This window comes from Homalodisca vitripennis, chromosome X (assembly GCF_021130785.1).
Source record: "Homalodisca vitripennis isolate AUS2020 chromosome X, UT_GWSS_2.1, whole genome shotgun sequence".
NCBI classification, from domain to species: Eukaryota; Metazoa; Arthropoda; class Insecta; order Hemiptera; family Cicadellidae; genus Homalodisca; species Homalodisca vitripennis.
The window spans coordinates 103,699,905-103,942,383 of record NC_060215.1 but is presented as its reverse complement, the minus strand read 5'-3'; the positions used below and the strand labels follow the sequence as shown (position 1 = coordinate 103,942,383).

General features: G+C 33.5%; 3 protein-coding genes and 2 long non-coding RNA genes across 8 annotated transcripts; 3 read left to right on the top strand and 2 right to left on the bottom strand.

Annotated features, from left to right (window-relative positions):
• Window positions 1-4,146: 4,146 nt before the first annotated feature.
• Window positions 4,147-131,230, bottom strand: LOC124369769 (Y+L amino acid transporter 2). Of its 2 annotated transcripts, none has more exons than XM_046827852.1 (13): window positions 131,141-131,230; window positions 115,744-115,914; window positions 100,911-101,133; window positions 90,991-91,106; window positions 86,943-87,071; window positions 79,491-79,590; window positions 70,180-70,224; window positions 58,332-58,455; window positions 30,930-31,033; window positions 29,126-29,222; window positions 19,966-20,115; window positions 17,794-17,971; window positions 4,147-8,405 (listed from the first exon to the last, which is right to left on the bottom strand). In XM_046827852.1, the coding sequence occupies exons 2-13, from the start codon at window positions 115,892-115,894 to the stop codon at window positions 8,323-8,325; spliced, it is 1,500 nt and encodes a 499-aa protein (XP_046683808.1). In that variant the 5' UTR covers window positions 115,895-115,914; window positions 131,141-131,230; the 3' UTR covers window positions 4,147-8,322. The 2 variants fall into 2 exon arrangements, with proteins under 2 accessions (XP_046683808.1, XP_046683807.1); XM_046827851.1 differs by lacking the exon at window positions 131,141-131,230 and adding an exon at window positions 130,811-131,014.
• Window positions 37,826-44,007, top strand: LOC124369771. The gene is made up of 3 exons (XR_006923084.1): window positions 37,826-37,938; window positions 43,010-43,171; window positions 43,873-44,007. It is a non-coding gene; the product is annotated as an uncharacterized LOC124369771 (long non-coding RNA).
• Window positions 110,531-111,253, top strand: LOC124369770. The gene has a single exon (XM_046827853.1). It carries the CDS (start codon window positions 110,812-110,814, stop codon window positions 111,223-111,225), a length of 414 nt encoding a protein of 137 aa, XP_046683809.1. The 5' UTR covers window positions 110,531-110,811; the 3' UTR covers window positions 111,226-111,253.
• Window positions 131,231-133,895: 2,665 nt separating the features above from the next.
• On the top strand, window positions 133,896-150,752 carry LOC124369768. The gene is made up of 3 exons (XR_006923083.1): window positions 133,896-134,282; window positions 146,186-146,309; window positions 150,055-150,752. It is a non-coding gene; the product is annotated as an uncharacterized LOC124369768 (long non-coding RNA).
• Window positions 150,753-173,349: 22,597 nt separating this feature from the next.
• LOC124369767 (sperm-associated antigen 1-like) lies at window positions 173,350-235,558 on the bottom strand. Of its 3 annotated transcripts, XR_006923082.1 has the most exons (9): window positions 235,237-235,558; window positions 223,180-223,336; window positions 220,478-220,591; window positions 209,781-210,021; window positions 203,458-203,619; window positions 183,030-183,157; window positions 181,724-181,833; window positions 175,666-176,425; window positions 173,350-174,905 (listed from the first exon to the last, which is right to left on the bottom strand). XR_006923082.1 is itself a non-coding variant. In XM_046827849.1 (8 exons), the coding sequence occupies exons 1-8, from the start codon at window positions 235,362-235,364 to the stop codon at window positions 175,906-175,908; spliced, it is 1,560 nt and encodes a 519-aa protein (XP_046683805.1). In that variant the 5' UTR covers window positions 235,365-235,558; the 3' UTR covers window positions 173,350-175,905. The 3 variants fall into 3 exon arrangements, 2 of the variants coding, with proteins under 2 accessions (XP_046683805.1, XP_046683806.1); XM_046827849.1 differs by having other exon boundaries at window positions 173,350-176,425; XM_046827850.1 differs by having other exon boundaries at window positions 173,350-176,425; window positions 209,781-210,018.
• Between the last annotated feature and the right edge of the window lie 6,921 nt (window positions 235,559-242,479).

Here is a 242,479-nt window from a genome sequence, read left to right as displayed (position 1 = left end):
AAAAATATTTATCCTAATACTCCTAAGTAGTCAAGAGCTATTTAACAGAAATATAACGCTTAAAATATATAGTAAAATTTTCAAACATTTATTTCAAACTAATTAAACTATATTTGAAAGTATTAGATGAATGCAACTTTCTTGTATTGAACAATATGGCAACTAGTTCTAGGCTAATGTGCCTCACTTTTTTATATTGGGCCGTTTTAGGGGGGAGGAAAAGCACAACTAGTTCTGCTGATGCACAAAGAACAGTACACAAAATTAAATAAAACTACTTTTAAACGTTCTATGCTACTCAAGGGAGATGAGACAGGTAAGATTGTTATGGAGGAGAAGTTAAAAACAATGCTAGTTGAAAATAAAAACACTTAAACGTAAGGCTAAAGGAATGTCTAGATAAAAGGGAAATCTTAAAGTGGCATTAAATAAAACAAAACAAGTAAAAAATATTCAGGATCAACTTAATGAGAATGGATGGTTATCAAGTTCCAAAACATCATGTTAATAAGAGAAAATATTTAATTTCAGGTCAAATTACTACTTCAAAATGCTTTGATGTTTTAAAAACCAATCACGGAGAACATTCTATCTGTGTGCAACCATATAGAAATTAAAAGTTACCAACGATGGTACATTGAAGTATAAGATGACAACAAATTATGGATTAATGAACCTAAGCAGTGGATGACACCAAAAGTTAGGAAGAAAATTAAATTGTTCTGTCTATTCCGACAGTTATTTATTTATTTATAACTTAATAAATGGAGAAATAGAATTTGTAGGATTTGTATTAACTAATGACCCATTAGAACACATTGCTGAATCAGCCCTACACTCCACTCATGATGTAGTAGTACTTCTTGGTGGCACTAACCCTAAAAAAATAATCTCCAATTTAGGATTTAATAAACTCCAATTTATGAATTATGTGAGAGTTAAGGGTGAATACCTATGTTTATAACAACGGTACCAAGAAGATTGCATGCTAATATTTATGATCCAATACACGAGAAAATTCAAACTCTCAATCTCTATATAAGAAAGTTGGTAATTTGAATAGAACATGCTCATCAAATTGATTTGGATCCACTTCAGTACTCGCGGTCTTCACTGAATAGGTGGAGGTAAAAGAAAACTAAGCTATGACATTTTAAACTCAAAATGAACTCTGATTTCAAAACGATCCAAAGATCGGTCTTGGAACTTCTTTATTGCCGACTTTTGTTGGATCTCTTCAGACCGACGTTTACTCAAGATTTCAGGATTCAAGTCTGTGACAGCATTACACTTCAGATACTACACTAAGCAGAAGGTGAAATGGAGATTAACATTGGCATTGAATAACCCTTCTACACCACAGCTACATTATATCTACGAAACTCGGTTACTCCATTGTTGAGCTGTGGGATTGTGTTTAAAATATCATAGTGCACTAAAGTGTGCACCTGATGAGATAGTGAGAATCTAGATTACACTTGATTTTGTAGTCTACGTGTCCATACATGCTGGAAGTTGGATCCTCAGTAATTTGAAGTGTCATGTACAATACATGTTTTAAATATTGATCGAAGTATATAGAATTGAAATGGTTATTAAAAATTAACCATTTGGATAACCAATTCAAATTTTGGATTGCAATCCAGGGACTAAAATATAAATTTTAATTAAACATAGTTTATAAACCAGCACTCATATTTTCTCCTTATTACTTTAACAGTATTACAAATAAGCAACCAAATAATTTGTTATTGGGTAGTTGTCAATATTTTACGTTCAAGTTATTTAATAAAAAAAACATGAGATTTGTCCCTGGCACTTGGTAATTAACTCAACATTAGATACACTCTCACTAATACATGGGACAGATCCCACAATGTGGTGTTTTCTTGAGAAAAATGGCAAGCATAAAATTGAGATGTGTGTGTCAGTACAACCCTTTTTCTAGCTATAATCTGTGAAATCAGAGCATCAATTTAGTTAAAATAACTAAAGTTTCACAAAAAGATTGCAGAAATCATTATAACAGAGAGAAAGTTTTGAGAGATGTCTTATTAAAAAAATAATTAATAAGACATCATAAAACATTTAAATCATGGATACCAGACTTAAAAATGTATTTAATTTCTTACTACAAATCTTGTATTTTAATTTCTTGTATTTATCGGTTAGTGAAACTGCAATAATATAGCAAATATTATCATACTTCCAAATGTTGCATTTTTACGTTATAATATTCCATACAGGTCTTTGCACATGATTTATTTCAATACAGAACCTCACTAATTTGACACCCAGTAACTTGACAGTTTGGTGGGGGTCATTAGTCACTGATGTTTTCTGGTACAATTTTATGCAAGAGTGTGATATTTTCGAACAGCTGTGTATATGTTAATGTCTTGGCGTGAATGTCGAAATACCTCACACACCAATGTTTACGAATGGATGGATCTTGATGGAGCGAGTGAACGATTTGGAGAACAATAATAGTCACTGACATAAAGATCAAGGGAAGGATGAGAAATGATGACCCTGATGATGATAAAGAAATCGATCCAGAAACATTACGGGTTTCTCATAGTGATGACGTGTGATACATTGAGTTGCATAAATACGGTATTCCAGTATTTAGAACAACAGGGTTTATCTGCAATGGACATTACTTTCCTTCGTCACCTTGGCAATGAAGCTTCCAGACATCGAGTTCTATGTGAGAATCAGACACCAATCAAGAAACTTTTTTATCAGGTTTAAATCATGTTTGGACTGTTTATTATTTATTTAGGTAAATTTTTCTGGAGTATGTTAAATATTCAATGCTGTATGAGCACTGAGTGGCATTTAATCTTGTCTGTTTAGAAAATGATGGATAGGTAAATAAAGTGGACACAAAATCATAAAGGTTTCAGCGGTTATCATAAATCATTTACAGTGTTTTATTTTAATGTTCTGGATGACTCAAAGTCCACATTGTGTAGAATTATCAAGGTACTACTGTATAAGTATTATTAAAAGTTATAGTCAATAAATTTTTAAAATATAAAAATTGGACAAATTTAATATTTAGTTAGCCTTAAGCAATACATAAAACATTGTTTAGGAACAATTTCCAGATTTTCCAGGAGAGTGTCCACGGATCTGTTTTTTGTGTTCCTTTAATACATCCTCTTCAAGGTGAGTCTCACAAATAGTTTTAAGAAGTAGGCCCTCATGTAATAGACCGTAGTCCTGAGCTAGGAAATATCCAGAACAGAACAATACAGAAAAAGAGGATTCAGAGTCAGGATTTTAACTTGTGTTATCTTTAACAATCACTTGAGAACTTAGACTGTGATGCCAACAGACCACCCAAAACACCCATGATTACACCAAAAAACCTCTGAATGAACTTACAGAGGTTCATTCACTGTGCCAATGGCGCAGTGTAGTGGGTACGGCGGTTATCGCAAGATAACCAGATCAAGCAACGCCGAGCGTGGCTGCTGCTTGGACAGGTGACCGCTGAGCGATCCTGTCCTTGCAAGCGGCCCGCCTGCCCGGCCATTGGTGGTGGTTCGGAAGTCACCTTTAAGCCGTTGGTCCCCAGGTTAAGTGTTAGAGAGGGCTTCTTAGCCCTAACTTCGCCTGGTAAAATAAGACATTCTTTACTTTTTTTTTTTTTACTTTTTACAGCTCAGAAAATGACTTCTGTATGTTTTTTTTTAAAAACTTCGTTGACTGAAACGTATTGACACTAAAAACAAAAAATGGGATAGGGTTCTATAAGAAAAAGTATTTAATTAATTCACGTACACATTTTTATTTACTTTTTCCAAATATTCACAAGTTTTTAATTATTTTTTTACACAGAATAAGTACGGTACTTAACTTCGATAAATGTACATCCATATAATAATGTTTTTGGCACTTAACTGAAAACATTCAGTATTACTGGTATTTTGCTGTGATGTTTCATTACCTTAAATTAACACTGGAGAATACAATTCTCCAATCAATCAAGTCACAATGATTTTTAAAGCTGCTTCTATTTAACAATAGCATTAGCATTTTTGGCAATAGGAACTTTTGTTTATTTTAAAACTATAATATTATAATAGTAAGGTTAACATCAATTGAAAGCAAGCACTGAGAATCATCTAAGTGTCATTTTAATTACTAGTAATTTGAAATACAAAATGCCTAGTCCAAAGAAGGCGATAGAAAAGAGAGTTAACATCACCTCCTTTTATCATTTCTGAAGAAACCATCTTTAAAAATATACTACAAATAAAATAAACAGTAACCTCCACACCATTAAGTTTAATATATATTCAGGTGGGTTTTGTTAGTTCCCTTTAATATTTAAACCTTTCTGGAAAAGATCCCTATTCTAATCTGTTGTATAGTAACAAGTTATTAATTAAGTGGATAGTTATTCTTTCATCATGAAAATGAAAGTAAATTTGTATGAAGGGTTGAAGTAAAAAATAATATGTTATTGACAGTAAAACTTGCAAAAATCCCTTGACAGTGTTGTGATTCTACAACACGAGGATCACAAAAAAAATCTCGTGTACAGGGAATTTTAAATATGATAAACTTACAAATATTAGTACTGACTCACTTATTATCCAATACACAGTAATAATTGACAAAACAAACTAAGTGAATCTGTATTTTTTGATCTTGTAGCAAAGCACGGGTATTCAGCTAGTCTTTTACAATGATGGAAAATGTTGGCTTATAATGCAATATAGACATGAAATAGAGATACTTAATACTTTCAAACAGAAATATAAATTTAAGTAAAATGCACTGGTAGCCTAATTGAATTTAAGTTTTAATCATTAATTTAAATTAAAAACTGTAAACATCATGAGTTCTCTTGGACCATTCTTTAGAATGGCTTATTAAGATTATTTAAGCAGTTACTCTATGTGTATATCTGTGTTGTGGTATGGCTAATACACTTTTGATCTTGTTAAGTTGTATCATAACAAATATTGTTATTTATTCTTGATTGATTTCACCGATTACATATTTAATATAATTTTACACACAAACAATAACTTATATGTAAAAGATTGTTCTTAGTTTTGATGTAAGAACCATGTTTATAGTCCATGTAACAAGAGTTAATTTGTATCCTGTAAGAACACAACTTAGCTTCCTGTGAAAGTGATAAGAGGAATTTCTCCTAAGAATTAAATTGATCTTAGGAAAACACTTAAAAGTAGGACTGTTTAGAATAATTATGTCACTGTCGCCAAACGATAAAAAGACGCTGAATATTAATTTTAATAGATGTTATTTTTCATCATTACTCTATCATTATTAAAAACAAAATCTGAATTGAATCCCTTACTTTTAAAGAAATGTATATACATGGAAGATCTAAAGACACTCCTTGTAACAAAACCACTTAAATCCAGGTTTTATAATATTAATTCAACGAGTAGAAATGTTGCTATGAATAAACGTGCCATACAACAGGAGTTTATAAAAATGAAATTTATAAAGTACAATTTATCCACAAAATCAAAAAATAAGTACCAAAATAATTGGTTTAAATAGCTTCATTGTGGAAATAAAGTTAGTAACCCATAAATGTTACTTGCAAATTAAATAATAAAATACTGCAGAATGAGCAATAGAAGTCAAGTCAAAATTAAGAACAACTCATTATTGTTTCTTCCTCGAGTAAAGATGACAAAATAGAAGTTTTGCATGCATATGTAAAAGAGTAAAGTTTAAACACAAACAATAAATTAGTTATCTTTCATATTGTGCCATACTTGATCAACAGCTAACAGCTAAGTATTTAAAATAACTTCAAAATAAAAAGAACACAATAAACAACCATTACACAGACCAGACAATAAAAAAACATGTTTTCATAATATTGTGCTTTACTTGAAATAATTAAGAATATCTGATGAAACCTCATAGCAAATAAAGTAATATAAACAGTTTTAACACAGACAACAAACTATATGAAGCAACCACGATATATATTATCACTTTCATACAACTAGAGTATTAATCTGTTTTTATCCTAAGTGACTTTCTTATTTAAGTAAAAATATCAATAACATGTGACAATAACAAAATTAATATTATAATTAATTACAAACAACCATCAGTGTTTTATAAAATTAATACTTTCACAATATATGAGGCTTTTAAAGCCATATAGTAAAGAAAAATAAAAAAGAAATGAGATTCTTGATTAGTTACAAAGATTTACATTAAGTTCTGTTGGCTTTAAAAGCTAATACTGCATAAAAAGTTAATATACAAGACAATTTACAAGTTTACTGGGTGAGTTAAAAATCATTTCACACTCTATGATCATAAATATGATTGGGGTATCTATTTAAATATGCATAAAAATCACCAGAGCTAAATTTATTCATTTGGTATTTGTTTCCTCTTACATGAATTAAGTATGAATCTATTTTCGATCTTACCTTTGTGCAATAATATAATATTGAAATAATATTAACAGTAAAAAGTATACACAAAAAAGATAGTTTAATAAGATCTCAGAGTGTTTTCTTTACATTATAACATTTTGTATTGAAATAATTTGTTATTTACAAATGGGATCGCACAGAAATTACCTAATTATAATATCCACCTCAAATAATTCACAGTCAGATCTTATAAAACTTCCATAAATAAATAAACAGAATTTCATGACTATATAACGTACAGAAATATTCCATGTAACCTAGTCTAACATTTTCTACATTTCAAATACACATATAAGTTAAGGGCTGTGAGATCTAAGAACATTTAATAGTGTTCATGTCCAACACATAGCCTACATTAAGTACATTCATATTTAGATTGTATTACAGTCAACTGCAAGTTAAAAGAGTAAATTTTGTGTTCACATACAAACTGGTCAATAATAATGTTGGTGTGGTGTTATATAATGTTTACCCAGGGTATATTTTGTTACAGAATAGTAAAATACCTTGCATTTCCTACAGATGCTACTTACATCTAAATGTTCACTACAATTTTCAATACAAGACATGATTTCAAGTCTAATGACTTATATTTCAGAAATAAACACCAAATTGATAGCTACAATATCTTTAAACCTCAAAAACAAGTGAAGTTTTGAACCGAGTTAAAAGATGAAACGAAACATTAACAGCCCTTAACACAATACGAGTACAAGGCAAGTCCTGGTGAAGGCATATTTTTTTAATCTTTCAAATACTACTCAAGATCAATGGATCAAACTAACGAGATCTTAGTTGCACTCACAGCTCTACAAAACAAAATGGTGCTCATAAAATTACATCTTAAAATTAAAATAAATTGTTGCAAAGCAATAAAAATACATCATACATAGTTTCAAATGTTCAAATAGATAAAAACTAAGGTCATATAAAAAGCCATTTAAGTCATTTACATACAAAGGAGTTAAAAAAAGTAGAACGAAGATAATAGCAAGAAATTAGATACAAAATCTATCCTAAAAGGAATACACTGTATCTCTAATTAGTAGTATTTTTATAAAAGAGATTTAAATGGATCCATTTGTATCTAACTATGATTGCTACTGAACACAACGGGACAGAAAGAGCCCAGAATAAGATTACATGGCATAAAGTGCTTCGATACACAATCCTAAAAACACAGGTGATGTACAGTTAAATTTCACATGAAATCACTAAGGATATACTAAAATAGAAATATATAATTATTTGGTCTAACAAACATAATCTCAATGGTGGATTCTCATGAAATCTAAAATCTGGACCCATTATTTAAGCGAGGTAACTTTAACTGATAGCAAAAATGATCATATTAAAAACAAACTTGCATTCTTTAAATAAAAAAAGAGTAAACTCTGCTCATGAAGTTTTCGTTAACAAAATTATTATTATTTAAGTATAATTTAAAATAAGAAGTCAATACAACTAGTACAATAGAAAATGTATTAGAATCAGAGAAAAGTTGTATTCTATAGATACAAATAAATTAAGTAAGTAAAGCAAGTTTTTGGATTTATAAAGCAACAAGTTACTTAACAACTAACACAAAATGCTGGTGGTGACTACATCATTTGTAAAAATAATTCTGATTCTTAGCTTCTTAAACAAAGTTAAAACAGCTTTTAAAATATTATTAAAAATATAAACATCAATAGTTTATTGAATTAAAACCACTAAGGCCTTCACCCTTGGTCATCCCACAAAGTCTCGTTTAAGTTAATCCAATAAATGATGACTGTAATAGGTGCTACTGACTCTACTAACTTGTACCATCTACCACAAGAGGTCATCTTGCAGTCAGTTGTACCAAGCCCTCCATTCCTATCCGCTAGTCCTCCTCCTCCTCTCCCTCTCCATCCAGTTGCTCTTTGGCTGACATGAACAGTTTCTGGACAAAGTGTGTCATTGCGACTGCAACAGAACATAACAGTAATTTAATTATGCCACACAAGGTCAATTATGTTATTTAAAACATGAAATTATTTCATGAAATATATAAACACACATAACACCGTTAAATACTTATGAAATATTCTCTCACCAAGTCTTAACATGTGATGAGAATGGTAAGAAGCTTAAGTTAATTGGGATAACAAAGAAAAATATGACTCAAATTCCTAAAAACCATTTTGGTTACTTTAGACATAACCAAACACACCTATGTTGTTTCAATGTTTTTAGGTGCACCAGAAACATTAAAATATTTATAATTTGGCCTTGGAAAACACCAGAAAACCTGTTTTGTATATTTAAAAACTTACAGCCTGTACTCTTTATGACCAGCATGCATCATTGCTAGAAAAATGTATAATTCACCTTCTGATAGTGTCAACAAATCAGAGATTATATCATTCACAGCACAAAAAAAAGAGACCGATTCCATTTTTAGCCTTATTCTGCCTGTTCTCATGGGCCACTGGCCTTTGCGCAGATCTTATCAAACAGAATAACTTAGTAGACATAGTATAAGGTTGATGGTACTGATAAAAATTGCTATGGTCACAGGTAGGATTTGAACCTGTGCTATCTCTAACTAAGATCCCAAGTCCGATGTCTTAGACCGCTCAGCCATTGGCACTCCCGAGTCGTATGCATCAAGTTCAAGTGATGAACAAGATAAGTATATGATCCACATTGATATGATCAATTTTATTGTTATTATTACTATGTTATATTATTATTTTAATCAACTATTTGGATAACTCAAAAGTTAGATATAAGGAAAAATATGCTTCTCATCTTTTAATTGTACAATATGGAGTTCCACAGGGATTTATACTTGGTCCTTTCCATTTCCTGAAGGGTCTACCAGGAACAGTAATACATTTCCTTTGTTACCTAGAGGGTCATCAGGAACAGTAACAAAGTATGTCCTTACGCAGATGACACAAATATGATCGTAACTGCAGACAATGAAGAAATAATTGAGACATCATCTTCTATTGGTCTATCTTTAATAAATGATTTTTTAAATATTAAGAACCTTCTTTCAAACTCAACAAAATCTAATTTTGTTTACTTTTCAACAAAACAAGCAAGATGCAAATTACTTCCTACAATCTTTGTTGATGCTGAGATATTAGACTAAGTAGAGGAAACTAACTTCCTTGGCTTGGTCATAGACAAGAACTTAGCATGGAACGGACAAGTTACGCAAGTTATGTTTTATGTATTACAACATAAAACATCAAGGAGAATGGCAAGTACATGTAACTTTAATACCTTAAAATCAATTTATTATGCCTTGATCCACTCTTATATTGCCTACGGAATTTGTACGTATATATATTCCACACGCACACGCACGCACACGCACACGCGCACACACACACACACACACACACACACACACACACACACACACACAAGGTGAACAGCACAGGTGTTTGGCCAACTCGCAGCGACCGTTCCTGCCATGATTTAGAGTGGTTTCACACAGGCCACAAAACGCAGAAGGAACGCACATAAAAGCTGTTGGCCATGGCAGGAATATCGCGGGACCCTTTTAGACAGCCAACGTAAGTTTCGGCGTTCTAGTACGATTTAAGTTCTTTAATCGGTGATAGAGAGCAAAAAGCTGAGTTTGGCGTTTTGTGGACTGTGTAAAACCTGTCTAAGTAGTATTGAATCACATTATAGAGCCGTTTATGCGAGCAAGCGCAAGTTGTTCGATCGCAGCCGACAGCACCATGCATGCACAACGATCACAAACAACCGCCCACCACTACAGGATCGCAGATGACAACGGCGACGTTGTAGATATGCAAGAGCATTGGAAGGATTCAGAGGGGCTGCCAGTCGATCACCGTTAGTGACGGACACTCCACTCTTCTTCTAATATGAATACCAGTAAGTTCAATGTAGTAGTACTGTTGTAGAAGAAATTATGAACAATCCCACCATCTAGGACATTATAATTATTATTCTTTCTTAGCAATAAATATTATTATGTTTATTAATTGTCCGGTAATATAAATATTCGGTTTTATATTATTTTGTATATAAGCATAAAATGTTAGATTTCATAACTGATAACACAACCCTAAAATATTGTAAAGTACCAAATAACAAATTGGCTTGTTTATAAAACTGAAAATAGTAAATTAATTACTACTACAATCAATCAATCAGAATAATTTATTCGTATACATCAAGTACAGAATAGGTGTCAGGAGTAGGAATAACAAAATTGAAGTTAAAAGTAACCTTAATTTTGTTTTACAGTGTAATATTAATGATCAATGAAGTTTTGAGTGTGGTGGTGGTCAACGTGCAGGGACAGGTTGTCACTGGAACATGGCTGAAGATCTCCAATTGATGAATTCTTCAACTGAGTAGAATGGTCTCTCTGCAAGCCAAGCCGATATATGCTGTCTTGTACTGCTTACATTGGGGCCTTTAATTGTCTCTGGTAGTAGGTTCAGAAACTTCACTCCCATGTAGGAAGGCTTTTCTTCAAAGAGTGAAAGATGGTGTACCGGTAGGGTGAAATTCATAGCTTGTCGAGTGTTTCTGTTGTGCCTTTCTATGCCTCGTTCAAGTTGCAGTCTGCAGGCGTAGGTTGTTAAATGCTAGTCACATGGCAGATGTGGTTGATTTCCCTCGTACAAAACCATGCTGATGTAGTATAAGCAACTGATTGGTTGATAGGTGTTGTAGTAGACTGTTAAGTACTATTTTTTTCGAAAACTTTGGACAATGTGGGAATTAGTGAGATAAGTCTGTAATTCTTTGTGTCCAGATGGTTTCCTTTTTTTAATTTTGGATAGACCTTAGCAATTTTCAGCTCACTTGGAAAAACCCCCTGTTGGAATGAGCGATTGATGATGTATGTTAGTGGTCTAACAAGTTCTTCTTTACATTTTTTCAAGAGATTAGCAGATACATAATCTATTCCAGCTGATGTTTTGTTTTTTAGGGTGTTAATTACTTGACTCAACTCCTGCTCGTTTGATGGCCGAAGAGACATTTGGGATATCTGATCTTGCGCTTCTCTATTTTCAGTTGACTGATAGTGGCATTGAGGATTTTTTTGAAGGGTTTCATTGGCTATATTAGTGAAGAACTCGTTAAGATGATGAGCAACTTTTTGAGGATCATTGGTTTCCTGACCATTTATTTCTAGTTCAATTGTTTTATCTGTGTCTTTTGCAGTTTTCCTTTCTCTATTGATCACCTTCCAGATAGTTTTGCTTTTGTTGTCTGCTTCCTCTATTTGGACTGCTGTGGCCTGGCGTCTAAGTTCCCTTAGCTTTATGTCATACGTTTTTTTCTTATTTGACATCATTATTTTATCTTCATCTGCTCCGCTCAGCAGATATCTGTTCTGTGCCTGCAGAAATTCTTGTTTTAGAACCTCAGCTTCATGATTTTTGAAAGAAAATTGTTTTCTCTTCTTCTTCCTTGTTTTTGCTTTGAGAAATGTTTGGTTAATAGCTTCTGCAATAGTCTTAATGAAATTACTTTAAGCGTTCTCTGCTTGATATTCATTGAACAAACTTTCCCAGATTTCTTGATTTAGAATTGATTTTAAATTCATAACATTTCTTTGCTTGCAATTTCTCACAAATAGAACTTGGTTCTGTGTTTCTGGGGCAGAGGTATTTATTTTGCAGAGCTGTGCTGTGTGGTCGCTTAGTCCAGCATTGAATTGGGAATTTCAACCTGGATATCATCTTTCTCTAGATTTGTACAAACACAGTCAATTGAGCTTATTGTTGTGGGTGTTATTCTTGTTGGTGGAAGAGGGAGTCGTGTCATATTGTAGCTAAGTAGGACTTCACTTAGTTTAGTAATTTCTCGGTTTGGCTCCAGACAGTCAATGATGATTTCAACCCAGAGAATAACATGATTTTTCCATGTTTGTGTTTCCTCCAGGGTTTCTGAGACGATATCCAAGGATTCACCTAGGTTTCCTTGAGTTCTGTAGATGCCAATAACATAGATTTTTCCTGCCCTGTTTTATTTTCACAGATATTAGCTCACACTTGCATTCGATGCTGTGGTTTGTTATACCTGAGGGTATAATGGCAGATCTAAACTCGTCATTCTTATAAATAGCTACACCACCTTTTTGGAAGTTGTTCCTGCTATACTCTGTAACAAGATATAATAAGCATTCTGTAATAAGCATCTGTAATAAGCATTCTGAATTTCGTCCTGCTTTAGACCGTGCTCAGTCAATACTAGCACTTCTGGTTTTAAGTCCTCCATTAGATGGGTTAATCATTCAATTTTATTTGAAAGTCTGTCCATGTTTTGGTAGTATCCTGAGTTATTTATGTTTTTTGATCTTAACTGAAGTCAGTGGTTTTGTTAAACCTCTTTTATGTTTTTGAGTTTCATTTACTCTGTTGTAATGGGTTATTTGGGAATGCCTTAGTTGTGTGGTACCTGCTCCTTGTTTTGATTTTCTCTAAAAAAGAATTCTTCAAACTGGCGATCATTTCAGGGGAGTGAGTGTTATATCTTAATTTTTGGTACATTTCTATGTACTTGTGGTAGAAGTCCTCAACTGTTTCTTTATTAGACCGTGGTATAGCTGTAATTGGGGGGTATTGTTTTGCTGCTGGAGTCTGGGATTTCAGTTTTTTAACAGGAGTTTGTCTTACTCTCCCTGCTGTTGGTTCAGTTGGCAGTTTTTCCATCAGAGTTTGTCTGGTTCTCCCTGTTGATGGTTCGGTTGGCAGTTTTTTCGTCAGAGTTTGTCTGACTCTCCCCGCTGTTGGTTCGGTTGGCAGTTTTTCCGTCAAGAGTTTGTCTGGCTCCCCCCGTTGTATTCTTGTTCATATATCCTTCACAGCGGTCTGAGGTAGATGTAACTTGCGTTTTGTATTTTGCATTTTGAAGAGATACACTGAATACATTGCTTCTCCTTTCACTATATTGACTCCTGTTATTCTTGATTATTAGTGGTGTTGAAGGTGTTTTAGAAGCTTTCAAGGGTTGAGGATTTGGTTTGTTGTGCTTTAGAGAGTTATTGAGAGTCTGTGATGTAAAGCCATTCATTGTATGCTCCAAATTATCTTGCCTTAGCTTTAATTGAGCAAGTTCAACCAGAATGCTTGTGGAGCAATTCAGTGGTTGTATAGGAGAAATATTAGTCCGTTTCAGTTTGTGTTTCTTTGTTATTGTTTGTAGGCAACTCAGACTTTTTAGTTTCTTGAGAGATTATTTTCTTTTTAAGTTTTATTATAGTTTTCTCTAAGCTGCTGATTTTTTTAATGTAGTCTTCAATAAGGCATCCTTGTTTGACATCATGTTCCTCAAAAATTTGTTGTGTATCTAATCGGAATTTCCTTCCTTTTTCAAGTTGAGATTGTACTTCAAAAATATTCTGCAATATGTCTTCTATTTTATTTATGTATTTATTTTCTTCAGATTCCATTTTTGCAATAGTTTCTTCCAGCGTTTCAAGTTTGGCCTCTACTCTCATGTTTTTTTCCTTCAAAAACTTGTTCTCCTCTAGGAGCTTAGCCCCTAATTCCCAAGCCATTTACAATTTTTCATGGTCGTCTTCTAGGTTTTCTAGGAAATTATTCTCGCTTAAGCTGCTTTCAAGCTCATTAATTGAGTTGCACAGAAGCTCTGGACTCACAGAAGAATAAGGAATAGCTTGTATAGAGGATTCATGATTTATTTTACAATTGTCACACTTCCATGAGTTTATTTCCTTATCACTCTATTTCTTCAGTAATTTTTCAGAGATATTCTGACACCCTGCATGGTGCCACAAATTACAGGGGCCAGTGCATTTTATCCCTGAAAATTTCACCCCTATTGAGCAGGAACCACAGAGATACTTTGAGGGAATTTTGAAGTCAAACGATGATGTCAATAATTATTTAATTAATAAGTTTGTAATATATATTGTGTTTGATAGTAATTTATTTAATCTTGATCTTGATTAAATGGCAATCAAGTGCCGTGTCAGAAGCTTGAGCAGTACAACAGCTGGTTGCATTGCTGTAGGTCAGTGCTGACAATGCTGACACAGTGTCTGGGGTCAGTAGTCTGGTGGTCTAGTTGCAGGTGGCCAAGCAGCTGTGTGCCAGCGCCAACACTGTATGATGTGGCTATCTGTTGGCTTGTGACTTGGTAGTGACGTCACTTTTACTGTATTGTGTCATAAATAGTAATTTTGAATAGTTTGCATTCTATATTATTTTCATCTTTGATACTTTCTTGAAAGGTTAATACTAATATTCATATTGATGGTTATAGTGCTTGTGTTTTAACCCATTCGTGACTGAATAAATTACTATAATTTTTGGACTACAGAACTGTATTCTTTCCATGCTTTTGTGTAAGAACAGGTGCACTTTGCATAACACATACTGTATAACATGCCATGAATATTATAAATTAACCTTAGTTATTCCTTGTTATTGTATGAACACAAAATGTTAGTTTTTTTTAAATATACATATATTTACACTATTTACAAATATTTATTATACTTCTCTAGAGGTTGGTTTAGGTGTGAAACACCTCAAAACATGTTTCCAGATGAAGTGGAACATGACACTTTTTACATTGGTACACTGTTTCACTTCTTTTCCCCTGTGAGGCACAAACTTTACATTTTCTTGAGGGCCTGGCTTTGGTGGTTGGAGGTATCTTTTCAATAAAATGCCCCCAAAACTTTCCTTGAAGGCGCAGTGGTGATTCTCCACAAGCGGGAGGCCTAGCAAAGGGTTACCTGAGCCTAAAAGGTTTCGTCACAGAAGTGATTGAACACATCTGATTCAGTGCAGTTTTCTCTTAACTGCCTCGAAATGATAGGATTTATTCCATGATTGCCGGTAAAACACATTGTACTAACAGTATTTGGTCCAACACTCCGTGCAAAATCACAAGGCCTAGCCGGTGGGTTATCGTCACTTTCATTATCACTGCTGTCATCGTTTGTACCATCAGACATTTCATTATTTTCATGTATCATGTCATCTTGTTCACTGTCACTTTCCTCATCACCACTTTCATCTAAAACATTAGCAACGTAAGCCGCAAAATCATCCGAATTTACGCACATATCATTCCGGTCGCGAGACGCCATCTTGACTGTTTACAAACGAAAGAAAGCTGTTTTGCCAATTTGATTTTAAGCAATATCAGATGATTTTCAGCAACAAAGAAGAAGAAAAACATAGACTAGAATATTGAGAACAAAATATGCAGCAAATGTGTATGCCTCTGCGATCTATCGGCAATATATTCAACTACGTCGATGTCGTGTCTAGCGGACTGGCACGGGCACGTCTTTAGTCGTTGGGCCGCGCGAAGTGAAGGACGGAAACTGCCCGTCCAATGTCTTGAATGGGTTAAGTTAAATGCTTGAAAATGTTGAAAATATCTTACACATGACTGGCTTGGTTGCTGTTAAAAATAAAACTTAAGTTTCTTAAAATAGTTTTGAAAATTCCATGAAATATAATTGTTGTTTGACTTATGTACAATCCAAGGTAAGTTTTGTGCACAAATAGATAATGTTTTGTTGGATTATTACCACTCATATACACACTTTACATGGAGTTCACTTTGCAGTAACTGTTGTCAGTCAGCCATGTTGTTTGGTACACAGTCAAGTAGAATCGTAATCCCATTAAAATTACGTAACTAATTTCCAACATACATATAACATGTTGGTCTTGTTATTAAGCACTACTTTTCTCATTTAAACCGAACTATAAGGTTACATAGACCATTGCATTGTGCATACAATTTGTAATACAATGTATAATACAACTAAGTTTTTCACGTAGGGATTTCCGTGGTCTTATATAACTTAGAAACTAATAAAACTAACTATCACTGTTATAGAATGATCCACATTTCATTATCAATATTTATGCAATTACTATTTGTATAATGAAATAAAAATGTGTAAGAGTGAATGTTAAAACAACAAATATTTATTAAAAACAAAAAGGTAGGGCTCATGGTTAATGATGACTGATTATTCAAGTAGGTTGTTGATTATTTTCTTTCTTACGTCCAAAGTAAATATTTTAATATCAATAACATTTATTATTAATTTGTAATAGATATTATTTAAATTGGATTATGAATCGGATTGAATGTAGAAGAAATTAATCTACTCTTTTAGCTAATCAAAATAAGTAGTAGGATTTTTTATTTAACAATGTATTTATATTGTAAGCTAGAATAAAGTAAGAAGTTTATATTTCATTAATATTTTTTTTAACAGCTAACACAATAACATTTTATCACGTGAATTAGTACCGAAATTTAGGTGTAATTCTGACATGCTCCCCTTAGTAAAATAACCAAATCATTATTAAATGCACTTTTCTTGCCATCCAAAACTACTAGCACTGGTGATAATAAAAATCGGTACACCGATGAGATTTGCAAATTGACTGTAACAACTAGTACCATTGTGAACCATTCAATGCTGCCCCAAACATTACCACATCGTCGGGACCATGACACACCGCTGTCAGCTGCAATCTAGTAGTAGTGGCAGTTTTTTATGATCGTTGCTCCTTCACGCAGTGGTCGGCCATGTCATGCTTGCTCAAGTAAACCGCTCCATTTAATCTGGTACAATACTAAATAGCACCAAGAACGATCACTACGAGTTGTTACAATTAGGCTTGCGCGATTCTCGTTCACATGTGAACTAGGCCTTACAAAAGAGTTACAGCAATGATGCATGTGATTCATTTACAAGTTGTAGAAATTTTCACAGTTTGTACATTAAATTTACGGCTTATTTACGGTTAGATGGGACCTTGTCAGATACGGTCTCGGGAGCGCTTTTGAGTCCAACAGCATAGCACAGCAACATATTCTCAGGCTGGGATCAAGCTCATTAACAATCTCTCTGAAACACTAATTTTAGAAACCAATCCAAAAAAATTCAAAGTCCAACTAAAACAATGGCTGATGAGCTGTGCTTTTTACTCAGTTGGCAAGTTCATGGAATACACTCGGGATTGATATTCGTTGCAGTATTGCAATCCTGAGTGTTGATCTCGTGACTGTTTGTATGTATGAATGTGCCTCTGTGCAATTGTATGGAAAGTCGAGTGAATGAGTTTAGTTGTAAGGTAAATACTATCCAAAAGTGGTATTAATATTGACTATTGCCATACAGGGTAATATATTCTCAATGCTTAAACAAATATATTCTATTATAAATAGTCCTGGAGTTTTACTTGGTGGAGCTACAGTTTGTTTACTACAATAAATATTTACAAGAAACTAAAAAAATGCTTACAAAATCAATCCTGATTTATAAATTAAAGACAGCAAAAGACAAAGATGTACTGACTGTGCCCGTTGTGAAACCACTGAGGCTTGTTTGTCCAGGTGACGCCGATGAGGTAGGCAGGGATGCCTGTCAGGGTGATGGCCACAGCAACGGCCACCTCTAGCGGCTTGTAGTAGATAGGTACTACCACCAGAAACAAGCAGATCACTATGAAGAACACGGGGATCCACACCGACACCTGCCACAGAATTATAATTAAATCTTACTTATTTCTGTTCACTCCACCTCATTTTATTACTTATAAACATCAGTGTGATTTTCAATACAATAATCCTGAAATTGATTAAAAAATGTATTTTAACAATACTTGTAACCCTTTTAATGCCGACGTGCGCCGCAAGCGCTCGTCACTGTTTATTCGAGAAATGCTGACGTGCGCCACGAGCGCACGTCATTAGGTTTTACGAAAAATGCTGACGTGCGTTGGGGGCGCTCGTCCGGTTTTTGTTATATTGTAGTTTTCATTATTGACCAAATGCCACTAAACTTTTGCATACTGTATCTAGACACTATTACTATTGATACAAACTCAAAATGTGATGACGTTATCACCTGTTTTCAACCTCATTTACGTCCAATCATTCAGTGAGCGTCTTTGGTTGCTGTGGTAATACGTTGTTGCTAGGTTATGTTTTAATGGGAATTATTCGCGCTTTTCTTTTGTTTATTTCAGTTTGCTTATATTATTATTAGTTTTGTGATTATTGTAAATAGATTTGACCATGAGTAAAAGAGGAGGATTCATACTTTGTGCTTCGGCAAACACAAGTGTTAAAAATTTTTAAATTATGTACCTTATATTGTAAATAATTAATTTTAATTTTATTTAAACTACTTTATTTATTATTTCAACAAACAATTTTATACATTGGGCTAAACAACACGTGTAAATAAAGTGATTTTGAATGAAACTGACCAAAATATGTCTTACTGAATTTTACTGTAAAATGTGGACTTTACAAGGTTTTCGATAAAATGCTGTAACTTCACTATTTTTCAAGGCAAGTTCTTCAAATTTGGTGTGTGTGTTAACAATTAAATATAGTACAATTGCCAGTAACTACTTTTTAGTTAAGGCTAATAATAAAGGTACCTTTATATGTTCAAACTAATTTTTTTTAAGTTTTTGTTTTTTATTTTTTGTTTTTTTACAAATATAAGTTATATAAATTTGTAAAAATTGTAATACTCATTTGTTTTAAGCACTCCACATTATGACATAAAAAACAACACCTCAATGGATAATTTCCTTCAATAAATAAAAAAGTTATACATTTTTTTTAAATAGTTGTCAAATTATGGAAAAAGGACCTGGCATTCTTCGCATGTACTTTTTGAAAACAGGTTGGCATTTTTCGCATGGTCACTGAAAAAATGTCTGGCAGTAAAAGGGTTAAATACATTAATAGAAAACACAAATAAGACAACTCCAAAGATAGTATGGTTTCTAATGCTATGAGAAATTTGTTATGGATTTAATTGCCATGTAAATTAAGAAATTTTTAACAACAATTTTTATATTATGCTTTACATGTGCTTTGTTGAGTTCATTAATGACAATTGATGATTTTGAAAGACAAAATAACTACTATGGATACTATGGAACTACTGGATATGAGACAAAAAAAGTAAAATATGAAGGTTCAAGAACTGTATCTTCTATATTTTTCAAGTGACACAAACCTCAAAATAATGTTAGGCAAGCTGGAGTGAACAAACAAATCAAGAAATATTGTGCTTCACAATACAGTACGATTGAATTGCACACAGTGGAAAACTGCTACCATGTACCACTAAAATAACTCCTGCCACCAAGTGTCAAGTGATTTATTTATCTAAGAAATCTATAAACTATCTACAAAAATAGGTTTTAGAATAGCTATTAGTGCAATAAAGAATTGTGTGAGTAATCTGTGTACGTGCCCCAGACCATTTGCTACTGCCGTGACATCTGCCCCTGCAAATAACTCCAACCACCGGATGTCACATGGTGAAATTTGTGGCCGTCCGCAATGGGTTAGTTATTAAACGTACTGCCATCTCAAGTAATTTTAATAGCCTAAATTTTTTAGACACGGCTGTGTAAATAGGTATTTAACACATGCCCCAAAAATATTTTAAATATCCATTTAACCTTTCTTAAATGAACTGAGATTACACGAAGAGCACTACCTTGATAGGCCGAGGGATGTTGGGCCTTTTGTGCCTCAGCCACAAAATTCCACTGACTGACATCATGATGAAGAAACTCTCAACGAAGCTTGAGTACGTGATAAGGGCATAGATGTCACTGGTGCAGAGCATTACTAGTGATAGCAGGTTCTGGAACATAAAAGTAACTATTTTATTACTTTTGTTTTAATACATTAACCAAATCCATTCACAAGTATTGAACTGTTTAGACGCTGTGTGAACAAATTTGTTTTATTTTGTAGATCACAGTCATCAATCCTTACTTCACTATAGTCAATAGTAAAACCACTTTATTCCAAACTATGAACAAGGTACAAAGAATAGCGCCAATTTAATAAAACTAAAAACTAATATTAATTTAAACATATAAATTTTAAAAAATTAAACATTAGTTCATTAAAATGTACTATAATACCTTACATATAAAAATTTATCTTCAATTCTTCTTGAAATTAATTAATTGGTTGTTATATAAGGGCTATCCAGAAAGTAGATTACGATTTTATATAAACAAAAAAAGAAAGTACAAGAAAACAATTGCATTATATACACTTGAAAGTGACACTACAATACTATTTTTCAACATAGTCATTATAGGCATCAAAGCGGTAAACTAGTTATGAATTCAAGAGTTATAAAATTCTGCCTCCTAAGACTTCAACCAGACAGTCACCCCTTCCCACAGTTCCATGTCGTCAATAAAGCGCTGCGCCGCAAGTCAGGTCTTCATTGCTAGAAACAGATGGTAGTCGCTGGATGCAAAAGCCGGATTGTAAGACGGATGTGGAAACATCTTCTACTTAAAGCATCCAGGACTTATCCGAGTCCGATTTGCTGTATGTGGGTGGGCGTTGTCGTACAAAAATAAAATTTTCAAACTTAACTTTACTCTGCACTTGTTTTGTATTGCTCTTCTTAGCTTTTGCAAGGTTTCACAATACCTTGCAGAATTTATGCGCCACGTTCTAAGGAATCAACAAAACTACTTTACTGTCCCAAAAGCCAGTTGCTATAATCTTCCGTTCCGACAATGTTTACATGCTTTTCCTTGAATTTTTGGGGGAGTGTGTGTGTCCCCATTCCATAGACTGTAATTTGGTTTCACAATTCACATGTTTTACCCAAGTCTCGTCTCCTGTAGTGATTCGATCGAGCAGCGAGTAAACCATCTTTTTCGCAAAGGTCCAAAAATGACAGTGAAGCAGCCATACACTGATTTTAACAGGTTTCTGTTAAGATTTTCGGTACCAATCTTGCACAAAGTTTATGAAATTTGAGGAAAACTACGTGAGAGTTCTGTTATTGTGAATCAGCGGTCTTCTTTCATCTTCTCATCAACTTTAGAGACAATTACATTAGTTACAATGTTTGGCCGTTCATTTCGTTTGACATCATGCTTATTAGTTCGTCAAACATTTTAAACTGCTATTGTAAAACAACAAGAAGAAGCAACAGTAACCTCTCACTATTATAGCTGGACAACCACTGAACAGGGAAACGCCCAGAAATTAAAATGACTACGATAGTATTATAGTGGTGTATTTCAAGTTTTGACTCCCAAGGACTGGCGTCTATTTACCACCCCTTGTTTGTTTTATAACAAAAGTTTTCATACAAAAACATAGTAGGTATAAACAACATTATAAGTTGAAACCAATTTAATCTTGTTATCTTTGTAATCATTTATTAATGACAGTAATGTATTTTAGTTTACCAACACTTTAATATGATTAGTTTGGAAGAAATAAGAACACTTTACAATAATAAACTAACAAGTTATTTGAGTTGTAAGTAAAATTTACATGTCTATGATTAAATCAACTTTCTTCTTGATTTAGAGACTGAGAATGAACTGATAACATCATCAAAAGCTAATTTCTTGGTCATCTGACTCGATAGTTAAAACAGAGAACATCCCCTGAACATGCTTCAATCATCGTGCTGCTCCTCGATCTCTTGTTTATTTTTTATCTGAAAATGATCTCTCTGTTGAACAGTTTGATGCAAGGATCATCAAAAAAAGTATCAATTTTATGTCAACATAGGGGTATACGTCTTGAACTCCGTAGACATGGTACAGTTTATAGAGATTAGAAATACTTTTTGGCTGAGCCACAGCTAAACATTTTTTCAGAGGAGGCAAGGCCTAAAATTGACTCTTTCCACCAAACAACACTGTCAATTTAAATATGTATTTTTGTACTGAATATAAACTACCTTGTAAATAATCCAGAAGTAATTATTATTGTACGGTATTTTTACCAATGATAGAACTGAAGTTTGTAACTTTGTTATTGAAAAGATGAGGACAAACAAAAACAATTTTATACATGTAACTTTTTATATATGCAGTTAAATTACGTACATTTAAAAATTACAATATATTAATGGTTGCCTTGATTATATATTAGAACATTAATATTACTTACTATTTTCAAATTTTCACAATGGCACAACCAACAGAACTAATATTTGATTTTCTTCAAAGACAATCCACTAGCTCTTTTTATAAAGACACAATGTTTTTATAAAAAAGCACACTACGCTGTGCATGTCTATAATAAATTGTCACCTGATAAAAAAAAGAATGAATATTATTTTAGAACTTAATACAATTTAACATTTCTGGCTACAAATATATTGATTATGTCAAATGAAATTTTTGATGTTCACTCGACAAGGTATTTATATTTGACAACTTTTTTAGATTTTTGCTGCAAATATATTGATTACGTTATTAAATTAGATTTTAATGCTCTTTGGTGTTCAATTGATACTTAAATTTGTTAATCTGTTTCATAGTACTTCTTAAATATTTTTAATTTGCTCTCCACCCAAGCGACAGAGACTGGAAGAGCAACAAATAGTTTGAGTTATGCTGTGAGGTTTGGGTAACCTTTGTCTAAGTGTTGCTCATAAATAATAATTTTAAAAGCCGGTCAAGATGTAACAGTTCTTAAATTGCTATATATTTCAAGGCCATGCCATTTAAAACTTTCTGTTTCTTTAACCAGTTCCTCTTAGTTTAAATCTTACATCTACATAACTGCCAATGTCTTTGCTCTGATTTTTAAGTCCTTTAAGACAATCTCGTTTATAAGATCAAAGTCAAAATATCTTTATTACATCATCGTCAAGATAAGAATGGTGTCACAGAGAATCTACAATACAAAATAACAATACAGGTCCAACCAGATCAATACAATACAATACGGGTTAATGATTGAAAAATTCATTTAAAGAGTAAAATGGGCGTTCTTGCAGCCAAGTCTTGAGATATTGGCCAAACAGCTGCTTATTTCAACAACAACACATAAATACCAACAACAACAATACAAAACAATTTTTGCATTGTTTTTGGATCAGTGGCATAGCCAAACAAAACGCTAAGTGGGGTGCAGTCACGGGCAAAAGGAAGGTGAATCTCCCTAGGCTCGATGCACACTAAAGGGATACACTGTTGGAAGCAAGTATCACGAGTCATTTTGGCGAAAACAGTTGACAGTTTGCTCCTTTAGTGTTTGATAGCTTGCAACATAAGACTCATTTGAATTGAGAGATTATAAAACTAGTTGTCTGTTAAACTTTCAGCGTAAATGATCAAGCAGAATCGAATGTTGCTGAGTGCTTACTACAGTTTGTCCAAATGTTGGGCATGTTCCATCCTGGTTCAGATGATCTTTACTAGTAATGTCTTATAGCACTAGCTTTGTCTCTACCATTACCAAAAGTTTGGCCACATATACCAATTCTAACATTTTGAAAGGAACACGAGACGCAAAACAACACAAACATACAATGCACGTAACTAAAGTAAGTTTAGGTTAATTTGCTGCTTTATGTGCATGGGCGGTGGACCTTATATGATTATTTATAGTGAAACATAAAATTTGAGTTAGGTGTCCGCAACTGTTTCAAATGGCTCATGACATCCTAGACAGGTGGTCATGTGGTCTTGATACAAACCCTCTGTGTGCGGGCAACCCATTCGAATGAACGGAGTAGATGTTCGACAAAACTGTAGGAGCAAATTAACTCGCGGCACTTGCTTCCGACAGTTTGCTTCTCCAATGTGGATCAGGCCCACGTGTTAAAGGCAGCCTAGCCTGTCATAAGGATGTGCTACCCAAGTCCACTTTGACTGGAGAGGCTAGTGCAGAACTGGTCTCCCCTAAGCTATAGTGCCCGCTATCCCTCCTCATGGTTCTCGACAGGAGGCCGTCTCTATACTCAACCGTACCCATTTTGAATATATTGTCCCTTAGAAAGCAAGTGCAAAGGTCCTTTTTGGACTAAATGCAATGATAGGTTTCCCAAGTTCTTATCCTAAGAGAACAAAAAGCAAACAAAAACATGATAATGTTTTATCAAATTTAAAATATTTAAGACATTTAAATTTAACACATTCGAGTCTACGCTCGAGCCAGACCCGAGCGCCATTGTTTAAACCCCCGGCCGGCGCTCGAGCGTGACTCGAGCACAGCTTTGCCGATTGATATACGGAGTTGCTCGAGTGATATTCGAGTGCCGTCTGCTGCATTAGAAAGCCAGCTTTAATGGTTAGTTCAGAAAAATTCCGCTAGGCGCTATTACGTCATACCCGCTTGAGGCTTTTGTTTATACACTGACGCGTGGCCTGGCGCGTCGTCAGTCTGTCTACGACAACAATAATTTTTTTTAGCATTTGAAATTTTTTTGGCAATTAAAATAATTATTTGTAAATATGTATATAGTAAATGCCTTTAAAAAAATTGAAATTACTTGTTTTATTTATTCAAAAGTTAGTTTTCAAGTAACACAAGACATGCAGGAGTTTTTATTTTTCTTAAAAAAAATGTAAGTTTTGAATTTTTTTTTTTAAATTATTAGATTTTATAGGAATACAGTTTTACATATCATTTTAAAGAGGAAAGATAGAACTTTCAAGAAAATATAATATCTTATACATAATATTTTAGAGTTTTCTAAAAAAAAAAATCTGAAAACCAATAATTTTATGCAGACCGGGTTATAAAAACAGCAAATAGCGAGCCAGACTCCAATGTGTTAAGGTTAAACATTTCAAGAAACGTAAAGAATTTAATATAAACTATTCAAACAACTTTACTCTTTTTTGTAAATGTGTATAGAATATTTTAAGCTCTAGGTCTTGCTCCCCAGACCCCTGCCCCAGTACCCTTCAGCGTTTTTGACACATCCATGTACCAGGTTAAAGCCTTCTTCATGTAGACAGGCTCACCGTTTGACCATTCCTCTCTTTCAACAATGTTGACTTGAAATGGTTTCCCAGTTCGTAACCTTTGAAATTCTGTCAGACAAATTCGTCAAAATTGTCACCTGAATTAAGGCACGATCAAAGTCAAATTCTTTATTGCAACAAAAACAAGTTGGTAACTACTCATACAGTTGATGTCAAGTTGCCACAATTTGCATTATTTGTTATTTGCATTACAAAACAAATAATAGTTAATACTACTTATGTCTTTACAGGTACATCTTTACTTAATGTTAAAATAGAGTTCAAGTAATAAAATCAACTCTTCACAGAAAATTAAAACTAACAATTAACAAATGGTAACACAGATAAAGCAAAGTACAACAATTAAAGTTAGTCAATATTTGAAGGACAAAACTAATTAAGACCTAAAATTCCATTTAAGGTAATGCACGATGATAATAAAAAGTAAAAACATACATATAAAAGATCCTTTATATACACAAAATTCAAAATAGTTAAACATTAATATCACAAATTAGGCAAGGTCATCAATTAATAAAAGTAAAAATTCCATTATATACAAAACATTAATCCATACATATCGATAATACATACGATCCTTAAATTCTCACATTTTTCCTAGCTATGTCAGGAAATGGGAAGTGAGCATGGACACCTGTTTTTACACACAGACTTTGCTGGCTTTCTGGAGGAAACTTTCTCATGCGTTTTCTTCAACTAGCTGATGAAGTAAGAATATTTATTTTTGATTATAAACACAAAAAGTTCATTGCTTTTCATGACTGCAAAATTGCGTACTTGGCAGATTTATTTACACATTTTAATGTCTTAAACTTGAAGCTGCATGGACCTGATACTAATTTACTATCATATTCTTAGTAGAAGACAAAATCAAAGTAATTATTCAAATTTTAGCTACGGGTAAATTGAGTTGAAAGAAATTCTTACTCATCATGTCTGTGTTACAACAGTTTCTAACCAAATTTGAAGACGGTCTCCTGTTGAGGTGCAAGGATTGTCGAACATATGACCGACTTTGCAAGTAAATTGAGGAAGTATCTTCCTGCACCGAATGCAAACAATGACTGGATAAGACACCCTTCCAAATGAGATTTTGACTGACCTCTCTGAAAATGAACAAGATCAACTGGTAGATTCGTCTTGCAGTAGGGCTTGGGAAATAACCTTCAAAGAACAGTATGACTTGTATCATTCTTGGTGTCTTGCCCGGTTGGGATTGAAATATTTAGAAATCAAAGCCCTCAAACATCTTGTACCTTATTGTACTATTTATTAGTGTGAACAAACATTGTCTACGCTTTGTAACGTAAAAAAAGAGTCAAGAGAAATCAACTGAAGAATAATGAACCAACCTTTAAGGTTGGAAATTTTGACTATTCTTTCCCAAACTTTGGAAATTATAAAATTGAAGAAACAAATTCATTTCTCCCATTAATAGGGATCAGTTATAATCTTAGATATTCATCAAGAGAGATAGAGGAAAAACCTATACTTAATACTTCGATAGCCGCATAACGACTCCCAACACAACCTTCGCTCTCCACTTGCTAAACTAGGCAGGAATGATCCTACCAGAACCTGTTCAGTAGAATTCCTAATAGTAGGAGGCTCCCATTGTTAAAGCTATGACCTAAAGGTCAGTGCAGCTGGCTATCGTGTTCACGGCTACTGATAGGTGACACACCAGATTCAAATCTATAGTGGCACTCACCGCATGTTTAGCTAATATTATCACTTTATCTCCAGAGGATCTAGATCTCACAAAAGATGAGCAAATCTTGTACTGAGGAATGTGTAAGATAAGCAATTCTGCTGCTGTCAATTTATGTTCAGTTAGTGCTAAGATATCTGGTTGTATTCCATCTAAATTTATTTCTAACATATTTAAATGGGATAACAAAATGTTGAATGTTTTAGGGAAACTATAAAGTTATTTAAGGCCAATAATATATTATTCTAATTAACCCTCCGAGTGGTGGTACTTTTTTCTCCAAGTGGCGGGACATTTTTATTGATTTTGTATGTTCGCATAAGAAAATTTAAATAAAATACTGTAAATTATATAAGTATGACATATCATATATTACGTTAAACTACATAACACGCAGAATCAAATGGTAATAATATGAAACACCTACCTTGGATAGATGTAAAAACGCAATGGGTTGAATTCCAAAAATAAAAATAAAAACTTTTTTGTTTTATGTTCGGCTGAGTAAATGTTACTAAATTTAATTTTTTAACAAATCTAAAATAGCCATTTTATTTAAAATTTAATTCAGAATAAAAATATATATAGTTTATATGTAGCCTATTATTCCTAAAAAAAAACACACACTAATTCCTGATCGAAACTTTTATGTACACGTTTTTTACTGCATTTTAGTCAGTATCAAGGCCAACCTCATTCTTCCTCTTTCTTCCTGGTTTGAGAGGCCTCCAGTAATGTTCCAAGTAAGGGAAACACTCCCTATGAACCCCAAAATTACAAGCTGGGCACCAGAAGTGACTTTCTCCCCTTTATTGGTGTGCCCACACTGCACAAAGTCTTTCACTACAGCTTAGTAAATGAGCAATCTGATGAGGAAGATCTCCACTTGGTCCAGGAGATGGTATAGTAGGTGGATGAACTGGTTGTAAGGGTTCCACTAGTGCCAGTATATCTAAATACTGTATCAAATTAAAGTTTGGAATCTGGTCTTTCTAACCATACCTAACATATAACGTTTAAGTCACGGCATAACATCGGAAATACCGGACCTACAGAGGCTTGCATTAATAGACGCTAGAGTGTCTCTGCCACTTGCGAACGAGATTTAATAGACGCTGCAGTGTCTTTCACCACTCGAAGGGTTAAATTTACATTAAGTCAATCGGTAAACTCCAATTTACAAACTGCTGAAGAAAAAAATAAAATAATAAATACTTTAAATTTTTTAAATAATAATACTTTGTTTTTGTATAAGTATAAGAAAAAAACTTGCATTAATGTTTTAAAATAGGTCAAACAAACATGGTATTCATATCTCAATAAAATAAATCAGAGCAAGACTGTTGTGTGTGTGTGTGTGTGTATATATATATATATAAAATTTCAATAAATGTTGAATCGCAAAAAGCACTTGCTCCGCCGGGACTCGAACCCGGATCTCTCACTTGCCGGGTGAATGTGCTACCATTACATCACAGAGCCCCCACTTTTTACGATTCAATTATTTTGTATTTGGCCGTTTCTTTCACATATGTGTTTAAATAACCAAACTAACATATGATCGGAAGACCAAATACCTGTAAAATGACTTCTATTTACATTCATTAAATTTGTATAAGTGGCAATAGCCTAATTTAATTTCAATAAACATTGAATCGCAAAAAGTATATATAATACTTTTGAATCGCAATATGTATACAGTGCAGTAAGCACGTGTAATGTAATCTATACAGAAATAAAAATCTCTATGAAATTTCACCCAATCTAGTTTAATTATAAGTTGAGAACAAGTTTGTTTCGTTACGACTCAATATCAACTAAACACACACACACGTATACGATACATATATCCTAGATACCTTGTAAAAAGCAATGGTCTAATTTCTTCAAACAACAAAATTACAGAATTATCAATACAATTCAGATTTGGATTTCCATATTTAATTCAAATAAAGCAAAGGTGTACTTCCTAACCAGATTATTGAGATATTACTATAATAAAACAATCTTTTTTTTAAGTTGTAACTTTCCTTAAGTCATCTGTTAGGGAGTAAAAAGAAAGAACAGCTTCTGTCAGCTTCTGTACAAAATGAATATTAGATTTTAAAAAAACCACTTGCACTTGTTTGATTAGCAACCTAACCGTTAATATATCAATAACTACTTACCAGGAATACTAGAGACGGTGTGGGTGTCAGCTTGGAGACATTGATCTGTGCCAGCATGACAGGAAAATGGCCATAACGAGCTCCGACAAAACACATCCTACAATCAAAGCATGTCATTCTTCTCTCGTTCAACAATTAAAGAACTTTACTATAGCCAGGAAAGCAGTCCTCTTCACTGTATGTTTTTCTAAAAACTGTTTAAATAAAATACATTAGATTGAAATAAGGCAATTTAAAAATGCTAGGTATTAAATCTGTAATAAAACTTCTTCGTAGTTTTTAACTCATTTTACTCATTTTTTTATAAATTTTTTTGTACCTGTATGTATTAGTAAGATTAAGTGATGCTTTAGGATATCAGACACAATTGGGTGATGATTAACTAATACATTTTCAACCTACAATACTAAACAATGTATCAAAATGTCCATTTGAGATCTTTTAGTAAAAGTTCTTGAATTACTACTGGCTTGATCTGTTCATTTATTTATTTATTTTTACATAACATTTAATTTAACCCTCTATCTGTTGGCCGGCGATAATTTCGCTGACTGACATATACTGGCTTTTTAGATTTGATAAATCCAAAGGCCATTCAAAGACACATAAATGCTATACTGTTGGAAAGCCAATGCAATAACCAATGTAATAAATAACTGTTTGTATGTCTTTGAATTCCCCAACATCTGTTTCCAGACAGTTTTTAATATTATAAAAAACTAATGTTTTCTCTGAATTGGATTGTTTGTAAACAACGAGATCTCTTGAGTTTCTAAACAACAGTAATGATGTGTTACTTGGTGCCGTTATGTCATGTTTTATTATGATATAATTGTTATTTCATTCTTTTTGGAATGACAATGAGTGATCCTTGTGGGTCAAGCGATATTAGGGAACTTCTTATGGAGCCAAACATCAGTGACTTTCCCCAATCAGAAAAATGAAGATTACGAAGCTGGATTATTCCGTCGGTCTGATTATGGTTCTTGTGAATCATTGGTTTCAAAGAATGATGATACAAGTCAATTTGGTCAATTTCAATGAACTACCTGATTTTTCATCAGGTTTAGGCAATGATAACATTTGCCAGATTTGTCTGAACTTAAGTCAAGTGACAGGGATGTAGTTGTACCCGGACCTAGTGACAGCCATACTAGTAGGCCTAGGCTTAGTCATTCTGTAAGGGATTCACATGATGATTCTGTGTCTGGACCACATACTCCTCATAATGTTCATCCATCTAGACAGATATTAAACAGAAACAGCCAATAGTATACATTTTGAGTAAATTGATACTTTTATTGCACTACCATCATATATAGCAGTGTAGTATCATGTAAGCACTATTTATTTAGTGTGGTAACAATCTAGTTAAGTTGGGGTGGTTTACTGTTGTTTTACTGATTTTGGAAAAGTACTGGGGCATAAATACTAAATAATCAACTCCAGAGGTACGCAGACCTTTTATTGAGGCTAGGTATGGTTACGAAACCACTACAATGCAACGTGCTAAAACGTTGAGAGATCAGAACAGACAGGTTTGATAATATTCCTCTATTCACACTTTTCACCAAATAATATTTCAAGAAATTGATTGTGTAAACAATTTTTTTACATAATGAGAACCTTAAAACTTAGATGTTAGTTATAATGTAAGAGTTTTAAGTATATCCCACATCAGTCAAATAGTCTATAAATCTAAAATATTTTGTTTATTGCAAGTATATGACTGGCAAAACCTTAAAATATTTAAATAATAGCTTACAGAAGGATATAAAAGCGCAGATATTAAGGTAAAACTAACCTAGAAGAAGTCATGATGTGCACACTGAGACCTCCCAAAGCAGACATTGCGACCATCAATGGCATTGTCCATGATAGGAATCCTAGCACTCTGTCTCCAAATGTCTGCAAACATGAAAATAATTTATATAACATGGTAAAATTATATGAGTTTTAGCTTTTTTGCTGTCTATTGGCTAGACTCTGATCATTTTATACAGTAGATTTTGGGATCTAATCTAATGAGACTTATAGAAAATCTTAAGTGGATTTAATAAGTTGGCTTTCCAGTTATTAATCAAACATAAAACCAAATTTCAATTATCTTTAAACAAAATTATGATCCTTACTAGTGCCAACATAAAATATTCACATAATAATTAGATAACAACTATTTTACCCTCCCTTTGCGCCCCCTTAATTAACTTTTAGACCCTCAGAATCTTGACTTGGTTACAATTAATCACAAATGACATTTGTAACATATTCACTTATAACTGTTTATTTGTATACTTCTACAACTTTAAATGGCCACCATCTTGAGATCTGAATTATCAAAAAATAAGTAGGAATAAATTATGCTTGAAATTACTTAACAATTTAATGAAGTGTCAATTTTGATTTATTTTGTGAAATACTGGAGATTAAAATTTTACCCAAATGCGAATGAATGCTATCTTGAAGCGTTTTATTGGTTAAGAATGGCTAACAAACTCATCCTAACTAATACAAATACTGCCTGTGTATGAAGTTTAGTCTATATCTATTAAGAACTATGGTACAGAAATCACAACACAAATGTACTTTATGGTGCGCCAATCTCATTCAGACAACCTTATGGTATGACTTATGAGTAATATAAATTAACGTATTATAATAATTTGATACTTTTTCAAATATTCTATTATGAATATAGAAAAATAAATTGTAAATTTTGCCACCCTTTGCTTGAGCAAAAAGTAGCATGTGCCTAAATATAGGTATAATTATACACAATTGTTTATAGGTATGTTGAAAACACATTTGGATATATTTTATAAACCGAAATAAGGGATTTCAATAGGTAAATAGAACAAATTTAGGAAAATAAAATCAGTATAATTCCCATGTCGAATGAAGAGGTTTGTTGAAACCAAGTCAGTATATGCGCTTGTTATTTTCTTTGTGAACACGTACGAATATGAATCATTCGTTAAAAGAAACGATTCAGTTCAGAGAATATAAATTCACAAATAAATTGGACTGACTCTATACTGAGTAAACAAAGAGTGCCATCAGCTCCTGACAACCTACCAATCAGTCTTATTAAAATGAAACAATGAAATATTACCAGATTCAATTGCCTTGTTAACTCTGTGGTTTGTTAAGTGGTATACTATAAAACAAGATGTCAATTCTTAGATTTGCACAATTGGCTCATTATAGACCAGGGGGATTTACCGTATCGCACATGTCGCGATAGACTATGAAAATAAACAAATATTTTAGGTTTTCTTGAGTTTGGTTTTTTAAATAACAGTTTTCTTCATAAATCTGGTTTTGACTTCTAATATAATATAAATGTAAAAACACAATATTTGTCACTCTTTTATTCATAAACATAATTTACAATTGGGTCACAAAACTGTGGAGTGAACCAACAGGCCTTGGATATGCGCAGTTCAGACGTAATCTCGTATTTCAGGCGTGTATTGTTCTTACTTCTAACGGTAAAGTGTGAAGTTCGTGAATGGCCAAATGGTAACACTGTAAATGAAAATGCACATATATTTGTATTTCTAAAATAAAAATATAAGTAGCTGTACAAGACAAAAACTTTGCAAAATACAACTTTATATGAAATAATAATTCATAGGTTATACTTTGTGTACTCATTTGTAAATGAAAATTGTACTATTTATTAATGTTCAACATTACATTAAAACTATTGGAAATATAACACTAAAAAAGATTTCACTAGAAAAAAGACAATTTATTATTTGTTAACTCCTAATGATAAAACAAAGCAATTAAGTTTTTAAACATAAACAATTTAAAACAAATTATATTTTGATTCATAAAATATTTAATTACATGGAAATTACTTTTATTATTTTTAAGTAAGTATCAAAATACTTCATACAATCAAATTCTAATTGTCTATAATTCAGTACACACAGATGTTTTTATTTCATGTTATAATAAAGCAATTAATAATGTAAACAACACATAACTGTTAACTATTTAGGGCACCATCCAAGTATTAATAACGTAAACAACACATAATTGTTAACTATTTAGGGCACCATCCAAGTATTATGTACTGTACATCAAAGAAAAAATATTACACTTTTTTATATTAAAGCAAATGCACTGTAACTAAATCCCCTTAATGCACCAAAAATAGCTTGCTACACCAAAATATAACTATTTGAAAATCTATCATGTTAAAAATGTTATTACTTTATTGTAGTAATAAAAAACAATAAATTAACTTCATGATTAACCATAAGCAATTACATGTATTTAATTCATTATAAATTTCGCCATATATATTCTAATAACAAAAAATAATGAATAATTGTTTTATTAACCAGTATGTGACTGATGCACCAAAGCATAAATAATTAATACTTGTATCTTTTATAGTGTTGTCATTAGGCCAATCGCAAACTTGGCTAATTCAAAATACTTAACATAGTGTGGGCAACTATCGCGATTGGGGCTGGTAACACTATGATAGAGGGACTGACATTACTGTATCCGGGGGTTTCACAGCACCTAAAATTCAACTGTCTAATAAGGTCGATTCCCATAGTACCCAATCTCACTGCACCTAAAGAAACGCCTGAGAGGTGCGGCCTCATAGTGCCACAGCTCATAGCGCCACAACAAATTTGTGGCCCTGTGAGCATGGATGCGATTATTTATTCGGTTGTGTTGGCGCTGTGAGCACTCGACCAAATCTGTGGCGCTATGAGCTGTGGCGCTGTGAGCCTGGATACGATTATTTATTCGGTTGTGTTGGCGCTGTGAGCACTCGGCCAATTCTGTGGCGCTATGAGCCAGTCTCTACTTGGTAGTATCGCATAGCGCCACAACCTCCTATTGGTTAACATGTATTAAACAAGAACGTTGGAGGGGGACACTTGATGTAGGGTAAATATTGCAAAAAAAAGTGTTTATGTGGGTGGCTAAACGAAGAATTATGTTGTGACGTCGTGACCCATTCCTTCGTTTCACCTGTTACCAGCATCTAGGTTATGTTGATATGTGAAATGTATTGGTCCCGGATTTGATCATTACAGAGTTTGTAAGAGTTGTAAACCTAACATTTCACATTTTATTTATTATCTCGTTTACAAATATAGCTCCAACAGATTACACAAGTTGATTTGTAGCAACATATTTAGACAAAATAAATTTAAAAGGTAAGTCAATATAATATGGCCTCTATATATATATATATATATATATATATATATATATATATATATATATATATATATATATACATATATATATGTTTAAATATATATTCTTCACTTATTTCACATTATTTGCTCTGGATTTACAAATAAATACTTAAAATAGGCTGGCACTGCCTTCCAACACCAGTGTGGGCTGTGACATTCCTATCTTTATCTTTGTGAGATCCAAAGCTATAAACTTATAAACCACTATTGTCTAGGTAAGGAATCCTAGATTCGTTTATTGTTCCAAAATACATATGTGAGCCTCATAATTCATTGTGAAATTGAAAAGTAGGCTTACATCTAAAGTTAGGCGTATAGGAAATTAACTGTTGCTTTAGATCATTGTGGGTAAATAATATATGGGTAAAGTAGCAAATGTGCAATTTTATTTTAAATGACCCAAGATGAAAATATGTGAAATATATTTATACTTTGAGATAATGTTCAGAGCATTATAGTATTCTCCTAAGCTCCACACCTTATTTTTTTATAAATATCGAGATTCTTTGAGGTTTGTCTAGCCTACATTTTGAAATATTGATCTGTTACATGAATTCGGCCTATCTACAATTTTGAAGAATATTTTTTTGGCATCAGCAATGTGAGCAGGATACTCTTAAGTATTTAATGTTGAATTAAATTACTTGCTACATGTACAGTATTTGGTTTCATACAGATATATTTTATTAATAACTTAATACAGGTCTGACCTTTATCTAATACTGTACAATGTTTTATGTATTAGGCTATAGTTCCGTATCAGGCCTCCAAACCAATCAAATTTAATATCAAACTAAAACTATCAATAGCCTATGTCAATTTCGCTAAAATAATTGAAAAAGTTATTAGTTTGTTATTTAAAAAACTTAATGTTAATGTATTGTGTTCATCTGTTTTATCAACAAACAGGCTGCAGTATAGTCAGCGGCGACCACAATTTAACCTAGGTATTAAATATTTATAAGAAATACATAAACTATTGAATAAAAACATTCTAATTATAGTTATTTACAATTACTTACTACCAGTTCTTTTTAATGTATTGAATAGCATTATTGTTTCAATTCAATTCAAACAAAGTAAAATAATGTTTACGGTCTTGAGTAAAGCCAGAAGTAGAATGGAGATGTACACATGTTGTATGTGTCACAAGCTGTTAGTCATGTTTATCCTTCAAAGTAGTAAAAAGTAGGATAACTGAATGTTACATGTTTTGTTACTGTAGCCTAGTCGGAAGCAGTACAATAAGTGGTTGCCACAATCAAGTCATGGGTATTAAATTATCAATTAGAAATAGCTAAACTATTGAATACATTGAAAAGCATTCTAATTATAGTTATTTAAAATTACCTATTGAAAGTTTTTTTAATAACTGAATAGCATTATTGTTCCAATTTAATAAGCAGCCACCATGACATTATAATGAAATTTCTAAACTATTATTTGACCTAGTATAGATATTCATAATAAATAATGACCAGTTATTTTTATTTTACTGAAATTACCTATTGAAAGTTTTTTTAATAACTGAATAGCATTATTGTTCCAATTTAATAAGCAGCCACCATGACATTATAATGAAATTTCTAAACTATTATTTGACCTAGTATAGATATTCATAATAAATAATGACCAGTTATTTTTATTTTACTGAATAACAGTATTAAAAGCCTAGTCTATAACATTATTCGGTTCGACAACATTATTTCAAATTAATTCTACAAAGTAAAATCATGTGTATGGTATTTGTGTAACTCCCGGCTGATCGCAAGTTATGGCAATGTACTTGTATTATTTGTGTCATAAGTTGTCAGACACATTTATTTACCCTTCAAAATAGTAAAAACTTTGTTACACTATTGTTTGTTACATTTTATTATATCGGTGATTTGATAATCATAAATATCGTTGTTGTGGCCGCCTATTATATTGCAGCCAATACACATAACCTAGAAGTTTTTGTTCATATTTAATTTTTACATTTTTAGATATAAAAACCACTGAACTAATCAGTGATCTGAAATATTTTCTATGTAATATGGTTCAATATTTTGGTTTCAATGGTAGTTTAGATAATCATGAATATGGATGATTTGATTGTGGTGGTGGCCGCTTATTATACTGAATCCAACAACTATTACATAACAATAGCGAAAAAAATTAAGTCACTTAACTGAACATCCATACGAATTAAAAAGATTTAAATCTTTGTTGTTTATGGACTAGATATTCCTCATGTTTTTGTTGGAGGAAACTGGATCCTTGTCAGATAAATTATTTGCATCCTGTGGAAGCATTTGGCTAGTTAGTCTACTAAATTAAATCTTATCACTGTTTTGAGTGCGTTTGATATTTTTTTCTTCAAATTATTAATTAATAATATTCAAAAATATACCAAAATGCAGACTAAATAAGTTATTGTTTTCAATAGCCATTTTCATTACTTCTATTTGACAAATAAGCAGAATGTAAAAAATATATAAAATTTAAATCATCTGTTTTTATAGGTATAGTAAAATAAAATCAATGTTATTGTGTTTTGTATTCATTGTAGGCATCGATAATTTACTTGGATGTTCCACTTGATTGTTTTGGGGGCCTGATATTGAACTACAGCTGCATATTCTAACAACAAATTTTTTAGGGGCATCAGAAACCTACCAATGCTAAATGTTTTCATTTATATGCCTTTTGGATTATACACTAATTCATGATTGTCTACGTTTCTTTATTACTTACTACCTTTTAGTCTTACATATATACTATATATAGCCGCATGTGTAACTCACTCACTCACATACTGTATAAAAATTCTATCCTACTTCTAGAAGAGCTAGAAACTTGAAATTTGGCTCACAGCTGGCTTTTGCTGTGTAACTATCGGGAAATATCTGAAATCCAGTAATTTTAAATTTTAAACCCCTAAAATAATTATTAAAAATTTTAGAGGAATTAATAAACTATTTCCATTTGTCCACATGTTTTTTACAGTATTATTACAGATAGTGAGACTCAACTCCTCTATGCTATCTCCACCAGTTGACCCAAAAACTCCCACATTTTATGCATATTTTGCAAAATTTTCTATGCAGAACATTCGTAAAAAACAAATAGTGCCCGAAGTACAGGTTATAGTTAAAATCTGATTCCAAAATCAAATACTGAAATAAAATTGTCTAATACTAGTAATTGGTTGAGTTACTTTTTATTGTATATCTAATAGTTCATCAAAAAAATGTACTCAAACTCAAAGTATGGTTGTATTTAAACCTTTCAACCTGGGTTAACCATTAACATTCATTACTGATTATCCTTGTATATCAGTTAACCACTTCCAAGTTGAACAAATATCCTCTTTTGGCTTTTACTTCGACATGGAAAACCCATGCATTCAATACCTATCACAGGTACTATGGCAGTTGTGTTAATTACTTAAACTGTATTGTATACTAATAACTTTTTATTAAAATAGGTTGGAAACATGTGAAGGAGAGAACCCTCAGGACCATATATGCCTTAAGTAGATTACTATAAGTGATAGAGAGCAAGTTTGGAAGTAAATGCCAAAGCACAAAGGTAATGACTTTTATCTGTATGTGGGATCCTCTTATATCAAAATATAGTTTTAGATTGCTAGATTTTCCATTTATGGCCTAGTTTAATGCTGTGGGTGATTTATGTTGTATTATTCAAGTTCATAAGAGCTGGATCTTTTAAATCATTACTTTGTTCTTAAATTATTAAATTTCTTTAATTTTTGGATCACACATAGAAAAAATAATAAGGTTTAAAAGCTGACCAATAGCAAATTTGTTCCACTGCTCAAAATGTATCACACAATTAATAAAAACTCCACAGATACACTACTGTGTTGATTTTCATAACTTCACAGTGATTTTCAAATTTAACAATTTTAAACTGCAAATATCTTTTTTAAGCGTAGTTTGAACAAAACAGTCTTTTTCTCAAAATTATTAACCTTTTTACCGCCAGGCCATAAGGCACATATTTGTAAGTGACAGCCAAAGATACCGACATGGGTGGAAGCATAGATCAAGGCGCCAAATTGTTAAAGTTTAGTTACATGTAGATTGAAAAAAATAAAGTAAGAAACTGTGAATATGTTATGTGTCAATAGCTGTGTATTAAGCCTTGGAACATTACCGTACAATTTTAGTTGTTTTGGAAGTGATCATGAGTCTGGGCATTGGGCTTTTGAACGTTTGCTTCAAAATAAGAGTAAACAAAATTTTTCTTGGTATAAAATTTTTTGTAATATCTTAGGGTATTGAAGATAAATAAAATGCTACACTATTGAATATAAAACCATTCTTATTATAGTTACTTAAAATCTATTTAATGCAAGCTGTCTTTAATGTATTATAAAATTAATTCAAACAATGTAAAGTCATTTGTGTGGTACTTAATTAATAACTGAAACTAAAATGGTTGTGAACTTTATTATTTGTGTCACAAGCCATCAGATACATGTTCTTTAAAATAATAATAAGTAAGTTTTACAACAGTATTTTTGGTGGTGGGATGCGACGCCAACTCGCACAACGAGGCGTGGGGCAGCACCAACACTAATAACAGAGGTAAGTTACTTCTAGAATACATAATGTCCCGTAGTCTAATGATCGCAAATGTGGGAAATGTGCCCAAGTTTCGCACGAGGACAAGAAGGGAGGTGCTAGATGTGACCATGATGTCGGAGGGTATGGCTGGTCGGATGCATGGCTGGCATGTGTCTGACGAGCCTTCCCTCTCTGATCATGCTCACATCTGTTTTAAGATCGGTGAACAGATGCTGGAAAAAGTTCAGTATAGGAATCCGAGGAACACAAACTGGGTATCCTACAAGGAAAACCTCAGGGCACGGCTGGATTCTGATTCCACTAATGGGAAACGGATTCACAGCGCGGCGCAGCTTGACGAATCTGCTGACGGTTTAACTTCTGCGATTGTCGGCTCCTTCGATCTCAGCTGCCCGATTATAAACAAAAACAGATCTAAGGTAGCCTGGTGGAGCTCTGAATTGGCCTCTTTGAGGAAGAGGGTCAGGGCTCTATTCAGGAGAGCCAAAACTTGGGGTACTTGGGACACCTACCACGAGGCTCTTGCACTGTACAACCGCAAGGTTCGTACGGCTAAGAGGTTAGCCTGGAAGAAGCTCTGCACCGATATTGACAGTGTGCAGGGCAGTGCAAGGCTGCAAAAGCTATTGGCAAAGAATCCCATCTCGCCGCTTGGTAGTCTCAAGGACGATCAAGGTGTTTACATTACTGAGCCGGAAGGAGTTCTGAAAGTCATGATGGGAACACACTTCCCGGACTGTATTGTTCATGAGGGTGAACAACCACCCGAAAGTGAGGGGAGACATGCGGGTCGCGCCACTCATTCGCAGTGGAGTCTGGCGCACCGTATTGTTACCTTCAGTAGGATTGAGTGGGCTATTAACTCATTCAGTCCTTACAAGGCTCCTGGGGGCGACGGGGTGAGACCGGTTTGCTTGCAGCGGGGATTGGACATTCTCCTTCCACAGCTGTGCAGACTGTTCAGAGCCTCCGTGGCTCTCAGGTACATCCCACTACCCTGGAGAGTGTCCAGAGTGGTGTTCATACCGAAGCAGGGGAAGGCGGGCATGGATCGGCCGAAGTCTTTCAGGCCAATATGCCTGTCCTCCTTCCTTCTCAAAACCATGGAGAAAATGGTTGCCAGGTTTGTTTGGGAGGGAGCTCTTCTGGAGCGACCTTTGCATCCTAACCAGCATGCCTACACTCCAGGAAAGTCATGCGACTCGGCCCTGCATCAATTGGTATGCAGGATTGAGAAGACGCTGGCGGCAAAAGAGGTAGCCATAGGAGTCTTTTTAGACATTGAAGGTGCCTTTGATAATACAGCCACTCAGGCGATTATCAATGCGGTCTCGGGACGTGGCGTTGATGGTCAGGTGTGTGACTGGATAGGGGCCTTGCTCACGGACAGGGTTGTTGTTTCAACCCTCATGGGAGCAAGTGTTAGTGCAAAGGCTACGAGGGGCTGTCCGCAGGGCGGCGTTCTCTCTCCTCTTCTGTGGAACCTGGTTGTGGATGACCTGCTGAATTCTTTGAATAGCAGCAGTGTCTTTGCACAAGGGTACGCAGATGATATTGTGATTCTTGTGAGTGGCAAGTTCAACACAACAATCACGGAATTGACCAATGCTGCTCTGAACATGGTGGGAAACTGGTGTGATAAGGTTGGCCTCACCGTCAACCCCACCAAGGCTGCCGTGGTTGCCTTTACCAGGAGGCGACAGATGGAGGGCATTGGTCCTTTTCTATTTAAAGGCTCACCCGTTGAGCTGAAGCCTGAGGTCAAGTACCTGGGCGTGATCCTAGATAGGGTTCTAAACTGGGGACCTCATCTAGAAAGGGTCATTGCCAGGGGTAAGTGGTCTCTAATGCAATGCAGACGTGTGATAGGTGGGCCCTGGGGACTGAAGCCGAGGCTCTTGTACTGGCTTTATGTTTCCGTGGTCAGACCTGCACTAATGTACGGAGCTGTCGTATGGTGGCCAAAAATGGAAGCCAAAACGGTGGTAGCACGTTTGGCAGGTATCCAAAGGATGGCCTGCCTCGCTATCACAGGGGCCTTTCCTAGTGCGCCAGGCGCGGCTCTGGACTGTTGTCTTAATCTCGCCCCCCTGGACATTGTCATTCGAGCTATGGCCAGGAAGAGTGCCTACTGTCTGCAGCAGACGGGATTCTGGTCGGGCTGCAGCGGTGGGCACTGCAGAATTAGCACTCTGATACAGGAGGATGTTTTGCATATGATCTCTGATCAGATGCCACAAAAGTTTTCCTTTGACAAACCCTTTAGGATTATTTTGCCCTCAAGGGATGATTGGTCAGAGGGGAAGCAACCTCTTCCACCAGCGGAGCTCGAATGGTACACAGACGGCTCTAAAACAAAAAGCGGCACAGGTGCTGGAATTCTGGGAGTGAGACCGTGTAGGGAGCTGGTGGTTCCTATGGGTCCGTATCCGACAGTCTTTCAAGCGGAGGTCGCAGCCATTATGGAATGTGCTCGTGAGAATCTTCGTCTGCGATATAGGGGCAAGACGATTAACATTTTCACGGACAGTCAGGCAGCGCTGATGGCGCTGGATTCTTGCGCAATCAAATCCAAACTGGTTTGGGATTGCTATCAGACCGTTTCCTCCCTTGCCAGAATCAACAATGTAACCGTTTGTTGGGTTCCTGGTCATAAGGGGATTTCTGGGAACGAAAGAGCTGATGCCCTGGCCAACCAGGGCTCAGCAACAATTATGACGGGCCCTCAACCATTCTGCGGTGTTCCAAGGTGTGAATCCTCTAGGGTTGTCTCGAAATGGATTCGCGCGGAGCATGGGAGAAGGTGGAGGTTGCATCCGGGTTTGAGAGTGAGTAGAATGGTATTACAGTCACCTTCCTCCAAGGTGGCCTCGGACCTTCTCTCATTAAACAGATCAATGTCTTCCAAGGTCATTGGTCTCATTACGGGGCATGGTCACCTGAAGAAGCATCTACACAGAGTTGGTATCCTTCAGGAGGATCCGCTCTGTGGAAGGTGTAATGAGCAGGAGGAGACTGCTGAGCACCTGCTCTTTGATTGCCCAGCAATAGCAAGAGAGCGGTATGCCATCTTTGGTAGCTTGAACAGGGGTGGCGAGTTTTCCCAGGAGGACTTGATAGGTTGTTTTCGGCGGTTTGTTGAACTGCTGAAGTTGTAGACTGGTAGTCCTCATGGTGTTTTCGGGGTGCGCAAAAGGCCCTTGAGGCTTAAGTGCATGGCAGTAGGCCGCCCCAAGGAAGAAAAAAAAAGAAAAAAAGTTTTACAAGTTACTTGTACACACTTATATAGTTTTTAACTCATCATTAAATTATTACTTTTTAGTCAAAAAATAACAGCTGAACTATACTATTATATGAAATATCTAAAACATAATTCGGTTTGTTTGGTAGTTTAGATTTAATCAGAAATATCAATTATTCGATAGTTATGGTGGCCGCTTATCATATTGCAGCCAAGACGGTTTATGTGTAAACAAAAATCAGTATAAAACTTACTTCTCAGTATTTTAAAGGGTGTGTATCTGACCGCTTGTGACACAAATAACAAAGTTCATCACCATTCATTACCCAAATACCACACAAATGATTAATCAATGTTGTTATAATACATTAAAAACAGCTAGCATTCAATTAATTTTAAATAACTATAGAAAAAATGCTTCTGTATTCAATATTTTAGGTATTTTTAATTGATAATTGGGTTCGTTGATTTGATTGCCTTAGTGGCCACTTATCATACTGCAGCCATTGAAATGGCTATTAAAGTAAATATTACAAATGCTCCATTTATAGCAATAATAACACTCTGTTGTGTATGGGATAATTTATATACAATGTATCCGAGTTAACTTTTATACATAAATAAAATGTGATTGTTAGATCAACAACACCTAGGACACAGACAGTATTTATACAATGTAGGCTATGTGTATCAAAATGCAAAAACTATTTACAAACATATTTTTATTATTGGTTATGTAATTGCTTAGCTATATCTCAAAGTTTACATTTGTACTTCAATGCTTAATGCGGATTGTAATTTATTGCAGATGCCTTGCTGTATTGAGAGAGGAACAGATAAATGCTATGCAATCATTGAGTTTCTAGATGATGGTATTTAACTTGTACCGAAACTTTGGTTTTGTGATGATGCCTGTGGCCTAACTATGTGAATCAACTAAACATGAACAATAGCTGCTTACAGGACACAGGTAAGAACAATTTTGTAAAAACACTACCATATGAGTTTTGGAGGAGTATGGGATAATGTTGTATAAATTTCTTTTGATAATTTGTTAGTTAAAACACACACACTACCGATTCACGATATCAAAAGAATATTTTATAAATTCAATAATACAGAGACTTCTATAAAATATTTTGGATGTTTCATTAATTTTAATAACATAACTTCTAAGTAGAACTTGTTTACTAATTTATGTATTTACTTTACATGTGCGATATGTTCTGTCTGATAAGTTTAAGTTTGAAATGGCTAATGGCATTACATATAATGCTCCTTCCATTAGCCATAAAGAACCAAGTATTGACCTCATAAGATCAGCTGATAAGTAATGTAATTAGTCATGTACACTTTCAACATTCTCTCATGGATTTCACTACTTTGTACATCCTTTGCAACTAAAAATATCATCTCTGGCTACTGTTCTTCTGTGACACAATTCTTCAGAGGACTTGAACATATCGATTACATTTGATGTTATCTTGACCAAATACTTATTGATGTTATCTTGACCAAATACTCTTGATTAGCTTATAAGAATAAAAGTAGGCAGATGCTAATTTAATGAACTAAAATTATTTTATTTTATTAAACTATATGTGTCTGAGATAGTAAGAACAACTACTTATTGAATGAACTTACTTATTATGCTTGAACGTTTGGTTACAGAAAGGAGAGGACCAGTAGCAGCATCTCCAAAGATAGCAGTAATTCAAATGTGGGGAAATTGGAGTACATGTATTAATCTAGTTATTTATTGTATAACTAGAAGTTAAATTAATTTAATAATGGTTTTATTATATTCATAGTTTATTTTTTTGAATGCATTTATTTTTTTCTTGTTAATCATACATATTTTAATATATAAAATTAAAATATTTCATAGTAAATTTTAAAATGTCTTGTTTGTTGTTTAAATGTTATTTTTTTCATGACTATATAACATATTTTGTATTTGTTGTACTTTTAAAAGTTAATTTCAGTTGTGCTTGTTTTTAAATTGTTAGTTTAAATTTGTATTATTAAAAAAAATTATTAGTTTGACATCAGACCAACTTTATTGTGTTTTCACACTTGTAGAGAAATGTCCTGCAATCTTATTTTAATTCAGTTTTTTTTAGTTCAAATATGTTTATGTTCAACTGTGATTTTTTTGTTCAAAATAAACTTTAATAACATGTTTTTGTTGTTTTTTAATTTATACCAATGTTATGTCTCAATGTATGTGTGTGTGTCAACTGTATTATTTATATTCAACAATTTTTCAATTAATTCAATTATTTAAAACTTTTCCTATAATAAAAATACTGTGTAATCATATTTGTAGCTATGAAATAATGGATATTTTATAATAAACACTGTTACGACCAGATTTAGAATTTCCAAAAACTGTATCATACAAGTAACTAAACTTAAAATAATACATTTTAATTTTTCTTGTTCATTCTTGCTATTCACATAAAATTCTAATATCATGTACATTTCAGAGACTAATAATGGTAAATAAATGCATCTGAAACATGCTAGTTACGTGTTTGTTCACATATCGTAACCGATATATTACTTTGAAACATATCAGATATGTTACTTTGAAATGAATCAGATATGTTACTCTGTAACGTATCTGATATGTTACATTGAAACATATACATATATTTGTGACGAAACATGAGAGGACATTCTCGTCAGATAGATACGTGTCTGAAACTAAGCAGATACGTTTTGAAACGTATCTGAAACATTACCAATATTTCAATGAAATATTTTTAATACTATTGGGTGCTATGTGGGTTATTTTGACAGATGTAAGTGAGACTTCGGGAGCAGTTGCAGTCATGAGTTCTTCAGAGATTATTCTTCGTGTTCAAAGGGTTCATATACAAGGGGTCATATATAAGATTTGAAACTGCAATGTTTCCACGTGGCATAAAATTAATAATAAAACAATTTGAATAACAAGTGATTCCTTTACTAAAAAGTTCTTTGATAAAATAGTAAATTATTATTATATAAATAATAATAATTTAAATAATTATTATACCATTTTTCAGCCTTACGAAAGTATATTTATTTTCTTTGTCATAATAAAAAGGCAAACCCAATTATGGCATTTGAAGTATCTTAGACTGGAAATAGATTACAAGGGTCAGTAGTAGACGTTTGGGCTTGAAAACCAACATATGTATATATTTTCTTTATTAGGACAAGGCAAACTGAACTGTGTGAAATGTTTATCATTAGACTGTACGAAATGTGGGAATAGGTGCTTTTAGACCGTTCGTTGGTAAAATGGCCGTATATATATTTTCTTAATGGGACAATAAGACTAAGTCAACTTAAACACTGGAGATATCTTTCAACAGATGTAAATTAAAAGGGCCGGAAGTATATATATTTGACTAAAGCAGGTTTCTGAGACCTGATTTTATTTCCTTACTTGGGATATTAGGAAAGGGACTCAACTTTGGCATCAGAAATGTAATTGAATTAAACCTAAAATATATACTTAGACTCACGCAAAACCTGAAATAAGCCAGTAAAAATGTTATTTGGCTTTTAAATCTCTTAACCACGGGCATTAAAATTATAATTACCAGGTATATGCCTATATTTGAGTAAAAAATTTTGATAAGACTCCATCATATTAATTCATAAATAATTTCACTAAAAAGGACGCTCTTAGATCTTGAAAATTGCGTGCAAAGCTGCGTATAACTGCTTCTAACAAATATAATAATAATTATTAAGTACTTAAGATTATTTACAAGCTGATTTAGAAACAGCAAAAAATTTGTTTACAGCTAATGTTGAGTGGTGGAAAAGAGCGGCAAATTTAGGGCTTGCCCCCCCCCCCCTGGAAAAATATGTAGCTGCGGCTCTCGTCATAAGTAATTTGGCTTTACGAGGGATAAATCAACGGAATATGCTGTATTAAACGTAACAAATTTCATTAAAAATAATCTCAGTAACAATAATAAAGTAACCGGTTTTTTTATTGACTTCAAGGAAACTTTAGATATGGTTGATCACAATATTCTGTTATCAAAATTGGAGGCGATTGGCATCAGGGCGTGACCTTGGACTGGTTCCGCTCTTATCTGACTGGCCGCAGCTAGCAGGTGAGAGTGTCAGGCTGTTTGCGTCAGCTCATGCCTGTCACGCTAGGAGTGCCACAGGAAGGCTTTTATTAATGTCCATTAAACATCTATAAAGCAGAATATACATGGACAAATTAAACATTTTGCCTATGATGTTGTAATTTTTATTCTGACAAAAACATTCAGAGATTTTTAAAAGAAATTAAATTAAATCTTGTTTCTATTTGAAATTGGTGTAATATAAATTAAATGCAAGTTAACGTAAGTAAAGCTAAGTTTGTTAATTTTTATCTCAGAGGCTACACTTTTCAACATACTCTAAAAAATCACAATTCAAATTGTAATTCTGTTAATTTTGCAAACTGAAACTGTAAAATAATAGGACTTGTTCTAATTTTAAATATGTAGGATTAATTTTTGGATAAAAATCTTTCTTAGGATTAACAAATTTCAACAATGCACAACAAAATATTTTATCACATATGAGATCGATGTGATCGCACATGCTTCGTAATATATACTTTGCACTTATTTAGTTCAGATTACAGTATGACTTGATATGTTGGGGAAGTACTTACGAATTTAGAATTATTTTTTGTTAGAAGTGGTAACTTGGGGACAAGTAACCTATATAGCAAAATTAGAAACATCCAGCACAATATATTTTGAATTCCCAAAGTAAACAAATCTGTTTTAGACAATGTTTTAAATACACTGGACCGAAATACTTTAGTACTACTTTAATTGTAAAATTAAATTACATTGACTACGACTTTTTCAAAATAATAGTATTGAATTTTTGAACTCAGTATCAACCTAAACTTATAGTTTATATTAAAAATTAAATATTCTTTTCGATTGTAACTGTACTTATTATAATATTGCAAACTAAAAGGTACTTGTGGTTTATTAATTTTGTGTGTGGAAAACATTTGATCTCTGTTTACTTGTAAATTAATTTTTGATGCCACGGAATGCCGACGTTATTTACGCCTGGTATCTTTGCTTTTATTTATATACTTCACTTAAGTATATTTAAACGTTAATACTTGTAAATTTTTTTTCACTTCTTGCTGCCCGTATACGGGATAATTGGACAGTATTTTTTCCGACAAGTACTATGTTGTAACCTTGTAAACTTTAGAACGAAAATAAATCATACATTTCTTTTGGTTGCAGTTAAAGAAAAACTATTATTGGGATCTAAAAGACGAAGCACATGAGTATGGCTGAAGAAAGTGTTATAATTTGTGTGATTTATATTATTTAGCGGCTGATGACTGTTTCTCATATATTCACCCTTCAATAAAACTATTCCAGCAGTTTATTGTAAAAATGTAGGCCTATTTTCAAATTTAAAGAGGAGCGATTACACTGCACACAAAAACCATCATGTAACCAAGAAAATAAGTACTGACCAACATGCTTTTGCTGTAGAAACGTTTTAAGAACAGTGATTCTTATGTAAAAAACTCACAGATTTTTTACAACTCACTTTAACATTGGTCGGCACAGCGCTGTTCAAGATCTAAAAACAATTAAAATCTGGGTAAGTTCATTTACAAATAAGCCTCTACCCACAAGAAAACTGAGGGAAATCTACAAATTGTTCAAACACCGAACAATGCGGAAAGAGTGAGAGTTGCAGTTAGTCGCAGTCCAAAGCAGGCGGCCTGATAGCAAGCGTTGGCTAGGGTTTTCAAAAACAGATCCCCGCTGAGGATTTTGCACCACGACATTCATTTTTATCTTTACAAAATTCAAATTGTGCAAGAACTTATAGATCTGGACTATGGCAAAAGAGTTGTGTTCTGTGATAAATAATTGACATTAAAAATGAGGCCTAATTTTTTTAACCTGTTGATTATATCTGATGAAACACACTTTTACCCTTCTGACCACGTTAACAAACAAAAATGAGTTATTAGAGTGCTTATAACCTCAGAGAGACTTCAACCTAAGCTTTTACATAGCGTCAAAGTGCAGTATCGAACGACAGAGAGAATTTTAGAGTTTTACTTATTTGAAGATAACGGGGGGAAAACGGTTACACGGTATGTAGTAATGTTGAATAACATTTTTATTCCAGTAATAGAGGAGCTGGGTATTGATATTGAAGCTTTGTACTTTTACCAAGGCGGGGTCACTGCACACATTACAGACCTACCCATGATTGCTCTCAGAATCGTTTAATCTTACGATTTAATGACATACACTGGACAGTTTTCAGTTTCATTAAAAAATTGTGATATACAGATTGTCTTGAAATTCTTCCTCTAGATAATTTCTTAGATTAAAATATACTGGAAATATTACATTATCTATGATTAGACCTTCCTTAGTTTTCCCTCTTTTATACTTGTCCTTGAAAATACATAGCTCAAAAATATTTGTTGTGATGTAGTTTGGCAAGAATATTTTATCGTAACAAATTATTGTTTAGGCGATAGTTATAAAATTGAGTTAGAACCATATGCTATGTAACATGTCATACATGTCTTTGTCTTCACTAATTAATCGTAAGGTACCCGATTAGAAACCGATTATAACAATTATACTAATAAACACTTTGGATACTGTTATTATGTTCTTAGTGTTTCTATTTTGATAAACATAATTATCTGGTACATAGCCTATGATATCTTTTCTTGTGTGTTCTTGTGCTTATTGATTTAGAATCCTTAGTTGTGGAATCTACACAATGAAATATATTTTGACCGTTATCAAATACATAAATTAATATTATAAACGTAATAAAAGTATTTTCTATGAATCCGTAAGTTAAGGAAACGTACATATATATATATGCATACAATGTTCGAGGCTACTACGCTTAAGAATAGACCGCTAGCAGGGTGAGATGAGAATTAATAAATTTTGTTGCTTTTCTCTCGTTTTTTGTCTTGTCTTGTAGTTAAGTAAACTTGTTTTATCTATCAATGACGTGATCTGCACATATATTTACCATGAATATAGTATTTTTTGTTATTACTAAATACATATAATATTACATGAGTATTGTTAACCCTTTGGATGCCAACGTACCGGTATTACGGCCGTCGGCTACTCAACTGAAAATCGCCAACGGCCGTAGTATAGGTACGTCACGTTTTTCACCTGTAATTTTCTTACAGTTCATCTTATTGTCACGAAATTTTGACTAATCGATAGTCGATTAGTTGCTTTGCAACCACAAAGTAGTTAATTCGTTTATGGACTGTTTGTTTGGTCGTATTTGAGCTTCGCAGCTGTTGAATTGTTTGGTCGAGATTGAGGTTACGTTCGTGTTGCTATGCGTTGTTTACATTTGTAATTCTCTCATTACTTTTGTTGTTAGGGCATTTTTACTATGCCCCTTTTATTAGATTCATTGGTACTTTGGGATTATACAGACCACACCCAGACATGAATCGTTATTTGACATTTAGCTTCAACTGATTAATAGATTAGCGTAGAACAATATTTCGTCGATATAAAACAGGAATTGTCTTATCGCAAACCCCTCCCCATCCTCAGACAGTTGACATTTAGCTTCTACTGATTACTAGATTAGCGTAGAACAATATTTCGTCAGTATAAAACAGGAATTGTCTTATCGCAAACCCCTCCCCATCATCAGACAGAGGTCAAAGTCGAGCGGTGTAGTAGATAACGTGATTGCAGAGTCTCGCCGCCCGTTCGCTTTGTTGTACTTTCGTATTTTACCCCTACATTTCTCCAAACACAAAAATTCAACAAAACAAACATTACCAAACAAAAACTAAACTCTTTATTGAAAAAAAAAAAACACACAAAACTTGTCATTATTCTTGATCAAACTCCGCCACCCAAAATGCGAGTGCCTCCGGCCGAAGGTGCTTCCGAAGCTCGCGCTGATGTCAACGAAAGAAAAACATCCCTCGAGATAGTATCTATCAGTAAATATAATTCTAGAGGGGCTGATCAGAAATATAAATTGAATTATAATGGAAAGGCAATTATGTACCGTGCAAAAAACTTAAATAATCATGTGATGCCGCACGGCCTGCCGTAATCAGGATTCTCGAGAAAGATAAGATAACAGCGACCACAATACCGATCACAATACCTGGAAATGCTTGTTGATTGATGGAATGTTAGTTCTGTTACTCAAATACATCGTTTTATAATGTTCTAAGTTCATTGAAAAAAGTTTAAGCGAATCTGACCTCATTAACAATTGATAATCTTTGTGTAAGTTTGTAATTTTGTAATTAAAAAGTTGTTTTTTCGTTCTACAATGTTTGTTTATAATATATCTATAAATTTATATTTTTGTGTTCTTCATAGTGGTGTGGTTGGTATAATCCCAAAGTACGGATTTGTATAGTGTCAAATATTGATTTGTGAATATAGTGTAACATTACATACAACGTCCATGCAAATTACAAAAACTGTGCCCGTGTCACATTTAGTGAAAAAAATCATAACTGGACTTCTATATAAGGTAGGCTTTTGAAATTTTGTAATTAGGTTAAGGGTTAGATATAGTTTACTAGGATATAACAGGAAATCAGCATACATTTTCTTTTAAACCACTTATTTGTGCTAAAAAAAATGTTTTTTGGAAATTTTAATTTTTTTTTCTTAATTTTTAACTTTTTTATAAGTTTAAATTACATTTATGCAACTAAAATTTACCAACAGAACAAGGGCATTTCATAAGCAAAATAATGGTAAAAAAATCATCAATATCTGTTAAAAAATAAAAAAGTTATGATACATTTAGTGAAAGCTTGCAAAACTGCTGTAAATGCCCTTGGCGTTTCTGGGTAGTACTTTTGGAAAATGGGCTGGCATCCAAAGGGTTAATGTTAGTATGTACTAATATAAGTTCAGTTCTAGTACACTAAATAGGTATCTGAACGTCCATAAAACAATAACCGTACTCTTCCTTCAAATACGCATGTCATTCATGAAAAATTTAAAACAATCTGATAATTTAAAAAAGGTAAAGGTACATAATTTGTTTTACCTAAAACCAAAAAGTATTCACATAGCCCACACGTAGTTCAAAATAGCATGTTAATAACAATTAATATGCATGTACGAGTATAAGGACTAATTTTAAAGCGATTAAAATTCAATATATAACATGCAAATTCACAATGACATAAAGTTGATGCGTACAGAAAATAAAAAACTACAAGCAATTTGTGATAATTAATACCTGTTCTACTATTATTTAAATAACAATAACAATCTATTTTTAAACATTATAAATACAGATATACACACAAAGGTATACAAGCGTGATTACCACATAATAGGTTTTAAAATATCGATTCAAACAATAGAAACAATGTTTCTTGGTTATCACGGGAATTATAACTTTGGAGGTTGGTACAGGGAAGGCGGGTTACCCCTCCAGCGGGTGTTTCCCCCACTCTCAAGCCTGTTGGCACTATGAGCTGTGGCACTGTGAGCATGGATGCGATTATTTATTAGGTTGTGTTGGCGCTGTGAGCACTCAACCAAATCTGTGGCGCTATGAGCTGTGGCGCTGTGAGCACGGATCCAATTATTTATTCGGTTGTGTTGGCGCTGTGAGCACTCGACCAAACTGTGGCGCTATGAGCTGTGAGCATGGATCCAATTATTTATTCGGTTGTGTTGGCGCTGTGAGCACTCGACCAAATCTGTGGCGCTATGAGCTGTGGCGCTGTGATCAAATTCACATTGTGGTGCTGTGAGCAAATTCACGTTGTGGGCTGTGAGATTAGGCACTATGAGCCACCACCCGCCTGAGAATCGCACGGCACCAACAGAATCGTACTGGAGTTTTATAGCACCTAATCTAACACCTCCTTAAAGAAAGCGGTGGGGCTCGCTGGAGGGGTAGGCCGCCATCACTGTCAGTGGTCAGTGGGTGACCGTCCGTCACATGAGTCGTGTGGTTAAGGAAACTCTTTGAATTGGTTATTGACAGTGCAGGTTGCATCAACGTGCTCGTTGGAAGTATGAAGGCTGTGAACATTTCAGATTACTACAATTTCAATAAGAAAAAAGATATAACTTTTTACAACTCTCAATGCCAAGTCATAAATTATAACTTTTTAGTTATTTAATTAATATAAATCTTGGCACAAAAATTAAACTAGGATTCTTGGGGTACTCTGAATTTTAGGAATCTATATTATGTTATTGTCACGGATCGGCGACCTCACACACACTAAAAATCTAACTTCAAATGTCTACCACATTAAAATATATACCTATATTACATCGGAAATAAGTTTAACTGTTTAGGTTGTACTAATCCATGTATTAGTGCAAAAGAAAAATATTTTTAGGATTTTTATGGATTGTGATAACAAAAAATATGAATAAAAACACAGTTTTTTGTTTAAAATGTAAGCTTTCTCCAGTTCAACTCCAAAATAAATCAATTCAAAAATAATTACAGTTTAAAAATATAATGCAGCATTTGTTGTATGTCTATTAAAGAATGAGATACTGATAATTGATAGTTATAAGTTAATAATTAAAAGCGTAACAAGTTTTTTTTGGAAACTCTTATGAAATCAGTATTAGCTATCATTTTGACTTTGAAAATACTATATGATACCACACATACTAGATGTGAATACTTATTTAGATTTATTCTCATTACATTTGTATTTATTTATCAATCACACAATGTTTATTACTAATTGTCTTTACTTGTAAGTGAGGGAGCAGAACAAGCAAGGTACACAGTTACTGTGCCGGGATCGTACTACATTATGGCTTAGTGAGATATACCAACATACCCTGTGCGTTAAAAATATAAGATAAAATTCAACAGTTTTATTTTTAAACAAACCACAACAACGAGATGTTTAAATTAGGCTTCTACGCTTCTGGTAAATATTTAATTCAAAAAAATGCAATTAAATTATTCATTAACCCAAAAAACAAATATTTAATTAAACCTATATGTGTAAATTCACTTACAGATATTTTGAAGGAAGTTAGTATTCCTCAAAGTGAAGCGGCTGAAAACATTGCATAATCCAATCATCATCGCCTTTGTTATCAGAGTTTATATTTTCAATGTCTACCTCATATTCACTGACACAGTCTTCTGACGAACTTCTGTCTCACAGTCAAATTATTAGTCTCTCTACATCCTCCCCCAGCAATCGTTCTGATAATTTTGAGATAAAAAATTAATTAAACGAAAATAAATCTAAAAAAACTGAAACCATGGATGAAAAATGGTCTTCTTAAAAACTATGGCTAATCGAGATGGACTGCTTAAATTATTAAAACGCGATCCGGCTAATGAGCGTTTAAAAATTAAATTTGACATATCTAAAAGGAAAATTAGAAAGTGGATTAAAGACACTAAAAAATGTTATTACGAGGGATTGTTTGATAAATGTTCAAATAACCCACGTCAGCAGTGGAATATAATTAATAAATTGAGTGGGCTAGTCCCAGCGATGAAATCTGTTGACAAAACATTAACACTAGAGATAAGCAGTGAATTAACAAGTAATCAGCAACTAATCGTGGATGAATTAAACAGATGTTTTTATTACTGGACCTACTGATCTGGCTGTCTCACTTGAGTAACCAAATGAGCACCTAAGACTGGATCATAAGAGGTTGTTCAGGACTTGCTTGCCTCCTAATTCCAATTTTTGGCTTCCTGTAGCAGAAAATGAATTAGTAAAATTGATAAACTCGATATCTGGAAATAAGGCACCTGGGGCCATGCCATTTTTAGACCATTTTTTTACAACTTTATAGCTTCAACATAATTTGGTTTTAGAGAGGGAATGAACACAGATATGACTCTACAATTTTTTATATCACAAGTTCAATTACATTTGAATAATCCGAAAAGTTACAAAGCATCAGGATTGTTTTTGGATATCAGCAAGGCCTTTGACACAGTCAGCCATGAGCTGTTACTAAAAAAAGCTGGATAGGGCGGGAGTGCGTGGTATAGCTCATGAGTGGTTCAGATCATACCTCCGTAAGCAAAACAGTTTGTTTGTATTGGTGGCTATGAAAGCTTGACTAGCAAAATTCTGTGTGGTGTGCCACAAGGATCTGTTTTGGGCCTCATATTATTTTTAATTTTTATTAATGATCTTTATAAAGGCCCATTTTATGGTAATCTAACTGGATTCGCTGATGATACAGCTTTATCTTATAGCGCCCCAACTAAACAACTTATATGGAATTATATACATCAAGATCTATACTATCTTCGATTATGGTTTAGTAACAATGGACTTGCATTAAATGCTCAGAAATCATTATAAATAAAATTTTTCATTATCTCAAACTTTCAATTATGATGAAACTTTGAAGTACCATAATTTGAATTGTCAAGAGAATCAATATGGTTGTGTCACCCTTACTCAGGACAACAATGTGAAGTAATTGGGACTCCACATTGATGAAAACCTTCTTTGGAAAGTACATGAAAAATAATTAGAACATATTTACTTGTATTTCTTAGAACATTTTATTTTATTAGACAACTTTGTCATGATGATGTATTAATAAAAATGTATCATGCATTTGTTCATTCTAAATTAAACAATGTCATGATGGGGCAGTAAATTCCATCACATTAAAAAAAAATTACAACCATTCAAAGATTATTCATCAGAATTATTTTTTGGAAAAATAGACGTGAATATGCTTTTTGTAAGCTCAATAGGGCTACACCATGAAACAAACTTATGAATCCGGTGCAACAAAGTGGAAGAAAAGATTTTGAAGAAAATCTTTAGAATCAGGAAGACAGCATGTTAAAACTTTTTATATAAAATTAGTTGACAAACGAGAATTTAAAGGTATGTCTATATCTAATTCTAATACATCTGTTGATGAATGTATTATTTATTACCAAACGAGACATAAAGTCTGGAGAGTTTGACAAAGTTTAACAACTGCCTTCTTCTTGTTCTATTATGTATATCTGAAACTTGTTTAAATCAAGATATAACCAGCTTAACCTTATTTCCTCTAGCATGTCTGAATCTAAATTACGTCTAAATAATATTGAGCTTGAAGCTAGTGTCAGCTTAATTAATGTAGAATCTGAGCTCATCCCTAGGCCTAGGCCTACTTTCTACCTAGACAGAATTTTCCTCAGACATCACACTGTAGCCCCGAAACCCTACATACGAAATAATACATTTTTTCACCAAAAATTTTCCTAAAAATGCTAGCAAAATTTAAAATCTTTAAAAGCGATTTACTCAGGGTAAAAAAAACCTTTTATAGGTATCAACACCAAAACACTTTTTCAGGATCAAAACTAATTTTGAAAAAGAAAAGAGAATTTGGGGTTAATATTTTCTGAGACCACTAAGTCAGTGTATTGCTATGTTTGTAAACTGTTCCTAACCCTTAAGTAACACAACTATCCTAATTAAAAGGTTTTCTGACTGGTAGAGAATATAAAAAGTATTAAATACCCACGAAACATCCAAAGGCCATTTAACAGCTATGACCAGCTTCATTGCAAGAAGCCATTTAAGAAAGAGTAGATTATGAATTAATTGTCTCAAATGGTGAAGGAGCATCGTTACTGAATGAAAGTTCTACATCATTTAGTAACCACTGTTAAGCTGCTCGCTAAACTTGGACTTCCTTTTAGAGGTCTCATAGAGCATGAATCATATAAGATTTCTGGTACAAATAAAAACAAAGGAAATTTATTATGGTGTTTAGAATATCTCTCTTCATTTTATGAGTTGCTGAAAGAACATTTATTGAAATGTGACGCCTGTGGTTTACATAAAACGAACCACTTGTCTCATATCTATGACAAGATTTTAACTATCATGGCAAAAGACCTAAAAAAAACTCTAAGCGATGAAGCTAAAGAAGTTCAATATTTTGCCATAACTGTGGACTCGACAGCTTATTGGGTCACATAGACTAGTTGACTTTGTAATAAGAAACATCACACCTGATGGTCAGCCAGTTGAAAGATTTCTTGGCTTTATTCCTATCAAGTCACACAAAGCAGAATACTTGAATGAGACAGTACTTAAGGTATTGAATGATCTAGGTCTGGACATACTAGCTCTGTACAGAGGTCAGAGCTACGACAATGCCTCAAATATGTTAGCGGTATATGCAGTACTACAAGCCCAATATTGGAGATGAGTCCTAAAGCAGTCATAAGGCACATTCTACATGTCTTGGCACCAGCCACACTTTAACCTTGGTTGGCAATAACACTGCCAAAAGTTACAGTGGGTCGTTATTTTTTTGACTTTTTTCAGTATGTGTACACTTTTTTAGTGCTTCAACATATACATGGGATACACTCATATCGTACCTTAAGTCAAAACAGCTAGTTGTGAAAAAACTTAATAACACCTGGTGTTCAGCAAAGCTGACGCTGTCTCAGCACTTAAAAAATGCTACGCAGAAATTCAAAATGCTCTTTTAGAAACACATGCAAGTGAACATAAAAACCACCAGTTTAAGCAGAAGCACTCATCATCATCATCATCTGACGTTTCCGTTATCACGGGTCGTCGTACACAGCCTCCTCCACTTTTGTCTATCATTCCAGGTCTCCTCTTCCTCCACCTGTATTTTCTGTAGTCCCCTTCTCTCTATGTCTCTCCACACTTGGTCCTCCCATCTTCCTCTCGGTCTTCCTCTTGGTCTTCTTCCTCCTTCCTCCTTCTCCAGTGCTATTCTAGGCATTCTATTATCTCCCATCCTCTTCACATGCCCCATTCACTGTATTCTTCTTCCTTCCATTGTCTCTTGCAGTGAAATCTTTCTCTGGTTATTTCGTTCCTTATTCTATCTCTTCTTGTAGTGATAGAGATAGAATAACAGCAGAAGCAGAAGCACTAACTTGCCAAAAAGTTAGCCTTTTACGACTGCGGATGTGGCAATTGTATGGAACTGCTTGCTTAAAAGACCGAATAAAATCGGTAATTGTTTACACAATGAAGATGGTAGTACAGCTACTGGAGTCATTGAAAAACTATGTTTTGGATGTACGTGAAGATTTCTCAGCAATACAAAGTGAAGCCCAAAGTTCATTATTGACACTGTACACAGAAAAATATCAACATCAACAAACTGATTTACTGCTCAAAGAGCCATAAAAAGTGTATTTTGCCCCATTACCCGAAACATGCTGCCGGAATTCCCACTGCACAGTTATCCCGTAGTCACTGCCTAACCCAATTACAACTGTCATAATTAATTTGTTAATACAGATTGTATGGTAATATTTTTATCCTGGATAATATTCACAATAATAATCACTCATGGAATACCCGTCCTATCACCAGACTCAGAGACCAGCCACTGACTGATTCATTCTATGTTTTTTACTCTCAAATCAGTCCACAAGCAAACAGACTGACAACAACAGGTCCATTTCCTCTACCAAAGCTGGGCCGACTGTATAATTTACACTGACCAACCTGATCTCAATGGCTGTCTCTCACCATACTGTAGTGTTATAATAAAAATATGAGGCTGGAAGGATTATTATTTTCTTGCACATTGTTGAAAGTTAGCTTAAATTCCACACTATATATAGTTTATAATGGGCTCCCTTAAAAATAGGTCAATGGCTCATACACTACTTCTCCATCAGTCTTTGAGCCATTTGTACATTAAATAAAAATATAATAGTATTATGTTTCACTGGTTATAAAGGCATTATAGGGATAGATCATTAAATATATATGCAGGAAAAAATATTTTCTTTCTAATAAATTTTAAAATTTTTTACATTCAACAAAATAATTAAGAAATTAAGTATTACAAATAAATTTAAGGTGTATTAATTCAAACAAAATGTTAATAAAACAATCTGAAAACCTATAGGATTCAGGCTATTATTCCCTTACATAATAACTCTGACTCTAATGTGTTAATACTTTATTACCACCAGCATAAAATCAAGTTGGGATACATAGCCCTCTCTTACAGTTAACCTGACAAGAGCTGAATAGGGCAAAAACTTCAATACGATATACACTAAACTCAAAACCATAACACTAGAGACTATGTTCTCACCACAGCGATAGCATTTGATGCCACTATCTCAGCAGGTGTGAGTACAGCCAGGTAGGCAACATTAGCCAACACGTATATTAGTGTCACCAGAGGCAGAGAAATGTAGATGGCTCGTGGCAAGTTTCTGTTAACAAACCATATCATTGAAAAAATTTAATAGGAAGGCGTGTAAAATTAATAATGAAATGGAATAACTTTACAGTACTAGAAGTGGGCTTCAATATAAAGAAAAGTAAAGATGTCTTATTTTACCAGGCAAAGTACATTTTGTACTAACACACACTACACTAAGGTAATATACACTTTTATTTTTATTTTTTACACAGAATGAATTTTCCACAAGCAAAGGGCCAACTACCTGCTGTTGGTAACAACCATCCAGAATAAAAGAACCAATATTTTACATCTGTTCACAATTCCAATTCTATTACCCAAGAATTGTGAAAGCCTAGCCTCTCATTCTGCATTGATGCACATTGAAAATTTAAAAAGAAAGGTACTGTTTACAATTTCAAATCTTCCAAATTGTTCAATCTGCGATGTTTTTATCCTCACTAAGTACAGCATGATGCAGCCAAAACTCGTGTATGAGAGATTTGTTTTACCAAAAATATTATAAAAACAATGTCACTGAAAAAATGACAAAATTATAGTTTTATACTATTATTTATGTCTGTATTTCTCTTAGGCCTGAGCTTTAGGTAAGTAATTTAATTTATTACATTTTTATAAATATAAAGCTGTTTTACCAAAAATGTGTCTTTATTAAACATTCTTACACTTGTTATTTATTCATAGAGTAAAACTAGATGGGGATATTTTTATTTATCAGGATTGTTATAAACAATACCTTATAAGAATACCTAATAAATAATGTTATACAGTTATTCAATATTTAAAACCATTAACATAATTGTGACATGCGTTTTATATCAGTTTATAAAATGTAAGGGACTTTTACAGTATATAATAATGTTTAATGACATTTATTTCATTGACGACCTGGACACATTATGAATAATTTGAAAGAATTTTATATGATACAGATATAATTTAGTAAAGGGCTTTATTTTCCACAAACACGTATACTGAAAAAAGAACTTGTTTTACTAAACCAGGTCTCTAATATTAAGAATAAAACGCTGTATTATAAAGTGTAGACTTCACTTAGACCCGATAGATCTTAACTAATATTAAACACAGCAGTCTCATTTAGCCTAGGTTGTAAATATTTCACCCTAGTGCTACGTGTTATAGTTTATGTCTACCCTCTGCAGGCACATAACAGAATAAAGAATGCATTAAACTTAAAATGAGTTAATTTTTTAGAGTTTTAAGTGATTTGTACTTGAGAGACTTTTTAAAAACTTAGTGAATGCTTGGATTTTTACTAAATTAACTCATAGTATTAATTATTGTGAGATCTTGATTTTGTTTATCTTACATCATTCTTGTCAATAAACTCTACACAACATCAAATATCTAAAACAAAAGTCTTAAACTATGAATATAATTGTTAAGAAGTTTACTTTGACAAAAAAAGTCAAAAATTCTGTAGTACAATATGCATTTCTATTGAGCGTAGTTAAAATCCAAATGCACAAAATAAAAAACACTGATATATTCACTTTTTCAAATTAATAGATTGGTTTCAATTTTTCTGTGTCTATATAATGTAAACCATTTTCATTTGCTAGTGCTTATGATAACACTGTCAGCTGTGAAAAAAATTGTGTACAAATACGCAAGTGAAAGAATTATTATTTCCATTTTTATTTTAGAATTGTTCTATGGTCAAAATCCAAACTAGTAAGTAACCTGGTTGCCACAACCAATTAGCAAGTTAACTGATTTTGGTACATATTGGCATATAACAATGTGTCCTTGCAGTATCTCCTAAGTATCTACATGCTACTGATGTCCTATTATCTTATCAGAAATCAGAAACTCTTTATTTACAAAATCACAAGGAAATGTAATGGCGTCAATTTTACAAAGTTTATGATCTTGAGGTTTCTTGCTTTACAGATCAAATCAAATCAAAAAATTCTTGAATTGTATATATTGGTTGCTCTATCAGCCAGCTTTGTAGTTGTCTGTGAAGATCTTTCCCTCTTAGGCATTTCAAGAAATCTGGCAGCGAGTTGTAGAATCTCTGCCCCGCATAAGATGGCTTTTTTGTGTACTTGGTGGTATGGTGCAAGGGAAGGTGGTAGTCCAAAGCTCTTCTTGTGTTGTAGGAGTGTATATCCTTACCCCTAGGGAGTCCCAGTTGGTCCCCATGCATAACCACTGCATGTATGTACATGGCTGTGACCGTTAGGATCTTCAACGATTTATAGGCTTCTCTGCAGCTCTCTGTTGGGCTTAAGTCAGCTAGTGCCCTTACTGCTTTTTTCTGGAGGACAAGAATTCTGTTAAGATTCTGTTCAGATGTCCCTCCCCACAGAGTTATCCAATAGCGGATGTGGGATTCTACTAGAGCGTGGTATGCTGCTTTAGCTGCAGCAAAACCTCCTATCCACTTCACTCTTCTAATAACATAGATTCCTGAGCTTAGCTTTTTACTCAGTAAATCCACATGACTAGTCCATGAGAGATCTGCATCTATTGTTAATCCTAGCAGTCTTGCTTGTTGGTCAGTAGAGATGTTAGGAATGTCGGGTATGTCATCTTGTCTGCGACTAAAATTTATATGTATCGTCTTTTTAGGGTTGATAGCTAAATCGTTCTGGAGGCAATATTGAAGTGCTTTGTCAGTAGTTGAGGTAATGTTTGTGACCAGGTCTTGTGAATTGTTACTTTTGATAATTAATGTAGTGTCATCTGCATACATTGTTGCCTCTATGTTGTCATTTTTAATAAAACTGGGAAAGTCATTTGTAAAAAGCACAAACAAGAAAGGACCAAGAACAGAGCCCTGGGGCACTCCTCTTTTTACTGGTAGTGCATTTGATCTGAATGTAGATTTTCTGCCAATAAATGTTTTTTGGACCTCCACAGACTGTCTACGGTCATTCAGATAGCTAGCTACCCAGTCTCTTGCCTTCCCTCGAAATCCCAAGCCAGTCAGTTTTTGCAGTATTAGATCGTGGCCCAAACAGTCGAATGCCTTGCTATAGTCCAATAACACTGTTGAAATAAGGTTGTTTACTTCCAGTTGATCTGTAATAGATTCAACTATGTCTGTTATTGCACTTATGGTTGATCTTCCTTTAAGGAAACCATGTTGGTTTTTGGTTAATAGATCATGCATTTCAAGGTGATTCAACATTCTTGTTAGAGCAATTTTTTCTATTATTTTAGAGAAGGTTGAAACCAGTGAAATAGGTCTGTAATTTTTTGGGTCTGTAGTTGATCCTTGTTTGAATTTCAGATAAATTTTTGAAATTTTGAGAGCAGAAGGAAATTGGCCTAAACTGAATGATTTGTTAATAATATAGACCAGTGGTGTTACTAATTGATTTGCACAGAGTTTTATAGCTTTAGCTGGAACTTCATCTATGCCAGAAGATAGTGTAGGTTTAAGGGTAGCTATTGTCTTCAGTACTTCATTTTCATCAGTTGGAGTTAAAGTAAGGGGTGTGATAATTGAGTTCTGGTTACTGTTCAGAGGAGTTACAATAACTGGGTTGTGTAGCTGATTTCGACTTTCTTTCAGTGTGGAGTCAGCAATTTCCACAAAATATTTGTTAAGGTGATTAGCAATGCGTGTCGGATCCTCTTCTATATTCCCATTCACTTCCAATCGAGTAAGGTGGTCCTGCTTTTTCTTACATTGCTTTTGATGACATTCCAAAGAGCCTTTGATTTGTTACTTGATTTATTTATGAGTTCTTCTGTGCTGTTTAGTTTGAGATGTCTGAGTTTGTTGTCATATTTTCTTTTAGCAGATACCATTGTATCCTTGTCACTTGGGTTTCTTGTCATCTCATACTTGTAAAAAGCTTTAAGATATTCACCTTTCAGCTGATTAGCCTCATCATCATAAACTAATTTTGGCTTAGAACTGTGTTTAAATCTGATTCTTTTCTTTGGGCATGCATAATCTAAAGTTCTTGTCACAGCCTTTAAAAATTCGTTGTAAGCTTCTTCAGCATCGTTAGCCTTGAGTACACAACTCCAGTCCTCATTTACAAGCTCACTTTTGAAGCAGTCAAGGTTTTCTGTATTAAATTTTCGGTTAAAAGAACTAGGGTTTCTTCTTGTATTTTCTAGTGTAGTTGGAAGGCTGCATATTTGACCTGTGTGGTCCGATATTCCGGCTTCAACTATTCTATAGTCCATATTGCCGTGTTGAATGTCCGTACAAATGCAGTCAATAGAGGTCTTTGATGTTGCCGTTATTCGAGTATCTGGGAGGGGAAGTCTTGTTATTCCATAAGAAAGTAATTCTTCTTCAAATATCTTGTTGTCGGAGTTTAATTTTAATCTGTCGATATTGACATCTCCCATTATTACCAATGATTTGTTTTCTGCATGCGTTGTAGTGAGAATTTCTGATAAAATATCCATGGCTTGATTAACTGATCCGCTTGGTGGTCGATAGATTCCTATTATGTAGATTGATTGGTTTACTACATTTAGTTTGACCAATGCAGATTCGCATTCGCCTTCCAAGCAATGGCCAGATATATCAATCTCTTCTGCATTGATATTTGAAGTGTCTGCCAAGTATATAGCTACCCCCCTAGCTTATGATTGCCTCTACTGAAGTGTGCTAACAGTGAGTAACCTGCAATGTTTGTAAGTTTAAGGTTGTTAGAGTTGAGACCATGTTCCGTTAAAATTAGTATTGTAGGTTCAGCGGAGCTTAAGAAGTGATTCAGTCGTTCCACCTTTTTTTTAGCCCCCGTACATTTTGGTGACAGATTGTTATTGTTCTTCTTGTTTTTCTTTGTTTTTTGGAGGTGCTCCTAAAAAATGATCGATTCCAGTAGAAATTTCATCTGATGAGGTTACCGCTTGCTGCATATCCTTGTCTCTTCCTTCCCGTGCTTGTGGGTTTGAGCTGTCGTTGTCTTGTGCTGGTAGGGAAGTACATCCAGGGTCTTGATGAACAGTCTGATAATAACATATTATTGTTATTAATATGTTACATTGTTCGAAGTATTCAGGTAAAAAAAACATTCTTGCCGTAACTTCCTACTTAAAAGATCTACAAAACCTCTGGACTATTATTTCATGTTATTTGTGTGTGTGTGTGTGTGTGTATTAAGGTGTTTTATTTATCATATTTGGTGGGATTGTCAGCTGGTTTTATACAACGTGAGGCAACGAAGAAAACTATTGAACTGATTTGAAACACAATTATCAGAACACCAACATTTAAACTCGTGACTAAGTTCAATTTTATGGCATATAACATTTCATCTCTTCTCAAATGTTTCTCTGTAATGCATATATAACTTTAGGTCCACAACTTTTGCCAATTATTATATACAACTTGCAGCAAGTTCATTACTTCACAGCGTGTTACCTTGTTCTTTTGATTTATTAAAATTGTGTTTATTTAGGGTTTATGACAATAAATTCTTGATTCCACTAAATAAGAATCGTACAATGAGTATATAATATAACTAAATAAAACGTAATTGCTTTCACAAAATGAATTAATTTTTTGGATCTACAATAAATGAGATTATCTTTTAGTAAGCAATTTGAAAATAAATTTCATTTTAGTAAGTTAAGACAGTCGCACTATATAAGTACTTTATTAACTTATTTTTTCACTATAGATAAAAAAGTTCATCCATTAGAGCTATATCCTTCTAATTTTGTTAATTTATCTGTCATTCTAGAGAAAACTAATACTGAAAGTTGAAAATATGAAATCATCACATTGGTATAGAATTCAGATTTGATCTTAACTCTAACTTGAAAAATGTTCATTCCAATAATATTGCATGTCATTTTGACTTAAACCGATTGAAACCTACCCATACTCCTAATAGTGTACAGTGAGTGGTGCGAATGGAGACACTAGTCTTAGTGGGAGTAGGATGGGTGGGGGAGAAGTCGAGGAATGTAAGTAACAGCAAAATACATCGACTTGATCCCATTTGTTTCTCTCGTACGTGTATGACTTCCAAAATTTCTGTCGCACATATTATGGAAACTTATTCCTGTAATGATGAAAAAACCTTTTCTGTTATATGTTAACTGTTTCTGTTGCATGATAAAAATTTACTGGTTGTTCCGGACATTAGGTTTTTAATTTTTATGAACACTTACGTGAACAACTGGTATTACCGAAATTGTAACACAATGACATGAAAAAGTAGCTTTAAAATTTTAAGATCACTTCTTGTAGAATAGTTATGTATTCTCTGAGCACTGTATCTTGTATTAATACAGAATGTCAAACATTTTTATGTTAAGGAGACAAGTTACAAAATGTAGACACGTTTTAATGATTAAAATCTATCCTCTTTGTCAGGTGATGATATAATTAGTTAATGAAATAAGAAAGAAAAGGGGTCAAACAGTCCCGAAAACTGCTTGGAGGCCAGGTAGGAGAAAATGAACTCAGTTATTATCACTGCACAAGGTGTAAGTCAGTCTTTGACCCCTTTCTTTCTTTTCTTTCTTATTTCATGAACTAATTATATCATCACCTGACGAAGAGCATAGATTTCAATCCTCAAAATTTTATGTTATACATTTTTTAACATATAACGATCGCAAATGTCTAAAACCCTATTATCCTTTAAAAAACCTTCTATCGTCATTAATAAACTTTAATCAAAAAGGTTAAAACAATCGCAAGGTGCTTGTTAAAAAGTGCAATATTTGAAAAAAACAAATAACTTAAACTCCAGTGACTTAAAAAATGCAGAAGACAATTCTCTGTTGACACTGCAGCTTTACATTGTCTTACAAAACTCCAGATATAAACAGAATGGAAACTCAGATATAAACAGTATGTTAGAGACAATATCCTAAAAGAGGAGGACACAGTGTATTGCGACACCTTCCATACCATCTGGATTTCAATGCAACTGAAATGATTTGGCCAGATGTGAAAAATTATGTAGCAAGTCACAACAATATGTCTACGATACAATAAATAAGTGTTGTTAGGAAGAAATGTCACTTATTGGAAAAGAAGAGTGTTGGCAAAGTGCAGACACAAAGTAGTTGAAAATGAATACAGAGCTCACAGCCAGTGATCAGTGAAACTTTGGAAGCAGTGGTGATAAACCTGAATGAAAGCATGGATGATTCCTCAGAAAATGACTTTGATGACAAATGCAGATTTGAGTGATCGAAGAACTGGACTGAAAGGGGGATTACATCAGATAAATAAAATGTATACCGTTAATCATAATTACATTTCTATATTAATAATTTGAAATTCACAAATATAAGTTACAAGGAATTCAGTTTCATAGACTTTACAATCATGAGGCACATAAAACTAATATAGTTGATTTTAATTATGGGAATTTCAATGGAAAAAAAAAACATTATTTTCAAACAAGATTTTAAAAATTATTGTTGGTAACATATTATTCGTTTATAAAGCTCGAACTGGTAATTTAGAACCATCTTCCCAATTCTGTAGATGTATGATACTGCAAGGATAGGCAAGAAGATTGTTTTTCACTACCTTACCAGGTTAGGCTTGGTTTATGACTAGTTACTTACCACCCACAATTTGTACCTATTTCGGCCATTGATGCATTGACCACATTTTTAATTGCAGCTGCCCCTGATCTGATACATTGAATTTCTCTAAAGTGTGTTATACTAATAAGTAAAATTTAATGTGATTATTAAGATTTCGAAATGATTCTAAATGCCTCTATTCTTGAAATTTGTATTTTATTTACCCACATTAGACATCTATTCCAGTAATTCGTTAGTGGTAGGTGTTATTGAAGACTATGTTAAAAAGGCTGTATAATAAAATTTAAAGTTTTGCACCATATCCCACACTAGCCGATATTAGATTTTTTATCACAATAACCTTTCTATAGTTGATTCAGATTCAAAACTCTTTATTCATATACATACAGAGTAAAAAAACATCATCAATATAAATTTATATATTCCCATTTGATTGAGTATATACCATTTTGTTTTGTATTTATAAAATAAAATATGTTAACTTTGGCTTTAATTGGTGGAGATGGGCCCGTGGGTTTCTATAAAGTTACAGCAACTATACTTAAACAGTTATTATCTTTATTGCAAAAATTAAAAAAAAACCTAATAATACTTAAAAGTTATTTACATTTACAGAAAAAGCTTCAAAAGAACACAAGGATAAGCTTAATAAATAATGTTTAATAGTTTTTTACATTTTTCATAATTTTGTATGTTAAGACGAAGATTAAACAAATATTTTGTGCCAATGAAACTAGTATTCTTTTTATAATACTTTGGACTATGTTGTTCAACATACCTACTACACCTTATATTGTAATTATGACAATTCCAAATATTAATAGAATTATTATATTTTTTGACACATAAAACAGTTACATAAATATACAACAATAAAAATTGTTACCGACATGAAAGGCCTATAAACCTGAGTCAAAATATTCATCAGTTTTGTGGAAGTTAAGTACTTTTGTGGACATACTTTGTATATTATTATGAATATAGTGACTTTCTCAAATTTATTATCTTTATGGCCTACAATTGCATCACATTTTTAGAGTTTTTCTTCTAGCTATAGAAACGTTTATTACTATAATTTGCATGTCATAATATCAAGAACTGCTGGAAAACCTATTAGAAATGGTGACCTTATAAAAGTTTTGACTGTATACTCTAAAAACGTTTAGATGAAGAAAGTGTGTCATTTTGGATGAAAAAACTATTGAAACACTTTAACAAGTGCGTGCGTGATTTATAAAATTTGAATAGAGGAGACCACTGGGAATATTGTGATGTCAACAAAACACCAAGAAAAATACAACAGAAAATCAATGAAAATTTTTTATATAATGGGTTGGAAGTATTTGTAAAATAATATATTACCTTTTTCCTAGTAATAGACATCCAACACTTAGTGTAGATATAGAAAAAGTTAATGAAGATCTTCCCAAGTTTAAACGAACATTGTTGTGGTTGCTCAGGAAAAAATGTTGTTTTATTTTGCAAAGCGCAGCAGACAGACTGTTATAAAACGATAATTTAACTGTTTAATGTCATTCTTACTTAAGGTCAATGAGGAAACTTATGAAAAAGAAAAATATTGTTTTAATGGACAAAACACAGAAACATTTTGGGCAACCTACTTAAAAAATATGGAAAGATAAAATATTAAAACACCAAAGATGCTTTATTAGCTGAACTTATGACAAGTTTGGGATATCCAACTCAAGGAGAGCCCTTTTTATCATTAGAAATATAAATAGGAATATGTTTATTGTCATCAGAACACAAGTATCACCAACAAAGTCAAAATCACAATGTTATCCTTTGAAGAAAACTCACATACACATCTATTTCAAGCTTATAAAACGACCAGAGAATTAAAATCATACTGATTTGTCAATCTATATAAAAATACAAAATAGACAATTTTTAAATCCTGCATTGAAATCATACAAATTTATAATCTAAATTAAAACACAGAATGAAAAATATTTAATGAGATTTTACAGCCTTTATGCATATTATGCAAGTAAAATAGTTCCTTTAAAAATTAGCCTATCTAAAACATTAAATCACAATTTGAAGACAAGTTTTCAAAATTTAAGTTTTCAACCACAAAAAACTCATCTATAGCATAAAAAGGATTATCAATAACCAACAAAAAAAATCTAAAATAAATAATTTGTCGTCATACTTATTGATAAGATGTTTCAAATTATTACAAATCCTTAAACTTAACACAGTATAACTATTTAAAGATTTTGTTAACTTGCAATAGTTAATTGTAGCGTTACTTTTTTGTGCTGTGTTTGTAAAAGTGAATATTATGTGCACATTTCAAAAAGTTAAAATTTTGAAATAAATATAAAATAAGATCATGTACATAAATATTGATGATAGTTGTATTTTAAAATTCTTAAAGAGAGGTCTACAGTGGTCTTAATAGCCTGATTTTAAACTACTCTTACTGCTCTTTTTTGTATTAACAAAACATTATGTATTCTTGAAGAGTATCCCTAGAAAATTAGGCCATATCTAAAGACAGATTGAAAATATGCAAACTAGGCTGATTTCACATAACTGGGTGTCACACATGATGTTAAACGCTTCAGAAAAAAACTACCCTATATAATCTGCAAGCTATATATTCTATATGACTATACCAATTTTAACTGCAATCAATGAAGATGCCCAAAACTTTTATGCAAGTAACAAAATCATCACCGGTAACATCGCCCTTATAATTAAATGCTCTTATTTTAAATAATATCTTTTGAGTTTTATCAGAATTTACAAGGAAACCATTAGACTAAAATCAGTTTAATGCATCCAGTATTGTGCTTTGTGTGAATAACTTATATACTAATATCTACTATACTGTCTCTTGTACAAATAAAAGTTGTATCATCGGCATATAATATAGTTGAAGCTGAAATAGAACATGGCAAGTCATTCACACTTAATAGGAAAAAAATGGTCCGAGGATAGAGCACTGTGGAACATATTTGACAGTTACTTTGTCAGACCATAAACCATCAGTTTAAACTTTTTGCCTTTGATTCAAAAGACATGAATTTTAAAATGTAGGTTGTCCAATAACACCATAATATGATAAATACAGCAAAATTTCATCATGATTTACACAATCAAGTGCCTTACTAAGGTCAGAAAAAGTAGCTTGAGCAAAGGTTTTGTTTTAAGATGATTGGTGATTCTCTCGGATAAGATTGCCAATGGCATGACTAGTACTTTTTACCTTTCTAAAACCAAATTGTGATGCATTAAATACATGATTTTTTACAAAATATGAATAAATTTAATCAAGCACTAATATTTTAATTATTCTGGACAATACTGGAGCTATTGAGATTGAACGATAGCTTTCTAACTTATCTTTCAAGCCCTTCTTATAAACTGTGCAAATCTGAAAAATTGAGAATGCAGGAGGACAAGGTGACTTCATTGAAGGAGTGCAGCTTGTATTTACAGTAACAATAAAGAAGCAGCCAATTTCTACACAGAAATGGATGGAGATACATATAAGAAAATGGTAATAAAATAGTGTAAAACAATTAGTTTACATGATTTCTCCTGGTGTGATTGTTCTTGATAGTATTTTGTAGAACAAATTCCAGTAACAAAGCAAAAATAGACATCACAAATCGGTTTACAGGTAAAAAACGTAGTTTCTGCCAGACAGCTTGAAGAAGCCTAGCATTTAAGATGAAATACAAATCATAGCCCTGACATCAAACAAGATTGTTTTTGGTTACTCACATTTCTGGTGTGGCAGTGGTGGCCCACTTAAGACATACATTCCCACAGGTGCAATTTTGTTTGCCATCATTAGATTTGCACTCTTAACTATAGTTTAATTATATACTTTATACTATATACTTTAATTGGAGTACGGCCTCAGGATTAAGACAATCTAAAATGTTTATCTCTCCTTATCCTAAAGGGTGGGCATCTCTCCTAGACCAGGGTAAGGAGGATATAAGAATGATATTAGGAATGTTGAGAGGACATGGCCCCCTTAGGAAACATCTTATGAGGGTGGGCCTTAGCCAGACTGATGAATGAAAACTCTGTGGAGAAGAAGAGGAATCAGCGTATAACATGTAAATAAGAACTTTCATTTTTTAAACACAAACTTACAAAATCCCTAAAAATTTCCATCAATATAACAAAAGTTACGATGAAACTGTTAAAATAGTAAAGATATATTACTTACACGTAAGGATTCCTCAATTCTTCCGTCATAAAGTTGAGATAGTTCCTAAAATCATAACAAGTTTAAAAAAAATGCATATACATACACATATCCTAATTATTATTGGTAGCTTACATAAACTATAGAAAATACAGGGTAATCTACCAAGAATCAGATACTTTGTTTCCACCTCTCTGTGGAGAGCCATGTTCAGTCAAATGCTAAATCTAAGCTAACAGAATTAGAACTGCAAATCCCTTATAAAGGAGAGTGGAGAGGTGGGGTGAAGTTGTACTAACAGGAAAACTCACATGAAAGTTAAGCACAGGCATACTCATCATTCACATATTTATTCCTTCAACCATGAACCAAGTCTACTTAATCTCAGTCATGTTCTTTCCTCATAAACTATTTGTGCTTTTATGTGAAGGTTCTTGTCTTTGGTAAGTTGAGCTTGAACATCTGCATTAAGATGAAGTAAGTGTTCTATTTTATCAATGTGTTTCTTTTCTTCATTTTCAATTTCCTCAAATGTTTCCTCCAAAATACTTGATTTGGTCCTTAGCTTGAGCGTTTCATTTTTTAAGAGCTCATTTTCTACAACTAAGGCAGACCCTATTTTAGCAGCCATTTCCAGTTCATCTTCTTCTTGACTGCGATTAGACTATTTTTTAGTTTTTTAATGGTGTCTGAGCTATTTAGGGACGATGAGTTAGTCAATACTTGGATTGATTGGTATGGTTTGTTGTCTCTCCTACAGTGTGAATATTTCCATTTTCCAATATACAGGGTGAGGCAGACCACCTGTACAGTAAGTATAGCGGCCAAACCAAAAGAGGTAGATTATTCGTAACAACAAACCCCCCTATTTCTACCCCAAAGAATTTTGAGAAATCATTTTGAAATCTCTAAAACTCCCCAAAAGGGTAGTTTTTGGGGGCTAGGGGTGGTTTTTGGAATATTTTCATATGTAAAGGTATGTTGAGTTATACCTCATTTTAAAGGTATTTCTTCACTGATTATTTCGATGCAAAAAGTTTGAACCTATCTTGCCGCTTATGTACAGGGAACACCAAAACAGTAAAAAATCATGGGTTTGTGGGTAAATTTATTGCAACTACCTGCACAAATGTAGAGAGACGATATTTTTATTCAAAACTAATGATGAGACGGCTTATCGAAAAATATCATCAAATGCCACCCTACCCCAAAATTTACACATTTTAAAAATACATAGAATTTTGAAATACTTAACAGCCTCAATCTAAAAAAAATCAAATAGCACCCTAGGTTGTGTTGTACATAATTAGAAAGGTCTTTAAAAAATAAACATTTTCTACATTTAAAGTTTGTCTCTATCTCCAATTGTTTCAAAACTGTAGTACAAAAATAGATTTTTTAATAATTTTACTTAATGTATTTATTATAAAAGTCAGTGCAATGTGCAAGTAAAAAGGTTCCAACAGTAAACTCATCTCTTATGTTTATGATTTTTTTTAAATACTGTACCCAATTTTTAAAAGAGTCTTAAAATTTAAAAAGGTACTGGAACACTGTAAACTACAGTGTCTTACGATAAGTGCTGAGTTCTCTCATGAAACAGGAAAATTACCCAGTTATTAAATTAGTACATAATTAGTTTTGACCAATCCAATATGGCTGCCAGCCAACAATCTCAGTGAAAGTGCTCCAGTAATAAGTTATAGTTTTAGTGGTAAAAGTACAAAACAACACCTAACTTGTGCACACTAACGACTGTCAAGTACTGTGAGTATTTCCATTTTTTAAAATCAAGAAAACAAGTTCAATAACAACAACTTTACTTACTGCAAGAATCCTAAGCATATGACATCAACAAAAGAACACTCAAGTAACCATTACCAAGCTTAACAATACAAAAATATATGTATATTTTACATATTAAACAACACTATTACTGACAAAGGAGAAGCTCTGTTTAATTTAAAATAACATTTGTAGGAATAATCTGGTACCATATGGTAACCACTGGAAGCAGTGCTGACAATGCTGACATCTCACATTCCACACCTGACCTACTACACAACAGCTGAATCATGTACACAACTGTCAGCAATCTACAGCCTTATTTCTAAATTGACAAAATCTTAAACATCTTGACATATAAGAAACATCAACCACAGTTTCTAACTTTGACACCTAAATTTTTACTAACCATGAGGAGTCTGACAAAACTCGCCATAAAAACAGTTTAAAAATACACTTAAATACCTTGAAGAGAGGAGAAATCCAAAAAGACATTGTAGCACAAACCAAGTAAATAACTGTAACCAATTTATTCAAGAAAATATTGAATCATAAAGAAATAGTCACCAAATCAATTTACAATTGATTTATATTTTACTCTCTGCTACATGACACTGCTTTTAAACTGTAATTTTACCATTTAGTAATATGTTACTAATGTCACAAAATAACAACCAAATGTGTAAGATTGAACAGTGACGTCATAGCCAACTCACGACTACTAAAAACACGGTAACTTCCAACACGACAGTGACACTATCTACAATGCCACCTGTTAGAGGCAGATAGAAGCAGAGAAGCAGCTGGCTGACGGCTGGTGCACTGCCCTACACCTCTGCTGACAGTGCATCTAGGAAACTGATCACACTCAACTCGGCCTCTACCCAATGGCTTTTGTGTAGTGTCAATTGTATACAACAATCAGGTCTACTACACAGTTCCAGACACAAATACAAGTTCACATTCTTTATTTATTATTTTACTATGTTTAACTAATTAACTATTGAACATGTCTGTCAAGTCACAGGGCAATTGTGACTTATCAGTGGGGGATTATGTCTTAGAGGAAATAGAGGATATAGCTACTGGCCAGCAGTTATTAAAGACATACTAAATGTTGACAAAAATCCCAAACACATAGTAGTTTTTTTTGGGGACAAATCCACTGCAAAGGTGAAAAGTGTGGACCTGTGCTCATATGCAAATAATCTATCATCTCACGGTCAGCCAAAAACAGACAATTTTAAAAATAAAGCCTTCAATGAAGCTCTCAAAGAAGCTGAAAAATCCTATACACATATATCGCTGGAACAACAAACACAAGATACAGCAGATAAATTGCTGGATGACACTACCTTAACCTCTACCCCCTGGGCAGACCTTCACTCAAAAATAAAAAAGCATGGTAAATCTGAAGAAGACCTAGAAACCTCTTTAACACTAGCCGCAGAAGCAGGAACTGCTCTCCTTAGTACATTTTGAATCATAAAAAGTTTTACACTTAAATTACACAAAATGTATAGGAGAAAACCTGTTGTTATTTAATCATTGATGTGAGTGCCATGGAAGGAAGGAGTATCCTGTCATTATTAAAAAAGATAAACACTTCAAACTGGTTTTGAAAACAAATCTACCATGTTACAGCAGCATCATGGTAAATTATCAATATGACAATTATCAATTATCAAACTAAAACCAACAATAACCTAGTAACTGACCTCATGAAGAGTTAAAACCGGTGCTCAAACTGCAACCCATTGTTTTCCAGACAGAGTTCAATCCTTGAGGTGAAGCTATCTACAGCTCTCATTATCTCTTCTCTACTGATCGTGTTTATAGCCTCCCTTATCCACTGCATCATGTCCTCTCTAGTTGTTGGTCTTGATTTATACAATAGGTCTTTTAGTCTACCCCACAAGTAAAAGTCCATACATGTTAAATCAGGAGATCTCGCTGGGTAGTTCACAGGGCCACCTCTTACAATCCATCTGTCAGCGTATTGCTCGTTAAAATTAATCGAGAATCTTCGGCATAGTGTGTTGGCCCCCATCGTGCATAAACCACATACATTGTAAGACTTCCTCAGGGATTTCGATCAATAAATTAGGCAAGTGACCAATGAAAAATTTGATATAAACTACTCGGTCTAGGCGATCTTCAAAGAAGAATACAATTTTGTCACTGATAATACCGCACCAGGTATTTAGGGTCCAGTACCTTTGGTTGTCCACTTCTCGCATCCAGTGTGGGTTTTCAAACGCCCAGTATCTCATATTGTGACGGTTCACTTCTCCATTACTCCTAAACGTAGCCTCGTCACACCACAAAATGTTACGGTGAAAGTTTTGATTTTGTTGTAGTTTTTCTTGAGCCCACAAACAAAAGTTAACTCTACAAAGGTAGTCATCTCCATGCAGTTCTTGATGTAATGACATCCTATATCGATGCATTTTATGATCATGAACGATTCTTAAAACAGATCTTTGACTCATACCAGAATCAAGAGCTACTCTTCGTGTAGAATCATGCGGATTCAGTTCAAAGGCTGCCAAAACTTCGGATGTCCCTTCTCACGGGTCTAGCTAGTTCCTTTCCTTTGTTGTGGTCAGGTTGAACATGACCTGTTTCACGAACTCGACTAGCAAGTCTTTGAAAAACGTTCCTGGAGTGATGTTCGCGGTCTGGGTAACGTTGGATATAAGAAGAGCGGCAGGTGAGTAATTTTGGAAACATTCCCCTAACACCATAAGCATCTGGAATGCCTCCTCATTTGAGAACGGCATTTTAGAACAAACAAAACTTACACTATGTACTTTAAAAAAATTTAAATTAATATATACCTCTTACCATGTGGTCACAAGAACAACTGAATAGGGAGACGATAATAACAGAGATTAGATAAGAGACTAAGGAATTGGTTCCCAAGTTCTTCCAGGGGTAACTCGTGTATTTGGGATTGTTAAAACATGAACATCACGGTTAGATTGCTTTTGAAACATGTTACACTGATAGAAATCCAAATTAAACTTAAAAGTCCAACTAGTTTTCTATTTGTTTCATTGGGTTTTGATATTAATACAAACTAACTTAGTAAAATTATTAAAAAATCTATTTTTGTACTACAGTTTTGAAACAATTTGAGATAGAGACAAACTTTAAATGTAGAAAATGTTTATTTTTTAAAGACCTTTCTAATTATGTACAACACAACCTAGGGTGCTATTAGATTTTTTTTAGATTCAGGCTGTTAAGTATTTCAAAATTCTATGTATTTTTAAAATGTGTAAATTTTGGGGTAGGGTGGCATTTGATGATATTTTTCGATAAGCCGTCTCATCATTAGTTTTGAATAAAAATATCGTCTCTCTACATTTGTGCAGATAGTTGCAATAAATTTACCCACAAACCCATGATTTTTTACTGTTTTGGTGTACCCTGTACATAAGCGGCAAGATAGGTTCAAACTTTTTGCATCGAAATAATCAGTGAAGAAATACCTTTAAAATGAGGTATAACTCAACATACCTTTACATATGAAAATATTCCAAAAACCACCCCTAGCCCCCAAAAACTACCCTTTTGGGGAGTTTTAGAGATTTCAAAATAATTTCTCAAAATTCTTTGGGGTGGAAATAGGGGGGTTTAAGTTGTTACGAATAATCTACCTCGTTTGGTTTGGCCACTATACGTACTGTACGGGTGGTCTGCCTCACTCTGTATTGAGGGGTCCATTTTTTAAAGTTCTTTTCTATGGCAGTTTGACATCCTGTATGGTACCAGCTTTTACATAAAACTGTGCATTTTACACCTGAAAATTTGACTCCAATGCCAAAATTACCACATGCATACTTGTAAGCATTGTATTAACTAATAAGAATAACCAATGTGTTGTTAAATTTAAGTATAGGATAGTCAGTATGAATAAAGCACAAAATTCACAGTCAAACTTTTGGATATGCAATGAATAGCGAGCAGATGTCTGAGATCAGTTATCAGCAGACGCACTGTCAGTACTGGAGGTTAGTGCTCCCAGCTGCCTGACACACCTACTGTAGCTGTCTGCCACCTGGTGGTTTGCTGGTGTTGTGTTGGAAGTTGACGTATTTAACAGCAATGAATTGGCTGTGGCGTCACTTTTGATTTTGTGAATTTCAGTAATTGGTGTTAGTAAACATTTCTTAATGTGAGAGAGGATTAGTCCCTTTATTCTAAGAAAATAATATTCTTGTGTTCTACTAAGACTGAATTCCATAAAATATCTTCATTGTTCTAGGTTTCTTGTGATAAGCAGGTCAAAATATCAGCTACTTGCTTGATAAAAAGTTCTTGAAATAGATTGTTATTTTTGTGATTAATACTTCTCGATAACATTGTCAATTCTATGTTGGGTGAAACACTTTCAAATTTTGTAATTCCGTCTCCTTCACCAGATCAGGGAATCCATGTGGTCAACAGCATACATTCAAGTGAACTGTCAAACGATACCATTCAGTTATTTGAAACCGTTGCTGTAATGTACTAAAATTAAACAGAGAAAAGCTTATGATATATTCATGGACAGTATTGACTCTGGTATTGGTCAGTTATTCATTCTTTACATGCCTGGTGGCACAGGCAAAACTTTCCTCATTAATCTGCCACTGTTTATAATCAGAAACAAAAGGAACATAGCTATTGCCATTACATCCTCAGACATTGCAGCACTTGACGGACGAAGGCAGCTCACTCTGGCTTCAAGTTAACTCTCAATTTGAATTGTTCTGAGTCAACAATCAGTAACTTATATAAGCAGAGTGATGTGGCTTAGGTAGATGCTTCGAGAAACCAAAGTTATCATGTGTGATGAACACCCCACGGCTTACAAAGACAAAGTTTGAGGCAATTGACAGAACGCTTCAGGACATAAGAGGCCAAAACTCTCATGGGGTGGAATCATGTTGCTTTTGTCTGGTGATTGAAGTCAAGCACAAGAAACATGAGCCGATGATGTTAAGGCATGCTTCAAGTCATCCTACTTATAGCCTTAAGCCTTTAAGAGTGAACATGTATGTCCATCTCCAACATAGCTTGAGAGCAGAGGAGTTTTCAAGCTTATTGATCAATACTGATGACAGCAACCCAGAAGGAGTTAGAAAAACATTCCTGGTAACCTTTGTGATGTTGCGAGCGATTTAGTTGGTTTGATAGATAGAAAAAATCAAAACATTCAACAGCAGGCTGTTATGGATTGTGCTGAGGAAAAGGGCTATCCTCACTCCAAAAAGATTCCTAGAGGTATGTCGAACTGTGCAGACACAGAACCATTGCAACAAGTTTTGCGACAGCCGTTGAGAGGATCCAGCTAACAATTCCGTTGCAACGAAACGCCATTGATTAACTCTTTAAGGAGTGGGTGTAAACTCTACATAATGAGTAAGAACGTCATATGATGTATACTCTTATAGTGGCCCAAAGGAGTACAGACGTCAAATGACGTTTAGCCTCTATATTTCTGTTTTATCGTAAATGCATTGCCATTTCTGATTGCCTTTTAGTAGATTAGTCTGTAAAGTGGTTCCATCTATCGGTAACATACTTAACTTCCATTTTTTGTGCTCGGATTACTTGTAATCTGACTTTACCACCAGATCGCAGTAGCCACCTGGTAGAAGCCACTGACTCAAGGTCGCGTTGAGCGCACATCGCTTTGCTGTCAGAATATGCCGCCACATTATACTAGCCATTCCTTGTATACTGTATACTGTGGCCATATTTATCTTGTGAGAGTGACTTATATTTGTTGAACAACCATCTAGTTTGTTACTGTTGTCCAAATGGCATACAATATTGAACGAGTCTGCTGTAGTGAGGAAATAATACATTTGATTTAAAAAAAGTACTGAAATATTGATTTTTAGTACACTTAGCTCTTTTTTTATTAAGCTTTCAAATGAAAATAAACATTTTTTAAGAGATTTTAAAGATTTCAATTTTTTACTCCTTTTGGTAATTTTTTTGGATTTAATCCATTACTCATTTTAGCCTATCAAAAGAAGACGTCATATGACGTCCATACTCCTTAAAGGGTTAATGAAGAACTGATGACGAGGATATAACTGAAGTAGAATAAAAAATGTAGGTAGGTACATTTTTACAAGTGAAATAAACACATATTAGTGTAGGTATGTGCTTAATTTTAAAAATTTAATTAATTATTTTATGGCCTATTTAAAGGCTTTATATCTGTATTCATTGTCTAGTGGATACAAAATAAAGAGAATCATGAGGTGTGGGAATTTTCATACAGAAGCACCATGGCCGTAACTGTAAGCTCTCACACTAACTCATATATTCAACAATTCATAAAATGCATTATTTGTGTGAAACAAGATTCTCCATAAAAATCATTGTAAATGTTTAAAATCAAACTGAAATCTGAGATTATGTTAACAAAATCTGACTAAAATGCTAGAATTTACATCAAAATGTATTTCTTTAATGCCATTTAAATACATTTATCTTTTACTTAAAAATTAGCAATGATAGTTTGTTTCTTTTTGCATTCATCTACATAATCATTATTATTATTTAAAATAACAAAGGTGTAGTTTTATGCATGTAATTTATGATTTGTCAGTTTCTGTATAATATACTCACACCATTTCTTTTTGATATTCTTCTTACAGGTTTCATATGAAATGTAGCCTGAATACTTTGTAAACTCACAGTTATTGCAAACCACATCTAAAAATTTGTTGTTTTGAATATGATGTTTCATTCTATATATGTCTTCTTAAAAACTACAAGCTAGGAACTGTTTTATTAGACGTTTTATCCCAAATACCATGCGAAACCACAGCTTTTGTCTCTTTAAGTGCCACAAAGATTCCAATACAACCTTAATTTATGGGAGGAGACGATCTGTTGAAATCTTTATGACTAAAGAAATGCTTCTTAAGTTATATTTATATGAATTTTTTCTTTAATTATTAAGGTTACTGCTAGCTCCGAAAGTTTCAGCATTACTTTATATTTATAAACACATATTTTAAAACCATCTACATATAACAGTTTTATTTTTTCTTTATATAAAAAGGAACACATAGACTATAACCCCTTAAAGGCACTAGAGTCAAATGCGTTACACCTTAAATTAGGAAACTATATAAAAATACATAAAATATTATAATAGAGAAAGCATAAAATAAAATCAAACTAAACTAAATTTGTCTTTAGTTTACATTAGTTAAAAAAAACATGCTGTATCTGGGGCCAAAGTATTGTGTAGATTAGCATTTGAGATTTTTGTGTAAATTTCAGTCATTAGTGATTGCCAGATATAGTATGATGCAATACATATTGCATTATACTACTTCTTACTTCTTTGGCCACTAAAAGGGGCTGAATTACCTGTTGATTTTAGTACAATATAAAAACTGACAATAATCAATACTAAAGATTGCTTAAGAGCATATTAATGAACAAGACCTTATTTCCTTTTAATTCTATTATAATGTCTTTATTGATTGTTTGCAGTTTCTACAGCTAAAATTGTAATTGGTACGAACCAGCCAGAATAAGAAAATATGCCAGCATAAAAAGCAACTGCTATCTTTCCAGGTTCAGTATTGGAGCCCTCGAATGGTTGAGCAAACTTCTCCATCTTGTCTGAAACAATTTACCTCCAAGTATTATTACTGAAACAGCAAGTTATTCACAGAAATATGGTCAAGATAGGATTTTATTTTCTGTAAAGAGAAAGAGGATTGATTTTGTTAAAGTTTTTGAAATGTAAACATATAAACTGTTTATATGTAACTATAACTTTTACAAAATATGAATGAGTACGTAAGACAACTGAATTGATTTTCATGGATGCATTATTTTTTAAACCGACTAAGCTCAATATTGTGAAAATTAACAGGAAAAAAATGCACAGTGGACTGTTAACATTATTTTGGCCTAACTTTAACACATTATTCTAGTTTTAAAACCGTAAATACTTGCAGCAAAACATTTATCATAGGAACAATTCTGGTTACATCCTGAATACAAAACTAACGGTGCAATAGTTCAGCATAATATTTCAAGTGGTCACTGATAGGTACTCCATTTCGAATTAGATCTTATGTAAACAATAACTTAATATTTTACTTGGTTCAAGACAAATTCAAACCTTGCGCTTGTATTTCAGTGGTATTATCTTTTGAATTTTTAAATAACACTTTTGAGTGTGGATTCCATCATGTAACGAAATTACAAAATGCCTGTAAACTGTGGATTCATTATTTGACATTACAGATTTCACACCTAACTAACAATCATTCTAAACAGAATTATATCAACTCTATAGTTAATTATGCTTAAGCATCCCCAAGCAGGATTTGTAAAGAGAAAATTATCAACAAATCACATATTTAAAATGCAAAGCACTATTCAAGTCCTGAAAGTATAGGAAATTTGTTCAAACTATTTTTATATCTTAGAGAAATCATACAGGCCTAATACATTATTTAAGTATATAACATGGAAGAAATAAAAAAATTGGAATATATAATGCACTAATGGTATAATTATATACTAGTAAACATAATGTAGAGTGAAAATAAATGCTCACATATCAGATTTATAATCATATGTCCTAGATATTATGACCATTTGATGAAAGACTGGAGTTCAACAAAGATAATCTAACATTGCTCTAGATTGGAGTAGAGTGTGTGCCGCAGCACTTAGGGCCACCACTAAGCATCACACAAAACCATAGCTGACTCAATAAGAAAGGAAACTTTTAGATCTTGAGTATAATATCCATATTATGAATTACCAAAGAATATACCCTTGTAGTTGAGGCAAACGCCACAATGAAAGTTGTGCCACTTTAAAGTATCCCATACAAACAATCACATGTATGCTGTGGAGCTTACAGCAACCCTGAAATGAATCAATATTGTCTAACCAAGAACTAGAAGATCAGTCTTGCATTCAGACTCACTCAGATCTGTAATGGCAATGACACACCTAAATTCCAAGAACTTTCTAGTTCATAAAAGTTAGAATCAGGGACCTTGGCTGACATGACATTCGTGTATCTTGGATCTGGGCTCCTGGATATGTTGGCATCTACACAAATGAGCTCACTAATAATGCTGATAAATAAGCCTACAGTCTTATTGAGCACCATAATAACTCACACGTAAAACCGTTGATAAAGCCGTACGCATATAGGTAAACCACTTTATCTACAACGTACCTTGGCTGAAATCCTTTTAGATAATGAATCTGTCATCAGACAGGCTTTAACCTTTCTAGAAAGAGCTCATTACTTTCTAGAATCTAGACAATCCCGTAAGTTGACTGAGTTGGCCTTTTTACAGCTTACTAAAGTTTTTTTATTTAGTTTAATAGTTTACGGGAAGAGATCTTTTGTTAAGATTATTATTACTTAACTGTTTTGGTCTTACTGGTTAAGCCCTTCTACAGCTTATCCTATAATTATTTATTTATTGTTCTGTAATTTATCATGAAAACTTCCTTCATACTATATTTTCTTATTTATACTTACTTAAGTACTATAAATGGTTAATGAATTAGTGTTATGTAGGGGCGCTTTGGAGTTATGGTTGATTGTATTAGTCAGCGGCTGTTTTCCAATGTATTTGATCATAATGAAATTTTTCAATTTAACACCAACAGGTCTTCACTGGGGATAACTGAGACACTATCAACTAATATAATATTCACTTTACGATTAGGGTGCATAATTGAGTTTTGGTTAGTAGTTAAATATTGTTAAATAGTTATCAGTAATTCAAATAGTATATTACAATGCTATAGTAATAAAAAATTAATGGGTGTAATAGCGAGTGTTGTCTGAGCAGCTGATACTTAAGTGAAAGCACAACAATCTGATTAACACACTTCCAAATGAGACCACATCATACGTCTAAGCATGCTAAAAAAATATACTCGTACATATGGAAATCGGAAGAAACAGATTCAAAAATCAATTAATTAAGTAGAGTCAGTTAGATAAATTGATTCATCAAGTAGTCAATAAAAAATCCAATCCTTTATATTAAAATATTAGTACAAAGCTGAATACTGCTGTTAACAACTCATTTCAAATGACTTGAATAATTAAGTGTTCGCAAGATATTTATTAACACCTGCAAATAAAGTAGGTAGTGCGTGAACCTTGAGAAAATAATTTAAGAACATTAATTTACTTAATAATTATTAAATAAATGTGAAGCTGTTGTACTTACAGAAGTTAACTTATACATTTTAATGTGTAATCTACATTTGGTACTATGACACTATTCATTGTAACTATTTTACTATATGAATAAATATGTTTGAATAGAATAGAATTGAATTGAAATGTTCAGGCACTTTGTTGTATAGCGTAATAGCAGAATCTCAATTTGTTTATTAACTTGTTCTGTGAACTGGGTACTGTAGAAGATTAGTATGTAATGTTCTATAGTAATTAACCCTTTTAATGCTGATGTGCACCGCGAGTACACGTCACTAGGTTTTACGAAAAATGCTGACGTGCGCTGGGGGCACTCGTCCTGTTTTTGTTATATTGTAGTTTTAATTATTGACCAAATGCCACTAAACTTTGCATACTGTATCTAGATACTACTACTATTGATACAATCAAATCTTTTTTACTAAATGCTCAACATGTGATGACATATATCAGCTGTTTTCAACCTCATTTACGTCCAATCATTCAGTGAGCATCTTTGGTTGCTGTGGTAATACGTTGTTGCTAGGTTATGTTTTAATGGGAATTATTCGTGATTTTCTTTTGTTTATTTCAGTTTGCTTATATTATTATTAGTTTTGAGATTATTGTAAACAGATTTGACCATGAGTAAAAGAGGGGGATTCATACTTTGTGCTTTGTGCAAACACAAGTATTAAAAAATTTTAAATTATGTACCCTATATTGTAAATAATTAATTTAAATTTTATGTAACCTACTTTCTTTATTATTTCAACAAACAATTTTATACATTGGGCTAAACAACACGTGTAAATAAAGCGATTTTGAATGAAACTGACCAAAATATGTCTTATTGAATTTTACTGTAAAATGTGGACTTTACAAGGTTTTCGATAAAATGCTGTAACTTCTCTATTTTCCAAGGTAAGTTCTTCAAATTTGGTGTGCGTGTTAACAATTAAATATAGTACACTTGCCAGTAACTACTTTTTGGTTAAGGCTAATAATAAAGGTACTTTTATATGTTTAAACTCAATTTTTTTAAGTCTTTGTTTTTTTATTTTTTGTTTGTTACAAATATAAATTATATAAATTTGTAAACATTTTAATACTCATTTTTTAAACACTCCACATTATTACGTAAAAAACAACACCTCAATGGATAATTTCCTTCAATAAATAAAAAAGTTATACATTTTTTAAATAGTTGTCAAATTATGGAAAAAGGGCCTGGCATTCTTCGCATATACTTTTTGAAAACAGGCTGGCGTTTTTCGCATGGTCAATGAAAAAATGTCTGGCATTCAAAGGGTTAAAGTGATTTTACTGCATGAACAAAGATGGATTTTTCTTTATAAAGAGAAGTGTTTAAAACATGTTACATTGTAAATGCATGGAACTGTTAGAAATTTAGTTTTGTGAACAATGGGATTGCATGATTTAATGTAAGTATTTTGTTTTACTGTGATTTGTATAAATACTGATTTACTTTTAACTGAATACATCCACAAAATTATGTCATAGTTTAGTCTTAAATATACATATACATAATATACCATTCTGAGAGTATCAATGTCAACATCTTGTGATGAGTGAGCATCATAAGGTAAGCTTTACTCATATTTTGATTTAAATAAGAAATTTAATTTATAATCCACACTGAGACCCAAAAACCTGGTGCAAGACGGTAATTGCTTGAACAATCACTATTGCATCGAACCATTGTTGTGATTTGAGTTGAGATTCATAACTTATGTTTTATTAAACTTCAGTAGTAACCTATTTGCTGAAAGCCAAATTTTCATTGATGAAAGATTGTTGCACAGCTGCTGTCTGAGAGCCATCTTCTTTTCCTGAGTGATGAACACACTGGTCCCATCTAAGTTGGATTTTCAAAAATTTTAGTAATGTTAGTGACCTGAATGTATGTGTTTTCACCTTGCCTCACTGTTGTCAAGGTCAGTGTACCATCCCTCCCTATCACTACAAGGCATAACCCCTCTCCCATATCTTTTATAAGCAATCACTATCGTGACACATCTGTCTAAGTGAATACATACAACTTGCATGTAATAATTTTCTTCCTGCAGTAGATTTTACATTGTATTTGTGTTTGTTACATTATATTAATGCAGTAATTAAATATTTAGTACACAGAGCATTTAACATGTTTTTATGAAGAAGGTTTTTTACTATATAAATATCATGGAATTAAAATAATAGATTTTTGCCCTTTAAAAACTTTTAATTTGAATATTACTAACCAAACCCTTAATTATCCACGTTCTACTGTACACATTAAAAAAAAATCAAACTGTTGTACTAAAAGTGTTGTATTCTATACCGTATTGTTCAGATTTGTTTATACCTATTAATTATAATATCTAATAAAAATATGAGTACTATTTAAAAAACTTTGACATGAAATTGCAGTTTTCTTCCATTTATAAATTTAATTTAACACGTTCAATGCGGTTACGGTAGATCTACTGCACGGCTGCCTCGCGCCAGGCGCGCATGACGTAGATCTACTGCACAGCGCCATTGTTTAGAAACCCAGTCAGTGTGCTCTCAGCACTCGTCGTGTATGGTTGTCCGTTTTGCCGCTCGTGGGGATATACTTTTCCCGCGTTTTTGTGGTCGCCGTTCTCAGTTAGCGTTTTGTGGTTAGTTTTTTAGACTACTTCAAATTTTAATACCGTTTTTGTTGTGTGTTTAGTGTTATTCTTATAATACAATAGACCATGGATTTGCCTCCTGGAACTAGTGGAATCCAGAATAGACGTCAGGTTTGTGGCTAATAGTGATTCTGATTATGAAGACGACCCTGGTGTCCCTGGTTATGCTCGACGATGAACAATACGAGACTGATGAGTCAGAGGTCGAAGACCCAGACTATGACGTAAGACCACCACAATGGAGTCCTCAAACTATAGGTATGAAAGATGTACCGTTTACAAAAGAGGAAAAGTTTTTAGTCCCCTTTGCCTAATGAGAATTACCCCAATCAATTTTTTCTTGTTGCTTGGTGGATGTGATTTTTTGGAGGGCATTTGTGGCTACTACGAATAGATACGCGTTTGGAGTTATTCTGTGGACCCTACTACAACCCCAGGCTCACGAATCCATAAATGGAAAGACATTTACCGTGGAGGATCTCAAATGTTTTATTGGCCTATTGCTGCACATGGGAATATTACAATTACCCCGAATACAAGACTATTGGAAAACTTGTAAGCTGTTTTCAACGTGCTTCCCCAAATTCATGGCCAGGGACAAATTCATGCTTATTTTGCGATGCATTAATTTTGAAAGGTACCCTAACCCCAAACAACAGAGCTTCTAAAGTACAGTTTCTAATTGACTACTTCAACAATAAAAATGGACTCAATTTATTATCCTCAAAAAAAAGTTGTGCATTGACGAGGGAATGGTTTTATGGAGGGGACGGTTGTACTTTAGGCAATATATAAAAGGGAAACGCCATAAGTACGGCATCAAACTGTACAGTTTGTGTGACCCCCATGGCCTAATACTTCGTTTTTTTTATGTATTGCGGAGTTTTTAGATGATTAACGGTGGTAAGGGGCATGCAGCCAATGTTGTATTGAAGCTGATGCAAGGGAAACTCAATTGTGGCCACAGTTTATTTATGGATAATTATTATAATAGTTTTTACTCTTGCCTCAAGCCTGCTCCGTAGGAATACATATTGCACTGGAACTCTTCGGCTGGACAGAAAATACGTATCTCCTGAAGTCAAAATCGGCAACCCTGAAAAAGGGTGAAACCATCGCCCGCTACGCCGAAAGTGTTGTTGTCGCCAAATGGAAAGACAAACGCGTTGTCTCTTACATATCCACTGAATTTGAAAATGATATGGTGAATTCAATTAATCGAGGTGGTTTGGAGAGACTAAAACCACTACCAATTGTTCAATACAACCATTTTATGAAAGGCGTGGACCGCAGTGACCAAATGATGTCATATTATCCTTGCGAAAGGAAAACACTGCGGTGGTATAAAAAGATTTTTGTCCACGTAATTCAGATTGATGTTAGTGAATGCACACTATCTCTATAACGAAGTTCGCACATCAAGTGGAGAAAACAAAATGCCATTGTACGACTTCCGTCTGGAGGTTATTGACAAGCTACTCCCGGACGTTCCCGAGCCTCCTCGACCTCTGAAGCGCCGCCGCGTCCCCCATGTACCCTCACGGATTACAGAAAAAGTGGCTTGTGGAAGAGAAGTAAACAAAAGAGGTGCAGAGTTTTGCTATGCAAATGGCAGAAAGAAATACGTGATGTGGCAGTGTTTTAGAATGTGATGGACAGCCTGGGTTGTGTGTCCCACATTGTTTTGACCAATTCCATGACTAATGAAGCGTACCTTGGGGAGGATGGTTGGGTTGTAAATAGTAGTTTTTAGTGTTTTTTATCAATATATTTTTAGTTTATACTAAGTGATTTGTTCCCAGTATTATTATAAACAATCGTTAGTGGTCTGTTTTTCAAAAACAATAAGGAAAACGGTGCACGCTTCGAAGAGAGACTGGCCCCAGGAGCGTGTGCGGGTAGGATCTACTGCACGTTTTCAAAAATGGCGAAATTCGGCTCTTTTGGTGTTTGATGACCTTTCTGTACCAACCCGTGTCACAACAACTAAATTGGTAAGTGAATACTAATAAAAAAAAAATTAGCCTCTAGCAACATACATTACTTAATTTTTAGCAGCGAACGTGTTAATAAGTACTAATTTTAATGAATTATATAATCCTTACCTATAAAGATCATGTAGACAATTCCCATGATGATAATGATACTGAGAGCAAAGATCTTGCCAAACATGAAGGTGTTCTGGATCTTGGTAGTCAGTTTCACATCATAGCAGTTCAGGAAAGTAAAAAAACCTGGAAACAAATACTACAATTAGACATTACATTAAAGGAGTGAGTCGTTTGTTTTACTTTTAGGCATTCTCAAATAAGGAGATTCTAAAATTAGTTTCTTTATTATATGCCTGGTGAATTCACAAAATTGACATTGACATAGCTTTTAAAATATTTGTATTGTCTGCACCATGATGTCAACAAATGCCTTTAGTGAAAGGATATTTTAAAAACAGTGAAAAATAACTCCATAATTCAACCACAGATGCCAGATTATCAAACTTAACTAATTTCAACATGCACAAGTTTGCAATATTGAACTTTATTAATTATAGTATTTTATAGTATTGTATTGTATTTTATTAATTATTAGAACCAAATCAAAATTAATTGAAGGAATAACTCATTTAAATCCTATTATAATATAGAACTGTATACAATAGGTCAAACATTTATTGTAATTCCTCAAGAAAAGATATGGTAAAAAGTAACTATGTTGCTAGGACAGTTTATTTAGGAGGGAAGGGAGAAGTCAAATGGTTTGCATAGTAGTTCTCTTTGTTAACAACATCTCAATAGAAATGATAGGGATGTTTGCTAATCCTATTTGCTTGTGGTTGGAAGCGTGTTGGAGCCAATCATGGGCAGCGGTAATGACGTAATAGGATCTTAAGGATACTTATACCCAGCTTGAGATTTTTTTATATTTTTAAATTTTTTTGTGGCCAGATCAATTTATTGTAGTTACGTCTGCATATAGTTTATTTTTATTTGAGAGTTTTTTCCGACTAGATCTGTGTGTGATATTGCAGATTATTAAATATACGAGGGTGTGAATTCAGAAGGAGCCACTGACCTACGAGGTGTGTTCAGAAAGTAAGTATCATAAAAAAAGCAAGTAAAACATTTTTTTGGCACAATTTTATTTCTACATGAATGCCCAAATCTTAAACTATTTTTTGACACAGTTTACACTGATATTCAAACACTTGTCATAGCGAATGATCAATTTGTCTATACCCTCTTCGTAGAAGATTCCCGCTAACGAATTTAGCCATGAATCCATGGCAGTTCATTCTCAGTTTCTAAGAATTGACCACCTAGCTTGCGCTTCATGTGCAGGAACAAGTGGTAGTCAGGCGGTGCCAAGTCCGGACTGTAGGGCAGGTGATCGAACTGCTCCCAACGAAATTGTCAAACAAATGTTTGGGTGTCACCAGCGGTATGGGGCCGAGCATTTTCATGGAGAAACACAATTCCGTTACTGAGCATTCCTCTCCATTTGTTTTGAATTGCTAGCCTTAGTTTTCTTAAGGTTTTGCAATACCTAGCCGCATTAATGGTTTCACCTCTTGGGAGAAAATCTATCACCAAAACACCTTTCTGATCCCAAAAGACAGTGCACACTATTTTTTGTGCAGATACTGTAGTCTTGAAATTTGGTTTCTTCAGCAAAAGCGTGTGTCTCCAGTCCATTGACTGCTTTTTGGATTCCGGTGTGACATGACGAACCCAAGTTTCATCACCTGTCACAATTTCGTTTAAAAAATCTTCACCATCATCACTGTACCGTGTGAGAAAAGTCAAAGCACTTCTGAGTCTCTTGGTTTTGAGCACTGAGCATTTTTGGAACCCATTGTAAACACAGCTTGCGATAACCTAAGCGGTCTGTAACAATTTCATACAAAAGAGTGCATGAAATTTGTTGGAAATCGTCAGATAGCGTTGTCATAGTGAAACGTCTGTTCTCTTAGATTTTTTCATCAACTGCCCTTACCAGATCATAGGTGATGAAAGAAGGCCAACCGCTTCGATTCTCATCATGCACATTTGTTCCACCGCCATTGAACATTCTAACCCACTTTCTCACCATTCCTTTACTCATCATGTCTACCCCGTAAAAATTTCGAAGTTGACGATAAATTTCAGCCGGTTTCACATTCCTTGAATTCAAAAATCTTTTACAAAACGAATCTCACAATCAGCGGGATCACTAATTGTCTCAAATATTTTAAACGTTCAGAGAAAACTGAAAACACAATGTAGAACAAGTAAAATGGCGTGAGTCAATAGCCAGTGAGCAAGGACGACTCTCTATCTGGCTTTATGGTACCCTTCTCTGAGGTGAGTCTAGTGGAGGTAAAGAAGTTTTCCTGTGCCAGAAGAAGGCTATAAATGTAATTTTTAACTCCGTTATAATGATACTTCTAACAACATTTCATAGAACACATATACTTACACTTCCCTCTATTTTTCTCTTACAAATTTTAATGTATATAAAAGAAAATCTAGAACCTTTTTATTTTAAAAGCTCAATCCACAATCATTATACCAGAAACCAAGACAACAAATCAGAAGTTTGGTAGGCCGTCAAAAACACAAAATACATATCTGTATTTGGGCATCACACTCTTTAATAAGTTACCATTAGTTGTAAGAGACATTTCTTGTAAAAATTTTAAAACATCTGTGTCTTAATGGTTAAAACAAAAGGCTTTTTATTCTATTGAAGAAATATAATACTGTACTGTAAGAGATTGTATTTTCGTGTAATCTCTGCTCTGTTCTTTGTGGCTTCTTATTATTAGATAATTTTATAAGCTTTATTCTTGTAGGCCACTGTTTAAATTTGTGGGTTTATAATTAAATTTAATCTATATTTTAATGTATGTTTTTAGACATATTTAACAAACTATGACTTTGTCAATACATTTTTTATGTAGGATGGCAATAAAAGATTCTTGAATAATGCTCATGCGCAAAACACTGATTGCAGCGCTACGAAAAGGGGTGAAACCAACAGAAATTTTGCGGCAATTATGGGCACAGTTCGATTACAATACTATGTCATGTATCAGTGTGTTTGCTTGGCAAAAAGAATTTTCTGAAGGCAAATTGAAGTGAAAAGGCCGAGGACGAGGTCACGATCATCACCAAGGACAAGTGTAACCGAGGTCAACATTGAGGCAGTCCAAAATCTCATTTAAGAAAATCTGTACATAACTCTGTTTGAAATCACAATGGACAATATTATTGTGATGTACTGGATGCCGCAAAGTTATCATTTCGAAGGAAAGAAAGCAGCAATAGGCTAGAAGTGTCATTCTCTGCACAACGTCAGGCCACACACAGTTATACCACAAGACAATAAAATTGATTGCATGCCCTCATGAGAAATGGTCAAATATAATAAAACAACAGTTATCACAGCTTCTTACAATCCTGCGCACAAGTGGGTCACACAAGATTGTTGCAACACAATTTGCATGTTGCAACACAATTTGCATGTTTCAACAAGCAGGTGTCTGCCATTGTAAATTAACAAAATTTGTTTAAAAGACAAAATTTGTCTATGTTAAAAGTTATAGTTTTGAATAATGGTGTGCAAAATTACATGCCCAAGAAAATAATAACTTTATAAGCTCCATAACATGACCAATTTTTTGAACCACCCAATCCAGAATAAAAATTAGAATGGTAATTTGATAAAAACTTTTACTTCTATAATTCTTCTAAAACTAAACACTTGAAAACACTATACTTGTAATTATTTTTTATACAAATTAGGTCTTAATCAGATGAGAAGTTTCCAAGTTATGAATGTTCAAAGATGAAGTTTGGTTAAAAACCACCAAGCGGATTCCCTCTAGAATAATATCTGTTGATATACACAAACCTATGTACATTACGATGTACCACCCTCATTTAGACAACCTCATAATGGCATGATTCGTTTCAGATTTCCAAGGTACTAATTCAACAGGGTTTAATATAATGTCAATCATATTACTTAAAATTCAAGAGTTCAAACATTTTATAGTACTTAAAATTTCAAAATTTCAATCCTTGACTCCAAATAGTTGGGAAAATATCATGATTGAAAAATTTCATGGATTTACAAATATATACTGGGAAATCATTTGAACATGAGATAACTCACAAATGACAACTGCAGCTATACATCTGACAGAGAAGTCTGGCAATTCACACTCAGGGAAGAATGGCTGAATAACATACTTGGCGAATGTGAGTCCCATGATAGCGTTTGTTGTTGGCCTGAAAGAAAAAACAATTCATCAATGTCTGGATGTGTAAGAGAATAGTTACACATATGAATATTATCTATTAATATGTGTAAAGGAAGTTGTAAGTACATGTGTATGGAACATATTGAGAACTGTGAGTGCAGGGACTATGATGCCAAAGTTTAAATGGTAGAAGAAGGTTCAGGCTCTGACTGAACATTTTAATACTTAACTCAAGAAATTTTATTTTGTGATAATGAAAACATTTTGTTATTTATTATCTGTATGTAAATATACATGTAAAGTCTTGAATAGGAATTATGGAAAGTTATTGTTATTAGTACTCATTTAGTCATAAATGAGTACTAGAAATACGAGATGAAAACTGACATGCTTGTAAGACATTATTTTTACAATACTAATTTTCCCAGGTGGAACATAATTTTAACAATCTTTTATATTATTATGCTTTTTACTTTCTTTAATATGGTATTAATGCTTATCATTTTCATTATCAAGAAACCACCCTAGAAGTGCTCAAGTGATGCAGTTCGAGCATCTGTAATTAAGGTTAGTTGAATAACATAATTGTAAGACATTTGTAAATTTTATGTAATACTGGCATTTGTTGTTACGTATTCATCACGTGGTTATTTTCAATTATAACTTGAAACCGGTTACTACAGAAGAAATACTGACTGTAATAAAATTAATAAAAAATAACATGACTCCTGATTGGAATGAAAAACCTATGTTTTTGATAAAGCAGGTATCTAACATTATAGCACCTCATTTGGCCTACATTTTTAATCATTGTCTATCTTTTGGGATTTTTCCGGAACTATTGAAGTATTCAATTACAACGCCAATTTTAAAAAAAAACCCGGTCTCTCCGATTTGGAAAACTTTTGGCCGATTTCAGTTCTCCCAGTTTTTTCAATCTCTTAGAACGAATAATATTAAACCGTCTTCTACATGTCCTAAAAAGATTTAATGTAATAAATTAACAACAATTTCATTTCACTAAAAACTTATCAACAGCTGATGCTATAATGCGTTTAACACATTTATTATATAGAAGATTTTATAAGAAACTAACATCGGCTGCAATTTCATGTGATTTATCAAAAGCGTTTGACTGCATGAACAGAGAAATTCTCTTACAAAAGATGAAACTATACAGTATTCAAGGACTTGTTTTAAATCTTTTCAGATCATATTTCACTCATCGTTTGAAAAAAGTTAAAATCAAGGGAAGTTGGTAATTTTCACATTTCTGAAAGGAAACTTAGCAAAATTGGCTGTCCACAAGATTCTTTATTAGGACCCAGTTTATTATTCATTTATATCTCTGACTTGCTCAAAAATGTATGCTTCAATGCAACTACATGGAATATAATTCAACATGCAGATGAGACTTCTGCTGTAATAACAGCAAGTGACCGATGACTCCTTAACTGAGGTTATTGAATGTATAAAATGTCTGAATTATTGGTTTACAATTAATGGATTAAAAACGAATGGAGAAAAACACAACTGCTTTCATTATCAAGAACATCTTAGAAACATCAATATTGAAATTTCTTGGCACATCAATCGATTTCAAATTAAAATTTTGGAACCATACCGAACAAATAGCAAAAAACTTAATCCTGCATGCTTTATTCTAAAAATATTGTCAAACTGAGTGGATTCTTGTATAATAAGATGTGAATATTATGACACTTTCCACTATGTAATGACTTACGGTTTTATAATCTGGGGTGGCTCAATACAGTAGTTTTAATAGAGTATTTGCTTTACAGAAAAGAGCATTAAGAATTTTATATGATAAACCATTTGATGAATATTGTAAACTATTATTTAGATCCAAAAATATATTAACTCTGCCTTGTCAGTATATTCAAGACATTTGTAAATTTTATGTTAAGAACAAGATTAGGTTTTCAAGAAATTCAACTAGTTCATATAAAACAAGAAGACATTTTTAAAACAATTCCCTTACATAATACTTCCAAAATTGAACATTCAGCTTATTTTATAACATGTACACAGTAATTAATAAAATTTTAAAACTAAATAAGAATGTTGAAATAAACATAAAAAGCATAAAGAACATCAAACGGATACTAATAAACAAAACCAATTATTCTGTTAAATTTTTTGTGATGCTACTTTTTTATAAATTGACATCATTCAGTTTTGCCATCCAATAGTTGGATTTCTCTTAAAACTTATGATTTATTTTAAACAGTTCGAACAAGATTACGATTACAAACTAATCCATAAGCTAATGATAATTCTCTATGTACTGCATTGTATCCAAATGGAAAATAAAGATGTGATTGATTGCTTGTTTTAGATGAATAAACTTTTCATAAGAACTGTGAGGTAGTTTTGTCTTTCATTACAAAACATACACAAAACCATAAACACACACACACTCAAAATCACAAAAAATTACATACACACCAGATATTTAATTAAAAAACGTTTATAAAAGCTTCACAAAATTGGCATTTGTTGAAAAAGCGAACAATAAAACAATAGTGGAATCACTTTATGTGCACATGGACAGTACAACTCTAGCCACAATTTGTAGATAGTTAAAAAAATCAAGTAAAATATTGGAAATTATTGGACACGGGTTTCTTTAAGATAAACCATGTCATTTTAAAGTGAACTTGCTCTTGAGCGGTTTTGTTTAAAAAGAAAATTAATACTTACTGAGATACAGGGTTGGGAAAAAGGTATTCATAAACTTATGAGATAAGTTTAGTTAGATAAACAAGGCAAAGATCAGTTCAGATCACTTCACATATCAGTCCTTATCTCAAGACCCTTCTTATCTGATTTAGAAAATAGATACAAATGTGAAAATAATTTGAAATATTTAAATTTTGCACCTTATTGTGAAATTGTTTTAAAATAAACAATGTAATAATGATATGGGTTATTTCCTGATCACTTTAAAATACAATTTATTTAAAATGAAAATAATAAACTCTTGGAAAAAATTAAGATGTTAGAGGAACAAAATGAAGCAATTATTTATCAAGCTGAAGATAGAGGAAGGACACTAGCAACAGTGGATTCACACCACCTTGGTTTATGAAAGTAAGAACAGTAAAGTTTCAAAGTGCGCAAGGAATACAAGTGTATCACAGATTGTAACCTGCTCACAAATTACTTTTGAAATATGCAATACATTTGACATATTTGGCTTTAAAGAAGATCAAGCAAGTATGCATCATGATGAGGAATGATCTGATAGAAAAGAATCAATGAAACATAAAAAGAATGTTGTTATTAGCTGACAGTCATAGAAGAGATTTAGCATGGAACCTATACCAACATGTAAATAAATATGAGGCCCATGGTTTTATCGCGTCAGAAGGTTGTGCTGCTCAAGTTTTGAATCCCCATAACATTGAAGGGGAACACGAAGGGTCAATAACTAGTTAAATATATTGTGATGGACTTGAAACTATAATTTTGGTGGAGGCAAGCAAGGTGGATAGACAACTTCATACTCTGTAAAACTCTGATTGGAAAACAACGGATTATAGTTAGAGCATCTGTAATTAAGGTTAGTTGAATAACATAATTTTTAGATCAAAATAGATCATTGTAGGAATAATAATTACTTAAATTACAGCATCCAACTGAGAAAACATTTTTAAAAAGATGAAAATAATTTAAAAAATTAATTCAGTAAGAACCTACAGTAAATATAGGAGTTCAAAACGCTGTAACGCAACAAAATGTAATAAAAATTTGTATTTGGCGCCATTTCTCAACCATCTACAACACAACAAACGAAACTTTAAATATACAAAAATTTGGTTTTTAAGCTATTGATGGGTTTAATAAAAGTATTACTTTGCTATTTGAATTTTTTAAGTTTTACAAGTTTGAAATATCCTAAATTTGAACTATATTTAATAATTGGAAATGTTAAAAAAAAGTGACAACTGTAATTTATTTTTGAAAGAGTACTTCTTTGGTAACCTTGAAAAAAAATTTAGATCTGCTAAAATTTTTAACAATGTAACAGTTAAAAAAGACCGGTGAAACCATACAACTTTGACATTTTAACTTTGACATTTTGGACCACCCTGTATACAAGAAGCGAAATAAATTAAACCTTTTTTTAACAAAATGATCAGTGAATAAGAGACATTTAAAATGAGATATGGATCGACCTACCTTATCATTTGAAAATCTTTATATAATAAATGACCCCTCCCCCCCAAAAGTGATATTTTGGAGTATTTTGTGGGTATTATTTTCCCAAATTCTTTGGAGTTGAAATATAAAGATTTTTGTAAACACGAAGAAGGTAGTTTTCATGGTTCACCAGCTATATTATAGAAGGGTGGTGTGACTCATATTGTATAAAAGCTTAACCCTAGAAATGCATGCATTTTAGCCGTAATTGGCACAGCTTTTTAACCCCTTGTGCAGTCTTAAAAAAGTATCTGCAAATCCAGTAACTAGCAAAACATAAATTGTTATATATTATTTTATTCAGAAAAAATGCAGTATACTGTCAAACAAATGAAAATTGGATTTACATTTACATTCATGGATGTGTGGTGCTCCGTAGTTGAAACTTTTATTTTCTAATAATCCACTCAATAATGCAACATAGGTGGAGTTAATGTGGTAAATTAATCACAAATTTTTAAAATCTGTCCAAATTAAAAAACAAATAACAGAACAAATTGGCAATATCAGTATGAAGACTTTTAAAATCTGCCATAATGAAATTTTAAAATTCTTCAACTTTCTGATAGATTTTGTCAGTGTGTGTATTAAAACAATGGAGTCTGTAATAAACCACAGATATGTCAAAGGCCTTTAACTATGTTAATATATTGCTGCTATCGCAAAAAGTAGTAAAAATTGGAGTACAAAACAAAGGACGATGTTACCTTATTTCACTTTTATAAAAGAAATTAAATATGTTAGGTAAATTTACCTTACAGTAGAACCCCTCATATCCGGCCACCACGGGACCGAGCCCCTGGCCGGATAACGATTCGGCCGGATAAACCAACCTACAGTACACATCACTTGACGAAACAAAACAATTGTACTGTACTGTACTAACCGCACTGGAAATAATCAACGAGATGTTTACAGGTTAAACCTATTAGCTCAACTGAGGACAACACAGTAAAATGTAAACAAATAGATACACCAAAATAACGCAAGAGTCGTGGGAGACTAGTGCGTGCAACGGCGCGTCTGCAAGCCGTGGTAAATAAATTTCGATATTGGCTTCCGGGAAGTGGCCGGATAAACCGAGGTGCGGTAAAACCGAGGCCGGATATGAGGGGTTCTACTGTATTTTAAAAATCAGGATAAACGTTTAAAATATCAATCCACCTTGTTACTTGCTCTTCATATTCATGAACTTTGAGAGACATTAGGTAAGTCAATAATGCTCAAGGAGACATCAGGTTAGGAAACTGAGATACGCTGCAGGATTGAACTCCTTACCATGACCCAGACAACTTTCCAAGTCTTACAGTGCATGGCTTGATAGAAATAATTGTAAGAGGTTTGTAAAATGTTTGGAATTACGGGTAGCTAATATAAAGCCAAGAAGAGAGCCTGATGAAATTTAAGACCAATGTACAGTGGTCCTCACTCATTTAGAGTTCTCTGAGAATACCTGACTTTTTCTAACAGTAATTATGGTTTGTGTTAATGAAAATATCATTTTTGAAATCTTACATATAATACTGACTCAAATATTTATAAAGAAACATGCATTAAGAGCAAAAAGAGTCGTTGAAAAATCAAAACGGTGTTCTTTAGAGCACAGGGATTTACTTTGAGGCTGGTAGCTGGTAAAAAATAGTTGATAGCTGGATAATTGATTTTGGCAAAATCATTTTGAGTTCTCTACAATTTTTTATGGATAATATCATCTACAAACAAAACAGATTTTAATTGGGTAATGTTTAGCTTATATCGTTGATATAGACCAAAGAGGTCCAAGAATTCACCGTTGGAGTATTCCATTGACCAATGTTAAAGAGGATTTGACTGGTTTAATTTTGAATTTGGAATTCTATTTTTTTCTGTGAGTTGGTATGTATTAGTTAGGTATGATGCCTTGTGTTTGGCATCAAAAGCCTCATCTTACTTATGAGAATGTTGAAGTCAACGCAGTCAAATGCTTAGGAGAGATCTATGAGTTATCCTATCATAGCTTTTCCAGCTTCAGGACATAAACACTAAAATTTAAAAAAATAAATAGGAGCAATTTAATTGATTTGTTTCTCCAGAATCCATATTTTTTAAAGAAAATGTTTATTTTGAGGCAGCTAGTTAGTAGCTTTCTTACTACTTGTTCCATTAATTTATATATGGGTGGTAAGAGAAAGATAGGACAAAAGTTCTTGACATCACCAGTGTCATACTTTTTTTAAAGAGATTAATTTTGAAAATTTTGTATTCTCAGAAAACATTTCAGGCAGAAGGAAGACATTGATAATGTGAAGCATTGGTTCTACAGCTCATGTTGACAGAGTTGAGGATTTTCATACTGATTTCGTCAAGACCACATTTGACCGTTTTGGTGTAAATTTTGCCGATAATCTATTTTAGCTTTTATATTGCAAGCAACATTACAAAAAAATGATTAATTTCTCCACTCACAGATAGGAGTTGGATTGCCAATGATTATATATCCATTGTTAATGATCTCATACAACAATACAGTTTGAGAACTGACTTCAAATAACTCACCACTAAACCTAACACGTTTATTTGGTACTTTCAATACCTGACATTGACTCTAGGCCTACATCTGAGTTTATTAAGGTATTAAATTTCTTACTAAAATTAAGTTCAACTGTGCTGAACAGAGCATATTTACCTGTCCTGTATTAGAGTTAGTTTAAAATCAGTGCTGGTTACTTTGATATCAGTACCCACAGAATAAAAAAACAGTTAGATTTATTAAGTTATTTTAGCTCCTGTATCAATTTTAAAAGTAACAGGTTATATTTTACCAAGAATGCAGTAATAGACTCTATAATTTTTTATGAAAACACAATGAATGGTACAATAGAACCTATAAATAAATCTTCATCAGTACTATATACATTTCATATTTTGTATTATCTGCAAAGTGATATATGACATACAGTAGACGCCCTCTTAACCGGCCTCGGGTCAACCAGCCGCCGCTTTAACCGGCCACAAAGCAAACAACGAGTCATGGACAGGTCACAACTCGAATGGCTATTTTGGGACGGTTTAGAAAATGCCTGTTCAGTTGAGCAGGTGGTTCCGAGCGTGATACATACAGTTAGTTGACAGTTTTAAGTTGTGCAGTTTACTGTTGTGTTGTAGTGTTTTTAGGTTTGCAGTTATTATTAAATGAACTAAAAGTTTTAATGATTAAATACTTTTATTTAGTTTAAAAAACTAGTGAAAGAAAACGTAAAAGAAATGTTTTAACTGTAAAATAAAGCTTGATGCGATCCAGCGAATTGACAAAGGTGAATCAGTGAAATACTTGACGAACTTAACGTCAGGAAAAGCACTGTCAATGATTGGCGACGCAATCGCAAATCCTTACAGGATTTTTGTACTAGTGTCGAAACAGAAAAGATGTTGACGAATCGACGAACATAAAAAAAAGCCAACAAATGAGATGGTTGACGATGGGTTATGGCCTTGGTTTATACAAGAGCGGCGAAGAAGAACTTGATAACTGGACCACTTTTACAAGAAAAGGCAATGTTTTTTCTTTCGAAACTAGAAAAACAAAATAACACAGAGTTTTCAGCCAGGTGATGGATGGTTAGGAAGATGGAAGAAGCGACATGGAGTAAATTTTGTAAATATTTGTGGGGAAAAGATGTCCGCAGATATCGTTGCAGCAAACGAGTTTGTAATCAAACTAGGAAAGATAATTGATGAAAAAAATCTTTCACCAGAACACGTTTACAACGTTGACGAGACTGGTCTGAACTTTAAACGTCTACCACAAAAAACATTCTTTGTTAGGAATGAAAGTTCAGCTCCTGGATTTAAACTTAACAAAGAACGGGTTACACTCGCCTTATGCATAAATGCTGCAGGATCACACAAGTTCCCACTTTTGGTCATTAGGAAATCCCAGAAACCACAAGCGTTTAAAAATGTAAATGTTTCATCGCTTCCTGTGTTTTATTGTGCCCAGAAGGCAGCATGGATGGACGCCAACATCTTTAAAGACTGGTTCGTGAATGAGTTTGTTCCAAAAGTAAAAAAAATATTTAAAGGAACGTAAGTTACCTAAAAAGGCCATTCTAATCTTAGACAATTCTTGCACACAACCACCTGATCTTGAATGTGAAGAAGCGCCCGGTATAAAATTGGTTTTCCTTCCAGCGAACGTCACAAGTCTCATTCAACCTATGGACCAAGGAGTCATAGAATGCTGAAAGAGCCGTTATTGGCGCAAACTGCTTTCAGAAATCTTGGGGAAGATGGACTCGAGAATGGAACTTATATCAGCTGTTAAGCACTTAAATGTTAAGGATGTTATCTACATGGTCGCAAAGGCGTATGAAGAAATGCCTGGAACAACGTTCATTAAATCTTGGCGAAAAGCCTGGCCAGACATAGAAAACGTGGTTGCTAACCCAGCTGAAGATGAAAATGAACAGCCCATTTTAATAATTGAAGAAGATAACAACACAGCTCTACTTAACGACTTAAGAAAATTGAGTACTAGTGATGATCATCTTGAAGAGAAAAATGTAAATGAATGGGTGACAGGTGACGACGACCTTGAAAAAGATTTTTTTAGTGACAATCAAATCGTAGAAAAAGACGTTGAGGAGGCAAGTAAACAAGGCATTCAAGAGGACTCAGACGAAAACGATCTAGCAGAAAAAATCAGTCACGAAGAGGGGAAAAAAAAACACTTCAGTTGGCCGCAATGTATATTAAGCAGCAAGACCTGTCGACAGCTGTAGATGTGATGTTCTTTAAAAAGTGGAGAGACTATGCCTTCATAGACAATAGAGAAGAAAACACAAAAGAAAATAAGAGATTTCTTTTAGTATTTACTGGATATTTAATGTACTGTTCTGATTCTGTGTCTAAAATTACCATACTTCGGAAACAAAACATAAGTTTTACTTTTATATTTTTCTTATACAATGTAGTACAATGTATTACTCTATTGTTATTATGTATTCAATATGCCACTATTATTTAAAATATTAAAAGTAATTATGTTTTCAGTAAAATAACCTTTTGAATTAAATACATATAAGTTTTTTTTACCGGTACAGTATTACGTAGTTGGAACGTATACAGTATACCAATTAAGGTTATGTTCATCGGATTAACTGGCCAAACCGCTTTCCGGCTGGGGGTTTGGTCCTGTAATGGCCAGTTAAGAGGGTGTCTACTGTATTTGTTTCCAAATGTGGATCATTTATCATTTACATTATCTTTATCACTAAAGTTTTTTTATAAATAACTTTATCAACTAGTAATGATTATACTCATTAGAGGCAATAACTAGTCTTTTCTCACATATTTATTTTTTTTTAATAGTACCAACTATCATGCGTGTATATATTTTGTTTAATAAATTTACTCCACTGTCATTTTAGTGCCCTTAACTCGTCTATGTCTTGCCTGATTTTTATGAACTTTAATATATAAATTTTTATTTTCTTCTCTAATCTCGTAACATGTGCATTATGTTTTCTTTCGAACAAGATTGATGTAGATAGAATTCCTGATGAGTCTGCTAGAACCAATAAATCAACCTCTTATCTTGAGTAAGTGAATATCAGAGCAGACTTACACAAAGATCAGCATAGCATCCCACAAGTAGAGAAATGCAGGCAGAGGCCCAAAGGCTTCGAAGATGTAGGCGTAGTCTCCACCCGACTTAGGTATGGAGGTGCCCAGTTCAGCGTAACAAAGAGCTCCCACCATCGAGAGCAGACCACACATCGCCCATACTACCAGCGACAGTCCAACACTCTCCACCTCTAGGATTACACCTTTCGGCGATATGAAGATGCCTGCAAAACAAATACCCATGTACTTTCATGAATAATAATGAATTTGAGTAAACTTTCCCTATTGGTTTTTTTTTTTATTCTTTATCTACGGCTATAATGTTATTTATTTCAGTTGTTTAAATAAACTGATCATTGAAAGGGTCATAATACAAACCTGTTGCTATAGCAGTTAAGCTAAAAACTCATGTCAAATGTTAAAACCATTCAAGAGCCAGTTAAATTAATTAGCTCAGTCATAAATACACTGACATCTAACAACTTAATCAGACACCTTATATATAAGATCACTGACCTCACTCTATCACTAATTGGTACAACTGTATAAATCAAGATTATTCCATATCACATGTTATAGTTAACTCTTGACATCCATAGACATTTATCTGTTTTGCGGATTATTCATAGCATCAATAATACAAGACTGCTACTTTAAAAAATTTTAAAACATACTTAAGTTTTAAAACTTTGAAATAACTTGAAGATACTACGACTATTTACTAAATTTTCGAATCATGTAAAATATTGAAAGTGATTAGAATACTACAAGAATCAACTGTCAGCCAATATAAACAGACATAATCTGTTATTTAACACCAACAAATCAAATATTTTGCGGATTTCCCAAGAAATTAGTTTATCCATGTTATCGGTCTGGTCAACTCTGCAGATAATCGACAATTTACTGTATTATATTAAACTAAGACTACAATTTCAAAACATCATACTAATCATATCCTATTACATTTAATTAAAACTAAAAACAAAATAATGTATTCAAAGGTTATATACTTTGCCACAATAGACTCATTTCAAGTTAATGATTTACTCTAAGGCTAAAACTTATTGATTGTTATAAAATAATTACAACTGCTTACTGATAACAATTTATAGTAAACAGGGTCACTTATTAATTGTTCTTTGTTTGAAGTTTGTTACTAACAATGATTAATGTTGTAAATTGTATTCATTAAATCTGTAAGTAAGATCAATGTTAGTAAGATTCCAGATTTAATCATATAATCATTATATGTCACAATAAGTATGATGCTAGAATAGAAGAAAATCTCCAGCATTATTTAGGAGAGGGTTAAAATGGTGGGAATAATAATGTATCCTTTCAGGGCTCGTTGCAACGTATAGTGTCACGGTTATCTCATTCTTCTAGTACCAATACCAACCAGTCCAGAGTCCATTGCAATGGCAGGAAGCTACGTTCAGTTGCATTTGGAAGTGCCACTGTGAAGGTTGCTATGGCATTCTAAGTGCTCTAAACTGGTGTTCAAATTGGCCACCACAATCAACTCTCCCACCGACTGTAAAGTACGTAGAGTTATTACATTTTTGGTAAATAAACCCAATCAGTGGAAATTCATCATAGATGATGTTCTGGAGAATACATTATGAGCTATACTGTGGTTAAAAATGGTGGTGGAGAACAATCGTTCACAACGAAAAACAAAGTTAAAAAAACAGCCTTTCAGAAGTCGTTTGTTTTTCTTACGCCTAAGCTTTAAAATGAATTGCCTCCAAACATACAACTAATAGAGAATAAATTTAAATTCGAAAGAGAAGTAAAGAAGTGGCTTTTACAAATGGAAAAAATTTATAATTTGATCAATATATTAGTGTATATTTTTGTATATATAAAGTTATAAGCATAAGTTCTTAAGTAAATGGAAACTAAAAATTAGTTTGTTTTATTTATTAAATGTTAGAATTGGTTATAGTAAGAATGTTTATTAAAAAAGGGTTTGTTTTATATATTGAGTAGTAAAATAAGTTCTTTGGTATGAGTTTTTGTTTAAAAAAGGCTTTTGTTTTTGCACATTTGTTAAATGGTAGAATAAGTTATTGTAAGAGTAATAGCTTAAAAAAGGGTTTGTTTTATTTTATTGATTGGTAAAAGTTTTTAGTAAAAGTGCTTTTTATTTATTGAATAGTCAAATAAGTTTTTGATATTAGTGTTTGTTAAAAAAAAGTCTTATTTTGCATATTTGTCAAAGAGTAGAATAGGTTTTGGTAGGAGTGATGGCTTAAAATGTTTTCTTTCTTTATTTATTTATTTATTTATTGAATAGTTAAATAAGTTTTGGTAAAAATGTGCATTAGGATAAAAATTTTTGTTGTCAGTGTTCTGTTGTCACAACATGTCACAGTTTGACCATGTTATAAGTGAAAGTGAAGGAATGCGATGTGACTGATATGAACTGTCTAAGAAGTGAGATTGTTGCTATCATTAGTAGAAACGATAGCTTTTCATTTCCAACTAACACATTGTAAAATATTGTATAATTAGTTTGGAAATAAATCAAAAATAACTAAAAAAATAAGTGGCTGATTGCCAGTGGTTACCGATGACCTGGCCAAACAAATCAACCATAAAATTAAGAAAAATCTAAGGTTCAAAAACTCAGAGATATTTCGGAAAATTTTTCACAGACATCAATAATTCTAGTGTATAAAATTGTGACTGAGAAACTTGGATATCATAAATTTTGTGCCAGATGGGTACCTTAACTCTTGACTGATGAATTCAAAACTACGAGGGGTATTAAAAAAATAAGGTTCCCTATGCCGCCGAGACAGAATGCGATATGTTGGGAGAAATCTGGCAACACTGTCTTACTCATCAGCTGTCCCTCACTCTATCCATACCACTCGCGCCTTGCTATGTCCAACAGTGCCGGCCTAGCTGCTTTCAAAGATGGAGCTCCCTATCGTTGTTACCGCCAGATGCAAAATTTGTGCTGTGATACGTTTTTTAAATGCAAAACAGATTTCACCTATTGAAATTCATCGTCAGTTAATCGAAGTTTATGGGGAAAACTGCATATCTGTTCAACACGTTCAGAAATGGTGTAGAGAATTCAGTGAAGGCCGCATGGAAATTTACGATGAAATCCGAAGTGGACGGCCTTCAGTTTCAGATGGAGTTGTTGAAAAAGTTGAGACAATATTGGTTGAAGATCGGCCATCCCCCCTACAGCCCAGACCTACTAGCCCCAAGTTATTATCACTTATTCCCAAAATTAAAGGGGAATAAGCCACACTTGGGTGGCCAACGCTTCAGTACCGATGATGAAGTCTAGAAAGAGGTTACTCGATTCCTCAAAGGATTGGCGGCAGAATTCTAAAACATGGGGATAGAAAAGTTGGAGCATCGTCTACAAAAGTGTTTGGACAGAAACGGTGATTATGTGGAAAAATAGCTTAACATTTAAGTTTTAAATTGATGTATAAAACTAGGTAGAAATATAGAGCTGTATATTTTAAAAAATCATGGGAACCTTATTTTACTAATACCCCTCGTAACAGAATGCAACTAGCTCGAAAATTTTCTTACACGTACCAAGAAGGTGATGTTTTTTTTTAATCACATAGTCACTGGTGATGAAACATAGGTTTCTTATGTAAATGTCGAACAAATAAGACAATCAATTGAGTGGGGTCATATCTGGAAAAACCACCCCAATAGGCTTTGTGCATAGGTGACAAAATTTTTATTTGTTGTTAAATAGCTTGTACCTAGATGCAATAAGAGCTTAAATGTAAATATTATACAAGTCGAAAATTAGATTCAGATTTGTTCTTCAAAATTTATATAATAATGTAGTTGAAAAGTTACATGCATTTTTTATTTTTTACAGAAACTTACTTTTCAATGACAGTCCTAGATACAATAATATACCATATAGTCACTATAATTTCCATAAACATAATGCCATACACTAATATGAAAATGTAAAAGAAAAGACTGTTTTAATTAGTTTTCGTATTTAATCATTTGTTAGCACATAACAATACTACTTTGTATAGACTCTACTTTCACTTAGTGAAACAGTAATGTCTGAGTGTTTTTACACTAAGTATTTTTTTTTTTTTTTTGTAAATTTTGAAAACAACTGATATTTACATAATTAATGGATCTTTAAAGCCACTGAACTGATAACTTATGTGATGAAGACACTACTTGGTTGGCAATCACAGCTTTCACAACCACTACTAATAGTGCTGTGAATAAGTTAGAAAATTGACAATGTTCTTTATCCACATATGTATATGGAACAAACAGTGTTAACATCATAGTTACAAGTGCATGTCAGAATACAAAGTTCTGTGTAAAAAACTCCTTGAGCAAATTCTTCTACAGAGTACAAGGGATGACCAATTAGCAATCTATGTAGTGCTGGTCTGAGATCCATGACTTCCTTATTTCACAGTTCGAGTGGAAGGAGGTTGTGGAGCTTCCTTCATGTAAACTGGCCTCATTGTACAGTGGCTTCTTTTTAAACTGAGTCAGATGGTACAATAGAAGGTCATATAATGAAGTGTTTCTCAGATGGTATTGGTGAAATTCACCGTGTTTAGGCAGGTTTTCTCTTATTGTGATCATAACAGTTTCCTGAATATAGAGACAATTGTTAGGATTTTGTAGGGGCTTCTCTGCAGCTGTCGAATTGTTTTAATCCTGCAAGTATTCTCACTACTTTTTTTCCTGTTTAAGGACTCGATAAATATTAGCTTCTGAGATTCCACCCCTTACCTCTAAACTGTATCTCGTGTGGGATACAAACAGTGCATAGTATGCAATTCTTGCTGTTTCGTCAGTTGAAGCTTTGATGTTTTTAGTACCACAGAGACTGCAACTAAGCTTCTTACAAAATTTGATCACATGAGGTGTCCAGGATAATTTCTTGTCAAGTGTAGTGCCTAAAAATTTTACTTTGTCATTCATCATAACCTCTGGTATATATGGCACACATTCAAATCGTTTTCCAATTCAAAATGGTACTTTGGCAGTTTTGGAAGTTTTCACTGCTAAGTAATTGTTGTGGCAGTACTGGTACGCGACATTTAGGGATATGTAAAATGTGATAGCCAGACTTTCAGTTGAAGTTTGACTAATCACCTTGGTTGTGTCATCAGCGTACATGAAAGTTAAGTATCTTCCACATATTGGGGCAAGTCATTAGTGAATAGAATAAAAAGCACTGGCCCCAAAACAGACCCTTGTGGGACACCTTTGACAAACAAATTGGGGGGACTCCATCTTGTAAGTCTACATATTCCATTTTCTGTGTGTCTTGGCTCAACTAGCTGTCTCTGTCCCTCAAGATAGCTTAGAAAACACGCCTTTGCTGCTCTTGTTACTCCTGTATTTTCTAATTTTTTAATAAAATGACCATTGATTGCTGAGGCAGTTAAAGGCCTTACTAAAGGCAAGAAATATTCTGGTTGTAAATTTTCCCTCTTCTAAGCTGTCTGTCTATAGGAGTTTCAACCATTTTGATGATTGCAGAGGTGGAACCTTCCTTTAGTAAAGCTATATTGACAATTTGTCAATAAATTATATACTACACAGTAATCCAGAAGTCTTCTGACATCTACTCTTTTACAAAGTTCAAAGAAGGTGGATATGAGAGAGATAGGACAGTAAATTGCTAGCTTGCCAAGTGTTTTCATTTCGGTGTTTTGGATAAACTTTTGTTAGTTTAAAAGCTGAAAGAAATTTGAAATCTATGAGAGACTTATTACATATGTCCATGAGGGGAAACACAAGTTTTTCATAGCAAAATTTTAGGATATTTTATGACACCTCATCTAACCCTGAGGAGTTTTTTGATTTCAGATTGCTAATGATGGTTCTGACTTCATTTGATAAGTTTCTTGGAGGTATGTTAACTGCTGTGCTATTGAGTGTATTGGTGGTAGAGTAGTTTTTATCTTTCTGTTATTTTCTTCTAAAGTTTAGTAAGCACAAATAACTACGTATATGAGATGAAATAATGCCTTGCTGTGTTACAGACTGAGATTACTGATCACTATAGCACTGGTCTTACCATTACTTTTCCCGTTACAGCACCATCGGTTATGACAAATACAGCTTCACAGACGATTATAGACTCTGCACTCTTGTCCCGTAATCTTGCTCATATTGACTGGAAGACGATTTTTCAGAACGAAAATGTAAACGGTTCTGCATACGAATTTAGTAAAATGGTAGGCCAAGCGATCGATAATTCTAGGAAACCAATTAAAAAGTCATCTAGATTCAAGAGGCTTAAGCCTTGGATTACAAATGATCTAATCAAATTAATTCGCGATAGAGATAAATTGAGCAAAAAAATAAAAAAAAACAGCCTTTTAATATAATTCTTAAAAATAATTATCGAACGTTAAGGCAATTTATTGCCAATTCTATCAAAACGTCTAAGCGTATTTACTACAGGGCTAAATTAAACGAATATCAAAATAATCCTAAATTGTTTTGGGCTGTAATTAACGAATTGGCAGGTAAAAAAAAATAATAAGGGTTTATTTCCGGTACAAAGGTATCTGCCTAACGTACCGAGTGTTACTCACGGTGTATGTAAAGAAGTCGCTAACGATTTCAACATGCTTTTGTTAGCGTTGGACATAAATTGGCAAGTTCAATTAACACCGGGGGTGCATTAATTATCGATGATGCAGATTACGGGCGAGACTCACTGTTCACGCTTCGGACTGTCACTGAACTTGACCTATTCAGACACATTACTGCACTACGTGGCGGGTCCGCTCCTGATTATGACGGTGTCACAGCTTCTGCACTCAAAGACAATTTTAATATTTTCTCTAAACCTTTTCTACATATTTTACATCTTAGCTTGGCGTACAGTATATTTCCTGATAGTTTTAAGTTAGCTAAAGTAATCCCACTTCACAAGGCTAGCACATTTACGGAGAAAAATAAATATCGTCCCATTTCATTGTTAAGTGTGTTCTCTAAGGTGCTGGAGAGAATCGTCAAAGAGCAGTTCGTAAATTACCTTCAATACAACCATATTTTAGCGGAGTGTCAATACGTGTTTAGGGCTGATAAAAACATTTCAGACGTTCTCTTTGATGTAAACAAAGAAATTTATCATACTTTGACAGATGGTATGAGAAGCTTTTTAATTTTCCTTGACCTACAGAAAGCATTTGATAGTGTAGATAGAAACAAATTAATTTACAAATTATCAGCTATAAGTGTAACGGGTAATGCTCTCGCATGGTTTAGGAGCTACCTTGCGGACAGATGGCAGTTTGTGTCTGTCTGCGATGTGAATGGTGATGAACTTCCTGTGGATTATGGGGTAGTTCAAGGAAGCACTCTGGGCCCTATATTATTTTTGATATACATTAACAACATTTCAAAACTGCAGATTTATGGTAAACTATTTCTTTTTGCTGACGACACGCTAATTATTATCAAAGGTAAATCTTGGCAGGATGTTCAAATAAATCTTTAAATGACCTCATGACAATTAAAAATTGGATGGACCAAAATGTTTTATCACTTAACGTTTCAAAAATAAATTTATGCCCCTTTCTCTTACATCAAATTCAGATTACAACTTACACGATTTAATTATTCATAATTGTAATAATCACTATAACAATGCCTGTGCCTGTAATAAAATCGAGAAAGTGTCGTCATACAAATATTTGGGTGTGTTGTTTGATTCTCGAATGTAATGGATAGATCACATTAATTTTTTTTTTAATTAAAGCAAGAAAGTATATATTTGCTTTTAGGCAGTTAAATAGCATTTTGAGTTTTGATGAAACTAAAATCGTTTATTTTGCTTATGTGCAATCCCTTTTTTCTTATGGCATTCTAGCTTGGGGGGTGCTTTTCCTTCACATATTTAAAGTTTAGATATAGATCAGAAATCTATTCTGAAAGCCGGTTTTGCGAAGTGTAGACGATATCCCTCTGATTTATTGTTTCAAGAAACAGGAATTCTGCCAATTAAAAAAATTTTTATTAAAGTCTTATTTATTCATATTTACAAACATTTCGGTTCAATTTTTTCTACAATCCCACATTTTTATAACACAAGATATGCAAATATAGTCGGAATTAACACTATTCACCAACACAAATCATTTGCGACAACAAACAGTTCTTATCTAGCACACATTATATATCGAAATTATTCTAATAGTTTTAGAAATTTCAAGCTGTTCGACTCTCCCTTTCTTGAGGTTTTTAAGAAACATGTCAAGGAGTTTTTGATTCTCATAAGCAGTGAGAGGGTCCAGTTACTTATCTCTGCTGACTACAGACGGACCTAGACTATCTGACAACTTACTGACGGCACTGTCCCCTCTGCTCTCCTTTTCAAACCATAGATAGTAAAATCCATTCACTTAAGTAATTAGCCTATTTTTTTGTAATTTTGTTCACTCAATATTTTTATTTGTTTTTGTCTACTTTCTCCACTATATTACTGATAGTCGGAATTCCAGGTCATATCCGACGTTTATTCTGCTTTAGATGTCTTCTTTCAATTAACAAATTTTATAAAAATCTACACTGCTCGAGATAAAATTCGAATCGTAAAATTTTCAACTCGAGTCTACGCACAGGCCATTAAGGCCCATGTAGGCTCTTTTCCCATTATTTTAATTTATCCAGAAATTATGTAGCAAATTTAATGCTGTTTCTACTAGGTATGCGTGTATGGATGTGGATATGTATGTATATGTATGTGTATATACATGTATATGTATGTGTATATACATGTATATGTACATATATATATATATATATATATATATATATATATATATATATATATTTCATCTCTTTATTCATTATATTGATTTATTTATGGTGACATAAGTGTTTTTTATATTATTTTAGCCTTAATTATTTAAGGTAGTGGCACCAGTAGTTGGCCACGCACTAGTAGTTGACCATTATGTATATAAATTCAAAAAACAAGTGTTCTGTTTGTTGCAGCCAATTATAAAATAACTCTACAAGCACCTGCTGCCATCTAGCATCAAATGCTGGAAGCTCAGAAACTCCATTGCATTGTGGGTAGCAATGGCTGACAGTTGTTGTTGATAGGTTAAGAGGTTTATCGTGTTTGCTTCATTGTATTATACAGTTTAATAAGAGTGTGAGTACTTTTTGTGCAGCTTTAGAAGCCATACAAATAAATTTATCAGGTAAGTTTTATATTTATCCTATTTCTAAAAGTAATTTATGTTATATTCAAGTGTTTCTAACAATATAACCTAACTTGTCATGTGATTGTTGAGGGTGGTCATCTACTGAATGTTTTTCTCAAAGATAATTAGTAATTGACCGGGGGTGGTCAACAAACTGATTCAATTTACATAACATTATTATTGTGTTATAAATGTATTTTCATAACCAAATTTGACACACAACAGTACAGCACTTGTCCAGAAATATAAAATGAGGGGCATTTTAGTAATTGACCACATGGTCAATTACTGAAACATGAAGTGGTCAACTTTTAAAACACACCTTCTTTCAGAACCCAAACCTAGGACTGTTTCTTTTAACTGATATGGAAAATTATAAATGTTGATCTTAAAATACCCATTAGTTAAATAGAAATAAAATCTGTATAGGCTATAATTTGTTGTTTCTTTTTTCAGGGGAAATATTACTTTCAATATGCCTGGAAACAAGAACACGTTTTTAAAACTACAGTGAAGATGCTATGAAAGCTGCAGTTGAAGATGTTCGCTTGCACAAAAACATCTATTCGGGCAGCTGCTAAGAAATTTTCAGTCCCCAGAAACAACTTTGAAATATAAATTAGAGGGTAAATCACCAATGGACAGAAAAATGGGCCCGCCTTCCATTCTACGAGCAAAGAAGAAGCTGAAATGAGCAGGTGGGTGGAGAACATGGCACAGGCTGGTTTCCCGGTCACTGTTGAGCAGCTATGTATCAGTGTGGAGAAGTACATAAAAGAGGTGAAGCGCGATACCCCTTTCAAAGATGGAAGACCAGGCAGGACTTGGATGATAGGTTTTCTTCGGAGAAATCCTTCAGTTTCAAAAAGGGTTTCTCAAAACCTAACCGTCTCGCGGGCAGCAGTCACAAGGGAAAACGTACTGAATTGGTTTTCAGAAGTGGAATCCTCTATTACTAAAGAGCATGGTGATGATAGAATTTTGGAAGACCCATCTCGGTTATTTAATTGTGATGAGTCAGCATTTTTTCTTAATCCAAAAGGCCCCAAAGTGCTTGCTAAAAAAGGAGATAAAACAGTTTATCAAAAAAGTAAATGTCGATGAGAAGGAGTGCGTTACAGTGTTGGTGGTACTGGTAGTGCAAGTGGCTTAGTAGCTCCAACACCTTGTGTGTACAAATATAAGCGTATTCCTCAAGATATCGCTGAAAATTTTCCGAAGGAGTGGGGGGCTAGGTAAAAACAGATTCAGGATGGATGACATGTGAGGCATTTTTTGAATTCATTGCCGATATTTTTCATCCATGGCTAGTAGAAAAAACCAAATAACTTTTCCAGTTATTCTTTTTGTGGATGGCCATGCATCTCATTTGTGTCTACAAACAAGTCAATTTTGTGAAAAAAATGGGATTATTTTGGTGGCTTTGTTGCCAAATGCCACCCACATTTTACAGCCTATGGATGTTGCTGTGTTCAGAAGCCTCAAAGAAGGATGGAGGAAAAAAAGTTCATCAATGGAGGATGGACAACGTTATTCAAGGAGGGTCTCATCTTCTAAAAAGAAAGATTTTGCAAAGTTACTGCAGGAAGTGATAATTCAGAATATAACAGAATCTATGTTGTCCAACGGATTCAAGAAATGTGGATTGTACCCATGGAATCCACAAGCAGTTGAGGTACCAGGTCAACGATCACCCAAAGAACATGATGGAAAGTAACTCAAACCAAGCTGAAAACCCAATACTTGAAGCGAGGTTTGAATTTTCTAAATGAAATGATAGGAAGAGAAAAGCTCAATATATTTGAGACATCATCCGATACATGGAGTGGGAGATTTAGTGGACACTTCTTTGTTCAAATTTGTGGAAGAGGGCAAAACTCGAGCTGGACAAACTTTCTTCAGAAACTGAGGCCTTGTGTTGCTGGCGAAGATATTTCTAATGTGTCGCTTAGAAATAATGCTTCAGAATTTCTTGTTGATGGAGGAAATATTAATGAAGTTTCTCTAACAAACACAGATGTCATTAGTGACTTAGAACCAATTGATTCAGACCTAGTTCAGTCTACGAGTAAAGAAGGTCTGCCACATGCCAACAGAGCCATCTACCAGTCGGATGAATGCTGATGAGTTATCAACATACCTCAATTCTTCAGCATTTCTTGCTGATGGAAATGATATAGATGAAGTTTCTATAATGGACATGGATGTCATTAGTGACTTACACCCAAATGATCCAATTCAGACTTTGAGGAAAGAAGGTATACCGCAAACAACAGAGCCATCCAACAGTATCTCTGATGAGTCATGTACACACCCTAAAGACATTCCTGGAACATCAAAAAATTCAGAACTTTTATTGAGTAATGGAAACACTGCAGGTCCATCACAAGGGGGAATACCAAGTCCATTCAAGAGGCACTTCTTTTATCCTGCATTTGAAGAAAGTAAGAAGAAAAGGATCATAAGGGAAAGAATGCCAACGGATTGTATCAGGAGAATTGTGTCAAAAATATTTTGAAAAGAAAAAAAAGAAGAAAGAAGAACTTGAGCGATTGAAGATAGAAAGAGCCACTGAAAGGACAACGAAAGAGGGTGGAGAATGAGAGATTAAAGAAAAATATAGCTCGAAAGTTGAAAAATAAACAAACAAAAAAAGTATCAAACATTCCTTCAGATAGCTCTGATTCGAGTGTCGAAGTTTCCTCTGGAGAAAGTGTGTTTTCAGAGCCCTCAGAAGATGAGAACTCCAGCAACCTAATTCATTCTAGGAAGCCCTTGTTAAAACAGATTAATGAATATGTCATTTTCACATACGAAAATAATTATTATCCTGGCAAAATAGTTAAAGCCACTAAAGATACTGCAACCATTTCATCGATGGTACAGTGTGGTCGCTTATGGAAATGGCCTGAAAAACCTGATGTCCTGGAATACCAGTGGAAGAAGAATGTGGGAATCCCACATAAATGAGCCTAGAAAGACCAGTAAAACTCGTAATGTTTACTCTGTTCCTGAGTTGGACTTTCTATGGAATTAATTTAAAGTTTTAAAACGTGTGTTGTGTCTTCCAGTTTTTGAGTTTGTAACTTGATACAGATTTTTTTTATTTATTCATATTATAATTTTGACATTTTGGAAGTCAATTATTAATAGAAAAACATTGTAAAGAATTGCAAACTAATTTAAGTTACACGTTTCTGATTAGTATTTACCTTATAACTAGCTATTATTCATATGGTCAACTATAGTGCTAAATGTGGTCAACTACTAAAATATTTCAGATCTTTCATGGTCAACTACTGATGCAAAAACTCAATATTTTTTAAACTATTTTAAGTACTTATAGTTCATTAAATTAAAATACTTATTAACAAATATCTAATCTGGAGGTTTTTAATTATTTCCTTAAAGTATTCACTGATGCTTTAAAATGTTAATGTATGTAGTTAATAAAAATTTATGTATAGCAGTGATCTAAAGTGGTCAACTACTGGTGCCTTTACCTTAATGTTAATTATTTTGAATTGTATTACTAGAAATATTTGTATGTTTTATATCACTTAGATAATATACAAATGCTACATTTGTTATCATTTTCAATGTAAAGATTTATTTTGTATTTCATTTTTTTTTTTTTTTTTGTGGAAATAAACGTGATTTGATTTGATATAAAAATGTGAAACTATGATCCCCGGGATTCACAATATACTGCGATTTCGTCACCCCATTAAATGATGAGATTACAACTCATTGTTAATATTACAATGGTGCTATATCAATAAATTAGTGAGACATTATACCCAATATCAATCTTACACTCAAAAGACATATGACAAGAAATACAGCTTACTAATAAAATCATAGAAAAGAAACATTTATACGCACTAAAATATATTGATTTCCAATTGTGTACTATATGATTAATTTATATACAGTAACGTTAATTCTTTCCATGTTGGAAGCTCTTTTACAGATCTTGACTGCCACTTTTGACTATCTCTCCCTGTATCCTCAGATTTCATATCTATTTTACAACTTATGCAAGCCTTAAATGGTGTAGCTGACAAGTTGCTATTTTAAATCTTATATCTTATTATTATTAAATGCGCCTCCTTAATTGTAAAGTTGCAAAGTATTGTAACCATTATATGCAGCAAAGATCTTTCTCATTTTTATATAGTTTTCTATGAAACTACACATAAATTATTTGAAACAATTTTTTATTCTTTCAAAATACTTCTATTCATTAACACCTTTTTCATTAAAATAGAGTGTAAGTTATGTTTAAACAATGCCTAATTTTACATTTGCCTAAACATTACATTTTACAATTTGGAAAGTAAACATTTAAATATGTAGGCTTCAATGTCAATTTGCATATTGTACTGAATGGACAAAACATGTGGGGTTGGAGATCTCTGAGATTATAGTAATAAATACTTCCTTGTAAGTAAAATTAGGTTTACTTTATTAACTTTTATAACAGCATTCTGAGTTAATATTTATAACGACATAAGTCGCACCGAATAGACGAAACACATGTGGTTGGAGATCATGAGGTCTTAGCAATGAATACTCGATATGCAAAGTTTATTTGCAAGTTTAATCATGGCAAATAAAACTTAAAAGCACCACTTTTAGATATTAATATAAAAATATGATTTGCCACGTTGCTGTCAAAATAGAGTAATATGAACTAAAATTATATCTGGGGAGTGGACCTAGTGGTTCCAATGTTTATTGGAATTTTGCCTATGAACTTAATCACTTAACAAAACTTTAAAACGACTTTCCTGCACCTTGATGTCGACTTACATGCGCGGCGTCAACATCTTAGCTCGACATTGCAGCTATAGTCACAAAGGGGAAGATTGAATCAAAGTAGTCCTCAAAGAATAAATCATTCTAGGACTCAAGAACTCACCTAAAACAAAATCTTAACAGGATTAGCCATTTTATCGAGATAACTTATAATCACGATAATGTGGTCTCGGCAGAAAGACATAACCACAACCTATATTTGCATTAATCTGGCAAATAAAACATCATCATAGGTAAGTCATTTTACTATTTACAAATTTACCTTATAATACATTCAAAATAGAAGTCTCACATAAAAGGGTTAGTTTATAATATAAATTTTTCATACAGATAAGGTGCGTGAAGTGGTAACCAATGAAATGTCGAACGGCTACAAAGTTCAAGAGAGAGAAAAAACTACATGTGCCAATTTGGTTATTATTCCATCAAGAATTTAGTTCCAAGACCATCGTAGATAAATACCACTACCCAGTAGCAACAGGGTTGTGAATATGTATATAACATATAATGCAACTAAATAACGGTACACTGTTTAAAATGTCTTAGTACAATGTGATGAAAATTTGCACTGTTTGTTTTTTTGTTTGATGAATTGTTAACAGCTCTCCACTACATTCTTATTGATTTATTACCTTCATAAATTTTTGTCAAACCGACTACTCTCTGAGCCTAACTTAATCTTCTTCTATTCCACAATAGTTTAACGAGTTACAATGGTTCCCAGCACTTTGGATTATAGCTACCTCACTTAACCAATGTCAATAAGTAATCGAGTACGTATTTAGAATTACACTTACTCACCTGAACCGAATATAATGCCGAGAATGATAGCAACACCTTCCAACAAGCCTAGCTGTTTCTTCATCTGGACTACCTCAGGCTTCCTGTCGTCCACAGGTGACTGCAGAAGAGGTCCTGCCGACTCCGATGAAGGAATCCCTTTTCTCTCCATTTTAATGGTCTCTTCAGCTACTGTATATACAAATACAAACATTTATAAGATGTCTAAACACAACACAAACAATTTTAGTAAGTTATCTGATGTAGTAGTGGTTAAAAAACACTTAAAAAGCCCGCAGGTGAGTGGTTGCAGGGGAACGTGATGAGCATTGTCCCACAGCTTTTGACTTTTCAGCAAAAATAAGTTAACTGTATTGATTTCTCTTTTGCAAAAGAATATTTTATAAAACACAGAAGGAAACTTTTTGTGTATATAAATGGATATACATGCTAGGTGTCCATTGGTTATAAGTGCGTAAGATAGAAAAATATGGTCTATAAAAAGATTCTACATTCTGTATTTTGAACCCTTTTGGTACCGTCAAGATGATAGGACTGAATAGTCGTTTTCACACAGTTTGCTAATACCTATTTAACTTTTTAACTGTTAGTTTGAATTTTAGGAAGCTGAAAAATACTATCTGACAAATAAATTATCGTTAAGTGTTTACAACTCTTTCGATACCCTCCCACTGTGACCTCTACCAAAACTACCACAGCTAGAAATCTACTACTTTCTTGAAGGAAGACTTGAATTAAATCTTAATAGACCTCTCTTTTTATTTTAATAAAAAGAGAACAATTTTGACCAGCAACCTCATATTTTTGCCATACAATTTAGTGTAAGAGTCTGCTTGACTCAAGAGCATGGAATTCTTGGTGAGTTTTGATCGTACATCTCAGATGTACAGAAAAATCATGATGATTTTACAAGGTCATGAACCTATTTGGTAAAATAAAGATGCTCACCAAAACTGAAAGGGTTGTGCAAAAAGGATCAAGACCCACCCATCTCCTCAGTCAGACGGCAAAAAGGCTCATCCCCAACATGCAAAAATAAAAGACATAAATGAGGACTATGAAACCTTCTTTAAGAAAAACATTGACTTCTATAGAGAGCTGATAAATAATTACTGGCCCAATAACAGCTCAGAATATGATAAATTGACAAATTTAATATCCACAAGTCGCAATACATCTACAGAAACCTCCGCTGTCTCTGATTGCTCACTGAATACCCCAACGGCAGAAAATGGAGAATTTTTTTTAGGCCACAAACAACGAAACGAAACGAACATGTGACAATCCTTCATCAAAACATCAGGGGGCAACCAAACAAAGTTGACAGATTAAACCATTTGCTCAATGAAACATCCCCTAGCCTTTTAATACTGACAGAACACGGCTTGAGTCAAAGTGAAATTTTAAACACCAAAATACAAGGCTACAATCTGATAACTGAATTTAGCAGAACAGATCACAAGCTAGGAGGTGCCGCTATATACTGTAAGGACAACCTGACAACAAGTGTAGAGGCCATTGAAATTACACACTTTTGTGAAGAGCTCCTCTTTGAGGCAGCAATGGCACAGATCAAAATTAAAGAAAAGCAAATATATCTCCTTGGCGTATATCGCCCTCCTGGTGGAAACACAAGAAGTGGCCTAAACTTCTTATCACACATCCTAGACCACAGCCAAGCACACAATAAGTTATTTTTATTACTAGGGGATATAAACATTGATAGCCTAAAAGAAAACAACCCTGACAATTTGATGCTACAAGACGAACTAACCACACACAACATAAGAAGGCTTCCCCTTCCTGCGACACGAGTAACAGCCGAGGCGAGATCCTCGATAGACTGCGTATGCACCAACATCCCAGAAGCAGAGGTCACTGTAACTATTTTACAAACTGGCCTCTCCGACCATACAGCCCAATTGAGCAGCCTTAACCTTAATCAAGAGACCAACTCAACATCAAAACTAAAGTGACAAATGGGGAAAAAGAACCTTGAAAATCTCAAATCCATCTTCTACAACAAAAACTGGAATGCTGTTGAAACTGCTGAAGACACAGAAACTGCATATAATATATTCCATGACACCCTTTGTACTGCCCTAGATATCTGCTGCCCACAAAGGAAACACAAGAACAGAGGCCCTACCAAACCATCTCATTACTATGACCTGGAATCTGCCGATATGAAAGCCTCCTATCTACGAGCCCTCAACACCTATGAAACAACAGAAGACATTCGAGACAAAGAAATAATGAGAAACAGTAAGAGGATATATGACCAAAAACTAAGAACACTGCATCGGCAAGCAAACTCAAAGCACATAGAAGAATCTGACAACAAGACCAAGGCTCTATGGAGTTTGATTAATAATGAGAGGCGTGGGAAACAGTGCAACCAGGAGTGCCCTAAACTTAACATCAACAACACCACCCTACATAATCCTACAGAAGTAGCCGAAAGCCTTAACACTTACTTTACTCAGATGACTGGCATGACAATTCAAAACCAAATACATACCCTAGCACCTGGGTGGACAGGAAAAAACCCGACCTTATTGCACATTCCCTTGCCACAGTCATTTTGCATGACACCAACAACCTGGACCGAGGTGAATCAAACAATCTGCAGCCTGAAAAACAAATCGTCCAGTGGCATAGATGAGTTTTCTTCAAAGAGTGTGAAGTTCTGTGCAAATGAATTAACCCAACCCCTTGTAGCAATCATTAACAAATCTTTTGCCGACGGTCACTTCCCCTCAAGGCTTAAAGTGTCAAAGGTCTATGCAAAACACAAGAAAGGGAAGAAATCAGACCCTCAGAACTATAGACCCATCTCGCTAATATCTACATTTGCAAAAATCATAGAGAAACTTGTTCTGAAGCGATTGATGGCCTACCTTAAACAACATGACCTAATCACAGTCAACCAACATGGATTTCAAAAAGGAAAATCAACCATATCAGCAATTATTAGCCTAGTAGAATCAATCATTGACAGCATAGATGACGAAAAGTACGTAACAGCCTTATTTCTTGACTACAGCAAGGCTTTTGACTGTCTGGGACATGACCTAATCTTAAAAAAGCTGGAAAATCTGGGAGTAAGAGGCATAGAGAACAAATGGTTCTCCAGCTACCTCCGAGGAAGGTCACAACTTGTGGAGGTACAGCATACTGAATCTTGCATCACCAGATCGTACACATCAACTCCAAAACCACTGGCACGAGGTGTGCCTCAAGGATCGGTACTTGGCCCAGTTCTTTTTATTCTTCTAACTAATGACTTCCTTACTTTCATCGCCAGCTCCAGTACTGACTGCGTAATGTATGCAGACGACACTACCCTTCTTATAAAAAATGACACAGCAGATGAACTATCCCTTAACTCCTTGACTTCTCTCCAACAAGCCATCAAATACAGTGCACTGAATGATCTGGCAATAAATCCTAATAAAACAACGCAAGTGCATTTCAGTAGGAAAAAGGAAATACCAACAAATATTCCAGACATATCAGTAGTTGATAAAACACAATTTCTGGGCCTAACTATCGATAGTACACTTTCATGGAGTCATCATGTGAGCACCATTTCCAATAAAATATGTGCAGGCATATACGTTATGAGGCGACTCAAATCAGTGGGTACTCAGGGATCCGTCAAAGCTGCTTATTACGCACTGGTAGAGTCCCACATTAGATATGGTCTTATCATCTGGGGCAGCTCTACTGAAAACCTGAAAAGGATACTCACCCTTCAAAAAAAGGCAATTAGATCCCTTGCCAATCTTGAATCTCGACAAAGCTGCAGGGAAGCGTATCCAAATTTAGGCATTCTAACTGTACCAGCCTTGTATGTATACGAAACAATTCTACATGTTGACAGACTCAATTTTGACACTTACAACAATTTCCATGACTACAACACACAACATGCCTCCAGATATGTTCTACCCCGCCATCGAACAGCCCTCTTTGAAAGAAAACCGTCCTACATAGGACGAAAACTCAGAAATCAACTGCCAGAAGACTTCCAATTGCTAACTGGAAACGCACTGAAGAAAGCACTTCAAGAATTCCTTGTCAAGACTCCACTCTACACCCTGGAGGAGTTCCTGGATTCAACAAACACCTAAGTGACTTTTCCTATTACATTATACTATGTTTGACTATATTACTGTACTTAATGTTCATGTAATAAAGAAATATTGATTGATTGATTGATTGATTGATCTATTCCGCATATGTGGCATTTGATCTAGTTAAAAGTGGTCAGCTTTCTGAATACCAGTACCCCTCTATAAATCCTTTCCTCCTCTATAATAATCATACTTTTTCATATTGTTTGTGTTTTCTGGTAATGTGTAACAAAAACAGAAAATTTAAAGTTAAAATTTACCTATAAGTAGATTAATATTAAAATGGTAACATGTGAACACACATTACTCTCATTATTATATTTATCAGTTTAATTGATTGATACCTCTTAACAATTTAGAATGAAATAGATTATTGAAACATAATTTCTCACAATACAAAAGTACAATTGTCCACTAACTTTGTCATTAAAATTAGCATTAAACATACTTGTTAATTACCAATATGTTGCACCAATTTCTTCCAAATTCTAACCTGTAGAATACCCTACATTCACAAATCTAAATAGTTAATGATGCCACTCTTAACAACCACAATATGCTCACTTGAACCTTTAAGGAGAAAAATTATGAATTGTCAATTATGGTTAATAATAATACATTTTCTAAAATACTGACAATGTATTATACAAGGCATGAGAGATTTTACAACTTGTTTTCTACAAAATATTTTAGCTTAAATTTGATTTTAAATTGCAAACAAACATTAACCCATTGACCTACTTTGGCGAGACCATTTCAGAGCTAGTGCTATGTAATATTTAAAATACTTTTATGAGTCTATCTAGCCTCTAGTAATATGTAACGTTTAATATACTTCGAGTCCATCTAGCTGCTAGCGCAACGTAACGTTTAAAATACTTTGATGCGTCCATCTCGCCACCAAGTAGTTTGCTATTTTCTCATAAGATATCAGCACTGTTCAGTCTCAAGTTTGTTTCTGTGTTCTATGAAAATGATGGGAATGGAATAATTTTACTTTGTAGACTGGCAACACTGCTTTTGGAGAAGGGTAAAATATACAAACGATCGACTCAGTAACAGCTGACTCCAGAAAACAAATAGTGAGTATAAAAATAGTAATAATATTGTTTTAAGCTTACTGTAATGTTTTGAGCTAAAAATATTATTTCAAACATTCATTAGAGAATAAAAAGATTATTTTTTAACTTTTTAGTATAGTAGTGGCAAAAATCTAAAATTAAAAGATTTTTCAACAGAAAAATACATTTTATTTAGAAAAAATTTATTAAAAATTACAAAATTAACAATAACATGATATTTTCAGAAGAAATAGTATTAATCTTTTTTAACTATTGAATAAAATAAATAGAATAGTATATTTAAAAAACTATTTTGTATTTTTAAATTAACAACATTACATTAACTTGCTATTTTAAGAGATTACTATTTTTATACTTAAAAACACAATAATAAAAACATATTTTAATTTTTAAATACATTTTTATTTAGTAGCTTATATAACTTAAATTAATAAAATAAAAGGTTTATACTTTTTATAAAAATGTAATTCAGGATTAATATAATAAAACTCCCTAGATTCATCCAAATCAAAAAAGCTAAACTTAAGTAATAGTATTTGAAGCAAAAGTTTCAATTTCAGACCAAATTACTAACCATGCAGTTGAGAAGCTATATTTAAACTGATAGCCAGTAGATTAGTGTGAAAAAGAGCACTTTAAATTAATATCTTAAGACACATTTTTAATAAGTTCTTGTAATTTAATCTTGCATTTTATAATTTATAACTGCATTATAATTTTTACAACAGCTTTTTTTAATTAGAATGAAAAATTGTTTCCCTTTTTAACCCTAATGATTAAATAATATAAAGTATTTTGTCTTTCGCGCCTTAATTATTAAGATAAGTTATTATTTATGAACTTTAATTTAGCTACTGATGAACAGCCATTCTTTTATAACAGACACCTCAGTGTTAAAAAATGAAATAAATTTAAAGTTAGTTTTTACGACATATTTATGTTGTAAAATACTTTAATTTACCAAATCCAAAGAAAATAGTTTAATAGAAGATGTATATTTATTTTTATTCTAGGTTAAAGTTGCCTGTTGATGAGACAGTCTACTAATAACAATAATCTACTTTTTAAAAACAGCTTATTTTACCTAGTGTATAAGTGTTTCTCAGATTTGAGGTTAGAGAGAGGAAGCTTGGACATTTTACATAAACATAAGCTGAATTTAAATAGACTTGGTAAGTAAACAAGTCCTTATTTCCAAATAATTCTGATGTATGTCACAGTGTCACATACGTAACAAGAAACATGAAAAAGTTTAAACTGCATCTCATCTAGAATGTTGACATGGATAACATTTTGTAAAAGTAAGGTTAAGTTAATGATTGTTAATATGATATTTTTTATTTTATTTTAAATATTATTCTTTGAGAAGTAAACTGTGTTACGTATGTGACACATCAAAATGTTACGTATGTGACACATTAAGTTATGATACAAAAACTGTCAATTTGAAGAAGAATTAACTTAGGAAGTTAGTTAACCTAGCCTATCTACCAAGTTAATCTATTTATTTGTTTATTTTAAAGCCTCCCAGACTGATTTATGTACAAAAAATAAAAGGTTGGTATAATGATAAAGTTTATAGTTTTGCTTGTGTTAGTGATGATTTGAAGCATTGTAAGAACTCTGTTTGGACATTTATAAAAGTTCTTGTACAAGAAATTAATCAAATAGCTCCAGAAGTAAAACATTTACATATATTTTCTGATAACTGTGCCGGCCAATTTAAAGGTACACTATGTCAAATATTTGTTTTGCAGAGGAAGACTTTGGTATTGCAATGAACTGGAATTTTTTTACTTCCAGCCATGGGAAGGGGGCTGTAGATGGTATCGGAGGGATGGTAAAGAGGATTGTATGGAGAGCAGTAAAGAGTCGGAAAGTTTTTGTTAATACCCCAGGAGATTTCTACAGAGTGGCATTGGAAAAATGCAAAGAAATTCGGCTATTGTTTGTTTCAAAGGAAGAAATAGATCATAATAGAAAACATCTTGAGGAGAGATGGGGTAAAATTCATCAAATAACTGGTATTCAAGCAATGCACCACTTTCAAGCATATAGTGATCACGAGATACTGATTAGCAGGACATCAAAATCACTCATGCTTAAAGTTGACATTAAGAATGAAGAATATGACGCTACAAAAACTGTCAACCCGACGACGGCTACACTATGAAGATGCTTTCAGTGATGAATCTGATGATGATAAGTATGAGAGTACTGGAAAAGATGATGCACAGATGGAGACAGATGAAGAGCCCATTATCAAACACTGATAGAAATGTCCAACACTCAAATCCTGGTGACTTTGTATTAGTGAAATTATTAAGTAATAAAATGAAAGAATTTCGCTACGTAGCAGTTTGCCAGAGCAAAGTAAATGAAGATATTGTAGTCACTTTCTTGAGAAAGTATGGGGAGGATACTAAACTGTTTAAAATTGATGAAAATTATGAAAGGCTCGTGGCTACTAAAGACATTGTTCGGGTGTTGGAACAACCTAAAATTAAAACCGTTGAGTTCGTGTACTTTATCAGTTTCCAAAAACTGTACATGTTAAAGAAGTGTAACTATGTTCTGTTAGTTTTACTTAGAACAAAAGTGTACCCAACTTATTTAAAAATTAATATTGTAGAAATAGTTATAAGGAACCTTAATATACAGTATGTGTGAATTTAGTACCTAAGTTTTATTGTAACGTTTTCTATGTGAAGTGATAACAGTTACCTATTTTGTTGGTTCAGTTCAGCTGTAAGGATATCACTTTTAGATAGAATAAGTTGTTATTTTTATCATAAATAGTGTTCTTGGTACTCTAGTTATACTTGTCACATACGTAACAAACAACCTGTCACATACGTAACAACAAATCACAATTTTTAACAAGTATTCAAAACATGTTGGTACATTGATTAATTAAGAGTTGTACGTAAATATTAATTAGGAATGCAATTAATTTTATTTTAAATTTTATTGAAGGAAAAATTAACAGAATTTGACCATTATGTACCTAACACTCTAAGGATGAGTGCCTTTCATGTCACAAACGTAACAGCCATAAAAACATGTATTGCTTGGAAAATAATACAAATTCTTGTGCCCAAATTTGTATCCTTTTAAATTAAATCACCTTTTATACACTGAACTGTGATAAATGTATTTATATAATTTTACTTTATTTATATTTCACCATAAATGTGTCTAAGTGTCACATACGTAACAAAAGAATGGCTGTGAAACATACACACTGACCTTTATAATATGCTCTGAAATAACTAATCACAGTACCCAAATGCTACTAACTAATGAATTCCCCCCAAACCAGCAGTCTGATTTATCTTATCATTTGTAATTACTCTTTGAAGCACAATTATTCATGCTGGTAATAATTCAACCTATTAATCTTCTTATCACAAGCTCATTACTCTGGAAATTCATAACTGCCATGACAAGGCAGGAAAAGTTGAAAAAAATAACTTTATATATATATGTATATAAAGTTATTTTATATTGCCCATCCATGTGAAGAATAAAATGTTAAATAAATAATGCCTATAATGCCAATAAATAATGCCATAAATAGAATGCCTAGAATAGCACTGGAGAAGGAGGAAAGAGGAAGAAGACCAAGAGGAAGACCGAGAGGAAGATGGGAGGACCAAGTGTGGAAAGACATAGAGAGAAGGGGACTACAGAAAATGCAGGTGGAGGAAGAGGAGACCTGGAATGACAGACAAAAGTGGAGGAGGCTGTGTACGACGACCTGTGATAACGGAAACGTCAGATGATGATGATGATATTAAACATTTATTTAACTAACTAAACCCATGTTTAAAAGCTGTAAAATGTCATAGCCTTTAAGGCACTAAGTGTTGGTACTAATTTAATAGGTAAAAAGTAAATATTATAAGAATATTGTTGATATGTATCCTAAAATTTTATGATTTAATGAAACACAATAGTTACAATTTCACTGCTTCAAGCAGAACCATGGTATTGGTTGTCATTATTGAGAGGTTCATTTACTGGAAGTATGTTCAGAAGTACATTTAAAAATGAATGGTTGTAGAGAGGTTCATTTACTGGAAGTATGTTCAGAAGTACATTTAAAAATAAATGGTTGTAATTAATACTATTAGGTGATTAATTATATTGTTTTACCATTTAAATGTTAATATTACATAGAAAATAGTTTTGTTTGCTAGGTCTACTATAGGACATTAGGTACTTATTTCATGATATGGTGTTACACATATTTATAGTTTCTATCTAAATATTGGTTTAAGTCACGATATAAATTGCTAATTCTATTTATATAGTTAGAAGCATCAGTTATGATATTTTACCCATTATATGCTTAACCCATTCAGTCAGTGCTAATATCCGGATAACCAGAGATTTTAACACTTTGTATCCTGAGCCCTTATACGTGTTTCAGCATGGCTCTTTATGGTTTTTACATATAAAAAATCCATGTTATTTCAGCAAGTATATAATTAATTATGTCGTACTATACATAATTTTAAAGGCAGAGATACTTAAGCTTTTTTTAATGTACACATATATAGTTTATTTTTTTAATAAAATTATTAACTTGAATATTGTATAACAATGTAAAAAAAATTGCTTCATAGCTTGTTAGTCCAAATAATTGGCCATTCACACTTGGAATATATTATGATAGTATTTGGCAGATTTGTAAAATATATTAATAAAACATCATTAGGACTCTACCAAGCAGAATGATGATGACTACAATCAGTGGCTGTATCTGTGATTACTAGGCTTGTAAAACATATTAATAAAACATCATTTAGTCATTTTGATTAACTGAATGCAAATTGCTAAAATTGACATACCGTACAATCTTTGGATAGCACATCTAAAACAACACTGAGCACAACTGATTATTCTAAAATATAATAGCGCTAGTGTGTTAAAAAGTGAAAACTTTGTTAATTTAAGAGTATGTCTCAGTAAAGAACTGGATTTTGTGCCTTTAAATAACCAATACTTAGATTATACTTTGATAATGGACAAACTTAAATGATCGATCATATAAATCAATAACTAAATTATTGAATTTGCATTACAGTAAATAAATTATTAAATACGGGTTAGAAGTTTTGAACTCATATTTAAAAATAAAAGATAAGAGGAAACTAAAAACAAATTTAACAAAATAAATGTTAAAACCCACAATTATTTTAAATTCCTGTATATATCTCGGCAGTTACTTTCATAAAATATACAAAGTGTGTTCAAAAATTAACAAAATTTTTAATTTTTACGGATTTGGAGAGTTTGATTGTCAAGATTTTTAAAATTATGTTAGTATTTATGCTCCTGAAGTATAATATAATTTCCAGCTGTATCCATTGTTTACGTTTTCAGTGGCAGCTGCTAAGGTTAGACTTGTTTTATGAACTCAGCAACTCTCTGAGAATGTTTTTAAAAAAATGGATAAAAGAATTTGTATCAAATTTTGTGTGAAAAATGAAATAAAGTGTAATAGAGTGTGGGAAATGTTAACGAAGGCCTATGGTGAGTCTGGTATGAGTAAAACAAGGGTTTCAACGTTTCAAAGCTAATCGTGAAGACATTGAAGATGACAAACGCTTTGGATGCCCCACCACATCAACAACCAATACAAATTTTTAAAAAGTGGGAAAATGGTCAATGAAGTAAAGGCGTGATTGGGAAATATCAAACAGTATGACATTTTTTGGTATGAAACGTGTGAAAGCAAAATTTGTTCCAAAATTGTTGAATTTGGAACTAAAAAAACCGGTGAATGGAAGTTGCTCAGGAGGCACTAAATTTAGTCAACGACTATGCAGAATTACTGAAACGTGTTTTAACAGTGATGAAACATGGGTTTATGGATATGACGTTGAAACTAAGGCTCTACCATCCCAGTGGAGGCATTCTAAATCACCAAGACTGATAAAGGCTCGCCAAGTGCAGTCAAACCTGAAGGTTATGCTCACTATGTTCTTCGATTTTAATGACATAGTGCATCATGAATTCTTGCCACAAGGTCAAACAGTCAATAAGGAGTACTACCTGCAAGTTCAATGCAGTTTGCGTGAAGCAATCCAAAAAAACACCCGGTTCTGTTGTAAAATAATTCATGGCTTTTGCACCATGCAATGAGTCTACTCACACTTCATTGCTTTTATGTGATTTTTGGCTTAAAAGAGCACTGTAATGATGCCCCAGACTCCAAATTCTCCAGACATGGCTCCATATAACTTTTTTCCCCAAAAATAAAGAGAACCTTACAGAGCTGTTGTTTTACAAGCATTAATGATATTAAAATAGCATAGCTGAAAGAGCTAAAGTTTATCCCAAAGATCGAGTTTGAGAAGTGTTTCAAGGATTGGAAGAACCACTAGAACAAGTACATAATATCTAATGCTGTGACAATATAACATTTTGAAGGTGACAACATAATGTCAACGAATTAATAAATATATTTTCAAAAAATGAAAACTCCTATTACTTTTTGAAAATATATTGTATCTCCTATAGAGACTTTCACTTGAAATCTGAACAGGCTTCCACAGAAATAATCTGTAAGAATTTTAGCAATGATCCTAATGTTTGCATCTTCTTTTAAGTATCCTCCAAACATTCTCAGTATACATAGCCTACTTTTGGTGCAGAAGAGATGAAATTTACAATGTAATTCATTGTAAAAAGGATGAAAATCACTATAGAGAAATTTAAACAATATAGTATTCTCTCAACAGATCTGTAAAATGAGTTCTTTCTTTTATTGTTTGAAAAATTTGTAGTCAATATATACATATTTAGACACTTGTTTCATGTTTAAATTAGTTTCTCATGATAATAATTGAAGGTCTACTCTAGTTACACACATGTAACATCAACAACAATAGCAATAACAATTAATAGCATACAACCATTCAGTCATCTATCAGTGATTAAACTTAATTAATTAGAGGCCTTGTTACAAGTCAAAGTCAAAGCCAAATCATCTTTATTTACATAAACTTTAAGTTTAGTAATTGCGTCAACAAATAAAGGTTAAGGTCTATCTACTCAAGCATCTACTCAAATTTAAATACTAGAAGTCGTTACTTTAAAATTAGTTTACATATTCAATTACTAATAGTGCACTAAGAATTTTTGTGACACTCTATGTATTGAGAAATATATTTTCAATCCTTGATTTCTACTGAACCATTTTGTAAGTAAATTATATTTAAATTATGTGTGATATTGATGATAGTTTTTCCACCAAAGCAGTTAATTATCAAGAGAATCAAAAGACTTAATATTGATTAACTCTGATTAATAATAATCTATGTTAAAACACAAGAGGCCATACCTCTTACAGTTTGCCACACTTTTTTTAAATTTTGTAATATGTTCATGATTAACAATATTAACAGCTTGGAACATGGCCAGTTCTGGACAGAAGCAACTATGGCCATACATGACCCTATACCTAAATAATTATTTAACTTTACCGGAAGAATTATAAAATATTAATAAAGAGATCAAAACAACTGCTACTATAACAGCAAACCATCTGTTGTGATAGTGTCTTTTGTTTGTATTATCATAACTTGTACAAACACAGTTTCCTGTTGTTATTGCTCCATCCTGATGGGAAACAAAATTGTTTATACAGTCATTTAAAACCAGTAGCAAATATTCTGAGAAAAGTTTGTATATAGTGTACAGCAGCAATTAATAAAGTATACAATATAGACATTTTGTGTCTCAGTACTGTAAACATAAAAGCGTTCAGGACAGTAATAAACCTATAACAAAACTTTAATGGTTATTTATTAATTATTGTTATTAATTTAAAAATGAGAATCACACTAATTGTAGGCTATAGACACAAAGGAATATCAAACTGGAAAAATTCCCCAATGTCAATTTTCTTATCTATAGCCTAATTAACTTTGTCATTTTATTTAGTAGTTAAGTATTGTTAATATTATCATGTTTCCTCTTGTTATCTATATGCCATGTTATCTACATGCATGTTATCTACATATATAATGCAATAAAAATTAGCTCCAGACCCCGCACAAACTAAAGTTGGCTCTGGCTTGTCTTTATCTCATCTCATAATGCATTACATGACCTGGTTATAATCCTTTTCCCCATTTGGTTTTAAATTATTAAAAATGTTTACTCCTCTGCACCCAGTTGGGCTATATTACCTGAGAAAATTATAAATACAATTACTCACTTATAATAAATGCAAATTTCATTTTGCATTGTTTTCCTTTATGAGAAACATTTTCTTTTGAAGTATAAACAATTTTTTTATTTGTATGTTTAAAAGTGTGGTAAATGTTTATTTTAGTCACTTCACATTATTTGTTAGTTTTTTCATGAGGAAACTGCTTAAACAGTTAAAGTAAAACAAACCAGAAAAGAATTAAGTTTTGGAGAGCCTAAATATTTTTTTAAATATCTCAAAAAAGAACTCATAGTTGAACGGTCTGAGAGTAATGCCTTCGCCCATCAGCACAGGTTGGATAGCCCCACACTGATGGTGATGAGCAAAAAACTCCCTCAAAATAGTCTAATCAGTAGTTAACATAAAATTCCTAAAGGCTGACCAATAATGTTTCAGAGCTATAAATATTACAAACTCACCTGACCATATTATTCTAAATAGCAGAACAATGGCTGCTATTCTGAAGTACGCAACGAGTATATAGATTTCTATTACGAAGTAAAAAGAACAATAAATTGTCTTTTCTGTCCATTCCAACAATAATAGTAGTATATTTAAAAGTGCACTCACAAAACTAACTTTTACATTGAATATGCAGAAAAACATTACTCACTACCACCAAAAAGGGGAAAGAACAATTATGCAATGTCAAACGCAAGAAAATTTATGAATAAACTACACTAGAGGTAGAAACTAACGTCAAAATAAGTAAAAACAGGAAAAAGTACTGAACATCTCTTTCAATTACCATGAAATGCAGTTAGTAGACTGATTCTCCATTCTCTCATATTCTCTATCCTTTTATCGCATGAATGTTGATAATCATGTTATCCCCTCTTCTTATATCTATCCCTCCTTAATTTGTTATCATTCCCTACCCAGAAACCTCAATTCCTTAGATTGTGGACTAATTGAGATATAACCCAAAGTTTAAACCGTTAATAGTTTTGTGAAATATTTGGTTTGTCAGCACCTAAAACATCTTTCTAAAATTAAAGTATTATAGGCTAGGCCAACTATTTTTAAATTTTTTAAACTACTTTTGAACCATTTTAGGTAATGTGGCTAAAGTAAACATTATCCTTTATGAGAAGATTTCCCATTTAAAAAAAAAATGACAACTAATTTAAAAAAATAAGCTTGAGCATATTGCCTTCATATCTAGAATGCGAGTGCGTGTCACGTGTTGAAACACAATGCAAATTCGTTTGCATATGAAGTTAATTATTGCTTGTTATGTAAAACAATAAAAGTTACAAAGTCATAATAATAGAGAAACTATAGAGGTTTCACAATATTGTTATAATTACCGCACATATAGCTGTATAAATGTTATATGATTCTACGTTTATGCTACAAGGATGAATAAGAATTAAGTTATGATGTTTAAAATCACCTAATTGCATCATGATAACCTAACCGACTTCTAATATTATTGCAAAAAATGGCATGTTTGACAAATGACACTAATATTAAAATAGCCTTACATAGCCAATCATATAACTTAGAGAACCATTTTCAAATACTTCTCTATCGTAGGCCTAACTACAAAATTTTCACCATGCTTCCACGATGATATGCTAAAGCAATAACGCATGCAACATGTTTTAAAGAATTACCTGAGATATTTCTTCTTGTTATAAATGTAAAAGTATTCCCACTCAAGTGTAATAAAACTTACATACTAATAACTTCCACATTTAAGATTAACTCTTTAAAATTATAATAAATCCTGAACAACCGATAATAATTGAGGTTAGGTTTCAAACAGAAGAGGTAAACAAATTCTCACATGTGTGCAATGCAAATGCAAAAGCGTTTTAAACCACTTTGACTGTTCCCAGGTGCAAGAACCTTTTTTTTCGATCAGCTGTTTTTGTAATAAAGATTATACCTATTCAATTGCCTTAGTATAGTACTAAAAATTCCGGAAAGGAAATTTTTCTTACCATAACTTACTGAACAGTGAACAAATAACAATGATTAGAACACTGAAGCTCGTGACTCACTAATTGCTTGATGAAACTATTCGTTTAATTGAACCTAACTAGTGTGATGTAATTTAAACGTATCTATTTTTACATTAATTTGCAAGCTTCATATTGTTAATGTAGTGTTATTTATAGTACTAATTCTACCAGAATTACTACTATGAATAAATGTTATGATACAAATTTTCAGAAATTTTGAGTCTTGTTTAAATTGTTGATAATTGATAAGTTATGATTTAACATAGCTCAAATACTACTAAAATGTTAACTGAAATTCGAATTGTTTATGTAGTCAAATCTGTTTAAATACTAACTAAGTGTAATCAGTGAAAGGATTAATGTATTACTAATCACAGATCGACAGAGTAATGTTTGTTGGTTTTGATAGTATCGAGTAAGATTGAATATTAGGCCTTGATTAATGTACTTGAATTAATGTTCATACTTAGCTTTAATCTAAGGAATGACATTAATAATAAATACTAGTTGTTATGTTATTCAGTGGGTTGACCATTCTTGTAGGGTTTCATTCACCCCTATATTTCGTTAATCTTCTTATTTGCCATTGATATACGATATGTTTAACTCGCGTACAATCAATTGTTAGAAAACAACGTTAAGTAAAAATAGTGCACAACATGAATGAATTATAGTTCACGCTATAACGCAGTAATATTTTCATGCTTCATTCAAAAGTTTCCATATCACTATAATATGTACAATATCATTATAGAATATCAATATTACTATAGAACTGTAGCGTGGTTTGTTACCCCACCAACTATTCGAAGTCAGCACTGTCTTGCCATGCTTAAACAATTTACAAACTTCTATCACAACTTATTTAATAACCCAAATGAAATAAGCATGTACTCATTGCATCACTTGCACTGTCATCGAGCTTCAAGTAATTTAAAAGGTTAATACAATTGCCACCTGAAATTATGGACACACCCATAACCTTCTTTCTCTCTTTTGTGTAGATATTTACTGCTGGAGCAGCAAACAGCACTACATGTGTTGTTGGTCACCTTGGAGTAAATTGGTCGCCCCGCTTGACGAAGCCGCGAAAACACTAAGGATCGACGGGAAGCGAACAAAGTGTTACAGGACAAAGCGTTCGATCCCGTTTTGGCTGAGGACGCTGATCTTCCCGAGCGACTGTGGAGTCAAGGTACCGACACTGCAATGTGGGCAAAGAGATAACTCGACATGGGGCTGCCGACATCGGGTTGTGTATACCCCCAAACTTGACTGCGGTTTCAATGTACCAATGTTGAAAATACGACTTGTAGTTGTATATAGCTTATTTTAAACAAGTAATGTCGCAGACTATTGTAGTCAAACAATGGACAAGTTGTACGACGATCAAGTAACCGGTATCGAGCGCATAGTTAGTATCGGACTGTGATGCCATTCTCCAACTTGAATTTTAATAGTCATACTTGATTGTTTTCAAATAGGACCATGGAGATGCGTTTTATTATTCTCGGATAATGTACCACATACACGGAGAGTTTTTAAAGAAATCGGGTGGTACTGAATACCTTGCAGCGTCGGCTATTGCATTGATTGAAATTTTGTAACGTACCTGTTATCGGGAATCGATTTGAAAAAAATACAACATTCTGCTCGACAGTGTCTACCATCCCGGCATTACGAGTACCGTAAAAGGTCTGGTGGCTACAGAGAGACCCAAGTTTTTTTTGTTTGTCGTTATGACCGGCTAGTTAATATAAAACGATACAGCCGCTTAGCTCACCTTTTATTCATGGTTGCCTTTTCAAATTTGTACATTTCAATTAGAAGAACATATTGGTTAGTTATATTTAACAAATTTAAATATATTATCTAGACATGCACATTTTCTAACCCTAATTACCTAATAGTATGTAATTAAAAGATGGGACTCAATAAGATTTTTAGGATGTTTAAAGGAGGTTAGCTTTAATACATCTTCACTGCCAGTGGTCCATCAGACAGACATCCTACTCCAAAATTGGAACGGACCACGGATAACAGACCCCTATTCAGAAGATATATATTTTCTAATGTTTTTTCTAGTGATTTTGTTTTATTGAATTTAAAAATCTTTTTATTTATTTATAAAATTCAATGTTGTTTTCAGAAAGAATTGCCACTAATGTTTTATTTTTGTAAATGTTTTTAAGTTTGTTAAAAAATTGTATCCCTATAATATGAATAGTTTGGACACTCCTTTATTAAATGGTCTAATGTTTCTTGCTTAGCTTCGCAACAATTTATACATAACGGGGTAAAAATATTTTAATTGAAAATAACCTTGTGTTAATATTTGCGTGTGCAAACCTTGCTCTACATATACTTACAATTTCATATCTGTTTTATTTGACATTTTTAAACCATGGATTGTCTACGTACACTATACTATCATTTTTGTACCAATTGACTTTATCCGCTTCCAGAAATAATTCTATGTATTTTTGTTTACTTTTTAAAATTTGGTTCGTGTTAACATGATTTTTTGGTACTCAAATGTCGTGAATTTTTCACCACTAACAATTGCGTATTTTACTAGAGAATCTACCCGTTCCTTTTCTTGTATACTGCAATGTACTGGTATCCATTCCAGTACAATTAATTTGTTTTTTACTTTCTAAAGCAACTTTTATAATCATTGATATTAATCAATTTCCATAGGATGTTTCAGTCATAGTGTGAATCGCAAATAAGAAAATTAGCATCATTTAATTTTGAGATGTATTCAAGAGCTTTCAATATTCCTATTAGTTCAGTTGTATAACCGATAAAAGTTTTCAAGACTTTATCGATGGACGGTATCATAACAACAGCAGCGCCTGCTACATTAAACGTCTTTGAACCATCTGTGTAAATAGCTATATAATTTTTATAGGTTATGATGTTAATTTCATAATAAAAACATTGTTTTTAAGTATGTAGTCATTCGCGTAGTGGAGTGGACCTCGTTGGTGTGAGATCTGTGGTTGAAGAATCAAAGTGTGTTTTAACCTGTATCAACGTGCAATTTTTCGTAACTAACACTTTAACTTGTAATTATGTAAAACTAACCTGGTAAAGTGAGACAGTGAATAACCAAACCGTAAGTAAAACAAATACATTTTATTAGTCATACAGTAATATCAATCCAATTAGGCCTATATAAATATTAATCGGAATATAAACACACGCCATTTGTATAAGGCTGGACCTGATTGCACAGCAATAGGTCTAGCCATGTCTGGACAAGATACTGCCCTCATTAGGGAGACAGAAACAGCCATTAACTCCATATATAACATAATTATTGTATAAATGATGACAGTTCAAAATCATTAACACTAAATACAGAATTAAATCAAAATACAAATATGGAAACAGACATATACAACCCTAAACATTTAGACCAAACCCCAACACAAAACCAAAAGCGCACAGCATTAGCACTTAATAATGAAAAATCAAATTCCTTTAATAATGACAAAACCCCCTCACCAGACAGTAAACGAATACACATCCAATGTGTTTACAAACCTGAACATAAAGGACCATTATTGAAGAAATAGTTCAACGTAAAGATAAAACCATTTCAAGTAGGTAAAATTCTAGTAGCCCATCATAATGACATAGAATATAGTAACCGCTCAGGTAGACATTTATCAGTTATTTGTAAGAATTATACTTCTGCCAATGAATTGGTAAACTCACCCTATCTTCCCGAATACACTGTTTTGGTACCCTCAAACAAAATATGCATTGTGACAAATGGCAAAAATTAGTAATTTACATACACTGAAATTAATATATTTCTCTTTGATCCATTCACATTTAGCTTACGGAATAAGCATTTATGGAGCAACAACAATAAGTAATTTAGATAGGCTTTTGGTCCTACAAAAAAAAATCTTTGTGAATCATGAAAAATTTAAGATATACAGATTCTGTTAAACATATTTTTTCTGAACTTGGAATTCTGACAGTATATGGTTTACACATATTTGAATCAATAATTTATGTAAAACAATTTTTTGATCCGATACTAAAAACCTATAAACATACATATAATACTCGTTTTAATAGACATGTCGATCAACACAATCTCGAATTTTACAAAAAGAAAACATATTACAGAGGTGTTAGATATTTACATAATTTACCAACAAAATTTATAATGGAAACAGATCTGTTAAAATTTAAAAATGAAGTCAAAGATTATTTAACTAATTTGTCTCTATATTCTTTTGAGGAATATTTCAATACAAAAACCAATTAATTCATTTAAAGAAGAATTGAAGATAAATTGTTAAGATGTTACGATTTTATTTTTTTACTTAGGCCTATATTTCAGAATTAATATTAGTATTTAGTTTCATTGTAGTGACGCTATTCTTTTTACCTTGTACATATTACAGAATAAAGTAGTTTGACTATTGACTATTGAAATAACTTCGGATATAACCGAAAATTATATATATAATCCCAGTAAAATAATGCTACCACTGCTTTGCTTACGGGCACGTAGCAAGTACACTGTGTGAAAAACAACGCCTTTGTCGCAGCTGTGGAGATATTTATCATTCTGATCAATGTGAAAATCCCATAAATCTTTTCCCTAGACTACCTGAAAACTCAGTACACCGAAGTACCCATTACAAACACACAAATCAGACTACCTAATTACAATAAATAATCACCTCTAAAGAAAATCCAAGTATCATCAGAAAATAATCAGCCGCATCAAACTTACAAGAAATTACTTAGTAATCCCAACACAAAACAATTTGATAAATTTCACGGTAGCATAAGTAAACCCCAAAATACCAACAAAACACAAGAAAAGTCAATAAAAACCACTTCACTATAAAATTTACACAAACTCACCCCCAAATTAAAGAACATCTTAAGAATCTCTTACATGAAAAATTAGCTGAAATACGTAACAAAATTAACAACACAACATTATATGCCACCTCAAAGAAACAAATGGAGGAATTATTAATACCATATATGGACCAGGAAATATTTTCTAAAAACAAATCAACAGATAAAAATATTAAACCATCTAGTAGTAAAACCTCCACTCATGGTTTAACAGGTGAAAGAAATGTCTCAGGTAAAACCAAATGAATTAAAAATACCGTATTATAATGGAATGCCAGATCTTTAAAACCAAAATTCCTTGAGTTAATAAACATTTTAAATAAAAATAACATACAGGAAATCTGGATGAACGAAAATGACAATTTAAATGATAACAATTATAAACTAACAAACTTGTGTAGGAATGATAACTATGGTGGTCTAGTATTTATAATACACAAATCAATATCAATTACCAAAATTTATTCATACAATGACAATGTAATATAGGTTTTAGCAATAAAATCAACAACTATGATCATCCAATACAAATATATAATATATTAGCTACAGACAAAAAAGATAACACCTGATTTATGGAATGACCACACATTTAATAATAATAATGGTCTCACTGTCTTATGGGGGGATTTTAATGCCCACCATCCGTATTGGAGTGATAAAAAGGCAAATAAAAGAGGTAATGATATCAGAATCAGAATCATTTTTATTGTCATTTATCTTTACAGATTGGACAAAGTCAGTATATATAGACATAAATACAGTTCTCAGCGAATACCACTTTACAAATTAATTAAGTTAAAACAAACAGTAAAACTTAGCCCAACTGACAAATAAATATATAAATATATCCTATTTAAATAAAATTTCTATGAGTTTAAGAATTCTTCTACTGAATAAAAAGCTTGGCTTATCATCCATTTAGCCACTTTTGTTTTAAACTCTTTAATGTTTGACAGTCTCCATGCTTCTGGTAACTTATTAAAAAATTTTATCTGTAGATATTTATGGCTCTTAGCATATTTTTCCAACCTTACAACAGGTAAAACTAAATCTTTGGCATGTCTAGTGTGATAATTATGTACATCTGTAAATGTAATAAAGTTTGTAACATTTTCTCTGACATAAATTAAATTCTGAAATATAAAAATGCAAGGAACAGTCATTATATTGTAGCTGGTAAAGTAATTTCTGCAACTTTCCCTGTAGCCTAATCCAAACATGATTCTTAAAGCTCTTTTCTGCCATATAAAAATTCTGTCAGCACCCACACTATTTCCCCATAACATATTGGCATACAATAAATGTGAGTGAAAAAAACTAAAATATGCAGTCTTCATTAACTCCTTACTAACACAGGACTTTAATTTTTTTAGTAAGAAACACACTCTTGACAGTTTTGATATTAAATTATTAGTATGTTCATCCCAAACAAGTTTGTGATCTAACGAGACACCAAGAAGCTTTACTGGTTTGGAAATGTCATCCTCTATTTCAAAATTTCTCAATGAAAATAGTATGAGTTCAGTCTTACTTTCATTAATTCTTAAAAGATTTGACTCAAACCATAGACTAGCCTTATTAACTACTCTGTTCGTGTCACTTAAAACGCTAGCTAAATAGTTGTCTTTTACAATTAAAGATGTGTCATCTGCATATAATATTGTCTTACAGCTTAGACTGATTGGAAAATCGTTCATGTATAATATAAACAGAAGGGGGCCAAGGACAGAACCCTGTGGGACCCCAGCAAGAACCTCTTTTCGAGATGAATATTGATCTCCAACACAAACCATATGTAGTCTACCACACAAATAGGTCCTGAAGAAACTTAACTGATCGTTGCGGATCCCATAATATTCTAATTTATTTAACAAGATGTCATGTGAAATACTGTCAAAGGCCCTGCTGAGGTCCAACAGAGTCATGCCCAAATATTCATGGGCCTCAAAACCTGACAGAATCTGAGAGACAACCTCATCCAGTGCCTTCACAGTAGAGTAGCCTGGCCTAAAACCAAATTGGCTACTTGATACAATTTTATTTACATCCAGAAATTCTAAAATCTGTTCCTTAGCGCAAGTCTCCAAAATTTTAGAAAACACTGATACAATTGTTATTGTTCTATAATTATCTATGCATGTTCTGTCACGCTTTTTAAACAGTGGTATACTTTTTGATATTTTCAGACAATCAGGAAAATGTGAGAAAGACAAACTAAGGTTAATTACATATGTTAAAGGCTTAATTATGAAAGGAACAATTAATTTTATTATTTTGTTTGAGAATCCAAAAATATCCTCACAGTTAGATGATTTCAAAGCTTTAACAACTGCAAAAACTTGCTGCTCATTAACATTTTTCCAGAGAAAATTTACAGGTGAATTTTTAGCTTTTTTAAGAAACTCATCATAACTAATACTACCATTACTCATTGTTTGTTGCTTAAGCAATATACCTTCACCAATATTAATGTAATGATCATTAAATTGTTCTGGCGTTATCAATGGCAGCAGATTATCCTTCTGAAAATGGTTACCTGATTCCGACTTTATAACATTCCATGCCGCTAAACACTTATTACTAGCATTATTAATAAATTCATCATTACAATTTATCTTAGCATCTTTGATTTTTTCCCTGTACATTCTCCTTTGTACGTTGTAACAGTTTTTTAAGGCAGCATTGTTCCTATAGGTAGGTATTTTTAACATATCCCTCAGTGTATTAACAATATTTCTCATTTTATGACAGGTCTCATCAAACCATTTGGAGTTAACAGCTTTCTTGTGGCTTTGAACCTTAATAGTTTTCTGAACTCTTGGACAAAAAAAATCATATAAAGTCTTAAGATTATTTACAAAAAATTCAAAAGCAACATTTGAGTCATCAATTTTATAAAGATCATGCCAATCACACTTAGACAAGTGTTGGACAAACAAATTAAAATCAGTTTCTTTGGATTTCCTAAAAGAAATATGTTTTACCTGAGAAGGCATTGACGCTACACAGAACTTAAAATAAATTATGCCATGGTCAGATATCTGATAATTCCATAGACTGCTTTTAAATCAATTTTTATCTATATAAAACCCTCGCATGATTAACGAAAGGGAAATGTATCCACAATGAGTGACAGTTTGGTGCGGCTTTTGGTCGGGCGGCGTCATCGGCCCTTATTTTTTTGAAGATCAGGAAGGGCAAGCTGTGACAGTGAATGGAGACCGATACCGTACGATGATTAGGGAGTTTTTTGTAGCCTCATTTGGATAACATAGTCATTGACCAGTTATGGTTTCAGCAGGATGGTGACACCTGCCACACTGCCCGTGAAACAATTGTGTTGCTCCGTGACCGCTTTCAGGATCGCGTCATTTTTCGTAATTCCGACCATCAATGGCCATCAAGGTCGTGTGACTTAAAACCTTGTGACTTTCATCTTTGGGGTTATCTAAAGTCATTAGTTTATGCCAATAAACCCCGAACCATCAATGAATTGAAGGAGGAAATTCGACACATGCATGACGTTATTTTTTCATACATGAAATCGGAAGGTTAGATGAATATATTTATGTATTTGATTTCAGATTTTCATTAAAATACATTTTTTAATTTGATAATATATCAAAACCAGCATTTTTTTTTAATCACCCTTTACATGGCAAATAATAAAAAACTGAAAAGTACTAATAAACTTGCTATTAACATGTCAGATGTATAATATAATGAGGAACTATGTAATAGTTTTATGAAAAATATAATACAAGACTATGTCCCGCATGAAACCGAACTTAAGCCAACATAGAATGGAACACAAACCAAAACAATAATCTGGAAGAGAACTTTACTATCAAAGAAATACAAATAGCAACAAATTTCAAAAACAAAGATACGGCCCCAGGACCAGATGGCATTACATATAGTATGTTAAGACATATGCCTTTAATAGCGTTAGAATATTTACTTAATATATACAATAAGATCTGGAATGAGCAATGTAACATCCCGAAGGTATGGAAACAAATGTAAAGTAATAGCCCTGTTAAAACCAAATAAAGATAAACATTTACCCACTTCATACAGACCAATATCACTCATGCCTTGCATGATGAAAATATTTAATACTATGATAAAAAATAGACTAGAATGGTTTGTTGAAAAGCACAACATTATACCCAGTTTCCAATATGGGTTTAGATAAAAACGAGGCTGTAGCGATTACATTCTTAACCTTTGTTTGAAGGTTATTTTTGATGATGGAAGGATTGTGAAGGAAACAGGATTTTTCCGGACATTTGCCACCGTTCAGTGAAACAAGAAAACAGTAACACTACGTTTCGAGATCTGCAATCTGATCTCTTCTTCAGGTAAAGAACTAACCTAATACATAATTACAAACTAGGTTAAAATAAACAAATCTTACTAAAGCGTTGTGGCACGCTTAAGTCAGGAATCACAACCTACATGTTGTTTGTCAACTTCACTAACTCTAAAGACATGCACTTAATACAAAACTATACCAAACACTAATCATTAAAACTAAACTACGGAATACAGGTCACAATACGTCTTCACTCGTCTACTAACCACCTACGACTGACCAGAGGGACTAGCCAATGGTAATCGTGACGGCTGGCTAAAACAAGATGGCGGAAATACAAGGGAAGGGGGACAGGAATGGGCCCTTTCGTCATTATTGGTTCATGCGAGATGAACTTCTTAAAACCATATTGTGACTCCGCATTGGTTTATTACAAATATCCGATCCGTTTGATACTTTTGGTTTTCTCTTTAGTTCATTTTTTAGAATTGGCAACCAAAGCGGCCTAATCTCGACTGATGGTTGACTGATTGGTTGGTCTGCCAATTTAATGTATGTTGCCTCAATTAATTTCCTTTTGAAGAAATGTGGTTCCCGATGTATTATGTGGGCTTCATCCCAATTCATATGATGGTCTTCGGACCAACAATGGTGTGCAATTTTTGACTTTTCTGTGAAACCCTTTCTCGTGTTTTCTTTGTGTTCTTTTATCCTTACGTTTAGTGGTCTTTTTGTCTCGCCTATGTATTCCCTATTGCAGCTACATTTTATACTGTAAACACAGTTTTTGGAATCCTGTGTGCCATTTTTTTGTTTTGTTTTTACGAGACTTTGTCTAAGAGTGTTGTGTGTTTTAAACGCGGTTCTAATGTTGTGCTTTCTACCTATTCTTCTAATTTTCTCCGATAATCCCGGCACATAAGGGATTGACATAAACGCAAATTTATCAAAATTCTGTTTTTCTGACTCAGGAATGATTCTTCTGGTTCGTTTGCACTTATTAATTACTAATTGAGGGCATCCATTGCTTCTGAGATCCGATTCAATTTTCTTAAATTCTTCTTTTAGTCCATCTTTATCTGAGCACAAGCTCTTTGCTCTATCAAACAACGAGTAGGCTACTCCTTCTTTGACAGATTTTTGATGGTTGGAATGATAATTTAAATATTTTCCTGTGTGTGTTATCTTTCGAAAAACAGTTATCTTAAGGATATCCCTATCTCTTAATACACACACATCCAAAAAGGGAAGCTTGTTTTGGACTTCCACTTCCATTGTGAGGCGGATGGAAGGAGAAATACTATTAATGTGATTCAAAAAATTATTTAATTCAATGTCTCCATGAGAAAAAATAACAAAGGTATCATCCACATACCTCCACCAAATCTTCGGTTTGAACTGAGCTGAAGCCAAAGCTTTTCGCTCGAATTCCTCCATAAAGATATTGGCGAAAATAAGAGACAGTGGAGAACCCATTGCCATCCCCTCATCTTGACGGTAAATTTTACCCTCTAACTCAAAATAATTGCATTGAGTGCATAGTTCTAACAGTTCCATAATTACTGGCACGGGAAGTTTAGTTCTATCCTTTAATGTTTGGTCTTCTTTGAGACGTGATTTAATAATTCCGAGAGTTTCTGGAACTGGTACATTTGTAAATAGACTTTCGACATCAAAACTTACCAGTTTGTCAGTTTCAGTCAACTTTAGGGATTTTGACTTCTCTACGAAATCCCTGGAATTTTTGATGAAAGAGTCAGTTTTTCCTACCAATAGCGTTAAGATGTCCAAGAGGACTTTAGACAATTCCCTGCAAGGTGAATCACGAGAACTAATGATGGGCCGGAGAGGGATGGTAGGTTTGTGGATTTTGGGAAGGCCATACATATGGGGGATTTTGGAGTGGTGAAGAGTTAATTTAGATCTAAATTTATCTGAAAAAAATTCTTTATGTTTTCTTAAGGTGTTTGCTACTTTGCGTTCAAATGAATCAGTCGGGTCTTTATTTAAAACTGTATATTTGCCAGTATTTAAAGTTTCCGCAATCTTTTCTTTATACGCTACTGAGTCAAGTACCACAGTAGCGTTGCCTTTGTCGGCAGGTAAGATTTTGACCGTGTCGTCTTTCCCAAGGATCGACCTGGCCTTTTTCTCCTCTATTGTCAAATTGGGTTTTGTGGGAGGAATTTTTCTGAGTAAAAGACTGGCCTCACAACGAAACCGGTCACCCTGTTCCTCAGGTAACTGTGAAACAGCCGACTCGATTCCAGTTACGAAATCCAGAGCCTTTACCGATTTTTGTGCCACAGAAAAGTTTAAACCCTAAGAAGTTCATCTCGCATGAACCAATAATGACGAAAGGGCCCATTCCTGTCCCCCTTCCCTTGTATTTCCGCCATCTTGTTTTAGCCAGCCGTCACGATTACCATTGGCTAGTCCCTCTGGTCAGTCGTAGGTGGTTAGTAGACGAGTGAAGACGTATTGTGACCTGTATTCCGTAGTTTAGTTTTAATGATAAGTGTTTGGTATAGTTTTGTATTAAGTGCATGTCTTTAGAGTTAGTGAAGTTGACAAACAACATGTAGGTTGTGATTCCTGACTTAGGCGTGCCACAACGCTTTAGTAAGATTTGTTTATTTTAACCTAGTTTGTAATTATGTATTAGGTTAGTTCTTTACCTGAAGAAGAGATCAGATTGCAGATCTCGAAACGTAGTGTTACTGTTTTCTTGTTTCACTGAACAATGGCAAATGTCCGGAAAAATCCTGTTTCCTTCATTCTTAACCTTATATGCGACATTAACATAGCTTTGTCACATAGCGAAAACATAGTTCTAACATCATTATATATATCTAATGCCTATGACAAAGTTTATATACCAATATTATTAAACAAAATGAACAAAGTTGGGATTCCAAGAAGATTTGTGACATACTGATCTGATGGATAGACAGATACAGATGATTACGCCAAAAGCCAAACATGTAGGGGCTTACCGTAAGGAAGCGTGTTGAGTCATCATCAGCAAAACTAATATCATCCAGTTTCATCTGGGGAACACAAATCAGTTTAATATTCAGGGTCTTGTTAAACTAGGAAGCCAAGCAAGAAACTTCAGTTAAGTTTCTGGGTTTATATATTGATAATAGACTCACATGGAGCGGCCACATGGAACACGTTTGCAAAGGGCTTCGAACCATGGGATTTGCTCTCAACCGTCTCGCCAAGGTCTGTTGCCAAGTTGTCCTGCGCACAGTATATTTTTCTCACGTTGAATCGATTTTGAGGTACGGGTTGATAATTTGGGGTCTATCCATCGTGGTAAATTTCAATAGAGTATTTGTCCTCCAGAGATGGTGCCTGCAAATAATCTCAGGATGTAAGTGATTCGAGACTTGTAAACCTCTTTTCGGTGAATTAAAAATACTTACTCTGGTGGGGTACGAGCTATGCTCTTTTGTTAAGAGTAATCCAAAGCTTTTTGTAAGCAATGGATACACTACCATCAGTATCCGACCAAATCAAGAGAGCTGATATCTGTGGCTGCACATAGTACCTGCGCATTTGAGAGGGGTCTATACCACTTGGGTGCAAAAGCTTTCAATGCATTACCATTAGATATAAAAAATGAGCATAATTTACGTCTATTTAAACAAAAACTAAAGACACACTTTCTTGATAAATGTTAGATATAGTTCTTAGTATTTGACGTGTAATGTTAACATGTATTTTGCATTTACGAATAAAGATCTTGAATCTTGAGTCCTCTATTATTTTCTAAATATGTAGCGGACATGCAATGTACCATTGAACGAAATGTAAAGTGCTTGCAATATGCAGATGATATTGTAATATATTCTTACAGTTAGAATAATGATATATTGCATGAAATAATGCAATACACCCTAAATAACATGTATACTAACTTTGAAAGAATTGGCCTTGAATTGAATGCTAGTAAAAGTCATAACAATTTCCAGAATAAGAAATAATGGATTGAGAAAGCCTTTTCTTATTGACAACAAACAAGTGCCCATTGTAGACAATCTAAGGATACTGGGCATTATAGTGGATAAAGGTTTTTACTTTTAAACCCTAAATTAACAACATATACAAACAGTGTTTAAAAGACCTAGATATAATCAAATCAATAACATGTGGTAGATACAGTGCACACCCAGATTTTGCCCTGCAAATCTATAAAACTTTAATAAGGTCCAAACTAGACTACTGTTGTTTCATTTATGGTAACTTACCTTATAGTGAATTGAAAAAAACTCAATTTTATACAAAATCAGGCAATGAGAATTTCATTAGATGCTTTTACATCCACACTGATTGTTGCACTAGAAGTCGAATCCTCCCTCATGCCATTCAACTTAAGACGACAAATGCTTACGGATAGACTTGTGTACAAGATTGTCGCAGAAAAAAAACCATCCTACTTTCAACAGCATTAGTTATCTTAATCTACTCTGCACTCATTCACAATACTGGATACGTAAAAAACAACAACTGTACATAAATTCTTACAACAATATAGAGCAAGATAACTCTAATATACACACTATGGACAGCAACACAACATATTGGGATTTTAACCTGCCCCTATTTATGACTGATAACATAGTTAAATGTATCTCAACCTTAGAAAACGATAATCAAAGTATAAAGGACACAGATATAACCTATCTGAGACAATTAGTCAATGAAATGCTTAACCTAAAATTTGGCCATTGCTTACAAATATTTACGGATGCATCAAAGACTATTAGAGGCGTAGGCATTGCCTTCTATATACCTCAACACGACATAGCAAAAATGTACAAAATTAATAGCACATTTTCCTCATACAACGCAGAAATGTTTGCAATTTATAAAGCAATACAGTTTATTAATGAAATAGACGTAAACAATATCATATTATGCACTGACTCACTGTCGTCTGTTCGAGCAATAGACGCAGTGAACGGGGGGAAAGGAACAGACGGCTTAGTACTTGACATTTGCAAAGCTGTACTATCAGGAGGCAAACATATAAACATCATCTAGGTTCCAGGTCATAGCAGCGTTAGCCATAATGTACATGTTGATAAACTAGCAAAAAGGGCAATTATAGAAGGAAATGAGCTGAAACAATCATTTATTCCCCACGAAGATTTTAAAACTCTCAGAAAGAGATATTACAAAGAAAAAAATAAATAATCAACTCGTATCAACAAACAAAGCCATTTGGTACAAACACATTTTAGACATCACTAAGTCCAACCCGTGGTTTAAATGCATTAAATGGAAAAGAAATTACATAGTAAATTTTAATAGAATGAGATTTAGACATGCTAACATCAACAGTAAATTATACAAAATAAAGAAATATTTCACACCCATCTGTCTTAAATGCAACATGGGAACTGAGGAAACATTAGATCACATCATCATAGATTGTCCTCAATATGAACATGCCAGAATACAGTTAAACAAAATCAAACAGACATTTCAAGATAAAACACATCCAGTCAAAGACATTTTGCAAACTAACAACATAAACATTTATAGAAAATTATGTGACTTTTTGAACATATACAAAAACAGTTATAAAACACAAGAACATGTATGTTTATCCAGTCACCGGGATTCCTCATCCATGGTCGTCCCCTTTCAGGTTAGAAATGTCATATCGACCCATGACGAGAAGACTCCTTTCAACCTCTATCATACCTTTAACTTCCCTACATCCCACTTTTTACTAACATTATACTCTAACATGAACATAAATGTATGTAACTAATATCCAAATGTAACAGTTTCAGATGTAAAAATACAACAAGAATGAACTTCAACCACAGAAGAAAAAGTAATTGTTAAAACACAGTGAACATCAAGGCTAAATGACAAAGTCATAGCCTTAAAGAAGAAGAAGAAAAAAAAGTATGTAGTGTTTTAAGTTTTCTTTTCAACATTTAATGTTTCTAATTCAGTTTTAAATGATTTGTTACCATTAATTGTATAATTCTAAATCATATATTTTACCTATATACAATATTTTGTTGTATTATGTCATGGTTTTGTACAATACTCTGTAGAGCTATTATGAAACTAGGCTTGGGTTTTTAGACCAATATTCATTATTCTCAATCAGCATGTTTAGATGCATTAGCTTATGATGAGTTGAGTGATTGTAATCAGTTACTATCTTTTAAACTATTCTCTCTGTTAACAAATTTCTTCTCATATGTAGTGGCACTGTTCTACACTCCACCTCAAGTGTGATTATTAGTGTTTTTTTAAATGCTCCAGTTATTATTATGAGTGCTTGATTTTGAATAATATCAAGCTTATATAGTAACTTTCTGGATAAATATCCAAAAACAAAACAGCAATAGTCAAGTTTAGATTTGATTAGTCTATGATATATGTTTAGTAAAATTTTGGGGTGTGCGCTTTTTCTTCCACAAGCTAAGTATTTCAGAATATTTAAATCTCTACTTCCTTTATATGCTAGCTTTTCAATGTATTGTTTAAAGTTTAGTTTATTATCAAATACCGGGTGTCCCACGAAGAAGTTTACACGTTTGATTTTATATTACTTGCCCATTTATGCACCAAACATTTTCAAACTCTACACAATTCATTAAATAGGTTGTATTCTGTGAAAATTTCAGCTCTTTAGCAATTGTTGAAACAAAATGGTGGTATTTTGAAAAACTATACTTTAAAAACAGTATTTTTGGTTTTGTAAAATTATTTATTGTCATATTCTAGAGAAATAAAGCATTTCAATTAGAACATAGCGTATTAAAAACCTGCAATTACAGTCCACAATTATTCAAACGCAGCCACAGTGACACACTGATAACTGTGCTTAACAAATTAATCGTAGATAATTGTAACAGCTGTTACAAAGAAATTCTGCAGTATTCTGAGAAGTTCCTCTTCAATTGATTGTTTTAATTCCTCGTCATTATTACAGCTACGAGCATAAACTTGCTCCTTTAAGTAACCCCATAGAAAGAAATCACACATGGTTAAATCTGGGGATCGAGGTGGCCAATCTAAAAAATCACTTCCACGACCAATCCAATGGCCATGAAGGTTGTTATTTACTAATCACTTGATTTGCGAAATGAGAAGGAGCACTATCTTGTTGGAAGATTGCTTGATCCATTTCTGGAACCATAAAATGAGACAAGACTTGTTCATTTAAAACCTGTTTATACCTATTCTGTCATTGTACTGTCTGAAATGTCGTAAGATAGCACCCCATTACAACTGACAGCTGCCCAAACAGTAATTCCTTTTGATTTCAATAGTATGTTCAACAATGTGTGGATTACCGGTGTTGTAATAATTACAATTATGCCTATTTATTTATTGCAGTAGAAAGTGGACTTGTCTGAAAAACAATTTGAGTATGCCAATTAGGATCTAGTTCATGAAAACTCGATGATGCAAGAACAAAATTCCACACTCCTGTCCGGATAATCTACAAGAAGATTATGGACTAGGTGGCTTGTAAAATTTAATTTTGTTTTTCTTAATTATTCTCTGTACTGAAGACTTTGGAACACCAGTTTCAAGTTCAACCTTCTTTGTGATTTCGATTTACGTGGAGAGAGGAGCATTGATGCGCATACTAGTGCTTCTCTTTCCTCATTTGATCCTCTAGAACTTTTTTTACGACACTTCCAGTTTCTAACAAAAGATTTTTCCACTTAGTTATTGTTGGATTGCTAGGTGGTTCAATTTCTGGGTAGACAATCTAAAATGGTCTTATTGATTCTGTAATATTGCTAAAAGCAATAGCCCACTCATAACACTTCACTTTTTGTTCAACATTAAAAGCCATTTCTTGTACTTCAGTATCAGTAAAACAAGCAATATTCATCAATCAAACAGCTGTTTTCAAAAATGAGTGTCATTAAACAGCTGTTCTTCAAAACTGCAACACAGTAATAAAGTCAGGTAATTCAAGAAATGATTTTTATATGAAGTAAAATGGTAAAATTTTCAATAAGTCACCATTTTGTTTCTATAATTGTTAGGGAGTTTTAATTTTCACAGAATATTTTTGAACCTACTTTATTCATTGTGTAGAATTTGAACATTTTTGGTGCGTAAATGGGCAAATAATATAAAATTAAACGTTTAAACCTCTTCGTGGGATACTCTGTATAATTCCTAGTAATTTAATCTCCTCAGCTAATGGAACTATTTGATTTCCGAAATAAAGCTGTTTTGTCGTATCTATTTTCCTATGTTGTGATATTATCTTTGTTTTGCATTTTTGAGGGTTAATATTAAAATATAACTCCTAAAATCGCTAGGCACTGTGTAATAAATAGATATATCTCATTGCCTCTTGCATAGTATATTGTGCTTAGGTTTGATTTTTATTCATGATGTGTATTGTAAGTCATCAGCATATTGAAGTGAAAATGTATTGGTAAATCTCGGCTATATATATGTTGAATAATAAAGGGTTTAAAACACTTCCTTGGGGAGATCACTTTGTTTGTATATCTAATATGATAATGATTTGTATACTGTAAGGTTATTTTCCTATAATTAAGGCCATTTGTGACAATGTAGTATAAATTTGGATGGGATACCCCATTTAAACATTTTGTTTAGCAAAGTAGGTATATGAACTTTATCATAAGCACTAGATATGTCTCAAGACGTTACAATGATATTTTCTTTGTTCCTGAGACCTGTATAAATATCTGATAGTAAGCTTAATATATAGTCATCACAGCCAATATTTTTGTGAGAACCATATTGATTATCAGGTATGATGTGCAATTTATTTACTAACCATTTTAGTCTTTATTTGATCATAATATTCATTAACTTAATCATACATGATATTAAGAAGATTGCTCTATAACACTGTTCCTCATATCTATTTTTATCAGGTTTAAGTAGTGCAACAATTTTAAAATGTTTCCAGTCTTTGGGCATTTCCATTTTATTATTCCAAATTGTTATAAATTGTAAGTAGAATGTTTAAAGCATTAATAGGAAGGTTTTTAATCATACTATATGATATTCCATCTATACCTGGTACTGTATCATTATTCTTAAGTTGTATTACATGTTGTAATTCATTAAATTTAAAGTCTTGATCAAGTTCATGATGTGTATATATTAACATTGGAGGGGATATTTTATTATATTGTGGAACATAATCTGGAACTAGGTGTTTGATAAATCTGTTACTTAGGTTTGAATAATTTTTCATCTCACGATTATTTATTTTTTCCCTAGTGTATTTGATACTATTTACAATTTTCCATGCATGTTGAATCGATTTTTATAATTCATAGTGTTACAAATATGTATCCATCCTTATTTTTGCTTTATTAATTATTTCTCCTGCATTAAAATGTGCTTTCTGATAGTTATAATAATTTAAATGTGTCATATGCAATTAAAATATTTTTAAGCAAGCCTTCTTTGTGCAACTCTTAATGAACACTCATTTGTCCACCATGATTTAGATTGAAATTTATTATTTTTACATATTTTAATTTTTAGAATGGCTTGATCAGCCGCACTAACTATTCATAGTTTCACATAGCTTATTGATTTGTTGATTAATTGGCAGGTTTTTACTAACTGAATATTTGTTCGTTCAGCCCAATATTGTTGATTGATTTTATTGGTTGTTCAGAAATTTCGCCTGACGACTTGGCAGGCCATGAAGGTGATTTCAATGTTCAAGATCATGTAAGAAGAGAAGAGAACTATATTCTTGGCAAAAACAACATAACGAGATGGGATACCCATATGAAGACTGAAAATTACGAGGCAAGAGTACGGCGACACAACATTTTATGAGGTGAGAGACTTGTTGTACCAAGAGGTGAAGGTGCCACTACAAAAACTTCACCTAAGGACAATATAATGAGTAAAAAGTGTGAACGAACAATTGTTTACCGCAGCAATTTGTGTTTTTTTATTTTAGATTTTATTGTATATTCAATTATTAAGGTTAATTATTAGGTTTTTATATTTGTTAAAAAGTGTATTTTTATGTTTAGTCTACTTTCTTTTTAAATTATATATTTTGTTTTGTAGAATTTTTTATTTAAAGATACACGTTAAAATTATTACTTATATATTAGATACTGTTATTATTACTTATAATTTATTTTTAAAAGTTATCTCATTAGATCTTAATTTTGTTTAAGGTAGTTTGCCCTCATGATGTGTACATGTATTTTAATGAAATGTCTTACAAATATCAATCAAGTATTTTGATATTCAATCATGTACTATAACCTCCTCATTTATACTAACTTTTATTTAAACAATTTTGTTTTTCAGTATATACAAATATTAAATGATATTTTTTTAAAGTTGAACACATTTTTAGTAAAATTATTCTATTCCCAAAGCCTTTTATTTAATAAGAATTGTATACGAAGGAGTATTTAATCAACTGTAATAGTTTAAAGACATCAGTTTCATAGTGCGGTCTTTTGTATACCACGTGACCTAGTACGTGTGGATCAGTGACGCGCCCTCTCCAGGGTTAACAGATGACACTATAAATACTTATTTCCAAGTACTTACTAATTAAAGTTATAGGGAATAAAGATAATGTTTTTTTATGAATCCAACGGTTGTTGAGGCAATAAAAGAAATGAAAGACATATCTTTTCTGCTGGATCCCCTGGTCTTACATGAAAGTGATATACTATTCATCCCTGTAAATAATGCCAAATGACAGTAAGGAGCTTGATAGTTATAAGTCAGTATCTGGCTCACATTGGAGTCTACTTGTGAAAAAGTAGTACACAAATATTACCACTATGACTCTATGAGAAGCAGTGGTAATGCTGAAATTGTTAAGCTGGTGTCTTAGAAACTTGCTTATTATTTTAAAATATCATTAAACAACTGACAATCACAGTTAACGGTCGTAGTCAAAATAATTCATTTGATTGTGAAGTCTATTTACTACATGCAGTAGATTACATCTTACTTAATTTCAAAAGCAAAAACTTTTTTCAAAACGTAAATATTCCAAAATTTTCTAAAAGTGACTGTGCCATAAAACGATTCTACCTTGCTTATATATTAAAAAATGGAATTTTAACTCCTAAAAATATTATGCTGTCATTTGTTCAGCAGTCAATTTAAAATAATAATTGTGACAATATTAAATTCTGTACTAGTCAACCAATCAATCAATAATATCTTTATTTACACATTCATCAAGAATGGTTACAGAGTCAATGTATACACTAGAATTAATGTAATATAAGGTTAAGTTATCAAGTTTAAAACCACAGAAATGCAAAGGGGAAAATTTTTTTGAATTAACATAAACAAAAATTATTGTTAGACAAATTTTGTAAGGTAAAACAATAAAACATCAGAATGAAGTCTTATAAGCATTATAAAAAAGTGTTAACATTATCAAAAAACTCATTGAAGCTATAAATTGTGGTATTTTTCAGCAAACTGGTCAGTAAACTTCTTGAGATTTTTTGAGTCACACTAGAAAAGAAGAATTGTATATAAAACCCTCTCAGAACCAATCAAATTCTGAAATGTTTTGTGAAAAAGCTATTCAAACTGAACAGACCAATCTCGAACAGAACATTTCACAAAATCCATCTCATCGCGTTACTATAGTTAGTGACAGCCATGGTAGGTAACTTGCAGAAAAAATTAAAGATATTTTGGGAATAAACTTTGAAGTACTGGAGTTAGTAAAACCTGGGGTTAAATTCATGGACATAATGCATCATACGAGAAATATGAATTTTGCACCAGAAGAATTTGTGGTTATTATGGGAGGTGCAAATGATGCTTATAGTGAAAGCATTCAAGCTATTTATGCAAATTTAAAATCAATTTTGCTCTCTTTCAAGCATTGTAGTGATATTGTGTGGTGCACCCTTTAGACGAGATCTACCTCTATCCCATAGAATAAACGAGGAAATCATGAATTTGAATTTGCACTACTTTGAATGATCCAGAATAATGAAATATGTTTCATTTGTGGATATGACAGCTTTATCTGACAAATGTTTTAATAGAGATGGCATCCACTTAAACTTCTTAGGAAAGCAATTGATAGATAACAGAATATGTAAAGAAATAAATTCATATGACATTCCCAAACAAACTGGTTTCAAAACTGATGACAATTACTTGCAGTATAAAGTTTACAATGTAAATAAATCTACCATCAATTGTCAAATTTCAAAGGGGGAAAAACCTTTTCAAATAATTGAAGCAAATTATTATAAAGCATAAAGACGACCCGACAGTGGCTTTTGCTCACTCATCTCAGCAGATTTCACACGACAGCAGAGGTGACAGTAATATTCAAACGAGTGTGGAAAGCCTTCTGATAAAAACTGTGTTGGTTCACATCTAACTTACCAGAAACACAAATGTGGTACCGGAGTTTACAGCCTCATCACTAAACCTAAGTATTACAAAAAAACCTAGGAAAATTGATTATGACAGCATTTCATCAGTTGACTTTGGATTTTGAGAGTTGCATTTAAACACCTCATTTGTTCTCCATTGGGAGCTGTTTGAGATGAAATAACAATTGAACACTTGTTTTCCAATCTTTCAAAATTTCAATTGGCTACTGGAGCTGCGGTTACAATAGTATTGTATGAGCAAAAATTCCAGAGAAGGCTCAGGAGAGGACCGGCACATGGAGAATTTCTGAAGCGGTTTCGGGGTGCTATGGACTGTCTGGATGGAACTTCATCACACCTTTTGTCTAAAACTTTAAGTAGTAAAGTGGAAGCAAGCTCTCAGGATCCACTCTCCCCAATGTGGAGGGGTTGGTCAACTCCGCAGGCCTCCAGGCATCTCTCGCATACTTCAACCCAAGATGTATTTCACTTCTAGCAACACCCAAAACAAGTGTCTGTGCAAGTGGTGAAAGTGAAATAGTCAATGCTATGATAAGTGAGGTATTGGCTCCTGGATGTCAAGGTTTTTGTTGCATCGTCACAACCTAACAGGTCTACACAACCATCATTAGCACAATCAATACACACCACAACACCACATAATCCACACCATCAGCACAAAGACTCACTACAGATCATTACAGTATTGTGTTAAACATTGAAATAAATTACCCTCAGTCTAATCCAAGCTATCCAATTGCCACTAACTACATCTTAGACAAATATAAATTGCGACATAACAAAAACGGGTGTGACTGGACTCATGCTATTGAAACAGCGGATCTCAATACTAGCGCTAATCTGTTTTTAGCCACTATAAAAGACTGTACGGACAACGCGTGTAAAAATATTACTAATCCCAAACCGAGACTACGTAAACTGAAACCTTGGATTACAGAAAGCTTAGTACGGTCTATCAGGGAAAGAGATAAATTGAGTAAGCTTTTGAGAAAACAACCATTTAATACTGATTTGAAACTTTATTTCATGACATACAGGAACAGACTGGACAGACTTATAAGGACTACAAAAAAAAAAATACTTTAGGACAAAAATCAACAATAATTGTAATAACCCTAAAATTTTTTGGCAAGCCATCAACAAAATGAGTGGAAGGACTAATAAAAATGACGGATTTCCTCTAGAACAGTATACAGGTAACAGACAGTACGCGACGATGAATGATGTAAGTAAACAGGTGGCCGACGAGTTCAATGACTATTTCTCACAGGTTGGATTTAACTTGGCTAGCTTAATCGACTCGAGCGGTCCGCTTGTTGTAGACGATAACGACTATACTGTGGACTCTGTTTTTACTATGAGAACTGTCACGGAACAAGACTTATACAACTGTGTCAGTAGCCTACGCGGAGGCTCAGCTCCTGGGTATGATTGCATTTCCGTTTCCTTTCTTAAAGACAACTTTCAGCTGTTTTGTGAACCTCTGCTACACATTATTAACAGTAGCATACATTCCTGAAAGTTTCCCGATGCTTTCAAGGTTGCTAAAGTGATTCCACTGTTTAAGAGCAATGATATTACACAAAAATCTAACTTCCATCCAATTAGCTTACTTAGTGTGTTCTCTAAAGTGTTAGAGAAAATTGTAAGAAATTAACTCACAGATTATGTTGAAAGACTAAATATTCTGACAGACCGCCAGTTCGGGTTCAGGAGATCTAAAAATGTGGCTGATGCACTGTTCTCAGTAACGAAAGATATCAATTTGGCATTAAGCAAAGGTAACCAATGTTTATTAACATTTCTAGATCTAGCAAAAGCATTTGATACGGTAGACAGGAAAAAATTACTTCAGAAACTTCATTTGATTGGCGTACGTGGAACATCGTTTAACTGGTTCCAAACATACTTGGCCAACAGAGAGCAGTTTACAACTATCAATGGTGTTAATAGTGACCTGAAGCCCGTCAACTATGGTGTAATCCAGGGGAGTACTCTTGGACCATTATGATTTTAAATTTACATGAATAATATTTCAAAAGTCAATATTTCCGGTAGCTTGTATCTTTTTTGCTGATGACACTGCAATTTTATTCCAAGCGGAAACGTGGGACGATATTTTCGTAAAAGCAGCTCAAAGCATGTCAAAAATAAAAAAATGGTTTGATCAAAATTTGTTAACCTTGAATGTTGCTAAAACAAAATGTATGCCCTTATCATTACGCGAATCCAGCGACACTTCGATTAATAGTATTAAGCTCCACGTATGCGACGACTTCACTCGTAATACTGATTGCCCTTGTGACATAATTGACCGTGTTAGTGAGTATAAATATCTTGGCGTTATGTTTGACAATCGATTGACGTGGACTGTACACACAAGTTATATAAATAAGAGATTAAGGAAAATGATTTTCGCGTTTCAACAATTACATAAAGTACTGACAATTAGAGAAATTAGGATGGCATATTTCGCATATGTGCAGTCAATTATTGAGGGGGGGGGATTTTAGCATGGTGAGGTGCTTACAGGACAGTTCGTCACACAGAAATCTATTATGAAGGCGGCATTGGGGAGATGTCGAAGGTACTCTTCGGATGCTTTGTACAATGAAATGCAAGTTTTGGATGTTAGACAGCTTTACATCAAAGCACTTGTTATTTACGTTTTTAAAAATCAACCAAACCTATGTGACTCTTTGCCTCATGAATATTCCACAAGATATGCTACTACAGGACAGACTAGAGTTCTGAGATTAATTAAAACCTTCTCTACTACTAATACATATTATATAGCACACATTATTTTCAATAAATTGCCGGATTCCATAAAAAATACTAATTATATAACAATGTTTTCTTTAAAAAGAAGAATTATTAATTGGCTAAATTTGGTGGGAAGAGATCGTACTGAATTCTTGATTACATCAAATTATAGACAATAGATGATGTGGGTTAGGATGGGAGGCGGAAAAATGAATATAAGTGTTGGTGTAACATGCATGTAGGGATGTAAGCGTGAGTGCGTGGGTATGTTTGAAATATACTGGAATCATATGGGTTTGTTTGGACAAGTATATAGCTAGTATGATTGTATGTATGTTGGCTTGTAAGTATGTATTAGGAAATAAGTAATATAGTGTGAGCGAGTTTTAGTTTTTGTGTACATATGAATGTGCGAGTGTGTGTGTGTGTGCTGCACGTGAGCGTTTGCGCGTGCGTGTGCGTATGTGAATTTGAGTGTGTGTTTCTTCTGGGGGAGGTCATGCGAGACTAATACGTTGATGCCATAAATATAGATAACAACCCTCGATGATAAGGAATGGTGAATTTTGTATGCAGTTTTTCCGATGTCCGTCTGTTAACTAAGAGTTGCACCAAGGCCTGTCCGTGGTCTTGATCTCCGACAGTTGGTCGTTTGTCCTTCTAATAATTATTTCTATTCACTTACTTCATCTAGATACATTCTCACTTTAGTTTTATTTTTTTATTCTATAAAACATTATTTTTACTTTATTTTGCTTTACTTAATTTGCTTTAAGATATAACAAAATTTTTAAGGTTTGAAATACCAATCGAGTACCTTGTGGTGACTCGTTCTCACACACAGGCTTTAGTAGCCCATGTGAGAATATTTCTCAAATAATTAAATTAGAAATATAAATTTATTTTACACAATATATGTCAAAAACCAAATATTTATTGTAATTGTATATTTTTAGACAATGAATATATATCATTTGTAAATTTTTTTTCTGAGAATAAACGATTTTGATTTGATTTTCACCTTTTTTAGCAAGCCTAGAGCAATCTAGATCATTCAAGGAGGTATAGCAAAAAGATCAAAAAAATACTGTAAATGGCTCCTCCACATTACATAAAAGAAACATAAATTCAAAAAATACAAATTCTACATAAAAATATTCAAAATTTGTTATCTAGGAAATTAGCTTTGGTAATAGTCTTTGAAGAGTTGAAACCAAACATAATAGTATTAAGTGAACATAAACTAAAAATTGATGAAATTAAATTTGTTAAAATTAATAACTACTCTGTTATAGATAACTATTGTCATCAAACTTGTGGTAGTGGAGGAGTTGATTTTGGGAATAATTCTTACCAAATTAAGAGAGTTGTTGTAACTAGAATTAATAGTGTATGTGTAGATAAAGAGTTTGAATGCTGTACTGTTTCCTGCCGAGTTTTTGATTTTTCTAAGTACTGGTTGGTTTGTGTAGAACACCAGGATTATTTTATGATGAGTGTTTTCTTAGATTTACTTGATACTGTTTTAACGATTTTAACTGAAACTTATGACCATGTTATTTTGGTAGGTGATGTTAAACATAAATGTATTGCAATGTTCTAAAAGTGATGATAGATTATGTAATATTTAAAGGCAACATCTAATGAATTTTTCGACTAGAGTTACTCAGATTTGTGAAAGTGCAATTGATAACATTACTAATATACCAAGGAAGTCATTGGTAATTGAAGGTATAATAACTGAGCTCTCCGATCATGATGCACAACTTTAAACAATTGAAATACGTAGTAAAAAAAGGCAACATGTAAAACTTTAACTCAGATACACAGAAATTTTTCTAGTAAAAATGTTGAAATCTTTAAAAATAGGTTGAGCAACGAACCATGGTTGGAGGTGTACAATGCAACAGTAGACACTAAATATAATGTTTTTTTATAAAATATTTAGGTACTACTTTGATAAAAGTTTTCAATTCAAGACTAGAATAAATTTAAATAAATGGCAAAATTATTATCTTAAATAAGAAAAAGAGCAAATTATAAACTTAAGTCAAACCATCAGATTAACAAAAGACACAACACAAAATAAGCTGTTAACAGAGATAACAAATTCAACTCAACAAAAAAAGAATATATTGAAAATAAAATTAAAAATTCCGAAAACAGCATGTCCCAAAAAGAATTCGCTTTAGGCTGATGGGAAAAGGTAATATTGATCAATTTGTCAGTAGTTTAAATAATTTTAACTGGCTTAGATTGTTTGAGGTTGAAGATGCTGCTGCTGCCTTTGATCAGTTTATGGATGTTGTATGTACTAACTTTAATATTTATTGTCCTGTAAAAAATAAAAAAAGTAAATTTAATTAATGGTAGAAGCAAGAAAACAAATAATAAATGGTTTACACCAGAACTACTGTAAATAGGGTTAGGAATACTATGATAAATTTGTACAGTAGATATAAGTATACTAAGGATACTAGAGACAAAAATAGTTATTTAAATTGTAGAGCAACTTATAGAAATCTTATCATGATGGCTAAGTATAAGTATAATGAAAACTTGATCAATAAAGCAACAAACAAGTGTCAAACTGCTTGGAAGGTAATTAAAGATGAAGTTGGTGTAAAGAAACAGCAAACTTCTTCAATTTCACCAGATAAGTTTAAGGACTACTTTGTTAGTGTAGGTGAATCTGTTGCAAAGGATGGTCCAAGCAGTAGTGGCAGTTCTGTGAAGCATAGTCATATTGACTATATGAATAATGTCAACGAAATAAAATCTAATCCATATGCTAGACAGGCCTGGGATCCAGTGTCAGAGGCAGAGGTGTTATATATAACTTCTAACTTGAAAGGTTCTACTAGTCAGGACTACTATGGTCTCTCAAACAAGATGATAAAGTGTATAATGCCAGTATCTCCTGTTACGTATCTAATAAATAAAATTTTAGATCAAGGAATATTTCCTAAAAGTTTAAAAGTTACTAAAGTTATCCCAGTTCAAAAGAAGAAGAATGTAGATGAACTTGCAAATTTTAGACCAATTGCTCTGGTACCAATTTTTTCTAAAATTATTGAGCACTTTGTCAAAAGACGACTATATTCTTTTTTTTTTTAAATAATTACTTTACGAATGCACAATTTGGTTTTTTAGCTGGTAAGTCTACCATTGATGCAGTTGAAAAGGTTGTTACTGAAGTTCTTAAGGCATTTGAAAAAATTTCTTTCTTGGCTTTGACTTTGTTAGATTTAAGAAAAACTTTTGATATTATATCGTATAAAATACTGCTTAAAAAGCTCTCTTAAGTATGGTGTAATGGGCAAAGAATTAAACCTTATACGTTCGTACCTTGTGAACAGAAAACAGGTGGTTGTAATGGGGGATCAGGTGTCTGGTATGCGGGAAGTGGTTAGAGGTATTCCCCAAGGGTCTGTTTTGGGACCACTCCTATTTGTCATTATGATTAATGATCTTCTATCCAACCTCCCCCATGAGTCTGTCCTCTTTGCAGATGATACATCATCACTGGTTAAAGGCTACTCTCTGGATTATGTGAAACATGAATCTGCTCTATTAGTGGAAAAGACTGGTGACTGGTTCTCAGCAAATGAGTTAATACTTAATGATGATAAGACAGAACAAATCATCTTTACACTAAGGAAAGTAGATGGAGAGTTAGTCAATCAGCATGTCAAGTTGCTTGGTATTCATCTGGACTCAAAACTTAGTTGGCATTATCATACTGAGCAGCTAATTACTAAACTGTCTAGAGTGTTATACTTATTGTTTAAGCTTAAGTATAATGTTGAATCTGATTGTTTGCGTATGGCCTATTTTACATTTTTTAATTGTCACTTGAACTATGGCATATTGCTATGGGGAAATAGTCCTGGAGCTAACGATGTATTGTTATGCCAAAAAAGGGCAATTCGAGTTATGGCTGGTATAAGTCAGATAGAAAGTTGTAAGCCATATTTTATTAGTTTTAAGATTTTAACTGTACCTAGCTTGTATATATTGTGTAATTTATTATGTGTTAAAAACATTTATCTGATTTTGTTGAGTGCAATGTGTATCATAGCCACTATACTAGGAACTGTGATAATCCTAATTTACCAAGTACCAGACTCCAAAAAGTGATAAACAGTCATAAATATATGCAAATTAAATTGTATAATAGTTTACCTGAATATGTAAAAAAATTAAGTATTAATGTATTGAAAACAATAATTACAAGTTTTTTGCTGAGGATTGCACCATATTCTACTGAATATTTTTATCATTATTGTAGTAATTTGTATACTGCATAGTATATTTAATATTAGTATGACAATGTATATTACTTGTAATATAGCCTAATGACAAATAAAGATTTGAAATGATTCATTGGTAGTTAGTACTCACAGAGTACACAATATAGTAAGAGAAACTCACTGCTTCATGCTTCTGGTACTTGTAGGAATACTTGTACTGCTTGTTGTGTAGGAATCCAGTTTGTTGTTTGCATCAGGATCTTGAGCAATGAGAGTCAGCATACACGCGAACGGAACTCTCATCGCATGTTTAAAATCCTTAAACTGTAAGGTGAACCTTATTTCAATGTCGGTATCTTCACTGCCTTTTATTCGCTGCAGTCTTCTTTGTGTTTGTTTAGCAAGGCTTCGGTACCATAATGCATGAGCCAACGTTTGCAAAGCCAAGTCTTGAGCATATCCTTTGATACTTGAGAGCTAACGAGTCTGCTTAGATCTTTAATGAGACAGTAGTGCAAGATTTTGTATGCACAACAAGTCCACATGTGTCTTTCTCTTCTCGTGTCACATACAATGGATAAATGACCAGTTTCTCATCGTACACATTTACGGATATTCCAGATCGCTTTTCAAACAACTTGGCGTTGTCAAGACTGTCTGGAAAAGTGATACCATCCAGGTATGTCTGGCTCTCTGTAAGGATTATTTTGCCAGACAACTGGATGCAATACAGGAAGGACTGGCCACACAAAACATTTTTGATTGTTGTTCATTATGTTTATCACTGCTTTCGTAGTAGAGATCTTTTTATGTTGTATGTAGCTGTATCCTCTAAATGGAATGTATGATTAATTCTGATTTCGAGGTGGAGGATTCTGTTCAATGTCCAGCCAGAACCATTGGTGTAAAACTCTACAAAGATTTTTCCTCGACTTGTGTAACATATGTAATAATGTCTATAGTGGGGAGAAACTCGGTGTTGGTGTTCTTAAAGTTTATTTTCTGGAACGCGTTCTTATTATTGATTGATTTCGTGTACTTGGCCTCAAACACAAGCTTTGCCCACCTCTTTCATCAAGTCATCAATTGTGTCCGCTCTGCTCTTGGCGTGGTACTTTCGGTGGTAGGGTGGAATTTTCATTCTTCCACTGGGCAAATGTCTGATAAACATTGGCAATGTGACGACTCAAGTTGGACAAGGTAATCGGCTGCTGACAATGAGGACATGGCACCTGAGTCGTTTTAGCCGAACCGCACACCTTAAGACGGCGGTTCAAGTTATACACTGTTAATAGTTTTTTACAATATGTCCACAGATTGCGATGCGGCAGAGAGCGGACGTGTGCTACACTATGCGCCAGACATAACCTCAAATGTCAAGTACAATACGTTTACTGTGCATTTATGTGTGATTTAATTATCATTATTGTTATTTTCAACCATATTATTAACTTCAACGTTACTATATTCAAACAAAGTGTTGTGAAATTATTGATCATGGAAGACTGTGGTAAGTGTTTAAAATTGTTTACTAAAACAGCTGTAAAAGCCAAGATGAATTGCAACGATTGTAAACGGCCTTTTCATGCTAAATGTATCAATATGACTCCAGAAGACACTCAGTATTATAAAGATAATGAACTGATCTGGAGATGTGAGACATGTTCTCAGGAACGTAGAAAAAGTATGGTTCTTGAGTCTAGGCCTGAGTCATCAGTCACCTATGATGACATCTACAATCTTGTGCTTGACCTTAGAAAAGACATAAAGAATACAGAGACTAATTTAAATAAGTCTATTGAACTTTGTTTTGAAGAGCTCAAAGATACTAAAAACCTTGTTAGTAAGCAAAGTGAAGAGGTTGCGAGTTTAGTTGAGCTGGTCAATACTCTTAGAACAGAGAATCTAGAACTTAAAAAAAGGTAGCCTCACTAGAGTGTAGGATGGACGATGTAGAACAGTACTCTAGAAGAGAGACTATTGAAATCTACGGTGTGCCTGTCCAGCCTGGAGAGCAAGTTCTGGAAGTAGTGAAATCTGTTGGGAGGGCTTTGGACATAACCATTGAGGACTCAATGGTCAGTGCCTGTCATAGGCTGCGTGTGAGGGAGGAGTCTGGAAAACCACCCGGCATTTTTATTTTTTATTTTATTTATTTATTACATGAACATTAAGAACAGTAATTTGTCAAGTTACAATAAGTTAGAATTAAGGAGATGTGTTCATTAATTCAAGGAACTTCTTCTATCTTGTACACAGGATTCTCTAACAGGAATTCTTTAAGCAAGCTCTTCAGTCTGTTGCCAGTCAGGGTCCGGAGGTGGTCTGGAAAGGAGGTTTTTTCAGTTTTTGGCCTACGTATGACGGTTTTTTCTCGAAGAGGGCTGTTCTATGTTGGGGTAGGACGAATCTAGAGGCATGGCGTGTGGGGTAGCTGTGAAGGTCCATGTGAGTCTGCAGGTTTAGTGTGTCTGCATATAAAATGGCTTCATAGATGTAGAGCGCAGGTACTGTTAGTATGCCTAGGGTCTGATAGGCTTGACGACAGCTTTGCTGGGACTCCAGGTTTGCAATTGTCCTAATTGCCTTCTTTTGTAGTACAAGTACTCTCTTCAGATTTCCCGAGGAGCTTCCCCAGATTGTAAGACCATATCTAATATGAGATTCTACTAGAGCGTAGTATGCCATTTTTGCCGCTTCCTGAGTGCCAACCCATTTAATGCGTTTAACAACATAGACACCAGTGCTGATCTTATTGCAGATGTGCTTTACATGGTTTGCCCATGTGAGTCCATTATCTAGAGTTATTCCTAGAAACTTAATCTGATCAGCCACTGCTACATTGGGGATATAGTGGGCTAGAATTTTTTTTTCTGCTAAAAATGTACTTGTGTTGTCTTGTCAGGGTTTATTGCTAAATCATTTTGTTTACTGTAGGCTATGGCTTTTTGAAGAGATGCAACAGAGTTGTCGTACAATTCTTGAGCTGTGTCATTTTTTAAAAGGAGGGTTGTATCGTCTGCATACATTATGCAGCTGGTACTGTAGTTGTGAATTAGAGCTGGTAAGTCATTAGTCAACAAAATGAATAGAACAGGTCCCAGCACGGATCCCTGAGGAACTCCTCTTTGTTATTGGTTTAGGATCTGATCTGAACATGGTAGTAAGGCCAGCTGTAGTATGTTGGATGTCTACAACTTGGGATCTCTCTTTAAGGTAGCTGACAAACCATTTGTTTTCTAAGCCTCTTACTCCTAAAGTTATAAGTTTTTTAGAGATCAGCTCATGTCCCAAACAGTCGAAAGCCTTGCTGTAGTCCAAAAATAAGGCTGTTACAAAATTGTCCTTCATCTATGCTGTCGATTATAGACTCAACAAGGCTTATGATGGCAGAAATAGTTGATTTTCCTTTTTGGAATCCATGCTGACAGTCAGTAATTAATGCTTGATTTTTGAGATGGGTCATTAACCTGTTTAGTACTATTTTTTCTATAATTTTTTGAAAAAAGTTGAAATTAATGATATAGGCCTGTAATTTTTTTGGGTCGGTTTTTGGTCCTTTTTTATGCTTTGGATATACCCTGGAGACTTTCAGTTTGGTTGGAAACTGCCCTAATGAGAAAGATTTATTTATTATGGATGTGAGAGGGTTAGTTAATTCTTCTGCACAGTGTTTTACGGTTTTTGATGAGAATTCGTCTATGCCACTGGATGGTTTGTTTTTTAAGCTATGTATGACTTGATTTACTTCTTTGCATGTTGTGGGAGTCAGATAAAATAATTGTGTTAAAGGAGTGTTTGAAGGGTTTTGATCCTCTTCCAGTCTGCAGCCTCCCAATTGTTGATTGTTCTGTTGAACTGTTACTTCTGCTATCTGAGTAAAGTAAGTGTTGAATTGGTCAGCTACCTGAATAGGATTGTCAACAACTGTATTGTTGATGTTGAGCTTAGGGCAGTTTTGACTAGGTTTTTTTGGCATTTCTTTCTGTGTTTATAAGATCCCATACAGCTTTTGGACTTATTGTTAGAGGTAATTATTTTCTGTGCAATTAGCATTTTGCTGCAATGTCCTTAGTGTGATGTCATACGTCTTTTTTATGTTTACCATTGTTGCTTTGTCTTGTGCCTTTCCAGTTAATTCATAGGTTTTCAGGGCCCGTAAGTAGGCAGCTTTGATCTCAGCTGATTCTCGGTCATAGTAGTCAATAGGCTTGCTTTTTATTTTATTTTTGTTCTTCCTTTGTGGGCAAGATATGTCCAAGGCAGTTCGCAGTGCTCCTTCAAAAGTGTTAAAGGCTGATTCTGCATCTTCGGCATTGTGGACAGCATCCAGTTTTTTATGGAGAGCAGGGATTTCAGCTGGTCAAGGTTTTTCCTACCCATTTGTCGCCTTAGAGTTTGTGAAGTGGTTTATTTTTGCTGAAGACCAGACTGCACATTTGAGCTGTATGATCTGATAGCCCCAGGTTTGTAAGACTGTTGTACTAAGGTCATGGTCTGGAATATTAGTACATATGCAGTCAATTGATGTGATTGTGTCAGGTGTAATGCGAGTTGCTGGGAGAGGAATTCTTCTCATATTTTGTGTTGCCAACTCATTTTCAAGCATCAGGGCTGTCATGGTTATTAGGTTTTAAAACTGTCAATGTTTATGTCTCCCACCAGAATTAATGACTTATTATGAGCTTGATAATGGTCCAGGATGTTCGATAGGATGTCCAAGCTAGTTTGAATATTTACACCTGGGGGACGGTAAACACCAAGGAGATAAAGATGCTTCCCATTGTTTGTGATATGAACCATTGCAGCCTCAAATAGTTTTTCTTCACAATGGTTAGTAATGTCAATTGCTTCTGTGTCATTTGTTAGGTTGTCCTTTACAATAAATAGCTACTCCCCCTAGTTTATGTTCTCTTCTACAGTACTCAGACACAAGTGTAAAGCCTTCAAGTTTTGTGTTTTCAATATCACTTTGTTTGAGGCCATGCTCTGTTAAAACTACAAGGCTGGGGCATATTTCACTTAACAGGTGATTTAGCCGGTTTATTTTTGTAGACAGGCCTCTTATGTTTTTGATGACATATTGTTAGGGCTATAATTTTCTTCTGCTGAGTGTTGCCTAAAAAACAGTTTCTATCTTCTGAGAATGAGTTAATGGGATCTCCCGTTCCAGTGACATCATGAGCAGGAGTGGAGTGCAGACTGGTTGAAATATTCAAATAGTGCTGGTTGATTCTAGTGTAGTAGTCAATGTGCTTAGTAAAAAAGTCTTCCAGGTTTTCATTGTCAGGTCGTATTCTTGCAGTCATCGGGGGTAGTCTTTCTTTCACAGTGCTTGAAGGATAAGTTGATGGGTGGGGTTCCTTTTTGTTGGTTGGAGTAGATGTTATAAGTGACTTGGGGGTTTGGTCTTCAGAAGGAGTTTTTGCATTAGGGAACAGAGGTTTTCATTTTTTTTACTTGAAGGGAAACACTGAATTTGTTCTCTTCTTTCTTAAAAACTGGTTTCTTTATATTGTTGAACTGAGTTTTATTTTTATGTATTGGCATTTTCAATTCAGGGACACACTCTTCTGTGATTTTTGTTACTGTTAGGTTCTTTTACGGTTGCTTCAAGATTTTTCAACTTTTCTTCCAAAATGATGTGATGATTTTTTTAAATAACCCATTTCCAGAAGAAGAGAGGGGGGGAAGTGGTATTTGTTTGAGAATCAGGGGTCAAAGTTTGAGTTTCTGCATTACAAAACAACCTATTACTTTTTTCAGGTATCTGCCGCTTTCAGCGTAATGAGTTTACTCTCCAAGTCTTGAATTTTTTGTTCATGGTCGTCAATCATCATGTTCAGTTTTTCTGTCATGATCTTCGAAGATAGCTTGAGCTTCAATTGAGTATTGTTTTTCTTTGGTCAATTGTGCTTCCAGCTCAGATACCTTTTCTTGAAGCCTCTCCATATTTGAAACATGCTTGTTTTCACAGTTTTCAAGTTCCTCTATTTTGGCTTGCAGACTACTCAATTTGTCAAGAAGTCTGAGGTTTTCTTTTTTTAGAATACCGTTTTCTTGGAGTAGAGCAGATCCTATTTTAGCAGCTACAATCAAATTTTCTTCATTACTTTGTGCACTGCAATCTGTGAGGCTTTTTTCAAGTTCTTGGAGTGACTCGCTCAGGGGATTAGTTTTTGAAGGTGAAGTCTTGCCTACCAAAGTGGGTTCATGTGAAGAGTGATGTTCATTATTTTTGAGTCGATACAATATGACAGCTGCTACATTTCCAGTCAGGTAGGTTCTTTTTTGTCAGACTTTTGAAATCTTTATTGGATAAATTGACACATTCTGCATGGAACCACTGCTTGCAGTTTCCAGTGCATAAAATCCCTTTATGTTTTACTCCAATTGTACAGGTTCCACACGGATATTTTGCCATTTTATTCTGCCAAGAGTTGAAAGAAGACTTTATAAAAATTCCTGTTTGATAAAAATGATTCAGTTTTTTTTTTTTTTTTTTTTTTGTCAATGTATAAATAAGGTCCTGGTGAATAGAATTTTACAGTTTTTTTAAAGCTGGGTTTGGCTGATTCCTATTGTCAATGTTTAGAAGGAAAAAATTAAGATCAGTTTTTTAAAGTTTGGCTGGTTCTTTATGTCAATAATTGAGGTCCAAAATATAAAAATCAAATCAGTTTTGTAAAGTTTTGGCTGTTTCTTTATGTCATAAAACTTGAGGTCCAGGTGTATAAAATTGCACAGTATAAGTATCATAGTGAAGATGACATCTCGCATGGACTCTGAAGCTGTGTTGCAGAGACGGCGGGTGAAACGGAACTTCTCGACCCACCACATTGGCCTGACTTCAACACCTGCCTCGCCCATCTACATCAATGACAGTTTGAGCCCTGGAAGACGTCGACTTCTGAACGCCGCCCGTGAAAAGAAAAAAGAAAAACTCTACACCTACCTCTGGATAAGAGGTGGGAAGATCCTGATGAGAAAAGCGGACGGAGAAAAAGTGAAAGTTATCACCAGCTTAGACGACTTAGCCAAATTGTAAGTCACCTCATTCCAGCCTTTATGCATTTATACTAGGCTTTCATTTATTCATGTTTTTCTATAAATATATACTTTAGTATTATAATGATCACTTGGTTTATACGTTTATTTGTTTTGTGTTTTCAATATTATGTATTCATTAATTGATTTATGTCCTGTAAATATCGGTGATGACAGATGCCAACATAATTAAAATTCTAAACCAAAATATAAGAAGTATGAGGAAAAATTTTGACTTGCTCGTAACTGATTTAGATTCGTCTAAAATATTTCCTGATTTAATTGTGATGACTGAAATCTGGATAAATAAGTGTGAAATGGACCATTACAAAATTAATGGCTATAATTCGTTTAGCAAATGTAATGAAAGTTATAGAGCGGGAGGCATTGCAGTATTCGTACGCGACTCATATTATTGTTCCAGTGTGACAGAGAGAGAAGATATCAAATCAGCTGATGTATTGATTTTCAATGTCAAGGTCAACGGCCTAGAGAACTTTACCGTGATAGCCGTGTATCGTCTGCACACTAGTAGGCGAGCGGATTTCACGCAACAGCTGAGTGTTTTGTTGGATGAGTTTAATGGAAAGAATATTGTTGTAGTAGGTGACATGAATTATGACATTTTAAATCAAAGTAATGAATCCGACCACTATTTAAGTATGTTGGCTAGTAAGGGATTGTATAGTAATTAATGAACCTACTAGAGTTGTTGGAAATTCAGCGACTTGTATTGACCATGTTTTTGTTCGTTTTTCTAATGGAAAAGTTAGGCCTACTAAATACGAATTTACTTCGCATGTTTTTCATTACAATATAACTGATCATTCAACGGTAGTTTTTTCAATTGAATTCCCTAATAGTGTAACATGTAATGATGAAATTTCAATTAATAAACTTGATTTTACAAAATTGGAGAGAATGCTGGAGTTAACAGACTGGAGTGAAGTTTTTTCACAGAAATCTGCATCACTTGCTTTTGAATCTTTTTTTAAAGCTTTACAAGCCGCATTAAAAAGTTGCCAAACTCAAATTAGTGTTAGGAAAAAGTTTGATAAATTGAAACCTTGGACAACTGATAATCTATTAAATAGAATCCAAAAAAGAAAAAAAATATTCAAACTATTAATGAAGAGTCCTTCTAATGCTAAACTAAAGAACTATTACAATGAGTTTAGAGCAAAATTAAATATGGATATAAAATTGGCGAAAGAAAATTTCTTTCAGTCTAAGTTTGACGTGTTCTCTAAGGATTCTAAAGCACAGTGGAAGGTTGTAAATAGCCTAATTGGAGAAAAACGCCTCAACAGTGAAATAAACGAAGTTATTGGAAGAGAGGGTATTGTTACTAGTATCAATGATATAGCCAATGAATTCAACCACCATTTCTTGAATATAGCTGATAATTTGAGGGAAAAAATAGATAACTTATATGTAGACCAAGTGCAATGTTACAGAGATACATTTGTTCAAAAAATACATTTTAAGACATCTTTTTATATGATGCCAACATCGGAACACGAAATTTTGACCATAATTAACAAGTTAAAAAATAATAAATCTCCTGGCATTGATTCTATAGGTTCTACATTGTTGAAGAGAATCGCTCCTTTTTTCCTTCATGTGTTGGAATATCTTTTTAATTTTAGCATAGAAAGTGGCGAATTTCCATCCAGTCTTAAGAAAGCTGTTGTAATACCTATTTTCAAGCGAGGTGATTGTAGGCTTCCTGATTGTTTCCGTCCAATTTCTTTACTATCGGTTTTCAGTAAAATCTTTGAAAAAATTGTTAAAATACGGATAATACATTTCTTAGATAAAAACAAATTTTTTAGCAAAAACCAATTTGGATTTCGAGAGAAACTCTCAACCGAAGATGCTCTAATATCATTTACTGAGGAGATCTTTGACTCAATAAACAGTGGCGAAAAAACCTCGGCGTTGTTTTTAGACATCACTTAAGCTTTTGATACAGTGGACCATAGCATACTACTCGATAAACTGTGGCTGGCTGGCATCAGAGGCTTACCACATAAGTGGTTTTCAAGCTACCTCTCTAACAGAGGTGTTAGAGTTGGTGATTTTGTCAGCCAGTCTGGATCGGTGAAGCATGGTGTGCCTCAAGGCTCTGTATTGGGTCCAGTTTTATTTTTGATTTACATCAATGACTTGTGTAATGGGCGCTTCAGGGGTCGCGTATTTGCCTTTGCCGATGACACAGCTTTTATTTATAAAAATAAATGTTTAAACACCTTGAAAAATGAAATGGAGAATGATTTAAAACTATTACGTTTATGGTTTGATAAAAATTACATGATTTTGAGTGAAAAAACAAAGTTTTTAATTTTTGGTCTAAAGACAGAGTACAATTTGGAAGCACCTTTGAAATTCCATGATTTTAATTGCTTTAACAATACCTACAAACAGTGTAATTGCATGATTATAGAACAGAACAATAGTATTAAATACCTTGGACTGATTATCGACAGTAAGCTAACATGGAAGTCACATATCTTAAAATTGAAAAAGGAACTGTACAGTAGCTTAAGAAAGTTTTATTTGCTTCGACAATTATGTCCAAGGAAGGTTATGATCAATGTGTATCACGCTCTCATTGGATCCAGGCTGGGGTATGGAATTGCTTGCTGGGGTGGAGCCTACCAATCGACACTTTATCCTATTATTATATTACAAAAACATTTTGTCCGTGTGATTGCAGGAAAGGGAAAGCTTGAGCATGCCTGGCCGATTTTTCTTGATTTGAAATTGTTTCCACTAAAGCATCTATATATTTATAAAGTGTTAAAACTATTTTTTTTAAGAAGTACAGCTTTCTCCGTAATGACTCGTAGTACAAACCATAACTTAAGACGATGTCAAGTAATGCATGTTCCGAAATCACATTCAGCAGCGTATCAAAATTTGTACAGTAGTATTGCACCCCGAGTTTTTAATACAATCATCCACCAACTTGAAATTTTTTCTAATATAAATCAATTTTTTGTCTAACTTAAGAAAGTGGCTTTTTATTACAGAAAATCTAGATATTGTTTTGAAAATTGTACAATAGAACACTATTGCAACTGCATTATTAACAGTTTTAAATTGCAAATAGTTAGGTTCTCAACATATTATTATATTATGTGGTTCTGATTATATTTAATTTAACTTACTATTGCACAGATATTACATGTTTAGTTATATTTGATAGTTTTATAATATATTTATTTATTTATGTCATGCCGTTTTGTTAATCTTTAATAATTTTAACGTGCTGGCGATCCCACCACAGGAACTTTTCCTAGGGGATAACCTATTTATTTTGCTTAGTTATGAAAACATAGTGAGTATTCATTTACAACCAATTGTTATGTTGGAAAACTTGAGTGTTTTTTATCATAGTTTGTTCAAATAATGTAGTCAATGTACAACTATTATTTAAATTTAAATATAAGTATATTGTATTTTGGATGTTTGGGGTGACTGGGGCGCCCTTTGCGAGGGACTGTTTGTAATAAGTCAAAGTTTCTTGATGGTAAAATATGTTGATAGTTTTATTTATGTCATGCCGTTTTTATTATGGAATGGTTTTTTGCGGGGGATGTTTCGGTTGTTTCGTGCGTCTAACATGTATAATAGCATCTCTAAGAATCGATTAAAAATTATCTTTAAGTATAATATAGTTATTTATTTTTGTACATGTTTAAGGGTGTAAAATACATATTCATGTAGAGTTGTAAATGTGTACTTATTGTACTACATTGTATTGCAGCAAAATAAAGAATTTTCTATTCTATTCTATTCTATTGTTTCTTCGCCCGTATATATAATGAACATAACATGTCACAGTTGAGAGGTATCACCTCTTTGTTGATCCCGGCTTGTGCAAGCATACCTTTAAATTGGTCGTGGTTACTTGTGGATTTCGTTGGAAAAAGTACCATTGGAATTGTTAAGAATTTTGCAAAATATATTTTTGTTGCTTCTGGCTTGTGCTAGCATAACTCTAAAGTGATCGTGCTCCCTTGTGTGTTGACGGACTTCATTGAGAAATGTACCGTTGAATTTTTATGAAAATTACAATATAGTTGGTAACTTGTACATTATTTATAACTACACTGGCTTTTTTCTTATTTGACTTTAAAAATTCTCAAAATGTGTCATTTTGTTAATAGTAAAGCAAATCACACCAATTAAAAAAAAATGTTTCCTCTTATTTGTTAACACCAATGTGTAAAATGTTGTATCTTATTTTGATTAATGTATTATTTTTGGCTTCCATCTTGTGTCTGCCATATTAGAATTAGGCAGACAACGTAAAGGTCTTTTTCAATGTAAAGGTGGTTTCGTGATTTTAATATATTTCTTTATTTGATGCTGCAATCCGTTTTTTTTTTTTTTTTTTTTTATCTTTATTCATTCTTGAGATATTGGTACTTTTTTCATTATTAATCTAAAAAAAATCTTAGTTTGCAAAAGACATAAAACAAAGCTTAACTGAAAAATTGCCTAAGGCATTGAAAGAAATGTTATTCAAATAGAAAAAATAGTTTATTTAATGTAATATATTTTTAAAGTTGTCACTTCAAAATACTATCAAGTTGTAAGGGGCTGGCCCTAAATTATGTACTACATAATGCCCCCAGGGAGGAGGGAGATGTTTCGACAGCGTTACGCACCACTACAATATAGGGTGGGGAGGAGGGGTTTGAGACAGCGTTACGTATCTACTAAACCCATGAACTCATTCACGAAATTTGACATTTGAGCCAAAATGACAGTGTTTGATAAATCTTTGTTTTGAGAAACTGTCTCCCTCACTCAAGTGGTTGGCAGCAAAGATAAAACTTTACAAAACATTGCAAGTAAATACTGTTTCTATCATAAATCAGGGCAACAAATGCCAATGGTACTGTCATACCTATGATATTAAATACCTTAGACTGGAAGTAGATTACAAGGGACAGAGATAGACGCTTTTTGATTGAAATAAGACTTCTCAGAATTACGTATGTATGTATATTTTCTTCATCAAGGCACCTCTTATTATGGCTCTGAAATATAATTCACTCAAACCAGAAATGCTCCTATACTTTGTTTAGTTTATTTTTGACGATGGAAGGATTGTGAAGGAAACAGGATTTTTCCTGACATTTGCCATCGTTCAGTGAAACAAGCAAAACGGTAACACTATGTTTCGAGATCTGCAATCTGATCTCTTCTTCAGGTAAATAACTAACCTAATACATAATTATAAATGCTTTGGTATGATTTGTTTATTTTAACCTAGTTTGTTATTTAGCTTCCATAGGTGCTTGCCGCACACAGCTTGTTCGTAATGCTGTCGACCAAAACAAACAATCAACTGATTTTGTAAAAAAAGTGCATACTAAAGTCATCCATACCAAAAATGATCAATTAATTATAACACAAAGAAACTTACAAAAAAAACTAATAAAAAATGCTCTGCACGAAGCCCCGATAGGCTTCCATCACACGCATACATGAAGCACTAGTGGTAAACATGTTAAAGAGCTGTTTTTAACATTATGTTCAAATATGGGGGATATTTAAAAATTGATGTAGTGCTGCAATTTTACAGTACATTCATTTACAATCTGTTCAAAACAGCTTCGAATTCTTGTACAGATTCAACTAACTGTATTATTGAGGATAGTTTAGTGTATTCCCACAACAATAGCAATATAATATGTATTAATAGATATCTTTTGTTGTCAAGTATCTCTGATGTCAAAACAATATAAAAGTTTATTTTGAACATCTTTGTAACTAACATATTTTTGTATATCTTTTTGACAGTCGTGGACTCCAGATTCCAGGAGTTAAGTCTGTGGCAGTGTCATATTTCAGACGCTGCATTAAGCGGAAGGTGAAAAGGAGCTAAACTCAACACTCGCAAAATGGTTACATAAGTTATCTTAGCAACTTAAATGACATTTAAAGATCACAAAAATTAAACAAAAATATAACGACAAAACAAATACTATAAACATTATTAGGTACTTATGCATTATACCATCCACACTTACTTAGTTGTATTTAGGTACAAAATAAGTAGGAAGATATAGTTAGGTTGGTTAATTTTTAATCTATAACCATAATAAACGATACATTATGTCTGTTTGAAAAATTACATATTACAAGTGTAGGAAGTTATGGTTAGGACGGTTTGCAACATTAGTTTCATCTCTCAAATACTTTTTCCAACCTGCACAAAGGGTAGGAGGAATTCATGATCTCACACTCAATACTTTAGGGTAATAAATGCATTCAAACATACATAACCACAGACTCCATTAATTTAATAAATGAACAAAATTAATCCAAACAAAATCCACAACTAATCTGCTATTTTCTTATTATTTCCTCATTTTTACATTGTACGAAAACATAAACAAAGTGTGGTCTGTATAATGCATAACTACTCACTATCCTATTAGAGAATGAAATTCAATCAAATTAAACTGCTAAGTATTGTATTTTATTTTATTTAAAGCAGCAACTTGAAATGTGTAGAACATCAAAAACCTAGTTTTAAACATAAAATCAAGTAATATATAGGAAAATGGGGTTACATTGGAATTTTATGTGTCACTATTAAAAATAATCTTGTTTTCCCTTAAAAAAAAAAAAACAACATGAAACAAACTTTAATATGACAATAATGTTTTTCTCTTAGTAGTAGTTTTTCCAACTTTCCGTTGTGGCACCTATGATGAAAATTGTTCAAATCTAACAGAGTACTGTATCATTAGCATAATTTTAATTTGACACATTTTCAATGTCCTCTGGGTACAATGGGTACAACTGTGTAACTGTAATAATAGATGGTTCAATAAGAATGAAAATAAGTAGGAACCATAAAGCATACTCAATTATGTCACAAAATTTAAACAAAAATATAACTACAAAACAAATACTATAAACATTATTAGGTACTTATGCATTATACCATCCACACTTACTTCATGGGGAGGAATTCATGATCTCACACTCAATACTTTAGGGTAATAAATACATTCAAACATACATAACCACAGACTCCATTAATTTAATAAATGAACAAAATTAATTTAAACAAAATCCACTACTAATCTGCTATTTTCTTATTATTTCCTCATTTTTACATTGTACATAAACATAAACAAAGTGTGGTCTGTATAATGCATAACTACTCACTATCCTATTAGAGAATGAAATTCAATCAAATTAAACTGCCAAGTATTGTATTTTATTTTATTTAAAGCAGCAACTTGAAATGTGTAGAACATCAAAAACCTAGTTTTAAACATAAAATCAAGTAATATATAGGAAAATGGGGTTACATTGGAATTTTATGTGTCACTATTAAAAATAATCTTGTTTTCCCTTAAAAAAAAACAACATGAAACAAACTTTAATATGACAATAATGTTTTTCTCTTAGTAGTAGTTTTTCCAACTTTCCGTTGTGGCACCTATGATGAAAATTGTTCAAATCTAACAGAGTACTGTATCATTAGCATAATTTTAATTTGACACATTTTCAATGTCCTCTGGGTACAATGGGTACAACTGTGTAACTGTAATAATAGATGGTTCAATAAGAATGAAAATAAGTAGGAACCATAAAGCATACTCAATTATGTCACAAAATTTAAACAAAAATATAACTACAAAACAAATACTATAAACATTATTAGGTACTTATGCATTATACCATCCACACTTACTTCATGGGGAGGAATTCATGATCTCACACTCAATACTTTAGGGTAATAAATACATTCAAACATACATAACCACAGACTCCATTAATTTAATAAATGAACAAAATTAATTTAAACAAAATCCACTACTAATCTGCTATTTTCTTATTATTTCCTCATTTTTACATTGTACATAAACATAAACAAAGTGTGGTCTGTATAATGCATAACTACTCACTATCCTATTAGAGAATGAAATTCAATCAAATTAAACTGCCAAGTATTGTATTTTATTTTATTTAAAGCAGCAACTTGAAATGTGTAGAACATCAAAAACCTAGTTTTAAACATAAAATCAAGTAATATATAGGAAAATGGGGTTACATTGGAATTTTATAAGTGTCACTATTAAAAATAATTTTGTTTTCACTTAAAAAAAAAAAAAAAAAAACACGAAACAAACTTTAATATGACAATAATGTTTTTCTCTTAGTAGTAGTTTTTCCAACTTTCCGTTGTGGCACCTATGATGAAAATTGTTGAAATCTAACAGAGTACTGTATCATTAGCATTATTTTAATTTGACACATTTTCAATGTCCTCTGGGTACAATGGGTACAACTGTGTAACTGTAATAATAGATAACTTGGTTCAATAAGAATGAAAATAAGTAGGAACCATAAAGCGTATTCAATTATGTCACAAAATTTAAACAAAAATATAACTACAAAACAAATACTATAAACATTATTAGGTACTTATGCATTATACCATCCACACTTACTTCATGGGGAGGAATTCATGATCTCACACTCAATACTTTAGGGTAATAAATACATTCAAACATACATAACCACAGACTCCATTAATTTAATAAATGAACAAAATTAATCCAAACAAAATCCACTACTAATCTGCTATTTTCTTATTATTTCCCAATTTTTACATTGTACGAACACATAAACAAAGTGTGGTCTGTATAATGCATAACTACTCACTATCCTATTAGAGAATGAAATTCAATCAAATTAAACTGCTAAGTATTGTATTTTATTTTATTTAAAGCAGCAACTTGAAATGTGTAGAACATCAAAAACGTAGTTTTAAACATAAAATCGTATATTCAATTCATATATAGGAAAATGGGGTTACATTGGAATTTTATAAGTGTCACTATTAAAAATAATTTTGTTTTAACTTTAAAAAAAAGAACATGAAACAAATTTTACTATGACAACAATGTTTTTCTCTTAGTAGTAGTTTTTCCAACTTTCCGTTGTGGCACCTATGATGAAAATTGTTCAAATCTAACAGAGTACTGTATCATTAGCATCATTTTAATTTGACACATTTTCAATGTCCTCTTCTTCTGCGGTATAGTAACCAGCAGATTCCGTACTTGCTGAATTTGGTGGAGATTCTCTGGTGGATGTACATTGTGTAGACAGTTGGTTGTCACTAATATCATTATTATTACATGGTGGTTTTAGCAGAGTCCGATCTCTAACAACAGCACATTTTTTTGGTTTAAAAGAGTCATTATTATGTTCAGTTATTTCTAATCCAGTTCTCTCAGTTTTTGTTGGTGGCTTGGATAATTGAGGTTCATCCACAGCCTCAAGAATTCTTGAAGTGCTAGGCATGGATGGAGCTGGAGTTTGGAAAGGGGCCACCACATGGGCCTTTCTTTGCAGGGAATGAAGGAATTTTGGTGAGCCAGAACACTCACACATCACTCTAGGCAGGTTTCGTTCATTGACCTCATAGCACCTTCGGTTCAAGCGGATTTTGATGATTTCCTCTGGTCTTAACTCCACAACTCTCTTTGGGTTATTGAACCCGTCATCATTCATCACCCTGGAACCATGTAAAAATAATTCAGATAAATCAGAAAAAAACCATGATACAAAACCATTATATCCAGGATTGTTATAATATAGACTGTTGATATTCCCTATATTAAAAGACAAACTTTTGCTCAATATTTAAACTTAAATTTGTATGGGTTCTACAAATGTGTTTAGTTAAGTTCAATATAGATTGGGACAGAAGTTTGTAGTACTGGCAAAGTTTTATACAAGCATCAATTACTAATAAAGTTAACAATAAGACAAAAATGATATTTTAATGAGAAACTGGACTTTAAATGCATCATAGCTGATAAATATCAGTAGGAGATTACAAAGGTAGCTGGAGTTGACCTTACTTCTTATCTCCTTCAATAATGTTCTCTTATGGGACTGACCAATTGGACTAGAAACCCAGATTCCTGATTCGAATATTCAAATGAAACATATACATTTCATACAAAAATGTTCATTTCATTTTAATACATGTTTCATACCTACCTTAGAATAGTTTAGAGTCAATTTAATGTTTAATTTATTTATTTAAAGATGTTAATTTTCAAATTATTTCTTTAATAAAATTAGGTTATACAACAATCAGCTGCCTTTTCCATAGAAACAGCTGATCTATGACGTTGCCAAAATTACAAACATTACTATCTGAACATAACTGTAAAATTGTGCTAGTTGTTTATTATTCTTAACAGACAACAATTAAACTAGTTAACATACTTTAATTGACATTTTTAATGCTTTCTTTAAACACTTGTGAAAAAAAAGAAAGCCTTACTGTAACTAAAGCAGTTTGTTATTGTTAATTAAGAGAGTTGTTAGTGTGTGTTATTGTTCATAAAGAGGTTTATTGTTATTAATACATTTTTATACTACTTATATTGGTTGCATTGTTAACTATTCAATGAAAAAAACGTTATTGTAATTCTAAATAAAAATTATGGATTTTTAGATATTAAAAGTTTAAAAGTATTAATTGCCGCTTTAATAGTATCATAATATTTTTTTAGTAACTGGCCTCGTTACAATAAAAACTTAACCCAAATTTGGAAGGATATTGTTTTATCATTTTTTACGCTATACATTTTTAGTATAAAAAACAACATACTGACAGACATATTGGAAACAAGTAATCGGAGACCCATGTTTATAAGGTTAAATTTTTTTGACTTATTCTGAGCAATATTGTGATATACCTTTATCGAAAGAGTTTTGGGACATTCTGTATACACAAAACAATGGTTAAAACCTTATCTTCAGTCAGTGTGGGTAAATTACTTTTCATTATGTGACGTTAGCTTATCCTATTGTATTAATTGGCGGTAAAAGTTTAATTCTATTCCTGGTGTTACTATAGATGTCTTATTTCAAAGCTACAATTATGAGCATTCCAACGATATTTAGTTATTTCATACAATATAGTCATTACGATACATCCTTTTCCAAAACGTACATAACCAAAAATTGCTGATGAATACTTTTAGATAGGTCTTTTCACATACCAACTCAAGAGTCGGGTACAGTATGAGGCCCACAAAAAAACTCAAGTGCGTATCTGTTGGTTGCCTTAACAATTCCCTCTAAAAAACTACATCCACAAGCATTGTGAAAAAAACTAATTTGAGATTTGTAATCTGGCAAAGGAACTAAAAAATCCTTCCTGTTTAGTAAAAGGATAATCTTTCATTCCAATCTGGTTGAGAGCGCTCCATTGGGTTGGGTTGGTCTCATAATCAGGATCCTCAACTTCCGAGTCTGTCTGGTACTCCACATCATCCTCATCATCTGAACTCATTTCTGGCTCTGTTGTACACCTAGAACTTGGTTGTTGTACACCACTTGGTCTCGGGGGAAGATCCATTGTGTTGCACAATCACTTACTACTAAGAAAACTTAAAAATCACTAAAAATAATTTAAAAAATCTAATGCGAAAATGAACTGCACACAAAACGTGGGAAAAGTACCTTCCGAGGAGCGAGAAATACAGCATTGTGATTGTACGAGTGCTGACCATATACTGACCTGATTTCAGAACAAAGACTCTGTGGTAACCAGAGTTACCACCCGTAGCGAAAGGAATCCATGTTGGCTGGTAGTTATTATGTTATTCTGATTAAGGTGATTTAGTAGTCTTTGCAGAGCAATTTTTTCAATTATTTTGTAAAACATAGAAATCAGAAATATTGGTAGGTAATTTTATGGGTTCGAGGGTGATCCTTACTTGTGCTTAGCACTTTTTTTTTTAAAGGGGGTTGAAGGGTACTGTCTGTGAGTAAAAGATTTGTTAATGATGGAAAATAAGACAATTGTTAGTTTTTCTACACAATGCTTGACTGTTTTTGAGCTGTATTCATCTGTGCTACTAGAATTTTAGGCTTCAAGCAGTTTATTGTATCACAAACTTCTTTTTCAGTGGTGGGTATTAATATGAGGGGCAGATTCTTTCTTCTGTATATAGGCTTATGGTAGGCAAATGTGGTGTTTTACGAGGCATATTCAGAAAGTAAGTACCTTTTTCTTAAAAAAAAAACAAGTAAAACAATTTTTATTCAACACAATTTTATTTCTACAAGAAAGCCCAAACCATAAACTATTTTCTGACATAGTTTCCACCGATGTTCAAACACTTGTCATAGCAGGTGATCAAATTTTGTCTATACCCTCTTCATATTAGGTTCTCGCCAATGAATGTAGCCATGACTTCATCGTCGGTTTCAAAGCGATGGCCGCCTAGCTCTTGCTTCATGTGTAAGAACAAGTGGTAGTCAGACGCCAAATCCAGACTGTAAGGCGGGTGATCAAACTGCTCCCAATGAAATTTTCAAAAAAAATGTTTGAGTGTCACCAGCAGTATGGGGCCAAACAAGCATTGTCATGGAGCAACACAATTCTGTTACTGAGCATTCCTCTCCCATTTGTTTTGAATTGCCCGTCTTAGTTTTCTTAAGGTTTCGCAATACCTTGCTGCATTAATGGTTTCACCTCTTGGGAGAAAAACAATCAGCAAAACACCTTTCTGATCCCAAAAGACAGTGCACATGATTTTTTTGTGTAGACATTGTCGTCTTGAATTTTTGTTTCTTTGGGGATTGCATGTGTCGTCACTCCATTGACTGCTTGGATTCCGGTGTGACATGGCAGACCCAAGTTTCATCACCTGTCACAATTTTGTTTAAAAAAATCATCACTGTACCGTGTGAGAAAACTCAAAGTACTTCAGAGTCTCTTGGTTTTGTACATGTCAGTTAGCATTTCTGGAATACATCGTCTGATAACCTAAGCAGTCCGTAACATTTTCGTACAAAAGAGTGCGTGAAATTTGTTGGAAATTGTCAGATAACGTTGTCATAGTGAAACGTCTGTTCTCTTGGATTTTTTTGTCAACTGCCCTTACCAGATCAACGGTGACGAAAGAAGGCCGACCACTCCGATTCTCATCATGCACATTTGTTTGACCGCCACTGAACATTCTAACCCACTTTCTCACCCACCATTCCTTCACTCATCATGTCTTCCCTGTAAACATCTCGAAGTTAACGATAAATTTCAGGTGGTCTTAGAATGGTGCGAGTCGATACCCACTGAACAAGGACGACTAGTGTGCATGCGTGGAACACCGATTGCAGTGCTAAGGCAGCAGTAGAATGAAACGGTACTTACTTTCTGAATACGCCTCATATTTTGTGGGCCTCCTTCTTTTCAGCTATTTGTGCGTAGAAGGTATTGAGACTTTCAGCTATCTCACGTAGATTGTTACTGCCAGTGTTTTATATTCATTTCTTATATTCAACAGTGGTTTTAGCAGTTTGTTCTTTGTTGATTATGTTCCACAGAGCTTTTGTTTTGTTATCAGCTTCATAGATATATATGGCATTAGCTTGTTGTCATATAAATTCTTTTTGACCACCATTCTTTGTTTGTCTTCTAATCTTCTTGTTGTTTCATACCTGATTAGAATTTTTATGTAATTATACTTTAAAGTCTTCACCTCAGGGTCAGAGCTAACTTTTGTCTTTATTGGACATGCAATATTCAATGCTGTACTGGTTATAATTTGAAACTTTTTGTTAACTCAGGGTCTGATACTGTATGGACTGGCTGTCAGTCACTATTTTTTCAGGATAAATCTCAAGTATTCAAGATTCCTTTTGCTGATTTGTCTACTTATAGTTCTTTGTTGGGTTATTTGGCAGATTTGTACGGTGTGATCTGACAGGCTTGTTTTTCAAGATGATGGTATTTATCTCATTTTGTGGGATATTTGTATAGTTATAGTCAATGGTTGTAGCGAAAGTTATACGTGTTGCTGGCAGAGGTAGTAATCTGATGTTTAAAAGCTCTTGTTCTAAATTTGTATTGTCTGAACCGTCCTTTAACCTGCCAGTATTTAATGTCACAATATATATATATATATATATATATATATATATATATATATATATATAGAGCACATTTATAATATACATACACACATATATATATATTCATAAAAAAACACACACAGTATAATGTATGTAATTTTTATAGGCTTGTGTAAGGCCTATATTGAAATTTTTTTATTTTGTATTTTAAATTTGTCTTTATTTTCAGCTTATTAAACTATACACTTTGTATAAACTCAAGAATAACAATTTTGCAAAAGTTAGTGAATACCCTTGATTATGGATGCTTGAATTTTTAAAGCCATCCTGATCCATCTAATCCATAAGTCCAGTTCCTTATTGATTACTTCAATAACGAAATGAAGTCTGTGTACTATCCGCAACAAAACTTGTGTATTGATGAGGGAATGTTACTTTGGTGTGGTCGTCAGTTTTAAAGTTATTTTTTAACATTTCAATCACAAAAAGCGTTTGACAGCAAATTATTTACCTGTTTTTGATAAACATTACAGTTCTCTATTTTGTTAGAGAATTTAATTCTGTAAAGTCAAGTACCAGATAATTACAATACATCGAGTAGAAACTAATAAAATAATGTGTTATACAAAACACACCAAAAAAATCAGATTGCATGTAATGGTTTTATGAGACTTTCAAAATAATGAGTGTGGCAGTTTAAAGAGGGATTAATCTTCTGGGTTAAAAGAGTTAATTGTTTTATTGGTGACCTTCCAATAATCTCAGAGTCTGATATCTCTCAGATTAGAGAAGCTACTTGCCCCAGCTAGAATTTTGTTTTACAATTTCTTGTCTTCTTATAAAATACATATATGCAAAGTTAAACTCTACTAAACAAGAAATATAATATGTTAAGATTTAAATTAAACTAATAAAAACTTACAACAAAACCTACCTAATACTCTTGGGTAACAAGTTAATCTGCTCACGCAGTTCTCTATACATGTGCTGAGCGAGGACATGTTTGGGCTGTTTCATAAGTACAGCCTTTATATCATCGAGAGCCTGTTTAGAAAAAAAGACCTTTTTTACTAACAAATAATTTTAAGACTGATAATGTTTAGCCATGTTGATTAAGAATCGGTTAAGGTTAAAGTTAGGGAGCTTGTACACAAACCCCTAACACATTAGCAACATCTAAGGAAAACATTACCTGTATTATCTTGTGGACTCTAAGATCAATAATTATCACAAATTTCTGACAAATATTTTACTCAGTTCAGAATACATATAATGTGAATTACATGAAACGTAAACATTTCTTTGCTATATACAATTAATGATCTTATTGTGTTGCGTAGCTGATCTAGTAAGTGCATTACAAGATATGTGAGAGGAGTGAGACAGTCGATCTCGACCAATATTTTGAAGTAATGTTTTATTTTGTTTATGATACTATTCGTGCAGACTACAATGTAATTTATCAACAATCTTTCCTGGAGGGGAATGAACAGGACTGCTGTCTAATAATTAGTGACACAGTGAATCTCTGTGAATTTGAATATGAAATATTATCAATCGATTCTCGAATTAAAATCTTTTTTGCAGATTCCGTGAGTTTGAAATTCAGCTTTGACACATCATTACTTATTATTGTAAAATGAAACACTAGATAACACCATTACAAGAAAGGAATTATTATTTATAAACTAATTTGTCTATAACCTTTTAAAATTTACTTAGTTATTACTCATGCAATGATTGATGACTGATACAATAACTATGAGAAATGTTAACAGTTCATTTTTAAAAGCCTAATTATAAAATATGAGTTATGAAATAAATTGTAATAAGAGAAATATTGATTCTGCGAATGGGACGCAGATTAAAACACCTGTCATTCATTGACTAGCAATATTAGTACTCAATTGGAGTATGGATTTCTTTTAACAACTTTGGTGTTAAAAACTTAATTTATTGAAAAAGAAATAAAATATTGTGCCTCAAACATTTTTTAGCACTTCTGATGATTTTATTCATTTAGTTTGTTTACTTGTTCCAATTCTAAAAAAAATCTTAAATTAAACTTTTTGCTAATAAAGGTATTTTGTGATAAATATTGGTATCAGAATTGAGTGAAAAGAGCCGTAGTAATGAGAATTGTCTCTCAGGTATTGAGTATCGGAATCGATACACTCTATAGAAAGTAACTATAACATTTTTTATTCTCTTTCAATATTAAGTACACAGGATAGCCTTACCCTTTTGAATTCATTTTTGTGATTCAAAGCAACTCCTCGTCGAAACAAAGCTTTGATGTTATACGGGTCCAATTCTAGAGTTTTGTTAGCATCATCTAAAGCAGCTGCATATTTGCATTGTTTCAAGTCTGTCAACAACAATAAACGTTTGTTATTCTAAGACAATTTATACACAATTAGGATGATTATAATCATTCCTCTCAAATTTTTCGGCCATATAAACATCTTTGCTAGCATTCCTTTAAGTGTTAATTTATTAAGTGTTAGGTTGAATAATTTTGGATGGACAGTCAATATTAATTTAACCAGAAATTGAACTTAACGATCAACAAATAATATGAATATCATAAAGCTGAAATATCATGTTCAATAAAGCTACATGTGACTAAACTAAACAGTGGAGTAGATAACACCCTCATAGTACAGGGTGTGCAGTAGTCAAGGGGCACGATCAAGAACTTTATTAGTCATTAGACATACAATGATGCATTAGGCTTCATCATACCTAAATTACTATTTAATAGCTATTACATAAATGCTTTTAGTTCATTCTTCACTTTAATCCTGTGGTTAAGTCATGTTTCATAAATAAATTGTCTGCACATTTAACTGAAAATATCATAACCAACTATGATAATTAACAAAATGGAGTTGGCAGTATATTAATATGTAAAACATAACAAGACATCTACGTAATAATTCACAGGTTAAAAACAGCTACAATAAATACTGGATTATGACAGTAATAAATATTATAAATAAATAACAATAAACAAGAAAGACGAATAAACAATATACAGCTAAAAATCTTATACAACACGCAATAAATAAGTACAAATACAAAACGAGTAAAAAGCAACACATATATATTGCTTTTTTTAGCTGTATATTGTTTATTCATATTTTTTGTTTATTGTTTTATGTATATATATATATATATATACAAGGTGTTTGAAAAGTCTGGGTACGGCTTAATATTTTACAAACCATAGCAGATAACATGTATAAACTTTGCACAGTGTCATATGTCTATGTAAACTATTTTTCCTTGCTATGACCATGACATGCCAACGATGGGGGGACGGCCCACAGAGGAAAACATGGAAATCTTAAATGAAAGCATGTGTCGAGTGATACCTCATTTAAAAGAGCTCACTTAGTAGAGTTGAATGCCGCAAACCGCATCTCAAAAGGTTTATCCAATCAGAAATGGCGGGTTGTTTTAGGTACACATTGTGAAGTACATTATGCGCTGCCATTTCTGACTGGATCGTCGTATTCTGATGCGGTAGGCGGCGTTTCACTCTACTAACCAATGGTTTCACAGATTAGTATTTATAAAAAAATAACAAAAAAATTTAATTAAAAAATTAAGTGTTAAGTTAACTATTTCACTAACAAAGAACAATGGTAGAAATTAATTAATTCATAAAAATAAAGACGACAAATTCATTTTAGTTTTATTTCTTGTGTTATAAATTTATGACATAATTTGCTAATTAAAAAAAAGTCAGTGAAAACACATCAGTGTTTAGTATTTATACAGATTAGTATTTATAAAAAAATAACAAAAAAATTTAATTAAAAAATTAAGTGTGAAGCTTTTGACCCTTCCAAGTGAGGAGGAGGGGGAAAAAGAAGAGGAAAAAGAATCAAGAACGGCAGGAGGTCTCAACTCCGGGCCCAACTGCGGGTGCCAAGGCGGGGGTGGGGTCGGCCAAAGCGCCCCAGAGGCACTTTGGTCACCCCGCCCTCCGCGGAGGGACCCGCAAAGAAGGCTAGGAGGGAAACCCAAAAGCCCGAAGCCCACGATCCCTGAGGCCTCTGGTAGCACACCCAAGGCTACCTACAGAGAGGTCGCAGCAATCAAAATGGCCATAGCCCTCGAAGGGCTACCCGGAAGCGAAGCTAAGTGCAGAGCAAGGAGAAGCCATCGAGGACGCAATTATGGAAGAAATCCAACCCCTGGAGGATGGTTCCGTTCCATCGTTTGCGGGCACCTACCTAGAGAAAGGTGTTTTTAATTGCGTCCTGCATCAACGAACTACACACCAAACGTTGGCTGGAAGAAGTTATTCAAAGGATAAAACCTCTGGGAGATGACATCTCTCTGAGAGTGGGACTGCGTAAGGACATCTTGAGGTCCACTAGGGTGTTTTTCCAGAGCTCACCCGAAGCTTCTGAAGAGAGACACCTGAAAAGGTACTTGAGATGTTTAATAAGCAGAACCCCAACCTGAATGTAAACGAGTGGAAAATCCTTCCATCCAAGCCAGACCGAAAGGTTACGGATTCGTCTGCTTCCTGGACGAGGTCTGCTACAAGGCTGTGAAGGCTTCCAACTGTAGAGCCAACTTAGGACTCTGGCAGGTCTCAATTGTCTCCTCGACAGTCAAGGACAATGCCAAGAGTTCTACAAATCAACCTCCAGCACAGTAGAGCTGCCTCGGCAGCCTTCTGCCAGTTCTTCCTCCAAGAGGGATTTGATCTGGCATTGATACAAGAACCATGGCTTCACCAAGGGAGAGTGGCGGGCCTAAATGAAACCAAAGGTAAGTTAATTTACTGCACCTCTCTAAGGAATGTCAGAACCTGCATCCTGTTGAGGAGAGGCTTGGATTTTCTAACCCTCAACGAATTCTGCTCCAGAGATCTTACTGTGGGCACACTGACCTGGAAGAATGGAGGCACAGTGCAGAGCACAATTGTAGGCTCCGTATACCTGCCATATGATGCCAGGGAACTCCCTCCATCAAGAGACCTAGAGCTCCTGGTGGTGGAAAGAAGCACAAGCCAGACGTCAACAACTTCTTCTAGGTTGTGACGCCAACGCCCATCACTCTGCTGGATGGGGCAGCACAAACACTAACCCCAGAGGTGAGGCACTTTTTACAATTTCTTCTAAGTAGGGACCTATTTATATGTAATAAAGGTAACCGCCCTACGTTCGCAACACGAATTAGACAAGAAGTTATTGACATAACAATCTGCACACAAGGTATACTTGGAATGGTTGATAAAGTGGCACGTAAGCGAAGAGGCCTCATTATCGGATCACAGGTATATCCGCTTTAAACCTGCAAGATGAGGCTGCAGAGGTCCTCTATCGCAATCCCAGGAGGACTGACTGGTTGGGATATAAGTCTGACCTTCAGTCACAGTTGGGATCGGTAGGCGGAAGGGTGCGATGCTTCACAGACATAGATCAGATAGCTTCTGACCTGCAGAATGCTATATCAATAGCTTCCACGACAATTGCCCATTGCGACGGGGGAAGAGTCGAACCAATACTAAGTGGTGGACTGCGGACCTCGCTCGCAAAAGGGCTAATGTCAGGAAGCTGTACAATCAATGCAAAAGGAGCCGTATCTGGGAGTCCTATCATAGAGCTCTTACAGAATACAGCCTAGCGATTAAAAAAAAGCAAAACAAAGTTCCTGGAGGCAGTTTACACAGAAGGTAAATGAGTTAAGCGCGGCAGCTAGACTGCAACGCTTACTAGCCTCAAGTCCAACCGGTCACTTGGGATCTTTAAGGTCCCCAGGGAGGTCAACACACTTCCGGTCTAGTGATAGCCTCAAACTTCTCCTTGAGACTCACTTCCCTGACTGTATCTTTGAGAATGACGACACTGGAACGTCTGGTAACCGCGAGGCAGGCTCACGGCCAAGAGCTTGTCGTGGTAGGCTGGGCCATTGCCAGAAGGATTGTCACTCTCTCTAAAGCCAAATGGGCAATTTCTAAATTTTGCCCCTTTCAAATCTGCAGGAGGGGATGGAATCTTTCCGGCCCTGCTTCAACAAGGGCCGGAGAATCTCCTTACCCTTCTATGTGAACTATTCAGGGCGAGCCTAGCCTATGGGTACATACCACATGTCTGGCGTCTCAACAGGGTGGTCTTCATCCTAAAAAAGGGAGAGCGGACTACTCTGTCCCTAAATCTTTTCGTCCCATCAGTTTATCTTCGTTTCTACTGAAAACATTAGAAAGACTGGTGGAGAGGCACCTGAGAAAGGGAGTTCTCTCAGACACTCCCCTTCATCGCAACCAACATGCATACCAGCAAGGCAAATCCTGTGAATCAGCAACTGCACCAACTAGTTCAGTAGGATTGAGGATAGCCTGTCCGCCAAGGAATTGGCATTGTGCACCTTCATAGACATTGAAGGAGCTTTCGACAATGCCAAATTCACTGCAATGGTAAGTGGAGCACAGCGACGTGGCCTCGAGCCAGCTCTGTGCCGGTGGCTTAGGGCCATGCTGTGCTCCAGACGGATCAGGGCCGATCTTAATGAAGTATCGCTTGTGATCGCACCCACAAGGGGATGTCCTCAAGGAGGCATCCTGTCACCTCTACTGTGGAACCTAGTAGTAGAATGGTCTACTTGAGGACCTTACTAACAACGGAATCTATGTCCAAGGATATGCAGACGACATAGTCCTTATGGTACAGGGGAAAATATACAAATGTTGTTTGTTGATATCATGAATACCAACCTTCAACATGTACACAACTGGTGTCAGGGAGAGGGACTGAAAGTAAATCCCTCTAAGACAGTAGTTGTAACCATTCACTAGGAAAAAGAACCTAGAGTCTCTTTCTAGGCTGAAACTCGCATCCACTCAGCTGGAGTGGTCAAAGACAGTCAAATATTTAGGACTGACTCTAGATCATAAGCTTACGTGGAATGATCATCTTAATAATATCCTGCACAAAGCAAAGTGGGGCGCTCATGACGTCCAGGAGACTTGCAGGATTCTCATTGGGGGGCGTAAAACCCCACATAGCACTATGGCTTTACAAAGCAGTTGTAAGGCCTCAAATCACTTATGGTTCATTAGTCTGGTGGACAAAGGTGAATCAGGTAACTGCCAAAGCCAAGCTTGAAAGCTTACAAAGGCTTGGCACAATCTTTGTAACCGGAGCATTCAGGAGCAGTCCCTCAGCGACCCTCGAGGGTGGCTTTAGGACTTCTACCTCTTGATGTCCATATAAAAGCTGAAGCGCGTAAGTCAGCTTATCGGCTGATGGTTGCTGGCTTGTGGAGGAATGGCGCGTCTAACGCGAGCCATGGCGCCATCACTGAAGCTGTAAACCCAAGCGCTATTCTCGAAATGGTCTCCGACACAATGAGAACGGAGTTCGTATTCAATAAGCCATTCTCTGTTGACTTCTACTCCAGAGATGAGTGGAAATCGCAAGATAACATCCCAACAATAAGAAAGAGCTTTGTCTGGTACCACGGATGGCTCGCTTATTAAGGGTAGAACTGGATATGGAGTGTTTAGTCAATCCCCTAGAACTGCCCTTAGCGGCAGTTTGGGTCGGAAACTGCTCCATATTTAAAGCCGAAATCTATGGTATCCTAGCCTGTGCCAACCTAGGCCTCACCAGAAGGTACCAGGGAATGAACATCTGTATAATGTCAGACAGTCAGCAGCTCTTAAAGCTCTTGACTCCAACAGCATTTCATCCAGGCTTGTGTGGGAGTGCTTTAACACTCTCTGCAAGCTTGGATCACGCAACTGTGTGCGTCTTGGTTGGGTACCCCGGGCCACACAGGCATAGGTGGCAACGAATGCGCCGACAGGCTTGCCAAAAGCGGAGCATGCATGCCATACATCGGTCCAGAACCGAGTTGTGGTATAAGCAAGTCAGCCGCTTACCAAAGTATAAACAATGGTCCAGGAAGACACAACCGCGAGCGGTGGCAGAGTCACCAAGGACAAGCACTCGGCAAAAGACTGCTTGCCGATTCTAGCTCCGGATTCACCAGATGGCTGATGGGGCTGGGCAGGGATCGGGTTAAGCAAGTGATTGCCTTGATCACTGGACACGGCCACTTCAGGAAACACCTAAACACTCTAGGTTTTACGAAATGAGGCCTCGGAGTGTAGACTCTGCAATAAGTCTGAAGAGACTGCAAAACACATAATACTGGACTGTGAGAGACTGGGAGCAAGGAGAAGGGCTCTTTTCCGGTGACAAACAACCAGGCGACGAACCAGATGCTAGTATCGGGGGAAAAGCTTCTTAGCCTAATTAAGGGGCACGAAGATAGGCTTAACCCCTCTAACATCAAAGGGGCACACAATAAGCTCAGGTTGACGTGTGAGGATCTATGAATCCACCCCAATATCCCCAAAGGAAAAAAAAAAAAAGTGTTAAGTTAACTATTTCACTAACAAAGAACAATGGTAGAAATTAATTTAATTCATAAAAATAAAGACGACAAATTCATTTTAGTTTTATTTCTTGTGTTATAAATTTATGACATAATTTGCTAATTAAAAAAAAAGTCAGTGAAAACACATCAGTTAGTAGAGTGAAACGCCGCCTACCGCATCAGAATACGACGATCCAGTCAGAAATGGCAGCGCATAATGTACTTCACAATGTGTACCTAAAACAACCCGCCATTTCTGATTGGATAAACCTTTTGAGATGCGGTTTGCGGCATTCAACTCTACTAAGTGAGCTCTTTTAAATGAGGTATCACTCGACCCATGCTTTCATTTAAGATTTCCATGTTTTCCTCTGTGGGCCGTCCCCCCATCGTTGGCATGTCATGGTCATAGCAAGGAAAAATAGTTTAGATAGCCATATGACACTGTGCAAAGTTTATAGATGTTATCTGCTATGGTTTGTAAAATATTAACCTTTCCAGCGTTATTGACGCGGATCCGCGGAGGGCCACTACAAACTCAAAACGTTATTGCCGTGGATCCGCGTTTTTGCATTCTTTATTTTCTTACTGCTATGTTAGTTGAATATTTTGCTGCTAGATGGTTCTAGTAGTCATGCGACATACAGACGGTTTTTTTTTTTTTTTTTTTTTTTTTTTTTTTGTTCTCTTAGGACAAGAAGCTTACAAATTGCACTTAGTCCTGTAAGGACCTTTGCGCTGCTTCCGGAGTGATAGGATATTCAGGATGGGTAAGGTTAGGGAGTGGGGGCCGCCTCCTATCGAGATCCATGAGAAAGAATTAGGGCACTACATCTCAAAGTCATCCCGGAAGAAGGGAGGCCAGCTGTGAACCAGCCTCTCCAGTCAAAGTAGGCAGGGGGTGGCACACCCTTGTTGAGGTTAACAAGAGCCTCTGAGGTAAGGGAACAAACCCCACCAACTCCAACAGCCATCCTCCACAGTAGGCTAGACCTATCGAATTGCCCATGAATCCCAGAATCTCAACATTTGCGGTTAGTGATGTGCCGCTACTGGACATCCATAAGGTTGCCCAGATTGAAGTGGCACATCGGTTTTTGCTGTGCCCAGTGGTGGGTTCAACTGGTAGGTATAAACCAGCCAGAAGTGATCCCTGCTGGGTGATACAGACGGGTTGCCCTGCCTGGAATTCTGTTACAATGGGAGTGGCACTTGCTTCTAATTGGCCAAACACTGTCTAGCGGGCGTGGCCCCGCGCCTTTCACAAAGTCATTGACGGGAGCTCCCGTCAAGGCATCTAGTCAGTTAGTGAGAAGCGTCCGGTACACGCATATGTATTTCGGTTATCGCTAATTTTCTGTTGTGTCCTATTCTTTTTAAAGTAAATTATTCATATTATATACAGCAGATTCCAGTATTTATTTAGTGTTTTTTAGCCATTATTCGTGTGAATGGCGAATCCAGACGATTCAGAATTTGAATATTTGGTAATTCTGAGCAATTACTTGGTCAAGCCCTAACTTTTTAATATTTTACTACGGTCATAAGGATGTTATCAGAAAGCAAGAAACATAATTCAAGCCCCGCAAGGCTGTCCTACAGGTTGCCGAGCGATAAGAAGGTTCAAAGTCCACGTGATAACAGTGGCTTGCGGGATACGCGCGGAATGTCAGTTGTGACAGCCCGCTACCAAATAAACACTCTTTGTCTACTTTTGTATTTTTCTAATTTTATTGGTTTGTAATATAGTATATGTTTATCTATAAAACTGTGTTTCATTCCCCTACTTACTGAATTAATGATAAAAATATTAGTGACAACTACACTGCTATACTACGATATTCTCAAAAGTTAAAAATTAGCCCAGGAAATCCAAAAAGGGCTAAAAAATTTTATTCACCGTTAAATAACTCTATTTTGACATACAGAAACGAAAATAAATTTAAGTGTACACATTGGAAATGTAAAAAAATTGTAACGTTATCCAAGATCAGGTCAAATTTTTCATGGCGCTTAAAGGGTTAAGCCGTACCCAGACTTTTCAAACACCTTGTGTGTGTGTGTATATATATATATATATATATATATATATATATATATATATATATATATATGCAATTAGATCTGTTCTGCATTTAGCTATCAAATATTGTATGTAACTGACTATCTTAAGTTAATAGGAAATCATCAACCTTATAAAAACTTGTTCTTTTAGCCAATTAATCAAGCATTTTATAAATTTAAGAACACTAACAGAATAAGCTGATTGCAGCAGTTTGTTAAATAGTATTTTTTTCATACAAAATGTGTTTTTATTTGTTTTGACAGTCTAACAGGAAGTAAATCTAAAGCATAGTTTTTCTAGTACTTTAGTTATGTATATCAGATCTAGTTTTATATTTAAATACATTTTCTTTTACATCTAATAGGCTAAAATATATATACAAACTTGGGGTTGTAATTATTTTCAGTTCTTTGAAACAGGGAACAAGATTCCCAATTATCTAATCCTGATTTGCAGTGCATATTTCTGCCTTTAAAACTTGTTCAATATAGGTACTGTTTCCCCATAATGTAATACTGTATACAATTTGGAAATGAAAGAAGGCATAGTAGGCACTAATCAACATATTACTACTTACTGAGTTTAAGTTTCCTAAACAAATAAACAATCCTAGATAGTTTTGTACAAAGATTTTGTATGTGTACATCCCATTTCAGTGTGTTATCCAAGTATATCCAGAGGAGTTTAATAAGTGGTTCTGTTTTTTTATTATTAATATGTAAATTGTTTGTTTTGAACCAGTCCACTGCATTATTCATTGCTATATATCTCAAGCTGCAGTTTATCAATATCTTTCCCTGACTGCACTAAGGTAGTATCATCTGTGTATAATATTGATCTACATGGTATACTACTTGGGAACTCATTTATTGCTATTCAAAATAGAAAAGGGCCCAAGGCAGATTCAAGATTTTATTGACCATTAAACATGGAGTGATGCAATAGATTTCTTCAATAGCAATATAACACAATTTTACTTTTTCATTGTTTGTTGCATTCTGTTTGTAACTAGTATATGCAAGTGAAAATTAAAATAAATATAGAATAACATTATATAAACTTATTGTAATAGTTTTAAATGTAAATTATTAATAGATTAAAAGACATACATTAACAAATAAATAATTAGACAACAGCTGGCAACACAAACACAATACACTAACAACATTTAAAACAATGAACAATGAATAGTCTATGTACATTACATCAAAATTTGTAAAAATACATATACTTAAATATCTAATCTGAATTTAGCCTCCAATTCAAAATCAGTAAAAGATTTTTTTTAAATTTACCATAATCAGTACCTAGATAATCGTCAACCTTGTAGAAAACTTGTTCTTTTAACAATTTTTTCTAGCAATTTTTGACAGTGTGAGCGGATTGTGACAATTTATTAAATAATCTATTTAATATGCAAAATACGCTGTTATTTGTTTTTTTAACCCTCCGAGTGGTAATTAAATTAAATCACTTTAAAGTGCTGGGCTGTTTTGAAGCAAAATACATGGTTTCTTAAAAGCCACTTTTTAGATACAAATATACACTCAAAGATCATGTGTTATATATCATTCTTTTCAGAAAAACATGCTTTAGGAAATAAAGATAATTCAAAACAATTACCACTTTTCTCTAAAACAATTCTTGATGAATAGTATATAATTTCTTTTTCTTTTTGTTTTTTTTTTTTAGATGGTGAGGTTGTAAATGCGTCTTAAAACATGGTTATAAATATTTCAAAATATTCGAATTGTTTCAAATTTCATTGTGAACAATAAAAATATCATTTCAAAGCCTTTTGAACAAAAACTACATACACAAAATATAAAAATTAAAAAAATGTTCTGCACACAAAATTTGCACAATGGACACATTTAAAGTAAACACTTCTCAAACAATTTTGGTTTGGATGTACATATAATCTCACAAAAGCTAAATGTCTGTTATAATAATTATAAATAGTAAAAAATCTTATTATGGTCCATTTGTTTATATACATATTTACATTTGACTAAAGAAACTTAGTCAGAGTGAGATTCTGATTGCTGCGCTGCCCTCTTTCTTCTGCCTCCCTCTACAGGCCTCCTGAAGTGCTCTAAGGCACTGTAGCAACTCATAATAAAATAGAAAATACACACACAAGAAGCAAGAATCTATCGCACAGTGAATAATAACACAAATCAAAACAATACGTCCCTGCTGAACGATAACTAACCTAGACAAAATCTACAACAAAGTAGCGGCGCGAACGCGGCAACAGCTGACTGTTATTTTTCATTCTACTCAAAGGCTTACAAAATAGAGCCAGTGCGTAGAGAAATCTCTCCTACGTTGTACTATGAAAATTACGAAATAATTAAATAAACCGTTTTACAGCAATTTAACAAAAACGAACATATTGCATAGTACAATAGTAGCACTTTAAAGTGGTTCGAAAATATCGCACAGTGCGATAGTAGCACTTGGAGGGTTAAGTCTAGCAGGAAGTAAATCGAGGACATAGCTATTTCTTGTGTTATAATTATATATGTCAGATCTATTTTTATATTTATGCAAATTTTATTTTACGTTTATTAGACAGAAATATATATATATATATATATATATATATATATATATATATATATATATATATATATATGAGAGTGTCATTATTTTTCATTCTTTGAAAACGGGAAAACAAAATTCGCTATTGTCCAGTCCTTTTATGATCTGTATAGCATATTTTTGCCATTTAAAACTTTGTTCCATATAAGTACTATTTCCCCATAAAGTAATATACCATATACAATATGGGAGTGAAAAAAGCATAATACACATTAATCAACATAACACTGCTAACACACAGTTTAATTTCTCTAAGTAAATAAGTGATTCTAGATAGTTTTTTGCAAAGGTATTGTATATGTACATCCCAATTCAAACTGCTGTCGAAGTATAGGCCAAGTAGTTTAATAGGCTGCCTTAGTTAATTTAGTTAATGAAAAAAATAATTTATTATGTCTTTTTTATTTATATTAAATGATTTGTTTTGAACCAGCTCTCTGCAATATTCATTGATACATTCTGATCTACTTGCATATTTCCCATGTCTTTTCCATTCCAAACTAAAGTAGTACCGTCTGCATATAATACTGATTTGCATGGTATCATTGGGAAATCATTTATGGCAATTAAAAATAGGAATGGTCCCAAGACAGATCTCTGGAAACACCAGATTTAATTAATTGAAAATTAGATCCATCACAAGTTACACAAGTAGGATGTCATTAAGCCAAGTTGCTAACCCCCCAAACCCTAACATTGCAATTTTTTCAATAATATTTCATGAGAGACACAATGAAAAGCTTTGGTCAGGTCAATCAGAGTAGCACATGTCAATATTTTATCTTCAAAACATGATTAACAACACATTCAACAGCCTTAATTGTATTCAAGCCTGCTTAAAAACCAAACTGTTCAACACAAAGTAAATTAATATTTACAAAGAAATTATATAATTGATCTTTAATACATCCTTCAAAAACTTTACTTATTATGAGGATTAATGATATTGGTCTGTAACTTGATGGATCTTTCTTATGGTCAGACTTTTTCCTTTCTTATAGATTGGTATTGCCTTTGTAAATTTTAACACATCAGCTAAAGCTCTATTAAACAAGAAAACCAGTGGCTTAATTATAAAATCAATGATTTCTTTGATTATTCTATTTGATAACCCATATATGTCTTCACTATTAGATGTGCTAAAATTACTGACAATCTGTTCACTTGTTGTTCTGTTATTACATGCCAGAAAAATGTTTTCTTTTGTATTATTACATTATTACTATATAAGTATTGATTTAAAAGTAAGGTTACTCCCATGATATCAATAGGTTTGTTAATGTTCATTTCTGTTGTTGCATTAATGAAGTAGCCATTATATTCGTTTGAATTGATTGGACACTCAAGATCTCTACTGCTTCTACCAGATTCTTCTCTAACTACCTTCCATGCTGCTTTGCACTTGTTTTTAAAATTTGCAATAAATTCATTATTGTGTAACATTTTAGCCTCATTAATTTTAAATATACGATATTTTTTCCTTCTGAAACAGTTCTTCTAATTGTTTTATTCTCTCTCCGACTCATTATTACTACATTGGACATATAAGTTATAGCATACAATTACTCTTTCTTTAATTCTTTTCAAGTCATTGTTGAACCACTGTTTTGTTTGCTTTGTTTTATTATGCTTGAATTTATTAGTTTTTATAGGACATCATTGCTCAAAGGAATTTCTAAGATAGCCTAACACATTTGTACATAGCAATTCTACACTCCGCTCACAGAGCATATAGCTCCAGTCTGTCGTACTTAACATATATTTGACAGAATTAATAGCCTTTACAGATAGAACCCTGAAACTACAAGGTGATGCATCCTTCTCTTTGTTTTCTATTTTCCCCCTAAGTATCTGACAACAAAGGCCATCATGATGATATATGGGGTTTGAAACTTTGCATTCATTTACATACCTGATACCTGATGTCTTCTTCATTGACCAGCGTTGCTGGATTGAAAGCGTCACAATAAAATAAATAACTAACTAAATTTTACTATTTACAAATGCAAGTGGCGGCAAGGCTAGGCTATGTTGCTCGTGTTCACGAAAAAATCTTTGATTGAGTAGAGAGGGTTGGCCAGGGACCACTTCCTAAGCCTGCATTCAAAGTCCCTGTTCTCAAGAGCTTTAAGATGTTGAGGGAGGCAGTTGTACATTCTTACTGCTAATGCGGGGAAACAATCTCTTGTCTTGCTTAGCCTACAGGAGACTGTATTTAGTTGTGAGCTGTTCCTTAGCCTGTAGGCATCCTGAGCTTCACCCCTAGTTCCGAAGGCTGCAAGGTTTTCCTTGACATGTAACAAGCTGGCGACAACATACTGGCTAAAAACCGTTAAGATCTTAAGTCGGTTGAACAAGGGCTTGCAGTGATCTAAGAAGCCTGCAGATGAGATGATACGCACAGCATGTTTTTGCAGCAATAAAATTTCGGCACATCCAGAAGAATGACCCCAGAGCATCAGACCGTAGAGAATGTGGCTATGAAACAGCCCGTGATATATAGTGACAAGATGTTTTTCCGTCAATAGAGGCTTCAGTCTGCGCAACAAGCAGGTCACTCGAGACAGTTTCTTACTCAGTTCTGCCAAATGCCCGTTCCACGTAAGTTTGGAATCAAGAGTAAATCCCAAAAGTTTGACACTCCCCACTGTATGGTTAGCTAGAGATAAGGTGCATGTTCTCCTGCGTTTTGGAAAGGTTTAGACTGAGTTTGTTGGCTGAAAACCATTCCTTAGCTCTGTCATAGACTTGGAGCGCTTGAGCTCTCGCATCTTCAGGTGTGGCTCCCGCTTTAAAGAATGTAGAATCATCTGCGAACAGAAGTACATCACCCACCAACTCTAGGTCATTAATTAGTACCAAGAAGAGCAAGGGTCCGAGAACCGAGCCTTGAGGCACACCGTGCATAACAGGCAGCGGTTTGGATGAAGCACCGTTAACAGAAAATATTTGTTCTCTTCCCTCCAGATAAGAATGGAACATTTGAAGAGGCTGCTCTGTAACTCCGTACAACTCAAGTACATTATTAGTTATGATGTAGTCAGTACAAGCCAATCCTCTAGTAAGATTGTTGTTTAAACAAAATAATGTATAAGATGTCAGAAGATTAAGAAAATTTTGAAACTCTTGTGAGTTTTCTGAAATATTTACATTGAAGTCACCTGTGATAACCATGTCATATTCAGGCATTACCTTCAAGTAAGAAAAAATTGTCTAATTTTGTCAAAAATTAGTTATTGTCAGACTAAGGAATACAATATATACTAGCTAAAACTATGTGGTAACTTTTTAAAACAATAGCAACTACTTCAAAAATACTTAAAGCACAAAAAAAATTAACATTTAGTATTTCAAAATCGATGATTTCCTTAACAAATATGGAACAGCCCCCACCTCTATGAGGTTCTTCTCTACAATACATGTCAGCCACAACAAAACCTTCAGGTACATTAAGTAATTTTTCACACGAGTTAAGCCAATGCTCAATTAAACTGACTACATTACAATTAAATTCATTAAATATTAGTTCTAACATTCCAGCCTTTTTTTCTTAATGCCTGAATGTTTAAGTGACTAAATTAAATGGTGTAATGTTTATTACATTTTTACTACTTATATAACATGACATATTTTTTATTTTATGATATCTATTTATGTTGAGGCCAACTTCTTCTGTAGATAAGGTTTTGTGAATGTTCAAGCTGGTCTTCCATTTTCTGGAGTGGACGCATTTCCCAAGTCTTTCTGATTCATTACATGGACACGTCACTTATAAGTTGTTGAAATTTGAATGAAGTCATGAATGAGTCCCCAATTCTTTTCTGATTACATTTTACTATCGCTTCACATATTTGTTCTAAAAGCCACATTTTCCCATGGGTGTTGAGATGCACATCATGTCTTGTGTGATGTTGTTATAGCATTGCCTTACTAGATTCTACAAGAATAACATTACTATATTTTTCACACAGTTGTTTAAGGTTGCTATTTACTTTTTTTACCTCACTGTTTACACATGACCTGTCAGATAGATCATATCTTTGAGGGACATCTACAATAACAAAATTATGGCTCTTCTTTTCATTAAGTAAGTTTTCAATTTCAGTTATGAATTTATCACCTTCACTTCTTGCAACATCATTAGTTCCAACAATAATTAGACATAGGTGTTTTTTTCCTAAGTTTTCTTTATTAATGATTTCCATATTTAGAACCTGTTCAGATCGTCCACCAGGTCTAACAAAACCAATTGCTTCACAGAGGTTCTGCTTCTTATTTACATGCCATGATAAATTTTTCCCATGGCTGTCAGCACGTATTAACAGTTTTTTCTTTGGTTTTTCGATTGTTACTGTGGTATCTATAGTAGGAGCTTGCTCTTCATCTATTATAACACTCATCAATTTATTGCTTTCATTCTCTATAATATTAACACATTCGTTGTGGCAGGTCCGCCGGTGGGCCCCGCACGTCATGGCCTTGGAGCGGGGGTGCGCGGGCGGACTACCGCGCATCGCATTGTGTATAGGCTCAGTGTGGTTCAGCCACTCGCCGGAGTAGGTCAGTACGCTACAGCAGTTTGCTTGTGATTCATGTCGATCTTGGAACGTGGTTCGTTTGCGTCTCGCCGCCACCCTACGGGGTCCACCCGCGACCCCTAGTTTTTATTACTGTCTGTTCAGTTTTAGAGTGTTCACTGTTATTTTAGTGTATACAATAGTGTTTGTTGTGTGTGTACGATGAGTACAATGGATCATTCAATCCCTGGACTGTCTGGAAACGCCTCAGAAGCTACCCGCATCGAGTTACAACCTGAAAATCTAGACAATGTCAACGTAGATGACCCTGTTCAACGTGCTGTGGATGACGTATCGGATGAGGAATCAGATGATGGATCGTCGGTAAATGATACTGATGAGGACCCCAACTACAGCTCCACAATGGACAATAACAACTTCAGGAATGAGACCTACACAATTTACTAGGACAGACAAATTGCTTGTTCCAATTCCAGGAAATGGACAACCAATCGACTAGTTCAATATAATATTAGACATTGTTTTTTTGGATAATATTTGTAAAACAACCAACAAATATGCCTTTGAGGTATTGTTCAAGCCGGATTTGACACCTAAATCCAGAATAAATAAGTGTGTAGTGTTAAAAGTACCCACAGTAATACAGGAGTGACAACGCCAGGTGCTGCGGGGTCCACCGACAACTGATGACTCTGATGGGCCAGAACGCACATCAGGAGTTCGGATTTGTGATTCTAATGCCATTTCTAGACATTTCAACATATAAGGAAGGATTTAGTAACATAACATTTTTTTAGCACCTAGGGTACGTCTTGATATAATTTTTCAGCAACGAATGTGTTAAGTGGCTCAAAGTGGTTGGGAGACATAACAGAAATTTCTGGTTCAGTGTATGTTGTTGATTTAGATCATGTATTTATTTTATTTTATCTTCTTCTTACTACTGTAGAGAATAATACTTCCTTATTAACGTTTCCTGTTTTTTTGCAGTTCACTCATAGCAGCTTTAATATGATTAGGAGTAGATGTAGGTGTACAATGTCTCAAATTTTGTATTTCAAATTTATGGTTGCCCACAAAAGACTCCTTACATCTGCTTTAATGGCCACTATTGGCAATTCTTAATAGATTTTCAAATAGTGCTATATATAGATCTTTTATACAAGCTTCAAAAATCTTGCTTATTATAGGGACTAGTGAAATAGGTCTGTAACTCGATCGGTCAGACTTTGTTCCTTTCTTAAAGATAGTTTGTTAACTTTAGTGCATCTGGATAAACTCCTCCAATTAATGCCTTATTGAACATAAATACTAAAGGTTTATTATTAAGTGAATGATTTCTTTGATTACTCTATTTGATAATCCTAAATAATCCTCACTATTAGATGTGCTAAAATTACAATCTCTTTTACATGCTGTTCTGTTATAGTTTTCCAAACAAACAAATTTTATCATGTGATATTATTTACATTCATGTACCTATTTACATATAGCATTGCTTCCATTTCATTGATATATATATATATATATCAACTGAACACTTAGTATCTCAACTCTTTTTTCCCAGATTCTTCTCTAATAACCTTCCATGTTGTTTTGCATTAACTTTTAGATTGTCAATAAATTTACTATTAAATAGTTTTTTCTCGTTTATTTTAAATTTGTAATGTTTTTCCTATCTTGATTATTATCACCTCGTAGGACATATTTATTATAACATACAATAGCTCTTTCCTTAATATTTTTCAATTTTTCATTGTACTATTTGTTTGTTTGTTTTAGTTTACTGTCTCAGCTTCTTTGATTTTAGAGGATAACATTTCTCTAAAGAATCTCTAAGAAAACACATTAAAAAACATCAGTTCTAAATTATTCTCTGAAAGCATACAGCTCCAGTTAGTCTTACTTAACACTGCTTTAAAACTAACAATAGCCTCTACAGACAGATCTATATAAATATGACATTTCTTTCTTTCGATTTGGGGCAGATTAAAAATTTAAGTAAAGTCAAAAATAAAGTTGAGTAAAAATGTAGCTCAGTTTCACCACATCAACTCAATCTTCACAATTAAATATTTTATTATATCACATGAACGTTTTTTCTTAATGCCCATGAGAAAGTACAAACTGAAATCTACTAGCAGTTAACAATAACTGCCCAGAAAACTTAAAATACAATTATTTGCTGATTACCAATAAATATTATTAGTTTTGCAAGTGTCAGACTGTATACGGTTATACTTAACAAGTGTTAAACTTTGGTTGCCGTGCAGACTGTTGCCTTTTGTTTTAGTGTTGTGACTTGAAAACTTTAAATCCCATTCCCAATACGAATTATTCATTATTTTCTTTAGTAGTTGCTACAAATGATAATGCATACTTATAATACATAATTATTATAGGTAATTCCTTGATGTATTGATGTCCAAGAGAATGTTTAATTTCTGAGTCATTAGTTATTGATGAAATATGCTAATTAAATATATTTTTACATTCTTATATTTTCAAGGCAGAGAATTTAAATGGGATTTGACACAAATAAAGGTTGTTGTAGATGGAGCTTATATTGGTTACTGTTAACTTAATTACATTAAAACATAAAACCAATATTTCAACTTTTATTTTTGTGAGGCCTTTTGATAGCAAGGCTATCTTCACTTTTGTGATGTGTCTGATGAAGATAGCCTTGCTATCGAAAGGCCTCACAAAAATAAAGTATTAAATATTAGTTTTATGTTTTAATGTAATTAAGGTAACAAATAAAGATTATTGATGCCAGTCCATCTGAATGTTGCTCTGTCATTCTGACATTATCACTATTGATTAATATGTACAATTTAATGGCCTCTCATCTAGCCGAGGAATGGTGCCATTTACTACCAATTTCAATATATCCTATATGCCAATGAATCCAGTTATCAAAAATACAATTTTAGTAAATACCACTTGTTAATTTTTCGTTATTGAGCTACCATTAAACGTTTAAGAATATGGCCACTATGAACCACAAACTTGAACTACTTTATTAATTATTCATATTATTAAAAGGTTCCTAAAAAATATGAATATTAATTTAAAATCCCATTTCAATATTCATCTAATTTCTTGTTCTCTACAAATATGAACAGTTTCCACCCTCTTTTGTTCAGCACATTAATATTACATCTAGCTGTAGTCGTTTAGCTGACTGCAATATATTACTGTATTAAGAATTAAGTCCATCTACTGTATACACAAACTCTCAAAATATTTATCTCTGTTACCATTCAATCTAAGGATATTTGTTGAAAACTTTAATTACATTTACAAAATGTCCTTCATTTATTCACTTCTGTTTTTTTACAAAAAGTTTTTTATGTGTTTCCTGACGACCCCCAGGAAGTTCAGGAGAGTGAGTTGCTATCCAAATATAGATATAAAGTATGCCAAGAAAAGAGCAAAAGGCAACAATAGAATTGGGAAATAAATTATATTGCCTCCAATCAGTTGCCGATTTACCAATAGGACCATTAGACCCAGACCTATGGGCCACAAACTAAACAAATCACAGGCTAGTCATTATAATTTAAGACTAGTTTAAACGAAAATGCAGAAATGCTATCTCATGTGATGTCAGTGTCATTAAAGAATTTTCATTAAATTAAAGTTAATGTGTAGTGAAGAGATGAAGTAAAACTTATTTTATCAAGAGGCCAAGATAGGAGTAAAGTTCTCTCTACCACTTAACCTCAAAGAAATGAACTAACATTGGTTAAGTGGTGATTTGTAAGACTTAAACTACTACGCACTAATAATCGTTTGGTTATTTTAAAAAAATAATGTATTTTCTCTTAAAGTGCTTCAAATTCAATAAATATATATTTTATAAAAATAAAGAATAACATTTTTGTAGATTAATTTTCACTAGACCTACAAACAACTTTTTACGAAGGCAGCAACATTTTTCCACACCTAGGGGCCCAAGAAAGTGAAATCTGCCATGGCCTACAAGAAACATAATTGGTCCAGTTTGAGTGAACTAGACTTACAAGGAGTATCAACAGCACTAGTAAGTATGCAAAATGAATTTTAAGCCTAATTTGAAGTATCAAATGTTTTCAAGCTTGTGAACTGACAGAACATGGTATTAATTTTTATTGTATTTAATATAGATCTGGTGAATTTACTCTCATTTTTTAAGAGTTATAGAAATATAATAATAAGAGATATTGAGATTTAAAATTTGCATAATAGTAAGGACTATTTGCCACTATAAAAATTAGAGCATGTCTATTATTTGGTTAAAAAAATAAATAATTTTAATTGTTATTATTACAAGTTTATTTTTTACCAAATGGTATTTTGTTACTATGATATTAGACTTCCATTTAAAACATAAAGAATCAAAAGAACAATTATGTCAAATACCTCAAACTGAAATATCTTAACTTTAATGAAAAACCAGAGAAAGCTTTCACCCGTTTTCCATTTGGAATGTTTTTCTACTTTAATAAAATGAAAATTGTTTTTAGTTATACTTAGTAAATTAAAGCAATTAACACTTGGAATGTTTGACAATGTTCCTCCAAGTCAAAGGGAATAAAACAAATATTTCAATTTTTTGAGTAAATATTGATTTATGACTGATTATTTTTACACTTGTTTCGTACAATTTTATCATTTATACTGACAGAATTTAATTTTGCATGATTTTTAAACTACCATTAACTTTTACCAAACATAAAAAAGTTACAAAAAAAATGTAAGAGTGTACAATGGCTCACAAATGGTCTAATTTGACTCAGTAACCTCTATATAAATGTCAATGATGATATTCCTGAGAAATAAACAAAATGGGTCTGTACTTAAAGGGTTTAAACTAAAAACAATTATTTCTATCATTAGAAAAATTTGCTAAAACAATGTATCAAACACCTGAAAATAGAACCAAATTTTGTATCAGCCTAATAAACTCAGCTGGATGGTACTACATGACAAAATATAGTAATGACAATTTATTTTATGCACATATATATTTTTATGCATGAAGATATTTTAAATTGAAATACTCACAGCATGCAGCTCTATTATTGAATGCCTTCGGTGTTGGAAATATCCTGATTGATGCCGTGTAGTATTCTATGGCATCATCATATTCTTTCTGGCGATAACATTGATTACCAATTTCTTTTTCTCGTTCCGCCAAAAGCTGCCGCTCAGAGTCTGAAAGATGTTCTAAAACAGAAATATTAAAAGTTATTAACACAAGTAACATCATGATTTGCATATACAGATATCCAATGCAAACTGTTTTGTTACAAAGTTTAATCACAAATAAATTCACACTGGTCTTATCTCTAGTCTTGCTCCTATCACATAACACTTCCATAGAATAGGGACAAATTATAAATAACAGGTCTATCTGAACATTAAAAATGTGGGATACAATATTTCCTACATAATAATTTTACCGGAGTTCTTTCAATATTGTGAACTATTTTGCACCTTCTATATGAATAGCATTAACACTTTTTACCCTGAGCCCGAGTATAGGTCGGGCCGCGTCGGCAGCGCCTGCTACCGGCGCCCGAGTATAGCTCGGGTGGTGTTATTTAATTGTATTATTTAGCTCAGTCATCTTATTTTTGGATTCAAACATTTTGATTATGGTTATTGGTTGTCTAAGTTCGTATTTGTTGGTTTTGAGATCCCTGGGTCACGTTTTAGTAATGAAATACGTATATTTATCATCGTACTACAAGCGAGTCTAAACAGCTGATCGTAGGCACCGCGGCTGATCATCGGTACTGTCAGTTTGCTTTGTAGTGTTTCACGTTGTGTGTTGTTGTGAGTCTTAGTGATGTCTTACTAAGTTTTCTACAAATCTTGCCGACAAATACTGAAGCAAATGTTATTATAACGTATTATAAATGTGAATTTAACTGTTTGTAAATAATCAGAACTTTAGTTCCTTACTGAATGAAGTAAAGGCAAATGCAAGCAATGTGAGGTTATCCATGTGTTTTGTTTTGTATTTATACTCGCTTTGTTCTTTCTTCTCGACTTTCCGTTGATTTTCTTTTATATTATTTACTTATTATTTTCGAGTTTAAATAATATGGGTAATGAAATCAAAAGTGATGCAATTCACGATCTTTTGTTTGACTGCGAGTCGGAAAGTGACGATGATTTTGATACACACCTGGGACCAAATATTGTTTTTATGAACAATTTAAACGAAAATTTTCGAGATCCTGTATTTAATTCAGACCTTTGTGCTTTAAAAATTACCACTCTAAGGCAAATTACCTGAACTAACAAGCTATGTAGCAAAAACTTTTGTTGTATTTTTTACATAACATTCAATATTATGTAATAATTTTATTTTGAAAATAAACTTTATATTTGTATACGTTTAAAAAAAGTATGTATCTCTATCTTTAAAAAGATATATAGTTTGAGTTTATAACATAATTACTGTAATAACACAGAATTTTTTAAAAGCAGGGAGCCACGCCGAAACATGTATTAAGGGCCCAGGGTACAAAGTGTTAAGAATTACTAAAGATATATTATTGCTGAAGTAACATGTTATGTCAGCCAATAATCACAAATATAGAGAGATGTAAGCGACGTGATACAGATCTAGTTGGAGTGAGTGTTGCTTACTTAGTCTAAGCCCAAATGGCAGTAATATAAAATAATTCAGAACAACTTAATTTACTATTATAATGAGAACATAAAATACACAAAAAATAAACATATACATTAATTACTTTAAAGCAGATATTGTTTATACTTGTATATACAATATATACTAGCCAAACAATTGTGTCAAAAAAATGTAACCTAACATGTCCTTTTATTTCTTTTTAAAGCCAGTTCATGTCAATCGTTATAGGCTAAAGCATAAATGGGAGGTTATTGAAAAATGTAGGTCCAAAATAACTAAGCTTTCTTGCCAAGTTTGGCATGAACCCTCAGAAAGTTGAGTATGTTGTGTTTGCATATGGAGCACTCCTTAATTTCATCTCGGAACACAAACTGTTTTTCACTGGCAGAGTGAATCATGTAACAAGTGACACATTTATCATCTATCAGTACAAGATTTACCATTCCAAGATAAGTGAATACGAGGGTCGTCCATAAAGTAACCGCCGTTTGGGTGTAGCGCGATAAATAGTGGGGGTAGCGCCGCCAATCTCACATTGGCGTGCGCAGACGTTCAGTACGCTTCTAGCTGTGCAAGGGGGTGCATCGTGCAATCGCGCGTTCTTTTGTTACAACGTAAAAACATGAGCGCCGTGATAAAAAATCCCGCCAAGTGTGAAGTGCGTGGTGTAATAAGATTTCTGTGATCGAAAAGTAACACAGCAGCTGAAATTCATAGTAAATTGAGTGCGGTGCCCAAACATTATGAGCGAAGGTGTAGTCCGTCAATGGGTTCGTTTTTTTAAAAATGGAAGAACGAACGTTCACGATTGAGACCAGAGTGGTAGGCCATCTCTCGTCAGTGATGACTTGGTGAACAAAGTGGATGAGAAAATTCGCGAGAACCGAAGCTTCACAGTCTCGGAACTTTCAGATCATTTTCCTGAAATTTCTCGAAGTCTTGTGCATGAGACAGTGACAGAAAAACTAGGCTATCACAAGTTTTGTGCTAGTTGGATTCCAAAAGTGCTCACCGATGATCACAAAATGAAAAGAATGAGTTCTGCCATAGCCTTTCTTACTTGGTATGACGTTGAAGGAGAAACATTTTTGAACAGGATCGTTACAGGAGATGAGACTTGGGTAGCCTATGTGAATGCCGAAACAAAACAACAGTCAATGCAATGGGGTAATACCGCTTCGCCAAGCAAGCCAAAGAAAGCTCGCCAATCTTTTTCAGCGAGAAAATTGATGGCTACAGTTTTTTGGGATGCTAAGGGCATCTTGCTCGTTGAATTTATGGAGCGTGGTACGACCATTACAGCTGCAGCTTACTGTGAAACCTTAAAACGGCTACGACGAGCGATTAAAAACAAGCGTCGTGGTCTTCTGACATCTGGTGTTGTGTTTGTCCATGACAACGCCCGCCCTCATACAGCTCAAAGAACAACAGAACTTTTGGAAAAGTTCAAATGGGACGTTTTTGACCACCCCACCCCCCTACAGCCCGGACTTGGCTCCCAGTGATTTCTATCTTTTCCCGTACATGAAGTGGTGGCTTGCATTTCAGAGGTTTGCGAGTGATGAAGAGCTTCAAAACGCTGTGACGGGTTGGCCTTGTTCTCAGGTGGCAGATTTTTTTAAAGACGAAATTTCAAAAACTGTTAAAAGATATGATAAGTGCTTGAATTTGTATGGTGAAGATGTAGAAAAGTAGAGAAAAGCAAGCTGTAGTTTTAACATTTATAATACATTTTTTGTATCTCAACTGGTTTATTTTTTATTTCAAAACGGAGGTTACTTTGTGGACGACCCTAGTACATGGTTGTTTTTGCTAATTGTCAAAAGAGCTGTGTTTTAAATTCTTTGTATTCTACTGTATTTTTAAAGAATAGTTTTTCCACAAGCCATAAAATAAAACCCTTGACAAATTATCAGATTTCACCAGCTGCAGCTTGGATGCGTAGGTTAAAACTTATATAGGTGTTTTATTTACAAAAAGATATATTATAATTAATTATTATAAACCAACATAATTATATTATTGTTAGATGCCTAGGCTAACAGTTATTAGGGACACTGTCTTGTGAAAAATCTGCCTGCAGTGAGGTGTTAGTATTCTCTCTGAATCTCTCACGAAGGAAGAATTTGCAGCAGGTATACAAAATTTCTTTACAAAAACTTTACACTGCTGTGTCATTACTGTGACAAAAAATCTCAAAAATGCAAGTGTTATTGATCTTATTGTATTCAAAAGAAACCTGTTCCGATGAACAACAAGTGGTAAGAAATGAGAGGAACCCAAAAATTGTTGCCAAGCACTAATAAGATAGTACTAGATTTTTCTTTTAGGACAAGAGGTTGAAGAAGTCTCTCATTGCATTTAGTCCTAAACGAATCTTTGCATTTGCATCCAGAGTGAGAAGATATCCAGGACGGGTAAGGTTGGGGGTGGGAGCCACCTCTTGTCGATATCCCATGTTACATCAACCATTAGGAGAGATAATGAACAACACTATCACAGTTGTCACCTTGGAAGATGGGAGGCTAGGTCTATTCCGGCCTTTTTCAATCAAATTGGATATGGGGCAATACTCCCTCATGCGGTTTAGACTAAAAACATTTAATCTTAAGGGAGTTCCACGCACTCAAAAAGTGATCCTGCGCAGTAAACTATTGATCAACTGTTTAACTCCAATATCTTGACATTTGCTGTTAGTAATGTACCTCTCCACGACATCCATAGGGACTTTTCCAGATTTAAGTGACACATCGGTTTTTGCTGTACCCGATGTATGTTCAACTGGAAGATATAAACCAGCCAGAAATGAATCCTCCTGGAGTCCCTCTCATATTCATAGCATTTTCTTAAAAATAAAAGTGAAAATTGTCATTGTATATTGTATAAATGTTTTTATAGTTAAAGACTATTTTATTTTTGCAAAACTAACTTTTCCTATAAAGTTATTAATACTTAACATAATTTGTTATATTACTAGATATTATTCTGAAAGATCTGGATTGAGTAATATCATATTTTCAGTTTTAGTTATAACAGTTACAGTTATGTATTATTAGATTGCATAACTTGTAAACAAATTTTAAAATATGTACAAGTTATTCAACTCATCCAACAAATAGGTTGATCTATATATTGCATAACATTCATTCAACATACCAGGTGTGTATTATGCTTGGTAATTTTAAGTACCTGACTAGTCTTTACACCAACTTTATATTTGATTACTAAATGGATGATCAAACTGATATCAATTTGAACATCACTTCATAATATTCAATCAACATTCTTTAGGACAAGGTTCAAATATTGCATAAATATAAAAGAAATGTTCACAGAAAGCATTTAAATAACATAATATAACCTAAAACCAAATAAAAATAAAATAAATATGTAGAATGAACACATGAACTAAGAATAATTGTCTCTTTTGCTTATTTCCCAATCAAATTCTGTACTCTTATACAAATAAAGTAAGAAACTGGAAAATGTTACTAACGATAAACAAAAAAGTAAATACAAAAATATTAGACCCAAGCAAATTATTATTAAATAATGTTTATATTGTATACAATTAATTGTATTGTGAATAATAGGATACAAAATTGATGTACATCTTTTTTAATACTTTACTTATAATGTATTTATAAAACATTTGTATATTTCCTATTTCCACCTTTGTTTTTTCAGTACACCCTTCAGAAAAAAGTAGTCATTTCAAAAGTATACTCAAATAATTTTTAAAATGTCTGTCGTCTTAAATGGGTTAATAGTAAAAAGTAAAAGTAAAGAATGTCTTATTTTACCAGGCGAAGTTAGGGCTAAGAAGCCCTCTCTAACACTTAACCTGGGGACCAACGGCTTAAAGGTGACTTCCGAACCATCACCAATGGCCGGGCAGGCGGGCCGCTTGCAAGGACAGGATCGCTCAGCGGTCAACTATCCAAGCAGCGGCCACGCTCGACGTTGCTTGATCTGGTTATCTTGCGATAACCGCTGTACCCGCTACACTGCGCCATTGGCAATAGTAACAGGCTGTATATATTTTTATTCATCAAAGTGGTTCATCTGCATTCGAAAAAGCAGTAATCAAATGATATTTCATCCGCATTGGTCAAATAAATACAGAAAATACAAATAAAGTAAAGTTATGCCTTCTATGCCCTTTTTCTAATTATCATGAAAAACATTTGAAACTATTTGTGAATAAATTATTTTCAGTACAAAATATACATAGATTTACCTCATTTCAAATGACTTGAAGGCATAATTTTGTTACTATTTGCTATGATTAGGTAAAATTAATTTTTTATATACATGTGTTATTATTTTATAGGGGGAAAAACGGTGTGTGTGTTATAGCGTTACATACTTTTGGAATAACACTTAGAGATGAATACATTAACTTTTGCACTAGACAACCTGTTATGTTTTCTTTTAAAAGCTGTTCTATGCAAATTTGGTCTCTTGCTTGAAGGGGTATAATTAAACCAATTAAACAGCTAGTAAAAAAAATGTGTTCAATATTACGAAAAATTAGTCTATTGAGATGAAACTATGAAGACAGATTAATAACAATAGCAGATTATTTAGAGCTGAAAAAAGAGTGTATTTAAGCCTGTGTGTCGCTTTTACGACAATTTCCTCAATTATAAATTGTTATTTTTAATACAGTTTGGTTTGAATTTCTAAAGTAGAGAAGTTTTTTTGTAAAAATGTATAATACCTGCATGTTTGATGACAGCATTCAACCTATTGATTTCCATTTGCCACATCTGCCTCTTCTTTTCTTCTTTATCCCTCATGCTTTCTCTCTCTCTCTTCTGCTTTTCTACCTTCTCTTGTTCTTGTACTTTTTTTTCTAATTGCATCTTCATCAATTCTGAGTCAGCATGAAGTTTACCCTGTAGTGTGTTGTCACTTTTTTCATATTGTGCTGTGCAAGTTTTGTTCTTCTCCGCCACCTTCTGTTTAACATTTATTATATAGTTATTTGTATTTCACATTTAAAAAACTAAAGTAGGTAAGGCAAAGTAAGAAAAAAATTGAGCACTGAATAAAAACTAGATTGGTGTGTATATAAAAATCTGATTACTTATTTTATTCATCTTCACTCTTTTAATCTCAAGTTTAATTTGTTCACATTTTTATAGACATACTGTTTTATAAATAAACTTTTATATATATTTATATATACAGTAAATACTATTTTTTGCAAGGCTCCTTCTCACATTTACACTCAACCAATTCAGTGGAACCCTCCAGGGTCAACAGGGCCCTCCAAATCCATCCTAAGACCCACACACGCAAATTTATTGATATTATTGTTTTATGAAGAGACCTAAGTTAAGTAAACAGTCATATTGTCAGGCGATCAAATGCAATTTTCACCTTACTATAATATATAACCTGTTATAAGCTTTGTGATGCCAGTACAAACCTGGCACCCAGTGTTTGGTGTATTTACTAGGACACAAACCTAATTGTATAGACCAGTGGTCACCAAACTTGAGACAGTGAGCAAACAGCATTTATAAATCTTCTACCGAACCCCAATGAATACTGGGTCAAAGAAAGTAAGCAAAATTGAAATAACACCCATTTATTGCCTACAAACATACATTTATTTATAATATTAATCAGAATAGATAGGAAGTATAACAAAAAAGTTTAAAAGTACATTTTAATGAGAAGAGTCGAACTCTCTCAGGCCATCAAGTATTTTCTTGAAGTTTGGAGAGAATGTTATGACCACCATTCTAAAGCAGTTATCCAAATGTTTATAAGTCTGTCTGTTTCTATATTTGATTTCTATAAACTTCATACTTAAAAAATATTCTTCACAAAACTGAACATAGCTTTCAATCTCAATGAAACTCGAACCACAATTGGATATTTTTCTTTGGGGACTAGAGGCCAAATATTTCCAGCAGTACATAGGGTTATAGAGACAGATAATTTTGAAAATCAACAACTTCTATTTCAACTGCAGCCTGATCTTTAACGAAATGTTTTACAACATCTTGCAATCGTTGATTAAATTGATCTCCTAAGCCTGAAATAATTTTCATGTATTCTTGGTTATTGTTGGGGTGTTGTAGAGAGTTTTGTTTGTCAACAGTCTTCTTCAGATTAGGAAAGTGCTTATATTCAAACTGGATGACATTCTTTTCCCACAGCTCGAGCTTTTTTGAAAATGAAGTTACATCTGAAATCATTCCATTGATGTCCTTATCTTTGACTTGCAGCTGCAAGTGAAACCATTCAACTTTTCAGTTATATTAGTGAGAAAGACAAAATCTTGCAGCCACGTGGGATCTTCGAGTTCAGTGAGATGCTCACCCCATTCTAACAATGCTGGAAGCAACAGATCACCACACTGGCATTCTAACTATTCTGTTAGGTCGTCTTTGAAGAGCATTTCATTTACTACTTTAGCAACTGTTTGTTTAGCATTATTCATACTTAATAACATTCTACACAATGACTACTGGTATATTACGTAATGATAAGACATAGATTTTGGTATGTCACTGTCTTTACAACACAATGCAATATATCCACACCTACCATTGCAGGAACTCCCGACTTCTTCACAGGGATATTTCCAGATTCAATAAGCTTTTGAAATGCTAAAAATATATCATTTCCATTCTTACAGAAACAGCTCTCTGAACTATATCAACTATATCAGTTGATTTGTCAAATTGTAAGTAACAAAATCTACGTTGATCAAAGTCAAGTTTAAGCTGTGAAATTAGATTGGAATTCACAGCTTCAACTCTTCACATTACTGTATTAGCGGAAAGCTGAACAGATTTAATAGCAGGCATAATCTCAGATTTGTTTTTGAAGTTATCAAATAATATATTTGCAGCTTCTAAAAATACAGTTTTAATCATCTTCGTACGGTGTCCTATGTTGGGCAATAACCTTTGAAACCCGGAATGGCACCTCAGTGGTTGCCTTGTTCTTCTTCAGTCTCTTAAAAAATGTTGACTGTTGAGTATTTAGTTCAGATTCAACAACTTTTCTCTTCTCAGTGTTGAATTCAGTGATTCAATTCCACTATGTCTTGAAATGACACTCAACATTTTGGTTCTTTCCAATTGAGACACTCATATTACAAAGCTATCATATGCATTTATCTTGTACTTACATAAAAAAGTAATCAATTTCCCACTCTAAATGAAAATAATATGTTTTTGGCTTTTTGCTTGAACTAGCCATACTAAAAACAAACAAGGGAAGAGTTTAAACATGAAGGCACAACAACACGGCACAGACATAACCTTGCTCTGACAACAACTGACTACGTACTACTAGAGACACATTGGCTACAGTCGGTAAATACCACTGCAAGCAGTGTTGTCAACCCGAGCATTGTATCACAACACTCGAATTGTAAACATATATTTACGTTCAGGACTCTAGAAAACAAATAGCTATTATGATACACTTACAGCGCACACTCATAGTGCGAGCAGTTAGTCTTACTCAGTATAGACTAGTAGTGAAGGTGTTAACAACATGTATTATAGCTAGACAGTTAATGTACAATAGTTTAAAACGTTGAATGTGGCAGACACCTTACTGCGCACACTCACACTGCGAGTAGTGGATTTCACTCAGCATAGACCAGCAGTAAAAGTGTTAACTACATGTATTATAGTTGGTGTACTGTAGTTTAATAAGTTGACTGCAGCAGACACCTTGCTGTGTACACGCACTGTTGAGCAGTTGATCCTACTCAGTATAGAGCCATGGTGCACACAGTGGTATTTACAAGAAAAACAAGTGGGCAAAACACAGAAAAACAAATTACTCATATATTATTTATATTTGCATTTTTTTTATTATTTGAATACCACTAGCTAAAATTTAGATATATTATCTTTTTTATTGGGCTAGAGCAAAATGTAACGATAAGGTTTCTGTCGATAACGGACCTGATTGTTCAGCTAAGACAACGACAGTTCACTTATTTGTATTGCTGACTGATGTGTTGATGCAACTGAATTGTAACCAAGGATGAAGCTTTGGAAGGTAAGTAAAACATCCAGTAATAATTTTTACAATAATCTAAAAACTGTTACTGAGTGAGTAAAGCTGAAAAATTGGGAAATTTTGTTCTAATGGTAAAAAAAGTGTTTTCCACTCTAATGTCAAACCTGGTCAATTAAAGACCACGAATTTTCTTAAAACTGATCTTATTTAATGAGTTTTCTTGTAAAAAAGTTGTGATTTCGTGCGGCTTTTCCATTGGCGGGTTTTTATTATATATATTATATTATTAATAAACAAGGTATATTAATAATAAAAAACCCTTTAGAATATAAAGTATGATTAACAATCTCTATTCATAGTTTTTCAAAGCAATTCAAATATCACAAAAGTTTCTATTTAGACATCTGCTAGTGATAATGAGCGCCTCTTGTTCATTGGTTTCATAGAAGATATACAGATCCATACTAGAACAGTGAGTAGAATTGTAGGTTGGTTCTAAATAAGATAAGCAGTCGTTTCAGAGGACCTGATGATTGGTAGCATGTACCTCAAGCTATCCTAGGTAAAGCAATCCTTACTTATAACATACTTAACATTTTAAAACGATGGAATGGCTTTGTAATTACAATGATCCCGATAATTTTATTAATCGTATCTATTAACCATCATAGAGAACTCTTAAGATCCTCTTCCTGAGATAACATATACTTAAAAAATAGTACATATCCATTCAGTATTATATTTAAAGAAGTCAATATTTACACCGGAAAAAACTATTATTATTCCTTACTTTATTTTTTTTCACATAAATTAACTGATATTATGCACTTTTTTAGGTATTGAGGAGGCCAGTGCGGTCATAGGCACAAGAAGGGCTCTTTTTGAATCTTTAACATATTCTACTAAAACTACATTGGAAGATAAATTGACGGACTTGGAGGATGAGCTAATTTGTCAAACAAACTGTCCAGCAAGAAAAATCCAGGTATTTAGATGTTCTCTAAAATTTTTCAGATCTGAATACAACAAAAGATGGACTAGTTGTTTTAGAAATCGTACTCAATTTGAAAAATGCTAGTTAGATAGGCTTGATGGATCTGTAAACCTGCCAACATGAGTCTTACAAAAAGGAGGGCACCAAAAAAGAGTTCAATGAACTGGGTGAACGTGGAAAATGTCAAGACACCGAGGCTTTAAGGCATCAGTTTTCTGCAAACCAATTGCTCTATACTGCACAGATGAGCCAAAGGGAAGTGGGGAGCACTGAGGTTGCAAATAAAATCAAACATATGACAAAAAACCCTGAAAAGCTGTTTTATGGAGATAAAACAGGCCTTGAACCGGTCTGAGAATACTATTGGTAAAAACGAAAAAGCAATATATGGTTATCCAGGCCGCGAGTAAAGGGATTTTCCCTTGCTACAAACTTGTTCAAAGAGCCAAATCAACTCTTTATCCATTAAAAGACTCTCTATAACCGTTAGAGATATTGAGGTAAAATTACGAAATTTGTTAGATCTAACAGCTGTTTCTTGGATGTTTGAGTGTCTACGAGGTTAAATCAAATAAATGTACTACCGAGGAGAGACACAATTTTCAGTTAATCTCGAAGTGGGGATATGATGGGTCACAACAAAGTACTTGCGAGCAAGCCTCACAACTGAAAATGCTCAGGATGGGCATATTTTTCAGAGTTCACTTGTTCCTTTGCAATTGAATACTAAAATTGACAATAAAAAAGAAATTATATGGCAGAATCCTGTACCTTCTTCACTAATATATTGTCGGCCTATTAAAATCCAGTTTATTGAAGAAAACTCTGTCGTAAATAAAGGAAGAAATTAATCATTTTGAAGATCAAGTCATCATTTTTAGAAAACTGTCATACGCACTGCAGAAAAAAAAATCAAATCAAATCATAATTTATTTCCTAAAAATATTTACATGCGAGCACATTTACTATCACATCTATATTATCTTGTTACTATAATAGTTAAATGTGTACTTAAAAAACATTAAACATGAAAATATTACACTCATCAAATTAAAGTGGCCTAGGGCAGAAAGCCTGTGCGTAGGCTCGAGTTGCTTCCCTGGAGTTGTTTTCCTGGAGGTTGAGGACGAATTGAATCGGGTGATTAATTATCATATAACATCAACACAACACAAACAAACAAACACACACACACACACACACACACACGCGCGCGCGCACGCCAAAAAACCGTATTTAGATATTACGGTGTTCAAATTTATTAGCGTACATACTACCAATAGTTTAAAGGAAAGATTTACTGAGATGAAAAACAATTAAGGAATGGTGTATTTTAAAGATCAAAAGGTCAACACGCAGAACAACCTAACCTATTACTAGCAGATTTCTTGCCGAAATGTTATGAAATAAAAAATAAATGTATAAAATAGGAAAAAATCATAGAGGCATCGGTGCTGTTGAAGTGGCATTAAGAGGGGGGAGGCAGGGTCAAAAGTCAGGTTCGTCTGTAGTCAGCCGTGATAATTGCCTCGGCCTCCTCCGCGCTGATAAGATACAGCCATACATTCAAGCGTTTCTTGCATGCATATATTGACGGTGAGTTGAATACTTGGTTGCCAGGAAAGTATTTACAGATATTTCTATACAGAATATGGGATAGAAGACGCTGTTTTTTTTTAATATAAAACACACTTTGGTTTCCAACAATGGTTGATAGCAAAAAATTTGTAACTCTGCACCCAAACCCAACATATACAAGGAGGTATTACATTTGTGGTTTAACTTCAAAAGATTTCAATAATTTGACTTTGTTAAATGAAGAAAATCCAGAGACCTTCAAATTTGGCCTATCCATTTTGCATGCCAGGATTCGTTTTATTGAGAGTCTGTTGAGCTTGTCATACAAACTTCAGTTACCACAAGAGATGAAAAGCCAGAAATACAAGATCCATAAGTGAAGAAAATAAGTTCAGAGAACATTTTTGGAAGAAATTAATTTATAACAGTAGACAAGCCCATACGGAATTTGGGTACACAAACTGTGGCACAATTCTCGAAGGTTTTTTGCTGATCTTGAGAAGTCTTAAATCACTGGAGTCGACATTAACCTAATAAAAAAGCTAGTTTTAGAAGTTATTTCGAGTGGTTTTAATGTCGATAATAAAACGTTTTAAGAGTACTGCCCAGATACGGCCAAGTTGTATATAAGGTTGTAACCATGGAAGCCTATAACTCCAACATTACGCAAGATTTTAATACACGAGCCTACTGTTATTTCTCATACGCTTCCAACTATTGATTGAATTTCATATTCAATTCAGTTGAGCTACAGGGTCCCCCAGGGATCAATTATTAGTCCAATTCTGTTTCTCATATATGTCAATGACATTGGGTTATCACTGCTACAGTTGCAGTATACTGCTAATACAACTCTGTTTCACTGGAAAATCAAAATCTCTTTTGGAAGAACGAACTTTTGTTGAAATCAACAATTGCGTTCAAACATTTCAACAGCCTCAATCTCAAAACAAACACATCAAAATCCAATGTAATTAACTTTAGTCAGAGGAATATTAGACCCAGAATGTAGTCCTGCCATCATGTTGGTAGGTTCAATTATGAAGGAAGTCACATCACTAAATTCTTTGGAACACACCTAGAACGAGGGTTGACATGAAATGATCACATTGACCATGTTTGCACCAAATTATCCTCAGATATTTATGTTTTGAGGTCATTAACCAAGTATTGCTCGACTCAGGTTTTGATGATGGCGTATTATGGCTTGATTTACCCCCACCTTACCTACGGAGTGGTATTTTGGGGCACCAGTGTAAACAACCAGTTGATGAAAGTGTTCAAGTTGCAAAAGCGAGCAATACGAATAATTACTCATTTGAATTTCAAAGAGTCTTGTAGAGAAACCTTCAAAAAAATTGCAGCTGCTGACTGCCAAATCTTTACATTTTCGAAACAACTATGTTCTTTATGTCTAAATGTGCCATGACAACTGGGCAAGACGTTCATTCGTACGAGACCAGAGGCAAGTGATACTACCGAACTGGTAGACACAAAACTGTAGTTTATGAACATCTGGCTCAAGCAGGTGTTCACTTCATCAACAAGCTGCCTAATTGGATAAAGTATGCCGCAACACCCAAGGTGCTCAAAAAACTCGTTGAGACATTTTTTAGCATCCCAAGCTTTTTATAATGATATCGAGTTTTCAGCATTTGACTGGGAGATCACCCAATCAGGAGATCCACTTCAATGATGTAGGTGAAAAATTGTCAAATGGATGAAAGGTTAAATTGTATGTTCTATGAGTGTGCTCCTGATGTGGTAAGAATGTATAAAATATTACCTCTAATACTTTGATATTCACGTTTGCTATACATGTGAATCATGTTTCTGCAATAAATATTGATTGATTGGTCAATTATCTGAGGAAGCCAGAAATAAAAGCTTCCGCACATTCCGTTGAGATTTTGCAAGGCAATTCTCAAGGAAATAATGCAATACCAATATCTTACACAGGTTGCTTCTAAATTCAGATCCTCTCATAACCAGCTGTCGATCTAAACCTAAAAAAAGTAAGCCCTTGTCCCCAGAGGTCTTATAACTGCTAAAAACTTCCAGCATGGATGAAGGTGACGCTGAAGTTAGCTGTGATGATGCAATGGAAGTGTGTTAATTAAGGCTAAATAATTATGCATACTCCATAATATTTCTGATATCAAGTCATCCACCTAATTTTCTCTTTTAATCCTACATACATAATACTTTTTATTTGCCTTCACTATATTTTTGTACAACAGTATTTTTTTATGACAGTAGTTTTTATACTATGATACATTTACATGTACTTATACTTTAAAACACATCAAGGCTTTTAATTGTGACGATCTACTTAATCTAAATGTATAAAATACTCCATTATTTTGCCGTATTATAATTTAATAAATGTATCAAAATCAATATCATTAATATTGTTGTAGTATATTCTTTTCTGAATACGGCACTTAACATTTCAGGTGACAAAATATTTACTTTATTTGTTTACAACAGTGTTTTATTTGCCTTCAATATGAATTTGAATTAGTTTATTAGATTTAAAGTTATTTATATACTATATTATTTTATTCATTTTTATGCTATGATATTAACTTGCCTACTATACTTTGAAGTGAAATCATATTTTTTTTGTAATCGCTTTTTTTTACTGTAAATGTATTAAATAGTCCATTAATTTGACATAACACAGTTTAATATACATGTCTCATGTCTGTACTAAATATTATTCTCATGTCATCTTCTTCATTACTGTGTTAAGTGAGCATAGTCTTAATATTTCAGATGACCATGTAATTTATTTTTATTTTTAACAGTTTTTTCTGTTTGGTGTAAATCTGCCTTTTTAGGGGTTTATTTTACTCACATTCATTATTCAGTTAATTTGATCTTTCCCTTTCAAAACTTCTGATTTACTTTACTTGATTTATTATTACTTATATATATTCTGCTCTGTGAGCCTAAGACTGAATTTTTTTATTGATTCAATGATTTTTCTGATACGTATATTTGGAATACTTTACAATCTATTGGTTATTGGCAGTGTAATAATTAATCCCATACTTGCTAAAAATTAAATTAATTGTGGTCAAACCACTGCTACTTAATTTTACATTTGTTTTAGTTTATATTTCTTACTGTTTCAAGATATTTCGGTAAAAAAAGTTACCTAAATAAGATCATATATTGACTATGGCGACCTTGTATTCCACATTATAAAAATCAATAAAAAAAGCTGTTGTGCAGTTAAGTAAACATTACAGTAAATTTTCAATTTGATGTCATATTTCCTATAAACCGCCTGACAAGAGCTTTGGTTATCTAATTTAAAAAAAGAGTCTTGGGTTTTGACCAACTTTTTAGGACAAATACCACTGTGTGCGACGGAGGTGTTAACTACACGTTGTTGTACAGTAGTAGTTCACTATGTCAAATGCGACATACACCTTACAGCGCACACTCATAGTGCGAGCAGTTAGTCTTACTCAGTATAGACTAGTAGTGAAGGTGTTAAGCTTTGTAGTTTATAAATCAGATGTTGTTCATTAAACTGTAATTCCTTATAGTGTTATTTTAACACTGCTTATGTACTCAGATGAGATAAGCTTGAAATACAAAATTTAATATTCGTGATAAGTTTGAAATAAAAAATTGAATGTTCTATAATTTATCACAAAACTGTGTTGAAAAAGTTATAATAACAATGAAATGAGTTGTCGTATTTTTAAAACTTTCTATTTAGTGCCAAACAGATCTTTTTTTAACACACTTTTAATTGAACCAATGTAATAAACAAAGCATGCAAGTGTGATTTAGGTTACAGTGAAGTTATTCCATGTATTGGTTTGATATAAGTGTATTGTTTGCTAATGTATGGGACAACAACGTTGTTATACCTTTGACGTTTTGGCTGAATGAATTCAACTTCAATGGTATTTAATGTTATCTCATTCTTATTTATGATTTTCCACACACACACACATATATATATATATATATATATATATATATATATATATATATATATATATATATCATGCAGAATTAAGGAAGAGTTACTCCAGAACCAAGTAGGCATAGTCATTACTGATAAAAATCAGGTAGCTCCTGTCAAAAACAGAATTTGAACCCATGTTCTTATCAAGGCTCACATCTACCCTCAAGACATCTCGTCAACTGACTTCTTTGCTTGATCTAATTACCAACATACCCTTCATCAGTTCCCAATATACCTTGCATATAGATAGCAGTATCACAAAACCAGTAAGAAAATTTCTCTTTCTGGAACCCTCTGCATACAAATCAATACTTAACCAAGAAAAGTCACTAGCCTTTAGATTGATAGACAATTAGAATCCTCAAAATCATAGCAAATATTTTCTAAATGTAAGTTCATGAACTTATTTAATTGCTAGTAATAAGTATTGTAAAAACTCATACATTTTACGAAAACCACAAAACGAGTACTTGAAATTTAAATACTTAAAATAGAATATACCTAAATTTCACCTAACTCAACTTTTAGGAATGGAGAAGTGCTGATATAGTACCCTCCCACTTCCTATAGTAATATGTGTAAGCTATTTCTATCCTATTTTCAATTAAAATGTTTATCAAGTAAGAACATCTTTTCCATTCTTGATTAAATAATGTATCAGCTCAGTCTATTCACCTTTATATTTTCCACCTTCAGGTTCAGTTTAATGATGACCGAAGTATAACACATCTCACTTCTACAGTCATTACATGTTCCACCTTCCATTGTTAATTAGATAATATATCTGCTAGACTTTATATTTTCAAAATAAAGGTTCAGTTTAATGATAACCAGTAAGTTTAACCCATCTTACCTTTATAGTCATTTCCATGTCCCGGAGGGAATGTCCAGTAGGTATAGGTCCATCATTATTGTTGTTTCCTTCATTTAATTTTAATTCGTTGATGCATATTGCATTATTCCATAACTGTAACAAAAATCAACAGATAGATAGTTTTAAAATATTAAACTTTGATACAAAGAGAATAATAATAATATTGCAAGTGAACTTTGGACAAGATTTTTGTATTTTTATCAATGTTTAAAACATCAACTTAAGTCCAATTTGAACATTTATTATAAACGGAACTTGTCACAAAAACTTATCTTAAAACATAAGAATAAAAACATATACCTTGAGAACAACCTTATAGGGTCCACAGATTTGAAAAAACACATCAAAGTACAAATATTTACAAATTTTTCATTGTACTGCCAACTTTCTCAACCAGCAGAGACCATTCTAGTTGCTATGCCAGTGAATTGCCCTTATTCCCACACTGGCTCTGCAACCCAAAGTAGACAGACAACTAGAGTGCTCTCTGCTGGTTGAGAATCGAAATTTCCAAATATGTGTAACATACTTATACTTTTATGTGTTCTTTCAATCAGTGGACCCTAGAAGACAGTTTTAAAGGTAACCCTGCTGATTTTCCTACCAACTAGTAACAATCCCTGGCTTTCAGCACTATTAATTCAAACTTAAAATACATATACTTTATAGATATGTCAATATCCACAACCAGAAACAGCAGACGGAGAGGGAGTGACTGGGTGGTAACTCAGACACCACCATAATTTTTTAACATGTTGCTGAAAATTACTGTATGGTAAATGAAATTTTCTATAATATTTTATGTATCTGAAACTAAATACAATTGAAAGGATCATAAATAGAACCAAAACAAATCAATCAAATAAACAATATACTCTGGACAATAGGCTCGGGAATACCAACAGGCATCTGGTGGATTGCTTGCAGACTGTAGTTGTCAAACACCTATCTCAACACAACCTAGTAATCAATCTGACTGAGCCATCACCCTGTGTCTAACTGTCTAACAATCCACAAATTTACAAAATTAACTCTTTTGTCATGAAAGGATAACAGGATTTCGGACATTCGCCATCTTTATAGGTTATAAAAGATACAACGATGGCAAATGTCCGAAATCCTGTTATCCTTTCAAACCTTCCATCTTCAATAACAATCTTTTATTATACTGTAAGATTTTAAATATTCTGTAATATTCAAATTCTATAATTTATTTATTTTCATATTTGACTGAGTTTATGGTGGTGACTTCCTTTTTCCACCTGTTAATTTTACAAATTATTATTTAATTGTTTGAAATCAACAATTTTGTTGTCATATAAATTAAAGTGGAGTTAGTCAACCAATCAATCATTATTAAACATACATTTTCAAGCATGGATTAAATAAATAATTATCACTAAATGTGAACATAATTTAAACAATGACATTACCGGGAAAATTAAAATAAATATTAATTAATAAAAATAGTCAATTGTTTGCTTAGGTTGAATTTTAAAGTAAATATAGTAAAGTCTGTGATTTACATTAGTGGTTGAGAAAGCAAGAACGGTTCAAACCCTAGAGAACAATTCAATCACTCCTACAGTATAAGTTATAGCAGTTGTGGCCATGGTTAGATGTTGCAATCGCAGTATAAATAGCGAAACCCACAAACTGAAGTGAAATCACAGGTAATGGTGAGGGTTGGATGACATCACCATCCATGTAAATACCTAGTGAAGCCGGGGTGCAAGCCAATAGTAAGTTAGTCAGTTAACCAGTCAGTAGCCAGTTAATTTGTGGTTGCGGCTCTTACTATTGAATTAGCAGTTGATCTTGAATTTATCCTCATAATTGAAAGTCGTTATTGTTTGTTTAGGTTCCACTGTTAATAATTATGGTATCAGATTAATCTCAGTGCTACCTTCTAAAAACTAGTGAACAAATGATTTACTGATGCTGCTCTTAGGGATTCACGTCTAAAGGAGGAAAATTACTTTGTGCCTCCATAGAGAAGCTGAGAACCTGAGGTCCAGTCCTCTAATCAATCATCAATATCACTTCCTCATCAGAAAACAACTAAAGTAAGTGACAATTGCAAAATATTTGGAGGAAAAGAAACATTTTGTTTTTTTTATGATACATCACTAACACTTGTTAATAAATAGTTAATTTTCAAATTAATATTAAAATAAATATGTGTTTGTTAAAAATTATGATTTGAATTGAATTGTTGATCATCAAAGTTTGATATAGTTAAATGTAAATCATGTAGAAATACCGATATGTAACATTTTGTATAGTATGATCTCCCCAAATATTAAATCAAAATGTAAAATCATAACTACAGCCACCCCACAAAACATATACACTTACATAAAATACAATAGTAACTAAGTCGTAAATTATGCAATCCAAATAATACAAAAAACCGGCACACCAGTAATACCCACATACAAGTGAACTAAAGTGATACTTATGCATAGTTGGAACCCAATTGATTGGGGATTATATTCAGTCATTTTTATTTGCTACATATACAGATAGTTAATGGAAAGAATGTAAAATAGTTATTATTCAAGAAGTATTTAAACTTGACCTCGCTTTGCATGATCAGTCTAGTCATGAAGGACATAGCCATTATGATGCAGAGTCTATAAAAATGCACCTTAAGTGTACTAAATCTGAAATAAACTCACCACACCATCATCCTGCTTGTTCACCCAATCACCGGAGTTCATGCTATTTAACGAATTTATAGACTCTGTTGGGCTTGGCTGTGTGTTTGAACTAAACCCCAAAAATGTATTATCAGGTTTGTCCTCAATGTTCAGAAAAGTCCATTCTTTGTTTGCTCTGTAACACAGATTAATAAATCTTAATTATAGAACAAACTTTTTTGTTGTACATAGTTTATTAATGTTATAGTAATACGTTTGATTAACTTAACCATGTATGAGAGGATCCACCATGCCAATGACAGACTGTCACTCTGACACTGTATAATTCAACTGTATGATTGTCTCATTAACTGTTGCTTCTCCCAAGTATCGACAGCCCAGACGACACCCGCTATCATAGCCAGCTTTGATTTTTATTAAGTTAATATGACACTTGGTTAAAATTACTCATTAACTATGTAATATTAACCAAAACTCAATTAGCTGCCCTATTCGTCAAATAATGAATATTAAGTCAACTGATAATGTCTCTATCATTACCTGCCAAGAACTTTTAGTAATAAATCTAATAATTACATAATATTCAAATAAATTGGACAACAGTCAATGACCGATACCATCAGTTCCTAACCACCCCTACCTAACACTAATTAATTAACTATTAATGAATTATTAAAGAATAATACCAAATATCCTATATGTGTCTGGTACTTATAACAGGATGTCAAGGCCTCAGTCATCATGCACTGACTGCACAGATTCAGACAAGTACACCATCTCGTGGTAGACATAAAGACATTTCCGTTGCAGTGTGTCTAATACCATTATTTCCCTTTAACCACCAAACACTGTGGCAATTGCCATATTGATTCTGGACACTTCTTGGCTGATTATGAGATCTGTCGGAAAAGTATCCGACCTGTGTTCATATCTTCGCATTGATGCTATTCTTCGTCATCTGGGATATAGCATTTGGAATGGCCTTCAACTATTGAATTACTTTGAATCGACTCGGTGTTGTTGAACCATTTTCCTTTGAGCAACAATGGGAACATCCAAAATTCGCAGGGAGCTATGTCAGAACTGGATTGTTGAGGCTAGCAAAGCTGTGCAATCTTGTCTTTGGTCAAAAATTGCTGCACAAGATTCGATGAATGCGCTTACCCGTTATTGTGGTTGAGAAGCCAGTGACCACTTGACCTGAAACGCAGTTGTTTTCTTCGCATGGCATCAGGCAATCTTTTCAAGACTGTAACGTAATGTTCTTTGTTGATTGACTGACCTTTTACAGTATATTCATAGTGCACAACACCCTTACAATAGAAAAAAATAACCAGCATTAACTTGACATGGCTCCGACTTTGACATGCTTTTTTCGGTCATGGTTTGCCTGGACTATGTTTAGTTTCAGGATCGTAATTTTAAACCCATGACTAATCACCAGTAATAATCTTCTTAGGAACATTTTCATCATCACTGACCATTTTCAAATAGTCCAGAGCGATTTCACAGTGAAGTTTTTCTGCTCAGTCGTAAGCAATTTCAGAATGAATTTCGCACACATGCGAGTCATTCCCAAAATCTTATTCAAAATTTCCCAAACAGTAGTTTTTGGTATTCTGAGATAATTTTCTAGTTCACGAACAGTCAATCGATAATCACCTTCAATTGCAAGTCGCACACACTAGATGTTTTCTGGTGTTGTCAGTGGAGTTCGGACAGAACGAGGGTCATTGTCAATAGATTTGCGGCCATTTTAAAACCGCCTTTACCATTCTTTTATCTGTGTTATGTCATTACTTTCATCCCTAAAGACCTTCTGTATCATTTCAATCATCTCCGTACAACTCTTGCTAAGATTGAAGCAAAACTGCAACATTTGCAACATTTTCCAATCTTTAAAAAGACAACCTATTTGGAACAGAATATTTAAACAAAGTACCATATGTAATTAAAAATGAAAAGTGCTTTTAAAAAATTCAAAAGATACCTTAAAGAATATTTTATTGCTAAACCTTTATATGAGTTTTCAGACTTTATGGAGTAATAGGAAATATTAGTTTTAGAAATAAAAATCAGTTAATTCTCCTTTGTCATGAATTAGTGTATTTATTTGATCTAATCTTGTTAAAAGTTTTCTCATATGTCACAAGTTGTTCTACTCCTAATTGGAAGCCAGTCTAGAAAGTAGACAGACACCCAAAATTCTTTAGGGCCTCGGCCTTCTTAACATTCCTTCTCAGAGCATTAAGGGGCGTCTGGGAATGCAGACAGGGTTATCAGAAATCAGGCATCAACCATATAGTTTAGTTTAAGAAAGAATTTAGTGAAGATTCCCAGGGAATACAGTATCACATCAATTGTCCAAGTGGATAGACAAGTCTTGACATTGAGGGGTCACAAGCAGAAAAAAATAACATATTCGAAACCATTATCCGGGATGTTTGCTCACCACTAATGGCCCGCTGTGGGAAACCAGTTCCATCCTTGGAGGTCATACGTGTAGACCCGAAAAACTCACTGGCCAATCAAGACTCGGAATCCCTGGGGTGTGGCACAGAAGGGGAGGCTCCGCCTCCTCTGGAGAGGGATGCACCACCTCAGTATATAAACCAAAACTTAGTCAAAATTATCATGAGTTCGGGGTCAGAAGTCGCTAGTCAGGATCCAGTCCAGTACGAGTCCAGAGTTCTGCCCGGTGTCACTCATCATGCTGCCATGTCTTTGTAGGGCCTCTTGACCATGGTCACACTATCCCTCAGCTCTATAATATATCTTGTAGTCTCCAGTAATAAGTAGCCCTTGTAAGATCAATTTGGATCAATGCATAATTGTCATGTAAATGCTTTGGTTCAATAAATATATTCTACACTCAAGCACTTAAGGTTTGCCTATTATTTACCATCCTGACATAGAAAGTACACCCCACCCATACTTAACACATAACTTTGAAAAAAAACCATTTTTTGGGTATATAAATTCTGTAACTTTTTTCACAGCATTTGTATTTACTACTAATTTTTTAAGAATACTCCCAAAATATAGGTAAATTTTGTTCTAAAACAAGACTAACGTGATTACATGTAGTGGACTGTTGTTCATTGGTTAATAACTTTTTCAAGACTACAAATATTGACCATCTTCGAGGTATGATTTATTTAAAAAATATGTACAGTTTCAAAATTCCACCACTGGTTGGTGTCCTGCACTTCTGTACTTTTACGTACATCTCTTGGCAAGTTACAGACACCACTACATCAAAAATAGATCGAAATTGTGTCTGTTTATACACATTTTAAAATGTGTCATTCTATTGCGAATCAAAATATTGTTAAAATATTGCGAAAAAATGTTGACTGTGATGATATGAAGATATTATTACTATCAAAACAACTGCATTGCAGTTAAATCAGATAGCAAACTTGACAATTGTATACAAGAGCTTGTTGCTCAACATGGTATATGCCTCAATACTGATGGCAATCATGTAGAAAAGTAGATAAAAGTGTGGTCTTTCATCTAAAAATAAATTGCTTCCAAAAAGTGTACTTGTTTTTTTCCATACAGTATAATATAATAAAACATATTATGTTTTGTATGATCAGTATATACTGTAGTTCTTCAGCTGTGTTAGGTAGTACATTACAAATTTACAACCTAGGGACTTCACAGCACATTTTTGTGAGGACATACAGATCTGTATTCCACGTTGTAATTCAATACGATCAACGAATATATAAAAGTCTATCTATAAAATCAAGAAATTTAAACAGGTTGTTAAGGACTGGCTTAAGAGAAATATCTTCTATTTATTGGAGGAGTTCTTTGGACCACAACTTGGGAATTAAAAGTGTCCTCAGACTGGACCAGAGATTAAATTCAGGCTAGTCATGGTTATAACACTCGGTAACTGGCCATTTACTTGAAAAATGCCAATTTGTAAACAAAAATGTTATAAGTTTAAACATTGACTACATTTTGCTTCAATTTACAAAAAAAATTACCCAAATATACAATTTTAAGAAATTTTCAAATCTGTTTCACAGTTGTCTTAACAGTAAAATGTACAGGTGAAGGAAAGTGCTTTGTAGTGGAAATTGCTGTGTACAAAATTATTGAAATATATATAGGAAACGTATAGTCTGCAGTCTGTTTGTATTTACAGATGATGTGATTGTTATCACCAAATACAAACATTGCATATCGTTGAAACAGGCATGTTCGTAAAGGTAAACAATTTGGCTCAATATTTTTTTTCTATCCGGCTTAAATTGAATCCAAACAAAACACACTCAGTCTGCATTCAAACTAACTTAGTTAAGAAGTGAATTCAAAGTATTCCAGAGAACGAGACCTTTTCATGGGGAAAATAAAAATAGTCATAACCGAAGTGGCTATATGGGTGAATTGAAGGGAGATTTGGCTGGAATGAACAGTTGGTAAAGATTGAGGGAAAATTGGACAAAGGAATGCTTGTGCTCTGGAATTTCAAAAAAACAATGACGATGAAAAATATCAACCACTGTTTAATTGAGCCTTACATCAAATTCCGATATAATAATTATGTAGGGAATCTTTCAATCTAAAATTGACAAGATTTCTGTGAGGTAAAAAAGTAATACAATGTTTTTTTGGTTACCTCAAATGACATGCAGTAACCATTTTATCGAATTAAATATTTCAACTGTAACTAACTGTCTTACATTTTGGAAACATCTGTTTGTATTAAGCTTCTCTCATCTGAATATTAAAACACTAACCATAGCTCTATTATACCAGATTTAAGGATACTTAATCTGAAACCCACACTCACACTTTTTTAACTAATTATATAGTACCTAATATTTATCAGGCTCTCCTATTAGAAATAAGATCTCAGAAAAACTTTGTATACTATATAGGTGAATTGGAGGTTTTTAAAATGATAATAGTTTTTATTTATTAGTAGATTACTTGAAACAACAAATTAACAACCATCAAATAATCCCTCCTTGGCCCAAATTACACGTAGATCAAATCTGGATTGTGGACAGTTTTTTATTATGTCCTGTTGATGGGCATATTAATGACTCCAACACTTGAGGGCCAATTGGAAGAAGCATCAGATAACAAGTAAATAATCATTTACACCACTAAAAGTAAAGTAAAGTAAAGATGTCTTATTTTACCCGGCGAAGTTAGGACTAAGAAGCCCTCTCTAACACTTAACCTGAGGACCAACAGCTTAAAGGTGACTTCCGAACCACCATCAGTGGCCGGGCAGACGGGCTGCTTGCAAGGACAGGATCGCTCAGCGGTCACCCATCCAAGCAGCAGCCACACTCAACGTGGTTTGATCAGGTTATTTTGCGATAACCGTTGTACCCGCTACACTACGCCATTGGCACCACTACTACTTGTTTGGTGAACAATCTGTATTTTTTTCCAATTTTGGAATGTTTTACTTAACATAAATATAATATTATAGATATATAATATTATGATTTTATGGTGAGTTGGTGAGTTATACATTGGACTTGCTACTCATAATTTCAATGTCATCAACGCACTCTGCTTGTTCTCTTGAATAACTCTATACCTGCTTTTGGGGGTGGAAATCACAAATAACAATGCTTTTTAATATTAGAAACACAAATGTCATTTTGTTGTTATAGTGTACTGTGTATTTGTGCTTTTATCCATGTTGCTCAGAATTGATCTGTTCCTGGTAGCTTTTCTGAGTGTTCTGTGGCCAACACTGCACCAACTAGTCCGTGTACTTGTGTTGTGTCCATTACTTAACCATTGTATCTATTATTCAACTATCGAGTATCAAATCAAATACAGTGTGGAAAATCTATATATTTATTTTTTACAAGACTGTTGTGTTGTTTTTCTTCTTTCAGAATAACAGCCTGAGTTCGTTGTATATAGTTTTTAGATGGTACAGCTTTAGATATGATCGGAGTGTACTTGGAGGTTTATAAGAAGGTTGTACATATATACAAAAGCAAGACGTTACGGTTAGGTTTTTTTGATCATTTATTAAATTAATAAAAGGTACGGTTTTGTACATTATTTATTACATTATCGAAAATTATGGGGAAATTTGTTTGCATTATTTTAAAATTTGCTTTTACCCACAGTGGTACTAATTACACGTTTCACATTATTTATCTATTGCAAACATCATTCTAAACAAAACAATGCAAGGTTTAAGGAAGTGATAATGACAGATAGCAAAAGTTGTAGAATTTAAAAGTTAAAGTACTTTTCTTGCAAGATGGTAAGAAAAGTTATAGTTAAGTGAATACTTGTTTGTTCTGTTAAATTGTTTTCCCAGATAGTAATGGACATTGTGATCACACCCTCTAGGATTTTAATCTTTGAGTAGTAGGTGCTGTCTCTGAGATGTTTTCCATTCTTCGCCATGAATGTTGGCTGATATCTTTTGTGTTGCCGCAGCTGTAGTGATGGCTGAGGCAGAGACACTGGGGGGGGGGGGACCAAGGTAGGCCCTTGGGCAAAAAGTACCGCTGTATGGGTTAGCATGTATACTATAAGTACCGCGTCAATGGGTTAAAATTTTGCTCTAGCCATTAAATATCTATACAGGATCCCCAGATTGTGATTTACCAGATTTTGTTAAAAGCAAGCATACTAAATATAGACACTGCTTGTTATTTTTTATTGTTAATAAATAATAATTTTCATTTATTAATAAGTTTCCATACTTTCTGATTTATTTTCTCCTGATGAAAAATTAAAACAAGTAATTTATTTTACTACTTCACATGAGTTTTTTTATAATGGAAATGCTTAAACAGTGAATTGAAAATCCACAGAAAACAATTAAAAGTGCAGAAAGCCCTAAATATTTAACAACCCACAAATGATAAATATGAAATGAATGAATGGTGAGAGGGACAAAATACTTGTTCATGTTAATAACTTATTATACTAGTCCTCAACAACAAAACAATATAAGATTTCAAGGTGTAAAACTTACAAATAAATTGTTAAACATTAAAAGTGGAACTACTTTTGTCAAGTAGACCAATATTCCCTTGTTGTTCAATATCGCACTGTACATCACATTATCTTGGGAAATAGTGAATTCAGGAGGGTTTTGGTTAAAAAATAACAGTATTATTTACAATGACCTTCTGAGAATACAAGTTCCTATCGGGATGGCATGAGTGTCTGGCCATGAGCGCAGGCTGCAATAGCATGGTGCTGCCCCACATTGATGGTGACGAATAAAAAACATCTCTTGAGATTTTATCTTACACTATCTAGTATCTGATCACAATGCCTCCAGTCTTTAACCGTGTTACTTAAAATTATACAAAACCACTTCTGACCATTTCTTAAAATAATATACTTTTATTTCCAGAAAGACTTTTTAGGTACTGACAAGCACAACAACTATTACAGTGTTGCAAATTTAGGTTATACAGTAAAATTCCATTAATCCAGCTTCTTATAGTTTGGCACGCCTGGTAATCCGGCACGCCTTTTGGTAAAAGTTATATTTTCCTGAACAAAGCATTTAGGTAAGCGTGGAGAAGAGGCTAGACTTCATATTCGACCGACTTCGAGTGACATTGATTAGACTTGAGTTACATGACTGACCATGGCCATCGGCTTTCAGCCTGTGTAATCTGTTGAACTGTTTCTGTGAGGCTAGCAGTGGCAGTTCGGTATGGGGCCATGATGAACGTGCCCTCAACCGTGTTCCACCCAATTTTTGTGATGCGTAGACTATGCATCGTAAATAGACAGTTAAAAAAAAAGAGATATTTTATATAGATCCATATATAACGAGCACTACCTAAAGGTTATATTTGAATAATAACGTATTTTACTGTGATTTGTTTAATATTTATTATTTCTACATTATTCCTCTGATGTATATCCAATAATCCGGCACATTTGATAAATTGGCATGCCAAAGTCCATCGATCAACGGAATTGGGGGAATCGGGGTTACTGGCTGGGGCGGAGAAAGGCAAAGGAAGGGTAGGTATAAAGGGAATAGGATGTCAGGTTTATCAACATTCATGCGAAAAAGGGCAGAGAATTTAAGAGGGGAGAATAGGTCTACCAACTGTGTTTAATGATAATTTGAACTTATATTAAGGGTTAGTTTTTCGTTACTCCCACTTGTTTTTCATAATGTTAGTTACAGTTTCTACCTCTATGAAGTTTACTCATAAATTTTCCCTCTATCATTTCTATTTGCCATTGCACAGCTTCTTTGGACATCAATATATTTATTTATTTTTTGTGTTTCTTGCTCGGTTCCATTTTTTTGCATAGTTCATGATCAAGAAGAGGCAGACACTGTTCTTTCTCTTTCTCTCTTTACATTTTGTGGTGCTAGTTAGTGATGTTTTTCTGCATAATCAACATATAGGTTTTTTGTTGTCATTGTACTAATAGCCAACAGTATTAGTAGAACTAATAGTTCTACTATTATTGTGTCAGAATGGATAGAAAATAGTTTCTCTTTTTAGTTCCTAATGAAAATTAAAATACTTTGTGTACTTCAAGTGTGGCGGGCAACCTATTTACAAACCACCTGGTTAACTTCCTATGGTACTTACGTATTAACGCCACCACAGCAAAAATTCAATGGTTATCAGGTACAGACAATCTAAACCTAAATTGTTTGCTATAAAATATCAAATAAAACACTTTATTTAACATCAAAACACTTTAGAAGTAATAAAAACTTTAATTAAAAAGTGAAGTATTCATTAGGTTTTAGGTGGAAAATGGACTGATAAAGAATTCAAAATAGATTAAAAACTGTCTATATTTTCTTTCAACTGATACTGTCGCCATATGAACTCTAATAAATAAGATTTCAAATGATGTCTCGCTAACCCCGTATGTCTCTTATTTTTCCATGTAGCACTCCCCCACATTCTCTCAACTGTTGGAGAATGAATTCTTGTATCAAGATCAATAAAATTGTATTTATGATTAACTTTAACGTGATGAAATTCTTCTATGTATATTCTATTCGTTTGGTAACATTTCCAACTGTCAGAATAAATTGTGCTACCATTTGCAATGTTTTCAATAATTTTATCAAGGAGGGTAGAGTAAGTTCTATTAGGAACAGTGGCAATAAACGAATTTTTGTTTTTCTACATATGCCACCAAACACTCACTGTTCGGGTAACACTTGACCACAAATATTTTTACGTTTAGTGAACAAACTTTCATCAAATTCCACAATGCAACCTGGTCCATTTATCTTCTTATTTGGTTTATTCTCCATATCCAAGACACAATTAACGCTTGTAATTGTTCCAATCTATAATGATTTTATCTGATAAATCAAGCTGCTTTTTACAAAATTTAATCAACATCAACTCCTTGCACCAGCAGTATATAAATCTTAAAGCTTAACAAAATGCATTTCTGCTTAACTGAAACCAATTGTCTTTTCTAAGTCCCACGTGCTGAGCACAATGTCTAAAATTATATTTCCAAAATTTATGTTTACCAAAATAAATTTCATGTCATGGGAATTGGTACATTTTCGTTTTTAGGTTAAATATTTCGTTCCTGAAAAAATGAAATTGCATCTCGCTCTGTTTTTGGCAAAACCCAAATAAGCATTTTCGTAGCACTAAAAAATCAGCAAACAAGGCAACAAGAAAACCAAAAGATAACTTTGTGCGTATACGAACAACAAGGTTGCTGAGTAAAAACAAAGAGGTTGCTATAAGCAAACAACAAGATTGCTCTTCATTGGCACATAGGCAGAATTTTTGCTGAGGTTGAGTTAATATGTTGACTATATAAACAGAATAATAGAAAATCAAAATGTTAAACCAAATACCATTGTAAGTATTTAAACTTATAGTAGTCATATTTCAGCTGTTTTTATATCTAGTAAACTAATAATGGTACTTTGGTTATCCGGAGGCCATTATCTTTTTAACAGTTTCTCAGTATCAAATTTTTGCTGTGGTGGCATTAATACCTAAGTATAATTTCTATCACATCCAATTATCATTTAAATCCTAATTTTAAAACAACACACAATCACAGAATGAACTCACACTCTAACTCTCAAAACAACACAGTGATGAATTGAAAAGTTAATAATTTTCTAAAACTTATCTATAACTGCCATGTAAGCCACATTCAAACAAATATATAATTTTCTAAAATAAATGATGGTATTAGAGTTGAATTCGTTGTAGTTAAATAATAAACACTATTATCCACAAGGCACTAATACACAGGATGGTTATTGATGCCGTACTGATCACAGGACACTCAGATACACTATCGGGGGTAGATAATACTAATAACCAAAAGAAGCAAGTATATAACAAATATAACCACAAAATTACATTTCCAATATTAAAAAGCATTGTTATATGTGATTTCCACTCTGTCAAACCATATTTAGTTTTCTTTAGTAGAATGAGCAGATTACGCTAATAATGTTAAAATTATAGTTGGAAACTCCTACCATGTATATCACTGGTAACATGGTTTTTGATAGTTTTAGGTAATGGGGCAAAGTAAATTTTGTTCAAACAATATGAACTTATTAACCTAATCTATGCACTATAGCTGGCTAGAAGGTAAATTTTTACTTCAGCCACTTCACAACATTTTTTGTTTGAAAAGAAAGAAAATTCTTAAAAATAAATTTAAAAATCAACAGAAAACAATTTAATTTTGGAAAGGTTGAAAATTAAAAAAAGCTTGCAAAAAAAAGTAATTGAGACAGAGACAATAATGCCTCCGGTTAAACACCGCAGGTAGCGGCAGGTGCTTTACGCTGATGGTGACTAACGGAAAAAATCCCTTGAGATAAAATATAAAATTCCAAAAAACTTACAACTGAGAGCTAAAAATATTATAAACTCTCCTAATCATATTATTTTACATAGTGGAGTACTGGCCGATAATGTAGCACAAAAAATTTAAATTTCCATTATGAAGTAAAAGAAAACAGAACCACGTTTTCTGACACAATAATGATAGTATGTATTAAAGTGAACTCATGACATAAACTTTTACATTGAATATACAAAAAAAACACTACTCAACTGGTGAAAAAAATACGACTACTATAAGAGATAAAATGACTATTTCTAAAAATGACTACACAACCAAATATAATCAACCTGGAAAAACAACTTTGAGATGCCCAAATAAGTTATGCAATAGCAAAAAAAAATTAAAAAAAGGAAAATGATAGATAAACTTCACTATGCAACTAACCACTACTACATGTAGCCACCATCACGAAAGACAGATAAAAGTATCGAAAACCCTTTAAAAATTACCTTCAAATGCAATTGGAAAGCCCATTCTTCCTACTCAAATTCTAGTGAGAATGTTGACAACGCTGTCATCCCTTCCTTTTATAGATTCCCCTCCTTAGTTTATTATCCTCCCACACCCAGAAACACTCCCGGTCCCCTACATCAATGAACTAGTTGTGATATAAGCTAAAATTAAAGCACTTCAATAATGTTTATGCAATATATGATTTTGCGGTAACCTGAAAATTCTTTCAGAAAATGAAAGTATACTATTTTAAGAAATTGTTAAAAGATGTTTTAGGTAATGTGACTAAAGTAATCACTATCTGGGTGGAAAACAACTAAACCACTAAAGCACTGGAATATCAATTACTATGTGACCTTTATCACACATCACATCTAACATACTGACGGCCATAAGTCTCATAATGCAAATACAATGTAGCCTAGCCTATATGGTACAACTGAAAGTGAAAAACAACATATAATTTTTGTAGCAACTTCCTAAAAACATTTTGTCTGTAATATTCCCACTTATATGGGGTGACCAAAATAATATTTTATCTGTAACATTCCCACTTATATGGGGTGACCAAAGTGTTCTTTGAACAAATCTTTCCAGACCTCCTAGAGAGATACCCAATACCTGACCCTAACATTTATGTTCTAGAGTTGTTCTGATTATTACCAACAGAATTATAGCCTAGGCACCTGTATAGCTTAGTAATTAAAATGTAACTTAATCATAAGCTGCCTAGTTAATAAAAAGAAATTAAAAACGCGGACATACCTGGGAATGTAAATCATTTTTCCAAGTTCTTTTTCATCCTTGCAAGACCTAATATAATCTTCATAGCCGAAGCCAGCAAGTTTCAAAGTGGGGTTAGGTTTATCAATCATCCCTTTTTCTTCGAGCATACCTTTAATTTACTTAATAGAAAGTCCAGCGATTAGAAAATTATTCACACGTTGCTTCAAAATATTTAACATGCCCGCGAATTAATGTCTAAAATTTAAACTCATGTCTATTACTACAAAAAAATGCACTATAACTAAATTACTGGAACCTTCCTTGATTTCTTGTTCCTTTCCCAATGTTCCTCATTCTTCAGTACAGTTAGTGGTGGGAATAACTGGATGAAAATAACTGGTTAGTTCGGTTATTTTATTTTAACCGATTAGTCGGTTATTTTTTTGCTGCATCCAGTTAAATTAGTCTATAGACTAATTTTTTCTACCGACTAATTTTTCTATAAGTTAACTGATTGTGCAGACTTAGTCTGTACTTGAATTAGTCGGTGATTCTGATCGGTTATTTTAAATTAGTCTTTAGATAAGTTTTTCTACCGACTAATTTTTCTATAAGTTAACTGGTTGTGAAGACTTAGTCTATATTTGAATTAATCGTTGATTCTGATCGGTTATTTTAAATTAGTCTTTAGATTAGTTTTTCTACCGACTAATTTTTCTATAAGTTAACTGGTTGTGAGACTTAGTCTATATTTGAATTAATCGTTGACTCTGATCGGTTATTTTAAATTAGTCTTTAGATTAGTGTTTCTACAGACTAATTTTTCTATAAGTTAACTGATTGTGCAGACTTAGTCTGTACTTGAATTAGTCGTTGATTCTGATCGGTTATTTTAAATTAGTCTTTAGATAAATTTTTCTACCGACTAATTTTTCTATAAGTTAACTGGTTGTGAACACTTAGTCTATATTTGAATTAATCGTTGATTCTGATCGGTTATTTTAAATTAGTCTTTAGATAAGTTTTTCTACCGACTAATTTTTCTATAAGTTAACTGGTTGTGAAGACTTAGTCTATATTTGAATGAATCGTTGATTCTGATCGGTTATTTTAAATTAGTCTTTATATTAGTTTTTTTACGGATGATTTTCTGTAAGTTAACTGGTTGTGCAGACAGTCTATACTTGAATTGCTCGTTTATTATAATAAGTTATTTTTATTACTGAAATATCGTTCTTTAGCGATTAACTTTCGTGATTCGTAATTAAAATAAATTATAATTTTGCAATTTGAACGGTAATTATCTTGTAGTGTTATAAATGATATATGATAATATAACATTTTAAAATGTTATGACTATAACGTATGCACAGAAAAAAGTAATAATACAATTACAGAATTTCGTTTTCAATTACGGTTCTGCCAGTGAGGGTTTGCTTGGGATTTTTTGATTGTATATTAAGGTCCGAACTCAGACCGGGTTTTCGTACAATTTCTTCCGGAGCCAGTCACACGTCTATATGAAGGGACTGTGTCTGGTGGGGGGACACGACGGGGCCCGACCGAATATCTTTACCAGGGCTCGCCAAAGCTAAATACGGCCGTGAGTAAATTGGCCGCGCCGCGCCGCGTACCTGTCTCAACAGGAATGGTTCATTCCCCCACCACCCCATCCCTAAAATGTGGATTGAATTTAAAAGGTAATCGGTTATTCATTCGACTAAAATAACCGATTAACGACAAAAATAACTGACTGGTTAGTCGGTTATAAAATCCATTCGGTTATCCCATCACTAAGTACAGTCCAGTGTTCTGCTTCTTCTTTTATGCTTATTGTTTGATCGATAGCCACAACATATGGCAGAAATACATAGAGTAAAATTGTTATACAGCCATCTACCATGTTGAAGGTGTATTATACAAACATTCAAATTTCCACTTCGACATTTGGGAGACTGATAACCATCCATCTTCAACCCATCGGTAATCACATATAACCTTACAGCTGCTTTGATATAGTGACTAACATTCATATGTACATTATTTATTTATTTTTATTCGTTTATTTATTCCCATGGTACAAACCAATTTTTACAAAACGAATATGTTTTAGATGGCTTAACAAAAAACATAGCTGAAGTATAACAAGTCGCTGCCAACAAAAACTCATAACATGTCCAAAAACTTAATAACGGTAATCTGTAAATACTTCAGAAATCAGAATCTCTTTATTTACAAAATCACAAGGAAATGTAATGGCGTCAATTTTACAAAGTTTACGATCTTGAGGTTTCTTGCTTTACAGATCAAATCAAATCAAAAAATTCTTGAGTTGTATATATTGGCTGCTCTATCAGCCAGCTTTGTAGTTGTCTGTGAAGATCTTTCCCTCTTAGGCGTTTCAAAAAATCTGGCAGCGAGTTGTAGAATCTCTGCCCCGCATAAGATGGCTTTTTTGTGTACTTGGTGGTATGGTGCAAGGGAAGGTGGTAGTCCAAAGCTCTTCTTGTGTTGTAGGAGTGTATATCCTTACCCCTAGGGAGTCCCAGTTGGTCCCCATGCATAACCACTGCATGTATGTACATGGCTGTGACCGTTAGGATCTTCAACGATTTATAGGCTTCTCTGCAGCTCTCTGTTGAGCTTAAGTCAGCTAGTGCCCTTACTGCTTTTTCTGGAGGACAAGAATTCTGTTTAGATTCTGTTCAGATGTCCCTCCCCACAGAGTTATCCCATAGCGGATGTGGGATTCTACTAGAGCGTGGTATGCTGCTTTAGCTGCAGCAAAACCTCCTATCCACTTCACTCTTCTAATAACATAGATTCCTGAGCTTAGCTTTTTACTCAGTAAATCTACATGACTAGTCCATGAGAGATCTGCATCTATTGTTAATCCTAGCAGTCTTGCTTGTTGGTCAGTAGAGATGTTAGGAATGTCGGGTATGTCATCTTGTCTGCGACTAAAATTTATATGTATCGTCTTTTTAGGGTTGATAGCTAAATCGTTCTGGAGACAATATTGAAGTGCTTTGTCAGTAGTTGAGGTAATGTTTGTGACCAGGTCTTGTGAATTGTTACTTTTGATAATTAATGTAGTGTCATCTGCATACATTGTTGCCTCTATGTTGTCATTTTTAATAAAACTGGGAAAGTCATTTGTAAAAAGCACAAACAAGAAAGGACCAAGAACAGAGCCCTGGGGCACTCCTCTTTTTACTGGTAGTGCATTTGATCTGAATGTAGATTTTCTGCCAATAAATGTTTTTTGGACCTCCACAGACTGTCTACGGTCATTTAGATAGCTAGCTACCCAGTCTCTTGCCTTCCCTTGAAATCCCAAGCCAGTCAGTTTTTGCAGTATTAGATCGTGGCCCAAACAGTCGAATGCCTTGCTATAGTCCAATAACACTGTTGAAACAAGGTTGTTTACTTCCAGTTGATCTGTAATAGATTCAACTATGTCTGTTATTGCACTTATGGTTGATCTTCCTTTAAGGAAACCATGTTGGTTTTTGGTTAATAGATCATGCATTTCAAGGTGATTCAACATTCTTGTTAGAGCAATTTTTTCTATTATTTTAGAGAAGGTTGAAACCAGTGAAATAGGTCTGTAATTTTTTGGGTCTGTAGTAGATCCTTGTTTGAATTTCGGATAAATTTTTGAAATTTTGAGAGCAGAAGGAAATTGGCCTAAACTGAATGATTTGTTAATAATATAGACCAGTGGTGTTACTAATTGATTCGCACAGAGTTTTATAGCTTTAGCTGGAACTTCATCTATGCCAGAAGATAGCGTAGGTTTAAGGGTAGCTATTGTCTTCAGTACTTCATTGTCATCAGTTGGAGTTAAAGTGAGGGGTGTGATAATTGAGTTCTGGTTACTGTTCAGAGGAGTTACAATAACTGGGTTGTATAGCTGATTTCGACTTTCTTTCAGTGTGGAGTCAGCAATTTCCACAAAATATTTGTTAAGGTGATTAGCAATGCGTGTCGGATCCTCTTCTATATTCCCATTCACTTCTAATCGAGTAAGGTGGTCCTGCTTTTTCTTACATTGCTTTTCTGCATTGATGACATTCCAAAGAGCCTTTGATTTGTTACTTGATTTATTTATGAGTTCTTCTGTGCTGTTTAGTTTGAGATGTCTGAGTTTGTTGTCATATTTTCTTTTAGCATATACCATTGTATCCTTGTCACTTGGGTTTCTTGTCATCTCATACTTGTAAAAAGCTTTAAGATATTCACCTTTCAGCTGATTAGCCTCATCATCATAAACTAATTTTGGCTTAGAACTGTGTTTAAATCTGATTCTTTTCTTTGGGCATGCATAATCTAAAGTTCTTGTCACAGCCTTTAAAAATTCGTTGTAAGCTTCTTCAGCATCGTTAGCCTTGAGTACACAACTCCAGTCCTCATTTACAAGCTCACTTTTGAAGCAGTCAAGGTTTTCTGTATTAAATTTTCGGTTAAAAGAACTAGGGTTTCTTCTGGTATTTTCTAGTGTAGTTGGAAGACTGCATATTTGACCTGTGTGATCCGATATTCCGGCTTCAACTATTCTATAGTCCATATTGCTGTGTTGAATGTCTGTACAAATGCAGTCAATAGAGGTCTTTGATGTTGCCGTTATTCGAGTAGCTGGGAGGGGAAGTCTTGTTATTCCATAAGAAAGTAATTCTTCTTCAAAGATCTTGTTGTCGGAGTTTAATTTTAATCTGTCGATATTGACATCTCCCATTATTACCAATGATTTGTTTTCTGCATGCGTTGTAGTGAGAATTTCTGATAGAATATCCATGGCTTGATTAACTGATCCGCTTGGTGGTCGATAGATTCCTATTATGTAGATTGATTGGTTTACTACATTTAGTTTGACTAATGCAGATTCGCATTCGCCTTCCAAGCAATGATCAGATATATCAATCTCTTCTGCATTGATATTAGAAGTGTCTGCCAAGTATATAGCTACCCCCCCTAGCTTATGATTGCCTCTACTGAAGTGGGCTAACAGTGAGTAACCTGCAATGTTTGTAAGTTTAAGGTTGTTAGAGTTGAGACCATGTTCCGTTAAAATTAGTATTGTAGGTTCAGCGGAGCTTAAGAAGTGGTTCAGTCGTTCCACCTTTTTTTTAGCCCTCGTACATTTTGGTGATAGATTGTTATTGTTCTTCTTGTTTTTCTTTGTTTTTTGGAGGTGCTCCTAAAAAATGATCGATTCCAGTAGAAATTTCATCTGATGAGGTAACCGCTTGCTGCATATCCTTGTCTCTTCCTTCCCGTGCTTGTGTGTTTGAGCTGTCGTTGTCTTGTGCTGGTAGGGAAGTACATCCAGGGTCTTGATGAACAGTCTGATAAGGCAAGACTGAAGAGCTTTGTTTGTGGATTACCTCTTTGTAATAGTCTATGTTTTTCACATAAAAGTCTTCCACACTCTCATTGTCAGCGCGTATCTTAGCTGTCATTGGCGGAATTCTCTCTTTGGGAATAAGCTTTTCTGTTAAAGTTTTGTATCCTGATATTTTTCCTATATTGGGAATGGGAGTTATTTTATTTGTGTTTTCTGGCTGGTTTGGGGGGTTTTGTTCTGACTTACTCTTGGCCACTTGTAGTGAGATGCTGAAGTGATTTCTCCTATTTTTGATAGAGGGCTGGCTCTTATTCAGAGGTTGGGGCCGTTTACATGTTTTATTATCAGTATTTTTGTAGCTTTTTGAAAGTGTGCTGGGTGTTGTATTGCTATTCGATTTTGCTACTAAATGTGATTTACTTTCAGCTATTTCGATTTTTAAGGTTTTAATTTCTTCCTCCAGAAGATGTTGTTTCGATTTTACTTCAGCTAGCTCAATAAAAACGGTTGTGTTGTCAGGCATAGGAGTAAGAGTATTGATGTTTTGTTCATTTCCCTTTTGGACAGTTTGAGTTTCAGAGTTGGTGTAGCTTGGAGATTCTTTATCTGATTCTGATGTTATATGTTTTTTTTAGGTTTCTTTGTAAAGCAAAGACGTTTTTCTCTAAGTTGTCAATTTTAAGTAGATATTCGTTTATTATTTGATTTTGTTTTCTGTCATTTTCTTCAAACATACGCTGCATGTCTGAGTGTATTTGTTTTTCTTTCTTTGAATTATTATGTAATTCTTCTATTTGGCATAGAAGTTTTTCAATTTTTGTGGCAGATATTTCTTGTTCTCTTTCTAGGTTCTCGGCTTTTTCCTCAGCAATCGTTAGCTTTGATTCCAGTTCAAAATTTTGTCTCTTCAGTGAGTCATTTTCCTCTAGCAGTGCTGTTCCAATTTTAGCTGCAAATGTAAGTTTTTCTTCCTCGTTTTCTGAGTTCTCTAACAGGGTTTCTTCTGTTAAGCTCTCTTCAAGATGTTTTACAGACATGCTTAGAGCATCACTTTTTTTGTAGTTGCAATCTTCATTTTGTGTATTTATGTCACTTGCTTCAGCTGTTTCACTTTCCTCTGCTTCCTTCAAGGCTTTATTGAATTTGCTATTTCTGAAATTGTCAGTCCTTAGTCTTCCGTGTATGTGTTTGTATTCCAAGTACAGACAAGCATCATTTACCTTTATAGTAGTCGTCTCCTGGGTTCCAAAGAATTTTACATCGTATTTTGCTTGCTGTTTTTCTGTCCAAAATACATTTACAACTCGGGCAGGCCAGTAAGGATAACCTTTTATCTTAGCAAATACCTTGTCTCTTTATTGAACTTGGCTGCCATATTAAAACCTAAGTAAAAAGGTCTGCTGTTCCTATTGTCAATAAAATAAAAATGAGGTTGAGGTGGACAGTTTTTTAAGCTTCGTTTGACTGATTCCTATTTTAAATAAAGTAAAAATGAGGTTGAGGTGGACAGTTTTTTAAGCTGGGTTTGACTGATTCCTATTGTCGATAAAATAAAAATGAGGTTGAGGTGGACAGTTTTTTAAGCCGGGTTTGACTGATTCCTATTGTCAATAAAATAAAGTTGAGGTTGATGTATATAGTTTTTTAAGCTTGGTTTGACTGATTCCTATTGTCAACTGGATGAAAGTGAGATTTTAGTGTCAATTAGTTAAAAGTAGAGTTGGATACTATATTATGATGACAATATCCAAGGTAGTAGAAGTACAGCAGCTGTGCTGTGGGTCAGCGCTGACAATGCTGACACAGTGTCTGGGGTCAGTGGTCGGGTGTTCCAGTTACAGGTGGCAAAGCAGCTGTCTGCCAACGCTGTATGATGTGGAATGTAACAACACTGTGACGTCACTGTTAATGAATAGTTTTAAGGATATTAATCCA

Excerpts from the sequence above, each read along its gene's own strand:
- LOC124369770 (XM_046827853.1), top strand. The coding sequence starts at position 110,812 with ATGAGCAGGTGGGTGGAGAACATGGCACAGGCTGGTTTCCCGGTCACT.
- LOC124369769 (XM_046827852.1), bottom strand. The coding sequence starts at position 115,894 with ATGGAGAGAAAAGGGATTCCTTCATCGGAGTCGGCAGGACCTCTTCTG. Across the intron at positions 91,107-100,910 it reads GATGCTATGCTGATCTTTGT|GCCAACAACAAACGCTATCA; the intron begins GTAAGTCTGCTC and ends TTTTTCTTTCAG. Across the intron at positions 17,972-19,965 it reads ACATCCCTCGGCCTATCAAG|GTGTCGGTGTGGATCCCCGT; the intron begins GTAGTGCTCTTC and ends ATTCTGTGGCAG.
- LOC124369767 (XM_046827849.1), bottom strand. The coding sequence starts at position 235,364 with ATGCTCGAAGAAAAAGGGATGATTGATAAACCTAACCCCACTTTGAAA. Across the intron at positions 203,620-209,780 it reads TGCTGTCATCAAACATGCAG|AACATCTTTCAGACTCTGAG; the intron begins GTATTATACATT and ends TTTCTGTTTTAG. Across the intron at positions 176,426-181,723 it reads TTGTTACCCAAGAGTATTAG|GGTGATGAATGATGACGGGT; the intron begins GTAGGTTTTGTT and ends ACATGGTTCCAG.